General features: G+C 46.9%; 1 protein-coding gene, 1 long non-coding RNA gene, 1 other non-coding gene and 1 pseudogene across 4 annotated transcripts; 2 read left to right on the top strand and 2 right to left on the bottom strand.

The window, feature by feature from the left end:
• The first annotated feature begins 69,066 nt into the window (after positions 1-69,066).
• Positions 69,067-252,475, top strand: LOC142590571 (sodium-coupled monocarboxylate transporter 2-like). Its single transcript, XM_075702856.1, has 15 exons — positions 69,067-69,698; positions 114,223-114,288; positions 114,871-114,922; positions 121,449-121,516; positions 167,272-167,429; positions 178,168-178,308; positions 198,740-198,869; positions 201,851-201,939; positions 221,818-221,927; positions 224,830-224,897; positions 229,711-229,797; positions 233,760-233,932; positions 237,084-237,187; positions 252,150-252,247; positions 252,319-252,475. Exons 1-15 carry the CDS (start codon positions 69,357-69,359, stop codon positions 252,403-252,405), a joined length of 1,773 nt encoding a protein of 590 aa, XP_075558971.1. The 5' UTR covers positions 69,067-69,356; the 3' UTR covers positions 252,406-252,475.
• Positions 98,549-98,621, bottom strand: TRNAL-CAA (transfer RNA leucine (anticodon CAA)). Its single transcript has one exon. It is a non-coding gene; the product is annotated as a tRNA-Leu (tRNA).
• On the bottom strand, positions 188,262-193,423 carry LOC142590774 (uncharacterized; annotated as a pseudogene).
• LOC142590570 (uncharacterized) lies at positions 214,024-218,618 on the top strand. Of its 2 annotated transcripts, XR_012830188.1 has the most exons (4): positions 214,024-214,203; positions 215,098-215,194; positions 216,138-216,265; positions 218,249-218,618. It is a non-coding gene; the product is annotated as an uncharacterized LOC142590570 (long non-coding RNA). The 2 variants fall into 2 exon arrangements; XR_012830187.1 differs by lacking the exon at positions 215,098-215,194 and having other exon boundaries at positions 214,027-214,203; positions 218,249-218,617.
• Positions 252,476-288,358: the final 35,883 nt, after the last annotated feature.

Below are 288,358 nucleotides of genomic sequence, written 5' to 3'. Positions count from 1 at the left end.
CCATGTTCGAAATGTCTCCAATCAAGGATTCACACTCAGATTTCAGATGTAGAGCATTTTGTGTGCTTAAAGAATCTGTGTATATGATTGCATTTTGTGTTTATCAGCGATAATCTTTTTCACAACAACCCAGATGGCGTAAACTTCAGCCGCAAAAACAGAAGCGTGTTGTGACAATCGAATACTTGTTCCCTAATTTTCCGTTACGGCCCCCACACCCACGTTATCTTTTGTTTTAGAGCCATCAGTGTAATATTGCATGTTATCTTGATATTTGTCCTGAAGTGCACGGAATTCTTTTATAATGTGTTCGTGTGGGATGTCTCTTTTCTTTAGATGTGTTAACGTCCAATCACATAAGTGTGTGAAATCGTACCACGGGGCCAATCGTTGTGGTTTCTTGGCAACCTGGACGACTTCGTGGGGAATGTCATAGTCCCGACAGTATTGCTCATACCGTAGGACAAGTGGCCTAATCACATTCGGTTTATTTGTGTAGTGTAAGCGTGGGTTGGATTGTGTGAGGATGTTATAGCATATGTGTTGCGGTGATGCCTGAATTCTGAGCACGTAGGAAAAAGTGAGTAATGCTCTGCGCTGCTGTAAGGAGGGTTCGATACACTCGACATATAAACTTTGAATAGGAGAAGTTCTGTAGGCACCACTTGCCAGTCGCAGTCCAAGGCTATGTACTCGATCAAGTCGTTGGATGTAGGACTGTCTGGCTTAGCCGTAAACCACGGACCCGTAGTCTAAAAGGCTACGCACAAGAGTACGGTAAATACGTAAAAGACAGGTTCGGTCGGAACCCCAGTGCTTATGAGATAAAACTTTTAGGATACTCAATGCTTTGTTTCCCTTAATCTTTAGGGTTTTAATGTGGGCTAGGAAGTTAAGTTTGGTGTCAAAGGTTACTCCTAAAAACTTATGGTCTTGTTTCACCGGCAGTATGACGTCATTCAATTTTAGGGCTGGATCGCTGTGTAGCCCGCGTTTCTGAGAGAACAAAACAGTAACTGTTTTCTGTGTGGAGAAACGGAAACCATTTTTGTTAGCGCATTGTGTAAGTTTATTTATTGTGAGTTGAAGCTGTCTTTCACAGTTTAGCAAATTTGAGGCACGGCAAGCCACTTGGAGATCGTCTACGTAAACAGAATGCATAAGAGACGGCAGTATAATTTTATTAACTGAGTTCATTTTTACTAGAAAGACTGTCGTTCTGAGAACACAGCCTTGTGGAACACCATTTTACTGTTTAAATGTATGGGATAGTACTGAGCCCAGCCGTACCTGAAATGTTCTATTAGACATGAAATCAGCTAGGCAGTTCAGCATTTTACCCCGGATGCCGAGGTCAGCCAGGTCTCTTAAAATTCCATATCTCCGTGTGGTATCATAGGCTTTTTCTAAATCAAAGAAAACTGCAAGACAGTGTTGTTTGTGTCAAAATGCATATAGAATTTCATGTTCTAGAGGGACAAGATGGTCAGTGGTTGAACAACCCTTTTTATATCCACACTGATGGGGGTCAATAGGGTTTCTTGATTCTAAAATAAATGAAAGTCTTATATTGACGATGCTTTCATATGATTTTGACAAACAGCTTGTGAGGGCAAGAGGTCTGTAGTTGCTCGCGGATGTGGGGGATTCATCGGCTTATAGAAATGGAACTACTATGGCCTTTTCCCATTCTTCTGGCATTATGCCAGATTCCCATATTAATTTAAAAAATTTAAGGAGAGCGTTTACAGATGCTTCAGATAGATGAGCCAGCATGGCATAGTGAATACGGTCGTGACCTGGCGCTGTGTTTTTCCCTGCAGAAAGAACTCTGTCTATTTCTTGTTGTGTGAGGGCGGAATTGTACGGTTCCTTTGATGCGCCAGTAGTGGGCAGCTTCTGTTTTTCAGCAGACTGTTTGTATTGTATAAATTCCTTTGTATAATTCCCTGAACTGGATACATCGCGGAAATCTTCTCCATGTATATCTGACTGTTCTTGTATTGTTGTATGCGTGCTTGGACTTGTAAGTAACGGTATTGTGAAAGATGGAGTACTGCTCTCTAAATTTCCCACCTGGCCCCACATTCGTTTCGATGTTACCGTACTATTAATTGAAGAGATGTATTTTTGCCATGATGATTTTTCAGCATGTCTTCGAATGAATCGTGCTTTGGCTTTGGCTCGTTGGAAGTTTAACATGTTGCTATAAGTGGGGTACCTCCGTAGGATTCCCCAGGCCTTATTTTGTTCTTTTTTAGCGTCGGTACACTCCTTCGTCCACCAGGGGTTTAGCTTTTTGTGCACTATACCCGATGACAGGGGTATCACCTTTTCTGCCGCTGTGATTATGACTTCAGATTTTTTTTATTAAGTTCATCAATATTACCCTCAGGCGAAAAGACATTTTCCAGTTTCACGTTCTCCATAAAAACCTGCCAGTCAGCGAGCTGTAATTTCCATCGGCGTGGTCTAGTTACTAAAGTTTGTGGTGATGGTAGAAGTTTCATGAGTGCGGGTAAGTGGTCGCTACCATATGACGTGTCGAGAGCTTCCCATTTAAAATCAGTAAAAAGAGAGGGCAAACAAAAAGCTAAATCTAAAGAACTAAATGTGCGGGAAGTCGATGAGAAATAAGTTGGCGCTCCTGAGTTTGAAAGACACATATCATTTGATAGAATAAAATCTTCAACGAGTTGTCCTCTTTGGTCAGTCTTGACACTGCCCCAAAGAGTACCATGAACATTAATATCTCCTACCAGGACGAATGAATGGCTCCGGCAACTGATCTGTTAGTTTTTCTAAGTCTTTAATAGTAAAATGTGTGTGGGGTGGAATATATGGTGAGCAAATGGTGATGGTTTTGTAGGATAGAATGGTGACAGCTACGGCCTCTAAATATGTATTTAATTGGACATTTCGGGTGGGAGTGCCGCCCTGTACGACTATAGCCACTCCTCCCGACGAACGGCTGGAACATTCGCGGTCCCTTCGGACAACGGTGAAGCCTCTAAGGAATTGACTGTGTTTAGGGCCTAAGTTTGTTTCTTGTAGGCAAAATGCGACTGGCGAAAACTTATTTGTTATGCCTTTAATGTCACCCAAATTGTGAATAAGTCCTGTAGAATTCCAATGTATGATAAAAGCCATAGTGGCAGAAGTGAGAATGTTAATTTATATATGCGTACTAAGCAACTGTTGGTGACATTTATTTTCGGAAACGTACTATTCGAAGAACGGTAACCGTTCAGGTTACCGGTCCCTTTATTCGCGTAGTTATTGTGATCTTGTCTTTCTTAGTGCGCTCCAAACAGCGCTGTTATTTTGGCGTCGATGACGCCGGAGTTTTATTGTCGACCTCCATAGCCTTCTCCGAGGCGCTGGATGATCGAGAACCAGGCGCTGAGACGCGCGTCTCAGGCCTGGGTGTTCGATTTACCCTGGGGCCCTGTGAACCGGGGTCTGCAGGCCGGTCTGTGATGATGATGATGGAGCAGCACTGGCTGCTGCCACCAAGGGGACGGTTGGAGTTACTACTGGGCCACCGTCTGCGGTCCCTGTAGACTCTTGAGACCACTGCGGTGCTGTCCCCTGTCGCACCGCACTGGTGTAGGTTGTTTGAGGTAAGTGTGCTAGTTTCTTTCTTGCTTTATAGAAAGATATCTTCTCTTTCACCGTAAGTGCAATTATCTCTTTTTCTTTCTTCCATCGTGAATATGCTGGATGATCTCCTTTGCAGTTTGTACAGTGCGGAGCAGCACTGCAGTTCTCCGACTGATGGTCACTGGCGCTACACTTTGCACATGTTGATTTACCCCTGCATGATTGCGATGCATGTTCGAACCTCTAGTACTTGAAACACCGCCTCGGGTTTGGGATATATGGTCTTACGTTGATCTTCAGATAGCCTGCTTCAAGTGTAATAGGTACAATACTGGTACCAAAGGTAAGTATAACGTGCTTGGTCGGGATTTGTTCGTTATTTCTTCGGAGAGTTATTCTTTGAACCTTGATTACATTCTGTTCTTGGCAACCTTCCAGGAGTTCTTCATCGCTCGGGTTTAAGAAATCTTCTTCTGATATTACACCCCTGCTTGCATTGTGTGAACGGTGTGCAGAGATTGTGACTTTGATGTCACCGACACTGGCGAGTTGAGCGAGCTTTTCTACTTGGTCTTTAGTTCTGAGTTCAAGGAGGAGGTCCCCACATGACATCTTTGAAACCTTGTATTGTTTTCCCATTTTTTCTGCTAGGCATTTCGCTGCTAGGAATGGGGATATTTTTCTCATTGGCAGAGGTCCTTCACTGTGGATCACATGGTCGCGTGGGAATGTTTCTACGTTGGTTTTGAAAGTGAAATCAAAAATTGCTTCGGTGCGTCCTATTTTGTTAGGACGAACTGGAAGGGGGGGAATGCATTTGCCATGTCATTCTTAGAATATTCAGCGGCGATGGTAGCCACCCACCACCGAGCCCAACAAAGGGACGCTACGAGGTTAGGAATATACCTGTATACGTCAGCTATACAACGCCGCTATAACCTAATATATGTACCCATGGTTGGGTAGACACACACGGTTAACCCTTGCTGCCTGGAAAATGAGAAGTAAAATGAAGTGAGTAGAAGACAGGAAAGATTCAAAGAGGGAGAAAAAGACGAAGAGTGGAGAAGGGGAGAGGAAAAGGCAACTACCGATTTCCCCCGGGTGGGTCAGTCCGTGGGTGCCGTCTTGGGATGTGTTGCCTCCGCCGAGGGGCCTTATAGGTCCTGACCCTCAGCTTCGGCTCAATCCCTAAGATCCCCTTTTCCCCGGACACGGCTAAACCACGCACGGTTAGACGCGTGAGGGTCCAACCCCATGTGCTCGGGTACGTGGTGTCGCAACACACCAAACGCCTGCTGACGCAGACGCCCCTGCGGGGGTAAGAAAAGTGATCATGACTGATGGGCAGAGCCGAGTGTGAACAGACTTCAATAGACGCGCTCGTCCCCAACACTTTCGTGATCCATCAAGGACGGCTGCATGCAGAACACAAAGTTACCGACTAGCCGTCGCGGTCATTCCTGTGCAAAGGCGCTAGTCCAGCATGCCCTCGTTTTGGCGTTTTCACGTCTCGTACAAAGCTCCCTGCCCCGGTGCCCTGCATCGGAGACCCAACAGTCACCAAAAAAAGAAACAGGCCCGCGGCATGCATGCTTCGCGACAATATGAAGGATACATGAATAGGCGCTGATAAACGAAATGCAAGAAAGGCACATTAGTTATTATTTAATGACATAAATGAAGTCAATCTAGCCATTAGCTAACTGAACTTTGCTATGTAGAATTTCATTGAGGGAATGCATGTCCCTCACAGACCCGGAGACTGCAACGTCACCTGCGTAGAAATAAACATAAACCTCTGGGCGCATTACAGAGCGCGTCAAAATAGTCATAAAACAGGGGAGAAAATGTCATTCCCTTGGGGGATTCCTCTCTGCTGCTTATAATTTGACGTTGAAACGCCGTTTCTAAAGCAATAAAAGTCCCGAGCTCTCGAGAATTCACCAATCAAGTCATTTATGCTGCTCATGAACCCGTTACGTGTTATACCATACAGCATGATAGTGTAGTCAATACAATCATATACCGTCGCATTGTGCCCAACATATTAAGGCATACTGCTACTTTAGTCAAGCACGTACAATACGGCTATGTGTATCTGATACCTACGTGAATACGTCGAATGGAGCAGCCAGGACAAAAAACCACCTACATCACTGGATTTAGCTCGTTTTCCTTTTTATTTAGACGATTACAGCCTTTTTGTCTATGTGCCTAGGTTAGATTACTCCATTGTTATCTAGGATTCATTATAAACACGAATATTGAAATGATGTTAATCAGTCAGAAAAAGCAGTTCTCACTATTTACAATCGTTATGATCATACATCTGTAACAAACTTGCTAACGAGAGCTAACCTAAAAGCTCTAGCCACGTGAAACCACAATTCACTTTCAAAATTTCAATATCAAATACTAACGCGACATGTCAAGGTTGTTGCATCTAGGTATTCTATTCTCCTGAAGTTACAGCAAAAGACAGCGGCATGATCGAACATTACCACCGTACCAAATGCGTAATCTAAACGTGTTTATTTGACAGAGCTCGGAGTAGTTCAAAGCCAAAGCTGAGGACAGTGACAGCATCCAAGCACGAGAGCCATTGCCGAGCCAGAGCGCTCGACCCACTTTCATTTTGACCCAGTAGCGCTGAACCCACTAGCGCCTCTCTTCTTCGTTACAATCGCCCCGGGGAGCGGATAGGGACCCCCACCCGGCGACCTAACAGCTCGTCAAGATGAGCGGGTTGTAAGGCTTTAGATGGTCGACATGGACAATGTCCTGTCAGAGGCGACGAATGTCTGAAGATGGCTTAACTGGCTCTATTACATAGTTCACAGCAGATGGGCGTTTGAAGGCACGGCAAGGGCGTTCATACTTTGCAACCAGTTTAGGAGAGAGGCCAGGAGCGTTGAAAGGGACTGAGAGCCACTCGAGCGCTCCCAGATCCAAGGTGACCGTGAAAGTGGCGTCACCGTGAATGCTCCTCTGGTGCTCTTCATCATCGGAAGTAAAGGCTCGAGTGAGGTCGCAGGACTCTTCTACATGTATGACCATGGCAGAAATACGCACCCCATCGGATGGATCCGGCTGGTATGGCAGAATTGTGTCGACGGTGTGCGAAGGGTGCCCACCATATAGTAAGAAATAGCGTGAAAATCAGGTGGTGTTCTGCGTAGCGCTGTTATACGCGTAGGTTACTAAGAGTAGGATGGCGTCCCAGTTCGTGTGGTGGGAGGCGGCGTACATTGAGCCGAGCGTATGGTTGAAGCGTTCTGTGAGGCCATTCTTTTCTGGTGCGCCGCAGTTGTGCGATGAACCACGTGACACATCATTTCAGCTTGGGTCGCCGACCTACTTGGGATTCAGCCCTTCGCAAGTCATTATTTAAACTACTGGTGACAAATTGTTCCATCCCCTTTCTTTCCGCCGTTCGCACACATACTCTATCAGGGCCTCACGCGAGCTCCTAATTGCTTTCTTGTCCAAGCTATTTGCGTGTGCGAGTATGTTTGCCTGAATTTTGCTCAGGGATTGTGTGGCACCGACAAGAGGTGAATTAATTGTGGTGATTACGGAAGAAGACCTTGCGCCATTAACAAGTAAGCGGCGTGCGGAGAGCGTGAGAGCGAGGGCGAGGCTCAAACGGCAGCTTGCTGAGCGGCGGTCGAGGCTGGGGCACAGGAGACCAGGTCTCGTGCTACCGCACGGACCTGAGCTGAGGTCTCACTCGTGGCTGTGTTTTCCTGTGCGCCAGCGGCCTGTTGTTATGGGGGCCTGCTGCAGTACTTCGTTCTGGAAACCGACACATCACAGGAGTGTCCGGCGAGGTGCTGGCCCGTTACGGCAGTGGCCTAGTGTTCTACCGGCATGCTGTCTCCCCTGTTTTCACGTAACGACGAGCTGCGTGATGGTGCTCACCTGTAGGACGTGGCCGTCGGCAGCAACTTGCCAGCTGTGCTGAAGATTCGGAATTCGCAGCGACGCAGCGGCAACGACAACCGTCACGGGCACCGCAACGATGTTGGACACTAGCGAGTTGTGCTGCATGAGTGCTAGGCACATCACTATATAGACGGCCAGACGTCGTCATAACTTTCGCTCTAGTCTACATGCATATAAACCGTTGTGTATCGTGTTTACGTGCCTGTGTATTGCTTTGTTGTATTTAAAAGGCTCCCGTCTGCCGTGTCATTATTAAAAAGATGCTGAGCACAAAGGAAACCGCAAGTTGTCTTCGAATGTACATTGCATTTAGTTTTATAGAATTTATAGGACCATTGCATAATATCTTTGCCTCAAGTCTATTCTAACAAATGCATTAGATCTGCGTTATATGTTTCTTCCGATGCTGGATAGCTTAATTGGCTATTTCTGGGTGGCCATATATTGTTCAGTTGGAAAAAACGTTGAATAAATAACTGTGGTGCAATATAACAATAAAAAGACATACATCACTGCTAGTACGAAACTCGAGAACATAATACACATACATGCGCATAATGAGAGGCACATGAATTACAAATACATGTCAAGATGGAATGGAGCTGCGACTGAGTTACCCGCCATTTCTTGCGAAACAAGGGCAACCTAACACTGTAATGCTACCTCGCATGATCATGCCACTCGCCGCGTCCATGGGACATAGGTGAAACATAAGTGAAACATAGATATTTTCTCAACGTACTAGGTACGGACACTGTCGCATTCCGCAGCCGGCCACTCAACCACTCAAATATGTTCAGCTTGCAGTTATAGGTAGACAACATTTTTATTCACTATATCTTAAATATTTAATGTTGTATCCACAAATGTTTTACAGCGCTTTGATTCTGAAAGTTCCAAAGTTTAAAAGTTTTATACCATTGTTGTTCATAAAGAAAGCTTATACAAAACATGAGGTATCGCCATTATTTAATACTTCCTGTAGAACAATATCTAGTATGCTATTGAAATTCGAACAACTTTTCAACAGTTCGAAAAATAATACGTTTCCCCTGTTGTGAGCGGTAGCCTAAAGCAGGCAATTCATGCAGGCACAAAATTTGGCGAATACCAGCCCTTCAGGCATACAATAATAGATCGTGTGTTGACGTTTTCCTTGCGCTTTCTTATTTTTGTAGAATAATGTATGGATATGCTCCTATCAATGTGTTCTAACATTGGTCTAATATTGGCTAAGTGCAGGAATAGCTTTAACATATTTGGATACTTGCTTTAATTACAGTAACGGAACCATAATGCCTGTTGCAGTCGCATATGTTCTAGGTCATCTGGGCTTTCAAACGCACTTAAATATAATGTGCGAAAACAAGTCAAACGCATGTCAACGAGGTCGGCCGAAACGTACGGCTGCGTTCCAACTTTACTCTTGGCATTACGAATAAAAATTATAGGGATTGATTTTGTTTGTTATTAAATAAACAAATGTACTCCTAACCACATATTTAAACTTTGCCATGAGACTACGCCACCGCAGTACGAAGACCAGTATGTTCATTTTAGCTTCTTAATAGGGATTCACAATATAATAACAATGCGAGACACATGACCAGAAGGTAGGCGACGTCCATGTCTCTTATAATTGTTTCATGATACGTGCACAAGTGACTCAAGTTCCTAGAAAATATTATTATGTCGGCTTTTACGCCTGCCTAAATACTGCGAGAGAACTTCTACACATAATTGCAGCCCACGCACCCTGATGTTCGAATCAGGCTAGCGCATATATGGAAGTTCGAAAGCGAATTTACACGAACGACCACGTGCCAACAGCGGTTTAGGTCATACATAGCTCCTCACACTGACCTTCAGCTACTTCAGTTACTTCAGTTACTTCGGCTACTTCAGTTACTTCAGCTTCAACTACTTTTGCGCACACGAAAACGAATTGAAACGTTGAAGCGCTCTTAATTTACAAAGCACGCGTATTATTTGCTCATATTGTCGACGATATTTTAATACATGGGTTTTTTTCTTTACGCGCCAGAAATTATGCGGCGTATGCCACAGAATATGGTAGCAAGCAACCTTTGGCGTCGCACCAGCTACTATGCTGATAGAGCTTCGTGTGGACTGAATCCTCTAAAAATCGCATTGTGACCTGTGCGGAAGAGGTTATTTTTTTTTGCTCCTGTCGCAGGATATGAAAAAGCCTGGACCCATCTTTCAGCTTTTGCTACGCACCGGCGCGTCTTGTTGCAAGGAGTGACACATTCCGGTACTCTTTTTTTTCCACAAGTAATAGCTGACTGGAATAAATAAACTGAAGCGTACCCCCAGCGTCCGCCAGCTGTATACCATTTGTGTAAATAATCTTTTTATTGCTTGTATTAGTTATAATTGCACTGTAATCAAGCTTACATTTTTTCTTAATCGTCTGCCTTAAGACGAAAAATTTGTGTGAAATACTTGATAAACCCTTGTTTCATCTTGTTCTTCTGTGTGTATAATCTTTTGTATTTCGCTCACCCTGCTTGGACTTCTTGTCCGCTCTATTGTATAAATAAAAAAATAATAATACTGGAGAGACATAATCAAAAGTATGTAAAAGACCTCACACATAAAAATTTATTAGAAAATATAAATGATACAATTTGTAAAAAATATAACCGTGGACTGTCTTGAAAAGTTATAGCGGAGTTATATGTGTGGAAAAAAACAAACGTAATGTGAAGGTAATCACCTTACTTACTAACAGCTCAACATTTCTCACTCTTCTTTTGTGAACACATGAACTATTGCAAAACAAAGCCGGGTCGAGCGAAACAACTTTATCAGGAATACCGGCAGAACGATTAGCAATCCCCTGTAAGGCACGCGTCCCCGTGAGGCGGCCATGACTGGAATTAACAAACCGAAGCATACTCCCAGCGTCCGTGAACGGTATACCATTTGTGTATATTGTAATGAAGACGAAGAGCACAAGGACAAATCCAGCCATATCGTCTTTTCCATGCCTGCAGTGCATCCAGTAGGCCAACCGGGTCTCCAGTGCTACCCACGTGTCTGAGCCGTTCGGGCAACTAGGTGTTCCTGCTCTGCGCCACCTGCCTTCATGGTTGCGAACAGACGCTACCATCTGAACTGATCAATAACCCCATTAGAATTGGTGGAGGTGCGGGGTATCAAGAACATCCACACCGTGGAACTCCGGTCTCGGGCTCTGCCTCCCGTCATGCCTGACTCTCCCCAACTGACGTCGGTGCCACCCTCCGTTGCCTGCTCTGGCGCTGTCCCGCAACACCATCCAGCGGTTTTCAGCGGTACGGATGAGCAGGACGTCAATGACTGGTCGTCTACCTACGAACGGGTGAGCTTGCACAATCGATGGGACGATACCGCCAAGTTAAATGCCGTCGTCTTCTACCTTGCGGGAGTGGCTCACCTGTGGTTTAGAAATCACGAAGCCGACTTTCAGTCATGGTCCGCGTTCAAGACCAGTTTCGCTGAAGTTTTCGGTCGATCCGCCGTCCACAAGTTACGCGCCGAGAAGCTGCTACGAGCGCGAGCGCAACAACCCGGTCAAACATTCACATGATATATCGAAGAGGTTCTCGACCTATGCTAACGTGTGGATGCTTCTATGCCCGAAAATGACAAATTTAAGCACATTTTGAAGGGCATCACCGATGACAATTTCCAAATGTTCATCGCCAAGAGTCCGTAGCAAAGCTCCTAAACTTGTGCCAAAGCTACGACGAGTTGTGGAGGCAGGGCAATTTGACCAGGCTCACCTAAGGGGCTGCCTAGGCCCTCTTTTCCGTGACAGTCTTCTTTTATCGTTCCCCCTGCTCACACAAATCCAAGTTTTGTGCGGGAGGAAGTTCCATGGAAGCTTTCTTAGCTATTCTTCGATTAGCTACTCCAAGAGCAGCCGCTGCCGCATCAGCCTCATACAGAGCTAGCCCCTACAGTCCGGTGAGTTATTGAAGACCAAGTTGCTGAGGCTCTACCAATGCAGCATCAGCAGTACCCTATCGCTGCGCCGCTTACTTACGCATCCGTGGCTGCCCAGTCTTCTCGTCAACCGCTCGTTGCGCTACATCCACGGCCGCTACCACCCGTTCATCAACCCGTTCATCGACCTGCTCCTGCCTTTGCTAATCCTTAGCGCACACAAGACAACAGCCGCATATGTTATGCCTGCGGTATTCCCGGCCATGTTGCACGACCCTGCCGCGTCAGCATGCTGCATTCTTATGGGTTTTTTGCAGTCGCCTCCCTGTGCCGACGTGCAACATTTCCACGACACTTATTTTAGTCGGCAGTCGAACAGGCCACCATAGGAGCGCCCGATCCCTACACGTCGTTCACCTTCCCCGCGTCGCCGATCGTTCTCCCCCATGCGCCCGGGCCCTTCACCCGCGCTAAGCGCCGCAGTTAAGGAGGTAGGAACTGCGTCACCATCGATCTGTACAAGTCCTCCATTGTCGCCTTCGAACGTTGTCTACCTTATTGTTCACGGGGTCCCTGCCGTTGCTGTAATTGATACTGGAGCAGACCTGTCTGTTCTAAACGAACGCGTCTCTCGCGCTTTACAAAAGGTTCGACGCCACTTTTTGGGTTTTCTCTACGCACAGCAACCGCTCAGCCAGCCTTCAGCAGCATGCACAGCTAGAGTTGTTATTCAGGGTGTTCTCTATGATTTGGAGTTGGTGGTTCTGCAGCCCTGCTCTCACGACTTGATACTTGGGTGGCACTTTCTTTCACGAAATAATGCCACCATCAAATCTGCACGTGCTGAAGTCACATTATCGCCTCTTTGTGACGTGCCCCTCGTCGGCGCCACTTCTGTTCCCGCTAAGATAGTCCTTCAGGAAGACATCGACATAGCGCCGTACTCGTCTGCCGTTCTTCTCGTCTTCTGTGGCCCTGTCTCTGAAGGCGCTGTCCTCTTCACTCCTTCGGACCTCTTCATAACCCACAAAGATGTTGCTCTCCCTTTCGCCACGCTTGCCATTTCGGCGGGTTTCAGCTCCATCGTTGTCTGCAATCCGATTCCCACAGCCCTGAACGATCTTTGCGGCGCAGCACTGCCCATGTTCAGCCTCTTGATGACATGTTCATAACCGACGTGCCGGATGCTTTGTATCCAGAGCTCACAGACTTCTGTGCACTTTCCACTTCTCCTCCGCCATCACCTGACTCATTCACGCATTTCATTGCCAATGACCTTACTTCCGAGCAGCGCTCCTACCTTCTTCATCTGCTTGCCCAGTTCTGTTCTTCTTTTGATGTCGCTCAGCCTACTCTGGGTCGCACGTCAACCGTCAGCCACCACATTGCACTGGCTCCAACGCGCCATTGCGGCAACGCCCGTACCACGTCTTCTTCATGGACGTCAGGTGATGAGTGAGCACGTGGACGACATGCTTCAGCGCGCCGTCATTCGACCTTCCAATAGCCCGTGGGCATCACCGGTGGTTCTCGTCACAAATAAAGATGGCTCCATCCAGTTCTGCGTCGAATATCGCTTCCTTAATAAGAGACTGGGAAAAGACGTCTACCCTCTACCGCCCATTGACGACGTTCTGGACAGCTTGCAAGGCGCTGAAGTCTTCTCTTCGTTGGAGTTACGCTCGGGTTACTGGCACGTCCCGATGTCAGCAGTTGATCACCCTAAAACTGCATACATTACTCCAGATGGTTTACACGAATATATAGTGATGTCATTTCGCCTATGCAATGCACCTGCTATGTTTGAACGAATGATGGACAATAACTTGCGTGGCCTAAAATGGAGCACGTGTGTATGCTACCTCGACGACATCGTCGTGTTCGCCCCTGATTTCACCACACATCTTCTTCGCCTTAGGCAAGTGTTGACGTCCTTGACCAACGCAGGGCTGCAACTGAACCTGAAAAAGTTGCCGTTTGCCGCGTGGAAGCTCATGATTCTAGGTCACGTCTTATCGCAAGGCGGCATTTTCTCCGACCCATCGAAACTTTGTGCTGTGGCAGAGTTTCCTAAACCTAAGACAATTAAAGAACTCCGCACCTTCATCGGCCTCTGTTCTTACTTCAGACGCTTTGTTCGCAATTTTGCCTCGATTATGTCAACTCTGACACAACTCTTAAGTGGCGCTAATGACCTAACCTCCTGGTCTTCTGCATGCGACACCATGTTCGTGACCTTACGCCGTCTCCTGACGTCTCCGCCTATACTGCGAGACTACGAACCCACCGCCCTAAATGAAGTGCATAACGATGCCATGCACTATTGGCCTTGGCGCTTTCCTTGCGCAGCATAAGCCTGGCTATTCCGAGTACGTCGTCGCTTACGCCAGTCGTGTGCTGACCAAAGCGGAACGCAATTGCAGCGTCACAGAAAAGGAATGCCTGGGTATCGTTTGGGCACTCGGGAAGTTTCGCCCTAAATTATACGGCAGTCCTGTTAATGTGGGTACTGACCATAACGCTCTTTCTGGGTTATCTTCTTTAAAAGACGGGTCAGGACGCTTTGCCCGCTGGGATCTGCGCATTGAAGAATAAATACATACACATCATCGACTGCTCAGGTCGCAAGCACACTGATGATGACGCTCTGGCCAACTTCCCGCTGTCAACCGACACAGCCTCCCCTTCCGCCATTGAGGCGGTATCCTCGGCCGACATCGACACCTTCGCATCAGAACAGCGCAAGGATCCTTTGGTGGCCTCTATTTTGGGATCTCCTTTCTGGTCTGCCTGCCTGCATCTCCCATCTGCCACTCCCTGCGTCGCCAGGCTGCCCATTTCGCTTTGTGGAATAACCTCTTGTATCGACGCAACTACAAGCCCGATAGTCGCAAGTGGCTAGTGATTATCCTTAGTACTTTGCGTTCCGACATGTGCGCGTCTTTCCATACTCACCCACAATGTGCACACGCAGGCGTTTTGAAGACGTATGAGCGCCTGCGTCCACGTTACTAGGGTCGAGGGATGTTTACTTTTGGCCGAAAGTTCTCCCACTCGTGCCCGCAATGCCAACGCCGCCAATTTCCGCCTCATTCAGCCCACGGTTTATTACAGCCGCTTCCGTGCCCTGCTCGTGCCTGCGACCTTGTTGGAATTGACCTCCACGGGCCGCTACCGCTAACACACGCCGGCAAACGATGGAAAATTCCCGCCGTTGATCACCCTACACGCTATGCTAAAACCGCTGCTCTACCTGCAGCTCCATCGTTTCATTATTGTTCATGGCCCACCAAGGGAGCTGGTGATTGATACAGGCCGTGTGTTTGTGTCGCAGGTGGTTGAAGCTCTGGTTGCTCAATGCCGCATAGTTCACCGGACCACCACGGCGTACCATCCTCAACCAAACGGCCTATCGGAGCATTTCAATCGCACACCTGGTGATATGCTCGCCATGCACGTTTCATTGGAACATACAAACTGGGACATCAACCTCCTATTTGTCACGTACGCATATACTACGGCTACACAAAGTACTACAGGATTTTCTCCAAACTTTCTTCTCTACGATCGCGATCCTTCCGATACCATCGATACGCTTTCGCCTTATACACCAGACACGTCAGAGCGCGCTCCCATTTCAGCCGTCGCCCGATACACCAAGGAATGCCGTCCATTAGCCCGAACGTTCACCATCCCCGACCAACAACGACAAAAAGCCAATCGTGATGGCGACGCTACGAGTCCGAACTTCACTCCCGGCGCATTTGTCCGCTTGTCCGTGCTTTCTACCACGCCTGGACTTCCGACAAAACTTATATCGCAGTATGATGAAACATAGCGCACCGTCGAACGCACTGCTCCCGTCAACTATGTCGTAGTGCCGCTTACACCGACATCCCACAAACGCCGCGGTGGACGGGATGTTGTTCACGTTCACCGGAGGAAACAATGCTTTGACCCGCTCGTCTCCACGTCGTAAGTCGGCAGGATGGCTGCGCTTTTGCACCGGGGGTAATTTTAATGAAGAAGAAGAGCTCAAGGACAAGGCGAGCCAGATTGTCTGTTCCATGCCTGCAGTGCAAATAATGGGCCAGCCGCGTCGCCACTGTTTAGCACGAGTGTGAGCCGTTCGGACAACCAGCTGTTCCTGCTCTGCGTCACCTGCCTTCTCGGTTACGAGCTGACGCTACCATCTTAACTGTTCAATACACCCCATTACAATATAATCTCGTTATTTCGTGCAATATTTAAAGTTGTACTCTAATCCTGGTTGCATTTTGCTTAATTGTCTAACTTAAGACGAAACAAGTTGTGCCGGTGAAAATATTTTAATGTGGATGTTCAAGATGCCCGGTATGTGATAAGTAGGTGATTGTATAGCGTATGTGTATCTGGTTGATTTGCAGAAAAATGCTCCATGCTCTTGTTCATTGTGGCACCGTTTTGTGAATATAACAACCTAGAAATGCATTTGTCTTTTTTTATATATGTAATATGAATATCGCTTCACGCTGTGTAAACATATCACATTGTAAGGTAAACATATCACATGTCGTAGTGACCGTCACCACGCCAGTGCCACCGGGCCCAGTGGACACGGTGCGAGGAGCCAGGCTACTTATAGGCTCGCGGAGAAGCGGCGCTGGCTGCTGGTGACGGTGTTCGTCACACGCGGTTCTTGTCGCGGATTGGGACAAACAGTTACAAGGTGCTTATCATCTTTGCCTAGTGAGACGTGACGAAGCTTGTGTCGCTTGCTTCCCTGGAGGATGCTGCAGGATAGTCGCTCCACACGACGTGTATATATACTTTATTTCTTCTTTAAAAGTTCGCTCAATAAACCCTCAATAGTGCAAAAATAAAGTTTAGCCGTGCATTACACAAGCGCGAAATACCATTGGCTCCGACATGCGAACAAGGCAGGTAAATACTCCACGGACAGATTTCACCCTCTGTCTTCTAAGGCGTTCGAACACTACGGTCGCCTAACAAGCTGCGCTATTTATATTTGTCACTTAGGCTTTAGATTTGCTACTATGCACTTCCGTGTGTCTATTAGTTGTTCACATGTTCTGCGTGTTGTATACACTACGAGGTATCAGAAGAAGACATCAAACACTATCGCCGAGGACAACATAGGAGAAATTACTTGTGCCTAATAAATAAAATAAAGAAACGATAAATTAAGAGAAATGAAAGTGCATGAAAAAACAATTTGGCTCAGGTGGGGAACAATCCCACAAACTTCGGATATCACGTGCGATACTCCACCAATTGAGCGACGGCGGCGCCGTTTCCCATCCACATTCTTGACTATTTACGTTTCCTAAAACAAAGGTTGCGAGATCGTTCCCCAGCTGCGGCAGAGTGTTTTTCCGTGCAGTTTCATTTTCCTTAATTTATTGTTTCTTTATTTCATTTGTTAAGGGAAAGTAATTTCCCCTATGTTGCCCTCGGTGTCAGTGTTTGTTGGCTTTTTGTGATACGACTAATGAAAATCGGGCCCCTCGGTTAACCCCCTTTCTTCTCGTTTATATACTACGAGCTGTCGCTCATGAGAAGACAAAGCCTTCAGATGTCGTCCCGAATTTAGTGTTTTTTTGCGTAGATGATAGCTGCCACATACGAAAACACCTCTGTTGTAGCGTTCCATGCTTCTACGGATGGAGCAATTAAAAAAAATGCAGCTTCGGTAAAGTGTTGGGCCGAGGTGTGTGACTTGACAGCAAACGCTGTGACGTTTCGACGTCACGCTATGCGCGCGACCGCTTATTTGCAGTTTGTCGGGTGCGCTTTTGATGCGTATTTTTCCCAGTGAATCATTTCACTCACTGGTATTTTCCGCGACGACACTGTACCGCTTACCAAGCTTGCAAAGCAATCGTGCAAACTGTATACCGTGCCGTATTTTTTACCATAGCATAGCACATTTTGTGCTTTGACGAGGATTACACAGCATCGTTCATTCGTTTTCTATCATTTAATGCCCAATAAGTAGAATTTAAACAATTTTTCCTCTTATTTCGGATATATCAACGTTTACTGCACAAGCACCACTAAGCATTCAATGTGTTGCGGACTTTGTGTCCTTAACTCGCCTATATTAACCCTCACTTTAGAAGGTAATAGCATATCGCACTTAATTTAATGCATTGAATTTATTTTGCCTGTTTCTATTATTCGCAGCATATTGCAGTATTCTAAGAAATGAGTTCGCTGTAATCATCCGTGCCTTTCCCTGCTTCTCTCTCTATCTCCTGTAAAACACATGCAACGACGGGAAAATCCTGCAAAAACTTGTTTTATGAGAACTAGATAACAAAATGAACGAAGGAAAATCAAAATCGCGCAATGAAGACAGCGATTGCGTCCCTTCCTGCAAATGATAGAATCTTTTCGAGTGCGGATGGTTCTTGCGTCTCCACAGCTTACAAAATATGGCGACGTTTGACGAGACATAGCCCTTGTCGAACAAGAGGGAGGCAACGCTGCTAAAGGGTTTGCAATTTTATGCAGTGCTGCATAAACTCATATAATCCTTCCCGTCATAACGCCCTCTATGAAATATGTATAATCGACCTTGCAAGATATAGAAAGACAGCCATGCCGGTCCTCTATCTTAGTCTTCTTTTTCTTAAATTGTGAGATGCAGCTACTTACTGTTTTATTTGATAGTGTGATTTGTTAGCATGTGTTCGCAGACTTCCCAAAATTCCTACTCAGTCTACCTAACACGAACTCAGACTCAGCCAAAATTGTACTCAGCCGAGGTTGCTTAGAATTATATGCACCAATTACCTACTCATGCGAGCTTACTTTCACTTATACTTGCCAACATTCTACTCAGCCGATATTTCTTTGAGTCATAATCACCAATAGGCATGTCAGCCCGCTTTGCTGACTCACATCAACCAATGTTCTGTTCAGCCGCGTTTTCTCTGAGTCATATTAACGAAATTGCTGCTAAGTCAAGTTTGCTCTGACCCATATTCAGCAATATTGTACCCAGACAGGCTCATGGAAACCGAGCCTCACGGGTGGGGCCAAGCCTTAGTGAGCTGATGTTTGAGTGACTGCTCCAAGCTATCTATACTACATGACAATAAAGTTGTGACATGGTATGTGCCTAAGAAACTTTGCATGGGAGTCCGTGTAGCATCGGATGAAAATAAAAGCCATGGCAAATTCTGATGATGTGTATTGTGATGGGTGGACGTGACAAGACAAAGTGTTTGACCAGCCAGCTTGAGTGATGGGAACTGTGCAGCAACAAGAAGAGGTAAGTTACTGATGGTGATTACGGAAGAAGAGGAACGCGTGCCTCTAACAAGGAAGCTGCGTGCCAACACGTGAGAACGAGCGGCAGGCTCGAACTGCAGCTCACTGACTGGCGGTCGTGTCTCCTGCACTGGCGGTCAGTTATCCTGCTAGCATGTCAACCTGGGCTGAGGTCTCGCTTGTGGATTTGCTCTGCTGTGCATCTGCGACGTGCTGGAGCAGCGCTTGGTTCTGGGAACCAAGGCGTTCCAAAAACGGCTGGCGAGCCACTGACCAGTTAAAGCAGTGGTCTGGTGCTATGCCGGGCTGCTGTGTCCCATGTTTCCACGTCGCGACCAGCTGTGGCGTGGTGGTGACCTGTAGGACGTCGCCGTCGCAAGCAAATCACCAGCTGTGCTGAACTCTCGGAATACGCAGCGTCGAAGCGGCAATGACAACCGTCACAGGCACCGCAACGATGACGAACACTAGCGAGTCGCGCTGCATGAGTGCGAAACACATCACTATATAGACGGACGGACGTCGTTATTACTTTTACTCTAGTCCGCAGCCATGTAAACTGTTGTGTATCATTTTAACGTGCCTTTGTATTGTCTTTCTTGTATGTCAAGGGCTCCCGTGTGCCACGTCATTAATAAAATGATCCTGAGCCCAAAGGAAACTGCAAGTTTCGTTCACAATTTGGTGAGCCTGCCAGGGTCTGCCAATAACATCTAAACTGCGAAGTCCGGCAGTCGTCTGTGTACACACAACTCTAGACAACCGACATGGATTCATAGAAGTTATGCGCCATGGCAGAACAGCTAGGCCTGTCTGGCGCAGAACAACGGGAGTACATTGAAAGATTAGGCAGAGGGAGGAACGAGCGGCTGAGTGAGAAGCAGCCAAAAAGCAGCGGAACGTGATCCGTCAGCCGACGTGACGTAGTTACAAATCTGACAGCCGAAGCTCAAGCATCCAGAAATGGCGCGATTTTGAACCATGCCACTAGCCCAGCTTTCCACTTTTCAGAAGTGAGCATAAGTCACTTATTCACGGTGGCGGAAAGTCTAGCGCAGCGAGGGGCGGAGCTGAGAAAGTGGGTCGATGATCGATGGATAATTATTTGTGCTCCAACGGAGGCAGAACGTGAAGACGTAGAGCCGATTGGGCAGCTGAAACACAGCTCCTAGAGGAAGATATCCGCGTGATGAACTTGCGTGTTGATACAACTTAGGCACCGAAGTCCAGCATGACTCACGGATGTCTCAAGGGCTATGACTGGAAGGGCTCAGTGCAAGAAATTACTGGCAGTCACCTCACTAACGGGCACAATTTACTGCTTGGTATTCAAGCGGAAACCAGCGCAGAGGTGCGCAGTAAAGACACCAACGCAACCAGAAAGGTTGCCCCTGAAAACGATGAATATCTATCAGGTAATAAGAAGCAAGTTCTCGGAGGTTGAACCGAAGACACGCCTTTGTAGGGTAGAGAAAGCACAGACGGCGAGATTTGCCGATGAGCAGCGGAATCCATCTAATAAACGAATAGTTAGCGTTCTGGGAAGCGATTTGTTTGCAGGGAAAGTTAGCGCATGTGCACCGGTGCCTACTTATGAGGAACATTATGTGTTCTGTGATAAACCGTGTTTTGTTTACACAGGGAATGGGGAGGCGCCTCTTTAGGTTATTTTAATGTCTCTATACTGCCAGTAGGAATGACTCTTGACAACCCAAAAAGCAGGCAGCTCTGAGAATATAGATTGTATAGGGAACGACAAGGAAGTTGCACTGGATACTGGTCGTACCATACTAGGTCTTAATGCTCCTACTTCCAAACCTTTAAGAGACAATAAAACTATAATAGAAAGCGCTGTAACTGAGGGAATTTACATTAGGCACTGTTAGCAGCAGTGATTTATTCTAGTGGCAGATCGTATCGTGAACGCATTTTACAAGTTCCTAATGCTTTTGATTTGTGAAGGTATACGCCTGGTTGTTGATTGTCGCGGGATATTCCTTGCAATACCTTCCTCCACCGCCCAGAGAAAATATTCCATCCGCCTGAAGTGAGAACGAGTAGCTTAAACCAGTAGCACATGGATTATTGCATATTTGGCTTAAGACCTTGAACTGTACCCTGTTTACTTGCCCTGTCTGTATTGGGTTGAACTTGCTGATGTGTCTATGGTGTCGCGCACTGTGCTACAGCTTTTTTAAAAAACAAAAGCTCTTCAAATGGGGCACTTTTGTCATGAGGGAGATTCCCGTATATTGCATGAGATCTTAGTTGACGTAGAAAGGAAAAGCAGGACCCCGGACACCCGTTCATAGCACGAAAGAACACACAGTGAAGGTCATGACGAACATCCTGGGGTAGCACGAGCGAACACAGACGCGACATAGCATAAACACTACAGCCAATAAGAAACTTACACAGTCTCTGACATAGGAAGACAAGAAATATCGGAACAAGAGAGCTCGAGACCAGGGAGGCATGAAAAGGAGGCTGCTCTGCATCTGGTGCTGCAGGGTCTTAGCATCGAGACTCTACCTGAGTCAAGGCCATCCCTACAGTAACTACGACATCAGCTTTTCTCCTAAAGTGAAAATGGTATGCCTGACGTGACTACCTAGTTTTCGCCTGTGGGAGACCAGAAAACACTAGGAGCTCCGTCACCCCGCTTCGTCAGGTGGGGTCGCCGACCCACCTGGGAGTGGGTTTTTTGCAAGTTATCGTTTAGACGACTAGTGACAAGCTTTCTATCGCTTTTCTTGCCACGGTTCGCGCACATACTCTACGAGGACCTCACATGAGCTCGTAATTATTTTCTTGACCAAGTTATTAGCGTGTGCGAGTATGACTCACGATTTGTTTTTGTAGACAAACAATTTACAATAGCGGATCCACACGTGCCTACACTCGTGCATATCCTGCTCCTAGGTTGTTTGCAGTAGTTGCGGGCTACTATCTTAAATGGCGGGTACTTGTGATGATGTGGATTGTGGCATGCAGTTGTGACAACACAAATATTTTGACTAGCCAGGTTGGAGTGATAGGGATTTTGTGGCAGCAACAAGAGGTGAAATGATTATGGTGATTACGGAAGAAGACCTCGTGCCATTAACAAGGAAGTGGCGTGCGGAGAGAGTGAGAGTGAGGGCGTGGCGCGAATGGCAGCTCGCTGACCGGCGGTCGAGTTTCGGGCACTGGCGACCGGGTCTCGTGCTACAGTGCGGACCTGAGCGGAGGTATCGCTCGTGACGTTTCTTTACTGTGCGGGGCGGCCTCTTGTTATAGGGGCCTGCTGCAGTGCCTCGTTCTGGGAACCGACATGTTCCAGGAGTGTCTGGGGAGCCGCTGGCCCGTACGGTAGTGCCCTGATGCTCTACCGGCATGCTGTCTGTTCTGTTTCCACGTAGCGCCGAGCTGCGGCGTAGTGCTCACCTGTAGGACGTGGCCGTCTGCAGCAACTCGCCACCTGTGCTGAAGATTTGGAATGCGCTGCGACGCAGCACCACAACGACGACGTACAGTAGCGAGGCGTGCTGCATGAGTGCTAGGCACATCACCATACAAACACACGTCGTCATAACTTTTGTTGAGTCCACATGCATGTAAACCATTGCGTATTGTGTTCAAGTCCTTTGTATAGTTTGTGTTGTATGTAAAACGCTCCCGTCTGCCGTGTCCTTATTAAAAAGATCCTGAGCACAAAGGAAACTACAAGTTTTCTTCCAATGCACATTAAAATTAGTAATGTAGAATTTAATTGACCATTGCATCAAAGCTTTACCTCAAGTCTATTCCAAAGATGCATTAGATAATCTTCATATTCTTTTGCTGATGCTGGATACGTTGGCTATTTCTGAGTAAACGTACTTTGACGATACTTTGGCCATACTTTGGCCATACTGTGGCCAGCTTGCAGTGGTGGCGTAGAGGTAGAGTATCCGCCTCGCGTGCACGAGGAACGTGGTTCGAATCCCGTTGCCGCGCAATTTTCACCGGATTAAAAAAATTCGCGTGTGGATAAAATTGCATAAAGAGGTCAGGAATGCGGCCGGATCCCGGTGACCAGAACCGGTAACGCACTCCCTCACCAGAGCAGCATTAGCCACCCTGGTGCCGTACTTGGCCACAACCTCCTATATGAATACAACAATAAAACCCCGGCCCTCTCAGTCCCCTGCAGCTGTGAAGCAACTGCAGGGGACTGAGGGCCGGGGTTTCCCCTGACCACGGTGGCGGTCAGACCTGTGACGCAGCAGAGGGTGCTAAGAATCCCTGGATCCGGACAGGCCGCCATTAGAATATGAACCTGGTAACGTTTAACGCTAAGGTAATCGCAAATAGAATCAGGCACACATTAGACTTCTGTCAACCAAAGGACCAGGCACGATTCCGTAAAGGCTACTCAACCATATACCATATTCACACTACCACTCAGGGGATAGAGAAATGTGCGGAATATGACCAACGCTTATATCTAGCTCGTTTGATTCAGTCGAAACCTCGGCCGTCATGGATACATTACGGAATCGGAGTGTAGATGAGCCATATGTAAGAATACTGAAAGATATTTATAGCGGCTCCACAGCCACAGCACTCCTCCATAAAGAAAGCAACGAAATCCCAATAAAGAAAGGCGTCATACAGGGAGATACGGTCTCTCCAGTGCTATTCACAGCGTGTTTACAGGAGGTATTCAGTGACTTGGAGTGGGAAGAATTGGGGATAAAAGTTGATGGAGAATACCTTAGCAACTTGAGATTCGCTGACGATAGTGCCTTGCTTAGTAACTCAGGGGACCAATTGCAATGCATGCTCACTGACCTGGAGAGGCATAGCAAAGCAGAAGTGTGGGTCCAAAAATTAATCTGCAGAAAACTAAAGTAATGTTTAACAGTCTCGGAAGAGAACAGCAGTTTACGATAGGTAGTGAGGCATTGGAAGTGGTAAGGGAATACATCGACTTAGGTCAGGTGTTGACCGCCGATCCGGATCATAAGACTAAAGTAATCAGATTGACAAAGTACGCGTAATATTTGCTCATATGGTCGATGATATTGTAACGCATAGGTTTCTTCTGTTACACGCGAGAAATTATGCAGCGTATGCCACAGAATATGGTAGCAGGCAACTTTGGGCGTCGCACCAGCCGCGTTGTAAAGAGCATCGTATGGAATGAATCCTCTAAAGATCGCATAGCGAGGCGTGCGGATGCAGATACTTTTTTTTTATCTCCAGCCGCAGCATGTGAAAAAGCCTCTACCGGTTTGACAGTGTTCGCTACGCACCGGCGCGTGTTGAATTTTAGAGAGAGAGAGTCAAAAGTGTGTAAAAGTTCTCTCCAATAAACGTTTATTTGAAAATATAAATGATAGAAGTAGCATAAAATAACCGTACACTATGTTGGAAATTTATAGAGGCCTTACATGTTTGGAAAAAAATCAAACGCGATGTAAAGGTAATAACCTTACTTACGAGCCGATCAACATTTCTCACTTTTTTGTGTGAACACATAAGCTATTGAAAGACAACGCCGGTGGAAAAAATTTCAGCGTGGGTGTTGATGATGACCGGTATGTGATAAGTAATAGCGTACATATATCTTGTTGATTTCCAGAAAAAGACTCCATGCCCTTGTTCATTGCGACACACTTAGTGAATATAAGAAAAGATAAATGCGCTTGTGTCTTTTTTTTTACGTTTAACATGAATATAGCTAAGAGCTGAGTAAATATACCAGAACTGGACAAATGTTTTCTAGGAAAAAGAGGCAATGTAGGATTGTACCACCTGAAATTGAGAGACCTATGTAAAGTTAATGTCAAGGGATTTCATTTTCGCTTTGAATATCTTCTGTTATGGTTTGTCGGCAATAAAACCTTATATGTTATCCAAAAGCCCATTAAAGGAGTTGGGTCACTCATGTATTTGCCTTGTACATGACATGAATGAGGTAGGCGTCTTGAAAAGACGTGTTGGTGTTATCGGTATATAGCAGAATGTCACGGGTATCACGTATTGATGCAATCAACCTAATATGTGGCAAGAACAAGAAGGACCCTAAATATTAACCCTACGGAACTCAATACCTTATATGAACGCAGCCGAATTGTTCTTTCTAAACGGTCGTTACTGAAAACGGTTGCCTTAATAGCTCATTTCGTTAGATGTGCAGCCATAAATGGCGTACTAATAAAGTTTATTAACAGACTGTCGTGTGTTATCGATTCAAAAGCTTTCCGGAAGCATAGGAATAAAACAATATTTAACTTTTCAATGCTGTTACCTATGCCTTCTTTAATGCTGAGCTGAGCGTTTTCTACGCACTTTCCTTGCTGGATCCTAAACTGGTGGTTTGTGATTATCCATCTATTTTCTCATGGAAAAGTACCACGCTGCTATTTATATGACGTTCTGCTACTTTTCAAAAATGGGTAGAGCTGATATCAGCACATAGTTGCCGGCAATATTGTCTCCATTTTTGTTGGCTGCGCAGAAACGGCCTATTGTATTTTTTACCAGAACATTTGCAATGCTCTATCGCGCTGTTGCGAATGTGGGAAAGATGTAGCCGAAAATATCCGAGCATATTTTACTTACTTTACTACGATTCTGTCCTAACAACTTGAACATGCGTCTTCAAAACTTTTATTGATTGCTTCTACTTCCCCTGGTGTCGGCAGTGACAAAAACGTGAGTGGACTTCTGCTGGATCATTGTTACATATTGATTTTCCTTGTAGGGCATATTTTTTTATTGGTGAAGTGAAAAAAAAGATTTGGATTGGTCTGCCAGAACTGCATAAGTGTAGGAAGCAGATTCCATCAACTGTAATTACGTCGGGCACTGTTTTCTGTTACAACGCATGAATATTGCGAACAACAACCATGTTTTCCAAGAAATCCTTAATGTTTCAGTAAGCTTTGTGGGTATGCTCGACTCTCACTGGTTCTCTGATGTCGTTTTCCCCGCATTGCTCTCGCGTACACAGTAAAGCGGCTTCTCCAAGTATCTTAGCACCGGCACCAGTCGATTTCGTTGCAGCATATTACGAGTTGGGGCTCGAGTGTAGCACTGCTAACACCACCTAACGGCGGGGTTAGTCCAGCGCGACAGGGAACAGAGAGTCTACAGCCCAGCGTGGGGCCCTTGGGGCATCGGACGATACCTTTCACAGGTATGCACGGTTCGAGACAGCCTTTGCTTGAACGGAAGCGTAGGCCTAGCGTTTACTTTGATCGCTTGCGTAGGCGGCGTGCTTTCTTCGGAGAGGCGACGGTTGCTGTAGTGTGTTTGAACTATTCAACATGCTAAGCCTTTTTCGCACGTGTAATAAATGACATTAGTCGGGGCGAGAGCCACGTGCTCTGCATCCTGGGAGAGCAAGGCTTAGGGCCCGCGAAGCACTGCCAAGCTTGAAGCAAATCAGCACTGAAGCGTCGGGGCTCGTCCGATTTCCTTAAGTAAATAGCTTCTATTTCTTCGAATATAGGAGTCGCGGCTCTCGGTACCGGGTGGCCGCAAGCTAAGGGTGCCGCTACCGACTGTCGGGTATTGCGGACTGGCACCGGGCGTCTGGAATGGTGGGCACGGTAAACTACGATGTTGTGTGTACCAAGCGGGATAAGACCACCTCATAAATCTGATGTCTCCTCACGACTGCCTGTCTTGTTCCCATTTTAGGGGAGCCTTTGGATGACCGTTGTCAGGGTAGCGACTCATTAGGCCTAAAACCTTACGATATCGCCTTTCGCACGTGGAATGACGCAACCTGGTGGACTTTGACGTTGAGGTGTCGCACTTTGCTTCCTTCATTCTAGTTAGTATAGCACGAATGGAAATTACTGGCTTGACACAAGAAAGTGAGCTTTGTTCACGTGTAATTAGGGTCTGAGTAGAACAAGGGGAGAGCGGGAGCCAACCTTTTCACACGAGTTCACAGTTTCCATCTCCCGTCTGCCCCTTGTTTTGCACTAGTTTGGTGCTTGTCGGGTGCGTTGAGTATAAGCAACGTTAGCGGAGTCACCCGTCGTTTGCTGTTACCTGAAGATTGTCTACGCTGCTGCCCCAGAATACGATCGAGCCGCCCCAGACAATGGAGTTAGGCCTGTGACGAGTTCGGCGCAGCGACTTCGGCGGCCGCCTATCTGCGCCTCGCACCCTCGGCGCTGGCAGTCACAACGGCTGCTGCGGTTCTCGACCGCAGGGCGCGTCGGTACGGACGACGCTTGCACGTGCTTCCTAGTACGTTGCCTACTAGTACGTAGGGATCCCGAGATGGAATCGTGCCGTCGAGCCTGCATAGCTGCTGCTGTGATCAACGGACGCCAGTGGTGTACCACAATTACATTGTCGGCGCGCATGTTATGAACAGTGCGTGGACATGTCCTCGGTGCGGCCACTGCCGCATGTGCTACCTCTTCTTTGCGAAGCAAGCGTTGATGTTATACCATCTGACATGCTTCGGCGGGGTATGCAGGCATTTAAGTTTAGGGTGATGTGGAGAAGTCCGATTACACGGGTTCCCGGATCTCGTTTACCCCGCATGACTATCGCGTGCCCTGTAATCCGGCTTTTACCCGTAGCTAACCACCGGCAGAAGTCGGCGTGGTTGCAGCATATTACGATAGAGGGCTCGAACGTTGCACTGCTAATGCCACCTAGCGGCGGGGTTAGTTGGGCGCGATAGCGAGTAGGCTCTTCCTCTTCGGGCTCGGGGTTGGCGAGCGGCACCGATGTACCGAGCGTGCACCGACCCACTTCGAGGGACACCGCAATGCAGCAATACAATCGTCCCAACGCGACGCTATTCGCGCCACCGTACGCGCGAATAGGCGCAGATGTCCAGCATGAGGGCGAACATATTCGCTCGCTATCCGGTCGTGGTGTGTTGGACTTCCCAGATTTCTCGTGCGCCAATCGGAATGTGCTGTGTTGTAATGGCTCGCAGGCATTAGTGTAAGAAAGTTGCATTAGGTGCCCTTGTGATTACTCGCACTACTATGTTGTGGTTCCTTTGTCCCAAGAGCACGTGCGAGTCACCAAACTTGTCGACGTTGTATGCCGTACATTCTTTGTTTCAATTGAAGCTTAGCTTCTGTCTTATTTTTTTACATTCAGAGAACATTCCAATGTTTTTCTTTAGCGCAAGATACGAAGCACCTAATCGCGATTCTTTATCCTGTTTAGCAATATTTGTGTGGTCCATGCTTTACCCCATATTTCGCATAATTTGCGGTAACATTTTCCGAATTCGGCGTTCGAACATTCCTTTATTTTGCTTGAAAATATGCTTAACGTATTATTCAGTTATTTTACATCCCTTCAAACGTAGCCGCAACCTAGCGTTATGGAAGTTTGTACAAGGAGCCTTGTATATTTCTCCACGCAGGTTGATCCAGATATTGTAGCCTCACCAGAAACCGAAGCTGAAGACTTCAAGGGCAGTGGTTACCTCAGTCGCGCCGCCGACCGTAAGACGAGGACAGCAATCTTGACCAAGAAGGCTATCAACGCTCAACGACACAACATCCAACACCGCATGGAACACAACCACTCGTCAAAATCTTGCCCGAGAAAAAAAAGCAACAAAGCCAATTTGTGTTGAACGTGTACTGCCCGCGAAAGGACCACCTAAAGGATCTAGACAAGCTAATGCGAGAAGTGAAGAAGCTGAGCAAGGCTAACGGGCTGATATTCGTTGGAGATTTTAATGTCCCATGTGGCTTGGGGTTCTGCGGCCTCAACTAAAGAAGAAGAAGATGGGCACAACGTAGCCCAACAACACCCCTTCACACTACTCAACGAGCTGAAGACACCCACGCGCATCGGCAACGTTGTATCTAGAAACAGCATCCGGATCTCACATCCGTACATGGACTTAAACACTATGAGTACAGCTGCAAAGACGAGAATGTGTGCAGCGACAATTATATCGTGCAAATGGTCATCCCGCACCAAAAGCGACGATGAAGATGGGAAAAGCCAAGATCACAGACTGGAGGCCTTTCGCAAGCACGAGATTGCCATCAATGCGACGATAGATTACATAGATATATGGACAAGAGGAGTCGTGGAAAGAGCAGAAAAGCATACGAGGACGATCCAACTGTCGCAAGACACCCCCGTGGTCGTCGATCCCCGCTTACTCCACCTGTGGGAGGCGCGGAGGGGACTCCCGAAATGCTGGCAGCGTAACCAGCGCAACCGGAAACCCTAAATATGTTGGTAAAAACTCTCTCGATAGGTGCATAGTACAGTCATAAGTGCATCACACGTTCCAGAGCCTTGCCGAAGTGGTCATTATGGAACACTTCCTAGGGAACTGAAAAAAAAACACACTTGTGATGTTTCTCCACGAGTGGGATTGCCGTACCTTATTAGCTGCCACAAAAGCAGCTGATCAATCTATTGACGCCTAGGAACAAATAACTTTGTATCACTTGAGGTACAGTTCAAAAATGAATAGCACTCCGAGTCCGAAAATTGGCCGGGATGGTGGGGACACCACTTTGGAAAGCTAACTGTGTGGTAAACCTGAACATGCCAGTTGAAATTGCCGGAACTAAATAACAGCACCTTGTTTGAAATGCCGTTGACACGGTCATGAGAGAAACCTCTGCCCAGAGGAAGGGTCGAGGCAGGATGAAACATCTTGTCTGGTCGATAACGTCCATCACAGTCCCAACGTTATTCATCAAATAAGAGATATCGAACATGTGCAGGCCGAAGGCATGCCAAGAGATTGAAGTATTTGCAAGGACTCCTCAGACAGATCTGGTCAGCGGAGTACATGGCAGACACAATGAAAATGACCCTCCCGGGAATACGCCAGTGATAGAGGGAGCATTCAACGGGTGCAGAGTTCCAGTTCTACGGGACACAGGCTGCAAATCCGCAGTGGTACGCTGTAGTCTGGTTCCCTTGGAAGCTCAGGCCGGCGAGCAACGGGCCATGGTAATGGGTTACTGAACCACACAAGGTCTCCCCGACGGCCGGTCGCGTTCTCATCTCCTTAATTTACTTGAGTAATGCTGGCGAGATGTACGGAATGACAAATGTACGACGTCGTCCTGAGCAACGTAGAAGGGGCACGTAACACGGGAGACACCTACTCCAAATGGATAGGTCGAAAGGGGCAGGCCCAACAGGATAATAATAAAAAGTTGTTTCCTCAACGTAACCCCAATGCAAAAAAATGATCGAGCATCACCTGACGGGGCCAAAAGATTCCATTTATCCTGGTAACATCAGCTGCAGCAGCGCACCCAAAGAGAGGATCACGATGACCCAATCAGAGTGCCGTACACCAGAGAGATCTCAAGTAGCTCGAAGAATAAGTCAGAATTAACGAAGGGGCAATTTCTTGTCCAGATTTATGCAATGTCAGAGTTACAGATCCCTAGACACACAAGGCAAGCCCACATTTGGTTCGGTTTCTTTACAGCAGCCCTTGGAGACAAATGACTATTTAGTTGAACGGCTCCATAGCAGAGAAAAACCGGGTATTTATGCCGGTACAATCGGATGCAAAAAGCAGAATTTCGTAAACCGTGAAATATGAAGGGTGAACATGTCAGGCGCCGTATACATACAGAATAGTATTCGGTACTTAGCATTGCTCTGTTGTTTTTGAAGTATTTGGTGTTTGAGGTCAGGAGGATATTTATTAGTTTCAGGATCTAGGTGAAGTGCAATTGCCTGATATGTACAGACGTGTCCGGTTTCTTTTTGCGGGAAAAAACTTGAACTGCAGGGTACTGTCATGAGGTGCACGTCCTGTGTAACGAAAGGTAAAGACGGCAACGACGACGATGAAGGCGCGAGCATGATCGTGCAGTGGCAACCGATAAACGAGAAGAAAAAGGATTGCCGGTGAGCCTCGTGGTGCGAGGCGCGGATAGCGCGAGTGGCGTCATGATGAGAGGAGAGGTGGTAAGAAGAAGGCAGCACCGGCGGAAGAAGCAGCCTGTAGGACGGCGGGCCGGGCTCCTGCCTATGCATGCTGTTCATGAGCGTACGGCTGAGCGTCTAAATCAGGTGTTCGTCTGTGGGAATTCCAGCGGTGCACAGACCACACCTTCTATGCTCGTGGTCTTCACTTTGCTTACCTTCCTGCCCCGTCGAGTCACGTCTTCTCACCGCCCGGCTGTTACTTCCTGGCTTACGCTCATACCCAATCATGCCACGTCGTTTGGCCTCTCAACTCCAGCTAGGGTACCTCGACAAGCAGCCATTCGTCGTCGTCACCATTCCGGCCGCGACCTCATCCGACGCCCCACACCGAATCAAATCGTGATGTGCGAACTTTCATGACTTAATCGTGTCGTTTGTCGAAATTCCATAGTTTGTGTACAACAGAGAGTATTTGCTTCGCGTTTTTTATCCTAAGTCGGTCTGTATTGGCCACGCACAGATCCGACTAGGGTGAAAAAAGAAATCTACACCACGATATATAGTCACAATCATTGAACCAAGTCGTTGTAAAAGCCAGACCATCAGATGTGAACCCTGGCAGAGCCCTGTAAGAAGCAACTTCATTCTTTTTGTTCGGTAAACTACGCACATTCATACGGGAAAATTGGTAACACTTTGTGCCCTGTTGGTGCGTTGTGCATGGCAATGAGGAATGGCACAGTGTCATAATAACGACAAATGAAAGATGACTCACATACAGCGTCCATAAGTGTGCTAGGTTATGCTCAATAAAGCACTGACTTTACACAATTTTTGTCAGACCCTCTTCTGGTGTTATTTGAATAGGAGGGTAACCCGGCTCTTCCTGAACAAAATTTGGCCATTCCTTTTCGCGTTTGTTGGCATGATTTCTCAGTCGACCGTCATCTAGTGAATGGTAACCGTTTTGCTAGTTTACCCAGTCAGGTTGTGACACACCAGGAAGCAAGCTTACTTAGCGACCGCTTTACTGTTGCTAAAACTATTATATTATGGAGAGCGCGATGAGTCTTACCAGAAAATGACAGAAATGCTTCCATTTAGAAGACAACCTGTGTACTTCTTCAACACCTTTTGATTGAAAGTCAGGAATATTTAGTGTCTCACCTACGCTATGGGGAACCAGCGCTGGAGTTTCGACAAACATGCAGCGCCGCTCTTTTGGACGCGGCCGGAAGTTTTCAGTAATACAAACAAATAGAAATGGCAGCTAACGTTAACCGCACTGCGGTGCATGAGGGTGAAACCATAGGTGAAACGCGGAAAAAGAAACTTCGAGGCAGGCGGCATTGCTGCGTTTTTAAGTGTCACTACCAAGAAGGCTATGATAGCAGCGTGTGTTTTTACACATTCCCTTCAAAGCCATACGACTTAGAGCGGCGGCAGTGTTGGATACAAGCGGTTCGACGTGCTGGGTGAGTGTGCTGAATTTTAAAGCGTGGTGGGGCTACGCTTGAACTTATATGCCTAATTTGTTCTACAGGCCTGACGGCAAGCCATGGCAGCCGAATGCGAACAGCAGAATATGCAGCCGGCACTTCTTCGGCAATGCAAAGAGTAATTGCATGCCCCATCCCACTTACGTGCCAACAATTTTTTCTTCAGCATACCGCTGCACGGTTCCTTGCGACCCTTGGGCACCAACAGAGCGTTACCACCGGTGAGGTTTTTTAAAGCAAAACTACGTGTCATCGTTGTGGGTTGTGTTAGATTGCATTGGTTAGGCATCGAGCGATCGCGTCTCGCGAAAGCCGCTCCGTCAACTTGTTGCCGAGAGGAGCGGAGCTTGCACGACGCGCGCCTAAGGGCCCGTCAGGCGGTTGGAAATTTGCGCTGTGTTCGGCTACTATGCCAGTGAGCACGTCTTTGACAACCATACAGGCCAAACTGTTCGTGTTATGCTCCTCGTCATCCACCGTTCAAGGCCGGCTGACCTCATTGATAACGCGGACGATCGAACGTCGCCCTGGCCCCGAACGATCGCGGCCGCCTTTATTATTTCTTGGGCTGTTTCTGCATTGCAGTAGAAACGATGCAAACTGTTGATTTATAGTAAAAGCCTCCATGTACGCGTCGACATCTCAATACACCACTGCTGCTTGGTAGGTTCGCATACCCCAGTCGCTTAATTGTAGGCAGCCGACGGTTTTGTTTCCGGGTTATCGCGACACCAAACTTCATTTTATAGTATATTGGTTTCAAGGATACAAATACTATAGCGGCGGACGGCCTGGTAGTTAGCTTTCAAAGTCCAAGAGTCGCCTCTCGACTAATCTTAAAAGTCTTCATCAACCTATGACATTAATGTCGCGTTGATGCAGTGGGGGATGTCGTTAAAAACCGTACGTACAAGTGCACCGATCTTGTTTTTTTTTCTTACCAGATGGGCAGAGCCAGCTCTAGCACGTGCGAAATCGCCGACGGATTGCCAGGAGCCATCACAACAAAGTGAAAGGAGGGCAAGTGGAAAACAATGTTGTTGCATTTTGGTTCAGAAATCATAGAAAAATTTACTTTTCCATTTACACAGGACAAGGACACTCACAGTTTGGTTGGAGGCTCCAATCAGCAGCAGTTAATTGACTTTTTCCATTTATACAGGACAATGACATTCACAGTTTGGTTGGAGGCTTGTATCAGCAGCAGTCATGCCTTGAACCGCCAAATGGACACAGTAGCTTGGAGCTGGTACGTCCACCGTTTGCTGGAGCTCGATTCATATTCTCTCTCCTTTGCGGCTTTCAGGTTGAATACAATCTTCAAGAGGAGCACATTGAGGCATTAGACCTTACAGTGCAAAAGGTGTGCCAGAAACAAGAATCAGCCACACCATGCTTCACGACACCAGCAGGGAATTTGCCATGCCTATTGCACCGTGCCGCAGGACCAGACACTAGGGTTTGCTTTTTTTGGGGATTCGACACAGTGTCCTTAACACCCGGTGCAGTGAGAGACCTCTGTGGCGTTTCTGACAATGTTTTCTCGCTCCTGTTAAGTCTCCTGCCTCACACGAGAGATAAGGGTACTGATGTCAGCCTTCCAAACAAACTTTTAATATTTCTATTCAAAATGAAGCATGGAGTGCCTTTTTGTGCAATTGCAGTAATTTTTGGCATTCATGAAACAACAGCAGCACGAACGTTTCATGCAGATCTGGGCACACTTGCGGGTGCTACAAGAAAGCGGATATATAAGCCACACATGCAAGTGATACGGGATACACGTTCAGAGTGTTTTAAGGTCAACTATCTGACTGCACACTCATTGTCGATTGCACTGAGGTGCGCACAGAAACACCGTCAGAGGTGAGGCAACAACATGTCCTCTACTCCACGTACAAACGTAGCTTTACATTGAAATTTTTAGTTGCAATTGCCCCCTCTGGCCTCATTGTATTCAAGTCCAAAACCTATGATGGGCGTTGCTCAGACAAACAAATCGTGCTGGAATCAGGATTCCTTGAAATAATTGGTCAGCATGATGTTATTTTCGCTGATAAGGGTTTTCCTGGAATACTAGCAGGTGTAGCAAGTAAAAGTGCCCTACTGATTATGCCACCATTCTCGACTAGTAACCAGCCTTTCTCACCTGCAGAACTGCAAGAAACGTACAATGTTGCTCAAGTGCGCGTCCATGTAGAGAGAGTGAGACAGCGCATAAAAACTCATGGAATTTTGGAGCACCGTATTCCTGTCAGCTTGATTCCTGCCATGAGTGAGATTTTTCATATGTGCTGCATTTTGGCAAGTCTGCAAAGCCCAATAATTCAAAGCAACAGAAAGTAAGGTGCTTTATTTTCACTGTGATACACAAGCACAGAGTAAGAAACATATTTTTGGCATAAACACTGCTACCACCTTTTACAAAATTGTAATATTTAAAGGCCAACTTCCCCACAGAGATTTTGAAAAATATTCCGGTCATGTATGTTTTTCATCATTTTTGACAATAATTAAAAGCGGACCAATCCATTCGTGTAAACATGAGTAGACTTATGTGCCTAGCTTGCAAACAGAATACTGCTGTTTTGCAGGCAAGCACAATACAGAAACAGATTACTGTGTTTTATTTTTAGAACATTAAGCGCAGTATGACACTGAAGAAATTGCTCGTAGCAGTGATGTTTTAGCCAGCTAACATAGTAGTGCCCAGGTCACCAGGAAAGCTAGCAGCTTTATCTGTGACTGTAAAATTATAAACTTGGATGAGAAATTGTAAAGCAAGGGAACAGCACTTGGCTGAACAAATTTGCAAATATATCTAAGATATGGGGTGGCTCTTTCCCACCATACGCACACACACACAAAAACGGGAGACATCAATTAAAATTAAAGGAGACATGATCAGGTCGACGGTGATCAGACCTCTGGTCTGATATAGATGTCTTGAATGGATGGGCCTCAAGGCTACATTCACTACAGGCATCAAAAATGGTTTAAACACTGCATCTATGAACTAGCCTTAACTGTGCAACAGCAAAGGCTCTCAATAAGGAAATACAGTCTGCAAGCTTACAGATACAACTGAAAGGATCACTGCAACTCCTTCAGTGACAGAATGGACATGTTAAAGCCATGGCACACGTTCGGGATGTTTTTGATGCAGTTATAAAGCAACAATAAGCAAAGAAATTGGTGGTAATAAAGCATTGCTGTTCACTTGCATGTTCCTGGAGGCCAGGCAATTTGAGAGGAAGATTCAGACTAATACCAGCTTTCACTATCCGGTAGCTCAATAGTGTTTAACACTCTAGCAACTTCCTTAAAGGGCCAACGAGGGCAAAGAATGTCTCATGAAATGGTGCAAAGGAAAAGACCATGATTTATATTGATAGAAACAAGGATGCTGTACATGTTTTAAGTAGCAAGTATAATTTTAAATTGGCACAGAAATCGAAAAACACTTTGTCACTCTCACTGGAGGTGAAACCTTGATACTAACATACTGTAGGTAATTGCGCTGTTAATAAGTGCAGCATAATTTACAACTCAGCCTTTATATTACACAGGCCTAGAGTCTGTACCCAAGCTAGCTGGTACAGTGGAAGATTGAGACAGTAACATGTTTTGGTAAGGCATGTATGGCAATCACAATGTATTTTCTCATTCTTTCCGCTGTCTGTTTTTTTATTTCTGCTTTACCTGCCTTAAAAATCACAGGTGCTTTAATCTGTGAGTATTACAAGGTAAAAAGGCATGCATAATGGTGCGCATGGATGCTTTTGTACACAGGCGAATTTGCATGCAAGTAACCCAAGTTCTGTGGTCCCCCCCTGTGAGATACAACATGAGATCAACCATGCTATGGGCCAACTCATCGAAAATGAAGGCAGCGCTACTTTTCTGCACAGTATAAACTAAGGCTTATCTGCACACTGTAAGTAAGGAAAAACGTATAATAGAAAGTATACTGCATTTCAGTACTAATAAAAACACCAGTAACCGCGTACACTAGTAGAAGGTCACATGGCAGAGCTCTTATGCAGCTTCATGTGTGTGCCACGCGATGCACGAAAGGTCGTCTTTCGCCACTTTTAGTGATGGATTAAAAACTAAATTTCCCAATGTATTGAGAAAAACATGGCTTGTTTTAGCCACTATGATAGGGAATCATTCCATAAGCAGGGTTATCTGAATTCATGTGCTGAGCGGCTGTATGTACCTTTAAGAGCAAACGTACTTCCTGCAAGCAGGAATCTGGTCTAACGCATGAGCTGATTAATGTAATAAGAATAATAAAACGCCTCCAACCGAGGAATGTTTCGAGCAAGGAAGTATTCATTTCTGTCAACAACTATAGTAATATCTTGATTGCTTGTACAAACAAAAAAGAAACATTGTGTAGTGTTAGTGACATACATGGCAGCCTGAACCTGTGAATAATATAGGTGGCTGCGAGGCAACTGAAGCATTCCATCATGATATGTCACATAGCTAACGTAGCTTTCGCACAGAGTATAATCTCAGATTATGTCATTTTTACGACTGTAGGGGCACTTGATTTCAAGCGAAATGACACCACTGGTTGTTTGGAAAAGCCCATCGGGACTAGCACAAAGCCATGGCTGACAGGGGTGAATCACAACACCAACCTGCAAAGCATATTTTGTAATGTTAGCAAATAATATGTACAACATGCACGAACACCACATTCAATATGTTTTATCCAACAGTCATGCTTTCAAGTATCAGTAGCAATCACCGTGTGTGAAGTAGTGCCTATGACAGTTTCAGTATGTGTGAGCCAGCCTTAAGTGTACTAGCACTTCGATGAAAATGCATTATGCTGATCTATAAATATGCTCAGGGGAAAATAATTGCTTTTACTTCTATTCCAATAATGCATAGTGGAGAGGGCGATAGAGAGACAAGGGCAACACTGCCAAGCTCTACTAATGACCCACTCTTGCAGTGTATATTCTTTCAGCTGTGCTGAGTAACGTGCACTTGTGCATGAAATTTAAACTTGCCCTTATCAAGTGTGAACTCGCTTAGCAGTACCTATTAAAGCACTACAAAAAACATCTTGATGTCCGTATTATTAAACTGATAGATTAGTTAGTGGTACTATTCAAATGCAGTGTTATGTGACAACGTAGTTGCCACCAGAACAGCAATTGGCCTCCCTGGTGCAGTATTCGGCCACAACCTCCCTGATGATATCTACAAGTAATTAATAGCCCTCAGTCCCCAACAGCTGCGGAGCACCTGACGAAGGCGGCGGTCAGACCTGTAACGCAGCAGAGGGTGCTAAGAATCTCTGGGTCCGAACAGGCTACCCATGGAAACTGACCCTGTCAACCTTTAACAGCCAAACTGTCAAATGAGGCTAGCTTAGCAAAACTCTTTGAGGAACTATCAGATGTTGTTTGGGATATTATTGGCGTTACCAAAATTAGAAGAACTGGTGAGGCTTATACATTGCTAAATACCGGCCATGTCCTCTGCTATAAAGGTCTCCCTGATAAAAAGCAATACGGGGTAGGATTCTTAATCCATAAGGACATAGCGGGCAACACTGATGAATTCTACAGCATTAACGAGAGGGTAGCACACATACATAAAAATTGTAACAGCGCCAACACATGCATCCACAAAGGGCGAGACACAAGCGCTTGTTACTTTGTGGATGCATGCATTGGCGCTGTTACAATTTTTATGTCAAGTATGCACCAACTCGCCCAGAAAGAAGTTTTAATGTAGAGGGTAGCAGTAGTCGTAGAAGTAGAGGCATAGATAAAAGGCAGCACAAGCCAACGCTCCAGCATCCAGCCATGACGATGAGGAATAGATCAGTTTTATGAAGATGTTGAATTAGGAATGAGAAAAGTGCAGACTCGGTATACAGTAGTAATGGGTGACTTCAATGGAAAAGTGGGGGAAAAGCAGGCAGGTGAACATGCGATTGGCAACTACGGCGTCGATTCTAGAAACGCTAGAGGAGAGATGCTGGTAGAATTCGCCGAAAGGAATAAGCTGAGAATAATGAACGCCTTTTTCAGAAACGTAGAAACAGAAAGTGGACCTGGAAAAGCCCTAATGGTGAAACAAGAAATGAAATTGATTTCATACTTTCTGCCGATCCCAGCATACTGCAGAATGTAGAAGTGATAGGTAAGGTAAAGTGCAGTGATCATAAGTTACTGAGGGTTAGGATTCAACTCAATTTTGAGGGAGAAAGAGTACAATTCGTCAAGAAGGAACAGGTCAACTTAGAGGCAGTAAGGGTAAAAGCAGACAAATTTAGTCTGGTGCTTGCAAACAAATATGCAGCCTTAGAACAAAGAGATGATGATGACATAGAGGTAATGAATGAAACCTTAACGAGGCTGGCTTCAGAGGCTGCGATTAAAGGGGGAGGCAAGGCACCAGGGCAACCAGTAGGCAAGCTCCCCCAAGCAACAAACGACCTAAAGAGGAACGACTAAGAATGAATGTGTCCAACTCAAGAAATAAGATATAACTCGCAGAGTTGTCAAAACTGATCAACAAGGCGAAAACAAGGGATATTCGAAATTATAACGTGAGAAAGACTGAAGAAGCTGCAAAAAATGAACGCAGCCTGAAATCAGTGAGAAGGAAACTTGACATAGCACAGACCAAGATGTATCCACTGAAAGATAAGCAGGGCAATATCATCAGCAATCTCGAAGGTATAACAAAAGCAGCGTAAGAATTCTATGCTGACCTGTACAGTACCCAGAAGACTCAGGAGTATCCTATTCGAAACAATACTGAACAGTATACAGAAACTTCTCCTATAACTAGAGATGAGGTCAGAAGGGCCTTGCAAGGCATGAAACGGGGAAAAGCGGGAGGAGAAATGAAATAACAGTTTATTTAATCAATGTTGGAGGAGACATACTGCTATGAAAACTGGCAGCTCTCTATACAAAGTGTCTATCGACTGCAAGGGTCCAAGAAAACTGGAAGAATGCAAACATTATACTAATCCACAGAAAGGGAGACGTTAAAGAACTGAAAAATTATAGGTCCATTAGCTTACTCCCAGTATTATATAAAATATTTACAAAACTGATCTCCAATAGAATAAGGGCAACACTGGACTCTAGTCAACCAAAGGAACAGGCTGGCTTCAGGAAGGGATACTCTGCAATGGATCACATCCATGTCGTTAATCAGGTTATCGAGAGAGCCGCAGAGTACAATGAGCTTCTCCACATGGCCTTCATAGATTACGAAAAAGCATTTGATTCAGTAGAGATACCAGCAGTCATAGAGGCATTACGTAATCAAGGATTACAGAACGCTTACGTAAATACCTTGGAAAATGTCTACAGAAGTTCCACAGCTACCTTAATTCTACACAAGAAGAGCAGAAAGATACCTATAAAGAAAGGAGTCAGACAGGGAAACACAATCTCTCCAATGCTATGCACGGCGTGCTTGGAAGAAGTATTCAAGCTATTAAACTGGGAAGGCATTAGGAGTAAGGATCGACGGCAAATATCTCAGCAACCTTCGGTTTGCCGATGACATTGTTCTATTCAGCAACAATGCAGACGAGTTACAACAAATGATTGAGGACCGTAAAAGAGAGAGTGTAAGAGTGGGGTTTAAGGTTAATACGTAGAAGACAAAGACAATGATAAATAGTTGGATAGCGTTATTACAATTGCTAGTAGTTACAGTGGTGCTAGACGTTTCTTCGCAGGCGCGAGTATGAGCAGGTGCGAGAAAGAAAATCTGGGGGCCTTTGCTCCTTGAATATGTGAGTCTGCCTAGGCACTACGGAGGAGGTTTCTTAGCGTGTGTTGTATGCGTTTGTCCCCTAGGCATGCCGGCATTGTGGAGTGCGGTCCAGTTTGTTTACGCTCCGCCGCTGGCTGCCGGCGCGGTGAGGCAGTGGACACGGACGCCCCATTTGGTGATTGCTGTGTCTGAAGGGGCAAGGTTCTGACTGGTGTTGTATAAGTCGTGGTGTTTTTTCGTTTTTTACAAGCACTGCTCCAGGAGGGCTCATGTACCTGGCAAACGGAGGCCTCAGGAGAGCAGCTAAGGTTATAATAAAGCAGGCGGCGCAGGTCTCCAGGGCACCCAAGGGGTAGCGGGGGGATCAAAGCTGGAAGCAGGGTGGCCCATGGATAACTCGACGAGCCCCAACCCACAGCCCAGTCCGGGTTCCAGCTTTGATGTCCTCGTTGCCGCTTTGGTGTCCTGGAGGTGCAGCCAATAATGCAAAATAATGGCACGTTGTTTCAATTAGTACAAAAGACGATTGTATAAATGTAATGAGGCCGCAAGGGGGCCAACTCAGCGGACTTGTTCCACATGAGCTCCCGCTTCAAAGCGTACTTCCTGCGGACTGCAACCCGGAAGCGCCAGAACGTCTGCATTATTCGACGCAGCTCGAAAAGCGGCATTCAGAGAGACCATCCGCAGCGCTGTGAGTTTCTTTTTCACTTATTTACACGCTTTGACAGCACCAAGGCGGCGGCCGCCAAGCTAAGCCTACGGACGATTGCCAAGCTTTGCTCCCCGAGGCCACGCGCCTCGCGCCTCGGCCACGAGCCTCCTGCCCGTGCCCGAGCTTTGAGACCGAGCTCTTCGCTTCGTGAACCATCTGCCCGCCGCGTACTGGCCCTTTGAAGGCTGGGTACGCTTCATACTCAAGATGGAGTATCAAGTGGCGGGGGAGGATATCTCCCCGGAAGAGGTTACCCAAGATCAAGGCTGGCAGTCTGCGGGGGCCAGAAGAGTTGGCGCCAAAACACGCACGGCTGACACTAATGCGCTATCGCCCCAGCCGGGAGCGCGACGTGGCAAATCAGGCGGTGCTGCGCTAAAATCCAGAGTGATACGGGCGGGACGAATGCCCTCACTTCCTCGAGATGATATCAAGATTGTGATCAGGCCGCGAGGTGGACTCAATATCTCCAAGATTGGCGTTGTTACGGTGGCTGACGCAATACTCGCCGCCGCTGGCATTAGTCAGGAAGATCTATGCCAAGATACTCTATGCCCGAATCTACAGCAAAATATTATGGTTGCTAGTACTCCCAAGCGCGAGAATGCGAACCGCTACGTCCGGATGAAGCAGATGCTCATCTCGGGCAAGGTATATGAGCTCAGTGCCTACGAGACGGCCCCGCACTCCACGTGCAAGGGAGTGATCCGCAACATCCCTCTTCAAGACGGCCCTGACGTCATCGATGCCAAGATTGTCAACGCCAATAATCCACTCGCCTTAGCAGCGAAGAGAATAGCTCAAACCGGCACGGTCATCGTCGCGTTCGACGGGCATCGTGTACCGATCTTTGTCAGGTATGGACCGTTACTCATGCAGTGCTCACTCTACCGCAAGCAACTCGACGTGTGCTATACGTGCGGCCGCCTCGGTCATCGCGCCGACGTGTGTCCCAATCCAGCTGATGCTATTTGCCGTGGCTGTGGTGCCCCTAGTCCCGATGAGCAGCATCAGTGCACCCCCAAGTGTAAGCTCTGTGGTGGCCAGCATCTCACGGCTAATAAGGACTGCGCTCAAAGATTCAAGATCCCATACATCGTGCGTCGTCGTCGCAGTGAGCGCGCCAAGATGGCCGGTGCCGTGTCACCATCCCCTCATCAGCGCTCGGACACTGCGGAACTCGTCCAGGCTTCGTCCACTCCGGGTGCTCAGCGCAGAGGACGCTCCCGTTCCAGGGGCCGCTCGAGAGTCCGTTCCATATCCAGGGGCCACTCCGCCTCCAGGGCACGTTCCGGCTCCCGCCGTGGGTCCAGAGGACGGGCCTGTTCCCGGGGACGCTCCGGTTCTCGGCCTCGCTCCAGCTCCAGGCCGGGGCGCGACACGTCGAGGCGGACCAGGTCCCGCTCCCGCACGCCCACCGCTCTTAGAAGCAAGTTCACGCTCTCCTGGGCCGACAAGGTTCGAGGGGGACGTGAGGGTCCAAGAGGTGACGACCCGCCTCGCGATTCGCACCACGCACACGAGCTCGAGGAGTTGCGACGAGTTAACGAGCAGTTGAGGAAAGAAAACGCGCAGGTTAGACAAGAAATGTGCAGGCTAGCTGCGGAGATGGCGGAGATTAGGAAACTCGCGCTTTCACCCTCCTCGCCGCAACCCCCTTTGGCCCCGGTCGCCATGGATACATCCGAGACATCCCACGCGGCGCGTGCGCCCAAGCGTCGAGCGGTAGAGAACAGAGAGGAAGACGAGACTACAAAATTGCTCTCAGAAATCAAGAATGCTTTCGCCAGCATGCAGGCTAGCTTAGCAAAGGTCCAGGAAGCTATATCGCACCCAAAAATGGGCTTAGGTGCACTCAGTGAACGGATAAGCAAATTAGAGGAGGTCGATGCCAGGAGAGAACCCAGCCCCGCTCCTTCGCAAGTCGCAGCACGACGTCATGTACTAGCACCACCGACGGAGGGCGCGATTCTCAGGGCCGTTCAAGCCTCCTCTCAGCCTAGCCATGGATAGTGCAGACGAGAACTTTAGTATTTGGCAATGGAACTGCGGAGGGTTTCCCAACAAGAAGCCGCTTCTGCAGCAATATTTAAGAACTCTCGCGGTTAAGCCCCAAATCATCGCTATTCAGGAAGTTGCAACTAGTACTCCTATCAAACTCGCAGGTTATCTGGTAGTATCCTCACATTCAGGAGGTAGGGGAGTTGCTACCCTTGTCAGCAAAAGGTACAATTGCCTCTCTCGCGACCTCGGCCCAGTTGGTGATGGCATCGAGTACGTCATGACTGAAATCCTCATGAACCCACCCAGAAAGGGCCTCAGAAGAAACAGCCTTTATATCCTCAACGTATACTGCAGCCCCAGCTACCGCAGGGCGCGGGCGAACTCTCTCCTCAAGAGGGCCGTCAGCCTGGCCGGTGGGCACCCCCTTGTCATCGTCGGGGATTTCAACGCTCCACATAGGGTGTGGGGGTACACCCATGACACGCCCAAGGGACGCGAACTGTGGCATACTGCGATGGAACTGGACTTGACCCTTATCACCGATAAGGACTTCCCCACTAGGAGAGGCAACTCCGCATGCCGGGACACTACCCCAGACCTCTCTTTTGTCAAGAACGTAGGGGAGGTCAAGTGGGTCAACACGGCTCTAGACCTCGGAAGTGACCACTACGTCATCGAAGTCTCCCTCCCGATAGCCCGCTATAAGACGAGGAAATTCAAGCTGATCGACTGGGACGTTTTCCGCAGGATCAGAGCCGAGCGCGCGCCGATGGCGGAGACAGATTTTGAAGGTTGGTGCAAAGGGATCAGGGATGACGCCGCGGCGGCAACCAAGGAGGTCGTCACTGAGCTCGACGTTGACAAGATGGATAGCAGATTGGCGCACCTGCTGGAAGCCAAGCAAGCCCTCCTCACGAGATGGAAGGGGCAGAAGCATAACAGGCGGCTCCGCAAGAAGGTTTCGGAAATTAACAGGCAGATCGAACATCACTGCAAGAACCTGTGTAAGCAACAATGGGATGAGCTCTGCGAATCCGTCGAGGGTCAGCTCAGATCAGGCAAGAGCTGGGGTCTGCTCAAACACCTTCTCGATGTGTGCAGCACCAGATCCAGCCAGAGACGATCCCTCGCGCGAGCCATCCACCTCGCTACGGACTCTACCCCGGACGTGTCGATTGTCGACAGGCTCATAGACAAGTACCTGCCGGTCGCGGATAGCTCTGCCCCTACCCAGTTCCCGGACTACGCGGGGTGTGCGGTGCCGGAGTTGGACCAGGACTTTACCGCGGCCGAGATCCGAGATGTCCTCTTCTCACTCAACGTCAAATCTGCCCCTGGTCCAGATGGCGTCACTAACAGGATGCTGAGGAATCTCGATGATGAGTCGATCGACTTCCTCACTGAAAGAATTAATGAAGTCTGGCGCAGTGGACAGGTCCCCACACAGTGGAAGGCGGCCTGCACGGTACTCATCCCCAAACCCGGTAAAGCACCAGGAATAGAGAATTTAAGACCAATTTCCCTGACGTCCTGCGTTGGTAAGGTTGCAGAGCATGCCCTGCTCAACCGGCTCAAGGTGCACATCGAGGCCAATGACATGTACACCCGCAATATGATTGGTTTCAGAGCCGGCCTCTCGACACAGGACGCCATGAAGCTGATAAAGCATCAGATCATCGACCGGAGCACGGGAGATACCAGAGCCATCCTTGGACTAGACCTGCAGAAGGCATTCGACAATATTTCACACGAGTTCATTCTCCAGTCTATTGCCGGCCTCGGGCTCGGGAAGAGGGTCTACGACTTCGTCCGATCCTTCCTTAGCCAGAGAACTGCCAAGCTCAAGATCGAAGGATACCTTTCGCAAGAGATCACCCTCGGTTCACGCGGCACGCCTCAGGGCTCAGTCATCTCGCCAACATTATTTAACATCGCAATGGTCGGGCTTTCTAAGGAGCTCGGGAAGATTCAAGGAATCAACCATACTATCTACGCAGATGACATCACCATCTGGTGCGTCGGCGGGAGCGACGGCCAAGTTGAAGCCGCCATGCAGAGCGCCATCGATGCGACCGAGCGCTTCCTCCGCCCCACTGGGCTCAGATGTTCTCCATCAAAATCTGAGCTACTTCTCTACAAGAAAAGACCCAGAGGTGGCGGCCATCGTGATTGGAAACCGGCGTCCGAAAGCGAAATACGGCTTTTCACTGGTGACGGGTCTCCGGTGCCTAGAGTGGACTCACTCCGAATATTGGGGATGTATATCGAGTCTAACGGTTCCAATGGAACCGCACTCAGAAAGATCACCGCCAAGACGGAGAGTGCTCTCGGCCTCATTCGGAGGATCGCCAACAGGCACCGGGGAATCAAGGAAGAAAATCTCATCCGCATTATACATGCTTTTGTTCTCTGCCACCTTTCATACTCGGCGGCCATGCATAATTGGCATGTGGCTTAGAGGAACAAGCTCAATTCACTCATCAGAAAGGTTTTTAAGCTTGCCCTCGGCTTGCCTGCAAGCACCCAAACCGAAAACCTGTTGAAGCTCGGAGTCCACAACACGCTGGAAGAGATTATCGAGGCACAAGAGCACTCACAGCTGCTCAGGCTATCCGGCACCCCGACGGGCCGCAAGATACTCGACGAGATGGGCCTCAATCCTGTCGACCAGTGTCCTGACGCCATGCGGATTCCCAGCGACATCAGGTCTCAACTGCACATCGCGCCCCTGCCCCGCAATATGCACTCCGCAAACAACGTCGGCAGACGTCGGGCCAGGGGTAGAGCTCTACTCGAGCATGTCCGCAATAACCACATTGAGGCAAGCTTCGTGGATGCCGCGGCATATGTCCAACAAGAGGCATTCGCCGTCTCCATCGTAGACTCCAATTCAAGGCTCACTTGCTGCGCTACGGTACGCACTTCAAGGCCCGTGGTAGCCGAACAGGTTGCAATCGCGCTGGCTGTGCTCGATGGTCGCAGAGAGGCAATATATAGTGATTCCAAGGCAGCCATTAAGGCCTACCAAACCGGCATGGTCTCCCCCCAGGCCCTTCGCATTCTCCAAAGCGCCAAAAGTATCTCTCCGCATTCTTTATTTTGGTTTCCCGCTCACTTGGGGTCGATTGAGGGTTCTCCCTCTAACCCTAACGAGGGCGCACACGAGGCCGCGCGAGGACTCACTGACCGCGCCGCCTCAGCAGTCCCTCAGCCCCGCGGGGAACCCTTGCTTACGTTTAATGAGATCACTACGCACTACTATCTGTCAAGACGGGTCTTCCCCCTCCCGCACCCCGCCTTATGTAGGGCGCGGGCGGTTACCCTTCGACTTTTACAAGCCCGTGCGTACCCTAACCTCGCGGTTTTTCATGCCATATACCCCGAAAGATATCCCAGTGCGGACTGCCCTGCCTGTGGACTAAGGGCAACATTGGACCATGTGTTGTGGGAGTGTGAAGCCATCGGCTCCTCCTTCAGCGAGGATAGGTGGGCTGCGCTCTTGGGCAGCCCCGAACTCAACGACCAAACCCTGGCCGTCCAGAGTGCCCGCGATCGGGCCGTCAAGCTCGGCTTGGCGGTCCCTACGTGGGAATAGCCGGGTGGCGCGGGATCTCCCCTGCGTCTTCTCTGGACCAAAATAAAGTTACTTCATTCATTCATAAATGTAATTACGTCCATCCACCAATTTGCGATGCTAAGTTCAGCACTACCACACCTCGCCACTTCTGCCGGCATGCATAGGGACAAACTCATAGAACACGCGTTAAGAAACTCCTCCGTAGTGCCTAGGCAGAGTCGCATTTTCAAGGAGCAAAAGTCTCCACATTTCCTCTCTTGCAACCGCTCTTATTCGCACATGCGCGCAAACATCCGTCATCTGCGCAAGTGCCACGCACTGCTATACCTTCGAGCTATTGTAGATACGCAGCCGACCAAGGGAACAAGAGTTCAGGATCGCCAGATAGCCTCTACAGTCTGTGAAGGAGTACGTTTACCTAGGTCAACTAATCACAGGGAACCCTGACCATGAGAAGGAAATTCACACAATAAAAATGGGTTGGATCGCATACAGCAGACATTGTGAGCTCCTGACTGGGAGCTTACTGCTATCACTGAAAAGGAAAGTATACAATCAGCACATTTTACCGGTGCTGACATATGGGGCAGAGACATGGAGACTGACAAAGAACCGCGCAAAGAGAGATGCAATCAAGAATGCTAGGCATAACTTTAAGAGACAGAAAGAGATTGGTTTGGATCAGAAAGGAAATAGGTATAGACGATATTCTAATAGACATTAGGAGAAAAAAAAATGGTGCTGGGCAGGTCATGTAATGCACAGATTAGATAACCGTTGGACCATTAGGGTGATAGAATAGGTCCCAAGAGAAGGGAAGCGCAGCAGAGCACGGCAGAAGACTAGGCGGTGCGACGAAATTTGGAAATTTGCGGGTGCTAGTTGGAATCTTTTTGCGCAGGACCGAGGCAATTGGAGATCGCAGGGAGCGCCTTTCTGCCTCCTGTGGACATAAAGTAGGCTGATGATGATGATGAACGTAGTTACAAAACTGGGTTACTTTGGCACCAATTTTTTTTCTCGAATGTTGCCCTTGCTGTTGGTTCAATAGCAGTACTTTCGGAAAAGTAGAAACAAAATGCAGATGCTACGTGCACAAGCTTCCATCGCACGAGTTCAATGTGGAAACACTTAGAGAGCCTCATGCTCATTAATGATATCATGGATTTTGCTCTGAAATCCTTCCATAAATCACCTGTCAGTAGCAGTGTTGAACAATTTTAGTGTGCTAAGCAGTTATGAGTGTATCCCTTTTACATCATGGCCCCTGGTAACATCAAACTGGAAGTGTCAGAAGTGGAAAGGAAGAAAAGGTTCATGAATTTTCATTGGCTCGAACAAAGAACCTCACGACTGCCAAGCAGTTCAACACAGCTAGTTGGGTGAGTTGAGAATTGCAATCGTGCGTGTTCATGTGCTTACCAGACATTACAGAAGAGATTACGAGACACGCGTAACACACCAGCTGTGCGCATCTCATTCTTTCTTTTGTCGTCTGCTAAGCACATCTACACACTAGCAAAACTCTGAAACAAGTGCCCTACCAGTACACCACAGCTAATTTTCATTCCAGGTGAAATACAATTATGCAGACAGGACTGAAGGAATACTACATGATACACAAGCACTGGCTTACAACTCAAAATTTGATGAAAACCCAGTGGAGTACAGTGCACGCACAAAGCCAGCCATAATCAGTCTTACGAACATGGTAATCAAACACTACATGCAAAGCCAGCGTCAGATATACAAGAAAAAAATTTGCAAAAAAAAAGTCTATTGCGCAAGCCCAAAGGGCCATATCTGCTTCTCAAGACTATTTTTCTGTCAGTGAAACGATGGCATGCTAACACGGACGTCCAAGCCCCAAACCAAGCATTGCTGTCACTTCAACCTATAGTTGCTTCTTTTCCTTAGCACACCGAATAATGAACATTTCTTTAATTCGCTACAGCAGCCGCATGCCTTGTGGTGCACTGGCAAATTGGCCCCACCAGCAGACAAATGTGACATTGCATGCCTCCTTAGCTGGTAATCAGGACAATGACCTGGCTAATGAATGTCACCATGATGTTCCATGTATGACTGTATCTTGGTGTATATACATTGTTATTTGTGTACTGCACTATCATCAATTGTTGCTTTCATGCTGCCAGTATGCAGCATGGAAAACAAAAATTTTTTGAAGCCTACGTCTGCCTGTGTGAATACAACAGACACCAATATGTTGGTTGCCTACATGCTTACATGCTCACAGGGTGTATGGAGGCACATGGCATTCGAGTTCAAATGCCTGCGCAAGAATCTACGGCTGTCATAATCCTTGCTGTATGTTCCCTTGTTAAAACGTGCATTTCTGGAGGAACTGTTCCTCACTCATGCATTTAACGGAACACAGAGCTACAAGTTTTACTGTAACTGATAACCTGATCCACGTTGCAGTAGTATTCAAGCAAAGACTAATCTTTAGCAGTGCTTATATAAGAATTTGTTCAGTTGCATGATTGGGGTGTTCCTAAGTGATGTAAAGTGGTATATTACAGTGCGTAGAGCCGTCACTGGCTCAGGGCTGCTGCTTTAAAACAAAACTTATTAATTTACATTACATGTCCTAAGTCCATCAAGTCATCTATTAAAAAAAATTGGTTGCCTACCATACATCAGCGCCGGAACAAGCGGTGTCTTGGAGTTCTGCAGCTGCTCGGCCAGGGACTCGAAGGCCTTTTGCCTAGTCAGGATGCGGTGTGCAATGGAGCTGGATATCCTTACCGACCTTTCTTTGTGCCAACTGCAACACAAGAAGGATCAGTTAAATTTCATCGCCAGTAATAAAACGTAGAGCACATTCTGAAAGCATGCATTCATGCATGCACCAAGAAAGAGTTTAGTGTACTACATGTGCTCATGCAGCAGAAAATGTAAGACAAGAAAAACATGCGAAATTTCAGAAATATGCCATGTTTTGTTACAAACCGGGGGCATTTTCCCTGCATTATAGTTTCAGCAGCTGTCACGGTTGCCTGGGAGCCTGTATATGCCACTTTTGTGGCAATACATTGCTGCTCAATTGCAGTGAGCGAGGCACACTGTCCTGCTGTATAGTGAGGTAGACTACATTCCCAGATGAACACCTTTTCTACAGATAATATGTCAGCATGGAGTGCTGCCTGTGAAATAAGGTCTTCTAAGACGTCTTGCACGTCTCGTTCATTTCGCCCTTGCTCCTCACTTATCAAAGCTGAATTCATTACACAGCTTATGTCGGGGAAATGGTTCAGAACATAGGATGGTGGTTCTTCTTTTGGGCACTTGCACCAACATACAGGGGCTTGTACTCTGCAAGAGATAACAGCCGATAACTGATAAACTAAAAGCAAAGAAATTGCAGTGACGACAGCTGCAGCTGCAAAAGTATGATCAGTATTTTGTGCAACAATATAAAACGTGATTGTGATTGAGTACAGACATAGCCAAACTTGTGCTAGGCATACACACATACGGGCTCCATGCTCAGAAAATGCATGGTATTTAGATATGGCACTGTTGCATTGTCAATGCAGGGGCATCCCTACACAAGCGACAGGACCAGCAGCTTTGTGCTGCTGATCCCCCCCCCCCTTCCTGCATACCCACACACATACACAAGCTTCCACATGCACATAGTTTCCTTCCACATATGCATGCCCAAAACCAGCTAGACACCACTTTGACTACGTTAATGTCGACTTGTCAAACAGGCATGTAAGTACGAAAATGAAATCGTGTTTCCAAAAGGCTTTCAATTTCCGCTGTACCGAGAACCAGTAGTTCTCCACGCCACATCTTTGCAACACAAAATGTGCAGTGTACCTCCAAAAAGCTCTTCGATGGACTCCCTTCGAGAAGTGTCCGGCTTAGAGGACGGCCGACCCCACCCTTGAGGGCGATCAGTCGAAGACGGCGCGTCGGCCTCGTTGACAAACAGGACGACGGCAGCCACATGTTTGCAACCGCCACCAAGGCCGGCCTTGCACGTGCACTGCGCACCCAGTATTCGCCGCTGCGATGACAGCTGCCGACGCAAAAATATTATTTAGTCTAACAACAGAAAACGTGACTCTTACCGCTCACGGACGTAGCGAAATTTGCGCTAGGCATACACGAGATAAGCAGCGCTCGAAATTGTTTAGATTGTGAGGCTTCGCTACGCCGCATAAAACTTGAAATTAATAAGGATATCAAGTCCGTAAACGCTGGTCAAACTACGCAAGACACCAATCTTCGCGGTCATTGTGAAATAAGAAAAAGCTTAACGAATATGCGCGTTTACCTGAATGTTGACGTCGTACGCAGCTTGACGCACTTGCGAGTGGCACTTCGCCGCCACTTGTGAATCGCCATCAAAGCGTTCCAGGGTCTCCTCGACGTCGTAAGCGTACTTCGCAGCGCACAAGTTTCGGCCCTTCTCAAGCGCACTAGCACGGAAATATTCGTCGATCCCAGCCACTTTTCTAAAACCGTAGCTTAGCACTACGGGTGCCATGCTGCAGCCGCGGAGGCGTGAGCGCGTGAGCCGCGCTCACGCAAAGCGCACCGACCAACTTCATCGTCGTTCTCGCGGCGGCTCGTTTCTTGAGCATCGGTCGATGATGTCGCAATACTACCTCCCCCGGCGGCAAAAGCACCGGCATGGTGCTGTTAAATATCCAAGGCGCGTGGAGAGTTGTACGGCTTCAGTCGGGCGACGTGGACAATGTCACTGGTTGTTACAGCGGAAGACGTAGTGGGCGTGGCTAGAGCGATTTCATAGGTCACATCGGTCACTTTGCGGAGCACGCGATATGGACCTTTGTAACAAGAAAGGAGTTTTTCACATAGGCCAACTTTACGCGAAGGTGAGCAAAGCAACACGAGGCTGCCGGGCACAATATTATAAACAGATGTCAGCTTTGCCAGATTTCGTGTGCCTGAAAAAAAATCAATGCTACAACAAGTACCGCATCAACATCATTCGCAGTAGAAAGGAAACGACGTATACTAAAGCTAATGAAAAATAGAAAATGCACAGAGCAACCTGCGCATGTACAAGGCGAAGGGTAGTTTCAATGGCTCCATTTACCGCTGCTCCTGCTTGGTCACGTTCGACACCTTACATGCAGCTCCTCACCCGTTCGTGGCCCTTCAGTTTCAGCAGCCAATATGTAATTCACTGCACGGCATATGCCATGCCGGCACCGGAGCAACACAGACGATTATCTGCGACCGATTCATCCGGCCAGGGATCAACACACATGTTCGATGCTGGTCAAGGAGCGGCCTAGCCTCTCCCGCCACGAAAGGGACCCGGCTCACGAGTTCAGCGGTTCAGCAGTTCTGACCACCAGAAAGCCGTCCCGATCACGCGCATTTAGACCTGGCGGGGCCTCTTCCGCCTTGTCAAGGTTTCAGGTACCTACCTCCACACATGTGTCGACTGGTACTCAAGATGACCTGAGGGCACACCTCTGCTAGACATCACGGCCGAAGCAGTGGGGGAAGCATTTGTTGCTACGAGGGTGTCGTGGTACGGTTGCCCTTCCCGCATAACTATTAACGGAGGCGGTCAATTCCAAAGCTCCCTTCAGAAATACTCCACACGTGCCTACACAAGGCCACGGCTTACCACCCACACAGCAACGGTATGGCCGATCGTCCCCACCGCCAACTGACGGCGTCAATGACGGCCAAGCTCTACAGACAGCTTTCAGTAGAAAGGCTACTCCTGGTACTGCTTGGGCTGCGAACAACAATCAAGGATGACCTCAAATTCAGCCCAGCGGAGCTGCTCTATGGGCGAGGAATCCTTGTTCCAAGCCAGTTTTTTGGCACTTAGTGAGGCACTCCGCCAGCGCCCGTATAGTGCTCTTAGAGAGGCTGCATTCCTGGCTGGACCACCTTCGACATGCACCCCCATGCATCGCCCGCCGCAGCAAGTGTTGACCGAGGGGGCTGAACGTAATGCAAATATTGTAATTGTATGTGTACACTGCGTACGTGCATTCATGGTGTGCACGACGTTTCACTGCGTAGCGAAGACGCTCCTGTTCCAGGTGACGCTTCTTCTGCGCCTAAGTCTCGGCGACGCTGAGCGCACGCTTTGGAGCTATTTTGCTAGAGCATGTTTACGTGTTTCTTCTGCATACGTGGTCAGTACGCTGTTGATACCGAAGCTCCAAGTGATCTTACTTCAGGCTATGAACGATTGTATTATTTAAGCCCAGCATGCGACTTCCACAATCCTAGCACCTTCATTTTCGTCGCAGAGGAAGTGCGTACCATCCACACAAACTTTGCAACTTTGCCGTTGCGGTGGCGGCCGGGATGGCCGCAGGCGAGTGCCATCTTGTACTGTTGCAAGAAGTACATCTTTCTTATTGGTCAGCGCGTGCTCGATGCTCAAGCAATGCACGCGCTGTTCTCTTCTAGAAGCCTGCTACGCTGATCGTGTTATGTGGTACTGTGCTGTAGCCCTTCGGCTGGCGACAACAGAACAACGTTCGAAACCAACAATCGGACCAACTTGGGTTACTGAATAAATGCCAATATGCACATACGTGCTGCTCTTCAACGCACCTCATTAATTCCGACATGCGCCACTTCAGACGCAGGACTGGTTTGGCACCACTGTTCGAACAAACTATTTGAAGCGACAAACAGCGGCTGTGTGCAACTCGATCAGTGCTGGTGTTCAATGAACCAACATTGGTAACCAGGTATGCGTCACTGTCATCACTCCACTATACAATGACGAAAAAGATCCCTTATGTTTCAGCGGTGCTGAGCGGAATCGAGCGCACAACACAAGGATCGTTGAGGACAGCAACCTCAGGCGTTACCAGGCTGCGTGAAAAAAAAGCACATGGTGTGTACCGCTTCACTTCAGTCCTTTCGCATTAACACTTTAGCGAGCTGCGCCATGAATGCAATGGGTAAGTGCCGCTATTCAATGAACCTTTCACCAACATGGGTCACTAACTATATGTCACAGAGTGTGCGGCAAGCGAGAAAACAATTCTCAGCATTCGCAAGCACCGGCACGCCACGTTCGCGTCCTCTGAAGGCAGGCGCTCATGTCGCGGCAGTGTGACCTGATGGCGCCATTGCTCCAAGAAAGAAGCGTGAAAGATGCACCCGAATTCCACATGGAGCCTCTTTCACCTAATGCGATTTTCTTCGCGTCGTGAATGCGATTTCGGTCCCATTGACGGTGCCACGAAATAGCAGTCGCGGACGTGGGACGAGCCGGTTGGTCGTATGTCGCACCGATCACTGTGATTTTTGGTTGAAATTGCGCCGGGACACGATGAAGCTAAATCGTGGCGTGTTTTCGGAAGCCGTGTCGGTCACACAACACAACGTCTATAGATACATTTTTTTTCTATAAACATTGGTTCAACAAGCCTTGAAGAGAAAGTAATTGCCGATAGCTCAGGTTTGCCCAAGCTGAACCCACTGTCGGCGCCGACACGCGAACAAGGCAGATAAATACTACAAGGTCAGATTCCGTTCTGTGATTTCTATTTTCTGTTGGCACGCTATGGCTGCTAATCATGCGACGCTATATTTTTGTCACCTTGGCTTGAGGTGCGGATAGTAGGTACTTCTTCGTGCCTTTCCGTTATTGACATACTCTGCGAGGTATAAATACTACGAGGTGTGCCTCACCAAGAAACCAGGCCTTCGGATGTCGTCCCGAGAACCAGGTTTGTTGCGTGCAAAAGTGTGCATGGTTAGGCTAGTTGGCACATGGTTGTACTGGGAGAATTCCAGCAAGCTTGAAAAAGGGGAAAAATGAGGGTCACCTTCCTGTCGTTTTTGCCACGTCAGCCTCTCAATTGTTTACCCTGTTCAAGTTTGCTAGCATTCTCCTGGTATAACCATGCTGAGAATGAAATAGCCGCCATATAAGAAAATGCCTCCGTTGTAGCCTTCCATGCTTTTACGGACGGACCAACGATAAACCATATGCAGTACGGCCAACTGCTTTGTCGGTTGGATGTGACATGACAGCAGAGTATGTGGCCGTTAAATGTCGCGCTATGCGCGTGACCACTTAACTCCGTTCTGTTCATTTGGCCTTTGATCCGTATTTTTCCAGCTGAGTCATCTCATTTAAAAGTTCTGGCTCACGGAGAGACGCGGTTGCTTATCAAGCTTGCGAAGCGAACGTGAAAACTACATTCCGTAACCTATATTGTACAACAACATAGCTTTTTCGCCACTCTCACGAGAATTAAACCACATCGTGACTTTGTTTTCGAAGGGTTGATGGCAATGAGTATCATTTAAACACATCTGTATGTTTTTCCCATGTATTACGTTTTTTTCCTGTACACAAACCAGTAAGCCTTCAACGTGTTTCGGACCTTCTACCTTGAGTGCGCCGGTAGTGACGCACACCTTAAATATGATAGGATAACGCACTTACTTCAGTGCGTTGAATTTCTTTTGTTTTTTCTTACACTAAAGTAATTCAGTAGCCTAAAAAACAACTTGGCTTTAAGCAACCCAGCCTTTTCATGCTTCTTTCTTTCTACCCTCGTAAACACACATGCAGCATTCTAAAAAGTAGGCAAAACCTTCTTTTTAAGTACTAGATAACTAAATAAACAAAAGTAAATCAAAACCGCGCAGCGAAGTCAGTGGTTGTATTCGTTCCTGCAGATGACAGCACCTTCCCAAGTTCGAATAGTTCTTGGACATCCAAATCTAATAAAATGAGACATATAAAGAGACATTCACCGTGCCTATTAAGACGGAGGCAATGATGCTAATGAGTTTTCAATTACACGTATTGCACCATAAACTCATAACGATATCCCGTCGTTGGGCCTCTATGAAAAACGTATAATTAAACTTGCAACAAAAGAAACACAGGGCGAATTTGTGTATCTGCCCTTGTTTTGGTCAGATTATGAGATGCAGCTGCTTACTGTTTTATTCCGTGGTGTGATTTATTGGTCTGTGTGTGTAGACCACGAAATTTTACTCGGTCTAGGTCACACCAAATTAGACACAGGCAAATTTATATTCATGAGAGCTTACTCCGACTCATAATAACCAAAATTTAGCACAGCCGATTTTGCGTGGAGTCGTATTCACCATATTTCTAGTCAGTAAGCCTTGCTCTGACTCATATTCAACAAATTTCTACTCAGCGGAGTGTGCTCTGACTCATCTTCACCATAATTCTAACAGCTGACCTTGCTCCGACACCTATTAGCCAAAATATTCTGAGCGGACATTTTCTCGCCAAATATTCACTCAAATTCTATTCAGCCGACCTTTCTCCCTCACATATTTACCAAAATTCTACTTTACCGAGCTTCTTCCCACTCTTATTCACAGTATTTCTCCACCGCCGAGTTTGCTATGATTCATATTCACCAAAATTCTACACAGCCGAGGTTGTTCCCTTTCATATTCACTAAATTTCTACAAAGCCGGGTGTCCTCCGACTCATATTCACCAAAATTCTACACACTCGAGCTTGCTCCCGCACATATTCACCAATATTCTTCTCATGCAAGCTTGCTCCCACTCACATTCACCAAATTTTTACTCAGTCGAGTTTGCTCTGACAGATATTCACGAAAATTCTACTCAGCTGAGCTCGTCCCCACTTGTATTCACCAAAATTCTACTCTGACGATTTTGCTGGAACTCATAATCAACAAATTTCTACCCAGCTTAGTTTCCTTTGGCTCATATTAACCGAAATTCTACTCAGCCGAGCTTGCTCCCACTCGTATTCAGCAATATTTTACTCAGCCTTTCTTGTTTCGACTTATATTTAGGAAATTTCCACCCAGTGGAGCTTGCTCTGACTAATAATCACCAAAATTCTACTCAGCCGTGCTCGCTCCCACTCATATTTACGAAATTTCTGCCCAGCCGGGTTGGCTGTCTCTTATTTCGTAATGGATACGCTACAGATTTGGCACTCATGCATCTAACTGACCAATTAAAAAAATAATTCATGACGGTCTATCTGCAGGTTAAGTTTTCAAAGATCTAACAAAGGCATTCGACTGCTTAAACAATGGTGCCCTTTTTGATAAGATTGAGACTATTGGTGCTCGTGATCGTGCGCTCTCACTACTAAATGTTACTTATCAAACAGAGTTCAGGTTGGGTCTGTGTCTAATGTCTATTTCGGACAACCAACCACTAACATTGGCGTCCCTCAAGGGTCCATCTTAGGACCACTACTTTATTTATTTATATTCATGATCTACCTAACCGTTTGTCGTCTACAAAGTGCATTCTGTACGCTGATGATACTACCATATTTGCCTCTGAGAAAGACTTGTCAGTTCTTATTAACAAGCGAAATGGTAATCTAGAAAATGTTCTAAGTTGGTGTAATGCTAACCTATTACCTATTAATGCCACCAAGACTAAATGTGTTGTATTTTTCTCCCATCAAGAACATTGCGCAAGCATTCACATTCGGCATCCTTCCCTTTAACTTTTGGCTCACACTCTATCTCTCCCAGTCCATGCTCATCTTTCCTTGGGATTTCTGTTGACTCTAACTTGAATTATAAAGATCACATTTATCGCATAACAAAGGAAATAGCATACGGTATTCACGTTCTTACTAAACCTCCTCCCTGCTTTACACTTAATGCATTAATCTCGCTATACCTGTCATTCATTCACTCTCATATTAACTACGGCATAATATGCTGGGTTAACACTTACAACACTCACTCGTCATCCCTCAAGGTAATCCAGAACCAGTCCATAAAAAAATATTACAAGCAGATCATGCTTGGCAAATGCAAAATACCTACTGCATGAAAACAACATCGTAACCATTTCAGAACTGATCAAATATAATCTAGGGATTTATTCTACAAATATATGACTAAGGAACCACCATCGATCTGCTTCTCACCTTGGGACCTGATAGCTCATAGTAACGCTGGATTTGCACTCAATAATAATTTCCGCTTACCTAAAGTGCGAACTAACTATGGTAAACAGATTGCGGAATTTTCCTCTATATCGTTTTGGAATATTCTATGACCTATGATCAAAAATGCAAAAAATTTATACAAATTTAAAGTAAAACTAAAAGCATTTATAATAAATACTTACTGATACTTGTGCATTTTTGTGTTAATTTTCTGTTTTTATTGTCATGCTGTTAATGAGTGTTCTTATTACTCATATGTTATAAACATGTTTAGATATTACTCTTTTCTCTCACCTGTACTACTGTTGCCTTAAACATTGTGTAACATCATAGGTGTCTTTAACAGGAGGTCCCGATACAGTCTTTCACTAGGGGACTTCCTTATGTGTACTACGCACAGGTAGTTTCCTGTATTTTACCAATAAATAAAATGTATACAAAATATAAAACTATAAATATTCCCCAAGATTCGACTCAGCGCAGCTTGCCCCCACTCGTTTTTACCAAAATGGCACTCAGCCGAGCTTGCTCCCACTCATATTGAACAAAATTGGGCTCAACCGTGCTTGTTCCCATTCGTATTCACCAAAATTCTACTCGGCACAGCTTCTTCTCACTCATGTTCACTAAATTTCTACACCGCTGAGTTTGCTCTGCGTCATATTCACCAAAATTCTGCACAGCCGAGCTTGCTCCCACGCATATTCACCAAAATTCTTCTTATGTGAGCTTGCTCCCACTCACATTCACCAAATGTTTACCCAGCCTAGTTTCCTTTGACGCATATTCACCAAAATGCTATTCAGCTGAGCTTGCCCCCCTTGTATTCAACAATATTGTATTCAGCCTTGCTTGGTCCAACTTATATTTGCGCAATTTATACCCAGCGGAGCTTGCTCTCACTTATATTCACCAAAATTCGACTCAGCCGAGCTTGTCGCTACTGGTATTCACCAAAATTGTACTCAAGCGTGTTTGGTCCTACTCATATTTACCGAATTTCTACCAAGCCGAATTTGCTCTGACTCGTAATCACCGAAATTCTACTCAGCCGAGTTTTCCCCCACTCGTATTCGCCAAAATTGTACTCAGTCATGCGCGCTCCCACTCATGTTTACCAAATTTCTGCCCAGCTGGCCTTGTCCCCCACTCGGATTCACCAAAATTGCACTCAGCCGTGCTTGATTCCACTCGTATTCACCAAAATTCTACTCGGCCGAGCTTGCCCCTACTCGTATTCCACAAAATTGTACTCAACCATGCTTGCTCCCACAGGTCTTCACCAAAAGTTTACTCCGGCGTGCTTGCTCCCATTTGCATTTACCAAATTTGTACCCAGCAGAGCTTACACTGACTGATTTTTGCGAAAATTCCACTCATCTGACCTTGCTCTCACTGATATTAACAAAATGTCTGCACAGCCGAGCTTGCTGTGACCCATATTCGTCAAAATCGTACCCAGACAGGCACACACAAACTGAACCTGATGGGTCGGGCCAAGTCCTAGTGAGCTGACGTTTGAGCGAGTTCCCCGAGCTACATATACAGCATATCACCATGAAGTTGTGACCGCGGCGGTTCCTAAGAAATCATTGCGTGAGAGTTCGTGTCGCATCGTATGAAATGAGAGTTGTACACATTTTGGTTGTTGTTTTTTTAGAATTTAATTGATCAGTGCATGAAATGTTGCCTCATGTCTACTGTAACAAGGGCATTGGATCTGTATCATATCTTTCGCTGATGTTGGATTTCTTGGCAATTTTTGGATGATCACATTTTGTTATCAGCACAACGTTGAATAAATGATTGCTATGCAATACAATAAAAACGCTTCTATCCCTGCTAGTAGTGTAATCGGGAACATGATACACATGCATGCGCATGAGATGCACGTGAATGCTGAATACATGTACACACGAATTTGCATTTCGAGTGAGTTAGCCGCCCTTTATTGTAAAGCAAGCACAAGGTAACATTGAAATGAAGCCCCACACGATCATGTCTATGGGGCATGAGTGGTATATACGAGGAACCTAGCAGTTACCTCGAGGTAGCAGCTACGCACTTCGTCGCATTCTGAAGCCAGCCACATAACCACTGAAGTGTCTCCAGTCCGTACTTAAATGTTTGGTCTGTATATCTTAAAAAATAATTGTGATATCCGAAAAAATTTTACAATGTTTCGTTTCTGAAGGTTCCAAAGTTAATCATATTTATTCCAATGTTGTTCACGAAGAACCCTCATATAAAACTATAAGGATATAGTCCATACTTAATACTTCCCTCAGAACAGTACGTAGTATATTATTGAATTGCATGGACCTTTTAAACAGCAGAAAATTATTACAGATTCTCTTGTTATGAGCACTAGGTTAATACAGGCAATTCATGCAGGCATAAGACTTGGCCCATACCCTCCGTTCAGCAATTCACGTTTACATTGTACGTTGACGTTTTCCTTGAACTTCTTATTTTTATAGAATAATGTACGGAATCGCTGATATCAATATGTTATAACATATTTCTAATACTGCTTAAACACAGGAAGAGCTCTACATATGGGGATATTCGCTTTAATTTCCAGTAAATGAGCCATAACACCTGCTCAATTTGCATAGGGTTTTGGTAATCTGGGGTTTTCAGCCCCACTTCAAGATGTGGAGAAACAAGTTGGAGCACACGTACCTAAACGAAATTCGCCGATACTTAGGGTTGCGTTTATACTTTACGCTTGCCAGTAGGAATATAAAATTCCAGCTCTTTAGTTTGTTATTAAAGAAACAAATGTGCTCCTAACAATGTATTTAATATTTCCCGTGGGGCTCCGCCAATGCACTACGTACAGCAGCATATTGCTTTCAGCCACTTGATACCGATTTCCAATATACTGACAGTACGATACAGAGGACAAGATAGTAAAATACGACCATATTTGTTAGAATGCTATGGTGGTACGCACACAACTGAGTGCAGCTCCTAGAAAAATTATAGTGTGAGCTTTCACAGCTTCTTAAATATTCAGAGAGAACTTCTGTACATAATTACAGGATACACGGCTGTATGAACGAATCGGGCTAGGGCGAATATTGAAGTTCGCAAAACAAATTTCATTGCATGTTCAGTTATCACGCACGCTTAATTTGCAGCTTCCTTCAGGGACAGACATGAGGTTTCGTGTTGGTGCTTGCTGCTAAGTTTGGTACAAGAGTACGGCTCAGATCAGGCGCCGCTTTTGCACAAATGCGAGAAATAGCAAAGATCATTTCGTCTGAAGCTGACGCTAAGCACGAGTAGCGCCAGGGTTTGTCGGTGCTTAAATTCTGACTTCTCTGCAGTCTAATTCCGTACACTGCATGTGTGATGAAGATAGCTATATGAACTTGTTTTTAGACCCTCTTGTAATATGTTCTAGCGTAGGCAGAACGACACTGGCATACAAGCCACACAAGAGAGCGCGAAGCGCTGTACGACCAGCCCGAACAGCTGTTTAGGTCCTCCATGTCTTCTCACACTGAACTTGAGGAACTACTGTTGCCCACGCCAAAACAAAGTTAGGTGTCGAAGGGTTGAATTTACAAAAGAAGCCTTTTATTTGCTCTACTAAAGACGGCATGGTGTATAATATTGCAACGCATAGGTATTTTTCATTACATTCGGGACATTACGCGACGTATGGCACAAAATAGGGTAGCAAGCAACTCTAGGCTTCGCACTAGCCACATTGTTAAAATTGCAACGTGTGAAATGAGTCCTCCAAAAATCGCATTGCGATGCCTGAGAATACAGATAACTTTTCGATCCGGTCACATCCTGTGAAAAAGCCCTGACGCGTTTCTCGGCGTTCACTAAACACCGACGCGCCTTGCATTTCGGAGAGAGAGGAACAAAAGTGTGTAAAAGACCTCACCAATAAACATGTAATGAAAAATATAAACAACGCCACTTGAACAACAATATAACAGTGCAGTGTCTTGCAAATTTATAGAGGTGTTACATGTTTACAAAAAAGACAATTCAAGCAAAAACTTTAAGTCAATAAGCTGAATTGCTAACAGCAGAACATTTCTCGTTTTCTATTGTAAACACATAAGCTATTGCAAGACAAAGCCCGTTTAACTATTTCAAGGTGGGTGTTAAGAGTGCCCGCTATGAAATTATGAGGTGATTGCATAGCCTATGTATATCTCGTTTATTTCCAGACAAATGCCCCCTGCCTTGTTTCATTGTGGCGCTCTTACTGAATATAACAACATAGGAATGCACTTACTTTTTTGACATCGCTACGAGCTGGTTAAGTATATCAAAAGTGGACAAAACATTGTTAAGAACAAAGGTGTTGTTTTATCGTGCTGTCCTTAGTTTTTGATAAAACCGAAAAGATTTTCTTGCAGAATGTATAGTTATTCCATCCCCAGACATGAGAAAAATGAAAGGCTGGATTTAACTACATTAGGGGAAACTTTCAAAGGATCAACAGTGAACTTTCGCTTTGTGGTTATGACTATCTTCATGGTTTCAAATATCGTTTTGTGAATGAGAACTGGGAGCTGTTTGAAAACATAACTGTAAATCTTTCATAGGCCCACGCTCACTCTAAAATAATACCAAGAAATACACACCACAATAGTTTAACAGTTAGTTAAATCGACATTCTAACAGAAAAAAGCGCTCATTTCAAGTTGCCAAATTCCGGCAAACGGAACAACGCTAGCATGCGTACACTGTCGCGCCTAACACGTACACTCAAGGCGTCGTTTCTGCGAAATTTAATTTCTTCAATCACACAGTACGATCCATGCTTATCAGTAACCCTGGAAAATATTGGACGATCCTAATACCCACAGCAACGTGGAGATTTCTTTAGTTGACCAGAATCGCTTACCTTGGCCTAGTAAAAAATGCGCATCCATTTTCAACAACTTGTTTTATCTCAATTTTTCATCCACAAGCAATACTTTATTACCATAACATAAGTTCTCTGATTTATTCAGTATGCAACCTATAATAATGAATTTGGCAGTGATTCCAAAGCTCATTGACACACTGAAACCCTCATGTTGCTCTGGTTTTGACTGTGAAACTGCAAGATACTTCAAAGAAACGAATATGCATTTGTACAGTCGAATGTAAATCATTGTAAAAATTTACCTCCAAAAATCAGAAGAGGTCATTAGTTCAATATATTGATCTTAAAAGACCCCTGTTAACGAATCGTCAACTGATTTATTGTTAGCTCTGAATACTAGGTGTTTGGCTCTGTCGATATAAGGACATAATAGATTATCGAAAAGCCATCAGGAAAGTTGGATCACTCACGTATTTGCCGTGTACATGACATGATTGAGGTTAGCGCCATGAAAAGGCACGTTTGTGTTATCGTGTTATTGCTATTATTGTTATCGTGTTGGTATAATTATTATAGTCTTAATATTGGTGCTATCCATTTTGAACAATGTGTTCAGTCTGAATTTATTATAGAAACGTAATACCGGTTATCATCATGTCCGTTGTCCGATTTCTTCAGCATATTACTTATAGCAATAGATGTGGTCTTGATACTAAAGTGCATTGACACACTTAAATGCATGTTGATCTGGTTTTGACGGTGTAAATGCAAGATTTCTCAAAGAAAGAAAGATGTAAAGATGTTTTCCTACAGTCAAATTTAAATGATGTTTGAAATTTACCACAAAAACCTTTCAAGAGGTCGTTCATCCAAACGGTTGATCTTCAAAGACATCTGTTAAATAATTGTTAACTAATTTATTTTTAGCGCTAAATATTATTTGTTTGGTTTTATCATCATGAGGACTTAATAGAATATCCGAAAGGAATAAGGAGAGTTGGATCAGTCAAATATTGGTCTGGTCTATGACATGATTGAGGTTAGGGCCGTGAAAGGGCACGTTGGTGTTATTGGCATGTAGCAGAGTGTCTCGAGTATTATTTATTGATGCGACGAATTTACGGTGTGGCAAGATCAATAATGAACCTAATTGTAACACCGTGGGAAACAATGAGTTATAAGACCTAAGTTCGAATTGGCCTTTCTAAACTGACGTAATTGAGAATGGTTGCCTTAATAGCTTTTATTTAGTTCAACGTGCAGCTATAGATGCAGTACTGATAAAGTTTCACAAAGAGAATGTCGTGTGTGCTCGATTCAGAAGCTTTTCGAAAGTCTAGCAGAAAGCCAACATTAGAACGTTTGTTTTCAATGGTGTCACCTTGGGTGTCAATGGTGTCACCTTTATTGCTTAGGAGAGCATTTTCTACCGACTTCCTTTTCTACAAGTTATGCTGGTGGTCCACTATTATACATTTTTCTAGAAGAAATGCACCAACGTGTTATTAATAATACGCTCTACTACATTAGGAAAAATGGACAGAACTTATATCGGCAAATATTTGCCTACAACATTCGTGTCTCCACCTTTGTGCAGTGCACCGACGCGATCTATCCTAATATTTTTCAGGACATCTGCCATGTTCTATCGGGCTGTGGCAAAGGAGTCGGACAGGTAGACAAAAAATATCCGTGCATATCTTTACTGGCTTCACTGCGACTCTGTCGTAACCCCTCGAACCTGCGTCTGAACGATTATTTTACATTTTGATTTTCTGTGCTGGCTATTTTTAATGTGAGGGAAGGTAAAAATTACTTTGTTTTTGGCACAATATTGTTAGTAGGTAATTCCGCCAATTGTCCATTCTGCGGGCACCGCATTGTGTCATAGCGCAATAATGGTCAACGTGCACTTTGCGAACCATCCTGCAACTTCTCACGTGACAGAATCCCTAACGACGACAACATGCAGATATGTAGCACCAGTGGTATCCTTCACTTGGCTACATTTCTCGTTTTATAGCTCAATCAAACAAGCAATTCCACATGTGACTTTTTTTCGGATGGAGTTTGTTTCCATCAATGCACCTAATTTAGAACTCTTAAGAAAATAAAAAATCTAGCTTTTTAAAGGAGGTTCTTCCTTAAATAGCGCTGGTTTACTAACATACCCATGTTTGGGTGCTTTTCGTCTATTTCTCGTGCTGACGAGGGAACAAATATTTCTCCCGAGCTTCAACATTCACAGCAACCTGCTGGCGAAACTTGAAAACCGTTATTTTTAAAGATACGGAGAGTAACAGTAACTCATAGTAAAATATTTTTGCGCGCAGAATTGACAAGGACACAGTGAAGTGGGGACACACGACCGCTCGTGTGTCCCCCTTCACTGTGTCCTTGTCAATTGTGCGCGCAAAAATGTTTTACTATGAATTCGTACCAACTCGCCCAACTATCAGTTCTGCTAACAGTAACGGGATTTTAGATCATGTGGTACAATGTTGTAATTTCGCAAGTTTATCCAAATACCAAAACGGAAATACTTCGTGATGCCCATAAGTGTTTTTACAGCTTCGTTCTACGATCAGGAGGATGAGAATTTTGTTTTCTACCGAATACAGGCTGTTTTGATACAAGTCACATTTGTATGTGACAGTTTCCTCCTAATCGCTATTAGTATTTGGGTAACATCCCTAAGTTTGCGCTTTGATGAATTTAGTCCTGCACCGGAATATAATTATTTAACTGTTAGTTTGTTTTAGAAGCACCTAAGACATAGATATACCAAAGTATTACCTCCACCAAATTGGTTCTTGCGGAATGCAGCAATCTGCTAAATATAATATTACATTCTCGGAACGTGTGAAATTATTAAAAATGAAAATAAAACATAGCGATAAATTTGAATTGACTGAAGTAGTAAAAGCAAATGTGGAGCCTTGCTTACGGTCATGATTCATTTCGGAGAGTGTAAAGAAACCCCACAAGCTTGATTGGCAGAAACGAGGGCGCAATGCAGGCTAACCGAAATGTTCAACTCTGGGAACAAAGTGAGCAGCCCTACCCCATGCGCTTATGAGATAAGGCTCCTTCGCCGGGATACAAATTCGTGACTGATGCCTATTAGTTATTAAGTAGTCACACTACATGAAATCTAGGTCGATGTCCGATCAATTCATCACGCTAGAGACCTTTGTGTATTGATGAGTCTAACAAGTATCAGTTTTACACAAATCTATGAAGTGCAGGAAGGGTTTTTATTGTGCGCATCGAAATGTAATGAAGTGAATCCCTGTTGCGTACATTGGTCAACTTGTGAATTCAGTGGCACCACATACAACAAAGAACATACTTAAGACGAAGAACGGCTTTCTCTCTTCTGGTTATCTAGAAGAAATGTTTTCGCAAAATTTTGTAATGAAACGGTGTTTTGCGCTTTCAGGACAACCTTCTAGGAGAATGCAGTTTGCAGAGTTTCTAATCGCTAATGTACAATATTCACCTGAACAGGTTCCAAAATGCGGCGATATAAACAGGCTGAGGAAAATGCTCACAATGCATATTACGCATTTTTCTGCAAAATGTTCAGTTGTGGTTGCCTGTGTGTAAGAAGATGGCGCTTAACGTTGGTAACTAAAAATGCTGAGTTCACGTTAAGTTGGCTTCTTACTGAAGTATTGGCACTAAGTCAACCATATTGCCGCTTAACTATAGCTCAAATTTCATCAACGTGACACACTTTATCACTGCATTTTTCCATAAATTAAAAATTTCTATTAGAGACAGCTGTGTATTTGCTGGCTATATACGCGAAATCCGGTCGAGACTCGGCCCCATATGTCTCTTCTCAATCCACTAGTTGTGTCCTTGGGTGTGATAAATGACACTTCTGGTTTCAACGTGACTGCAGGTCCGTCGACATTTGATTAAAGTGCTTCGCGTGTATTCCCCATAAGGTTACTTTGTTTCTTTTCACGGTAGCAGCCTTTTGATGCGACACCATCAAGTTGTCGATTGATTGAAAAATCCTGCATCTGTAGCAGCGAAACGGCACCCAACTGCCCATTCGCTGCGGCGCCACGTCATCTGCGCCCCTCGACGGAGCATAGCGGGCGAAAAGGGGGCACCTGTGGCCGCACTGACGCGTCAAACGTTGCGTGGCGACGGAGAGCGTCGCCACGGCACCCTTGCTCTCGTAAGCCTGCGTTGTCCGAGCGTTTTTTGCCCTCGCAAGCTCTAGCCTGTGCTGTAGTTTTACCTCGGTAATCGCTATGTAGAAATTAGTGCATAAAAACAGGATGAATTGGAAACCAAAACGGCGCCAGTGAGTTACGGACCTACGCTCAGAATCCGAATGTCTTGTTGACTGGACTGAAACAGCACTTCGTAGTTTTCTGGCCTGTGCACTAAGCTTTATGACATCGTGCTACATCGACCGAAATTTTCTTTCGCAAGCCCGGCGTTACCAATGCGATGACATCACGATTACCGCGGCTTACTCGTGAGCGTCCTGTTTATATTCTGTGGCAGTCGGGCAATGTAGCATGTCATCACGAATCAAAGTTCAAAGTGCACCAGCCTTCTGCTATCTAGGAGTTGTTTTCCAAGCGTCGCAACCCACTCGCTTGCCCGCGAGAAATTTACTCGAAGGACCGGACAGCGGCGTTCGAATGCACATTAATACTGTTGCCCATAACTCACAAGAAGCGCTTACTTGTCCTTGTGTTCTCTAAGAAGCCTGTCTAATAATGCGTACTCAGAATGGGGTAAATAGACTCATCTAACTTAATGGTAATCGAATAAGTACGTTGTTATGCCTTTACACGCTGTAGACAAGCGCAGTTGTATTTTCGTCGTAAATGAACCCAGAAAAAGCTAAGGTGTTCTCTATAGAAATTATTAAAAGGAAGGCATTACACTTGAAGGAGCAGCAGCGTTTACCTGCTACTGTAGCCTGAGTACGTTCTTTCAACATTTGTCACCGACAGGCTATACACCGCTGTGTAGTCTGCGTAGAATTGAGATCATGAAAAGTAGACGTCGAAGAATGTTTGCGTTTGCTATTAATAATAAATCTGGTTGTGCTGCGCGTGGCCTGACTTGCAGAAATTTCACAACAGACGGTGGTCCAATTTTTTTACTTCCTGCAAAGTATAAATATTTAAAAAAGGTAGTGGCGCCAAATAAATGCATTCAGCGTTCTTTGATAAAGGTACACAAGCAATGAATTATCTCAGCTGTAGTTCGCTGTCCAACGCATACAGTGATCTGGGACATTCCGCTTCAGTTCGCCCCAGCCCCTCCCAAGATTTGAGCGCCTCATATCCTTAGAAACCGGACGAAGCAGCGAGACATGGCGACGGTCCACCGTAGATGCAATGGACGGGAACTTATGGCACGTTGTAATGGTCGGTTCTGGCGCATCCCCAGCCGCAGGGGGCAGCAGGTGTCAGGGTCAACCTAGCCGAAAGCGTCAGAAGAAAATCTTCCTCCAACTCGGAGCGGTTGCGGGCAAGTAAGCATAAGCACGGCGATATAGGTGCAGAAAATTTCGTAGGAGGATGTACTTCTGGGCTTGTGGGAGAGCTCCGCGGTCAGAAGGAAGCGAGGCTGGAAGTCGGCCAGGTAAAGATGGTGTGAGTCATTATTTGGGATGCATTCTTGAACAGGCTTCCACTGTGTCCCTGAATCTAGTGCAAAGTAATAGGAAAGTGGGACGACCTGTTAATCCCACCCCCTTCACTCTGTCGAAGCTGCAAAGACATTGAAATTCTGCAGAGGGAAGTCTATTGAAGGAGTACTTCAATAATTTAAATGTGCATTCTTATAGCTTTCTCTGCACTATTTCTGCACGGACTGAATAAGGAGAGAAAGTAGCGTGAATATAAGAAAATAAACTATAAAGCCACAAGAATCAAAGACGCAGCACATTCAATAGCCATGGTGTGGTGTGTGAGGACCTACGTGCACACCCGAATCTACGTAGATTGATTTTCGAGCGAACATATTGTATTAGTATGTTTAATGAGACTTCTAAAGATCTCACCCCGCAAAATCATCACGGAACGGATTTGCGCTCATAGGCAAAGCCAATTTAGTTACACACAGGGGAAGACAGACTCATCGATGCCACGGTTCTGAATCAAAAGAGCGCATGGAAAATTTAAGAAAGGGTGACAGAGCCGAAGCCACATAGCGAGAGGGTGTTACCGTGCAAAGATACTGATGAAGGGGCAACAGATTTAGTAATTGCACTGCGCCGATTTCATTGCGCTCCACGTATTCGCGTGCGCATCAATAGCAGGACTCCAAACGAAATGTTCCGATCGCGGTTCTAAAGGTCGGGTTCCGTCTAGCAACCGAGATTGGAGCATACCACTGCAAGTCACACCACGCTCTGAGCTGCTTAGACGCTTTACAAAAATCGCCGGAGCAAATCCCGGCCATGGCGGCCACATTTCGAAGGGGAGGGGGGGGATGCGAAAACACGTGTGTGCTCAGGTTGAGGTGAACGTTAAGGAACCCCAGGTGTTCTTCATTTCCAGATTCATCCACTATGGCGTGCCTCATAATCAGATCCGTTGTGGTAGGTATACCCTATTATTCTTTTCATCATCATCAGCCTATATTATGTCGACTACAGGGCGAAGGCCTCTCCCTGTGATCTCCAATTACCCCTGTCCTGCGCCAACCAATTCCAGCTAGCGCCTGCAAATTTCTGAATTTCATAACCCCACAATTAACGGTTTCCAAAAAGTTAGGGGAGATATCATTAACGCAACTAACAGGTGCAATCGGTTGCCACTACTGCCGGCGTCGCAAGATGATGACGCTTGGAATGTCTCTGTCTTCTATTAAACCTAAACAAGCGTATCTAGAGACAAATGCATCATTTAAACAGAAAAATATGTTGCGCCAGCCACTATCATATGAGAAGCAAAGAAAAAAGGCAAAACGCAGGCTGAACCGTTATTGAGCCGTGTAGAGCAGCTGGCTTTCTACAACGACTTCACAAAAGTAGATAAAGCTTTCCCGCAAGCGTTTGCTAGGAATCCTGTGGCTAAATGGACAGTATTGTGATAGTTCTCATATCATTTGTACAACGAAGAGCGCCTTTCAAAATCGCCGTAGCAGATGTTCTAGGAAAATTAGGCCAAAGCACAGTTTGCACACCTCTAGCTAGTTTGACAGCAAACATTGAAACGCTAGTACGGTTAACTTGTACTTTCATAAAACACATGTAATTTGCACTTGTATATCTATTCGGAAGTAGCCTTTTACCCAGCGAAAGCCCTCGATTCTCGAGAAGCTCCGCGTGCGAGTCGTGCGCAATGCTGCTATTGCTAGAATACGCTTTGTTCGGATTCTTTGTGGCCTCAAATTTATCGCTGGGTCTCTATTTCTCTTTCCGGAGGAATGCTTATTCCATTGGAGGTGCCACCTCGAAGGATGAAATGTTCCTCGGAAACCGTGCGCTTGGTATTCTTCCTCTGGCGGCTTCATCGGTGGTCTCTCTCTTCTCATCGCCTGCATTGGTAGCCTTCCCGGCACACTACTACGCCTTCGGCTGGCACACCGCATTGGCCGTCTTGACGCCTCTGTTCTGTTTGCCTCTGGCTACACAAGTGATCGTACCACTTCTCCATGGGCTACGAATTACATCAGTATTTGAGGTGAGAATAACTCAAGAGAATAACAACGAGCGTCTCATGTAGTCATTACGAGGAACGAATAGAAAAAAAATATAAAACCCGAAATGCTCGAGATAAAAAAAACATAGTATCCTCAGAGCTCGGTTTCGCTCGTGGATGTCCTCTGCGATTCCTCTGGCTAGCTGTCCAATGGAAACATAAATTGTCAGAGAACGGAATTTCCTCCGCAGAACATAAATAATATTGCTTCGGAATCCAAAGGAACATAAGTTTCTCTTTTTGGCATGAAATCCCCATATCTCGAGGCTCACTGGCCTAGACACATTCTGCTTACCACTCTAAAATCACTTCTGAAATGGAAAGTGCCCAGCTGAACTACGTACTGCGTGTTCCAAAGAAAATGTCGGTATTGAATAGGGGTGGGCAAATATTCGAAGTTTCTAATACGAATCAAATGCTACACACTAACTATTTGTATTCCAAAAGGAACTATTCGGTATTTTCGTATGTATGAAGGCAAGCAAATGTTTTGCAAGAACTGAATGGTAAAGTTTGGTTGCTGTTCTCCGTGGGCTAAAGAAAGTACTGTAAATCATCAGAGGTACGACAATGGTACTAGTTTGCGACGTAATGGAGAAACACCATGTCTAATACAAGTACTGTTTACGGTTTTGCAGTAGTGGTGTAGATGAAGACGCTTTATTTATTGTTTCATGTTGTGTATCATTAGGTGTTTCTGGTAGTCTAGTCCTGTGTTACTTCTATATTTTACGCTTCAACCTGTGATGTTTATTATTGCTAATGAATGACTTGTGCATCATGGACATGTGGAAACAGGTGCTTTTTACACGTGTGTGCGATATACAAGTGCTTAATCACCATTTTTCCCCCACAAACGTTTAATCTTTCTTCGGCAGCCATATACTTAGCGTTTTTGGAAAGCTAGTCATACAGCCCCATTCTTCGTAAGAAAGCTGATTTGCAGCCTTACTATAAAGTTGTTGAAAAACTGTACGTTCAGTTGTTCCCTGTGACAATTAGTGATCATGTTTCCAGAACGGTTCCTTTGTCCATGATAGTGACTGCGCTGTAATGTTTTATTGCGCTACATATGTAAAGGCAAGGTACCTAACTATATCAAAAAAATTACACCTCCTTTAAATACAGGCGTCTGCGTTTGACTATTCGATATTTGATTGGACGGTGCGTAATATTGACGCGATAGCGTTAAGGATTCCGTGTCGCAGAAAATCTGGCGTCCGGTGTCAGACGCCGCATCGGCAAATAGATTTTCCTACCACACAATCACAGGGCGTTCATGAGACGCAAGAAATTCGCTGAAATAATTGAATTTCTGAAGCCAGAATACGTGGTCAGACCATATACGAGAAAACATAATTTTGTTACGCGAAAATTTGAACAAACCCCTTTTCCAGCGTTTCGAGAATGCGCAGACCGGAGACGGCGTCCGCAATTTGCGCACGCTGGCGCGTAAATATCTCACAGTCCACTGAGCAGCGCCCCCCTTTCGTTGAAAGGCTTCCAGACGGCGCTCGCCTTAGCCGCATCACAGCCCCTGCAAGGGGCCGGGTTTCAACCAGAAAGCCCGCTTCGTGCGTAGAGCTAGCCGCGAGCGTTTCCCGGTAAACATTACGGTTACACACTCTGCAGTTCCGCGAAGCGAGAGAAGCAGTCAGGCATTTTTCATTTCTATCATAGCATATCGCTCGCCCCGAGCGTTTCCTGGTAAACATTACGGTTACATACTCTGCCGTTCCGGGAAGCGAGAGAAGCAGTCAGGGATTTTTCATTGCTATCATAGCATAGCGCTCGCCGCGAGCGTTTCCTGGTAAACATTACGGTTACATGCTCTGCAGTTCCGAGAAGCGAGAGAAGCAGTCAGCGATGTTTTTTTTTTTGCTATCATAGCATAGCGCTCGCCGCAAGCGTCTCCCGGTAAACATTACGGTTACATACTCTGCAGTTCCGGGAAGCGAGAGAAGCAGTCAGGGATTTTTGATTGCTATCATAGCATAGCGCTAGCCGCGAGCGTTTCCCGGTAAACATTACGCTTACATACTCTGCAGTTCCGGGAAGCGAGAGAAGCAGTCAGGGATTTTTTATTGCTATCATAGCATAGCGCTCGCCGCGAGCGTCTCCCGTTAAACATTACGGTTACATACTCTCCAGTTCCGGGAAGCGAGAGAAGCAGTCAGGGATTTTTTATTGCCATCATAGCATAGCGCTAGCCGCGAGCGTTTCCCGGTAAACGTTACGGTTACATACTCTGCAGTTCCAGGAATCATGGCATAGTGCTCGCCGCGAGCGTTTCCCGATAAACATTACGGTTACATACTGTAGTTCCGGGAAGCGAGGGAAGCAGTCAGGGATTTTTTTTCCTATCATAGCAAAGCGCTCGCCGCGAGCGTTTCCCGATAAACATTACAGTTACATACTCTGCAGTTCCGGGAAGCGAGAGAAGCAGTCAGAGATTTTTTATTGCTATCATAGCATAGCGCTCGCCGCGAGCGTTTCCTGGTAAACATTGCGGTTACATACTCTGCAGTTTCGGGAAGCGAGAGACGCATTCAGGGATTTTGTATTGCTATTGCGTTCCACTCTTCAAGGTGAAGCTTAAGTTTTCCAATATTTGTATCCAATTCGTATTCGAGAATATCGACACTCACCAATCTCTATTATTGAAAGTTCTGTGTTGCGCTCTTACGCTGATGAATGTCATCATGATAAGGTTACTTGGAAGTTCGTGATGAGAACACAGCCACAAAATACAAGGAAAGCTCACAGACGATGTTACGTAGGCGAGTTCTACTCACAATGGAGACGAACCCTGGGGAAGCTTAATTGTAAGCTGCAGTATCTAATGAAGTTCTGTAAACTATCGCGCCTTTTAATTTTTTTCTGTTGTGACATTGAAATTTTAATAACGTTCTACATGCATGAAGCACGTTTAGAAACGTGCTTGTTCTTTTCGAACTGGCGCCCGAAATCGCCACCTAAAAAGCACGAGATTCGACAGATGCGTAAACCACTAGAACAAAGTTGCAACTGTAATGACCTTAATACAAAAACCATACAGGTCATGAAAAGGAAATACTTGTGACTATATATACGTGGGAGGGATGTACGCATTGAATTTCATCTTCCTGGGAGGCGTCGCATGTAAGATGAAACAGTGTGCTTTTGTGCCACTGTGCAATGCCATTACCATTGTGCAATGGCAATGCATTGGCATTGTGCAATGACATTGTGCCACTGTGCAATGCCAGTGCCATTGTGCAATGAAACATGTTGTGTCCAACGCGCTTCAACATATGCGTGAATTATGTTAGAAAAAAATGTCATTTAATGATTAATGCTGAATTGTTCTAGCGGGTAGGTTAATGGCATTCACTAATCCATTCGCTGTCAATGAAAGCTCAAGGTATGGTGTGAAAAAATCATTCATCTTATAAAAACTAATGACACCACCACAAGAAAAAGATAAACGATTTTAGCTTATAAACTCCAAAATTGGATCTAGATAGCTAAATAAAGAGAAAACAGTGTCTTCGGAAGGAGGATAGCAGACGGTTATTTCTATATTTTGTAATTTGCTATAGAAGATTTCGCAGTCAGGTGTACTATCATGTGTCATAAGTCTGTTCTTCCTCAATCAAGGTGGATTGCCGCCGTCGCGAGCATGAGAAGGATTTCGATAAAATGTATTATACGGTGAAAGTTCCATTGTCAGTACACCATGCTTATGCTATATTATCACATCAAATAAAAACCTTAGTTCTTCAAAGTCGGATGCCTGGGTTGCGGCAGGGCATCTACGCAACAATGCATATCATGTCCAATATGGTGCTTTAATTATAAAATTACCGCGAATATGACAAGCTTCGTTGTCAAACTGAAGTAAAGTTACTGAAAACAGGTTTACTCCAACCAGAAACGGGAGGTGGAGGGGGGGGGGGAGGGGCAGACGGGTACTGGTCGCAGATGCTAGATGTTTACACAAGCGCTGCAAGCACAATCTTAAGCCGATAACGAAGCCGCTTAGGCACAGGCCACTCTGCTTCGCTGCAATCACCCTCCATGCACACAAAAATACACCACTCTGGCGGGATTATGCGAAAGCAGAGGAAGGGAATTATAGTACAGCTTCATGCGTCGGACGTTGACAAGTTCGCAATTGCGATGGCACCATACCTGTCGATTGTGTAAGTGGCTCTGCAAAGTAATAAAACGTTTACTCCAGCACGCTGTAGCCGCCATGGTATTTAGTAGAAGAGGCCGCGTTTCATAGCGGGTACCCTAAGCCAAAACCAAGAGTCATGGGAAAAAGTGAGTAGACAATGGTCGTAAGGTAGACGGGATGGCTGCTGTCCAGCAGCTTCGCAAGGCGGCAAACTTCTAGATTCTTCTAAGGAAGGATTGTGTTCGAATTATCGGAAGGTTCTCGTCCGTATACAAAAAATTAATGAATAAATGCAGTAGCACTTTTTGGTGCAGCATTGCTGGCATAGGTGACGAAACGAAGAACTTGGTCGCAATTTCAATGGTCATACGCGACGTACAATGACAGCATATCGCCAAGAGTTTGTTTGCAGCGTTCTGTCATGCCGTTTGTTTGCGGATGCTATTCTGTAGTGGTATGGTGAAATATTCGCTATTCATCGACCAGGGCCTTCGAAATGTTGCAAAGGAAGGCACTGCATCTGCCGCTCAGGATTTTGTAAGGGGCAACGCTGCGGAAAGGAAATGCCGTAAAATGAAGGATGCAACGTTACGAGCAGTGGCAGGCGGTTTCTGCGTAGAAGGTCAAGTGATCCAAATCCACGATAACCCGTTGGTTATCAGCTAGAGTAGATGGAAGCGGTCCGTTTATGTCATTGCCATCATGACCAAATGGCCGACTCGGGCAAAGACGGCACCTTTTGACAGGTAAACTTGTCCAGGTTTTTATTTCCAGCTCCGGTACTGAGCACATGAACGAATGAGCTTTCGCGCCTAGTGATACATGCCAGGTGAATAAAGTCACAGACATGGTCAAACGAGGGTTGGATGGCGCTGGCATGTGCCCACTGCGGTAGTTGTGCAAAGCTACGCATATACCGGATCAAAAATTGCGGCGCGCGACAAGACGTAACGCGGAGCGAAAATCAACGAAGGTCCTACACTTATCCTAATGTTAGCCAATCCCTAGCATAAGTATATGTGAACGCAAATACTTACATATGACGCTAACCTATGATTTGAAAAGGCACTAAAATCACAAACTTCATTACCCAGGTAGCTCTAGCTTAAACGATGCCTTACAAGAATCCAAACTCCTAGACTACATGCCCTTCATGAGACCCTGTTTTAGAGCTTGCTAAAGCATTATGGTTTCCGTATTCGAAAACTAACAATAAAGAAATAGGTTTAGAGTAAGCTAAAACATTATGGTTACCGTATTAGAAAACTAACAATAAAGAACTAGGAACTGCTCAACGTAAGTCTGTTAGGTTTATTCAGAACAAGTATATATCTATGGATTCCCCTACAAACATTTTGGTTGCCTTTGTCCTTGATACATTAGAATCTAGAGTGAGACCGGCCCGACTGAAATGTGTATTCGGAATTCATCGCATTACTCACATATTTCACCAGTGGAAATATATAACTTATCCAAGTCACGTGAAAGACGGTATAAGTATCGGCGTACATTGGTAGAATATTCTTCCTAGGTCGACGCATATAACCACCTCTATTTTCCATCTGCAACATGACAATGCTATCAATTTGATCGCGATACAACAAGTAATGGTATTCTTCTTGAGTTTCTCGCGAAAATAGAGGTATTAACTATAAAGTAACAGTCAGCACTTCACTACACTGACTGTCTCACCATGATATATTTTTGTAAGAAACGTGATTGCCTTTCTTATGTTCTGTCGTATCATTTTTCTTATTTGTCTGTGGTAGATTTTATTGCACACGCTCTCACTCTCTTGTTCTATGTTAAAATTCAGTATACGCACCTCTAAAGCAAATATTTTCAGTGGTCTGTGTTGTGTGAAATGTTGCAAATGAAGTGCATTTAAGTGTTGAATGTGTATGTTGCAGTTGTATTGTATTATAGATATTGTATTAAGATGATGTTGGCTATGTACAAATGAACACGACGAAGTACGTTAATGGTGTTTGCACTAACTTCCCCCCGTCATGGAAGCGGCCAGCCTGACCACAGGTTAGAGATTATCTAAACAGGGATGGAAGGGCTTCATCCGCGAGACGTGAACAATTTCGGCATTCCGGCGGCGCCGGTCAGTGACGGAGTGTACTGGGCGGACGACATAGTTCACTGCATATGTTTGCTGCACAATGGTGTATGGGCCAATGTAGCGTGGAAGAAACTTCTCACGGAGGCCTGGGGTGCGGACTGGAGTCCAAAGGAGGACTTCGTCTCCAGCGTGAAAACGTAGGTCACGGCGGTTGTTGTCGCAGTGACGCTTGCGCTCAGCTTGGGTAGCTTCTGTGCTTTACTGGGCGATTTGACGGCAATGTGCAACTCGGGCCGCAAAATCTTCTGGAAGCGACGCGTTAGGCGAAGAAGGTGTGAAATGGAATTCTCTGTCGAATATGGTGGCAGGAGATCGTCCATATACAAGGACGAAAGGGCTGTAGCCTGTAGTCCGTTGTCTAGCAGTATTATACGCGAATGTCACAAAAAAAAGAATTTTATCCCAGTCAGTGTGGTCAAGACGGATGTACATGGAAATCATGTCAGACAGCGTACGGTGGAAGCGCTCAGTAAGGCCATTGGTTTGCGGATGATAGGGAGAAGTAGATTTGTGGACGGCATTAGCAGCCCGAAGAATTTCCTCGAGAACTTGTGAAATGAACGCCTTGCCACGGTCACTGAGAAGAACGCGAGGAGCCCCATGGCAGAAGACGATGGAGCGCAAGAAAAAGTCGGCGACTTCAGAAGCGGTACCGGATCGCAGAGGGGCAGTCTCGGCATAACTTTTTAAATGGTCGACCGAAGTGACAATCCAACGGTGACCGGAGGGTGTGAACGGCAAGGCACCATATATATCAATACCAACAAATTCAAAAGGTGCATCCGGGCAAAGGAGAGGTTGTAATAAACCGGCAGGAGGGGATGTCGAGCGTTTGCGGTGCTGACATGACGCACACGAGGCAATGTATTTGGCCACCGTTGTGGATAGGCCAGGCGAGAAGCAGCGGGTCTTTATGCGGTCGTAAGTCTTGTGGAAGCCTAAGTGGCCAGCCTTACGTCGTCGTGAAGTGCCTGTAATACTCGCAGGCGAAGGCAGCGAGGTAGAACTGGGACCCACCGGTGACCTGTTGGGTGGTAAACGTGGCGGTGAAGCACGCCACCTTGAAGGCGAATTGTCGAAGTTGGCGTCGCAAGCGGCTTCTGGGTGGTTCAGCGAACCCACTAAGGCGATCCATGAGAGCTCGACAGTAGGAGTCGGCCCGCTGAAGCGAGACGAAATGAAAGCGTGATGAAAGCGTTACTTCGTCCAGGGGCGTTATCGAGAGCTGGTGTGAGGCAGGCGTAGCATGGGAGCGACTTGGTGGGGAAGACGATGGCGCGTTACCGGGAGAGAGCGAGAGTGGGCAGCGATGACTCTCATGATGACTTTTTCCAGACTTGTACGTTATACGACTTGCACGTTATAGTAAAGTCATTCCTGCAAGCGGAGTATCCAGCGTTCTAAGCGTACTGACATATTTTTTCATTGATGACAGCCAACACAAAGCATGATGGTCGGTGATGTTGGTGAAGTGGCGGCCGTATGGGCGAAATTTCTGAATCGACCAAACGATAGCCAGTCACTCTTGCTCTGTAATGGTGTAGTTCCGCTCAGCAGGAGAAAGTGTTCGGCTGGCATATGCTATGACTTGCTCTTTAGAGGCTGCGTTACGTTGCAGAAGTACTGCGCCAACACATTGTGCGCTTGCGTCAGTATGGAGTATGGTGGGGGCTCGATAATCGAAGTGGCGAAGCACTGGTCCGGAAGTAAGATGCCGCTTAAGATCTTGAAAAGCCGATTCGCAGTCACTAGTCCATGTGAAAGAGGCACCGGTAACCAGTAGCTTGTGTAGAGGAGCTGCAATTGCGCCGAAGTTGCGCATAAATCGAAGAAAATACGACGCCAAGCCGAGGAAACTACGTAGACCTTTCTGTTGCTGGGGGCGAGGAAACGGGAGAACGGCACTAATCTTGTCGGAGTCTGGCTGGATGCCATCTTTTGAGACGACGTGGCCGAATACACTTATGCTCTTGCTTGCAAATTTCTATTTTTTGCATTAATCTGGAGACCAGTATTTGCAAGGCACTTGAGAACTTCATCTAATCGATGAAGATGTTGGCTGAAGTCAGACGAAAAGATGACATTATCATCCAGATAACAGAGGCAGGTCTTCCATTTTAGACCACGAAGTACGTTGTCTATCATGCGCTCAAATGTGGCAGGAGCGTTACAAAGGCCAAAAGGCATCACGTTAAATTCATGAAGTCCGTCTGGTGTAGCGAAAGCGCTCTTTTCTTTGTAAGTCTCGTTCATCGGAATTTGCCAATATCCTGATCGAAGATCAATGCTGGGGAAAAACTCCGCCCCTTGTAGGGTGTCCAAATCGTCGTCAATTCGAGGTATCGGATATACGTCCTTACGTGTGATCATATTGGGCGCTCCATAATCGACGCAAAAGCGAACGGAGCAATCGTTTTTCTTTACCAGGACCACGGCAGAAGCCCATGGGCTAGATGAAGGTCGTATTATCTTCCGCGCAAGCATGTCCGCAACCTGTTGTTCAATGACCTTTCGTACGGACGGCGATACGCGATAGGGGCGTCGTCGTATTATAGCGGAACCATTAGTTTCGATGTGTTAGTGTAGCCGCAGGAGTTTAGCTCAACAAAGGGGAATAGCTATCGAAACAGGCTTTGTGCTTCGCCAATACCGCCATTAAGGCTTCGAACTGCGCGGCTGTTAGGTCCGAGCCAAGCACAACTGGAGGAGGGAAAGAATCATCCAAACCTGTGGTTAGTGCTGGCGATAAAGAAGGGCAAAGCGTGACCATAAAGATAGCTTGAGTGTCAGCTAAGTTTGCCACAGTCATCCCTTTGGGCCGCATCACAGTATCTGGGGTCGTGTTGCAAGCAGACAGAAGGGCGCGGCCACGTGAAAACCGGACGAGACAGGTGGCAATGAGAATTCCGCGAGAAGTACATTGGGAAGAAGGGGCGACTAGGGCGTCTCCGTCGGTGATCTGTCTGGATGTTATGGCTACAACGTCTTCGCGACCAGGACGCAGGACGTAGTCTGCAGCGATGGCCAAGTTCACGCTTGAAAGTGAAGAGTCCGTAACAGGTGCAAGCGCTGTATCTGGGATATGGACAACTTCTTCTCTACATGAAATGACGGCTGAAGCAGAATGTAGGAAGTCCCAACCCAGTATAAGTTCATGGATACACGTTGGAAGAATGATAAACTCAATGTGGTGGCGTATGTCGTCGATGAGAACACGAGGCGTAAACTGTCCGTCAGGGTAAATGAATGCATTATTAGCACCAGGCAAAATAGGCCCAAGATAAGGTGTTCTTACTTTCCGGAGCCGGGAACACAGATCACTACGAAGAACAGAAACGGCGGCATCGGTATCGATGAGAGCTGACGCGGGAACACCTTCGACAGTTACAGAAAGAATGTTGGCCGGGCGAAGAGGATGAATTTTTGAAGACTGATAAGAAGCAGTTTCACCTACAAAAACTGCAACAGTTAGTTTCCCGAGTGCTTATCGACAAGATGGGAAGTGGGGCGAAGCGGTGATGTAGAGCGCCGGTAAGGCGATGGAGAACGACGTCTGGCCGAACGGGAACTATGAGGCAGATTGGGAACAACTGGAAGAGACGGAGAACGGTGTTGAGAGAACGAGTACGATCCGGGATAGTAGGCGTCTAATCGGCGAGTGCGGTCTCTCTCGTGCTCAGCATAGCCTCGTCCTTCATACTGCTGGCGACGGTGGCAGAAGGGAGATATATGGCCGCGTGTGCCACAGTAAAAACAAACCGGATGAGGTGGACGCCACTGAGGGTACGATGGCGCAGCGAGTGCTCTGGTTCCCATCGAAGCCAAATGGTCATAGGAAACGTCAGTAGGCACGCAGGTCACGGTAGCGGTGGGTAGCCAAGCAACATCCGCGTAGGTAGGTGTAGGGCGCGCTACCGGAGCAAGATGCGTCGTGGGTGTAGTCATCGCTGTCAACTCTTGCTTCACGACCTCGCGCAAGTCGAAGGTGGGGGTTCGGGCACAGGCGGCAGGTGGACGCCTTATGTCTTGTAGTTGAAGCTCTTCGCGGAGGATGGTGCGGATAAGCGCACGTAGATCTGCAGAATGGGGAGCCTGAGTATCGCTGCTGTCTTGTGGAAGACGAATAGACTGCAGCTAGTCTAGGCGTTGACACGTTGAAGTGATGTCTTGGACAGAAGCCGGATTTTGTAGGATTAAGGCGTTGAACGAGACAGACCCAATGCCTTTTAGGATGTGGCGAACGCGTTCGGCTTCCGTCATGCTAGGATTCGCACGGCGGCACAGAGCCAAGACATCCTCTATGTATGATGTGTAAGATTCTTGTGGATGTTGGTGGCGCGTTCCCAGCTTCTGTTTGGCGACTTCTGCACGGCCAGACGAGGAAGCGAAGATTGGCCGCAGCTTGGAGGTAAACGTGGGCCAATCCGCGATGTCGAATTCGTGGTTGAAATACCACGTCTTTGCAACACTGGTCAAGTAGAAGGCAACGTGTCTCAATTTCTGGGTGTCGTTTCACTTATTCCACGAACTCACGCGGTCGTAGTGGTCTATTCAATCGTCGACATCATCACCGCGGAGTCCCGCAAAGACAGGGGGATCGCGCTGAGGGCTCGTTACCGTCCAAGACGGCACCGCAGGCGGGATCGTCTCTGTGATAGGGCTGGAGGCACCGGAAGGGCCGGAGTTGGAAGTGTTCATCTTTGTAGGGGTAGCTGGGCGCAGGCGGCGACCGGAACGGAACTCCAGGGTGGACTGGAACGTGAGAGGACGTTGGGGTGTTGACATACCTCTACCACTTTATAATACCGAGACCGATGAAGTTATCCAGCGCTCTTTATTTCAAAAAAAGGCAACGCCCCAGCTCATGCGCGAAGAAGTAGAAGAACACGAAAAGGATGATGGCTATGAACAAACGAAAACGACGAAGTACATTAATAGTGCTTACAATATATATATATATATATATATATATATATATATATATATATATATATATATATATATATATATATATATATATATATATATATATATATATATATGTATATATATAATATATAATATAATATTTGGGGTTGTACGTGCCAAAACCACTTTCTGATTATGAGGCACGCCGTAGTGGAGGACTCCGGAAATTTTGACCACCTGGGGTTCTTTAACGTGCACCTAAATCTAAGCACACGGGTGTTTTCGCATTTCGCCCCCATCGAAATGCGGCCGCCGTGGCCGGGATTCGATCCCGCGACCTCGTGCTCAGCAGCCCAACACCATAGCCACTGAGCAACCACGGCGGGTATATATATATATATATATATATATATATAGTTGTAAAGACGAAGGGACACACTTACAAAAATTGCATGTTAAAGGTTTTAACGTTTCGGTCGCGGCGACGGATATGCGTTCTTGCATGTGGTCTTGTTCAGATGTCGGTAGTTAAGGCAGAGGTTATTTCCTGTAAGAAGTGCCTCTCACACACGGCCATTGTTTGAAGGCTCGATAACACAGCGCTTGAGCATCTCAGCAACCTTATTGTCAATAACATGGTGCTCGAAGACGGAGACTGGATAAGCATGTTGCGTAAAGGTGCATGGCGTCTCGTGTCCATTCCGCGTGAAAGTGCATATACGCGTCTCAGGGTAGACGCATGGCCGTTAAAATAATTAGGTACCACAACAAGTTTGCAGTGTTCTGAACAAGAAGCTTTGTCGTCATTGTAGCTTTGGAAAGCGTGGGGGAGCAGCTGATCAAACCACGGATTACAAGTAAGTGTGCCAAGGACAGCACAAGTTCAAGCAGCCTAATAGTCAAAGGTGCCAATGCTGGCGACGGTTTAAATACGTCCAAGGTGTCCTTCATGACATAAAGTTAAAGGCAAAGGAAGTGCGTTGCAGACGAGATTCCACTGTGAAGACTGAAGTGCGCGAATTTCATGGAGAGTACTAACGGTGAACAACTATGCGGGATAGCGCAAATAGGACAGGACCATCCGAAATAGGAGCAAATGAAACAGGCTCAAGCAGGGAACAGCACTGGGAGTGGCCATGTCGTCGCATGCAAGCAGTTTATCACCTGCAGAACGAGAGTCGACAGACTGAACATCAGCCCACGCGCTAAATTCAAGTTCGTCGTGGCAACAGGCAATACCGGCGCTATGATCGGCAACAAAGTCCCCCCCTGAAGGGATGTTATTGGAACAGCATGAGCAAACTACGAACTCCACAGTATACGAAAGTCATTGTATGGCGAGTCGAGTAGTTTCATCAACCCGACTCATAAGGTGTTTTGGCGTTTCCCGTTCGAAAAAGCACGTAGGACAAAGCTGCCGAAACCTCTACTAATGCATAAAGTAGTCTACTGACACGTTCAAGGGGAAAGATTACATCGACGGACACTTCGATGACGTTGGTTGGAGGAGAAGATGACTAGCTTTGCGACGGGGACTCAGTGCCTCGAAAGCTGTGGCCATCAGTTTTCAAGCTCGGTGGATTCGCTACAGCGGTGCAGCAGGGAAAGCGACCGACGACCATGAGATGGCGAACTACGTGTAGGCACAAGCAGAGGATCAGGCAACCATGATGAAATAGGATAGGAGAGCGGAGTGGCGCATGGAATAAATGACAGAATACGGTAGCACTCGCAGTATGTTCGAAGAAGGAAGCGTAGAGGTACGCCAATGCCGCAACACGTAGCTGGCACCACTATACGCAAAACATACCGAACGACCATCCAAGGTGCGCCACTGCTTGGAGTACACTCTAAGTCAGCGACGGAAGTGAAGAGAACGCAGCCGTCTTGGTGGTGTAGTAGGTGGCGGCTAAAACGTTTCACGTCAAGGCCGTGCAATTGCTTCTCCATAGGTGAGAGGTGCAGTGACTGACGTTAGAAATAGAAGCTTGGGCACTAGCTTGAGAGCCTTGCTCTTGCATGAGGTTTCGGAGCGTAGGTGCGAAAAAAAGTGAAGGCTACGGGACGCAAGAGAATAAACACTGCTGGCCAGCGACCTCTGCCTGAAAACATTGTTGAATCTTTACAAGCAGAGGAAGCATGCTGGTCAGTGTTTTCTAGGCTTGAAGAAGAATCGCTAGGCGCAGGAGTGCGTATGATCCAAAGACGTTGTCTACACAGCTCGTGGAAGCCTCAATGACTTCGACTACCATGCAAGGGCCCTTTGATAAGAACGTTCCGAATGCGTCGTGCTCAATTCCTTAATATATAGGCAGGACCTTCCATTCAGCCGGCACTGACGCATTCACATCTTTGCAATCATCGACGTCGTCTTCAAGGTAAATAATAAAATTCACGTCAACCCGCTGGAATCTAGTAAAGAAGCGTCGCTACTTCCAAAGCGCCCTGCAACTTGGTGACCAAAATGTTGGGTTAAGCTGGTCTTAAAGTTGGGCAATGAAGTAAAGTCTGGTAAAATTACCATAGCTTGGCAACGTACGTCCGAGAGATAAAAAATTGCTTTCTCAAATTTGATATTCACTTCCACTTGCATGGGCACTCACTTGTTCATATGATGGAATTCCATCTTCAACGTCCTTTTAATGTGTGCCAGTGAAAAGGAAGTCTCTGTGATGCAAATAACTGGCACATACAACGACGGGCAATGCTATGGGAGGAGTGGCGTTTGTGTCACAGTGCCGTAGCAGTTATATCTAGAGTAGGGCGGGGAGGGGCTAAGCACAAACTATACAAATCTATCTATCTATCTATCTATCTATCTATCTATCTATCTATCTATCTATCTATCTATCTATCTATCTATCTATCTATCTATCTATCTATCTATCCATCTATCTATCTATCTATCTATCTGTCTATCTATCTATCTATCTATCTATCTATCTATCTATCTATCTATCTATTACAGGGAGAAAAGACGCTTAAGGATATACTTACAAGATGTGTACAACGGGCAGAAGACAGGCATACAAAATGGAGCCGGTGCACACGACTATCGGCGAACGTCTTCTTCGTCAGTCATCTCATCATCGTTCGCTACTGCAGCACCTCGTAGCATGAGCCCCGGCGCTGAAGACACTGTCCCGACGTTTGGCAGCTTTGAGTTATATCGCTGCAGTCGAGCGACGTGAATGATATCAGAGGAGGATCGTGGCGTGGAGGTATCGTGAGGCTGTAACTCATAGGTCGTGTCTGTCATTTGACGCAAGATATGGTATGGGTCTGGGTAGGGCGAAATCATTTTCTCACAAATTCCAACTCCCCGTACTGGTTTCCAATGAAGCACGATGTCACCAGGGTTATAGTGAGAATCGCGGTGAAGAGCGTCATTATACGTCGTTGCTTTTCTAGGGAAGTCGTCGGACGCAGGCATGCAATCTCACGTGCCTCGGTAGCTCGAGATATAGAATCATGGGCATAGTTTGACGTTTTATCGAGAACGGCTGGGAGCAACGTGTCAAGCGGTAGTATAGGGTCTCGTCCATACAACACAAAAAATGGAGAGAAAGCAGCAGAATCATGGCGGGACGTATAGTAGGTGAATGTCACCAACGGCGGAGCGGCATGCCAGTCACGGTGGTTGGTAGAGGCACACAGAGCGAGCATTTCTGTGATAGTCCTATTGAGTCGCTCTGTGAGGCCGTTGGTCTGAGGGTAATAAGCAATCAAAAACTTTTGCTTCGTAGTGCCGGTGTGCAAGATGTCCTGGACAACCTTTAACAAAAGGAGTAGCTTCGGTCGTTAAAGAGTTGTCGGGGAGCACCGTAGTGAACTATCACAGCGTCGACAACAAAGTCAGTGGCGTCCGTTGCACAAGTGGTAGGGAGAGCCTGCGTGGTCGCGTACCGAGGGGTGTAGTACATAGAAACTTCTATCCACTTTTCGCCACGAACCGATGGAGAGAAAAGGTGAAAGAGATGAATACCAGCCCGAAATGATGATGCATATGGTATTTCAATGGGCTGAAGACGGCCAGCTGGTAGGGCTTCTGGTTTTTTGCGGTGCGGACAAGAATTACACGAGGCGACTTAACGGCAAACGGAACAGTAAATACCGGGCCGAAAGAAACGACGCCGAAGATGGTCATATGTCTTTGAGACTCCCAGATGACCAGTGGTTGGGACATCATGCCACTGTGCGATCACAGTCCCACGTATATGCTGGGGAACAATCAGTAGCAATGTAAAGCCATCAGGGTGCATGGTATAACGGTACAAGGTGCGATCTTGCAGCACAAACATACACAAAGAGAGGGAACTTGTCAGGTACTTCAAGCTGAGAATGATATTTCTCAAGTAACGGTGACGTCGTTGCTCATTGCCGATGCCATCACGCGCAGTATGCGATCGGACGCAAGCTCACTCGCCAGTCTCATGCCGGCCTGGTGGGTCTACTGAATGACGTGACAAGCAATCAGCGTCCTCATGGAGTCAGTCTATCTTACACACCAATGCGTAAGAGCACTCTTGGCGCCCTAGAGCCCACCGACCAAGACGTCCTGCTGGATCTTCTAAAGGCGAAAGCCAGCATAGTGTGTGGTTATCTTTGATAACCGTGAAAGGCCGTCGATAGAGGTAGGGGCGAAATTTACCTACTGCCCAAACGAGGGCGAGCCATTCACGTTGGGTGACCGAGTAACTGCGTTCGGCTGGTGACAGAAGACGTCTAGTGTATGCTATCACACTGTGGCAACGGTGCTGTCGTTGTGCCAGAACAGCGCCGACACCATGGCCGCAGGCGTCGGTGTGAACCTCCGTTGCGTGGACGCGTCAAAATGGCCGAGAATCGGTGGTGACGTGAGTCACGTCTTCAGCTCAGCGAATTCAATAGCTTGGTCGGGACCTAAGAATAAATGTCACGCCTTTCTTAAGAAGTTTCGTTAGAGGGCGTGCGGTGTCAGCAAAATTTCTCACGAATCTGCGGAAGTAGGAGCAGAGGCCTACAAAGTTTTGAACGTCGGTTGCGCAGGCGGAAATAGGAAAATTCTTGATCGCACGAACTTTGTCTGGATCGGGACGAACACTGTAAATGCCGACGAGGTGTCCGAGCATAGTAAACTGCCGGAGGCCGAAGCGAAAATTCGTCAAATTGAGCTGAAGTCTCACCTTGCGGAACACTGAAACAACTATGGAGAGACGCTCGAGGTGTGGGTCAAAAGTCGGCGAAAACACAATTATATCATCGAGGTAGCACAAGCAGATTGACCACTTTAAGCCCTGAAGAAAGGCGTCCATGATGCGTCGGAATGTGGCCGGAGCATTGCATAGGCCGGACGGCATCACCTTAAACTGGTAGAGACCATCCTGTGTAATAAACACCGTCTTTGCGAACACAAATGTCCTGCAAATAAAAATGTCCTGGTACGACATGAGCAGGTCCCGAAGCGCGTCTACATATTCGGCCGGAAGGACAATGGCGAACATCTTTGTTATGTTAACTAACATCGAAGGGTTTGAATCAATAGCAGCAGGAGGTGGTGCAGCAGGAAGAGTTAAGACGGAAACATGCTACTGCGAGGCTGGAGCTAGGGTGGCAAAAGAGATACCCTGGGGTATCACTGTAGGGTAAAGTCCGAAATTCGCAGTAGGGAAACATGCGGCATAGCCCTTTAAACTGATGACGGAGCGCGGGAACATGACATTCTGGAGCGGTCGAAATGTCAACTGCCGAAAAAAAATCCAGCCCCGATTCCCACCATGATAATTCTGCTGACTTTAAGCGCATGATTAACAAGTCGCTGTCTTCTAGTGAGTAGTGTCTGCTGGAAGTTGTGCTCGCTCTCTACGCCAGAGTGTTTGATTTTTCTCAAGGCCAACGAGCGTCCCATACACCGCCGGCGTCCGGTATGCAACACCGCATCCATACAGGGCAAGCAACGCCAAATCGTCAGAAGCCCTACCGCGTTTCTCCTTCAGAGAGAAAATTCATCGCCGAGCAGGTCGAAGAAATGTTACAGAAAGGAGTGATCCAGGAATCATGTAGCCTTTGGGTTGCTCCTGTGATCCTAGTCAAGAAAAAAGAGAACTCATGGAGATTCTGTGTGGACAATCGCCGCCTAAACACCGTCACAAAGAAAGACGTGTACCCCCTACCACAAATAGATGACGCCGTCGACTGCATCCACTCCGCGTCGTATTTCTCTTCTGTTGATTTACGTGAGGATATCGGCAAATTCTCATGCACCCCTCAGACAAGCAGAAGACAGTCTTCGTGACACCTGACGGCCTCTTTGACTTCAACGTTATGCCGTTTGGCTTATGCAATGCCCCAGCGACATTCGAGCGACTTATGGATACCGTGCTCCGCGGACTCAAATGGGAAATTTGCATGTGCTATTTAGACGACATCATTATCTACGGCCGGACATTTCACGAGCACAATCAGCGCCCGTCGATCGTTCTTGACTGTATCCAGCAAGCTGGCCTTATTTTAACCTCGAAGAAATCTCATTTCGGTGGGCGTCAAGCCCTCGTACTAGGCTTTCTGGTAGACGAAGACGGCATACGACCAGACCCTGAAAAGATAGCAGCCGTTCGCGATTTCCAACAGCCACAAACGGTGAAATATCTGCGAAGCTTTTTGGGCCTTTGCTCATATTTTCGGTGCTTTATCAAGAGTTTCGCACAGCTTGCCTCTCCCCTCACGTCTCTCCTTCACAAAAACACCCCATACTTGTGGACTGCAGACTGTGAGTCGGCGTTTCAACAGCTGTAATTTTTGTTGACTTCTGGACTGGTACCGCGGCATTTTGATCCGGAGGCGTCAACTGAGCTGCATACTGACGCCAGCGGTGCGGGTGTTGGCGCCGTGCTTGTTCAGCTCTGCGGTGGCCATGAGCATGTCACTGCCTACTCTAGTCGGACACTTACAAAAGCGGAGACAAACTGCACCGTTACTGAACTCCAGTGCCTAGCAATCGTCTTCGCCCTTCAGAAGTTCCGTCCGCATCTACACGGCCGCGCATTCATGATAGTGACTGACCATGATTCACTCTATTGGCTAGTTGGGCTGCATGACCCGTCTGGCCGGTTGGCCCGCTGGGCTTTGCGCTTTCAAGAGTACAGCTTTTCCGTTAACAACAAGAGCGGACGCTGTCACACGGATGCTGATTGCCTATCCCGTCTCCCTAGTTACCTAGTTTCCATCTCTTCCTACTTTCCAGACCTGCGTACCTTCGAGAGCGAGCAACGTTGTGACCCTACCTTGAAATCACTACGGGCAGCTGCACGTGAGCCAGCAGGAACAACACCGTTTACTTTTCGTAATGGTTTGTTGTAAAAAAAATTACTAGGCTGATGCTCGCCATTGCTTCTAGTGGTGCCCGAAAACCTGCGCCCTGCTGTCCTTCGTTCCATGCATGACGATATCACGTCCGGGCACATTGGCTTTGCACGCACACTTCACCGACTTCGAGATTTTTCTGGCCCAAGCTCTGGAAAACAATGAAACAGCATGTAACCAGCTGTACTGTTTGCCAGCGCCACAAGCAAACGATGACGGCCCCAGCAGGCTATTTACAACCAGTTAGGCCGCCGACGTTACCCTTTGAAAAAGTCGGCATCGACTTGGTTGGCCTGCTCCCAAAGACGTCAGCTGGCTACCGCTGGATTATAGTGTGCGGAGATTACCTCACTCGCTACACGGAAACGGCGGCACTTCCATCTGCCACTGCAGCAGATGTCTCTTCTTTTTGTTACATCACGTCATACTCCGTCATGGCGCTCCCCGTGTTGTTATCAGTGACCGTGGGCGGCAATTCAGCCCCGACGTCGTTGAAGAACTTTTACGGCTTTGGGCTTCTGCATATCGTCATTCCACTCCTTACCACCCGCAAAGCAATGGCCTCACAGAGCGAACGAATCGAACCCCTACCAACATGTTATCAATGTATGTCACTGCTGACCACAAGAATTGGGACGCCGTCTTACCTTTTATAACGTACGCGTACAATAGTGCCAAGCACGAAGTTACTGGATATGCTCCTTTCTTTTTGCTGTACAAACGCGCTCCCCAGAGCCTTCTGGACACTATTCTACCTTTATCGCGCTAAAAAGATCTTTCCATCGCCCAAACTCTGTGTCGGACTGAGGGAGCACGTCGACTGGCGCATCTTAGGACGTTGTCCTCACAAGGCAACAGCAAGATTCGCTATGATGCGCGGCATATCCCCGTCAGCTTTACTCCCGGTGATTATATTTGGTTGTGGACACCTGTTCGCAAAAATGCATTGTACCGCAAGTTTCTCGCCACTTACACCCGACGATTCGTTACACTCAGCCGCTTGAGTGATGTCAACTATGTCGTCGCCAAAGTGACGGCAAGTAATCGCCGTTCACGTGCGACGCAAGTTGTTCACGTGGCCAGACTCAAGCAGTGCCATCAAAGGTCCCTTTAACTCGCTCAGCGAGCTTCGTGCGCCCCCGGGGAAGATGTCGCAACACTGCGTGACTGGGGACCACCGAAACGGGGCCAACTCAGCGGACTTGTTCCACATGAGCTCCCAATGGAACGTGTACTTCCTGCGGACTGCAACCAGGAAGCGCCAGAACGCCTGCATCATTCGACGCAGCTCGAAAAGCGGCATTCAGAGACCATCCGCAGCGCTCTGAGTTCATTTTTCACAGATTCACACGCTTTGGCAGCAGCAAGGCGGTGGCCGCCAAGCTAAGCCTGCGGAGGATTGCCAAGCTTTGCTCGCCGAGGCCACGCTCCCCGCGCCTCGGCCACGAGCCGCCTGTCCGTGCCCGAGCTTTGAGACCGAGCTTTTCGCCTCGTGAACCATCTGCCCGCCGCGTACTGGCCCTTTGAAGGCGGGGTACGCTCCGTTTCTTGCTCAAGATGGAGTATCAAGTGGCAGGGGAGGATATCTCCCCGGAAGAAGTTACACAAGATCAGGGCTGGCAGACTGCGGGGGCCAGAACGGTTAGCGGCAAGACGCGCACGGCTGATACTAATGCGCCATCGCCCCAGCCGGGAGCGCGCCGTGGAAAATCGGGTGGTGCTGCACTAAAATCCAAAGTGATAAGAGCGGGACGAATGCCCTCACTTCCTCGAGACGATATCAAGATTGTGATCAGGCCGCGAGGTGGACTCAATATCTCCAAGATTGGATTTGTTACGGTGGCTGACGCAATACTCACCGCCGCTGGCATCAGTCAGGAAGATCTATGCCAAGATGCACTATGCTCGAATCTACAACAAAATATTATGGTTGCCAGCACGCCCAAGCGCGAGAATGCGAACCGCTACGTCCGGATGAGGCAGATGCTCATTTCGGGCAAGGTATATGAGCTCAGTGCCTACGAGACCGCCCCGCACACAACGTGCAAGGGAGTGATCCGCAACATCCCTCTTCAAGACGGCCCTGACGTCATCGATGCCAAGATTGTCAACGCCAATAATCCACTTGCTTTAGCAGCGAAGAGAATAGCTCAAACCGGCACGGTCATCGTCGTGTTCGACGGGCATCGTGTACCGAACTTTGTCAGGTATGGACCGCTACTCATGCAGTGCTCACTCTACGGCAAGGAAATCGACGTGTGCTATACGTGCGGCCGGCTCGGGCATCGCGCCGACGTGTGCCCCAATCCAAGTGACGCTATTTGCCGTGGCGGTGCTGCCCCTAATCCTGATGAGCAGCATCAGTGTACCCCCACGTGTAAACTCTGTGGTGGCCAGCATCTCACGGCTAATAAGGACTGTGCTCAAAGGCTCAAGATACCATGCATCGTGCGTCGTCGTCGCAGTGAGCGCGCCAAGATGGCCGGGGCCGCGTCACTGTCCCCTCAGACGTGCTCGGACACTTCGGAACTCGTCCAGGCTTCGTCCACTCCGGGTGCTCAGCGCAGAGGACGCTCCCGTTCCAGGGGCCGCTCGAGAGTCCGTTCTGTATCCAGGGCCCACTCCGCCTCCAGGGCACGTTCCGGCTCCCGCCGTGGGTCCAGAGAATGGGCCTTTTCACGGGTACGCTCCGGTTCTCGGCCTCGCTCCAGCTCCAGGCCCGGACGCAACACGCCGAGGCAGACCAGGTCCCGCTCGCCCACCGCTCGCTGCCGCACGCCCACCGCCCTTACAAGCAAGTTCACGCTCTCCTGGGCCGACAAGGTTCGAGGGGGACGTGAGGGTCCAAGAGGTGACGACTAGCCTCGCGATTTGCATCACGCACATGAGCTCGAGGAGTTGCGACGAGTTAACGAGCAGTTGGGGAAAGAAAACGCGCTGGTTAAACAAGAAATGCGCAGGCTAGCTGCGAAGATGGCGGAGATTAGGAAGCTCGTGCTTTCACCCTGCTCGCCGCAACCCGCTTTGGCCCCGGTCGCCATGGATACGTCCGAGACATCCCACGGGGCTCGCCCGCCCAAGCATCGAGCGGTTGAGAACAGAGAGGAAGACGAGACTATAAAATTGCTCTCAGAACTCAAGAATGCCTTCACCAGCATACAGGCTAGCTAAGCGAAGGTCCAGGAATCTATAGCGCATCCAAAAATGGGCTTTGGAGCACTCAGTGAAGGGATAAGCAAACTAGAGGAAGTTGATGCCAGGAGAGAACCCATCCCCGCTCCTTCGCAGGTGGCAGCACGACGTCATGTACTAGCACCATCGACGGAGGGCGCGATTCTCAGGGCCGTTCAAGCCTCCTCTCAGCCTAGCCATGGATAGTGCGGACGAGAACTTTAGTATCTGGCAATGGAACTGCGGAGGGTTTCCCAACAATAAGCCGCTTCTGCAGCAGTATTTAAGAACTCTCACGGTTGAGCCCCAAATTATCGCTACTCAGGAAGTTGTAACTAGTACTCCTATCAAACTCGCAGGTTATCTGGTAGCATCCTCACATTCAGGAGGTAGGGGAGTTGCTACCCTTGTCAACAAAAGGTACGATTGCCTCTTTCGCGACCTCGGCGCAGCTGGTGATGGCATCGAGTACGTCATGACTGAAATCCTCATGAACCCACCCAGAAGGGGCCTCAGGAGAAACAGCCTCTTAATCTTCAACGTATACTGCAGCCCCAGCTACCGCAGGGTGAGGGCGAACTCTCTCCTCTAGAGGGCCGTCAGCCTGGCCGGTGGGCACCCCCTTGTAGTCGTCGGGTATTTCAACGCCCCACATAGGGTGTGGGGGTACACCCATGACACGCCCAAGGAACGCGAACTGTAGCAGACTGCGACGGCAGTGGACTTGACCCTTTTCACCGATAAGGATTTCCCCACTAGGAGACGCAACTCCGCATACCGGGACACTACCCCAGACCTCTCTTTTGTCAAGAACGTGGGGGGGGGGGTCAAGTGGATAAACACGGCTCTACACCGCGGAAGTGACCACTACGTCATCGAAGTCTCCCTCCCGATTGCCCGCTATAAGACGAGGAAATTTAAATTGCTCGACTGGGACCTTTTCCGCAAGATCAGAGCCGAGCGCGCACCGATGGCCGGGACAGATTTTGAAGGTTAGTACAAAGGGATCAGGGATGACGCCGCGGCGGCAACCAAGGAGGTCGTCACTGAGCTCGACGTTGACAAGATTTACAGCAGGTTGCCGCACCTGCTGGAAGCCAAGCAAGCCCTGCTCACGAGATGGAAGGAGCAGAAGCATAACAGGAGACTCCGCAAGAAGGTTTCGGAGGTTAACAGGGAGATCGAACATCACTGCAAGAACCTGTGTAAGCAACAATGGGATGAGCTCTGTGAATCCGTCGAGGGTCAGCTCAGATCAGGCAAGAGCTGGGGTCTGCTCAAACACTTTCTCGATGAGGGCAGCACCAGATCCAGCCAGAGGCGATCCCTCGCGCGAGCCATCCACCTCGTTACGGACTCTACCCCGGACGAGTTGATTGTCGACAGGCTCATAGACAAGTACCTGCCGGTCGCGGATAGGGCTGCCCCTACCCAGTTCCCGGACTACGCGGGGTGGGCGGTGCCGGAGTTGGACCAGGACTTTACCGCGACCGAGATCCGAGATGTCCTCTTCTCACTCAACGTCAAATCTGCCCCTGGCCCAGATGGCGTCACTAACAGGATGCTGAGGAATCTCGATGATGAGTCGATCGACTTCCTCACTGAAAGGAATAATGAAGTCTGGCGTAGTGGACAGGTCCCCACACAGTGGAAGGCGGCCTGCACGGTACTCATCCCCAAACCCGGTAAAGCACCAGAAATAGAGAATCTAAGACCAATTTCTCTGACGTCGTGTGTCGGTAAGGTTGCAGAGCATGCCCTGCTCAACCCGTTCAAGGTGCACATCGAGGCCAATGACATGTATAACCACAATATGATTGGTTTCAGAGCCGGCCTCTCGACACAGGACGCCATGAAGCTAATAAAGCATCAGATCATCGACCGGAGCACGGGTGATACCAGAGCCACCCTTAGATTAGGCCGGCAGAAGGCGTTCGACAATATCTCACATGAGTTCATTCTCCAGCTATTGCCGGCCCCGGGCTCGGGAAGAGGACCTGCGAGTTCGTCCGATCCATCCTTAGCCAGAGAACTGCCAAGCTCAAGATCGAAGGATGCCTTACGCAAGAGATCACCCTCGGTTCACGCGGCACGCCTCAGGGCTCAGTCATCTCGCCAACATTATATAATATCGCTATGATCGGGCTTTCTAAGGAGCTCACGAAGATTCAAGGAATCAACCATACCATCTACGCAGATGACATCACCATCTGGTGCGTCGGCGAGAGCGACGGCCAAGTTGAAGCCGCCATGCAGAGCGCCATCGATGCGACTGAGCGCTTCCTCCGCCCCACTGGGCTCAGATGTTCTCCATCGAAATCTGAGCTACTTCTCTACAAGAAAAGACCCAGAGGCGGCGGCCATCGTGATTGAAAACCGGCGTCCGAAAGCCAAATACGGCTTTTCACTGGTGACGGGTCTCGGTGCCCAGAGTCGACTCGCTCGGAATATTGGGGTTGTAAATCGAGTCTAACGGTGCCAGTGGAACCGCACTCTGAAAGATCACCGCCAAGACGGAGAGTGCTCTCGGCCTCATTCGGAGGATCGCCAACAGGCACCGGGGAATCAAGGAAGACAACCTCATCCGCACTATACATGCTTTTGTTCTATGCCACCTTTCATACTCGGCGGCCAGGCATAATTGGCATGTTGCAAAGAGGAACAAGCTCAATTCACTCATCAGAAAGGTCTTTAAGCTCACCCTCGGCTTACCTGCAAGCACCCACACCGAAAACTTGTTGAAGCTCGGAGTCCACAACACGCTCGGAGAAATTATCGAGGCACAAGAGCACTCACAGCTGCTCAGGCTATCCGGCACCCCGACGGGCCGCAAGTTACTCGGCGAGATAGGCCTCAATCCTGTCGACCAGTGCCCCGACGCCGTGCGGATTCCCAGCGACATCAGGTCTCACCTGCACATCGCGCCCCTTCCCCGCAATATGCACTCCGCAAACAACGCCGGCACACGTCGGGCCAGGGGTACAGCTCTACTCGAGCATGTCCGCAATAACCACATTGAGGAAAGCTTCGTTGATGCCGCGGCATATGTCCAACAAAAGGCATTCGCGGTCTCCATCGTAGACTCCAATTCAAGGCTCACTTGCTGCGCTACAGTGCGCACTTCGAGGCCCGTGGTAGCCGAACAGGTTGCAATTGCGCTGGCTGTGCTCGATGGTCGCAGAGAGGCTATATATAGTGATTCCAAGGCAGCCATTAAGGCCTACCAAACCGGTATGGTCTCCCGCCAGGTCCTCCACATTCTCCAAAGCGCCAAAAGTATCTCTCCGCATTCTCTCATTTGGTTTAACGCTCACTTGGGATCGATTGAGGGTTCTCCCCCTAACCCTAACGAGGGCGCACACGAGGCTGCGCGAGGACTCACTGACCGCGCCGCCTCAGCAGTCCCCCATCCCCGCGGGGAACCCTTGCTTACGTTTAATGAAATCACCACACACTACTATCTGTCAAGACGGGTATTCCCCCTCCCGCACCCCGCCTTATGCAGGGCGCGGGCGGTTACCCTTCGACTTCTACAAGCCCGTGTGTACCCTAATCTCGCGGTTCTTCATGCCATACACTCTGAAATATTTCCCAGTGCGGACTGCCCTGCCTGTGGACAAAGGGCAACATTAAACCATGTGCTGTGGGAGTGTGAAGCCATCGGCTCCTCCTTCAGCGAGGATAGGTGGGCTGCGCTCTTGGGCAGCCCCGAACTCAACGACCAAACCCTGGCCGTCCAGAGAGCCCGCGATCTGGCCGTCAAGCTCGGCTTGGCGGTCCCTATGTGGGACTAGCCGGGTGGCGCGGGGTCTTCGCTGCGTCTTCTCTGGACCGAAATAAAGTTATTTCACTCACTCACTCACTCACTGCGTGACTGAGGCAGAGAAAGAAGAAGTGGAGTGTGCGCGCGTGATGTCGGGGTACTATGCGCCGGCTGGGCCTGGCCTGTGGCTTCCCTCACGGACCTCGTTTCACCCTGTAAATAAACATCATTCGTAACAATATATATATATATATATATATATATATATAGAAACACGACTTCAGGCTCGCGAATCAGCTTCTGGGGATGGTGCAAGATTGTTTACCTAGGCCAATCACTCACACGGGACCAAGGTTAAGCGAAGGGAACTTACAGAACGATAAAAATGGCTTGAAATTTTCCAGTTCTTAACTGGAAGCTTACCACTATCAGTGAAAAAGGAAGGCGTACCATCACAGCATTCTACCGGTGCTTACATATGGGGCCCAAGCTTGAAACTTGACAAAAGAGCTCGATAACAAATGAAGGACCACGCAAGGTGCGATGGAACGAAAAGTGTTAGGCGTAACGTTGACAGGAAGACAACGGTATGGATCAGAGAGCAAACAGAGATAGCCGATATTCCAATTCGCATTAACAGAAATAAATGGAGCTGGGCAGGCCATGTATTACATAGGATTAAAAACCGGTGGACCATTAGAGTTACAGAATGGTTGCCAAGAGAAGGGAAGCTCAGTCTACGATTGCAGAAAATCAGGTGGGGTGATAAAATTTGGAAATTCGCACGCGCAAGCTGAAATTATTGGATGTAGGACAGAGGTAATTGCAGATCGCAGCAAGGGGTCTTCGACGTGCAGTGGACATAATACCCTGATTATCATGATATATATATATATATATATATATATATATATATATATATATATATATATATATATATATATATATATATATATATATATATATATTGTAAGGAAGAAGAAGTGCGCCGTGCCGAGCTCCGCAGCCGGATCGCCAGCGCTACTAAAGTGGGGCTCGGGCTAGACGCTGTTCCTGGTTTTGTACTGGCTAAGCCTACGCTGTTGCGTCTTCTTGTCCGCGTCCTTCGTGTCGTCCACAGCCGTGTCGGACTTCTTTGCCATAATTGGTGGAGGTTTGCTGGGTCTCCTGCAATTCTGGAATTGCGCAGCCGGACTCTCCCTGCCATCATGACCACCGAAAGCGCCACGAGCTTACCACCACCTGCTCCCCAGTCTACCGTATGCCCCGGCACGTTCCGCCAGCGGGACCCTCCTATCTTTAGGGGCACTGACGACCACGACATTGATGACTGGCTCTCATCATACGAACGCGTCAGTCGGAACAACAAATGGGATGACATCACGAAATTAACCACCGTCCCTTTCTACCTCACCGGAATTGCCCACTTGTGGTTTCGGAACCACGAAAGCGAAGTTCCAAGCTGGACGGTGTTCAAGACTAAGTTCAGCGAGGTCTTCGGCCGCCCTGCTGTGCAAAAGCGTCGTGCCGAACATCGTCTGTCGCGCTCTCAGCAGCCTGGTGAGACCTTTACGAGCTACATCGAAGATGTCATTAATCTCTGTAAACGCGTCGATGCATCCATGACTGAGGGCAATAAAATCAAGCATATCATGAAGGATATCGACGAGGACGCGTTTCAGATGCTCATTTCAAAGAGCCCCTCTACTGTTGCACAAGTTATTGAACTGTGCCAAAGCTCTGAGGAGCTCCGCCGTCAACGCCTCCTCACCCGCCGTCCTGTTCCCCATCAGGAATCGTTGTCCGGCTTGACCTCTCCTTTTCCAGATGCCACCCTCCTCTCGCAAATCAAGGCTTTCATCCGGGAAGAAGTTGCTTGCCAGCTCTCCCTGATCTCCAACCCACCGGAGTCAAGTTCGTCCCTTCGCCCAACCCTACGACACGTTATAGAAGTCATAGTTATAGTTATGTTCACGCCCCAAGCCTGATCCTTGCCGCCCTTCTGGACCAATGCAACCTTTGCCATGCCCTTCGCGGCCCTTTGACCGGGTTGGGATAGACCTCTACGGGCCTCTGCCATACACAGCTGCTGGCAATCGCTGGGTCATTGTAGCTGTACACCACCTCACGAGGTATGCAGAAACGGCCGCTCTACCAGCCGCGACGGCTCGTGACGTTGCTTCCTTCCTGCTTCACCGCTTCGTTCTACGTCACGGCGCTCCCCGCGAAGTCCTGAGTGACCGAGGTCGCGCCTTTCTCGCCGACGTCATTCAAGAACTTCTCGCTGAATGCCGCGTCATTCATCACTGTACCACTGCGTATCACCCGCAAACAAACGGATTGCCAGAGCGCTTTAACCGAACTCTTGGCGACATGCTTTCAATGTACGTCGCCTCCAACCACACCAACTGGGACCTCATCCTTTCCTATGTCACGTACGCCTACAACACGGCACCCCAGTCAACGACGGGCTTTTCTCCCTTCTTTCTTCTATATGGCCGCGAACCATCATTCCCCATCGATACTATTCTCCCTTACCAACGGGTACACTTAGCGGGACTTATCAGCGGGTACACCGGCTTCCGAAGCCGCCCGGTATGCAGAAGAATGTCGGCAACTAGCTCGCTCCCTTACAACGCAAGAACAAGCGCTACAGAAAGTTCGTCATGACGACGGGCGCCCCCACCACCAGTTTTCGCCTGACGCTCTTGTTTGGTTGTGGGTGCCTCCTACTTCGACACAAGGTGTCTCCTCCAAGTTTGTATCCCGATACCATGGACCTTACCGGGTTCTACGCCAAACTTCTCCTGTGAACTACGCTATCGAACCTCTGACGCCCCCTACGGACATGCGCCGCCGAGGACGCGAAATTGTGCACGTAGATCGGCTCAAGCCGTATCACGAGCCCTTCGTCCTCACCACGCCTTAGGGCTCCTGTGCGGCTCCGTCTTCAGCGAGGGGGGAAGTTGTAAGGAAGAAGAAGTGCGCCGTGCCGAGCTCCGCAGCCGGATCGCCAGCGCTACTGAAGTGGAGCTCGGGCTAGACGCTGTTCCTGGTTTTGACTGGCTAAGCCTACGCTGTTGCGTCTTCTTGTCCGCGTCCTTCGTGTCGCCCACAGCCGTGTCGGACTTCTTTGCCATAATATATATATATATATATATATATATATATATATATATATATATATATATATATATATATATATATATATATATATATATATATATATATATAGTCATATTATAAGAAGCCAACAAACACTGACACCAAAGACAACATAGGGGAAATTACTTGTGCTTAACAAATAAAAATAAAGAAACGATAAATTAATGGAAATTAAAGTGGATGAAAAAACAACTTGCCGCAGGTGGGAACCGAGCCCACAACCTTCGCATTTTGTGTGTGATGCTCTACCAATTGAGCTACCGCGGCGCCGTTTTCCCATCCACTTGCTTGGGTATATATGTGTCCTAGTAGAACCCTGGGAGTGTTAGCCAGTGCCAACACTCACTGGCCTTGGCGGTGGATGTGGAACGTCTTTTTTGCCGCAGGCGTCACGAGAACGTGATCTTTTACGGTGAAGGCAACTGGTCAATAAACCCACATATGCTACCTGAAGGCATCAATGTTGCGGGATTCGAGACCCTCGTTATGTGATAACGAGAAGAAAGGAGGTTAACCAAGGGGCCCGATTTGTATTAGGCACGTCCTAAGAAGCCAACAAACACTGACAGTGTCAGTGTTTGTTGGCTTCTTATGATATGAATAATAAAAGTCGGGCCCCTCGGTTTCGGTTAAGCCCCTTTCTTCTCGTTATATATATATATATATATATATATATATATATATATATATATATATATATATATATATATATATATATATATATATATATATATATATATATTGTCGAAGCTTCGTGCGCATTTCATCTTCCTCAGATTTTCATGATCACCATCACCACTAGGGGCCGTAGTAGTAGGTGGCTGAATTAAGAGGTAAACCTACGGTCTCACCATTGTCTAGATCATTGCTGCACTCAGTTGCACCGCAAGGTGTGCTCTGGTCTCCATGGCGACTATGTTGAGTACTAGTTGGAAAATTACGATTGCGTGAGTCAATTTAATCATAAGACGATTCCTTGAAGCTCGCTCCCCCATGCAGCCTTCTATATAACCGACTTAGCAAAGACTTGGTTTATCAACCATGAATGTGAGTGACTACGTAGACTGGACTTCTTTTAAACAGCAGCTTTGACAGATTTTGCCATCGTGATTGTCAGCACAGTGGTCGCGAAAAAGAAGCTTTCCGTGCGCGTTCAGCAAATCTCTGGGTCACACATTTCATATAGACGAGGTCCTCGCCCTTTGCCGCTGTGTGGGAGAATGAGCACATGCACCATTTATTCAAAGGCATAGGGATCGTTACGTTCAATGCCGTTGTGGAGAATAACCCCACTAGTGTAGCCGACATCGTCGCTACGTTCCGACGCCTTGATGAACTTCATTCGATCCGCTTGCAGCCTAAGACGTCTGATCACACGGGAACCAACGACAATCAGCTTAGTGCACTCATCCCTATAATTACTCGCGAGCAAATACATCCTCAGATTCACCGCATGCTTTGAGCGTCCACACAGTGTTGTGTGAAGTCGCCCTGTATACATCGTGAGGGAAGAACTAACTTCAGTGGCGTGCGTGCAAGCCCCAAGCCCATGCCCCTTATTGAAGCTCACCTACGCTCAGATTGCTGCTGTGGCATCACCATTCCCACAACACCAGCCACCCCATCTGCGCCTGAACCACATGGGTCTCTCACTTCCCAAGCGGCGAAAGTACCGGCTGAGCCTGATCAAAACAAAAGGCGCCCACCCCGACCGGTATGATATTACTGCGGCATCTGTGGCCGTGTTTCAAGGTTTCGCCGACGCCCTCAGCCGGACAAATGACGTGGGTATGAAGCTTTTCAGCGAGATGTGATTTCTGACTGTACTACAGCAGCGCCGCTCTTAGCAACGTTACGGAGGTCGATCTCAATCTCCGGACATTGCCAGCAAAGCTGAAGATTCCTGTTACGCGCGTTGTCGTTCTCTTTCGGAGATACGACGCTTCTCCTGTCCTCTTCGTCTGGCCACTTCGTGTCCTGACGATCACTCGGAAAACGAGGTAAAGCAGCTTCAGGAAGGAAAGCTCGGCTTTAGAAATACATTCAGCCTCTGCGGAGCGCCCATGTACTATAAAGTTGGTGTTTGTAGTAGGAGTGCAGATTGAAGTCTTGGTAGAAGCGGGTGCTCACCTTTCAGTCAATAGGGCCGATTTGCGCCCCCGATTGCGAAACATGATATCCCCCTACAAAGGTCCACCACTTCGCTGTGGTAATGCTGTCCTTGTTGTGCCTTCCGGAATTCGCCTAGTGCGAGCTTTTATTGAAATCATTCGTCACCACATTTATTGTATAGTGCTGTCCTCCTGCATTCACGTACTCATATTAGGATTGGACTTTCTCTCATCAGCATCAGATTTGATTTCTTACCGTAAACATGTAATTCATAAGAGAGACATTGAATGTCCACTGAACTCAAGGCGCACTGCCTGCGTTTCATCACAGTTTCCGATTTTATGATCGCAGCTGGCCGTGAGAATATTCTAACATCGCCTTTGGGTACCATTGTTAATGGTTATGTGTTCCCTCTACCGTTCGGTCGCCCCATCTCTAGTGGACTCATCACCGCTCCCAGGCTGCTGAGGTTTTACGACATAAGTGCGCTAGTTCGTTAGTTGGTTGAAAATTTTATTGAAGTCCTGCAAGGCGTGTGTTAGCGCACAGCGGGCAACTGCCACGTCGGGCCCAGCCTCTCAGCTTTTCCGCGGGCCTGCTGGACGGCCCATAATTGGTCTGCCAGGAACGGCTGCGGAGGGCAGCCTTTCCTCACCTCACCTCACCTCACCGATGCCGTATGGGGACTAGTGTACATCACAGTGTTTATTCCAGCTCTTTCGCCCGTGTCGATGCCCAAACGCCCCACTGTTACTTGCTTAACCGATGCCGAATCTGTGACGCTTGTTCCCCTTCACAAACAGAACCTTCGCCTTCAGCTCCTGACGGTGGTGGCAGCGCAGCTTCAATAGGCACGATAAACGGCGATCACATTGTTGCGAAGACAGGAGAACTATTGTTTTTGCTTCAAAACACGGATCTTAATTGACGTCCATTGAATGATTCTCGGCCGCACTTCCGATGCAGCGCACAGCATTCAATGTAAACCGCCGCGTCAGCGGCGTGTCGTATGCGGGGCGAAAAATCATCTAAAAGAGTGTCGCGGCCATGGTCAAACGCGAAATTATTTACCCCTCATCAATCTCTTGGTCGTCGCCTGTTGTACTCCGGAAGAAGGACGTTTCTGTTCGATTTTGAATTGATTACAGACCCTAAGTAAGATCGCGCGCAAAGACGTCTACCTATGCCACGAATCGGCAATGACCGTTATTTCCTCCGGGCTGTTCATTATTTATTAACTCCCTATCTCGGCTTGGATTATTGGCTAATACATATGCACGAAGCAGACAAAGAGATCACCGCCTTCGCAACACCACATGGAATGTACAAATTTACCGTAATTGCCTTTGGTTTTGTGTAATGATCCTGCAACCTTTGAACGTATCATAGACACATATCTATGTGGCCTGAATTGGAAAACCCGTTTTATGTTATATTGACGACGTCGCTACCTCTTCCTCCACTTGTCGCCAGCTCCTTCAGTGTTTGGACAAAGTTTTCACCTGGATTTCTAAAGCTGGTCCTTAGTTGAGCACGGAAAAGTTGCAGTTTGCTAAAAACAAAATCAGAGTGCTGGATCACCATGCCAGCAATCACGGCACGCAACCAGACCCTGACAAAACACCTACTGTGATTCGGTTTTCTCACCCAGGACATCAGAAACACTTGTGGAGTTTCGTAAGCCTCACATTCTATTTGCTGCGCTTTATCCGGCACTTCGCAAGCATAGTGTCACCACGGCACAAGCTGTTGGCCTTGGGCACTGCTTTCACTTCGACTGACGACTGTGAGTGTATTTTCCATGTCCTCGAGCGTGCATGATATCCGGCTCCGTTCTCAGTCAGTTTGATGAGAAAACGTCTACCCTTCTGCACAGCGATGCTCGGGGTCGGTGTCGCCCTTCGGTAACGTCCCAATACTTCGCGAGAGAAGATTGTTGTGTATGTCAGTCGCACCCTGACGATTGCGATGCAGTTCATCGCGCTTCTTGGAGCATTGCTGTATCCCTCAACTTGCGCATGTGCGGTTTCACCAGTGCTCATCTTTAGTGACTCACCGACACCGCTGCCAGTCCTGCTATTTGACGCAAGTCATGATCTTTGGTGCCAGCAAGTAATCCAGGGCGCCATGTTCTTATCGCTGCACACGGGTTCACAGCCGCCAGGAGCGACATCTTCTCGCTATAGTTAAGCAGCTGGCGTCGTCCGGCCAATTTCAGTGGGCACGGGAAAGCGGCCGCCATGCAGTCGCTGCTAAACTCTTCTTGCTTCTACATGCAGTTCTTCGCGTTTCTTGGAGTATGACTGTATCCCTCGACCTGCGTATTTGCGGTTTCACCAGTGCTCATCTTTAATGACTCGCCGACACCGCTACCAGCCCTGCTATCTGATGCAAATCAAGATCTTTGGTGCCAGCAAGTAATCCAGGGCGCCATCTTCATACCTTTGCACAGGGATTCACAGCCGCCTGGAGCGACATCTCCTTCTGTCTCTACTTAAGCCGCTGCCTTCGTCCGGCCACTTGCAGTAGGCACAGTAAAGCGGCAATCATGCAGTCACCGATAAACCCTTTTGCTTCTACATTCGTTTCATCGCGCTTCTTGGAGCATTGGCTGTATCTCTCGACCTGCACATGTGCGGTTTCGCCAGTGCTCATCTTTAGTGACTCACCGACACCGCGGCCAGTCCTGCTATCTGACGCTAGTCAAGATCTTTGGTGCCAGCAGGTAATCCAGGGCGCCATCTTCATACCTTTGCACATGGATTAACAGCCGCCAGGAGCGACATTTCCCGCCTTGCTCTACTTAAGCAGCTGCCTTCGTCCGGCCACTTTCAGTGAGCACGGGAGAGCGGCTACCATGCAGTCGCCGCTAAACCATTTTTGTTTCTACATGCAATTTATTGCGCTTTTTGGAGCATGGCTGTATCACTCGACCTGCGCATGTGCGGTTTCACCAATGCTCACCTTTAATGACTCACCGACACCGCTGCCATTCCTGCTATATGGCGCAAGTCAAGATCTTTGGTGCCAGCAAGTAATCCAGGGCGGCATCTTGATACCTTTGCACACGGATTCACAGCCGCCAAGAACGACATCTCCCTTCTGGCTCTACTTACGCGGCCGCCTTCTTCCGGCCACTTTCAGTGGGCACGGGAAAGCGGCGACCATGCAGTCGCCGCTATACCCTTTTGCTTCTACGTGCAGGTTTGTGAAGCTCCGTCGCTTTAAGCGTGCGAGTAACGTCTGTCTCCTGCTTTACCCGTGCCCAAGTGTATTTTCCCTCACTGTGTGAATGTGCGTTTGCTGCAAGGCTACTCATCCTATTTGGTGACGTTGAACTTAATCCGGGACCCGCAAATGACCCGCAGTACAATACTCCTTGGAGCCATTTCTGCCCTTTCAGCAAAAATAGATTCACGACAGACAGAGGTAATGAGGGGTGTCGCCGAATTAAAAGAAAAGCAAGCTCAATGAACTAATCGAGTGTCCGATTCAACCACTTTATTAACGACAGTCGAATCGCTTGTTTACTCACTCGAGCCCAAACCGTCGTCAGCTGACATACCTGCAGTTGTAGCTCACGCCGTTAAAACTGAAAATCACTCTCTCCTGACACGTCTCGATAATCTAGACGATCGCTCCCGCTGTGATAACTAAATATCTTGTGGTATTTCTGAAACTCCGTCAGAAACATTGGCGCAGTCCGAAAAATTGGTATGTGATATTTAATCTCATCATCTTAAGTTTGAGGTACCCGAGAATATGGTCTGTAGAGCCCACTGTTAGCTCGAACATGCTAATAAGACTGGTCCGATTATAATGAAAATTTCTTGCTCAAAACTAAAGGATAGAATTATGGCACTAAAATCTAATCTGGAATCCACCGGGGTATCTGTGGGCGAAGAGTTTTGCTGAGGAACCGCGCCAGTCTAGGAAAAACCTACTTGATTTTGCTAAGGCAACGGGCAAGACATACTCAATACGGCTAAACAAGCTATTTTTGAAGAAGTGCTACGTTTACTGGTTTACCGCCGACAATGTATGCGAAGTCGACATGCCACGTGCAGCACAATCTTCAGTTCGGTCGCGTCAAGCTATCGAAGGAAGTGGTTCGACATAACTGACACATGCGCAATGTAATAGCAGCATATCAGCTTTTTTCACTAACATGCGCAGTCTTCTACTAAATAAACGTGTTGCAGTGTCCTCACTGATTGATTCATGCGCCGCTGACATCGTATGTCTCACCGAAACATGGCTCTCTGCTAGGATATAGGATAGCGAAATTTTGATTGTGAGAAACTTTATTCATGTTATAGCTGCGATCGTGGTGTGCGATTAGGTGGAGGTGTCTTGATTGCAGTTACTGAAACGCTCACTTCGAAGTCATTTTCTATAGAAACACCACTTGAACTTGTTTGCATGCGCGTTGTACTCGACCACAGAGATGCCATTTTCTGCACATGCTATCGCCCTCCAACTGCTTCGACATCATTTTGCGATGACCTTCGTGACCCATGAAACAAATGAGTTGTCAGGTACCATAATACTCCCCTCTTTCTTCTTGGTAACTTCAACTGTCCCGATATCATTTGGCGTAACCACACGGCAACGTCCGAGTCTTCTCAGAGTACCCAGTTTATAAACACTTGTTTGCACTTCCACTTCACCCAGCTTGTACTGAAATCAACGCGCGTGTCTCCCTCTTCATCTAACATACTAGACCTGATTCTCACTACGAACGCTGACACAGTTTCCCCAATTCTTTACCTAAAAGGCTTAAGAGATCACCTTGCACTCAATTTTCGTATGAACGCACGGGCTCCTGTTAAGAAAACTACGAAAGTTATCCGTGATTAGAGCAAAGCCGACTTGGCTTCCGTTACCTCTCAAATGTTAAATTTCGCAGCTTCTTACATCGCTAATTGCGATCAGCACTGTGTTGAAGAAAACTGCTGCATTTTTAAAAATAAATTGTTGTCAGAAATCGAAAGTTTCGTACTGCAAAGAACAGTCACTTGCAAGCCACGGTTCCCTTGGTTCAACTCCTTTTTGAAGCGACTACGTAAAAAAAGCGGTTGTTTCGTAGCGCAAAAGCTTTACGCAGTGGCGTTACTTGGTGTGCTTACTACCGCACTTAAAGTGACTACAACGCAGCCGCCGCTAGTCCAACAAAGCATTTTTATTCTGTTACACTTCTGTCTATCTTGCAAACTAATTCTGGTAAATTCTGGACCGCAGCTAACGGTACTCCATGCAAAATAATCCAATTAACATACCCTAATGATGAACTTGTTGCTCCTAAAGAATGCTGTAATGTATTTAATGATGTGTATTGTTCCCATGTTGCCGCAATGCCATATAGATTACCGCTTGTATCGAATTCTGGTTTTTCGCCCCTTGATTTAATCTCTATTGACTGGGTTGGTGTTAGCTGCTTAATTAACAAGAAAAAAAAAACTTCCTCTGCCGGCCCAGACAGTCTGAATCCAAAAATTTTGAAGTGAACGAATGTATTTTCTGCTCTTATTTTGTGGCATATTTTCACTCAGTCATTACAGCAGTTCGTTCTTCCACACGACTGGTGCGTGGAAAAGGTGATTACACTTCACGAATCAGGTAACACATACTTACCCATCAATTACAGGCTTATCTCACTAACAAGCATTTCATGTAAAATTATCTCTACCAATACCTAGGCAGAGGCTATAAAACTTTTCAAAAGGTATTCCACGTACACACTCTACCCACAATGCCTGCGCATGACCTTAAGTAGTTTGGTGTCTTATTAACCCGTCCAAAGATAATTTGGTGAGGCTGATTGCATACTACTATGTTATGTTCAGCATACAGCATACTAGGATATATTCGCAAATTTTTTTCTGCTGCTGCAATATTATAGTAACTCTCATGCAAAACCCTTTTTAGGAGAAAGGTGAAATACGCCTAATCCATCTAGGACCCGATGCTAGATATCGTTATTCAGTCGCTTGAACTAATCCAAAACAATGGCACGCGTTTTATTTATAGCAAATATAGCCGCACATGAAGCGTAACTTCCATGCAAAACTCCTTGCTACTTCCTCCACTCACACTCCGGTGTAAGTGCGCTCGCCTTGTTTTATATATTAAACTATATTTCCACAATTATTACCTGTGAGATAGCCTTATATCATCTATACCTACGTTTTCTCTAGCAGTCATCATAGCCATAAGTTGGAATAATTCCATGCCATACCAGAACCTGTCACGAATCATTTATTCCGAGGGCCTCTAAGGAATTCAACCACCTTCCCGACGAAGCAGTTGCAATGAACGAGAAGTCAAACTTTTGTTTGGCCATATCAGACATCATCGGTCCCGGATACAGTTAACTAATCAATTTTGATGTTTTAACTAACCACTTTTTTCGCCTTTCTTATTATTATAGATATGATTTTTACCGACTCCCCTTTGTCCTGCCTTCTGCTTTTCCCTTTCCTCCCCCTGTGTGATACCACAGCCTTGAGAAAAAAAAGTTACCTAGTGACCCAGGTCGGCCTCGCAGAGCATGCATAAAGAACGGCAGATACCTAGTGACCCAAATTGGTGTGAAAGATGTTTAATGAAAAGCAGCACATAATCAGCAGTCCAACTTGGTCTAGCGGTTGTTTTTGAACCTGTGTGACTCAGCATAGCAGCCCCATGTTCTACACATTAGTCCAGGTACAGCGCAGTCCCTCAAGTTTGCGTGAAAGCAGTGAGAGATATAGACAGGTACATAGGTACCATGTAGTGTGTGAGGTGTTCTAAGTGTACTAATCGCATAAAAATATGTTCGCGTTCTGTCATTTGTGTGCTCGTCAAAAAAGTTGCTGTTTCGCCCCAACGGTGAAGCATTGATTGTGATATCAAATTAGTGGACAGCTATGCGAATTAAGGATAGCAGTTATATCGGAAATATACAGCTGTTATCTTAGGCATACTAAGCAAATTAACTAGCACGGTGTCACGGGCACTCTTGAAAATATGAACACATCTCACTCGATGACCGCCAAAACACGTTGTAAGAACGCTGGAGCGAGGAAGCACGGCAGCAGCAGCGAGGGCATTGACCTTCGGGCTGGATCTCGCATCAATGCGAATTGAGCCGCGAAAACACAGCCAACGGCAGACTCTGTTCTACTCGCAGATAGCTTTTTAAATAGAGCGGCCCGGGCGCGCGCGCGCGTGGCCGCCTTTGCCATCCGGTGTAGAATAGCCTCGAAGTCCCCTCATGGGAGACCTGAGCCCGGGTCATCAAATTTGCCGGATTCAGAATAAAGTTGTTTCCATCCATCCATCTCTTCCCTACCTTCGCTCCGGAACAGAGCAAGCGATGGAAGACGGCACGCTTCTTCCCCACTTTCCTGCGTTGCATGCGCGAGATTGAGCTACGATTGCCGGCTCACCCTCTCACGCTTTCGCTCACACATACAACATACGGCGCCCGGCGACGATATTGACCCCCACCGACTGTATACCGAACCTCGCGCGACAATGAGGCCAATGGCAGAAATGTACAGAGAGTTTCCCTATAACTGCTATCTCAATAATAATCCTAGATGGTCACATTGTGCTGTGTGCCCTCCTGCAGAGCTCATACCTTACATGTTCCTTTGACCCGTGAAAGCACAGCATTATAGCAAGCAATTAGATTTCACAATAAATGATAGTTAAAGCGCACATTTTGTGCTCTGTTATAAGAGACGTTCACGATAACAGATTAGTAATCTGGGACATTCTTGACTTAGATCTGTGCAACTAATATTTTTGGTATCCTGAGCAACTACTAAGGACCTCGACTACACGCCTTTCTTCAGTCTTGTAAATTAACAAAGTGTAATAATGTGAGCGCTCGCTTCTATTTAACGATGCAGACCCTAATGATACCGAAGGCCGGAATGCCCGCTTTATGCACAGTGGAGAACTATTCACCGACAAATATTGAGCCGCAAACTTTTCATCTATATATTTGTCCAGTAGCAAAAAGATCTGTTGTACCTCATCAGCATAGAATCAACTCGGATATCGCATTTCTCACGCTAACCTTCAAATTACCTCCGGCATAGCCAGTAGCTGCAGAGGCGGTATTCTAGGGCGAACACTTTCGGAGATATTTTAACTTCTCCTTTATTCCATGAGGAACTCTCGGGCGTGTAGCACAGTTTGTACGGGGCTAGAACGATCTTGCCCGTCAACGCCGCGCGCATCCGTTGCTAGTCTCCTGAAATTCCCCGAAAGTGATCGCCCGAGGATACCATCCTAGATGACCAGGAATCCCTGCGGTTATTCTAGCGAACCTTGTCCGCGTGCTTTTTTCAGCGTTCAATATATGCATATTTAATTCGTAAGCAAATGTTGAATAGAGTTCATGTTACCCCAGATAATACAAGCCTTTCTTCGCGTATTCTAATATATTGCTGTCGCTGTTGGTGGTTGGTTCTTCGGACGAAACTCTAGCTCGGGAAAGGAAGTGTGCTTGGGAACAGGATAGTCGCTGACCTGGCCAGCTGGAACTATGTAGAACTTATGAATGAGGACAACATCGGCATTGCTGAGATTTAATTTGTAGCGCCTAGCTAAGATGGTTAACATACAGAAAGAGAGAGAAAGGGAGGGAGGGAGAAGCAAAGGCAGGGAGATTAACCAGAGTGAGTCCAGTTTGCTATCCAACACGTGGGGCGGGGAATGGAGAGTGAAAGAGCGAGAGAGAGATAGCATGCGTCTATACGGCACTTTCACATGCGCTAGAGTTAGGTGCACGATGTCTATAGTCGGGCACTCAAGTCTGTTGCCTTTAGGTAGTGAAGAAGCGCTCTAACTGCTTTCGGGGCTAATAAACTGTGAGGCCAGGCTCACAAGATTTTTGCTTCTGTAAATTGCCTGTCGTCCAGTCTATTCATGACACACTGGAGAGCCTGAAGTTCGTTATCAAAGCGAGAACAGTGGCACAGATGACCGATCGTCTCTTCACACTTGCACTTAGCACACATTGGTGAGTGCGCCATTCCAGTGCGATAGCTGTAGGAGTTAGTGAATGCTACTCCTAGCCACAGCCGGCACAGCAGTGTTGCGTCACCTCGTGCAAGGTTTGTTGGTGATATAAGTTTGAGTGATGGGTAGAGGTTGTATCAACGAATCCTAGAGTTATGTGGTTTATGTCAGTAACTTAACGTGATGCTACGAGCGAGACTGCGAAGCTCGCTTGCAGTGTCTAATCTCGACAAAGGTATAAGGAGTGTCGGTGCACAAGCCTGGGCACGTCGGGCAGCGTCATCGGCGAGGTGATTACCAACGATGCCACAATGTCCCGGAAGCCGCTTAAAGATGATATCATGTCCTCGTTCAGAAGCGCAATGGTGTATCTTTGGTTTTAGACACCAGCTGTTCATAATTGCTAAGTCGTAAACCTCGCAAGCTCTGGAAGGCTCCATTCAAATAACAAAATATTGCCCATTTCTTAGACAGTTCTTTTTCAATGTATTTGATAGAAGCGCGAAGAGCGCCCAGATAGGATCCTGTAGATGTCGTTACGTGTGAATTCTTAAACTTGATGGCGACCGATTGAGATGGTATAACATTGACGCCCGTTGAATTTTCCGAGACGGAGCCGTCCGTGTAAACGTCGATTCGGTCAGCGTTCGAACAATGCAAACGATACAATGTGATCTGCTTGAAAGCCGCTGTGGTCAGGCTAGCTTTCCTCTGTATTCCTGGAACAGCAAGGTACACAGGAGATTTTCGCAAGCACCACAGAGAGGATGGCTTTCTTGTTGTGGGTGAGTGCCTCAATCACAAAGAGTGCCGGTTAGCCTCAACTGACTTGGAAAACGCTGCCTTAGGTCTTTTCTCAGGCAAGCGAGCGAGATGGTAGTCCGGTACTCTGGATATAAGGCGAACATACGCCCGGAGTGCGTTGATAGCTATATAGGTATTATTGGGTGGTCTCTCGCGGTGCCCTTGTTGTTACGGTTGAAGCCCTTCGAGGTAGCCCCAGAGATGTTCAAAGGGCTTGGCCTTGAATGCTCTGTAACACATGGATGTTAGTTTTGTCAACATTGGACCGCACCGGTGTGCTATATCGCTAGTACCCTAGAAAGAGCGTCCTGTATATAGTTGAATCATAGATAACACGGATATACCCCACGTTTTACGGGCAAGACACTTTAGTATATAGGTGATAGAGGTTATCCTCTTCTTGAAGTATGAGATGTGGGGGCTGCATGAAATGTCTCTGTCGATACTAATGCCAAGGAATTGGTGACATCTTACGTAAGAAATTGTTTGGTGGTCAATAGAATTGGGGTACCACGTCATGGGCTTGCGAGTAAAAATGACTAAGGGGCACTTCTCGGTCGAAATGCTGAGGCATTGAGTACGCAGGACCGATGATGTTAGGGCCACTGCTGTTTTGAGCCGTGCACGCACCTAGAGACGTGTAACTGCCGAGGCTCATAGGCATATGTCGTCAGCATATATGGAAATGTTGACTGTATATGGTAGAACATCGGCAAGTCCAAGGATTGCAAGGTTGAACAAATTGGGGCTAAGAACCCCACCGTGCAGGACGCCACAGAAATGTAATGGTCAGCGGTTCGGTCATCTGCACTGTGCACAAAGAAGTATCATCTGAATAGATAGCTCCGAATCCACCAAAACATGCGTCCCCCGGCGTGGTTGCTCAATCGCTGCGCTGTTGGGCTGCTGAGCACGAGGTGGCGGGATCGAGTGCCGGCCATGGTGGCCGCATTTCGATGGAGGAAAAATGCGAAAACACCTGTGTACTTAGATTTAGGTGCACTTTAATGAACTCCAGGTGGTCGAAATTTCCGGAGTCCTCCACTACGGCGTTCCTGATAATCAGAATATGGTTTTGGCACGTAAACCACATCATTTAATTTTCTAAAAATGTATTCACCAATTCCACTATTTTCCAGGGCATTAAGAATGGCTTCACGGGTTACGTTATCATAGGCGCCTTTCACATTGAGGAAAAGTGCAACCGATATACGTTTGCGGTGCTTTTGTTGCTGCACAGACGTCACGAGTTCGATGACGTTGTCAATAGAAGAATGGCCTCTTCTAAATCCAGCCATGGCCTCGTCGAATACATTGTGGCGCTCAATATACCATTCTAGGCGTGTCAGAATCATTCTTTCTATGACCTTCCCAACGCAGCTGGACAGCGCAATGGGTCGGTAGGACGCTGGATTTAGTGGTAACTTTCCAGGCTTCAGGAGTCGTAGCAAGCGGCTGGGCTTCCACCGCTCAGGAATGCCACCATCACTCCATGACTGGTTGTAAAATTCCAGAAGTCGACCTCGGCCATCTTCACCTAGGAGGCATAAAGCTGCGTAGGTGATGCCGTCTGGTTCTGGCGACGATGAGCGCTTGCGTGGGGCCAGAGCAGCGTCCAATTCCTCAAGTGAGAAGGATACATTCAATTCTGGGAAGAATGTCGCAGGAACCTTGCCCAGAACTTTGCTATTGATGACGACCACACTGCCGGCATTCTTCACATAGAAATCTTCGGCTATATCAACCTGCCGGCGGCCTTGATGGAGGGCTACGGCGCAGAATGGGTGTCGTTGCTGCGGAGAAGAGCCAAGGCCGCGCACTGTCCTCCATATAATAGACAGTGGCTTGCGGGGGTAAAGTGATTCGCGGAACGTCTTCCAACGTTGTTCCTGCAGCCTGTCCATGCGACGTTGGATTTTCTTCTGCATACGTCGAGCGACTTTAAGGTCATGAATTGACTTGCTGCGCCTGTATCGCATCTCGGCCCTTCTGCGAATCATTCGAAGTCGCTGAAGTTCCATGTCAAAATCCGTACGTTTTTCCTGTGTGTAAGGGCTTATTTAGACGCTTCCAGCACACTTGTAATAAGGCCTTCATGCTTCTTCCACCTTTGTCTTATATTTTGGCCACCTTAGTTGTCGGGAAGTAGAAAAGGAGAAGCTTCCAAATCCAATGATTCCTAATTATGTTTGAATATGGTCACTGCCATGAGTGTCGATGTCAAAGAACCATCGAGTATTTTACCAAGGTGCTGTGGCACCAAACACAAATCTAAGCAACTGCTGTAAGTCGAACCACGCTAGTACGTTAGACGGTCATCATTCATAATGCTGATTTCGTGGTGGGAAGCAAATTCCACAAGTTTCCGGCCCCTGGAACCTATTCTGGAGCTTCCACAAACCAAGTGATAAGCACTAATGTCGCCAGTGGCAATCCAGGGTCCAGAAGTCACCGTCAGTATGACTCGCAGTGGGCCGCCATCGAACCAACTAGATGGGGAGATGTAAGCGCCGATAAGCGTGAAGGCCACTTTATTCTTTGTAATGAGGAGACACACGTATTGGTTTCCATCATGAGGCTGCACCAAGTGAGAAGTTTAAGTTAGTTCTGTACGAATGTAAGGAATTACTTCGCTGAATTGTCCACACGTCGACGCCATAGAACCTCCGTACTGAGAGAGTCTTAGCGCTTTTGACACGTTTGGTTCACATACTACCGCAACAGGAAATCGGTTCGTAGAAACATATTGGCAGAAACATGAAATCCGTGAATTAGGTCTTCTGGCATTCCACTGGAAAATCGTCGCACTGTACACTTCATCAGAAAGCAAAGGCAGTGGAAGAGCCATTGTGCTTACGCTAGATTTGCAAGCACTGGGCTAAGGGCGTCCAACACTTGCGCTGCGCTTCGAGCTGTTGGTGTATTCGAGTTGCCCACAGGCGTGCGACTTGCGTTTATCAAAGACGAGCGTTGTTGCAATGTGGCGCTCATGTTCTCTCAGCTCAGCTGGGTTGAAGGGTGGAGCATTGTGGTGCCACTCCTGGTTGGGGTTTATTCACAGGGCCTATCCTTGGCAGTGGTAGCCATGCTTCATCCATGGCATTCTTTTCAGCTGATCCATTATCAGTACGCGATTTGAACACATTCTGCAGGGGGTTGGAGCGCATTCAACAGCAAGAGGCTTTGCGGCACGCGTATTGTGTATGCGCAGAGGAGAATTCCTTGATGAGCGTCTGCGCCTAGAACGACGTCACCTGACGTCAGCTGCTGCTTCACGATGAGTCGACCAGTCCCTCACCATTTTCTTCAAGGCGGAGAGCTCTTGCTTAACTCTTGGACATTCCTTTGCTGAGGCGTTGGGGGGCCCTTGACAGGTTGGACACTTATCAAGTTTTAGGCTGGCAGTTGTCTGCAGAGCGTTGTGCTGCACTCTGCAGACAACTCATATGACAGACTAATCGTAATATGCAATATCACAGCTAGTCTATCAGGCTGCGAAAGCATAATTGAGTTTAAAGAAGACATAGGTGAGTATGATTAAAAGGAGCCCTCATCATGCTGCGATGCAAAAAACGGTTCATGATTAAATTAAATAGAATGCATGTGTAATGCTTCATGATTTATTTAATAGGTATGCAATATCTATTGTGCCGCTTGGAGCAACAACTTTTTCGTGTAAAGTACCACGAAGGTTACAAATATGATGTTAGCTGTAGTTCTATATAATATTTTTGCATCGCTCCCGATAATACCGCGAAAACTTCAGTACCTAAGTTCCGACGCCAAATGAACTAATCTTTTTGACACTCTCACGTGCCTTCAGACAGCACTGCAGTCCATGCCTTCCAGATGGTAATTGTTCAGCCTCTAACGCATGCAAATATCGTTAATTGTTTCCTACCTATGCATACTTTAAACCAATACCCATTTCCTGCAGTACATTCGTTGGCGCTTCAACAGAGCCATTTCCCTGACGGCGTGTGTCATCTACATTTTTCTTACGGTAAGTAGATAAAATCATATTGATTTCGCACAAAGCACACTGACAGGCAAAATAATCGAAAATAAATTTTATCAACAGTTTTTCACGCGGATATTCTGTTTTCAACGTGTGATTTAAATTTACATATCAACAACACCTCAACTGTATGTATATTTTGCATCGATTATTCTTTCTTATCGTTGAACTTGTAGTGTAGAAGCGCTTAGTGGGGTGAAAAAATTGGGGCCATCATATTCCTGATTAGAAACGCATTCATGTCGTCAATTATTAAATAATTAGTCCTCACATTTCTGTAATAAGTCTCGCTGAACGCATTATTTCAATGAGGACGTCCACTGGCCCTTCTGTTCCGAAAATTTGAATGCACAAATTCGAGTAGCATACAAAACGAGCTGGATGCCTGCTTGAAACGCGCTCGATGGAATAAGCTCGCTCACGCTCGTAAGTCATAGGTTCGCAAAGCCTAATGCCACGTACATGAAATACTGATTCAGCACTCAGCCGGATCTTCTTTGCAAAATAAGCCCAACTATTGTCTGCACACTCCATTTCTTTGTTCAATTATCGTCATTCTCGTTTCAGCAAAGTACTGGCGCTATCTCTATTTCGGCAGCATCGGTGATGCTAGTCACTGGTACGTATCCAATACTGTGGCAACCGGATTGGGGGGACATAGCGTAAGAGGATAATATGAACCGACATAAAATATGTTCAGTAACAGTGTCCCAATGCTCAAATATCTCGTGATGTTCCTATGACGAATGCAAATGTAAGGAAGAGATACGATAGAATGAGGGGGAATTGCAAACAATGAATTGTTCCGAAACTTACACAGTTCTTATGGAACATATCTCACTGATCATACAAAGGCAGATAATCTTAATATTCAAGTACAAATACAATATGTAGCGGAGAAGCCGCGTCGAATAGCACAACTGCACACCTCAGTGTGAAATAAGAAAGTTCCGAAATGCCAGTGCAGCCGTGCCGACATCAGACATCCTCTCGACTACCGAATTGAACTTGTAGACAGTCAAGAAAGTCATTTCTCCACTCATTAAACGGACTGGTTGCTTTTACGCATGAGAGTCAAGTGGAAATCCGTGTAGCTCCCGCGAATACTAATGAAATTGAAAGGTTATCTACAGGCACCTGGAAAAGTTTCACGTTGGTCAAACCTGCTCACACCACGTTTATGCACCTACCACATTTTCTTTGCATGTAAATGTAAACAATTATAGTGCAAGTTTATGGTCACAAACTTAGATACACTGCTCGTATTTCATGTATATTATGATTGGAAGAACCTGCTCTGAATTAGAATGGTCAGACTTCCAATAGTGCACTTGAAGCACACTGTCACGCGGTTGCTTTGGGGATGGTATGATGTACTCGCACGGTGGACGAGTGGGCAAACGTCGAGTAGGGCCTTCAAAGCACCGGAAAGCAAGACACAACCACTGTCACCCAGGAGTTCGCCAGGGACTCCATGGTACAGAACAAAATGCCGTAAGATGAACAATTTATCGCTGTGTGCGATGGCAGACAGTCAGAGCGACTGTTTCGACATAGCGAGGCAAGTGATGCAGCGCGACAATAATTCAGGGGTTACCAGCTGGAGTTGATGAAAGTGGGCCATATATCTTGCTGTCAAAGTAATCAGAGGTTCCACTAGGTAACGGAGGGAACTTTGGTGAATAGCGTTGTCTGGGAGCTGGTTTCCGAAGTTAGCGCTAAGCACAGGAGCCAATGAATTTTTGCACATAGGTATACATGCCACAACAATAAAATCGCAGGCGCAGTCTAGTGCAGGTCTTGAAGAGACCGGAATGTGCGCACTGGGGGTTGGCGCGAAAAGCGGTGCATATATCGACACGAATGCGGTGGGCTACCACGAGCACCCCCTAACGACCGTCAGATCAATACTTTCGACGGCAAAGATGGCCGTCATGCATGGCGAAGTGGTTATCCTGGCGGCAAAGAGCGCGGAATGATGAAGCGGTGGAAGCGTGAGAAAGGATGTTGATGAGAGCACTAACCCAAGGACCTTTGCGCTGCTCCGCAGCCATGTTGAGTAGTGCAAATTAGGAAATTGTGGGCTCAAGGAAGGAGACGTAAGCACTGTCAGCTGATACCGCTGAGCGTGAAAGGGCGTCGGCATCTGTGTGCTTGCGGCAGGATGAAGACAAAATGGGGATATCGTACTCCAGTATCTTCAGGGCCCAGCGAGCAAAGCGACTGGATTGATCTTTGAGGATAGGCTACCAAGAAAGAACGTGATGGTCAGTGGAAAGGGTGATCGCATAAATATGGCCGAAATTTACGTAGAGCCCAAAATGGTGGCAAATGACTTCCTCTGTAACCGAGTAATTAGATGGTTTTAATGGCAATGCGGCTGACGTAGGCAACGACATTTTCATCGAGCTATTATTTCCGTTGCGCGAGCATAGCACAGTTTCCAACGCCACTGGAATCGATGTGGACCTCGTAAGGCCTACAGGACAGAAATGGCGCCGGCTCGATGGTGACATTAGCAGGCGGCGTAGTGTTGTGAAGGGATCCTCTTAAGCTGGTGGCCTATCAGAAAAATCTGTGTCGCAACGAAGTAGGTTGATAGAGAGATTTCTTATAGAGGCAACATTTCCAATAACACAGCCAAAATAGTAGCACACGCTTACGAAGCTTCGAAGTTCCTTTAGGTTCTATGATTTTGGAAAGTCAGCCACTGTGCGAAGCTTGGTAGCCTAAGGAAGAAGGCCACGTCGCAATACAATATGGGCAAGAATGGTGCGTTCTAGTGCAATGAAACGAGATTTCGTGAAATCCAGTTGGAGGCCCGCTTCAGTGAGGCATTGCAGTACATGCTCAAGATGGCAAACATGCCTATGGACTTTCCATTGAAAACACCAATACCTCATTGAGGTAGCGGGGACACCTGTATAATTTGAGGCCCAGTAAAACATTGCCCATGATCGTCTCAAAAGTGGTTGGAGCATTGCGTGCTCCAAAAGGCATCATGGTGAATCCGCATAATCCACCGGAAGCGAAAAATGTTATTTTCAGTCGATCAGATGTGTCATGGGGACTTGGCAGCATCAGAAGCGCGAACCTACAGTGAAAAAAACACGGCGCCCTCCTAAAAAAAGCCAGGGTGTCATCGATAAGTGACAGCAGGTAAGCATCCTTGCGTGTGATCTTGTTAGACGTCGGTAGCACACGCAGAAGCGAATGATCATCCTTTTTTCGAACAAGAAAAACTTGTCAGCACACGGACCTTTTGAAGATTGGCAATGCCCCACTTCTGCATCTCGACAACCAAGTCATCAATAACACGACCTTCTGAGGCGGAGACACGATAAGGAAGTTGTCGTAGAAGTGCGTGGCTTGTCATGTCGATTTAATGAGAAGCGGTAAATCTGCGACCCAGACTTAAGTATCGCTGTCGAAGGAAGCGCGAGATTTCTGAAGGCGGGCTACACGTTGGTTCTGTTCAAAAGAAGACGCTTAGACATCGATGGAGTGATGGAAGGCGTCGAGAAGGGACTGGTCTACGGTGTGGTCACAAGTGCACCAGTTTCCACAGAGGTTGATGGCGCAGCAACGTCCTAGATGCAAAGGCTGTCTACGCGCCCTGAACACTATCGGTGCACTCACGATAAAATGAAGTTACAGTTCACGCAAATCTATTGCTTACAAGCATCTTCTGGGCTAAATTTCAATAATGAGGACAGCAAAGAGCAGCACAGGACATTTGCGGCGAATAAATACATCAAAGAGTGTAAAGAGGGCAGTACCATCTGATATAGCGGCACATGACACAGTAACAAGGACGCAACAGCGCTGGGCAAAGGTAGTGTGACCATATACAAGCGCGTTATCAGAAAGAGGACGGGTTTCGACACCCTCAACGTGGAGGTGCGCAGAAAGTTATAGTTAGGTGTGGCAACAGTCAATAGCGGCGTTGTGGCTGGAAAGTAAGCCCCAACCTAAAATGATATCACTGGAGCACTAGCGGAGCACGAGGAACTGAGTGGCATATAGAAGTCTTTGAATGACAAGTCGAGGAGTAGAGATAGCCAGAGGTGGTCATATTTTGGGAACGTGCTGATCGAAGAAACAGGCCCAACAACGGCGTCAGAATTTTGCAAAATGTGTGACTTAGTTTTCGCGCTCATGACAGATACGGCGACTATGGTAACAAAGACAACTGCTTTGCTAGGCAGCAGTGACGCTGGCTAGAGAGGTTCGAGGACTTGCGTTTTGCGACGAGGTCAAAGTTCGTGCATTGCGAACTTCGGCTAGGAGATTTCCTGGTCAGGTTACCCGGTATGGCGGCTCATTGAAGAAAGCGGGTGCTGACGTGGACATGGTGAGTAACGCATTGGTACGATTTGAGCGATTGTGCTAGGGTGGCGCTCTCGGCATGTTCCAAAAAGAAAGCATGCGACGACGGCATGACGCGTCACGTGAACTGCACCGTAACAAGCAAAGCAGATCGGAAGATCATCCAAGGTGCGCCACTTCTAACTATGCTCTGAGTCACGGTTGGAAGTTACGAAAATGCAGCGTTTCTGTAAGCCGCATAGGTAGCGGTGAGAAAGTCGGTGGTGGTGGTAGTGTTATGTGCAGACACTGACGTCCGAGGTGCAGTCACTGATGGTGGATCACGGACATGGGGGATGCCTTGAGAGGCTTGCTTTTGGATGATGCTGTGGAGCGTAGGTTTAAGCGAGTGTGAGGACGGTGGCATGCAAGACACAAAATATAGTAGGCATGCAACATCTGGTGTGAACAAATTCCTGCATCTTCAAAGAGCAGGTACATGCAGTCAACTGCGTTGACATGGCTTTATAGGATATGATGTGGACAATGAGGGCGTCTGGTTTGGAGACATTGCCTGCGGAAGCAGTCGCAGCTTCGGCAAAGCTCAATTACTTCGACGACAGCGCAAGGACTCTTTGTTAGCAACATTTGAGCGCGCAGTATTCAATTCTTTTCATGATACGCTTGATGTTTTCCTCTTCGGGCATCGAAACGCTCACACGTTTGAAATGTCGACGATGTCTTCCGTTAACTTGTAATTTTTACCGACCCTCCATGATCTTATACGCGAGCATTGCTCTGCGCGAAGCCTTCGTACTGCTCGTCGACCTAGCATACACACACGCACACACACACCAACACGCGTGCGCGCGCGCGCACGCGCCTACGCGAACGCACACACATGTACTTTCAGCGTCAAATGAAAGGCGGACAGCGGAGCGCATGGCCCAAGCATATGTGAAGGTTTAGTACGCGCCGTCCTCTCATCAGCGTTGACAGGAACGCACATCCAGTGTGGCCGCACTCCACGATCTACCTTTAGTGAGATAGTTTAGCTTCTGTTCTGGCTCTTACATTTGAATGAGAAAATAAAAAGAACACAAGCTAAAATTCGCAGTTTACGGCGAATATTGGAGCGCAGCTCACCGAAACCATAACTGCTATCAGCGCCAACAGCGGCGCGCGTGGTGGAGTTTGCACTGTGAACGTCATACATCGTCTCATGTGGTTTGCCGCTTGTGCGCTGCATCCCTTCTTTCACTCGGCAAACTTGCGCAGCGTGATATAGCTGGCAGCCGCGGCGGGGCCCGGCGCTGGACTGCCGAGCGCATTTGGCCGTTTGACTCCCAACAAAGCGCTGTGCGGCCAAATCAGATATGCGCGCCTGTCAAAGGCCATGACTGGGCGGCGCGCACTATACCTTCCCTTATGTTTGGGTCACTCGCTGCGCTGTTCACATTTCAAATGACGCTGATATGATATAACAGAAATGACATAGCCCCAAAACCTCCCGTAAGAGGGAAGTGCTAAGTTGAAACTTGTGCGACATTGAAGTAAGGGTGGTCGATCACCATGCAACAACTTCGAACCACATTCCTGATCAAAACGGCTCTCCAGAGCATATAGTGCTTGAAGAAAAACAGAAAATGAGCACGCCAGGGCACCCGAACGCAGAAAGGAAAGCCAGACGTTAGCGCTTTCTGAAAATGAAATACTTATTGGCGGCAAGGTTTTACACAAGAACCGAGGGCCACACGCTCAAACAACGAAAAGAAAACACATCCTTCTACAATTATGTACTCGCAACAACGCTTTCTTTAGCGACACTGGCTTATATACAAATGGCTACTATTTATTATTCAATGCTATGTTTCTGCCACGCTACGATGGACGTATGTGCGAGGCATACTTCACGGTTGTTTCATATATAATATACATCGGTGATAAAGCGAGTAACAATACGTTTAGGCGTTGCAATTATGTTAGTATTGGTATAATCCGCAAACACCGACACCTGTACGGCCACGTGTGAGCTCGCATCATGTTTTAACTTCTATTTTCTTGCACTTTCTATTTTAAACTAGTATACGTCTTTGACTGGGCTCTGTAACTACATTCAAACGACACCTGCCTCCTGTGTACTATGCGTGTCGTACATTGCTTCAACAGGCAGCTTGTGCGAAAGTAATCCGCTGCCTCAGCGGCTTTGGCTTTCTGCGGCTAAGTAAGTGGCCGTGGGTTCAATTCGCAGCTAGCTACGCCAACCGAGGCGGAAATTCGGCAGTGCAAGCGTTCTTGATTTAGCTTCACGCTGATAAATAAACCATGGAGTCGAAAGTAATCCGGTGCTCTTCGCTACAACGTTCCCCGTGATGAACTACCGATATTTCGCGACTTCAAGTATGACAATTACAGATTACACTAGCAAAACTCAACTGCTGCACGTTGCTGGCCGTGAAAAGACTGCTACATTGACAAATGCATTCGCCCAGCGGATTCAGTCTACGCAAAACGGTGGTGTTAGATTTGGGATCAGGAGAGTAGAAAATAAAAAAATACCCCCCCCCCTGGCACTAATGTTAGTGCGCCAAGAAAAATTCTGTGATTTAAAAATCGAGTTTCTTTCTGCGCCAGCAATTACTCCTCTCGGTAAAAATTCTCGCAATCTCTTGCAAAATATCTCGCAAAACCGTTTGCTCTTTGGTGGAAGAGTGCGGGCGCTGAGCACACAACCACGCATTTTTTGCATGCTAGTCTGAATTCTTTGTGTACACAGCACACCGCCATGTATGTTTTGTTCACTTTTTTTAAATTTTCATGAAAACAACCTTTTGCAGTGTTCAAGGCTCCGTTTTTATGGTGCAACATTGCCATTGGACTTTCCGGAACAATCTACACAGCATTGGTAAGCAAATTACATTGTGCTTCTCGCATGTTTAGGTGGTCACACTGGCGTGAGTTCTTGTGCACAACACATATAATTATTTAAAATATTTTTATTTAGCCAAGAAAACGCTGTTTCAATAAATTATGTCAATAGTTCTTCAGTTTCTGCCTTTAACATTATTTGCGGTATTTGCTTAAAGACTATCTCAATTTCTCAAATATTACTACCACAACAATTCTTACTTATGGCAACTTTTTTAGCCTCATTCTTCATTACGATCACTGTTTCATGTACTGCTAAAGCATAGCCTCATAATAAGGATACAGAACCTTAGCTTGCTAACCCATCGTCTTTTTAGAGCATCCGAATGTCTCATCATCATTATCATCATCAGCCTGGCTAAACCCACTGCAGGGCGAAGGCCTCACACATATTCTTCAACAACCCTGGTCATGTACTAATTGTGGCCGTGTTCTCCCTGAAAGCTTTTTAAACTCATTCGCCCACCGAACTTTCTATCAGCCCCTGCTACGCTTCCCTTCTCTTGGAATCCATTGCGCAACCCTTAATGACCATCGGTTATGTTCCCTCCTCATTGCATACCCTGCCCATGCCACCCCATTTCTATTTCTTGATTTCAACTAAGATGTCATTAATTCGCGTTCCTTCCCTCACCCAATCTGCTCCCTTGTTATCGCTTAACGCTACACCCGTCATTCTTCTTTCCATACCCCGTTGCGTCATCCTCAATTTAAGTAGAACCCTTTTCGTAAGCCTCCAGGTTTCTGACCCTTAGGTAAGTACTAGTAAGACACAGCTGGTCATACACTTTTCTCTTCAAGGATAATGGCAGCCTGCTGTTCATGATGTGAGAACCCAAGCCCATTCTAATTCTTCTGATTATTTCAGTCTCATGATCAACTCATTACAACTTCCAGTGCCTCGCTACATATCGTAAACTGCTGTTCTCTTCTGAGAGTGTTAAGCATTACTTTAGTTTCCTGCAGATTCATGTTTAGACCCACCCTTCTGCTTTGCCTGTCCAGGTCAGTGAGCATGCGTTGAAATTGGTTTCCTGAGTTACTAAGCAAGGCAATATCACCAGTGAATCGCAAATTACTAAGGTATTCTCCATTACCTCTTATCCCCAATTCTTTCCAATCCAAGTCTCTGAACACCATCTGTAAAAAAGCTGTGAGCATTGGAGAGATTGTATCTCTCTGCCTGACGCCCTTCTTTATTGCGATTTTGTTGGTTTCTTTATGGAGGTGACTGTTGAGCCGCCATAGAAATATTTCAGTATTTTACGTACGGCTTGTCTACACCCTGATTGCGTAATGCCTGCATGACTGCTGGTGCTTCGATTAATCAAACGCTTTCTCGTATGCAATGAAAGCTATATATAAGGGTTGGTTATATTCCGCGCATTTTTCTATCACCTCATTGAAACTGTGAATATGGTCTATTGTTGGGTAGCCTTTAAGAAATCCTGCCTGGTCCTTCAGTTGAGAGAAGCCTATGGTGTTCCTGATTCTATTTGCGAATACCTTAGTAGTATGCTGATCAGTCTATAATTTTTCACCTGTTTGGCGTCCCCTTTATTATGGATTAAGAATATGTTGGAGTTGTTCCGAGATTCCGTTACGTTCGAGGTCATGAGGCATTGCGTATACAGGGTGGCCAGTTGTTCTAGAACAATGTGCCCACCATCCTTCAACAAATCTGCTGTTACTTGATCCTCCCCAGCTGTCTTCCGCCTTTGCATAGCTCCCAAAGCTCTCTGTACTTCTTCCGGCGCTACTTTGGAATGTCAAATTCCTCTCGACTATTCCCTCTTCCATTATCTTCGTGGGTGTCACTGGTACTGTATAAATCTCTATAGAACTCCTCAGCTACTGGAACCATCTTATTCACATTAGTAATGATATTGCCGGCTTTGTCTCTTAACGCATACATCTGATTCTTGCTTATTCCTAGTTTGTTCTTCACGGCTTTTACGCTTCTTCCATTCCTGAAAGCATGTTGCATTCTTTCCATATTATACTTCCTTATGTCAGCTGTCTTACGCTTCTTGAATAACTTGGAATGTTCTGCCAGTATTATTCTAGCTGTAGGGTAAGAGGCTTCCATACATTGGCGTTTCTTAATCAGATCTTTCGTTTCCTGTGATAGCTTACTGCTATCATGTCTAATGAAGTTACAACCGAGTTCTATTGCACGCTCCACAGTAATGCCCGTAAGATTGTCGTTCATATCTTCCGCACTAGGGTCCTCTTCCTGAGTTGAAGCCGAATACCTGTTCTGTAGCTTGATCCGGAATTCATCTATTTTCCCTCTTACGGCTAACCCATTGATCGGCTTCTTATGTACCAGTTTCTTCCGTTCCCTCCTCAATTCTACGCTAACTCGAGATCTTATCAACCGGTCACTGCAGCGTACCTTCCCGAGCACGTTGAGATTTTGTATATTGCCAAGGTTAGCGCAGAGTATGAAGTCTGTTTCAGTTTTGGTCTCGCCATAGCGCTCCTCCACGTCTACTTTCGATTATCCCGCTTGCGGAAGAAGGTATTCATTATCCCCAAATTATTCTGTTCTGAAAACTCTACTAATAACTCTCCCCTGCTATTTCTATAACCTATGCCACGTTCTCCCCCTAACTTGTCTCCAGCCTGGTTCCTGCCTACCCTGGCATCGAAGTCGCCCACCAGTATAGTGTATTTTGTTTTGACTTTACCCATCGCTGATTCGACGTCTTCATAGAAGCTTTGGACTTGCTGGTCATCATGACTGGATGAAGGCGCCTTGGCCTGTACGACCTTCAATTTGTACCTCTTAATAAATTTCAGAACAAGAGCGGCCACCCTCTCGTTAATGCTATAGAATTCCTGTATGTTACTAGCTATATCCTTATTAATCAGGAATCCGACTCCTAGTTCTCGTCTCTCCGCTAAGCCCCGGTAGCACAGGACGGGCCCACTTTTTAGCACTGTATATGCTTCATTTGACCTCATAACCACACTGAGCCCTACTATATTTCATTAATTCCCGCTAATTGCTACAATAGCACCGCTAGACGCGCCTCACTAGATAACATTCTAGCGTTAAACGTTAGGTTCAGATTCCAACGGCGGCATGTCCGGATCAAAAGACTCTTAGCGCTCTCTGCTGCGTCACAGGTCTAACCACCGCCATTGTCAGTTTCTACGCTGCTGCAGGGGACTGAGGGCCAGTGTTTGATTGTTGTGTTCATATAGGAGGTTGTGGCCAAGTACTGCACCAGGGTGGCCAATCCCGCAGATAGTGTAGTACTGGGCCTACCCACGGCGAAAGTGAACCAGGTGTAAAGCACCCCCAAAACCTGCGCCGATACTGCGGATAGTGAAATACCGGGATGACGCGAGGCGGATACGAAGTAGGTGTTAAGCACTCCCCAGACGTGGGCCGATCCTGAAGGTAGTGGAATACCAGGCCGACCCGCGCCTTCGGTGCAGTTCACCATTAAGGGGCCTACATACACAGCTTTGCTGGTGGTCGCCCTTCATCATATATATATTGTCAGGAGTGACAATCATAAAGAAAGAAAGAAGACGAGGAAGAAGGAGTGGAGCGCGAGCGCGTGGAGCCGCCATCTTGGAGAAGGGGCGCGCGCAGAAAAGGACGTGGTGGCCGGGCGCAGCGTTCCAGGAGAAGACGGCCGGAGATCGCCTCTCTGGGTCCTGCCCCAAGTCCTAGGCGACACATCGACGCCCCGCCCGAGTACCAGGCTCGGCGAGCAGATGTCCGACGTCGGAACTACCGCTGGCCCGGACCTACCCGCCAGGACACGTCAGCGTTTGTGCCGCTGACCGTGGACGCGCGGAGGCTGGCTACAGCCAGTCACTGTCCCGTCCGGAGAACTACGCTGGGCCGGCGAGCACCGGGAGCGCCAGCCGGCACGAGCCGCGCTCTCCCGGAGCGCGACAGACCCGCAGCGACCGTGCCTTCGTCACGTCGGCCGGGGCATCGGGGACGCCGGACACTAACAACGACTGACGACGACCAGATCGCATCGACGGACCACAGACCGGGGGGACGCCGATACTCGCGTCGAACCAAACCGGTACTGTAAGCGCCACTACTACAGCGAATAGACGATCGCTGCACAGACGTTTGTAAACGCGGTAGTGTGAGCGGAAAGCTGAGCAAGGGTGGACGCATTCCGTCTGTGATAAGTGTTGAATCTGACCGTCTGTTCCTGTTACTAAAATAGCCGATTGAATGAATGTTACGTGTGTATTGCATCTTGCGTTCGTGTGTTCCTTCCGCCCGCTGAAGCAAGCGTACCAGGCGTTAACGTACGCGTGACAACATTGGCGAGCCTGCCAGGATCCCTGTAACTTTGTCACGTGCCTCGGTGTGTCTTGAGCAGCGGAATGGACCTTGAACGTTTGATGACGGCAGGGAGTGCCGCGGGCATGTCGGCTGAGGCCATAATAGCACTGTATCACGAGGAACAGAAGCGAATAATAGAAGAACGCGCAGAGGCGCGAGAGGCTGCGAAGGAAGATGAGGAGAGAGCCAAGGCCGCTGAGGAGAGAGCGAAAGATGCGAACGAGCGTGCATATAGGAACTTGATGTTGGAAAAAGAGCTTACGGAAAAGAAATTACAGCTGCGCATGAGTAACAGTGGAGAAGAGGCAGGAAATAGGAGCTCAGACGTGGTACCTCAGAGAATAGCGACAGTGTGTCCCCAAAAGCTAATCGCCCCCTTTGACGAAAGGCGAGATGACTTAGATGCCTATATACAGCGTTTCGAGCGAATAGCAACTGGACAAGGCTGGCAGAGGAGTGACTGGGCGACGGGGTTGAGTATGTGTCTCGTGGGGGAAGCGTTGGCCGTGTACAGTCGGATGGCAGCGACTGACGCACTAGATTATGACAAGGTGAAGAAGGCTCTCTTACAACGCTTCAGACTAACGGCCGAAGGTTTCAGGGATAAATTCCGAAGCTCCAAGCCACACGATAACGAGACAGGCCAGCAATTCGCCGCTCGAATCTCCAACTACTTTGATCGTTGGTTGGAGATGACTAACATAGAGAAGACATTCGAAGACTTGAGGGACAACATGATTGCAGAACAGTTCCTAGCATCATGTCATCAGGGCGTGGCAATATTCCTGAAAGAGCGCAACTTGAGGACGGTGGCGGAACTATCTGAAGATGCCGACCGCTATTTAGAAGCCCAAGGCCAAAAGAATTTGGGAAAGGGGAAGGAAGATAAAAAGACACCAGATGAGAGAGAACAGACTCGAAGCACAATCAAATGTTTTATGTGTGACAGGATAGGGCATCGGGCTGTGAATTGCCCCTTGGGTCGTACTCGCAGTTCGACGTTGAAGTGCGAGGGGTGCGGACGGCATGGACATACAATACGAACCTGCCGAGCTAAGTCAGAAAATAAGACTGCCTGCATTGTTGCGAGCGAAAATCCCATTGCTGTTGACAGTGCGCGAATAGAACAGAAGGAGGCCAGCGACAAGGCAAGTGCTGTCACGACGGCTCCGAGGTCAGAAGACCCGGAAACCTCGATGCCAGTAGTAATGGGAATGCTGCAGGGACGAAAAGTGTCGGTACTAAGAGATACTGGGTCCAACATTGTTCTGGTAAGGCAATCCATGGTGTCCGACAGAGATATCACTGGTACAGAAACACCAGTTCGATTGGCGGATGGTACAGTACGGCGAATGCCTATGGCTCGTGTGTTGCTTTTGACGCCTTATTATTGCGGTTGGATTGAAGCCCGATGCGTCAAAGAACCGCTGTACGACGTCATTCTTGGGAATGTGCCAGGAGCCAGAAGAGTGGATGATCCAGATCCCCTCTGGAGTTTTCCCAATATCCAGATTACACGTAGGATGGAGCATGAATCCACCGAAGCCGGGGGCAGAGATAACGAAAGAAGTTCGGATCCGTATATCGGAGAAGCTAGCATATTGTCAGTAGAGAAAAGCACAAGGAACCAGGATAGAAAAGATGTCGGTATAAAGAATACTTCAGGCACCGGCATCGATATTACCGCGAGAGAAATGAAGAAAAGGCAAGAAGCAGACAGTACGCTTCGACATTATTTTGAAATTTTAGGGAAATGGATTCAGAATGAGAAGAGCCGGGTCGTACATAAGTTTGAGAAGGTTGGAGAATTACTGTATTGAATAGCCAGAACCCACGAGGGAAGAGAAACACGACAGCTAGTAGTGCCAGCGAGTTTACGAAGAGCAGTCCTCGAGTTAGCGCATGACACTATAATGGCTGGCCATCAAGGAGTAAGAAAGACGACCAGCCGAGTATCAGAAGAATTCTTTTGGCCCTGCATGCAAAGTGACATTAAACGGTTTGTGCGATCCTGCGACATATGCCAGAGAACCACACCAAAAGGATTGGTATCAAAGGTACCTCTAGGGACTATGCCTATTATTGAGCAACCTTTCCAGAGGGTCGCAGTGGACATTGTAGGCCCTATTAACCCAGCATCGAATAAAGGAAACAAGTACATTCTCACGATGGTGGATGTTTCCACTAGATATCCTGACGCTGTCCCATTAAAAATGGTGGACACGGTAACAATTGCTGAGGCTTTGGTAGAAATGTTTACTAGGTATGGAGTCCCGAAGGAAATACTGACGGATAGAGGAACCTATTTCACATCAGAATTGATGACAGAGATTTGCAGACTGTTGTCTCTACGACACCTTTTGACGACGCCATATCACCCCATGTGTAACGGGCTGGTAGAAAAGTTCAATGGCACGCTCAAGAGCATGTTACGCAAGGTGTGTCAAGAGAAACCCAAGGAATGGGATCGCTATTTACCTGCACTCTTGTTTGCGTATAGGGAAGTGCCGCAGGCTAGCACTGGATTCTCACCATTCGAGTTAATCTATGGCAGAGCGGTGAGGGGACCATTAATGGTTTTGCGGGAAATGTGGTCGAACACGAAATTGAAAGAAGAGCAAAAGTCCTCGTATGTCTATCTATTGGAATTGAGAGATAGACTAGAAGAAACCTGTCGCATCGCCCGAGAGAGTCTTACCGAAGCACAGGCATCCTACAAGAAATATTATGATAAGAAAAGCAGGAAACGAGTTCTTCAGGTTGGGGACATGGCACTGGTGCTACTTCCGAATGACACCAACACGCTCACCATGAGTTGGAAAGGACCATTCAATGTGAGCAAGAGAGTAAGCGACGTGGACTACGAGCTAGAAATCGGAGAAAGAAGAAAAGTATTTCACGTCAACATGCTGAAACGATACGAGTTGAGACAACCAGAAAATGTAGAGGAAGTTGCAGGAATGGTCATCACAGAATCAGACACCGAAACTCCATACGAAGCAGAAATCCCTACGTACAGCAGCAAGAAAACAATGGGTCGAGAGAAGGTGGTGATAAACCCTACTTTAAGCGAGGTGGAAAGAGAAGAAGTGCAGACCGTGCTAAAAGAGTTTGATGAAATATTCTCGGATCTCCCGGGCAAGACGACAGTGCTCAAGTGCAGCATTCGATTAACAACTGACAAGCCACTCAACGTAAAACAGTATCCTCTCCCATTAGCGGTGCAAGAGGACATAGATAACGAAATTGGGCAGATGTTAGAATTGGGAGTTATCGAGCGTTCTACCTCTGTGTACAATTCGCCTCTGGTGGTGGTAAAGAAGCCCGACGGGTCTAACAGAGTCTGTGTCGATTTTCGGCGCCTAAATAAGGTGTTGGTGGATGATTCAGAACCAATACCACGAGTGGATGCGATTTTTGCGAAGGTTGCCAAGAAAAAGTTTTTTTCTAAGCTGGACCTAACTAAAGGGTATTGGCAGATACCCCTTGACGAGGAATCGAAAGAAAAAACAGCCTTCTCATGTGCGCGGGGGTTATTTCAATTCAAGTTTATGCCATTTGGACTCAAGACTGCTGCACAGACGTTTACTAAACTTATGAGAATAGTACTTCAGGGACTGCACAATGTGGAACACTATATAGATGACATCTTAGTAGCGACAGATACTTGGAAGGAACACTTGGAAACGTTGCAGGAAGTGTTCGATAGGCTTCGCGCGGCGGCGATCACAGTTAAGCCGAACAAGTGTCAACTTGGGTTCCATGCAATTACATTCCTTGGTCACACGTTGGGCATGGGCCACGTCGCGACCCATACAGACACCTTAGAGAAGATCCAGAGTGCTCCTAGACCAGTGAATAAGAAACAGCTGAGATCCTTCTTAGGGCTTACAGGCTACTATAGAGAGTTTATCCCTCAGTACGCGGAGATAGTGAGTCCCCTTACCGATCTCACGAAAAAGAATGCTCCGAATATATTACCCTGGTCAGAAGGTCATCAACACGCATTTGAACGATTAAAGAAATGTATGGCGGAACATCCGGTTCTGAGGGCACCGGATCTCAAGAAAAAGTTCGTTCTGCGAACAGATGCATCGGAAAGGTGTGTAGGCGCTGTGCTGTTGCAGGAGGCTGATGGTGTATTGCACCCTGTCCTTTATGCAAGCCGAAAGTTGAATGACCGGGAAGGAAACTACGCTACAGTAGAAAAGGAATGTTACGCTTTAGTGTGGGCTGTCAAACGATTTCATATTTATCTATATGGGACTCAGTTCGTTGTGCAAACTGATCATCAGCCACTAGAATATCTAAACCGGGTAAAGCACAACAACGCCAAAGTCATGCGCTGGAGCCTAGTGTTACAAGAGTATGACTTCTCGGTGCAGTATATTAAAGGGCGAGACAACGTGGGTGCGGATTTTATGAGTAGAGTGATCTTTTAGGAAGCCAAAAGGTGCCGCTACCAAAGTAGAACAGTGCTGTGTGAATGGTGGCACCGTTGACATTGACGTAGTGTTAAGACTCAGCAGAAACTTGCGTGATGTGCGTGTGGGTGCAGTGAAGTGCGGTGGCGTGCAGTGAGGTGTGAAGGAAGAAACGGCGAAGAGAAGTTATATGTGATGTAGTGCAGTGAAGTGAAGTGCAGTGACGTGTGAACGAAGTAGTGGCGAAGTGAAGTTATATGTGGTGTGGTGAAGTGGAAGTGCAGTGTCCGTGTACATCCAAGAGGTGACGAGCAGTGAGGGAAGTTTTCGCGGAGCGAAAACTTGGAAAACAGGGGGGCCATTGTCAGGAGTGACAATCATAAAGAAAGAAAGAAGACGAGGAAGAAGGAGTGGAGCGCGAGCGCGTGCAGCCGCCATCTTGGAGAAGGGGCGCGCGCAGAAAAGGACGTGGTGGCCGGGCGCAGCGTTCCAGGAGAAGACGGCCGGAGATCGCCTCTCTGGGTCCTGCCCCAAGCCCTAGGCGACACATCGACGCCCCGCCCGAGTGCCAGGCTCGGCGAGCAGATGTCCGACGTCGGAACCACCGCTGGCCCGGACCTACCCGCCAGGACACGTCAGCGTTTGTGCCGCTGACCGTGGACGCGCGGAGGCTGGCTACAGCCAGTCACTGTCCCGTCCGGAGAACTACGCTGGGCCGGCGAGCACCGTGAGCGCCAGCCCGCACGAGCCGCGCTCTGCCGGAGCGCGACCGACCCGCAGCGACCGTGCCTTCGTCACGTCGGCCGGGGCATCGGGGACGCCGGACACTAACAACGACTGACGACGACCAGATCGCATCGACGGACCACAGACCGGGGGGACGCCGATACTCGCGTCGAACCAAACCGGTACTGTAAGCGCCACTACTACAGCGAATAGACGATCGCTGCACAGACGTTTGTAAACGCGGTAGTGTGAGCGGAAAGCTGAGCAAGGGTGGACGCATTCCATGTGTGATAAGTGTTGAATCTGACCGTCTGTTCCTGTTACTAAAATAGCCGATTGAATGAATGTTACGTGTGTATTGCATCTTGCGTTCGTGTGTTCCTTCCGCCCGCTGAAGCAAGCGTACCAGGCGTTAACGTACGCGTGACAATATATATATATATATATATATTTTAGCGAAGAGATTGTAGAAGAGACGCTAGTGGGTTCAGCGCTACTGGCTCTAAACGCTAGTGGGTCGAGCGCTCCTGCTCAGCAACGGCTCTCGTGCTTGGAAGCTGTGACTGCCCTGCCCATCGACGTCGCGCTGCTCCCGAGCTCTGCCAAATAAACACCTTTAGAATTGGTGGAGGTGCTGGGTAACCTCAGACGATCATCCTGGAACTCCGGTCCCGTACCCTACCATCTACCATGCCCCTAGACGCCTCCCAGCAAACGCCTCCTCCTGCACCCACTGCGTGTCCCGGTGTGCCTCGTCGTCGCGACCCTCCTATCTACACTGGAGCGGACGACACTGACGTGGACGAATGGCTCACGGCGTACGACAGGGTAGGCGACCATAGCAAGTGGGATGAAGCAGCCAAATTGAGCCGTGTTCTGTTCTACCTCGCTGGAGTGGCCAGCCTGTGGTATAACAACCATCAAGCAGAGTTCCAGACATGGTCGGAATTTAAGACTTCCCTCGCCGATGTATTTGGTCGCCCTGCTGTTCGCAAGCTGCCTGCCGAGCAACGTTTGCGAGAACGAGCTCAACAGCCAGGCGAAACATTCACCAGTTATATCGAAGATGTCCTGGATCTATGGAGGAAAGTCGATTCGACCATGGCGGAGTCTGATCGAATCCGAAACATACTGAAGGGCATAGAAGACGACGCCTTTAACATGTTGCTGGCCAAAAGTCCACGCTCTGTGGCTGAAATTGTCACACTGTGCCAGAGCTATGAAGAACTCCGCAGGCAGCGGTCACTGACCCGTCGATCTCTACCGCGTGGCGAACACCTCGCTGGTTTGGCTGCCATGTCCACCCAGGCAGCGTTGCTCGCAGAAATGAAGGCGTTCGTTCGCGAGGAAGTTGCCCGGCAACTCTCGTTGATGGATTTTGCACAGCCGCAGTCGGTACACGCGCCTACGCCAAGTTTTGCGCCTCCGCTTCGCCGCGTCATAGCGCAAGAACTGCACGAGGTTTTGCCAGAGCACCACCAGCGTGTTCCTGCGGCTGCGCCTCACAGCTACGCCGAAGTCATGGCCAGGCCCCAACAGATCCCGACGGCTGTGCCACTCAGCTACGCGGAAGTCGTCACCCAGCCTCAACAACTCCCTCAACGGGGACCTCTCACGTACGCCGAAGCCCTCGCTATGCCCCGACAACAGCCTGCTATGCAATCACTTCACCAGGCGCCACGTCCAACGCGTCCTTCCACATGGATGGGACCTGCCGCAACGACTCGGTGGCGTACAGCGGACAATCGACCAATATGTTTTGCGCGCGGCTATGCAGGCCACGTCGCACGCTACTGTAGTCGCGTGCAGTCACCTAGCGCTACACCTTATGGGCCAAGTTCTATGGCGGGTTCTCCGCGCCCTTATTACGACGACGAACCTCGGGCTGCGTCACCACCATTCCGCCGGTCCGCCAACATCCGCCGCTCAACTTCTCCACGCCGACGCTCCCCATCACCGATGCGGCCTCGTCCCGAAGCTCGGGATGAGGAAAACTCATTGTCGCAGTCCATGAGGCAAGGGCTGCGACGCCGTCGAAACGCGGAAGTCCTCAACGTAGCCCGACCAATGTGATAGACGTGTTAGTTGACGGTGTGCGCACATATGCCCTCGTGGATACCGGAGCCGCTGTATCAGTTATGGACGCAAAGCTATGTCGCTTCCTTCGAAAGGTTACGACGCCCATTGCTGGATTCGCCCTCCGCACAGCAGGCGCACAACGTATTCACCCGATTGCGGCGTGCACCGCTCGTGTGGGACTTTCTCGCCCGCCACGATGCCGTCATTCATTGCGCACGGGCCGAACTAGAACTGTCGCCGATCTCAGATATGACGCTTGCCGATAATGCTTCTTTTGCAAACAAACTACTCGTCAGACACGACACCAACGTTCCTCCCAACTCGTCAGTGATTGTATCAATGCATTGCAGCAGCCTCTCTGACGCCATCGCACTACTTTCTCCATCAGGCCACTTTTACACTCGAAAACGTCTGCTGCCTTTTGCGACTGTGAACGTCAAACAGGGCTCCACAGCTATTTTTGTCTATAACCCCTTCTCATACCCTGTGATGCTGCTTCAAGGCGAATGTCTTGGCCACGTGGAAGTGATCGACGCCGTACAAATTACGGATGTTCCCGAAGACACGTCCTGCGCCTGTTACAACACGCTCGGTTCTCTCGCGACGTCCGACCCTTTGCCCACAGGTGTGTTCGATTCCTCTATTGCCGATGGCCTCACCCCACCTCAGCGTTCGCAGCTTCTGCGCATCTTAGAAGAATTTCGCTCTTCTTTTGATGTCGAGCAACCTTCCTTGGGCCGGGCATCTGCTGTCACGCACCATATTGACACTGGCTCCCAACCGCCATTGCGGCAGCGACCATATCGCGTCTCGGCCACGGAACGTCGTGTGATTAATGAGCAAGTGGACGATATGCTTCGCCGCGAAGTGATCCGACCCTCGAACAGTCCATGGGCATCCACTGTCGTCCTTGTTACGAAAAAAGACGGCTCGGTATGGTTCTGTGTAGACTATCGCCGCCTGAACACGATCACTCGCAAAGATGTATACCCGCTGCCGCGAATTGATGACGCCATCGATAGCCTACAAGGAGCAGAATTTTTTTCATCTCTAGATTTACGCTCCGGCTATTGGCAAGTACCCATGGCTGACGTCGATAGGTCGAAGACAGCCTTTGTCACACCCAACGGCTTATACAAATTTAACGTCATGCCGTTTGGACTTTGTAATGCGCCAACAACTTTTGAACGCATGATGGACATAGTCCTCCGCGGTTTGAAGTGGCACATGTGCTTATGTTATCTCGACGACGTTGTTGTTTTTGCCTCTGACTTCACCACGCACCTTCATCGCCTACGGCATGTTTTGACTTGCTTAGCGAACGCTGGCCTTCAACTGAACCTAAAGAAGTGCCGATTTGCAGCGCGGCAGCTCATCATACTAGGTTATGTCGTCTCGAAGGATGGAATCCTCCCCGATCCAGCCAAACTTCGTGCCGTAGCTGAATTCCCTAAACCGACGTCCGTCAAAGAACTGCGCAGTTTTGTAGGTTTGTGTTCCTACTTCAGGCGCTTCATTCGCAATTTCGCCGCCGTCATATCGCCCCTGACGAAGCTCCTTGGCAGCAACGGACCTCTCCATTCGTGGTCGTCCGAGTGCGACGGGGCGTTCACTAAGCTCCGTCGTTTGCTGACGTCTCCTCCCATTTTGCGCCACTACGATCCAACAGCACCTATTGAGGTACACACAGATGCCAGCGGTGTTGGCCTCGGCGCTGTCTTGGCACAGCGCAAAGAAGGGTTTCCTGAATATGTTGTGGCATATGCCAGCCGTATGCTTACTAAAGCCGAGACCAATTACACCGTCACGGAAAAAGAATGTCTGGCGATCATCTGGGCGCTTACCAAGTTCCGGCCCTATTTGTATGGTCGCCAATTTGATGTCGTCACGGACCACCATGCACTATGCTGACTGTCGTCACTGAAGGATCCCTCAGGCCGTCTCGCCCGCTGGGCGCTTCGCTTACAGGATTACGATATCCGCGTACTGTACCGCAACGGACGCCAGCATGCTGATGCTGACGCCCTCTCACGTTCTCCCTTGCCAGACGACAATGCTTGCTGCGCAATATCCCACCTTGACGTCTCTTCCGTCGACATTGGGACCATCGCTTCTGAGCAGCTCAAGAACCCCTGGATTGCCTCCATCATAGACTGCCTTGCTGATCCGTCATCGCAGCCAACCACTCGTGCACTGCGCCGTCAAGCTCGCCATTTCGCCATTCGCGACGACCTGCTTCATCGACGCAATTACACCTCTGACGGCCGCCAGTGGTTATTAGTTGTACCTCGAACCCTGCGTTCTGAAATCTGCGCATCGTTCCACTCTGATCCACAGTGTGCGCATTCGGGACTTTTCAAAACCTACCAGCGCCTCCGACGACGCTACTACTGGCGAGGAATGTACAACTACATTCAAAAGTTTGTTCGTTCATGCCCCGACTGCCAGCGCCGAAAATCTCCACCCCACCTCTCGCCAGCTGGCATGCAGCCTCTACCCTGCCCTACCCAACCGTTCGGGCGCGTTGGCATCGATTTGTATGGACCACTTCCCCTGACGTCGGCTGGTAACCGCTGGGCCATTGTGGCAGTAGATCACCTTACCCGATACGCTGAAACCGCCGCTCTCCCAGCAGCTACAGCACGCGATGTTGCATCATTCCTGCTTCGCCGATTCCTCCTGCGGCATGGTCCACCCCAAGAATTGCTCAGCGATCGCGGACGCGTCTTCCTGTCGGAGGTAGTTGAAGCGATTCTCAAAGAGTGCCACGTTGTTCATCGTACGACTACGGCGTACCACCCTCAAACGAATGGCCTCACAGAACGCTTCAACCGTACGCTCGGCGACATGCTTTCCATGTACGTTGCCTCCGACCACACGAACTGGGACGCCATTCTGCCACTCATCACCTACGCGTATAATACCGCTACGCAGAGCACCACTGGATTTTCCCCCTATTTCTTGCTGTATGGTCGACACCCTTCGCACACCATCGACACCATTCTTCCGTACCGGCCGGATGCATCCGAGTACGTCCCTATTTCTGACACGGTCCGACATGCAGAAGAGTGCCGCGACCTCGCACGGGCCTTTACTTCCGATGATCAAGAGCGCCGGCGGAGCACTCGCGGTGACGCCACTGCCGCGGTCACCTTTGATCCGGGAGCGCTCGTGTGCCTCTCAGTCCCTTTAACTGTCCCTGGCCTCTCATCAAAACTGGTCCCTAAGTATGAAGGCCCTTATCGTGTTCTCGAACGCGCATCTCCTGTAAACTATGTCATCGAACCAGTTGAGCCATCTGAAGACATGCGCCGCCGTGGACGAGACATTGTCCATGTCGACCGTTTAAAGCCTTACTACGACCCGCTCATAGTGACGAGCTTTTAGGTCGCCGGACGGCTCCCTTCTAGCTCCCGGGGGTGGTTGTAGCGAAGAGATTGTAGAAGAGACGCTAGTGGGTTCAGCGCTACTGGCTCTAAACGCTAGTGGGTCGAGCGCTCCTGCTCAGCAACGGCTCTCGTGCTTGGAAGCTGTGACTGCCCTGCCCGTCGACGTTGCGCTGCTCCCGAGCTCTGCCAAATAAACACCTTTAGAATATATATATATATATATATACTGTAATGAAGCAGACGCGGCCCTGTGTATGTGCCGTCTGAAGAGGAAGACGAAGTGCCGTGCCGTGATCGCGAGCGAGCCCCGCGCTACGGACCGCCCTTGCAGTGCCTTGGTTTACCTAGCGTTCCACAGTGTTGTTAACGACAATAAACCTCCTCTCATTTGGCGGAGGTTGCTGAGATCCTTCGCCTCGTCCTGGAGCTCCGCACTCGAACCCTGCCAACAAGATCGCCCTGTACTATGCCTGATCCCGCCATCTCTTTGCCTTTACCACTGGCTGCCACTGTCATCTGCGCCGGCGTCCCTCGTCAACGCGATCCACCCATTTTCAGTGGGACCGCCGAACACGACGTGGAAGACTAGCGGTCGTCGTACTAACGTGTAAGTGCCCATAACAAATAGGATGACCAATCTAAGCTGACCCACGTGTCTTTCTACCTAGCCGACGTAGCCAAACTTTGTTTCTTCAACCACGAATCAGACTTTGCCAGCTGGCCCGCGTTTAAGACTGTTCGCGGAAGTGCTTTAGCGCCCAGCTGTACGTAAGCTACGCGCTGAACAGCGTCGACGCCAGCGCGCACAGCAGCCTGGAGAGACATTCCCCAGCTACATGGAGGATGTTCTCGATTTGTGCAAGTGGGTAAATTCCAGCATGTCAGAGGACGACAAGATCAAACACATCCTCATAGGCATCGAGGTCAGCGCATTCCAGATATTGCTGGCGAAAAGCCCAACTAACGTGCCAGTCCTCATTAACCTCTGCCACAGCTTGACGAGCTGTGCCGCCAATGTTTCATCGCCCACCAGAACATTCAGCATGCCGATTCCGTCTCGAGCATCGCGGTTTCTACCGACTTAACCAACACGACCCTCTCGCAGCATATTAAAGATTTTATACGTGAAGAGGTGGCCAGTCAGCTCTCGCTGCTGCCTCACAGCGACGCACCTCCGGCAGCTTTGCCTCCAATGCTGCAGCAAGCCATCCGGACTAAGATATCCGAAGCACTTCATGCAGCTCCTACGACCACCCCACCCAATCCTATGAGTGGGCCGCTGGCCCATACCAACTTTGCCACTCACCCTTCGTCGCTCCCGCTCAGTTATGCAGCCATGGTTGCACGGCCACCTACGCCCACAGCTTCCTTTTCATCGCCGGTGCATCCGGCTTCATTTCCAGTTGCCCAACCGTCACCACAGTTTTTTCGTTCCACCGAGACGTGGCGCACTCTAGAGAACCGGCCTATCTGCTTCGCCTGCGACATTGCTGGCCATTTGGTGCGCTTCTGTCGCCGCTGCGGCCCAACTGCGCGTACCAGCTTTGACACGCCCAGCTACGCACCACAATATGCCGCCACGCCTCCATTTTCACCGCGACGTCTCGACACTGATCGCCGGTCAGAAACTCGGCGCTCCCCTTCCCCTCGTCGGCGTTCGATTGCGCCCCTGCGTCGTCGAGTTCCCACTGAACAGGGAAACTGACGGCTGCAGTTCCATAGGCAAGAACTACAAATACATTGACGTTCGCAAGACCTCAATCTTCGCCGCAAAATGTTATTAGCGCTTTTGTAGAGGGAGTACACGCAGTCGCACTAGTTGATACCGGAGCAGCCATTTTTGTCATTCACGAGAGCCTTTGCCGCAAGCTACGAAAAGTGACTACATCTCGCTATGGCCTGGTGCTCGCCACTGCCAGCGCGCAGTAAATTCACCCTTTAGTTGTATGTACGGCCTGTGTCGTCATCAACAACTTTCTGTACATAATCGAGTGTTTCGTGCTACCATCGTGCTGTCACGACCTCATCCTTGAGATTTCCTGTCACGTCATCATGGTGTCATTGACCGCGTGCAGAAGTGTCACTTATACCACTGTGTGAATCACTGCCGACCAGTTCTCCTCACTTTTCCGACAAACTTACTGTTGATGCCGACACAACCATACCTCCTGAGTCGTCGATTATTGTTGTCTTGTCGTTTGATGCCGCATCTGTCGCCACTGTAGTGTTCACGCCGTACGATGTGTTTGCTCAACGCAAAGGCATTGTTTTTCCGTTTGCCGTGCTTACTGTAACATCTGGGTCAACTGTGATGCTGGTCACCAACTACTACCAGTACCCGATCAGCCTACTGCGTGGAGAGACCGTAGGATACTTCCAGGCGGTCGACTACGTCGACGACCTCGATGTTCCTACCGACTCCCTCCGTCACGTTGACGCCATCGCTTCGGTCTCCGGCTCATCACCTTCAGTGGGTTTTGACAACGCCATCGACCCTGCTCTTTCCCGACCTCATCACCGCCAACTTCTCGCTCTCCTTCACAAGCTTGTGACTTCTTTTGACTGTCACCAGACGTCACTGGGCCGTGCCACCGGTGCTTCTCACACCATTGAAACCGATTCCCACTCCCCCTTACGACAGCTCCCGTAACGTGTCTCCGCCGAAGAGCACCGAATTATCACGGAGCAAGTGGACGACATGCTCAAACGCAGAGTTATCCGGCCCTCTCAGAGTCCTTGGTCTTCACCTGTCCTATTGGTCACAAAAAATGGCTCCATTCGCTTTTGTGTCGACTACAGACGCTTAAACAAGATAACGAGAAAAGACGTTTATCCACTGCCTCGAATCGATGACGCTCTCCACTGTTTACAAGGCGCAGAATACTTCAGTTCCTTGGATCTGTGGTCCGGGCACTGACAAGTTCCAATGGCCGAGCCTGACCGTCAGAAAACCGCATTCGTTACACCCGATGGCCACTACGAGTTTAACGGCATGTACTTCATGTTGTTCAACGCGCCTGCTACTTTGAGCGTATGATCGACACCATCCTTCGCGGCCACAAATGGAAGACCAATTTATGTTACCTAGACTACATCGTCGTCTTCTCAACCGATTTTCCGACACACCTCGCTCGCCTGCATGACATTCTGACCTGTATCGCATCTCCCGGCCTACAGCTTGACTTCAAAAAGTGCCGTTTGGCTGCAAGAAAGCTAACCATACTGGGTCACGTCACCTCAAAAGACAGCGTCCTCCCGGATCCAGGCAAGCTCCGCGCCGTTGCAGACTTTGCAACGCCCACACATATCAAAACCCTCAGAAGTTTTTTGGCATATGTTCCTATTTTCATCGCTTCGTACGCAATTTCGCATCCATCATGGCGCCTTTGACAAGTTTACTTTCCGCCAATAATGGCATAGCAGCGTGGCCACCTGAATGTGATGCAGCGTTTCAGCAGTTGCACCACTTGTTGACCTCACCACCGATTCTTCGCCACTACGACCCCGATGCTCCCACGAAGTCCATACTGACGCCAGCGGAGTTGGCCTTGGCGCGGTCTTAGCGCAACGGAAAGCTGGCTATGATGAATACGACGTCGCTTATGCGAGCCGTGCTTTAAAGAAAGCAGAAATAAATTACTTCGTCACAGAAAAAAAGTGGTCACTAAGCAAGTTTCGCCCATACTTTTACGGCTGTTCTTTCGCCGTTGTTACTGACCACCATGCCCTTTGTTGGCTTTCTTCCTTGAAAGACCCGTCTGGAAGCTTCGGACGCTGGGCGCTTCGCTTGCAAGACTACGACATCCGCGTCATGTACCGCTCCGGTCGCAAGCATTGAGACGCTGATGCGCTCTCTCGCTCCCCACTGACGCCTGATTTGGCGTCTTTGTCAGCTTCCTCGCCCACCCTGTCACCGTTCACCATCACTGACATGCTCACAGAGCAGTGCAAGGACCCGACCCTTGCACCGTTACTAGACTACCTTGCTGCTCCGTCTGATGTCCCTTCGACACGAGCACTGCGTCGCCAAGCAACCCACTTTTCCATGCGGGACAACATTCTATATCGCCGCAACTACATGCCCGACGGACACATATGGCGCCTCGCTATACCTTGTCATATGCGCTCTGACGTCTGCGCGTCTTTTAACGCTGATCCCCTAAGCGCTCCCCATGCCGGCCTCCTCAAAACTTACACAAGGTTGCGTCAGCGCCATTATTGGAGAGGCATTTACAATTTTGTGCAAAAGTACATTCAGTCCTGCACTACATGCTCACAAGGCAAGACACCTACCCAACGTTTCACAGGACCGTTGCAGCCGCTACCATGCCCGTCTCGTCCGTTCGAACGCGTCGGCATCGACCTCTACGGCCCGTTTTCATGCAGCGGGCGTGGAAATCGGTGGATTATTGTCGGCGTAGATCACCTTACTCGCAACGCTGAGACGGCAGCTCTGCCAGCAGCGATCGCCCATGACGTTGGTTTTTTTCATCCTTCGCAATTTTGTTTTGGATGTGGTGGAGGGTATATACGGCATCCAAGGCGATAGTGCTGCAGTAGTGCTTGATAAGTTATCGGTATTGTTTCCGTTTCCTCCGGTGATTTGGGTAGATGGGACATGCCTAGAATCCCGTGCGAGGAGGCCTGGTTGACGCTAGCGCGGGGCGCGGTGTGTGCCGCTTCATTCCCCTCGAGTCCCTCATGTCCCAGAACCCACATGATGCAGGTGTAGGGGGGAGGAGTGTCGCCACGTTTCAGCATGTTTATCGCTTTTATTGAGATCCTGCCCTTCATGTAGTTACGTGGCGCTGTTTGAGAGTCGGTGAAGACCACTATGACATCTTCGCTTGTATGAGTGGCGAGTGCTATAGCGGCCTCCTCAGCTCTGTCGGCGCGTTTGGCGAGAATGGTCGCCAACGCCAGTGTCGTACGCTCGTGGTCTTTGACGCTGATGACGAAGGCATTTCGGAGCGGATACTTGGCTGCATCCACGTAGCGCGCCTGCTGGTCGTTACGGTGCTTGTGTCTGATGGCGTTTACCCTGGCGAGCCGTCTGCCTCGATGGTGTTCTTGCTGCATGTTTCGAGGTATCTGAAGAACTTGTAGACATTCTCGGAGCTTCGACGTGATCTTTTCCTTACGTTCGCCATCGTGTTCTAGGTTGGTTACGTATCCTGCGCGTCGGAGGACTGCTCGGCCTGTGGTTGTGAGCTTGAGTCTCTCGATCTGGTTGATAAGGTGTGCTTCCGCGTGTTCTTCCCAGGAGTTGCGAACTCCCATGCGAAGCAATCGGTCAGTTGAGGCCGTTGTCGGCAGTCCTAGGGCGAGCTTCGTGGCCTCTCGTATTAGGAGGTGTAGCTTTTGTTTCTCGGCTGTCTTCAGGTTGAGGTAAGGAGTTCCGTATGTAATTCGTCTGTAAAGGAGGGCTTGTACCATTTGCAAGGTGTCTTGCTCTTTGAGGTCATTGTGGCGATTGGCCACCCGTCGTATCAGAGGAGTAAGCTGTGCCACGGTGTCGTGTAGCCTGGGGAGTGTGGCGGAGTTGAACCCGTCCTTATGCGTATGAACTCCGAGAATTAGAATTGAGTCGACCTTCGGTATTGGGACTCCCTGAAGAAGGACTTGTGGGTCCGGTGCGCCGTGGCTTGGGGGCCTGCCCCGGGTGCGTGCCCCGAGTACAAACAGCTCAGATTTATCCTGGGCACAGTGAAGGCCGCAGGTGCTGAGGAACCGTTCGACGATGTTGACCGCCTCCTGAAGACGGGTCTCTTGTTCGCCCGTGCTCGCGCCTCTCGTCCACAGTGTAATATCATCTGCATATTGCCGCCAGGTGTCACGAGCCAGCGCTGAAAAAAAAAGAAGTTGGGACTGGAACACGCGCTCAGCAAGAGACGGACGCTGAAGTAGAACATGTAGAAGCTGAGGACACCGGCTTAGATTATTGCACGCCATCTTGTACAACCGCCTCCCTCGCCGACGCCGGGTACATCGTCTATTGTCTTTTCGTGACAAAACTGGTGGAAGTGCTGGGTACTCTTGCTACCAGGAGGGGTTTGTGGCATCGGATAAACAGACGTCCATCACGAGACACCGAATAATCACGTATGACGATGCTCGTCCCATACGACAACTGCCTTATCGCGTATCGGCGAGAGAGCGCAACGTGATTAATGCACAAGTGAAAGAAATGCTTGACGATGACGTCATACAACCATCCCAAAGCCCTTGGTCATCGCCGGTGGTCCTTGTCAAAAAGAAAGACGGAACGCTTAGGTTCTGCGTTGACTATAGAAAGTTGAACAGCGTCACAAAAAAGACGTTTATCCGCTTCCGCGGATCGATGATTCGTTAGATCGACTGCGGCGAACCAGGTATTTTTCATCCATAGATCTGAAGAGCGGATATTGGCAAATCGAAGTTGACGAACGAGATCGCGAAAAAACTGCCTTTGTTACCCCAGATGGACTGTACGAATTTAAAGTACTTCCATTTGGCCGGTGTTCTGCACCGGCCACATTCCAGCGAATGATGGACACTGTTCTGACGGGTCTGAAGTGGCACTGCTGTTTAGTATGCTTAGATGACGTCGTCGTGCTTGCGGCGACCTTCGAAGAACATCTGAAGCGTTTAGAGGCGGTACTTGAGGCGCTCCGCTCCGCTAATCTCACACTAAAGCCAGAAAAGTGTCACTTCGGTTACGAAGAGCTGAAGTTCCTCGGGCATGTCGTGAACGCCGACGGCGTCCAGCCTGATCCAGACAAAACATCTGCTGTTGCTGCTTTTCGGACTGCTCGTGACAAGAAAGCAGTACGCCGCTTTCTCGGTCTGTGTGCGTACTATCGTCGCTTCATCGCCAATTTCTCGCGCATCGCTGAACCACTCATACGCCTAACGCGAGAAGACACACCCTTTGTTTGGGCGGATGAGCAGGACGCAGCTTTCACCGAGTTACGGCAACGCCTGCAGGAATCACCTGTCCTCGCTCACTTTGACGAGGACGCTGACACCGAGGTGCATACCGATGCCAGCAACATCGGTCTTGGCGCTGTACTCGTTCAACACCAGGAAGGCGTCGAGCGAGTCATCGCTTACGCCAGTCGCACCCTTTCACGCGCCGAAATGAACTGCTCCACCTCCGAGAAAGAGTGTCTAGCGGTTGTGTGGGCCATTATGAAATTTCGGCCTTATCTCTACGGTCGCCCTTTCAAGGTGGTGACAGACCACCATTCCCTGTGTTGGTTAGCCAACTTACGAGACCCGTCCGGGCGACTTGCTCGATGGAGTCTCCGTCTGCAGGAGTTCGATGTTACCATCGTCTACAGATCGGGCCGAAAACACGAAGATGCCGACACGTTGTCGCGCGCTCCCGTCAAAACTTGCGATAAGGACATGGACGAAGACGGCGCATTCCTTGGGGCCCTCACCACATCAGACTTGATCATACGGCCGCGCGAAGACGCCGAAATACGCCCTCTCATCGATCACCTAGAAGGCAAGATGCTACAATCCCACGACATATTTCTCGCAGTCTCTCGACCTTCTGCCTCCGACAGGGCGTCCTCTACAAGAAAAACTCGAGTGCCACCGACAAAGAGTATCTATTGGTAATACCTGCCGCCCTTCGTGATGACATTCTCCTAGCCTGCTATGATGAGCCCACGTCTGGACACTTGGGATTTCCACGCACTCCTGCACGAGTACGCCAGACGTACTACTGGCCCAGACTTTCTACCACGGTGAAGCGTTACGTGCAAAGCTGCCGGGAGTGTCAACGCAGGAAGTCGCCGTCTTTGAAGCCCGGGGGGTTACTCCAACCCATCGCACCACCTAGCGCGCCGTTTGATCAAATCGGCATGGATCTTCTTGGACCCTTTCCCTTGCCAGCCAGCGGAAACAAGTGGATTATAGTCGCCACGGACTATCTAACACGCTACGCCGAGACGAAAGCTGTACAACGTGCCACGGCCTACGAAGTTGCCCAGTTCTTTATCGAGCACATAGTCCTCAGACATGGTGCCCCCTCACATGTCATCACCGACAGAGGCACTGCCTTTACAGCCCAACTTATAGAGGACATATTCGAGCTGAGCTGCACGCAGCATCGCAAGGCGACTGCCTATCATCCGCAGACCAACGGACTGACGGAACGGCTAAACAAAACCATAGCTGACATGCTGTCTATGTATGTGGACGTCCACCATAAAACATGGGATCAAGTCCTGCCGTACGTTAAATTCGCGTACAACACCGCCATTCAGGAAACCACACGCTTCACACCGTTCCGTCTTGTCTACGGGCGCGAGGTCCAGACCACGCTAGACGCTATGCTCCCGCACGACACCGACGCATCACTCACTGCCGACGCCGAGCAACTTACTCAACACGCAGAGGAAGCTCGCCAACTCGCGCGCATACACATCGCGAAGCAACAGAGTACAGACGCACGACGCTACAACCTTCGACATCGGCACGTCGAGTACCAGCCAGGTGACCAAGTCTGGGTGTGGACTCCAGTCCGTCGTCAGGGGTTGTCTGAGAAGCTCCTTAGTAGATACTTTGGACCCTACAAAGTGATACGCCGCGTTAGTGAAGTGAACTATGAAGTCATTCCCGACGGTGCCGCGTCGCCTCGGCGTCGACAGCACCGCTCAGAGATAGTGCATGTTATTCGCCTCAAGCCGTATTTCGCGCGTTAAGGCGACGCCAATACGATATCATACGAATTTCACACTTCCTCCTTCTAGTTTAGTAAGCATCGGGTCGATGCCTTTCTTTTGGCGGGGGAGTAATGCCGCCAGGTGTCACGAGCCAGCGCTGAAAAAAAAGGAAGTTGGGACTGGAACACGCGCTCAGCAAGAGACGGGCACTGAAGTAGAAGAGGTAGAAGCTGAGGACGCCGGCTTAGATTATTGCACGCCATCTTTTACAACTGCCTCCCTCGCCGACGCCGGGTACATCGTCTATTGTCTTTTCGTGACAATATAGAGCGTGGAATAACCCTGGGACGGTGTCTAGGAGGCGGGGAAGCTTGAGGAGGGCCACGTTGAAAAGGAATCGCGAGACTACCGAACCTTGGGGCGTACCCCCGTTAGGTAGGTGAAATGTCTTGCTCCGGAGGTTGGCAATCCCCACCGTGGCCGTACGGTTGGTGAGGAAAGCGCTCACGTAGGCGTATGTTTTGGCACCGCAGCCGATATCTTCTAGATTACGGAGAATGGCTCCATGGCTAACGTTATAAAAGGCGCCCTTTACGTCTAGAGCTAGAATGGAAGACTTGCTGTGCTTGCTCAAATGGTTGAGAATATCTTCCTTTAGCTGTAAGAGAACGTCCTGCGTGGAGAGCATGTAGCGGAAGCCGAACATAGTGTGCGGATAGCGATCGCTTTCCTCGAGATGTGTGGTGAGTCGCTCGTTGACCATGTGTTCAAGAAGTTTCCCGGCGCAGGAGATGGCGCGGATATTTGCGATGGAGATGGGTTTGTTTGGCTTAGGTACCATGGTTACCTCCAAGTGTTTCAAGGCTCTTGGTAGCTCGCCCTTTATCCAGCACTCGTTATAGTACCGAAGGAGAGCCGTCAGCGCCCGAGGGAGTAGCTGTCGAAGGTGCTTGTTGGTGACTCTGTCTTTGCCCGGGCTCGTATTGCGTGTTAGCCTAGAGAGGGCCACCTGCAACTCTGCCTGTGTGAAAGGCCGACCCAGCTCTTCGTTCGGCGCTCCTTGGCACTCCTTGGGGGTGGAAAGGCTGGTGGCAGTAGTTTGTGGGTTAACTGAGCCGTGTAGCTTCGTCTGAAGTTCTTGGAGTAGCTGATCCTCTGTGCCGCCATAGTTGTGGATTAGTCGGTGAATTGTATGTCTTTGTTGGGTTTTGGTGTGGGTGTCGTCGACCAGGGCTCGAAGTATATGCCAAGTCTTCTTTGTGCTGAGGGTCCCTTGAACTTGGTCGCAGAAGGATCGCTAGTTCTGTCTCGCTAGCTTTTCAGCGTACTGATGTACCTGCATGCTTAATAGGGCAATTCGGCTCTGGAGCTTGCGGTTAAGTTTTTGGCGTCGCCATCATTTGAGGATCGAACGCCGAGCCTCCCATAAGTGCAGTAGGTGATTATCGACCGCCGGATTGTCCTCGTCTAGTTGAATCGTCCTGGTGTGGCCGTCAGCCACCCCTACGATACCGTTCAGCCAAGCTTCGATGTCTTTGATGTCCGAATCATTGTCAAGCTCATTCCTATACGCGTTCCAGTCAGTGAGTCGTGCCTTTCCTGTCTTGGTCGCGCGGTGAGATTTTTCAACCTTGATTTGAATTATGTGGTGATCGCTCCCTAGCGTGTCCGGGAGTTGAGTCCACGTGGCCTTCCGCACGTCTCGAGTGTACGTGAGATCAGGATTGGTGCCCCTCGACACGCTGTTGCCCACTCAGATGTGTTGGAGCAGGTCATTCCATAACGTAAGACCGTGCTGCTGTGCGGCGTTGTGAACCCGTGCCCCTTTCTTGGTTGCATTGGGGTAGCCGCAGGCCGCGTGTGGGGCTTTACAATCCCTTACCACAACAAGCCGGTTGCCGTTGAAGTTCTTGCGAAGGACCCCGACGAAGTGGTTGTAGTGGAGTAGCTGCTCCCGCGGCGGGCTGTAAAGTTTGACCAGGTATAGCCTCTGTCGATTCTTGCGAGCCGGCAACACCTCCACTATGGTGTTTTTGATTTCAGTGTCTTCAATTTCGTCAGGATGTGCGGTTAGTGTCTTCTTGGCAAGAATTGCGGTGCGGGCAGTGTGTGCCATAGTGTTGTAGCCGGGGAGCTTTATTTTCTTGGTGTTGGTTTCCTGTAACGCGATTATGTCCGGATTGTTTGCTTTGAGATATTCTTGCAGGTTCGCCGAGCGGGGTCTATATGATCTGCAATTCCAGTGCCAAATGCGGACGGTGGGAAGCGGCTCGGTATACCTACGCTTGGGAGCCGCCATGTTGGTGGTTGTCCTCCACCTGGAGTAGGTGGTTTGGTGTTATCGAGCTAGAATCCTCCGCGGATTCCGCTTGTGCTGTCTTTCGTCCTTTGCGTTTGGTTCCTAACTGCTCCGCCAGATGTTCATGATTCACGAAATTCTTGTAAGCATATGTCATGAAGTTGTGTGGTTGTGCCATGAAGCCATCCAGTTTGGCATCGAGTGTGGGGACCGTACGGGTTAGGGGCTCTACCTTTTCCATGATTTTAGTTACCACTGTCTGTATGGTTCTGTCTATGAATGCGAGAAGTTTTGTAGTGAGGGTTTCCTCGAAGACTTGAAGGCGTCGTTCTACAAGGTCAAGAATCTTCGCTTCATGTGCTTGCAGCCGTTCGTCTGCCTGCTTCATTATTCTAGCTTCAGCCTGTCTTAGTATGCTTTCTTCTACTCTCTTCGCTACATTTTCCTCGAGTTGTGGCGTGTTGCACTCAGCTACCGGTTGTTGTCGTATCGTCCTCTCTAGATCGTGTACTTTATGTTCGAGAGTCCGTATCGTCGCTGTTTCGCCCGAACTGCTCGGGTTGCGTGAGGAATTCGAGGCGCTGCTTCAATTTGCCGCGGCGACGTAAGTGATTCGCCTAACGGAGTGAGACCGTGACCGAGAGCGGGATGTAGTGCCCGATCTTTGGGTAGAGCGAGAGCGTCTCCGGTCAGGTCTTTGTCGAGGCGAGGGCCCCCGTGAGCTGTCCGAGGTGGTAACCAGCGCGGGGAAGTCTTCGGTGTTCGAGCTCCAGTGATTCTCTCGGGCGCGGGCGTTGTCAAGCTGCTGTCTTCTTACTTGGTAGGGAGGCCGGTTGCTACGGAGCTTCTTCTTACATTCCTTGCCTGCCGTTTCGTGGTCTCCGCCGCAAATCTTGCACTTCGGGTGACAATCGTGTTCTTCCGTGACTACATCGCGCCCGCATGTGTAGCAGAAGTTGGCTCTCGGCTGAGGACAGATATCCTGTCGGTGTCCGATGGCGCCGCAGGTTCTGCAGTATTGGACGGATTTTCGGTAGGGCTTGCATCTGTAGTCACCGCTCTGGTACGTAACGTAATAAGGGACGTGCTGTCCGTCGAAGGTGATAACCGCGGCTGTTGAAGATCCTAGCATACGCGCGCCGAGAATCGTGCATCTTGAGTCCACTCGAAGGGCGGCAGCAATCTCCGCGGGACTTGTACCCGGTTCGAGGCCGTATGTCACATCGCGGTACACATCATCTGGGTGTCGAATGTGGGGATTTACTTGATAGGCGGTTCCGCCGAGTTGTATGGTGTTGATATGTTGCATGTCGGAAGCTCGTTCCGTACTTGCAGTGCTCGCGATGATCACATTCTCTAATTTCTGCACTTGTACACGGATGTTATCGTGAAGTTCTTGCTGGACGAAACCGCTGGATGTTCTGATGGCATGTGTCACTGCGATGAGTGTGTACTTCGAGAGGTCAAGTCCTGCTTGAGGGCGGAAGACGATTTGGAAGTCATCAGTAGGGAAGGGTCGCATCCTCAGAATGCGTTGACGCTGCGGCAGTGCTTGTGCTTGAAGTTTGGGGTCTGGTTTCAGGACTTATATGGCTCTTTCCTCGGCATATTTATTGTCTTCTTTTGCTGATCTGCCTCTACGACCAACTTGCAGCCACTCCATGTGGGCTTTACCCGTCGTTTTGCCGCTATTCGTGTCGTATGTCCACTGGGGTATTGTATTGGAGTTATCCCCGGTCACCTCCATTCGCGCCGTTGTCGGCTCTTGTAAAGCGTTCGCCATCTGTGTTTCCAGAAAAGCGGGCGTGCTTCGCCTCAGATGCTGGTTCTGCGTGATTCACTCCTACTGCGAGAGCGCCGTGCGCGTTCATCGCGGGCCTGCAGGCGCGAGCCGCTGGTCTCCCGCTCGTGCCACGGGTGCCCCGGCGTTAGGGTTATCTGGGAGCGCACGGTCACAGAATGTTCAGGGTTCGATTATTAGAGTAAAGGTCTACTCACTGCGTAGTGGCCGGTGTCAAATGATGCCTTGGAACTTCAGGAATCCGAGGTTACCAAATTCGCTGAGTTTCCAAGCAATGTTCCACACAAAATAGCGAGAAAAGCAGGAGCCAATGTGAGGTGCGACTGTGCTCCTCGGCCCCCTGGCGGTCTTTCCGCAACGGGTTGGAACGGTAAATAAATTAGTGTCGGATAAAGCAAATTCAATAAGATCACTTTAACAACAAGTATCTGCCGGGTAAAAAAAGCCGATCTTGAAAACAGAAGTCGCAGGCTTGATCTTGTCTTCTAAGGAATAGATGACGGAAACCATTCTGAAACGTGGATTCAATCGGAAAACTTGGTTAGCTGTATTTGCAAAGCTAACCTGGGGATCGAACTGAATTCGATACAAAGGGTACACCGAGCGATAGGTTCAAAAGGCCAGTCCTAGTAAATTTTTCTTCATATAAGGAAAAACAAGACGTTCTGTCAAATGCTGATAAGTTCAAGGGGTCACCCAACAGTGTGGATCAGGATTATTCATCCGAGACCCGAGAAATACGGAAGCATTTGTAGGAATACGCAAAAGTTAAAAAAGCGGGCAGTAATAACAAGGTAAAGCTAAACTTCGACAAACCTATTAACGGAAAGACCTTAACGTGGAGCAAAGAAACAAAAAGTAGTTGTTCCATTCAGGGAACGATGACGCAATAGAAAGGAAATGAAACAAGTATGCCGTAACCTTGTTGCTGTTGTAGTAAAGTGTAGGAGTATAATAAACAAAGTCGATGAATTCGCTGTTCTGATAGCGTCCGCTAAGGCTGATTTCGTTTTTTACACAGAATCGTGGCTGAACCCGTCTATCGCGGATAGTGAAGTATCCCCTAAAGAATTCATTACCTATCGGAAGGACAGGCCCCGCCTCGGTGGAGGGGTGTTTCTGTTAATTCACTCTTCTCTTAAGTCATTTATGCTAGATCTTCATACCTACGATGTTGAATCAATTTGGCGCTCAGTCACCCTACCTGATAACTCCTCATACGCTGTTGGATCATTCTACAGACCGCCGAACTCAAATTTAAAACCGTTGCAATCTTTGTTTGACATTGTTTCGGAGGCATCCCGGCAGCCTATTTTGCTTGCGGGCGATTTTACCTTACCTAACTTGGAATGACTAGAAGGTGATTGTGTATGCAAAGTTGACAGCCGTATTAAATTAGAAATGAAAAACATTGTAAACACCTTCGGACTATTACCGTATGTCAATGCTCCAACTCGGAATAGTAACATATTCTGGACCTTTTGTTCTGGAGCTAACCTACCCTTATTAGCTCGGTTCATATAATACCAGGAATAAGTGACCATCACGTTGTCTTTGCAAACATTAAAACAGATATTAACCGATCAACGTCACCCACATCAAGGAGAGTTTTTTTCTTCGAAAAAGGTGATTATCCTAGTATCTCTCAGGAGCTCCTGGATTACTTGCTGGTTTTTGAATGTCTTGCTGAGGAATACGACATCCATGATTTAAGGCGGATATTTAAAGAAAAACTGCTTTAGCTTACGGACAAGTATGTTCCAAGCATAGATTCCACCAGACTAAAAATAAACTTGAGAAACCCTGGGTGGATTCGCGTATTCTCAGAATAAATAAAAAAAGAAAGAGAGCATTTAATAGATACAAAAAAAACTAAAAGTATGAATCACATAAATAAGTTATCTGAAGTAACACAGGAGTATAAGTTTGCTATAAAAAATACGAAGGAAGAGTACTTTGAGGCACTCCACGACAGAATGAAAACTAATCCTAAACATTTTTGGAGGTTTTTAAAAAGTTGCGGATCAGATTTTATAGGAATAAATGAAATTGTTTATAATCAACAAATAATTACACACGACATTGAAAAGGCAACGCGTTTAAATACATATCTTCAATCTGTCTTCCTACCTAAATGCAATCATAGCTATATACACCACATGCAAGCACACTTCCTTTAATGGAACAAGTTGAATTAAGCGTTAGAGGCATCGACGCACTCCTAAAGGTCATAGATGAAACCAAAGCAAACGGTCCGGATGGTATATCTCCGCGTATACTAAAGCGGCGTGCTACGCCTATCTCGATGTAACTTTACTTAATCTATGTGAAATCGCAATCCACAGTACTCTTACCTAATGATTGGAAAACCGCTCATGTTGTACCTATTTATAAAGGGGGTTCGAAAAGAGACGTCGCGAATTGCAGGCCTATCTCACTAACATCAATCTCGTGCAAAATCATGGAGCATATTATATATACCGAGATAATGCGTCATATAACAAATAATAATATACTAATCAAATAACAACACGGGTTTCGGAAAGGTCTATCTTTCACAACACAATTAATTAAATTTTATCATGAAGTGGCATTCGATGTCAACGAGGGAGGACAAACAGATTGTGTCTTTTTAGATTTTCCCAAGGCATTCGACACAGTTTCGCATCCACTTCTTGTTAAACTTAGAATGTTAAATATTCACTAAAGCGTACTCGTTTAGATTGAAAATTATCTGTCTCAGCGCCGACAATGTGTTGTTTTGAACGGCAAAAGCTCGGCATACGCTGATGTGATGTCAGGAGTCGCACAGGGCTCAGTCTTAGGGCCACCTTTGTTTTTACTTTATATAAATGATATTTCTGTTTGTATTTCTTCATGTACACGGTTGTTTGCAGACGATTTGTGTGGTTTGTAGGAAAATTAAGGGTGAACAAGATGCTGCCATGTTACAATTTGACTTAGAATGTATTATTACATGGTTTTCCGCGTGGAAGATGAATTTGAATTTTAAAAAGTGCGTTCATGTATGTTTTTCAAGAAAAAGCAACGGATTGTAAGTCTTTACCAGATAAATAATACCCTGATAAAAACGAAACTATATACAAGTATCTAGGTGTGACGCTATGATCCGACTGCTCATGGTATGTTCATGTGAATGACGTCATTGCAAAAGCTGGTAGGGCACTCAGTTTTGTTCAGAAGAACTTGAAATGTTCACAGCCGAACCTTAAGAAAACTGCTTACTTAAGATGTGTGAGACCAATTTTGTAATACGCCTGTGCCGTCTGGAACACCGCGCAAAAAACTTGTTTGATGAACTGGAAGGAATTCAAAACCGAGCTGCTAGGTTCGTCCTGGGGCGGTATGGGCGGAGAGAAAGTTATACTGAAATGAAACTCGAATTGAATTGGGAACTGCTTTCCTCTAGGCGGAAAAAGTTCAGACTGAAGATTTCATACCTTATATTTATAATAATACTGGAATTAGCAGTAAAAGCTACTTGAAAGAACCAGATTATATTTCTAGGCGTAATCACCATTCACTTAAAATCCGTGAGTGCCGTGCCAGGACGTACATGTTTGCGGATTCCTTTTTTGTCAAAACTATTGTGGAGTGCGTCTTCACACTGCTCGCCTTTTCGTTATCGCACATATTGTTCCGTGGTAATAAATATATATATATATATATATATATATATATATATATATATATATATATATATATATATATATATATATACGCCTCGCTAATATGCGCAGCTGGCATGAACAGCCGTGATTGTCAAGTGTGGAGACAAACACAGCTTATTGTAGAAACCGGCTCCTTGAATAACACGTTAGCATTGAGATCTCACACACTTAGAGCACGAAGAACCATTTTACCAATCTGCCTTTTACGTGAACGTGCGAAAACGCATGGGGAGGCCCAATGGCCCCATAGATTTTGTCACAGGCTGTCGTGAAGAAAAAAAGGAAACTGCCGCAGCTATATGAAGAGTTTTACAACGCAAGCGTTCAGGACGCTAATGGTGCCGTCCGACGTAGGGGCAAACAGTAAACGATGGGTGGGATGCCCATGGACACGTTCTCTGGAAGGCCATTTACCGCTGCATTCTTGACGCTCGTTAACAGTGAATAATAGGCGTAGCTGCAATATTACCGCTACGGTTGCAAACATTTTACAACACAATATGTTAGTGTCAGAAAGCTGATCAGGCACGGTGTACCGCGTTTTGGCGTAACACTGCACTCACGATTACAAAATTTCAGGTTTTATGAGCCAACTGTAGAAATATATGTTGGACAAAAATATGTGTCCCAGTAACTGAGCCGGCAATAGCTATAGGAATCCGCTACATTTCCTACTTGGATAGCGAGAGAGTTAGCTGAAACAGTCCCACGTAAATGTTGACAGCTCCTTGAGCATATCATAATTTCTAAAGAGTAACATATTTTAAGTCTCTTCAATGACACGAACCCCATTTGAACAACTTTTTTGCACATGAGCACATTTCATGCATTTAAGAGCCTTTCCGCGTACGCCACGCAAGTATATTCGCGTCATCATTATCAATTTTATATTCAGTGCTCGAAAAATGGTCTGATTAGACCGTTATGCAGCTAACGTGGACCTCTGCCGGAGTATCTGTATGCAGTGCATAAACATGTTTTCACAGCGGACAAAAAAATTATGAACATGAGGTGGAGTTTCGGCAATATTCCTGTTTGGTAGTGTCAAGTTGCGATCAAGCATGAGGGTCCTAGTCAGGGGCGGGGCTAGTGGAATGTGAGCGTACCCATCACCCTATTTTGCAATTCTGCCGAACCTCGATGCACATTCACCAAGGGAGGCACCTGTGCCGGAAGTCAACCTAGGTACCTTTCTATTTATTAATGTTTTTTTTATTATACAGCGATTCGTCACCTCTGTCGGCAAAGGGGCGGATCATGAAGCTGCTGACCCTTAAAACTGCACAAAAATGAACTGTTGAAAAAAGAATGTCGCCTTCCCGCAAGCGCCAACAACTTGCTTGTGGATGACTGGGAAACAGCTTGTCACACCTGAAATATATGCTTGCTGACACTTTTCCACGTCGCAGCAAGCGCGTTACTTTTTGTTACTGTCGCACGCGCAACGCTGAAATAACATTGTTTCGCGTTCCTGCATATGCGCCGTCGCGGTTAGTTGCTCCTGCTGTGTGGAAATGGGCGCTCAACCGAGTCCTTTCTGTTGAAACGATCCCAAGGTATCGGAGCACGCTTGGTCTCTTTGTAAGGGTTAACCGAAATGGAAAAAACGTAAAACATAAAAATTGCTAAAACAATCTTATTGGCTTCTATGCTGAAAAGCAGGACTTTTACCTTGACACTGCTACTTGTTTATTTTTTCCTGGTTACCGCTTTTCGCCGGAAAAAAAATGTTAACTATTACCGTGCCGCACAAAACGCCTCCTGCATGTGTCATAACATTGCCGATTCTTGTAGCCGACCCAATATGTTGTCTAAGTGGTCACGGAACCTTTTGTAGTCAGACTGTATGCGAGACATTGATGTACCTTTTAGATATTTGCGGTAACACCAGCGATTACGCTGGAAGATTTGATGAGTCAAGAAGAAATAGCCGGCGCGTCTGAGCAGCGCGTAAGATTTAGACAATCGACGCATGTGCCATTTCCTATCATTCTGCCCGATCTCAACTTGTTTTTGTGAGCACAGGTTCTCCCAGTAAATGGTTAGTTTAGCGACAGGTCAATGTGCCTTATTAACGCGCTGATGAGGGAAGTGTTCCGTGTATCGTGGGAATACAAAGCGATGTGGCTACCAAAAGGCAACCGCATGCTTTCATCCACCAAATTTGTGTCGGCACGAAGAAGTCAAGGGGAGGTACATCAGCAAAGGCGAACATCAGTCTTTCCTACACCTACTCCTCATGCCTTAAAATTGCGCAGTGACTGCACATATTAAGAATTAATTTGGCCTGCAGGTCACAAGTTCCTTTATGTTTATAAGCAGAACTAGTGGCGCAGCCAGAAATTTCCTTTGGGGGAGGGCAGGGTGGCTCACGTTGCAGCTTGGCTTCCTCCTTATAGAATTTGTCGAGGCATCAAATACAATAATTATAACTGCATTGCAATTGCCAAATATGCTGCAAACGAATTCTTGAACGCTACGCACTGTCAAGACAAGTAAAGATTGAATTTATTTTATAGAAGAATATACTACCATGTCTCGAAAATTATGCCCGAAATAACTGATATCAATGCTTCCATTTTTCTGTCTATCTATAAGTAAAAAAGAAGTATCACACGAACATTAGAACTATATCAGTCAGCAAAGCAGTGCGGGCCGCTGATTTGAAAAGTGTAAAGGCCGTGAAATTATTTCTAGCAAGTTGAGGACAAATATTTCAAAGAAATTTTGGTAAGCTCCCTGCCTTTATCTTATTGGCATTTCTCTCTCTCTGTCATTCGGGAACGTTGTTTACATTTTTGTACATATGCGACGACCAGGGATATCTCTATGACGCTATCCTTTGTTACAATGTATTACGCAGGAGCAGCTGTCACCGGTGGTGTATTGTAGTTGCACAGAAATTATATTCGCAACAGAGAGCACATATAAAAAGCAGGAGGGAAACTAAACAATGCAGCTCCTGGAGGTGAGGCTGCATTGAAGACTCGGGCTGCAAAACCTCTGCTGACCCCTGCTGCTTGACCGTACCTTGTCTAAATTTTTGTTGATGATGTACCCGTTCAAGCCCTCCCAATACTGGCGCTCAGATGTCGGTTATGAGATCCGCTCTTCGTAGCTGTCTCCGTAAAGTCCTGCACCTGCCCAGACGCATGCCGTCTGAGTAGCTAATGGCAGTACAACCGCCGTGAGAGGAATGTGCGCCGCCCGCATTACCATTGCCGGCCGTCAAGTGTTAGTCCTGATCCCTGTACTGGCCGAGTGTCCACATGAAGTAACTCTTGAAATCGACTTTCTGATTGCCCATTCTGCACTTATTGACTGCGCAACCGGCACCATTCGCCTTGAACTGCCCCACTACTTTGCCGACCCGACCGACGACCACAAGTCCTGACTTCGTTCTACTAAATTTCATCGACTACAACCTGATGCTGCGACTTATGTCCTCATGTCACCTTCTCCGCTACTTCTAGATGGCCTTTACGTGGTGTCCCCACTCGATGACATCCTCCTGGCACATCAACTAGCACTACCGAGCTCAATTGTAACTCTTGCCAACAATGGAGTGTGGTATCCTCCTCTGAACTGTGGTTCGTGTCGGCAAGTGCTTTCTGCGGGTGTATCTCACGCTGTGTTATCCTCTTTGGAAGACTGTGAAGTAGCTGCTCTTACGCCCGAACCACGATTCGACACTGCTGCAGCTTCTGCCCCTCCTACTTCACGCAATGACAAGTTTACGCCAATGATAGCTACTGATCAACAACCTGCTTACGGCGACGACCTTCACCGCATTGTTATGTCCTACGAAGACATCTTTGATTTTGGCAATCGCCCGCTAGATCGAACCCATGTCTCCACCCATCCAATCCACACTGGTGGAGCTCCTCCTAGACACCTGAGACCCTATCGTGTGTCTGCCGTTGAACGCCAGGTGATCCAAGCGGAGGCGGACAAAATGCTCGCCAAAAATATCGAGGCTTCCTGCAGTCTGTGGGTGTTACGTGTTGTTCTGGTTATAAAGGACAACACCGGGAGATTTTGTATCGATTATTGTCATCAAATAAGATTACCAAAAAGGAGTGTATCCGCTTACTGGCACTGATGACCCGCTGTACTGCTTACACGGTGCCAGGTATTTTTCGTCAATTGATTTGCGCTCTGGTAACTCACAAATCGCATTGGATGAACGAGATCGCGAAAAGACCGCCTTCGTCTCCCCAGATCGTCTCTACCAGTTTAAAGTGACGCTTTTCGGACTCTGTAATGCCCCTGCTACCTTCTAGCGCATGGTTGGCTCTTCTGCGCGGATTCAAATAAACCACATGCCTCTGCTACCTTGATGGCGGCATTATTTTATCACCGACGTTTGAGAGCCATCTCCACCGACTGTCAGCCATCCTTGCTGTTTGTCGACGAGCTGGCCTACAACTCAATTCTGCAAAATTCCATTCCGGCCACCACCAAATACGAGTATTTGGGCACCCGCCGTGGTTGCTCAGAGGCTCTGGTGTTGGGCAGCTCCGCCCGAGGTCGCGGGATTGAATCCCGGCCATGGCGGCCGCATTTCGGTGGGGGCAAAATGCGAAAACACCCATGCACTTAGATTTAGGTGCACGTTAAACAATCCCAGGTGGTCGCAATTTCCGGAGTCCTCCACTAGGGCATGCCTCATAATCAGAAAGGGGTTTTGGCACGTTAAAGCCCATAATTTTTTTTTATTTGGTCTCTTGGTTAACGCTGCTGGCGTCCTGCCTGAGCCTGATAAAATTCGCGCCGTTGGTTAGTTTCCACTTCCGAGTTCTTCTACCAATGTCGGAAGTTTCCTCTGGCTGTATTCCCAACTTCGGCGATTTATCTAGAAGCTTGCTGAAATCACTCATCCTCTCACAGACCCCCTCAAAAAGGACGCCACTTCTCGTTGTGGGCCCGACCAGGCTGTAGCATCTTCCACGCTTGTCAGTCGCCTTATCAATGCACCCGTGTTGGGTCATTTTGTTCCGCATGCCTACAATGAAGTTCGCACTGATGCAAGCTGCCATGGCATTGACGCTCTCTTCTCCCAACCGACAGCGAAACCCCAATCGCATGATCGCGTATACTAACCGTCTTCTTTCAGCACCAGAACCCAACTTTTCCTTAACAGAACGTGAATGCTTGGGCTTGTTTTGTCCATGGCTAAGTTCCGCCCTTACCTCTTCGGTCGACATTTCACCGTCGTGACAGATCATCATGCCTTATGTTGGCTATCCTCACTCGGAGACCCGGCAGGCTGTCTTGGCCGCTGGGCTTTACGCCTGCAAGAGTACACGTTTTGCATGTCCTACAAATCTCGGCGGCTACATACGGATGCCGACTGCCTCTTCCGCTATCCTGTCGACCCACCGATGGCACCGAAACCGATACAGATACCTGCGTTTTGTCGATCTGCCACTTCTCCCGCATCGCCGACGAGGAGCGTCGTGACTCATATTCGCGATCCATCATCGAACGCCTCACCTGGGAGCAACAGGACATTTCCCTCCGTATATTTGTTCTCGAGCACGGGACTTTATACAGACGCAATATGCATCCACACGGGGCTGGACTGCTTCCCGTCGTTCCACAGCATCTGCGCTCGACAATTCTCTCACAGTTACAAGATGTGCCCACCGCTAGTCATTTGGGTGTCTCCCGTACGCACGACCGTGTGGGCAGGCGATTGTTTCGACCTGGGCCATATCACTCTGTTCGAGGCTACGTCCCTGCCTGCAAACTTTGCAAGCGCCGCAAGAAGCCTTCATTGTCTCCCGTTGGGTACCATCAGCCTATAGATATCCCCAGTGAGCCATTTTTCCACGTCGGCCGGGACCTCCTTGGCCCATTTACAACTTCATCCTCGGGCAAGAAAGGGGGGCCGTTGCGAAGGACTATACCACGCGTTATGCCATAACGCAGGCCCTCCCTATGAGCTGCGCAACTGATGTCGCTGATTTTCTTGTCCATGAAGTGATCCTACATCATGGTGCCCCACGTCAGCCACTCACTGATAAAGGCCACTGCTTTCTTTCTAAGGTTGTCGACGACCTTCTTCGCTCTTGCTCAATGTCGCAAAAGTTTACGGCGGCATACCATCTACAGACAAAGGGACTTACCGAGCCTCTCAACAGTGCACTGACGGACATGCTCTGCCTGTACGTGTCTGATGATCGCCGGGATCGGGACTGCTCCTTACTCTTCGTGACGTTTGCATACAATCCGTCGTGTCACGATATTACTGGTTATTCTGCATTATATCTACTATATGGCCGTGTCCCGCTCCTGCCTCTTGACTCGCTGCTCCCTTCCCATGCCAACACTACCACGTTCTACGCTCACGACGCCATACAGCACGTCGCATTGCCCGTGATATCCTTCTGGCGTCTCAGACTATCCAAAGGCATCGTTACGACAGTCGTCGTCTGGATTCTCATTTCAGCCTTTGGGCACTTGTCCTTCTTTGATTACTCTCACGTCATGTTGGCCTCTGCGAAAAACTGCTGCCGCGATACGTCGGGCAGTACCGAGTTCTTCGCCAAGTCACTGGCCTCACATATGAGATATCATCTGTGGCTTCGACGTCTTCTACCCCACCAAGCAATGATATCGTGCACGTTTCGGGACTCAAGCCCTGTATCTCGCACGCTGATTCGACGCGTTAGGAAGCATCGAGACGATTCTTACGCCGCTTGGGGGTTAATGTCACGTACGAGTTTGTGCCGTTGTGGGGAAAATCAGGTTGGCAGGTGAAATGAAGATTGAAGTGTCTCGAAGATTGGTTGATTGGGTTACCCTCGTCACTACACACTCGTAACTGTATATGTTGTAATTGCATATATGTTCTCCCGCGTAACAATATAACAACTATCGCAATAATATGATAAGACGATGCAGCAGCTGAAGCATCCCGTGGCCCATTACTTTCCGCAAAACAAGTAAAAAAATCAAACTTTTACCATGCGGGAATTCGCTGCGCCGCAACAATGTTTTTTTTTAAGTTTTTTTGCGAGGAGGAGGCACGGCAGTGAGAAAAATTGCAAGGAAAGCATGTTGGCCACCATGGAACGCCTACTTTGCGCCTCCAATGTGGCTATCGAAGGAATAGCGAATAAAACATGCGACGCTTGGCGCACAGAGAACCATACGCATACTGCTCGGTATGTTACACCGGTGGGACAAGACTTTGCGGAGAGGTTCCGCTCAAGCGAACGCGTTGCAATACGTCGAGTCCACGAAGTGCTGGCGGCGAGCGACAATACGTTGTTTCGTTTTCTCGTCTACTAAACTGAAAGTTTCCGAACCTCTGCCAGACAAAAATCCACTCGGCCAGAGCAAAACGAACGCGCATCGAAGTGGGCCGCACGGTGGTCGAGGCAACACAAGAAAAACGCATCCGCTTTGGATGCTCCCGGTAACCCGCGGGTACCGAAAAAAAATTGAGGAGGCTCAATGTGCCCTCTCGTATAGAAGTCAAATTATAAAAATGAATAAGAACATAGTTACCTTTGGTGGTTTTGGTGTCTCGATATTGCGCAGGTGAAGAAGAATGTTGATATTCTTTTCCGTGACATGACGACACAAATGAACCAACACAATGCTTCGGCTCATCAGACCTCGCTTCGTGCTTTGTCAACTTGTCTGATAGTGTGTTCATTTGGCTTGTCTCGTTGTATGGTCCAATGTACGACATTAGAAAAGTCAGTGTACATCAGCCAGTTTCTGAGAACCTTATACCCATACAGTTTCAGAATTGAAATCTATGAGCTGCGTAGATTCTGCGGCCTCGGCGAGAAGCCGCCATGAGCCCGCTCACCATCAAAACGCCCTTGACACTTGGCTCGGATGGGGCTCCTTGCCTTACGGTATGTGATTCCCGGTGTATGGGCGTTGCCGCGAAGTCCAGCCCCATTTCGCAATGTTCGCGCTGAAATGTCCTTTCGAGAATTTAAAAGGTCATTCTAGACCAAATGCCGCATGATCTCCAGCGCCAGGAGTGGTTTTGGTCAGCAGCGCATGATAGCCCGAAAAAATAATGGGGGGGGAGGCTGAAGCGCCATAAGGCCCCCCCTCCCTTTCTACGGCCCTGTTCTGAAAGGACGGGCACATGCGGTAGTGTTGCTTACGTTTAACGTATGTAACGTATCTCTCCTACGCATGTAAGCCAAGATACGCTATTCCAAACTGCCACTTTTGAATAGTGTTTTGCTGAACCCATATTGTTAGTATTCCCACAATCTCAAGAGTCAAAAGTGCGACTCGTTCTATAATTTGTAAGTTGTCACGAGAACGGAGTTGTATTTCATAACGCCTGCCTCTAAGAAATACGCAAGGAGGTATGGCCAATGACGAAATACTTGCCAAGAATGGTATCCAGGAGGCGTTTATTACCATGAACTGCGGTCGCCTATACCACTGCAAAGGACGGGTGTCGGGTGGTGAGTGCAATCGTTTTTTCGCCACATGACGCATCTACACTTGAATTCTACTGGTTTCACCAACGCCCTCTTGTATACACTAGACCTTTAATTGAGAGTTCACCTGCCACCGGGACTCTTCTCATTTTGTCTCTTGATGTCCCTCGCCCCTTTCACGAGGTGGGAAGACGTGCTTCTCCCGGTGCGCGGTTCGCCATTTTCTTAATGAGTGAATGAAATAATTATTCAATTAATCAGATAACCCCCTTTATTGCCGCAAACAATAGCGCCTCTTCATCTGCGTAATCACCCTCTCTCTCATGTGGACTCTATATTTCTGGCAACGCAGCGACAAACCTAGGCCTTAGTTTTGCACAGAGAAATCGTGAATTATGATCTTTAAGGAAAAGATGAATAATTACATGGTTTCAATTCAACAGCGAGTCATACCCATCGTAAAAAAATGTGAATACAGGGTGTCCCAAGTAGCGTGAGCCAAACAATAAAAATATGTAAATGCAAAGTAGCTGGACCAAACGAAGGTAGTGTTGCTTGCCGTCGCTTATAAATACTCAAATATTCCACCTAATTAGATAATTAGTCTTAATTATTCAACTTCTCAAATATTATAAGTATATGGAAACTCTAAATGAGAAAATCGTACAGCAACAATGAAAAACTGCCGATGCAGATTTCTGTTGCTCCGCCACATAAAAGTGTTGTTCCAAAAGCGAACGAAGCCCATGAATACACGTAAAGTGCCTCGAACGTCCAGTCTTGCGGCATTTTTGCGTGGATTTGTGGGCTTCTTTCAAGCTCACTAAACCACTTTTATATAGCACGCTATTAGCAAGAGAAAGCCGGTGGAATGCAGAAAATATCTGGGTATCATCAAGCGACGGCAAACGAAACTACCTTTGTTCTGTCTAGCTACGTGCATTTTCATATTCTTATTCTTTGGCTCAAGTTACGTGGGACACACCATATATGTACGCGTAGGTACTTGCGTTGTTGGACTATGGGTATGACATATTGCCTAACTGGCACCATGTAATTATTCCTCTTTTCATGAAAGATCATAATTACCGATTTCTCTATGCTAAACGTAAGACCTAGGTCTGTCGCTGCGTTGCCACAAATATTCGCAAGTGTCTAAATCACACGCACTGTCCGCTAGTGGCAGAATGTCCTCATCATACATCAGTCCGGGGACCTTCTATTGTGCGCTTTGTCAATTACTCATGCAAGATAAAGCAGACCCTAATTCACTGCTCTCCAGTCCTCCCCCCCCCCTCCCGCGATGACAGTGCCACGTTGAAGTGATGCGCATCCCGACAAGCTTGGAGATGCCAGTTTTCACGCCTTCCAGTTCTAGCCACCCTAAAGCAGTGACTTTGGCGTTGCGCCGCTAAGTCCGAGGGTGTGGGTTGGAATGCCAGCTGAGGAGGCCGAATTTCCACGGCGACGAAATGTAATAAGTCTAGCGTACCGTGCATTTTCTACCGTAATGTCGATTAATATTCACATTGTTTTCCCGAAGGCAAGGCGTTTAAAGTCGAAACGTCAATGTAGCAACTATCGTGCACTGCCAAAAGCTTGCTTAGTCACAGAAACGCTACATGATTGAATGATAGTGCAGAGTTAGCGTGTCATTGCCCTCAAGATGCGCTGCCGCCGACAGAAGCAAGGTAACGAAGGGAAACCGCTTGGAAGCTTCTTACGGGGCCGTGCCAGCCAAAGGTGGCAATACTGACGTCAGAGGCGCTTTTTTTGTTGGTTTCGCTTTCAGAAAGAGATAATGCTACAAATGCAGTGTCATTTGTTCTTCTCTCGTGGATTTAAATAGGGGTTTTAATGGTCTCCACATCGCATTAGCTTCCAAGTGTAGGTGCAAGCAAAAAAAATGTTCGGTCACACCAGCAAACATACAAACACCTTCGCACTCACACGCATACACACACTCTCCCTCGCACAAACGCACACACACTCTCTCCACGCACGCACAGATATCCATGCGCACACAAACACGCAGAATTTTGTCCCCAGGCATGCATGCTGTAGTACTAACACGAACGGCAGCACTCGTGCACATTCACTCACCGCCAGGCACACACCGCAAGCGCGCAAGCGCACACACACATGCACTAACATGCGCGCACACGTTCACGTATGCACACACGCCTCGAACGCTGACAAACGCATACACGCACTCTTGTGCATGCATAAGCAAGTACGCAGGCACTAGCAGGCGCACACTGTCTCCCTCGCACGCACACAGACACACAAACACTCTCTATCTCCCTCTTGCATGAACACGCTCTCTCCCCCTCGTACACACACAAACACACTCTCTGTCTCCCTCGCGCACAAGCGCACGCTTCCTCACACGCACGTACTCTCTCTATCCGTCGTACGCGCGCGCGCATGCACACACACCCACGCACAAACAATACGCACGTAAAGTCATTCATGCGCACACAAACACGCACACATTCGCTTGCACTCGTGCACGCTGAAAGTCGAAAAACACATGTTGGCACGCGCACACGTTCACAGGCGCCCACGCATATATCGCAAGCGCGCGCACACCGCACGCACACGCGCACTCACACGCAGGCATTCACACACGTCGCGAACGCTCACACACGGACGCACGCACTCGCGTGCATACAAACGCAAATACCGAGGCACATATCCGCACACACATACACAGAGCGCACACTCGCATACTACCATACCCAGGCAATCTCAAGACATGCACACGCATAACCACTATCTACCATCTTGGCTGCCTCTCAAAAAACCTGCGCGTGCAAACAGACTACATACTAATCCTTCTACCATTATCGTCTCAATGCCAACTGCAATAAATTGTTTCGCGGTTTAAATTTGGCGCTTCCTCAATTCGATGCGCCCTCTTCCGGGAGGGGTGCAAGACGATTTTCTCATGTCGTGGGAATTCATCGCCCCTGTCTGAGCTGCTTTAAGGCACCACCATTGTTCCCAATAATTGTCAAAATGTATACGTTGTTAGAAGGGACTACCCTATTGTAGTCAGTTGAAACTTTTTGACCGTCAGCCGATATTCTGAAATATAACTTTGAAAAAAACATTTTTTCCAATTGAATTATACTTCTGCATTTCTGTAAAGTTCCGACGGATAATGCCCAGAATTCCTGGACATGGACGCGTCGTTGGCCCAAAAAATCGGAAATAATGGTGTTTACGTAAACACTGAGACTCAATTTTTAACTGCGCACCATGGCAACGTTCAGTAGGCGGAGCGTTTTGGGCACATCTTACTCCGCCGTAGCCTTCGCAGTGCAAATCATTGAAGATGGAGCGGAAGCACCGCCAACGGTATGTTTGATTGCCAAGAACTCAGCTTCTTCGCAATATATTGCTGAACTTTGTGCCGCAAAGTTTTTCTGAAATAGTCAAATTTAACTTGAAATGCTTTTCTCGTCTAGGATAAAACATGGTTCAGGGCCCGTTTATTGGCAATCCTGTGAGTCTTCCATAGAAAGTATGCATGTCGAGTTTTCTTCTGGAAAACAGCAATTGTTCTTTCATCTTTATGCATGTGGTCTCTGTGGTTTATCATCAGCTTGATAAGGCCAATCTGCGCAGCCGACAAAATCGGGGAATGTGCATCACGTCGCTGGGCCCCGCTAATATTATGGGGTTTTCCGTGCCCAAACCACGATCTTATTATGACGCGCTCCGTGGTGGGAGACTGGAAATTGGGCCCACCTGAGGTTCTTTACCGTGCACCTAAATCTAAGCCAACGGCTGTTTTCGCATTTCGCCCCCATTGAAATTCGACCGCGGAGGCAGGGTCTCAATCACGCAACCTCGTGATTAGCAGTCCAACACCATAGCCACTAAGCTACCGCTGCGGGTACTGGGCACCGCTCTGTGCGGTCATCGGCGCCGATGGTAAACAGTTCTCAAATGCGGAGGCCCAGGGCAAGTTCACGCGATGCGCCCCTTCCCCTTTGTTTTCGTTTTTTTCCTGCTCTGCAACCATTTTACACCTGTGTAAATGCGTATTCAGCCGGGGATAATCGTGCTGTCGCGTGTTTTTTCCGAGCCTGCCATGTAATTCGAAAGTTAATCTTGTGAAGCGTCGCTGCGGAAAGATACTGCTGTGGTCCAAGGAACGGCGTTAGGCACAAGGGGCCATCAAGCGGTGCTTCCCAAAGTGGGCAGCCGTGAAATACGCAGTGGTCATCCCGTGCTCTCACTGCCTTTGGTGAGGCGGTCTGTCCGCTTTCTGAGGGTCGCGCGACCGCTGGTAGTATATATGCGGCGAATAAGAAGCCGTAAATTTAGTCGTCGACTACGAACGACGTTGCACCAATTGTGCGCAAAATAGACAGTGTCACCAATGGCGTGGCCGTGACAATTCGCCACCGTTCGATGTGACAACGGACCGCAAACCGTAGCAGAAAGCTTGTCGTTACGATGTTCCCAGGGGTAGCTCATCAGTGATTAACGGCCATTGAAGCATTGTTAGGTTCCGTGGTCGCCCAGCTGAGAACTACCGCGATCACGCGTGCCTCTGTGCTTGCGTGTGGGTAGAGAGTTCGGATCGGCTTGAATCTAAATGTTTGGTGACAGAACTTGCGTTGCGATAAGCCTGCGTTTAGGTCGCTAATCGGCCGAATATTCCCACGTGCTTGTGTGCTTTCCACGCGCACTCATATTGCTCTTCCGTCTGTTCGTGCATCAGTTCGATCGGTCCGGTCGAGCTAATGGACCGATCAAGATGGCGCGTGAAGGCGCAGACCACGGCCAGGCCATTCAGAGAAGGCGCTCATATCCGAAAAATCGAATACTAGATATGCGAAGCGCGCAACGAATTTTTCTACCGTTCCCTGTTGCATTCGCCGCGAAATATTTGAGTAATTGCGTGCCCCACTTTTACTGTCAAGGCTATGTGGCATTCGTACTTACAGTAAAATTACGCTGTATATTCTCCCTCCCGTTTCAAATAAACGTCTGTTGAAAGCCAGGGCTTGTTCGTCAGGCTTCTTCCAACTCTGCCTCATTTTTACACTGTGTGCTCCATAATCACGAATGTCTCATTATGCATAGAAGGAAATATCGGCTACTTTCATGCTCTTCGGTCATGCGTCGTGCACTACGTGACGCATGTGCTTTAACATGTAGTCTACATCCGTTACAAACACCATGAGTTGTTCTTCCTAATGCTCCATTAAAGATGCCTTTAGGCGGCAGTCCAACAAAATGAAACGTTCACTATAGATGAACTGGAAGATCGCCGCAGTTCTCAGTTGCGGTTGTAGGTTCCCTTCCATGTAGTGGCAAGGCGCATTCCATAGATTTATTTACATTTTTCTTCATTGGGAACGAAAATATCGTCGTACCTATTACCTTAATTTGGAAATATATTGGCCCGATAGAACAAAAGTGGTCTTTTGTGGTTTCCATGCTTCCTTGCCCGCTGGTGTGTAATCACGCTATGTGCATTCCGATTTATTTTTTACCTATTACCTTCATTCGGAATTATATTGGCTCAATAAAAACAAAGCGGTCTTTTGTGCTTTCCTTAATTTCTTGTCCGCAGTTTCATTATGCACGCTATATGCTCTCTGATTTTTTAGTTGTTTTGCTAGCACTTGTGAAGGTATTTGTGCTTAATAATCCAAATTAGAATGCTCACTCTTTAGTTTTTGCTTGCTCTTTCGAGAATATTACGCTTTAATTAAACTGTCTCTCTAAAATGTGAGGATATTGATTGCCTAATTTTATAAGTTTTTTGTACTGTTGGATATGGGAAGCGTAGGGAGTCTAAGGCAAGAATATGGTCTTTATTAGGAGAGAAAACTACCCGTCTAGTCTTAACTTGCGCCAGCTTACGTGCTATGTGATTTCTTTAGGGAGGCCTCCGTGGAGTGGTATGGACGGATTGCATGCAGTTCATTATTATCTTGGTCGGCCCTACCATTGTGCTTGGAAAGATCATGGTGGACTCGCTGTCTGCAAACTCAACCGTGCAGCCACTGAGCGATATCGACATGAGGATGTACATGGGAGAGTAAGTAGGAACTTTTAAAGCACTACGAAAATGGTCTTTTCCTTTTTTTACAACATATAAAAAATGTTAGAGTATGCGTGAACACAAATATAGCAATTAGCGTGGTTTGTTCTTTTTACTAAAAGTTTATGTCTATTAGTTGTACAGGACCAGTCAATTTATATTCCGCCTTTGTTTAGGCTAGCATTGAACAAGCAACTTTTAAATAATTTTTGACCGCGCATGAATACCATTTTTAAAACGTAAAATAAATGAAACCCAGTATACATTGTAGAAGCAGTCGGGTGGAAAAGCGAACACTTTATTACAGGATGAAAGAAAGCAGGCACGGGAGCAGCACTTCTTAAACCGACATGCACTAACAAATTGTGAAGGAGCACGTTATCTTAATACACATAAAATATTAGTCATAGAAAATTCCTGACTTTTTTGTATGGCATGATTGAATGTTTGATACTAGCCTGCGTGGCGTGGCATACAAAAAAAAGAAAGCGGAAAACGCAAATGTGTGCTCCGGCAACTTTTGATGTTCATTTGCAGCTATCTTTACTCCCTTTAATCGTGCAAATAACGGGGTATATTATCCGAGATTTCTTCTCCTGAAGGTAGAGATGGTACTAGCACACATCTAGCACCCACGTGACATAAAGTATATATCAGGAACATCGAAGTGTGGTGCTATAATGCGGCAGTTATCAAGAATGTGTTCACGACTGCCTTTGAGGCGTGTGTGTTGCGGAAGCATTACATAGCGTATCTTGAAGCATTTTTTTTAGTTTTCCTTAATGCTGGCGCTTACGCAATTAGGCGTATAGAAAGAAGACCACAAGACCTCAATTCCTTGCCCGCAGTTTCATTATGCACGCTATATGCTCTCTGATTTTTTTTTAGTTGTTTCGCTAGCACTTGTGAAGGTATTTGTACTTAAGAATCCAAATTATAATGCGTTCTCTTTAGTTTTTGCTTGCTCTTTCGAGACTATTACGCTTTAAGCATTCCTCGTTCAAGCTGGTATGGATTTGCCAAAATTTTGTAAGGGCGTCTAGCCTGATTTACTCAGTTTCTTTAAACGTTGGAATGTATTTCTAGGATCTGAACAAATTACTTTCATGCCCGTGTTGCTTAATACTGAACCTGAATGTTCCCAACTAATACTACCGCACTCACGAAACCTTTAGTTTTCTATGGTACGTTGTTGCTGTGTGCATGCTTCGCTCTCACTGTTTATTTATTTTTCAACGCTGATTTACACCCAGGTACTCAAGATGTAGAAATACATCTGCCACCTGCGGTATACGAATGCCCTTCAAATCGGTTTTGAGCATGTGTAGTTCAAACTTAGAAAAGTTGAAATATACTTTCTCAGGCATATATTTTGTAAAAAAAAGTTTGTAGCTGCTACGCGAGTCAATGCGCTTTCCTGATATCACTGTGTGAAACGCGTATGTAATAATCGATACTGGAAAATATTGGTGCTGGAAAATAGCAGAACCTCTCTTTTTGCCAATCTTACACGTGAAACAAAAGTTTTGCGCGAAATTCAACACATGTACAGGCGCCGACAAAAGTGGTATACTCCATGCAGTCCACGCAGCGGGAGCCGGAGCAGCGGCACACTGCATCGCGATGCCACCTACAGGCGGCATCTGGGATCGAGACAGCCAATTGATAGGCTTCGTTATCGGACGACATGATCCCAGATGCTGCCTGTACATGGCGTTACGATGCAGTTTGCCGTTGCTGCGGCTCCCGCTGCGTGGAGTGTGTTTAGAAAAAGTTTATTTCGAAAAGAAACGATACGAACACTGAGTCATAATCACGGCACAATTCCACCGGGACGATAACATGTAAGAAACGAAACACAGCACGTTTTCAACGTAAGTAATGTCCGAGTCCTCACGCACCAACCTATAAACACATATACCCACGGAAAGGTACAGTTACACATAAACTAAATGCCACATGTACAAAATGATATTCAATATATACAGTGTACACAACGGTTATGTACAATGATGACGTGATAGGACACTTTAGACAATTTTGAAGTGAAGTGCACGAGATGTGTATATGCAAAAATAATCATGTATACGAGATGACACACACACAGTAATCACGGGCAGCTGCATTCTACGTGCATTAAATGAATACTTCCGATGGTCTGGCTACAAGAACCAGGCTGGACGAAAATTTAGCCATACTTGCCCATCGGCCGCTGCCAGGAAACGACATGACCACTGTCGAAGGAACTCTTTTTCTCCAAGGAAGAACAACTCCTCCGACAGAAACGACAGTAGCTCAGTAGCCTCCCCATTAGTGGAAACAAAGCGCGGTGACGACGTCCCGCGGCAACTGCCTCGCACCGGTTACGCCATTGACAGAAGGCTCCGCCGCAATTAAAAGTCGCGCTAAGCGGCCACGTGAGCAGCGACCAGATGTAGTAAAGCGGTTAACTCCGAGGCCACGAAAACCAGTATGAACGGCCCTCCAAAATATCCTGGCAACGACGCATTGCAGCAGTACATGTTTATTGGATTCTTGAAGGGGGCAATTGAGACACAGCGAAGATGGGACAACGCCCCACCGCTCAAGCCTGTCCCGAGTTGGAAGCACTTGCCACCCTAGACGCCACACGAAGTCGCGTAGGTGGCCAGGCAGAAATGACGCCGTTATCGCATCCCACGAAACATTATTGGAACGTGCTTGGCGTGCTGGGGGAACTAGAGGAAGCAGTAAGGCTGACATAGTATCTACTACACGTTTTTGGATAACGTCTACATCAGGACATACCTGTTGTATGTGGCGATAAAAGGCCACGGCCGTACGGTAAAATGTAGGTGCGTTTAACACTTCTGGTCCGTGATTTAAGTGTACGCCCGGTAACACGTAGCGAATTTGTCTGCCAAGGAAATAGCAAGCGAGTTCGCTGGGCACTGATCATGCTGTAACAGATGGAGCAGAAATCGCAGAGCAAGCAGCCGGCAGCGGACAGGCACGGATGAGAAGGCGAACCCACCGCGAGAGCGTGGTTGCCCAAGCACCGCGCGACAGACCAGTTCTGTACGGCCCGACCAGAAGAAGGCACCAAGAAGGAACTGCAAGGACATAGTAACCCGTAATGGTGGCTGTACGACTTGACAAACATACCAGACTCGGCCGCTAAATACAAACTGCGCTAAGTACCTTCTTTCTGATAGGGGTAAATCATACCCTTGAACATCTTCAATATTTCGCCTTACATCTTCAAGAATTCAGAGCCACACAGAGTCTGATATGTCATTAGAGGTGTAGTCAAGGCCTAAAATGCGAAGAGAATTGCTCTTTTGAAGACGGAAAAGGGGACTTAGGCGTGTCTGTGGTGAACCAGTGAACAAATAACGACATTTTAAAAAATTTAGCGCAGCACCTGAAATATTACCGTGCTCAGTGAAAATTTGAAGGCTACGGGTTAAGCTATCTTCATTCCTGAGATATAATGTGATGTTATCGGCGAAGGCTGTCAGCTTCACAACATCGCTACCAGGCAGTGCGAGAGCGCATACGTAAGGGTCTCTCACTTTTGAGCGCAGAAATGGTTCAGGGCTGAGCACAACGAGTACTGGGGATAGAGAGCACCCTTGACAAACGCCACGAGTAACGGGAAACGGTGCATTTTCTCGACCATCAAGGAACAATGTACTTTGGATATTTGAATATGTATTCGTAATAAGTTCAACAAAATTGGACGAAAAGCCGAACGAGGTCAGTACATTAAAAATGTAGTTAAGTTCAAGGCGATCGAATGCCTTTTCTTGATGTAGTGAAACTAAGAGACCACGTGCCGACCTGGTCAGCGTGTATGTCAATATGTCACGCGTTACGAACAAAAGACTGTGTATCTCTCTGCCAGGGACTGAGCATGCCTGATGGTGTCCTATTAGGGAAGGCATCAGGCTTCTCAAGCGCCGGGTGGGAACAGCTGTGAAGGTTTTGTATTCATCGTTGCGAAGCGTGATTGGCCTCCATTCCTCTGGACGAATTGATGACGGATCGTGCTTAGATATCAGCACAATACGACCGTCGCGAAAACTAAACGGGAAATCAAAGTTCTCAAAGCAGTGGCTGATAACAGTTACGAAAGTGGTACCAATATCTTCCCAGAACGTTAGATAAAACTAAACCGGTAACCCATCCGGCCTTATGGCCGAGCCACGCTTCATGGAAGATAATGCTGCCTTCACTTCCTCGGCTGATGGTCGTGCACAAAGACGGTCAGCTACCTCAGGTGGAACCTGAGGCTGCCCACTAAGCAATGTATGAAATCATCGAGAGCCAGGATCTACTTTCATGGTCGTACGCGCCATGTTTTAAAAATGCGCTACAAAGAGCGAATAATCATGCGTGGGGGGTAGTGTAACAGGAAGTGCTGTTGGGGCCGCAGAACCGAATGCATTCGGCTGTCTAATAAGCGAGTTTCTTGAAAAGTGCAGAACTTCGGGGTGTGTCCACGGATTACGTCTGCATCGCCAAGCAGCAGCTGACAAAGAGGACGCCGCGATGAGGCGTTGCAAACGCCTCCGTAGCTTACGCTGCTATGACCGCATCAACGGAGTCAGTTGATTGACCCGAAGGGCGATGCGGAGCTTCGTGGCAGTATCTGGCAGTTTTTCTGACATACGTCGTCTCAGTGCACGTCCTTCAACTGAACAGTGCAGGCGCCACTGCACCTTGAGGGCATCCCATGGCTCTCGGTCAGATCTAGAAACAGAGGCGCCCACGACTCTTGACAAACAAGAGCGCGAGCGCGCGTCATGTAGAACGCGGATGTCTAGACGCTTCGGTTTTACTGATGAGGAAGCAGGGAAGCGAATTTCACGTATAACTTGTTTGTGATCGGAAATATGAACAGGAGATGAAGGTAACGTTATCATATCAGACCGGGTGACATACTGAGCTAAAGTGCTTGTTACATAGGCCTAAATATAGTTATTCATACCATACCATAGGCATGGTCTAACCTGCTTGACGACGCACCACGTCCCCAGGTCCAGGCAAATAAAGAACCATGAAAAAGTCGATATGTATCCAGCAACGAAAAATGCTGGACGAGGCGACGCAACTCCCGTGCGTTCCTATCAGGGCGACCCCAGCCCCGGCCTTGCACATCTGCTTGCATGTCTAAGACGCAGTTAAAATCCCCCACAAGCACCATGTGACGACCGTCAAGGAAATACACGTCCAGGTCACGAAAAAAATCTTAATGGCCTGCGCAGGTCCTTACATGCGCAAAATCTGCAACCTAAATGAAGATAGTACACAATCCAATGCCAATATTCACCCAGTCCCATCATGAAAGACATGATGATCTTGCCAGAGAGCTGTGTTGAAAATAATAATACCAACTCCCCTAGATCGTGATGTCGCGAATGAGAAGAAACAGTTTAGGTTAAAAGTGCGTTTGAAAGCAAGGACATGTCCAATGGTGAAAAAATGTGTTTCTTGTAAACATAGTATGTCACAATTTTTTGCGCGGGCCACGCTGATAATTTCGGCTTGTTTTAAGGGACTTCGGAACCCTTGTGCATTTAATGAAATAATCTTCAGGGTGTCAGCCATATTTAATTCAATGTATCACCTAACTGACCTGGTCGTGCTGTTCAAGTCGGCGCCCCGGGAACAAGTCCAGGGGTTAAGTCACAAGCCGACCCGGGGCACGCGTCACTTCTTCGATCATCTCGAAGAAGGCCGAGGTTTTTTGGGCCGCTGTAACAAGGCGCGGCGATCCGGGCCGCCGTTCGAACCAGAGGCAGACGCATGAGCGCGCTTTACGTCTTGTGGGGCCGCCATTTCTATGTCGAGTTCATCCAGGCCTGGCGAGAGTCCAACGCTGCTATCAACTCCGAGGCTGAAGGTATTTTCTGATGAGGATAATGTCGGTAGCGGTAGGGCGGCGGGATTGATTTCATCATCGCCGACAACTTCGGCAGCTGGGGGCTCATTCAGATGTAATCGTTGCGCCATTGTAGGAGATGCAATTGAGGCGGATGAAGCCACAGCAGATTTCGTGGGTATATCGACTGTAGTGATCGCAGGGTTAGGTGTTTTATCTGCGTTTAAAGCTTTGCTGCAATAAGAGGAGTGATGGTAGCAGTCGAAGTGGAGGCGCTTTCGGCCACAGCATGCGTGTCCTTCGCTTCTTGGAAGGCCAGCGAACACGGTGTGTTGCGATCCGCCACGTCACGGTCTTCTTTTCCGGTAGAGGAGGCCGGCGAACACGGCGCGTTGTGACTTCCCGAGCTGCATGCCTCTTCTTTTTTATTTGTTGACGCTGGATCATGCGGTGTCAGTGCAATTTCTTTTGTTATGGCGTCACGCGCAGTCGCAACCACAGTTGATGCCGGTGGTAAGGGGGGAAAGGCTCCAGTAGCAGCGTTTCAGGATGAACGCCGCGCAGGGCACGCGACCGTAGGGTGACTATGCCGGCAAACGCGACAAGGACGGTCACATCCGTCGCTTTCGTGGCCATGGACACCACAACGGCCACAGAACGCTGCGGTGCACTGTGAACGGCAGTGGTCGCTGAAGCCGCACCGACGACACACGCGTTGCAAGCCGCGGCAGTCAAACGTCACACGATGACCAGAGACTCGCAGATAATTGGTGACCGGGGTTGTGGTACTCATTTCCATGCGCACGAAGCGTGTGCCCGTGAGCACGCCACGTCGTCCGCTCATAAGACCAGCGTTGACAGACAGAACCTTGCCGTATGGTGATAGTGCCTGGACAAGGACTTCGTTCGGAACGAAGGATGGCAAAAAGAGGAAGATTACCTTGGTTACCTGCGGGCCGACGGGAACGACAGGACAACGCTCGCCACCGATGACGAGGCAGCCAGCATCGATGATTAAAGTCGTGGAAGCCATGCTCTTGACGGTGACTTGGGAGTTGAGGCCTCCTATGTGCTGAACGCAGTAGACCTCAGAGAGGCCAACTATTGAGGCCGTCGCGTAGACGACGGTCTCGGGACCATTCCCCGTAGCGACAACAACATCGAAGACGTGGGCCTTCGAGGGAATCCATGATGCTGTAGGCGCCATGGCGTGAGAGGTGGACGTCCCCGACGTGGAACACGCAGGGGCGTTGATAGAAACACTTGTTCCGTTCTCCTTCTTCTTCTCCGGGGGGTAAAATCACCACAAGCGGTATACCACCACCACCACAAGTGGCGTACGTCACACGCGTACGTCACCACTTTTGTCGGCGCCTGTACGTACTAAGGGATATGGAGTAGCGCTAAATTAAGTGCAGGACAGCATTGAATATGCTAGTTACTGCACAAACAAATTAGAAAAAAATCTTGCTTCCAAAGACTTTCAATTGTTTGTTCAATTGCCACTCAAGCTGTAACTTTTGGTACGCTGAAGTTTTATTTGTCATTTCCAATCGGGCAACGTTCAACAGCCAGATACAGTGCACCAAACACTTGATTGTCATCGTTTGTTGCTGAGGCAGACAGGGTTGCCTGTGCTCTTTTCAACACCAGCCACCCGTGAGTTCTGCTGCGCTGGTTTTGCGCCGCCTCCTTTGAGAGAAGGCGCCAGGCTGCGTAACTGGGTTGGCATCATCCATCGCGCCGCGAATGGTTGAGATAGTTGTGAGATGGTTCTCAGTAATTGTCGTAATTATTCTAACCAATCTGCTTTGCCGGTAGCCATTTCATCCTGACACATGATCGATTACGAGAGACACAGCATTTTTTTATTGCGAAAGCAATACTGTTCTCACTTTCCGCCCATCGGTGGTCGTGGCGCCTCCTTACGCAGCTGTGCATCACGTGACCGTGTGACGTCACGCCAGACCGAAAGACGGGGCCCCAGCTCGCGGCATCGATGGCGGAGGCGAAGCCTTGCGCGCCGCTGCTGCGGCGCTACCGAGAGAGGGCGCTCGCTGGTGTGACGTCACGCCAGACCGAGAGACGGGGCCCCAGCTCGCGGCATCGATGGTGGAGGCGAAGCCTTGCGCACCGCTGCTGCGGTGCTACCGAGAGAGGGCGCTCGCTGGTGTGACGTCACGCTAGGAGGGTAAATGGGGCTACAGCTCGGCTCCTCGCAGTGGTCGGAGCGGTGCCTTGCGCTATGCCGGATGATGTGTACAAGGCGAGGCTGGAACTACCTGCTGCGGCCAAGCGACGGCGCCGTGCTGAAGAAACAGAAGAAGAACGAGAAGAAGGGCGAGCTAAACAACGTGCGTATGCAGCAGCGTGGCGAGCACGCCGATCAACATCGCTTTATGCGGGTGCATCTACAAGTTCAGGGCCAAGTTTAGTGAGCGGTGTTAACGGTAGCGAAACTATGGAGACAACCAGTAGTTCGGAGACAAGTTTCATAGACGCTCTTAATGCCGAAGAGACTATCATGGATGCTTCAAATGGTGACGATGCTGCATGTATGGATAGTATGGAACGCTACAACTTCAACAGAAGAAAGCAAGTGCACCAAGGATATCAATAGCAGAAAGCAAGCAAAACAATGTATAGCCATAAGTTTATCAAAGGGCAACCATGTCCACACCATTAGCCGAACCAAGGCGCAGCCAAGGGTATCGCTTTCGCAATCTTCCAGGCTTAACCAAGCTAAGCCTTCAGCCAATTTTTTTAGTTCCTGCTTGCCAAATGAGACAGCGTATTCGGAGCACTGGAAACAAGTTTAACGTCAAAGTGTTGTCCTATTTGCTTGACAGATGGGGCATGCAGTGTATGCACGGTATGGCGGTGATTTTGTTGACCTTCTCGGCTGACCTTTGTACCCCTCCATCACCAACGCTTCCTTGCTGTTTTTTTTCCGATGCACTGCCTCAGCTACTGAGAGAAAGAAAGATCCTGGGTAACCTGCTCTTTCTAGACGTTTCGCCGGCTCTAAGAAACTGCTCCCACCCCCCCTCAGGCGTGGTGGCAGGACTTGTCCAAAGCACTTGAGAAATATGGCTGCACAGTTGCCTTCATTACTAATTTACTATGAGCGGATGTGAATAGAATGCGTGGCTTCTGCGCACGAGTCTCATCTAGCTAGCACGTGTGAGTCGATGATAACACTGTTCTGATATCTGTACCGAATGTAGTCGTCCTTTTTTCGGCCCCTCATGTGCCAACACAAGTCACCACACATCGCGTTATGGTAGACACAATTTAAACCCCCTCTTTCTGAATATAGATACGCTCATTCCATTCCACGAAAGTGGACGTGAGGTACGAAGAGGTGTAGCAACCCACGAGCGCTCATGCCAGCCATTTTTCTGAATTGCAAAACTCCTGAATTATCAATACCTTCTTCAGTGTCCTTCATTATATATCTTGAATAATGCAGGTAATTTATGTCAACCGTGGAAGCTTTGATGCAGCAACGTGATTACTGCATCAAACATTCTACGACCTGTCCTGAATTTTCAATCATGGATAGGTCCGCTACGGTGAAGGGGGGGGGGGGAGGTTGGAACTTACCTTCAAGAACCGTCCCAAATTATTTGCCAGGATCCCTTTTCTGAGAGAAGTAACCTGAACGGTAGCGAGTGTTTGTGCGTCTTGCGACAGGGCTTGGTACGTCTGGTTAATATTAGTCCTCGTGTTTTTCGCGCTGTTTCGCATTTGTATGAATCGCTAACTAGCCCAGATAGCCACCTTGCTATGTTTCCTTGTATCCTTTACTGACGGGAATGACTGGCGTGGACGCCTCTCTGTTTGCCCAGTCTTAACGTTAGCCACAACCTCAAGAGAGGTGGGTGGTGTTGGCTCTTGACAAAGGGAGGTACTGTTGTGCGACGGTGTTCTTTTCTCTTCTTATTCGTAGGAATACGCAGGCCATGGACATACATGACACTGAGGTTGCCCTTCGAAGAGCTTATATTGCTTGGCGTTTTCTTTATGTAGCTTGACTCTAATAACAGCTTTTTCTGGGGGTTTGTGTTAGCCTCTAGGTTGTCACTTTCAAGAAAGAAAAAAGTCAGTCACCCAATAACATACGTTACCATCCTTAATAAACTCCCGTTATCAAGGATCCCGGCCAGGGCGGCCGCATTTCAAAGAGAGCGAAATGCTAAAACACCCGTGTACATAGATTTACGCGCACGTTAAAGAACCGCAGGCGGTCCAAATTTCCGGAGTCCCCCACTACAGCGTGCCTCATAATCAGAAGGTGGTTTTGGCACGCAAAACCCCCATAATCTCTATCTCTCTCTTTCTCTATTATCAAGGACTTTCAAAAGCTGCACCCCGCCACAAGACATCGTTAATTCCTTATGGAGTTGACTTGGTACCGAATTGTCGGCACTTAATGCATCCACTGTTAATTTGGAGGCGCTATCAACAACCTATTTCTACAAAACAAGAAAAGAGATAATTTTGTTCATATTTTGTCGCTTCCCGAATAGAAGTTTTACATGTTGTAGACACGATGAGCCCATTTCGTTACCAATGCACAGCGCAGCTTTACTAGTGCAGTACAGCTACACCTTTCACATTTTCCTGGTTTTCCTACATAAATCACTATACACAGAAAATAAATGGAGCATATATGACCAAAATGTGCCTTTATTCTAGGTAATGCCATCGACACTATTTTTTATGCGTCTTTGCGTTGCCAGGTACATTGGTATTAAGAGGAGTCTTTCATATCTGTGCAGTCTGCTCACTGAAACCCAATTCGCAACATGAGACTACTGCCGTATACACTAGATAAGAAAATGCCGACGTCACTTCTTTATGTAGTTTCAGTTTCAACTTGACCATCGACGAAAACGTATGGTCCTGTATAGTGGGAACAACAGCACTGGCAATATATCGACTATGTCTTGACCAAATGGTTGTACAGCGGATAATGGCATCTCCTTCAGTGAAGAAAGCTCGAAGGTATGCAATTCTTGTGTTGCAATGACGAGGCGTTTCCTTTTCTTTTCAGTTTTGTGAGCTGAACTTTCGGCTTCAGCTCCTTCTATCTCTTAATTGCAGTTGACATGGTTGCGTTCATCTATTATTTCTTCATGTGAATCCAATATTGTTAGTGCTAACCGCAAATCGTTGGTTTTTATTGGTGGAGTATATTTTATTTTACTAAATATAAACACAGCCCGATTTACCATTCTACTGCTCTAGCATGGATCACATGGTCAAGATGTTAACACATATGCAGAAACCAACCTTTGGAAACTGATTCTGCAGGATGACTTCCTCACGCGAACGATATGTGAAACGCGTTTATGTAGACGGGAGATTAGAGACAGTAAACGCTGCTAAAAATGTTCTAATCGCCTTTATATTCGGCGTAAGAAATGATAGCTACGGCTTTAAGTCTCTCAAGTTTCGAGCAAGAGCAACATGGAATGACCTAGAGCTGGCCTTTTCTGGCGGCTGTTTCAGATATCCCCAAGGATTGTTTTTTTTTCCTCAGCAAGGTCTTAGCTGCATACCTTGCTGGGGAGCCTAAATCTTAATCTAAGTTCTAAAAGAACTCGAACCCTCAACCAGCAAGCAGGGTGATGCACGCGACAGCAGACTACGCTATCTCCGGGGTCGTACAACAGCTCACCCTGATAACTCCGGGGCAAGCCCAGTTAACGATTTCACAGTCTTCTTCACTGGCCTGACTTACTTGAAAGAAGGAAGAGCGAGTAAACGTGCCAAACTCCGCGAAAGAACGCAAAGGACGTTCCGCTTTATTAAAGTATTTGTACGTATGGAGGCGTAGATTTCATGCGCTGAGGACATATAGATGATTTCGGTAGTTTCACCACGTAATACCGTAAAAAACAAGGGGCGGAATTCACTACGAGAACTTACGAACAAATTTTGGCGTAACAGCAATCTTACAAATAAATGTGTGCCCGAAAGCTTAGTCTTCGCAAGTTCAGCGAGTTTGCCGCTCCCGCCGCTGCAAATATGAGCGCTGTAGATGAAAAAATGCGCATATGTAAGGGTGGCATAGGTGGGAATTTCGGTACTTCCGTCAATAGTTAGCGTAATTCAATGAACGAAACCTAAGCAGTCGTCGCAGATGGCGACCTACGAAGCATTTTTACGATAGGGGTGTTGAAATCTTACGACCATAATCATGTCTATCTGCGCCGCCCGGGCTGACTCGGGTAAGTGTTGGAACGCGCTGTTTCGAGTTATTGGCGAGAGACCACAATTGATAGCCAACGATAGCGCGTGCTTATACATTAGCGGTGCGGTGTGATTTGTAAACTCAAAGTGCTTTGAGCTCTTTCTATGCATAACTGTATTGCACGTGCGCTGCTTTGTAAGGTAGTAGCATTAATGCTGAGCGGCAAACTTCTGCCTTATGTCTGATGAGCTTTGTTTCTGTATGCACGCAATGACCTAAATTTTTATGCTTCTCATTGCACTCTATTGGGTCTTAAATATAGAAGTGTAGTGCCCGTGCCTGATACACTGTAAAAAATTTCCGTCATTACACGGAGGAATTCCGTCATTATACGGATAATTGCAGGTAAAAATACAGAAAGTATGTCATATATCGAAAATACGGCAAAATCTGCCGTTAATGTATGAAAGTGCTCTCCGTTTTATGCTTTACGGACATTTCACTGTAATCATATAGCGGTTATACACTGTTTTGCACGAAACAGATAGAATCCCCATTTTTGTTATGCGAACATCCTTATTATTCTGAGAAAATTTAACCTGTCTGAATGAGAGCTCGTACTCACAAAGTTTCACCTAACAATATCTTATTGAACACACCTGCTCTACGAATGATGAAAATACGTACAAAATGTGAGAGCTAGCCTTTTATCAAAAGCTGCAATATATATATATATATATATATATATATATATATATATATATATATATACGCATCTGCTATGCCGGTCGCAGTTTGCCGCGCACATGGGCCTTGTAACGCTGATCGTATGCGCAAATATATGCGTGTTCTTGCAATGTACTCAAATTAAGCGCTTTGTGGTGAATAATATAGCATACATGTTTAGGTGAACGAAGAGGGCATACGTGCATACTTAAACAAACTTGCTGCACTCAGGTGCTGGTGCACTGGGAAAGATATTGGTGCTCTACGCCAAAAATTGTGCGCACTATATATCAGTACCGAAACGCAGGGAGTGGTATAATGATCGTAACTGTGTTTACATTTGGCAACAAATGGTCTCGAAGGTGACTGGCGGCCTGTAGATCCAAGTACACGGTCGGATGAAATTTTCGAATTCGGCAAGCAATTAACCCAAGTGTGAAAGTTGGTTTAACTCATTCCCATAATATTTACAAAATCTCGCCTCTGTCAATAACTGTCCATTCATTGAGACAAATCGATTACGCGTAATCTTCACTGTTGACGTGTTAATTCTTGCGGTAAGATGTAATCGCAAACATTTGGCGCTTTATCTTTAAACAAGACCAGTAAGTGCGCTCGTTCTTGTATGCCAGAATAAAGAACGCTAACATGCACCGACATGTGAGCAAATTACTGGAAGGTGACTGAAGATGAAGGACCTATTACCGTGCTAGTACTGTGTGTACTGTAAAAAAGAAGAAAAAAGAAGACGGAAAGAAAGAATGCCCACTGCCGAGATGTAACGATTCAAGCTTCATTTCTTTTTGACCCAGAATGCAAAACCATTAGTTTCACGTACTTTATACATGGGTAAATGTTGACACAACTCATTATTTACCTGTTCATTACATGCGCCAACCAGCCCAAATTATCACTATACTAGAGCATATTGACGCATCGCAATGCACTGCTTTGCACTTCATTGGAGCACAGGGGTTTGCTATACCCAGTAGCGAACGGTTTGGTTGCCCTCCCTGCCTTTCTGCTTCTTGCATTCGCTCTCCCTTTGTATAAAATGCACTTACTTGTGGGAGAGAAAGCATTCTCCTCCTTTAGAATTAAAAAATTTGTCAAGCAATTTTTTGCAGTTCCAGTAACTAGAGCACAAATGCGGAAGCGAAACCGATTCTGTTCTGCTCTCCGCGCTCAGAGAGTGCGGCACCAGGGGGCAGCGCGCGCTGCGCTTTCTTTAGGAGTGGTGGACGAACCTGCACATGTGTACTGAGTCGGCATTTATCGTGTCGTGGTTTAAAAGTTCTTAATTTCCAGTAAATATCTCTTGATTTGTGCTCAAGAGTGGAGCAAGACCCCAAGGAAGAGAGGTTGACGCATCGGTAACGAAGAACAGAAATGATGGATGGTTACGCTGCTTGGGTCTCGGCGCGTTCGAATTGGCAAAGTTCCTAATTTGTCGCCGTGTGGTGTGCGCTTGTGCGCTCGTCATTTGCTGTCATCGCGCGGGGATATTTGCCCTGGATGTCTTTCACTTCGTGTACAAAACTTTGCACGCTGCGGCATCGAAGAAGTTGTCCTGTGCTTGGGTGCATGTGTGCGCTTGGAAACGGATAGCCTGCTTGCTCTCAACGGGTGTTCAACAGTCGACGTGTGCTCGTAACTTGCTCATGAGGTAAGCCTATTTTAATCTTATTTGGTTTGCATTACGTAGGTGGTAAAATGACGTGTGGTAAGGTGGTGTCGCGAACAGAAATATTATTTCAAAAGACCACTATGCAACGTCTTAGGGCAAAAATGACGCATGAATAGACGAAAGGATCGCCCTACCTTTTCAGATCGATTCCAGTCGTAGCGCGATCGGCTCGATCGCAATTTCCTCTTGTTCACTCGCGTGAAAACCGTAGAATAAAACTGCGTTCACTTGCGCACTTGTATTGACGCTTGTATTGACTTGAGAGCATACTGTATGCGACACAAGAACTTCTGTTAGAATACGGAAATAAATGTTCGAGGCAATAGCAGTGGCTCACTACCTGTGATCATTACTTTCTTGCTTGGCTGCACAGTTTAATTGTAGTGACCAAAAAAAAAGTTCTTTGCTCTGACTGCTCTGTTGTGTTTCCTTGCTGCATCTGTGTTTCCCTAGTGCAGCAAGCGGTAAACGGTGTATCAGTGCAAAAAAAATTGGACATGCAAGAGAAGCGAATGGTATCATCATAGACTCTATTTTACGAATAATTCAGCTGTATTACTAAAGCGGAGAGTGTATATGCGTGAAAGTCAGATTGTATTGATACTCAGCAAAAACAAGGTAACTTATCATTACTAATTAATCCTTTCCTTTTACTGAAGCGCAAGTTGCTGCTCGGCTGGAGCTGAGAAGAGGCCTGCTCTCTCAAGTTATCGCAGTATTGTAGCTGTCAAAGTGAGTGGATCTTTTTTTCTCTTAGCTATTTGCTACCTGAATCATGACCACCTACTTAGCTGTGTAGGTGATCACTGTTAGTGACATTGGAGGGCTGGTGGACAAGCACTCCTTTATTATTGCAACGCATATGACAGAGTGCAGCTGTGGCAGTATGCGCAGGTGTTAATCTATTAGCCAAATTTGGTTCTTTGAGTTAATATGTTAAATATTGATGTCATTGGATTGTGGTCTAGCAGGCAAAAATGCTAAGCAAGGAGAAGTAATCTTAATTTGCACTTGGTAAGATGTGCAAGCAATTCAGGCTGTTATACATGAAATGGGACATTTGTAGATGTCTTCTACAATGCTTCAGTCCTGAATAGCTTGAGAGTTAAGTGATACGACTATAATTTCTCTGTAAAGCATGCAGCACGGTTTAGCATCGGGGGAGGCTGGCATCAACAGACTTCTACTTACTGTGAAGTTCAAATGAGGTGTTACTGTTAGGGTGACTATATATAATTTATACTTGAGTTCTAATCTTGTAAGAGGTAGACATAGTTTAACCACTTGTTTAAACAATAGTGATGTAGTATCTATGTATACAAGTATTAGCGATTCGTTTCTGCCATTTGGACAATAGCAGAATTGCGTGGGTAATACTTGTACACATAGATATTACATCACTATTGTTTAACCAAGTGGTGCCCCTGCCTGCTATAATTACAGAGCTATTATTAATTAACGTCAACTTTTGTTGTAACATTACGGCACCTTTTATATTATAATAGATTATCACCATTGTGTACCATAATAGTGTCATATTTGAACTAAATGTATTTGACTTTGCTATAAACCCCTGCATAGTGGTGCGCCATAAAATTTTTTTCGATAGTTTCTGGCCTCAGAATGCACTTCACGTTATATTCTTGTTTGAAACAAGACTATTATTCAGTTTTCTCTGCTTATGTTTTGTGGCACTTCAAACTGCGGTGAGCTAAGCCACTGGGCAGCAATACTAGAATCGCTACTGTATGTGGAGCTTTCTTCAAGCGCACACAAAAAATGCATAATTACTTTTTTTAGCGCAAAGCAATAGACACAAGAAAGACGACAGGACAAGGCGCTAGTCTCAACTGACATCACTTTATTGTGTCCCTCCTTTGTAGACAGCATAATCTTGACGAACATGCGCTGTGAACACCATGTGCAGGAACCACCACCAAGAGCACACATGCGACAGACAGACAGACAGACAACGAACTTTATTTAATCCTGAGGAGCTACCAGGACCTCCTAACGGGAGGCCATTGTAGCCGCTGGCCGCGCCCACGTAAAGGACAGAACGCCGTGACGCTCTGTCAGCATCCAAAAAAACCATATTGAGCACTGTACAAGGTTAAAGAAAGCACACTAATGCACTGTGACCCCAATGACTGCATGAAGAAAGCTTCCGATAACTCTCTGGCGGTGATATCACAGCTCTTCTTCAAAATAGTAGTATCACGAAACATTGTGAACATAAGCGATCCATACCAACAGGCACAGGTTCCCATTTGGCTAAACATTGCAAAATATGGAAGTGCAAAGCTATGTTTCGTGATACTACGATATTGAAAAAGTGCTGTGATACCACCGCCCGAGAGTTATCGGAAGCTTTCTTCATACAGTCATTGGGGTTACGGTGCATTAGTGTGCCTTCTTTAACCTTGGGCAGGGCTCATTATGGATTTTGGATTCCGTCACATGAGTGCGCTCTTCTGATCGGTTGTTGGTGGTTCCTGCACATGGTGCTCACTGCGCATGTTCTTCTAGATTCTGCTTTCTATAAAGGAGTGATGCAATAAAGTGATGTCAGTTGAGACTAGCACCTTGTGCTGTCGTCTTTCTTGTGTACATTGTTTTGCGCTTAACAAAGTATTTATGGATTCGCACCAACGAGCCCGCCAACACATTGTGTTGAACGCAAGGAAATGTAGCTTTGCCTTTTTTGACTGTGTTGCGGGCACTTCTGAAGTACTGTCTGTCCAATGACCTTAGTGGCGTGGAAGTGCCGTCCACTTCTATGCGTTGCTTTCTGTTTCATTGTGACATCACATCATATTATAATCATAATGTGTATGTACTTTTTCTAAGAGACCCATATTCCTATGCTTGTGTTATATTTGCAGTCGCATTATTTATGTGCAAATAAGCAGTGCTCCAAGTTCCATTTTATCGCAAAGTAAGGTAATGGTACGTAAACAGTTCTCTATATCAGAAAACCAAAGCCCAACCGCCGAACAGTACCAAGCAGCAGCCTTAGTTCATTGTCAAGTAGTCAGATTTTATTGGTCATGCAGAGGCACACAGCGCACCTCTTTATTACTTGCTGAACAATTAAGCTGTGTGAAAACTGAACATTTACGTAGCTTCAACCACATGCTATTGGTCATTGCTCCTGCTCTCAGCAAATGTGGAAGATTATCACGGCATTGCTCTTTCTAACTCTTTTTCCTTATTACAGTGGGATTACTACATCTGTAATTAGGAAACGGATCACATAGGCAATCAAAAGCCAACAATGTGTAAACTTCGAACATTGATTGTACAGTTTGATGACTCAGAATAAGTAGAAATACACCATAAACGATTGACAATTAACTTTTACTTGACACAGGGCTAAAGCATACAGTAAGCATACTGTATGCTCATACGGTGTCACATAAATTTAAATTTTAGTGTAGCTTTCCAGTGTATGCTTCTATTTTTGCATTCTGTCAGAGGGATGGTAACGTCTTGCATGTGTAGCAACTAGACTGTCTGTACACAGTAGTAAAAATGTGCGAACCTTATTTTTTATTGATTTGATAGAATGTGTGGAAAAATAAAGTCATACAATCAGCGCACAGTAATGTGACTTTCTCTGCACATGTTGCAGGTTCAAAAAAGTATGGTAGAAGCTGTTGCCAAGGTTCCGACCAGAAAGGAAAGCCAGTGTAAAAGGGTCCACACCACTGAGCTCTACTACAGCGGATGGACAGCACATCGAGCGCCCTCGACTGAAGCCAACCTTGTCCCGGAAGTTGGTGCTTGACAACTTGCAGCAGCACTTTGTCTGCACGGGTGTGTGGCATTTCTTTCTCTAAAATGCCTGCCTGATGTGCCATGAACTACCCAAGCAGGCCAGAGCAGTGTTCCGAGGCGTCCAGAATTTTTCCATTGCAGTGTCGAGAGTGTCACTAACAAAAGTGGCGCGCAGTGGAAACACTGTTAAATGAGAAAACACTTGATGTATGAAAACACAATCGTATACGGGTTCAGATTGTCATAAAAGCGCTTAAGAGACATGCAGAGACAACAGCTCCTAAAATCTGACAAACCACGAAGAAAAATTTTTACGGCATCAATATTATCTGATCGCACGCACTAGTTAGGCCACCATACGCCCTGCTTCCAGGACAAGCGACTGCATGACACCACATTTCCACTGGCTTCACCTGCATCCGCTGCGGTGTATTGCATCCAGCAAAACATATTAGAAATCAGTGGTGCACAGTGTTTTCTGTCCCCGTTCTCGATTCCTATTGAACACATGGTAAACTGTTTTCAAAGCGTGAAAACAGAGGGAAAGGACTCTGAACACGTTGAATTTTAAGGTGGCTGGTACTGGGTAACGCAAGTGCTGTGACACAGTAAATTTGCACCAGGCAACGTAGGAGCCCAAAAAGACTGATGGTTACTTGCAAATGGCCAACGTATTGTTAGCATGTTAAAGTTCTTTTCTTTATTCTCATCGCTTATTTAGCTAGTGGAGACAGCTTTCACAACTGAAGAAGAAGCCTTGGAAGCATGAAACACTTCACAAAACCAGCTTCAATATATCGAGTCTGCATCACACAATTTCATGGCTGCATGAATGAACCCTCTGGTTAACATATAAGACTGTTCATGATATTTGCCATGCGTTATCTGCTTTATCTACAGGTCAACCCAACCCTATCTTGAGACTTAAGCTGATTTTGTGTTTAGAGAAATAATGGCTGAGAGCCAGCTTTTGAGAATGCAGACTGAGCTCGACAGTTTGAACACCAGAACAAGTTATTGAAGATTTCAGATCAAGAACCTTCAAAGGCCAGTGCATTTAGTGGTGTTAATATTCTGCTCAACATTGTTCAGGGTGTCTACCAACCGGGAAAACCGGGAATTCTCAGGGAATTTGAATAGTCTAGAAACAAGGAAAACTCAGGGAGCTTGTGCTTCTATCAGCGAAAATTAGCTGTAACTTTATTGAAAGGCAACGAAAGTCGTGGTATGCTGGCTCCAGTAACAGAGGAATCGCAACGAATCGCCATTGACGCCATGTCATTAGCACAAGGTATTGCGAGAATAGTTAACGAACGATTTTCCAGACGCCCGATCTTTTGCACATGCCCGATAATTCGCACGGCATTGCGGCACCACTAAGTATTCCATATAGTCAATGTATATTGCCCTGATTGCAGGTCTAAAATGAAATCAATCAAATACACCCCCGCTGCCATTTTGATTATCTCGCCGCCTCGATCCGGCATTCTCGCACGCAGATTCGCTGGCAGCCGTAGCCACCACCGCGGTAAGGTTAGGCCTAGCTGCTTCTGCGTTCGCTATTAAGCCACTTGCTGTGCGCTGCCGTGTTTTTCATTGAAAGAATTCGCCGCTGTCAATAATGGCACCGACTCTGCGTTTGTAATCCTGGCAATTGTCTTCGAAGTTCGCATAGCACAACGCATTGCGTAATCCCAGTCTCGAAAGTTAGCTTTGCCTCTGCACAGTAGTGTTACGCGGTGAAGCATAACAAGTGTGGGAAAGGGCAATTGTCACGGGACACAGTATATATTCCTTAATTATACACGCGTGCACCCCCGTCTCCTATCACAGTACGAGTAACGATATGCCTAATAAGTGTACTTTCAGGCCGTAAGAGCTTTTTCGGAGGTTCGTGTAGTAATTTTAGCCCTTAAGCCCAGTTAAAGACAAGCATTCACGTTTTTCGGACTGCCAATTTTTCGGATGTTTTGGCGGCCCCTAGGGCGTCCGAAAAATCGGATGTTGACTGTAGAACTCAACAAGAGGACGCTTCAAATGATCCATGGGGTGAACGCGTTGCAGAATGAGGATGGGAACAGAACTGACAGACACACTGAGGAATTAACGGGACAGGAAGCCTGCCGCTGCCTCTTTGAAGGAGCTTGAGCTCAAAAAACAGTGTTGGCTGATGCCGAGATGCAGGTGTCCCTCATCCAAACCAAAATAAGTTCTTCAATGCAGTGAAACCCAATACTGAGGTGTTGTGTACGGGCTCAGAGTATGTCAGGACAGTTGAGGTCGACTTCCCAGCTGCTGAGAGAGAATCTTAGTTGTGACAAAGTTCAGGGCTCATACTGATGAGCTTGCTATCAGTTGATAGAAATAGCTCATATTCAAAAATGTTTACTTATGTATGCATCTCCTTTTCATTCATATTTGAAAATGTTCGTCTCAATTTGGAATGGGTTTTACTATTTTTTATTTGCATTTTACAAACACGTTCCTTCTGATTTGTTTTTAAATGAAATAAATATATATTACTCCTTTTTATTCAAACTGGATTAAATCATTTTTTGTTTCAGCCTGCTAGAGTGTGACAGCATCGGGAAACATGGTGTCAGCCTGTTTTGACATAAAACAAAGTTCTGGCTTATTCAGGGAATTATGCAAAGGTGCTTAGGGAAAACCAGGAAAACTCAGAGAATTTGGAAATGTCAACTTCGTAGACACCCTGTTGTTGATTGTTACGTTCATATGGTGCCCAAGCATTGCGGTAACAACTTCACTTGGAGTACATAGCAAGGGTGTACTCGACGTAAGCTGGTGGCTTTACTGCATTTTCAAAAACTGTTTTCTTGTTTAGTTGAGATTTTCAAATTTTGCATTGTTTATTAGGTGTTGTGTCCTGTTTCCTTTTCCTGCAGCTTCTTAATTAAACATCTGAATAGTGAAAACAGCCTGACTTTTGCTTGATTTTCTAGATTCCACGCCCTTCATGCAAAACAATTTTACTTCAAAACTGCGTGTACCTTACTGAAAGAATAACTTGAAGCAGCCATAGCCACCAGTAACACGCAAGAAATGATTATGAAAATTGCAATGTTTTTTTTAGCTACAGGGTGCCCTAACTATCGTGCACTAAGATTTATAGATATGTAAATGCGACGAAACTAGACAGAACGAAGGAAATGTTATTTGCCATCGCTTGGACATACTCGGAACATTTTTTGCGTTCGGCCTATTTACTTAATAATTCCTAATTAGTTAATAAACGTCTAAAACAATTTAATGAAGAGTGTCAATGAAAAGTTGTAGAGCAATATGAAAGCCTCCCGATATACTTTTCTGTTACTCATTGTGTGCTACGTAAAAGTGTTTTTCCAAGGAATAAGCCTGCGAATACACGTAGAGTGTCTTGAGTGGCCAGTCACGTGGCAATTTTGTGGTGCAAAGCCACGAATACAACTTGTATGGGTTCTTTTAAGACAAAGACTTAGCTCAGAAGATTATCCTTCATTATGTAGGCTGTGGAGACAAAGTTCCTTAGAATGGCCATGGCCATCAAGGAAGATGCCGAGGCCACATACAGTTCCTCCAGTGACCGTGAAAAGGTCCCCTGGGGCACAAGTCTAATTTGGCACCCCCACCTTTCTCCTGCAGCTTTTCTGTCTACTTAGCTAACAGGTGGGTCAAAGATGGCAAAGGGAACTTGCTCAAGCGCAATGCATTTGTGGTGTGAAGTTTTTCCCTTATGATTTATCAAAAAACGGGTAATAAGTATATGATATCGCCTCCATACGGACACCTCTTTCCTGCAGAGAATTAGCAGTAAAAAAAGGAGCTTACGAAGCCTTGAATATTGGCCAGGATAATGTGGCATAGATATGATAATGGTTATGAATGTTTCTGGTGAAGGTAGTTGTAGTGGAGTGAATAATCGCAAAGTTTATATATAGATTAAAAGATGTTTCGTTCCAGTGCCAGAATTTTAAATCATCCCAAATAATTCTTGTGTTCGATAGTCTATGCACATCGAGTGACAGTGTTTCTTGATGCTTGCTTCTTGCTGACATCATTCTTATGCTGCATAATTCACCTGTTTAAATTTCCTGTTTCTCCCGTTCAAGCAACTTTACATTCATCATAAGAAACCTTGTAGATGAGTTCCAAAAACTTGCTGATGATATTAGAGGGCGGCGTGCACCCCAGGCCTAGATATGCATTCAGGAGCCTCATGTCTTGCAAATGTTAGAAATACTCCTGCTAAGCAAGTTCTTGGTGTCATACAAGGTTATTTCCGAATACGAATTTGCCTAAATTGGGAAAACAGTCAATATAAACATGTCAAGCGATATCGCTGACAATGCACACACATTCCAACCGAACTAAATACAAATAAATATAGCACCAAATGCAAGAATCATTAACATGATGCAATTCTTTCAGTGGAATAAAATCTGTCCTGCATTGTAAATCTAGAATCCTTTATAATCCAGACTACTAAATACCTCATGAGGGTTGCGACGTGAAATATACATGTTGTACTTGTTCCTCATTTTTTACTTTAGGACCCGATAATGCATAAGGAGGTATGATAGGGTAAACGGTACATGTTACATTTAACGTATTATTTTAGAAACAAGTGCAGATATTTACATCAAATTTCGTACGCTCACAACAGATGCCCCTGCGTACAATATGGAACACTTTTTGTGAGCTTAGATTGTTTACCTGTCATTTGGCTCATTCCCAAAATGTCAGGTGTGTTTAATTATTCAATGTACCTTTTCTCTGTAACCACTCAAAGGAATGTGGTGATATTAGGCAGTGTTGTTCTACATACCAATAGGTTATATCTGAACTAAAGACATGCCACATTCTTTTAGCAATTTGTTCCCTAAAAAATAATACCGCTGCATGCACAGAGGCACAAGGGGGGGGGATGTCTTGAAGTGTAATTTTTTTCCAGTGTTATCATTCATATCATCTGCAATTTTTTTAGTTCCGAATATTTAGGACTGGCTAATGTACATCTGGGCAAAGTTTCAAAATGTGAGGTGTGTTTAATTATTCAATGTACCTTTTCTCTGTAACCACTCAAAGGAATGTGGTGATATTAGGCAGTGTTGTTCTACATACCCATAGGTTATATCTGAACTAAAGACATGCCACATTTTTTTAGGAATTTGTTCCCTAAAAAATAATGCCGCTGCATGCACAGAGGCACAAGGGGGGGGTGTCTTGAAGTGTAATTTTTTTCCAGTGTTATCATTCATATCATTTGAAATTTTTTTAGTTCCGAATATTTAGGACCGGCTAATGCACATGTGGGCAAAGTTTCACTGAAATCCGGTGAATACTTTCTGAGAAAAGGTACATTGAATTTGAGGAACTTGAAGAAAACACAATTTGAGAAAAATGAAGCTTTATGTTTGCATACTTCTCATGCATGCTCAAAATGCCCCAGGAGAATACATTTCACGGCTGATATTCTTGCAGGTGTCTCCAAAACCCTTCTTAGAGTTCCTTTTTACCCGTCGTGTTTCCTTGCTCTCGGCAGAGTCATACAATTCTGCCCTGTCAACGCGCTCTTTGTCCATTCTGTCGAGGGCAACATCACAAAACACACTTGGAACAATTCCAAGAGCCTCTAGAACAGACTTAATGAAAAAAGAGAGCGCTACGAAGACAAGGACGAAAGAACAACGTGTACGACAGACAAGGCGCTACTTCCAACTAAATGTTTTTTGAAGAAACAGAACTTTAAATAGATGCAACCAAGGACGGCCCATCGTGACATCACGACCTCCCTATCTCTTCAGAAAAGCTATCTCCTTTTCGGTAAGCGTCACTGAAGGGCAACTAATGCACGTGCCCTCGGCCTTTGCAATGTAAAAAGCTTGTCTTCGTAGCGCTCTCTTTTTTCATTAAGTATGCTCAACCAACTCGCCCACATCAAGCTTCTGCTGCTCTAGAACAGCTTTTCTTGCAGAGTTACCATTATTGTAGTAGGCTACAGCATCGTTAGCTGCTGTCCTCAAGGTGTCAGCACTGACAAATGTTGTCTTAGCGCTGCGACACCAGATGAGTTGGTTCAGCGACTCATTGCTGTTCTGTGTTCGACCGTGAAGACATTTGCTCAGAAGACCTGGATCTGACAACGCCTTGAACACTGGCTTGATGACGTCCATCACGGCCTCAGGAAGGTAGCTTTTGTGGGAGTAGGTCTCAAGGCTTCCCTCAACAAGGCTGCGGTTATACCCACACCATGAAGAGGGTCCCTTTGGGCAGAGTCCATGGTGGGGCTTGGTGTCTGTGGATAACTTATGAAAGTATATTGCCCACACCGCTCGTCTCATATTATCCAGACTGTCTGTATTTCCCCGAATAGCTTTGCCATATTAAACCTGAAGGGAGTCAATGTCCTTTTCTGTGAGGCGCCCTTTCCCGGAAAGTGGTAGACCATCGGCAAGCTTTTTCCCCTTCTCATTCTTCTTGATGTTCCTGAGCCTTGTGCCAATCCGCTTCTGGGCATGTCCTACACATTCATGTTTTTCCATGGCCTTCTCGTATGGCTGCGAGTCTCTTACCGAAATGTACGCCTTACTCACTCCATCACCAATGTTACTTGTGTACATTAGTTGGTGCTTTTCAACAGAGCGCCCAAAGATTTTTACTGCTCCAGCAGATTCCATTCCACCAGATGGCCCATCGTAGGTAACTTTACATTCATTCAAGTTGTCATCTGTGTGAAGATTGCGGGCACACATGTGGCAAAACTTGGGCTCTACTTCAAAGTCGAGCACTTTTCCAGTGTCGGCCGATATCGCTGCTACGACGCCATGTAGTGAAGAATAACCCCGCTTCATCCACGTCCCATCCACTGTGACCGCAGTTTCCAGCTCTCCATCAGAGGCAAAGGCCTCTTTCTTCAGTTCTTCGGCAGCTTTTGCCATACTATTACTCACAGCGGTCGTAGATGCACAAAGAAGCCTCGCGTTGTACGATGCAAACTTTGTTGGCGGTGGCGGTAGATTGAGCACAGCACACATGATGCTACCAGATGCCAAACCTTTGCCGCAGGTGCGAAGGGCATAAACGAACCTTTGATTTACTTCAAAGATGTTGCCAGCAATGCGCCTTGATGTCTCAAGCACACTGAGAGCATCGCACTCGCTGCAGGTGAAATTTATGGAGGATGCCAAACCGCTTCGCCTGTTAATAGCTTCTTCCAGTAATATTGCACCATTGTTGCACTTTTTACACACAGCAACATCTTGCAAAGAAACTGCGGAGAAGAGCGAAGTCGATTAGACGGTAGCCAGTCGTACTTGCTCCGTCTACATCAAAGGAATCACAACTGATCCTCTCACCAAGTTTTGTGACACTTGCGCTTCGTCGTGCCGGTTTCTCACTGCCCTTCTTGCGAGTGAACCGATTACCTTTGAAAGCTCTCTTTCTGCTCCATTTGCTGGACGATCGTGCCATCTTCTGGGCAAGCAATACGTTTGAAACACGAAACAGACACGACCGCAACCGTAATGATGCCAGCAATAACAAACACGAAACACGCTACAAGAGCACCACTAGCGGAACATCTGCTATCAAAGTAAATATTTTTAATACAATATGATCTTTTAATGCACATTTATTTGCCACACATACCCAAGCAAAAAAAACCGCGCCATAATGAAGGAAATTGCGAAAGACAACGATAAACAAACCGGCCTCCGAACTCCGTCCGCCATTTTTAAACACCAGAGCGCGCGGCAGATTTTGGCGCGGCATTTAAACCGTTTTGAGCGGGCGCTCGAGGCCGCGCTTCCGCAGGTTTATTCTTCATAGTGCACTCGATTTTTCTGGGCCAAAATTGCAAATTCGATTTTTTGGAGGTTTACCCTACCTTACCTCCTTAAGCAGCAGTGAAAGAACTGAGATCACAGTGCTTAATACTTTATATTGATCCAGAAATCAGTTTCTCTGCCGATCGCAGCTTCCGACACTAATAATTTTTGACAACAAATCTGAGACAGAAGGCACATAAGACTTCGGGTGGTGATATTCACTATGGTTGTTTGGGAACAAAGTCCATAATGTACATGTTATGGCCCTACGTGTCATTACCTTTAAATAACGAGAAGGTAGGCAGTTTGCGTTTTACAAAACCGCATGGAGGTTTTTCACTGTGTGCAATTAAAATTAGAAACCTTCACAGCTGATACTAAATGCATTCTCCACAGCTTTAGGCTATACAGGTGCACTACTTTACGCAGAACACACTCTTTACCTCGTCACGGTCCAGGTGGTGATTCAGATTCTTCGAAGGTGTTTCATTGTGTGGGATGGCACATCGCGCTTCACTTATTTACAGAATATTGCATTCCAATTGTGTCATATGAGATAAATTGATTAGAGAGCTTTATCTTGCCTTAAATTTATTACAGCTGTGTACTGGTAAACTGGCAGCAGCTTGCAGTGCTTGCGGAAAAGCAAGTGTAACTGCTATATTATATGTAACTGCTAGTGCACAGGCATCGGCAGCAACAATGGTTAGGGTGCACTTGTTTCTTCTACACTGGGGTATGTATCCTCCACTAGAAAATAGTTTTTTTCGGCTTCCTCTTATACCACATTGGAAAGTGAAATGGGGTGTAATTTGTAGGGTATACTCTTGCATAAACTTCATAAACATTTTTCCTTGTCTGTGCCACAAGTCATTGTTGCTACGACTGTAAAAGCAAGGTGCCTGTTTACAGCACCCGTAGGGAAGAGTCTGTGAATCTTTAACGAACAGTAAGGAGAATGAATAATCGAGTAATTTTTAGTAATTTTCATCAAATTTAACACTCTTTGCCTTCCACTGTCGTGTTTTTCAAGCTCTAATGTTGGCACAAGGTTTCACTGCAGGATGTCATTTTGTGTGAAAGAGTGCTCTTGTGCGCGTAACACCTCATCGGCAACATTCTGCTGCACAGAATGTCATTAGCTTTCGTATGGATTGGTAACTATCTCGCAAACCGGCTGTTTCTTTGTTAGTTGCAACGTGGCATTAATGTAATGTAAAATTCGGTGTTCTAACCAAAAAAAAATTGTGCCCTCTTATCCCCTAATTCTCCTCACTTGATGCCTAGTGTTATAATAGCATGGTTGACACCATGAGAGTCAGCGTGGTATATAATTGTGTTTATGGTGGGGTGGGTGGGGGGTACAATAATATCAGCAACTTTTCCAGATGACTTCAATCAGTATTGTGGAATGCTGTTTTTTTTTCACTCACTGTCACCCAGTTTCACTCTGGTTGTGGCAACATGTATAATGTAGTTCGCTAGCGCTCCTGCCAACATATATAATGTACAGGCATCTGTGTTGAAAAACAGACCAGCTAATGGTTTGCCAGAAGCTAAGGTCCATTTAGACAATTAAATTTAGAGCTTACACCAGTGGAAATAACTGGTGAATGAAAGCCCACCCAGGAGAACTGCCCATAATATTTTCTTTCATTATAATAATGCTGAAGCTTTGAACAGCATTGCAACTGATTTGTTTCAAAAATGACCCATTTCCTTGTTCAAGTAAGACTAAGGTTCCACAGGAAGACAGAAACTTGAAGTCGTCAACAGCAGCATGAATATAAACAGCGCGCGATGCTTTGTAATCTTGCACCTGGTTATATTGTCCATCCCTTTTTTTTCCACAGGCTGTTCTTTACTCTTTTATGGGCATAGCCAGTTTAATAATAATGTCCCTATTTTTTAATATTTAGTCAATATATATTTTCTTCATCTGCTTTCAATGAAATATGTATTCATAATGTGCTTTCATTTACCATTTACACTGATCTTAACCAGAGGCATCTTGATACACAATTTATTTTCCCTAATTCTTCGTTTCCTTTTTCCGAATGTGCAAACTGTTTATCCTAATACCTATTTTGACTTCTGGCAAGATTAGGTCTACTGGATTAATGACTGCTTACTTGTGTACATCGTTTTCTCTTTTGGTCACCCCTACTCTTAGCAAGAACCGACAGCAGTGCTCATACCCGCTCCATCACCACTGCTAAGCACACCTTTCCTGCATTTATTTTAACACTTTGGCTTCTCTTCACCTATTATATGCAAGAGCTTCTTCTCCCTCAATGAGGCTAGGGGCCAGTGAACTATGCACAATCCAAAACAACACAGCCAAGGAAAATATTTGCTACCCTGATGACAAGCACCTATGTCGAAATGTTGGCTACAGCAACATCCCTTGTTCCAACAATGTTGGTCTACTTACATGTTTTTCTAACACAGAAGTTACTGCTTTGTTGTGTTCTGTGATTATACTTTTTGCCGCTTTCTTTAGGATGGAAATTTACGAGTACTATTTGTTTCTCCTAACAGCAGCAAGTTTATTCTTGCAAGACGTTTGGGGTCAAGAAATGAAATGCTGTAAAGCAGTGATTTGGGCTTGTTGGTAAGACATCGTGAGAATTATAGTGCGTCAAAAGTTCAAGGACGAAAAGGAGACGTGACACACACAGGCGCTAACTTGCAACATACTTTATTTCGAGCAAGGGACCCATACATATATACAACTTTTTCGCGCACATCATACATGCGCTGTGTAGAAAAATTCCTTACACACCTTTGCGCAGATACGATAACTCTTTGCGGGAAAGGGCAATCGATGGCTTTGACACACAGTTATCCCCAAGCCTATCAATCATTTCTGCTTCTATGATTTTGCGAGTTATCGTATCTCGGGCTGTGTAAGGAATTTTTGCACACAGCGCATGTATGATGTACGCGAAAAAGTTGTATATATGTATGGTTCCCTTGCTCGAAATAAAGATTGTTGCAAGTTAGCGCCTGTGTGTATCACGTCTCCCTTTCGTCCTTGTCCTTTTGACGCGCTATAATCCACACGATGGGGTCCAAGAACAACTTTCACCAGGAAAAAGTGCAAGACGAGTGATTGAACAAAATAAAGTTGCTTCTGTGATCTAAGAACTTGAGGACTGAAATGTTGCACCTTTTTGTATATGTTCTATGCAATGCATTCGTATCACAAAGTGCAAAGTGTGTTATCTCTGCAGCCTTGTCAGTGTGTTGGCAAGACAATTTTCTCAATTGTGACCTGTTGCTTCGGCTATGAGCTGCCTTCATGACATTTGCATTAAAGGAGATGTACTATCGTGGACAAAAGTACCCTGGAAGTGCGAGCATCGACCAAATTGCATTTCTGTTCATGACCGTTTAAAACAGTTGGTCACGTATGCACATTCCGAACACAGATGCTAGCATGACTGATCCCAGCAAATGGTGTACCAATAAAATTCGGTCGACTCTCGCGCGTCCTGGGCAATTTTGTCCCCGATGGCACATTCTCAGAACAATGAATGTGCTCTGCAAGACAAACTACGGGAAGCGCCTGTACTTTACCGGATATAGTACAGATTAAGCATACGGAGCCTTTCGTTTTCTGAATACGGCAAGCACCTGTATTTTAACGGTTGTAGTACAGATTAAGCATACAGTGTGTTCCGTTTTCTGAATACGAGAAGCACTGTACTTTAACCGTTATAGTACATATTCAGAATACAGTCTTCCGTTTTCTAGAGACAGAAGCACTCGTTTCTTGTGCTACGGTCTCTCTTTTACAGTTGTGAAATGGCCGTCCTTTATTTACGGAAAAGTGTTCGGTCACAAATTACCAGCAGATTTTCTTTAAAGTAAGGCAATTTTTTTTACAGTACAGTTTTACAGAGAAAGCTGTATATGGCTAACTTTCCGTAGGGTTTTTCGGCGTCCGGCAACAGAAACGGACTTGGCGATTTTTAACAGACGCATACGGGTGCAGTGCGGCTCCACAGATGTCAAAATGTCGAACATATTAGAACGCTCGCCTTGAACAATAGCGTGACGTCGAAGTTGTCGCAGTGCATAAGCAGGACAGGTATCGGCGCTAAAAATAGGAACGCTGGAGGGAACAGCAACGAGAATGTATACGGCGCCGGCGCGAAGTGACCACCGACGAAGAATGTTCCCGCGATGCTGAACGAAATCGGCAATCGCGAGCCCGGGCACCTTCGAACCAGCAACGACGCCAGACTCGCAGCGCAAAAAAATGACAACCATCCCACTCTGTGAAGGCGGAATGGCAGCAAAAGCATTTTCCTTTTCGTTTGAGAGATTTGAATGTCGTCAGCTTTCGCTGCCGTTTCATCTTCACAGAGTGGGAGGGATGTCATTCTTTTTTTATTGATGTGTTTTGAACACTTCTATCATTTCATCATTTCTTTTTTTTTTAGTTTGAGCTATCTCTTGGTCATAGTGCTGCGGATGATACTTTTTCGACCGCTTTAAGGCTATAACTCCATGCCAGATGAAAAAATAAGCAAGAACGCTTATGCGTATCGAATTATCAAAACTTCTAGCTGCTGCACAAATCCACTGTAGTCTTCCGCACTGTTAGCCTCAGCCTTCTTTTATACTGCTCACAGTTTCAATTCAGTACGATGTGGAAGTGGCGCAGTGTCTTTGCTCGCAATTTGGCTTATTCTCCGGTCCACGTTGTGAACCAACGTATGCGTAGGATATATGCCAATCCTGTCTCTGATATGAAGCGGCACGTCAATTCGATCACATAAAGGTGCCATAATGGCCAAGCACCAGGCTGGGAGCGCGCTTGTGGCTATTTCACCGGTAGGTACTCGGCAGCAGAACTTGCCTCCGGCTACGGCTTGCCTTAACTATGTGAGTTTTATGTTCAGTTTCAGTTACCCTCATCTGAGTTACGTACATCCAAACAGTAAAATGTTCGGGTCAGCAAACATAGTTGAAAATTTTGTTACGAATCGAAGTATAGCTATACCTGTTCAAAATATAAACTAGGAATACGTCGCAACTTGCGCTCTTTGAAATAATTTATCAGTATAGCGTTGTGACGTGCAGCACTGAAGGCTAATTTGTTGCTGTGAAAACCGAAAGCGTGGCCAAAGTTTTTGAATTTCGACATAGAATCATTCAACAAAGGAAGTACTGGAAGTCTTTTCTTAAATTATCTTTGTGTCTATGCAGAACCGTGTTCGCAGGTGCTCTCTTACTTTTTCTACCATACGCTTCGTGCAATTTATTGGGGATTGCGATGACTATATGGTACAGAGGATGTGATCCAATGCTATCGGGTGCCATAAAGAGGATTGACCAGGTAAGCGTTTTATTCGAGCAGCTTATATCAGGATAATTACCTACTATAGCGCTAGAGGAGGTATTCCATTTGTAATGGCAACCAGCAAATTATCGCGGCCAACGAATTTCAACAAAACTTCTCTTACATGTTCTCTTCGGCACTTTACCCATCTCTGCCAAACAGTATGGTTGAACTCGTTCAGTAAGTTTTGCTGCGATAGCAGTTAATTGCTCTGAACAGGGTTTTCATTATCCGTCCGTCCAATTACTTACGATGACGATAGCAGCTGTCATCATCGCCGTAAATTTTCGTCATCAGCCTGCCTAATCATCCCCAACTTCATTATCGCCATAGTACGGAGAAAAATAAAACTGTTTTATGACGGCCTCCCCTTTAATGCGTTACGATGTCATGGCAGGAATATATATTTCATTGTAAGACGCACTAACCAATATGCTTTGATGGATTTTTTATTGCTCGGATAAAAGTGCAGCAGACCATCTACAAGCAATGAAGTTTAGGTAAACACACACACGCAGACTTGCACGTAACAAAATCATTCGTTCTGGCTGAGGCGACTGAGCGGCATGCACACTATGTACACATGCCGCACTTTCCAGAATAAAGCTATCTTGTCGTTCGTGGAGTTTCCGCATGCCGATCGCACGTCCCACTTTTAAAAGGGACTAACTTTTGTGAACATATCACACGGCGGATTTTGGGGATTTTGAAAGCCGAAAGGCAAATTGAGAAGGTGTTACATCAATATCATTTTTCAGGTTCCTTAGGACAGGCTATGAAGCAGTGTTTTATAGTTTCTTCACGTCGACTAAAGGAAAACCTATTCACTAGGACACATAAAAACGCCTGGCATGTTACTATTTCTTAACAGGAAGGGTCGCTGCCAGCCCCATAAAAAGAATTACAGTGTCGTTTCATTTAGTGAACCCGGGTGACGCGCAAGCGTGTGGGTGCTATAGCATGCACGATGCTATCGGCCCCCGGTGTGCGTTCACGCCTACTCCGTCCACATCACAAGTCGTACTCAAGAAAGGGTTCACGCGGCCATTACATACGGTGATGGATTCCATCACCGCGTGCCGAAGCACCGCGTGCCGAAGCACCGCGTGCCACGTGCCGTGCGCTTTAAAAAGCGCTGATAGCAGCGAAGCGTAGGCACTTTGAAAATGAGAAATCTCAAGAACGCGAGCTGACTGTTATGCATTACATCTGCGGTAATTCAGTGAGTGGCGTAAGCAGCAACCTGCAACTACTCATAGCATAAACAATCACCATAACAAAAGCTCTGGTATAAAATATCTGCTGATGACTGTCGACCCAAATGCAATTCGCATTCAAGGAACGTAGCAACACAGCGCATTGTCACCGCAGGAGCGCCTCAAGTATGAGGCACGTAGTGCACCCGGACTCCTCTCAAGCACATCCCTGTGGGTACGCTGCGACATATGGCGGCGGCGCCTCCACGAAGAACACACGTGATGCCTGTCTTAACGTACAGTCAGACCACACTTTCTGAATATGTGTCGGCAGTTCAATCTCGTTTATAACTGGATACGTTTTGAAGGATTTATTACTTTGTCGTTGAAGACCAGTACGTACCCTGCGGCACAAAGACAATGACTCAAGATGGCGTGAGAGGTTAGATAGAGACAAAGAAACATGCCGCCAACTGGTCTTGGGGTGAAGATATTTTAATAGCTTGAAAACATGTCCGACGGTTGGCTTCGAAATTTGTTCCGTCATCACAGTAGCCCTGTGTTCGAATCATTGTATAACAGACTATGCAGTGACCCAAGCTGGCGTGATTTAGGTGACGCATGGAAAGACAAACGATGCCGCTAACTTGGTCATGTTCCCCCCCCAAAAATCCTAATCCGATTAACAAACAGAGTAAGACGCAAACAATTCACATAGAAAAGAGCGAGAGAGAGAAGTGCTGCATAAGTGACAGGGGCGCTCTTTCTCTGCAGAGAGCATAGCTTAGCAACCGAAAGTGTTCGCTGGCGCCATAAGTAGAAATCACATTTCTTTTTTTTTTATATCTCTCGCTCAAATGAACCATGAGAACCCCCTAACTGATACACAATCAGAATGTTACGACAATAACTTGAGCGTGTGTGTGGAGCCTGCGTTGATGGTGTAATGTGGCTGATAACGTGACAAGAAACTTTCGGCTTACCCATCAAGAGAAGCCGTATTTGTAGTGTTACATATGGAAGCGTTAATAATATTGACACGTATAGTTCTTTATCTTTCTTTAGTGACTGCGTTTCATCGACTAACAAACGTTAAATGATATCTCTCGGCGGAGGACGTGCCTGCCTCGGTCAAGAGTTTCCCGAATTTTATCTGTAGTTCTATCCGTTCGCTGTTGACACCAATGCTTTAATATGATTGTACGCATGACGCGAATTGGGTAGTACGTTGTGAAGGGGTATGAACCATTCCTGATGATGATATTTTTGCATCACTGGACTAGGCGCTGCTTCTTTCCCGTATGAATCATTGCAACGGGCCATTTAGGGCTTTCGCCTTAATAAACATGCAGACATAATTCTGGAACTTTCTTCCTATTAAAAATTTTAACACATATAAATTGAATTATCACTAGCGCTCAAAGTCTAAAAATGGCAAGATTTATTTGAACTGAGTGTGGTTTTACATAGCAACATTCATTTTGACAATTCTCTTTCACATTTTCAGAGATGATGCGACATTGCAACTGCGAGAATCTGACATTTACATTTGTTGAAATTTTTCCACTTATTTAACCAGAACCCTCCTGCACTTGTCCCGCTTTCAATGCGAGTTGTAAGGCAGACAACCATTTTGTACCAGTCTTTAAACATTTCATAATGTTTCTGCTTTGCTTGAACTTCTTGCCTAGAGCTGTAGCAGCAATTTAATATGTAGGAATTAACGATCGTCTTAGGCGCTAGTACCGGCATTTAAACCTAATTGTTATTTCTAATTTTCAGATTATACCTCACTACATTACTACTGAACTCATAAACATACCTGGATTCGCAGGGCTGTACTTGGCTGGTGTTGTAAGTGCTGGAACAAGGTAAGCAGAGTAAACAGAGGGCAGTGCTGCTGAATTATTGCAGCGGAGAAGGACAATGAATTTATTCAGAAGGCACAGCGACTTCACCTGCGTATGAGGAGCACGATAACCTGCCATGAATGTCATGTTATCTGAGGCCTCGCATAATAAGCTCCACGGTGGGCAAATCTTCAATTTACACCTTTCTGTACAATTAAAGCCAGCATTCATGCTTGTCCTACTGATAGTTGCGCAGGATACGAGCAGTGAATTTTTCATGTAGCTTTCATAATTTACTTCAGTATGTTGTGCTGTGTTGTCCACAGCGCCTGCGCAAGTTTTGTTCGCTCCGGTTTTATGCAGTTTACCTCCAATTGGAGGCATACTGTGTACTTCCTCGAAAAATTGTGCAAAAATAATCGTCAATCTTGACCAAGTTCAGCGACCGACCGAACGCTGCTAGAAAGCTGTCCCCTTTATTAAATGTATAATGCGCTTGAAGGCGTATATTTTTGCAGTGAGGACATGTATGTAGAGATTATTGTTTCATCGCATAATTTCTCGGGAAACAGGAACGTTTTCCAGTAGGTTTATAGTGGTGCCAAAGCCCCTCTCCTACTGCCAGCGCAGATTGAGAGGGCTACCGGACAAGAAGAAGGCAGTGATTTTTGAGTGCTCGAAGACAGCATCAAAACCTTCATACGCCTCAAACTTATAGCACGACACCACGGGCCTGACTAATCGCTTACACGCACAACGATGTTACGCCAGCGGTTGTTCGAAGGATCCTAGATGGACTTTCGCGTTGTTGCCCGTTGTCATATTTTTATAGCTGCTATAATAGCCCTGTCTAATTATTGTAATTGGGCGAAATCTGTTGCCATTGAAAACTGCATATGTAGAACTCATAGCTCTGTGTGACCGGTGTTCACATTAAATGTCTTCTTTTTTAATCCGATATATTTACGCGCCCTTTGTGTCATTGGTGTACGTCCGATCGCAGTCAACCGACCACTAAAATTGTTGGAAGCACCGAAAAAAGCTGTTCGTTTTATAACTTCTCCCTGCTACGTCACCTATCATAGATTTTTTACAGGGCGTTTCACTGTTTTTAGCGTTATTGTGAGATAAGGTAAAAATTCTTGGATCTGATTTTTGACTGTAAGAACATTTTCTTTGGTCATCTCGCCTTTGCATCTGTGCATTCCTTAAGCATGACCTATTGTCAGCTGTTACATGTGGGGCGCTATAACGTAAAATTATTCCATACTTTTCTATTCCATTTCTGCAATCAGCCCACCGCGATTGGTCGAAAACTTTTTTGGACCACCCCTACTTCACCTGTCTGTCGCGCGACATCACGAGAACCATGATAGCTCCCCATTTGATATGACATGTACACAATGCTTATGCATAATTTCACTGAACAAAACAAAAATAGTTATTTTTGATTCGACGCCTTTTTGTCATTAGCCCTCAGCTGTTGGTGAAAAGTTTTCGCACTGCACATACTTCACTTGCCTCACAGACGTCACAAAACTTCAAAAACTTACCGCGTCAAAGTGACGCGTACGCGTTAAAGATGCATTAATATGCCTAACAAAACTGAATTTTCTTCTGAATAGCTCCAGGTTGCCCCATTCCCAAAGGAATAAAAGATGGCTGCTGCCGATCGCTCCTACACTGGCTACTCGCCTCTGCCGAAGAGCACGCGTTTATGTGCGCGCAATAAAACTTTTTTTGCATGGCCGTGTAATATTTTCGAGCATTTTCGGTACTTTTACGACCACGTTCTGCCAAATCTTTGCCGAGGATCCGTTTTAGCGTCATTATTAAGCTTCCGTTTTAATCCAACGCTATTGTCGACGAGCCACCGCAAGCTAAGTAAAAGAAAGCGGACCAATCGCAGACGCCGGCACCACCTTCTTCATCCGGTCATCGATATTCAGTGCAGTGGCTCAGCCCAATCGAATCCCTCTCCACTTGAGCATGCTCCTCGCCTCTTGTGAGCCAATTAGATAAGACAAGCCGCTCAGTGCAGGCAATGTTATTCGTTTTTCAAGCAAACAAAACTGACCTCTTATGAACGAGGGGAGCATTTGATTGGTTTGTTCAGACAACCCTGCGGGTGACCGCCCAATGCTTCCGTCGGAGGCTAAGTAAATTTGCCGTCAGGAGATTGGAATAAAAACATATTGCAATAGCTTTACGTTATACGGCCGCTGTTTAAGAGCAGGAATAGCTTTTCCATATGAATCTTTATGTGGTGGCTCAAAGCAGAGATAGAAAACCGGGCTTCTAGTGTCAAGGTCTTAAACCATTAGGGACCGTTTCTTTTTTTTTCTTGCTATCTTGAAATACATCTAATATATTAACTTACCTTTATACTAATAATTCACATGCAAGAAATTATTACTCTTGCCTAATTAGAATTCGAAATATAGCCCGTGACCATATGGTCACACTGGGCCCTTACGCTACAGCAAAATACGCGAAGTTAAAAACATTTATTTCAGGCCATGAAACATCACCAAAAACATACATAGCGAATAGTCGAGCACTTATTCAGTGTGGTATGGTTTAAATCACGGAATACACATGCCGACGTCAGACTTTGTGCATTGTGGGTGCACCACGCTGTTGTAATTATCTCATGCACACCTCCACCTCTTGCCATGAGGTATTGGTGCAAAAAAGTGGGCCACTTGGTCATACCGTGTACCGTTCAGGACATCCGTAGTCTTTGGGATTCTGCGTTGAACAGGTCCTCTAGGCTTATTGTCCCATCGCATCAGGTAGCTTTATGAAATTTGCCTGCGGAATTCCACCTGCGTGACGTTGAACTCTGTGCTACGAATTAGCGCCCAAGCGTTGCTGACAGATACATCACAAAGTCAAGTGAAAATCGGCCACCACCACGTTTTGCCACGGATTGCAATGCTCTAGGCGCCTACATTTGCATCCATATGGTCCGTACCCCCTATAAAACTTGTGCTGAGCAAAAGTGTTTGGATGGGCCACCTTGATTCGCTTCTTCTCAACACGAGAGTGCCTGTTTGCAGATGACGTTGGCTCTACGCCGTGAATGGTACTTACGATCGTTACTGCAGAATTGTCCATCCAGCGGACAAAAATTGTCCCATTGTCGCTCAGCACGGCATCTTCGTGGCCGCGAGGTTGGTGCTTGACGAATTCTGGTCAAGCGATAGGGCACTCTTTGGGAACACGGTTCTGCTTCACTGTGCCCGTGCCTTCGTAGCCCTGTGCGTTGAGATGCCTCAGTAGCTGCATGCTTGTGAATAAATTATCAAAATAGAGAAAGAAAGGAAAGTCGTGCGTCTCTGCCGCGAGTTCTTCCACCATTTGAAGAAGTGGCGCCGCTGCTTTTCCGAAGTCCTTTTCATATTTTTGAGATGTTCCCGGATACCATGCTTGCCTTGATACACTTTGATGTTTACAAGGTATCTGTTCTTGGCATTTAGGCACCATACTTTATACCCGAAGTGGATAAGCCTTCCGCGCATAAACTGTTTACAGCCATGCCGACCATAATACTCGATCATACTTTCGTCATAGCTCAGGTGACCCACAGGTTGAAAATGCTCCAGAAGCCTTGCATTCAATAGTGCGATCAATCGACGCAACTTTGCCAACTTGTCACTAAGTGCTAGGCTTGCATTTGGCACAGTGTAGCAATCGCATTATTCGAACGAAGCGATTTCTTTGCAGAGCATTGTAGGCCATCGTGTTTCGCATGTCCGTGCCACTACCCCAATAGCACTTTTTCCCTGGCAAGCGGTTATAGACGCACAAAACTAGCACTCCAAGAAAACTTAATTCTTCTTTGGTAACCTCCGGATCGGGCATATTCAAAAATAACACATACGTTCTTGTTTGTTCGACTTGCAGCTCCACGACGGCTTTGTCAAAGTTCGAACAACTCAACAGGTGAAAAGTCCTTGTAAGCAGCAAAGTTTCGGTCGGGAAATATGCCAAGGCTTATCTGGAGATCACCCTTCGTCCACTTAGAAGCAGCGGATAATTTTGCAGGAATGGCCGCATCAACTACAGAAGAAACCTCTGATGTACCGTCACCTTGCTCGCCGGGGCCGTCACAGTCCGAGTCGCATCCACCAATGCTGCGTCCGTCAGAGAAAACAGTTTCAGCGCCGGCTCAGAGCTGACACCTGCATAGATTGTCAATGAGCCCACTTGAGTCTTCATCGGCCGAGTCTTCATCCGAATAGGTGCTAGCCTCTGGCGGCTCGATATAAATCACTGACACGTCGTCATCTTCCTTTACGACTATCTTCGCTATTTCTTCCAACATCAACCTATTCAGATAATAAAATGCGAAATATCCACTGCGAGAACGCGCCAGTAGCCGTGCAGGAGATGAGAATGCAGTTTAAAAAAAATAAAAAGTTAGGTAGCCTAAAGGCTCAGCGTGACCATATGGCAACGCGTAAGATAACACGCTCGTTCATGAATAAATCAAACATTAATCTTTCACAAAGGCTCATCGAAGGTCACATATTAAAAGAACAACACAGAGGCAAAGATATCTGACTATTGCTTAAAGAAGTAGTGAAAAAGAAACACGCTTCCCCCTTAGAGCAATGTATGGCAACGCTACTCCCAGAGCATCACTTATTCCCGCCTTTGCGAAGGGCTCCCACAAAACGACTGACAGCTGCTGCCACTTGGTATCCATAAAGGGAACTCTAATCTGTCAAACGGCACGTCTAAGGCTATTTTGGTGCCGTTTTGTCAATCCTAATTAATTGAAATCCACTATGCAGACTGCTGTGACCATATGGTCACGCTGGTCTTGAATGGGTTATGTACGAATCCTGGTCCGGTCTACTACCTTTTCAGGCTGAGGGTGGCGGATTGCACCCGCAAAAATTTCCGAGAGCCGGTGAGGCTATACTAGTCAAGGCGAAAGCAAATTAGGAAGGCTTCAACAAAGAAGCTCTCACAGAAGATTAGGAATTGGCCTCAGTAGTGCAGTGCTTCACCACTACCACCTTCCTGACTCTTGCAATTACCCGATGGCCCTCAGTCCCCAGCGGTTGCGAATCACCTGACCAAGGCATCGGTCAGACCTGCGACGTGGCATAGGGTGCTAAAAATCTCTGGATCCTAACAGGCCGCCACTGGAAATGAACCTGGGAACGTTTAACACGAGAACCTTATCGAGTGAGACTAGCTTATCTAGGCCGTTTGAGGAATTATCAGGCATTGCCGTGACATTATTGGCCTTAGTTAGGATAAAAGAACTGGTGAGAGTTACACAGTGCTGACTAGCGGCCACGTCCTGTGCTACACAGGTTTTCCAGATAACGGCGAGTACGTGGTAACATCGCTTATCCGCATAATCATAGCCGGCAACATAGAGTAATTCTACAACATTATTGAAGGGGTGGCTGTCGTCGTAATAAAGATAACAGGCGATTAAGAAGAAAGGTAGCACAGGCTTACCCTCCAACCTCCAGTCATTATCATGAAGAAATTGAATAGCTTTAGGAAGATGCTGAATTAGCAATGAAAAAGGTGCTAACTGAGTATACTGTTGTCTTTGCTGATTTTAATGCACAAGTGGCAGAAAAGCAAGCCAGAGAGCAAGCAATTCGCTATTAGGACAGCGACTCTAGGAACACTAGAGGAGTGATTTTGGTAGAATTCGCGGACAGGAATTTACTCCGAATAATGAATACATTCCTTAGTTACTGCTAGGTACGACAATGTGCACTGACCGTAGGTAAACGAGCTCTTGCATTTTTCTCAAATAGATGAAAGAGTAAAATTAGTGAAGAAGAAACAGGTCAGTCTAGACACGGCAGGGGTAAATGCAGATGATTTCAAGCTCGTGCTCGCAAACAACTATGTAGCTTTAGAAGAGTAAGACGAAGGCAACATAGAAGTAATGAATGAAAACGTAACTAAACTAATTTCAGCAGGTGAAGTAAGAGTTAAGGCACCTAGGCAATCAGTAGGCAAGCTGTCACTAGTAACAAAGGACCTAATGAAGAAGGGACAAAGAATTTAGGCGTCTAACTCAAGAGGTCTATAGAATTCATTGAATTGTCAAAACTGTTCAACAAGAAGAAAGTAAGGGATATTCGAAATAGCACCGTGGTAAAGACTGAGGAAGCAGTAAAAGATGGCCGCAACGTGAAATCAGTAAGACAAAAACTTGGCATACGACGAGGCAATGTATATGTACGGAATTTAGGCGGGTAATATCAGCAATCTCGATTATATAGTAAGAGCAGCAGAATTCTATACTGACATTTACTGTTGCCAGAGCAGTACAGAGAGCTCGTCTCGGTACTGGATAAAAAATACTTGGAATAAGTTTAACGTTCCCTTACTAACCTATATGGCCGCGGATACCAGGTCCTTTCTGCATTCACTCATTCGTGCAGTACAAGTAAAGATAACACGACGTGAAACGATCCGGTGTTGATTACATATAGAATATTTATCTCGCAATGCCCCATTACATGTCGCCGAACGATCCCGCCGCACCTACAGTATTAGCACTGCAGATTGATGGGGCTGTGCACCTTCCAGCAAAACTCGCTAGTAGGTACTCTGGCGCTAGTATCTATGGAAGCTCCATGAATGGTGCGTTAGGCAGAATGGGATTGCTAGTTAGTACATTGATTTTCCAAAAGAACAGGAAGTCTGAAAGTCATCATCGTCGTCATCAGCCCGGCTACGCCCACTGCAGGGCAAAGGCCTCTTCCATACTTCTCAAATTACCCTGGTTATATGCTAATTGTGGCCATGTTGTCCCTGCAAAGTTCTTAATCTCATCCGTCCACCTAACTTTCTGCCGCCCCCTGATACGCTTTCCTTCCCTCCGAATCCAGTCCGTAACCGTTAATTACCATCGGTTATCTTCCCTCCTCCTTACATGTCCTGCCTATGCCCCATTTCTTTTTCTTGATTTCAAATAAGATGTCAATAACTCGCGTTTGTTCCCTTACCCAATCTGCTCTTTTCTTATCCCTTAACGTTACACCTATGATTCTTCTTTCCATAGCTCGTTGCTTCATCCTCAATTTAAGTAGATCCCTTTTCGTAAGCCTCTAGGTTTCTGTACCGTAGGTGAGTACTGTTAAGACACAGCTGTTAAACACTTTTCTCTTTTCTCTTGACTGAAAGTACTGCCCGCTAATGCCTACCAAGCAATAATTTAGTAATGATGACGTAAGCATGTCTAATATTTTTTTAGCATTACCTCTAGTTTTTTTGTATGTGCGTAACAATCCCATTTTTGATGGAAATATTTATCTTTTGGCCACGCGAGACATTCGCATATCTATTGATGGCGTAGGAAAAATGCTCTCAGCGATAAAATCTATCTTTTCGGCCGTTCCCGAAAAAATTTCCGAGTTCTGTTCTAAATGCCTGTGCAGCTACGGTTTTCAGGTTATCTTTAACAAACTCTTGTTTAAATCTCTGCTGCCTAATAAATAGAAAATAGCAAACATAATTCGCATTCCATGAGCATAGAGGGCACACTCTTTAATGAAATGCGGCGATAAATAAGCGAGAAATTGCTGTGGCCTGCTTTGTGGATGGGAACAACCCTGCCCACCTTCCAGTCATATGGTATTTCACCAGCTGAAAGTGACTGCGAGAATAGCAAACACAGGAACACCACGCTGACACGTTTAGTATTCTTTAACAGTTTCGAATTATTGTTAACCACGCCGGCTGACGATGTGAGTTTAAGATTGTCAGTTAACGATGAGATACCAGGTGGCGAAGATGTAATGTTTGGCATAATGCTTGTTGCATCAGTACGCGAAGAAAAACGGGACGTGGTGGCTCTTCTGTAAATACAGAGACAAAAGCAACTTAAAAATGTTCGCGCACTCTTCATCATCGACCGCTTCACCTCCTTTCTTGGTAAGTGTTACACTGTGCCTTTCTTGAGGGTTTATAACCTGCCAGAGCTTTTTTGTGTTATTGATTAAAGTTTCCGAAGGTCACCATCAAAGAATGCAGCTTTCGACTTGCGAATCCCTGATAGGTATGCGTGTTCAGCACCGTAGTATTTTACCCATGCACACGTGTTCATCTTGAATTTTGTGGCACGATACATGCGTTTCTTTTTGTTTTCTCGTGATTTTAACGAATTGTTAAACCAATGTTTTTTTTTGTTCATGTGTTCGAAAGGTTATTTTGGATATGAACCCGTTCGCTAACTTGTTTATTGTTTGTTTGAATATAAGGCAAGTTTCATGAATGCTGCAGTTATGAAACGTATCTTGGAAGGAAAGTAGAAAATTCTGTAAATGTTCACGTATTTTATCATAATTACCTTTGTAGTATAAGTGTATAGTTTTCTCGCGCGTCTGCCGCACAGCTGGAGCAAAGCGAAAAGGAGCAGGGATGACCTTGCGATCACTAATTTCTCTTAGAAAGGTGATCGACGGCAAACTGTCTGAATGGTTGACCAGAAATAAATCTAATATGTCTGCAGTCTCTTGGGTGACGCGCGTTGGCTCTGATATGAGTTGTGTCAGATTCAAGTTGAGGCAAACGTCGAGAAAATCTGTCGCTTCGGTTTGGCTTACTAGAGGGGGTACTGTGTTGTGCCAACCAATGTCTGGTAAGTTAAAGTCTCCAAAAAGAAGAAGGTCGGCTTGGATAGCGAGAGCAAACCACATTTAGTGCATTGTTTAGATTGAGAGCAAAGTCGGCGCTATTGCGAGGCGGCCTGTAACATACACCTAAAATTATAGAATGTGGGGCGGCGTGGCATAGAATAAACAGTATTTCTAATTCTGATGTGATGTGAATAGCAGAACACGATAACTGTTGACTAACGGCAATAAGCACACCTCCTCATCTAGTCCAGGCACGATCTTTTCGAAAGACGCTGAAGTTTGGGAAATCAGTCATCACTTCCGAGTCATAGATTTCGTTACAAAGCCACGTTTACGTGAGTACAAGAACGTTGCTGTTGGATGACAGCACAAGGTTAGACACGTTCTTGTTTTGGAATGAAGCTTCGTATGTTAGTATAAATTATTCAAAGGGATACAGGCGCTATGGGTTTGTTGATGATGTGATGACTGCTATATTTATTTCGCTGTTTGCGGTGCGTCATCGAACACGTAGCGCTTAAAACGAATGAAAAGAGTTTTAAAGCGCAATGAAAATGACACAGATTTGGCTTTCGCAAAGGTAACAAGTTGCCGGCGGGCGTCCCTAACTGCTGGGGAAAAATCGTCACCCATGCTGCGATCAGTGCCCTTCAGTTTGCGCCCATTTGAGAGCACCATTTTTTTTTCTCACAATGATTAAACCTAACAATTAGTGGGCGCGGGCGATTAGCATAATAGCGACAAACACGATGCGCTCGCTCTATATCTTGAGGTTCAAGTGGCACGTTCAGGTGGTCTGACCATAGACGTAAAATTGTTTCTTCAGACGCGGCCGAAGTTTCTGATGCTGCTGTGTCAGGAAGGCCGTAAAACACAAGATTGTTTCACCTTGAGCGATTCTCTGCATCGTCAACACGAGCGTTCAGAGCGTGAAAAAGCTGTGCTGTATGCTCGGTAGCCGCCCGTATAGTCTGTATATTGATTTTCATTGGTACTAGTTTCTGATAATGGCCCTTTAGATCCGCTAACGTCTTCCTTAAGTTGGCGAGTGCAGTACTTGTAGCCATGCACTGGCGTTTAAGGCCCTGCGTGGCGGCTATTATTGTGATATGGCCAGCGGACAGTTTTTTTTTAGTTCGGCAAGCACAGCATCGGTATCCGGACCAGCGCTCATTTCAATATCCCCTGACTGTAAAAAAATAGCTCTAATGACACTAGGGCACTCACAAACAATATCAAAGCAGCACTACGTACCTACCTGCATAATATACTCCTAGCAGTCAAATAATTAAGTGGAAGTACTGTTTCATCTGGTCATGCAATGGCGATGCGCTGAAAATACCTGGCTCAGAATCGACAAGTCCCTATTTCGAACCTTAGTGTTTCAAGTGATTTTCTTTCATATACGAAGCGTTTCTCGGCGACTGAAAGTACACACTAAACATTTTTACACCCTTATGGGTGTTAATAGGGGTGCTTTCGGCATTTACACCCATGCCCACACCCTTTTAGCACCCTTTTCGGCCAAAGCACCCTATCACAAGGGTGGATACCACACATAAGGTGTGACTTTGCTCAAAGAAGGGTGCTAAATCGATGCCTGAAGGGTGTTGAACGTATTGATGCATAAATCTGAGTAACGTGTACACGTCCACGCATTGAGCAATGTGTGTATGTATTGCATTTTTAATGCGAAAGCGTTTCATGGCCTTTCAGGTAGGAAAGGTGGCGTTCTCCGCAATAACAATCCATACGGGACCCTGCTCATGCCAATCTTGTCATTTCCCTTGAAAGCATTCAGAAAGCATTCAGAACCGCGCCGCCCGTTTTATTCTCTCAAATTATTCACTTCATTCTAGCTTCACGTCCATGAAAAGAACACTAGGTGAACCTGACCTTTGGTTACGTCGCAAATACTTTCGTCTCTGTCTTTTTCATAGAATATGCTAATTTAACCCTTCCCGTAAAGAAAATCTTTTCACCACACCAAGTTCTCGTCTCGCATCGACCATCAACACAAAATTGATGTGCCATTCTTCCTTTTTGCCAAGAACAGCCACTGAATGCAACCGCCTTCCCGCCTCAACAGTCTCAATTTGTGACACCACTAATTCAAGGTCACCGTTCAAATTATCTTATGGTTTGATTTTCTATTTTTGCGCTGCATTGCAATTATTGCATATTTTCACCACTTCTTTCTGTTGTGCCTACTAGGCCTTGAATGTATATAATAAATAAATAAAATGTGAAGTCATCACCGTCTTGTATGACGTCAGTAGTGATACAGAAGGTAGTAAATACAACAACGTTAAGTATGAGCAATTATGGGTAAATAATGTGAAATAATGTGAATAAGGGTGGAATAAATTGCATTAAGGTTCGTACAAACTATAGCACGGTGGATTACGGGAGATTAAGGTAGTATTGTGAAGAACACGTGACAATGTATGAACTAACGTATTATGGTCACGTGACAATTGCAAGTGTAGATGCGTGAAGCGATTAAGTTTTCCCATTCCTAAGTGACTGTCGATATTTCTTCAAGGATTCTGATGTTACTGGCATGACGGCCACTCCAAAAATGTATCATCCAGAAAAAGAACGCCCTTTCACTTACAATTCCATTATCATTATTTTTCGTGCTCACAGGAATATTAACATGCAATTAAACACTTCTAGAAAAACAGCAGTAGCAGAGCGAAAACACGAGAGCAACTTGCGCAATTCTGCACTAATATTTCGGTGCCCTTAATAGCCCAACAAAAAGTGGTGAAATGGAAGAAGCTGTTTGGATACATTGCTGAACAAACAGGGACGTGCTGTTGGACGAGCCTCTGCTGTACAATGGCATCAACATACAATTTGCATGGTGAATCCATAAAGAAGACTTATAGAGGCGAGATCACGTTGGAAGTTCTCAAACCCGAATTTCTTATCCAGAGCATACGCACTTGCAAACGCAGTCTTCAGTCTCCTCATGAATGTTTACGCGTCGCTGTCGCACGACCAAGATGTGAGCGTCTTTATCGAGCCATGATATCGCTGAAACTACGCTGTGACCTCGCAAAGTTGATTCGTTCGGACGCAGCGAATAATCTAATCGCAGCAGCAGAAGAGCGCCGATCGTCTCGCTCACGGTCCCGATTTGTGTACTGTACCCTCAGTGATGCAGCACAGACTGCGCCCCCCACCCCAAAATAAAATGCCCCGCACGAAACGTAGTAGTAACTACCCGCCTCACCGCTCCAGTTAGAGACCACAACGAAGCAGCAGCAAACAGGCGGCCATGCGAGCAAGCAAACCTGTCAGAATAAGCGTTCAATTTGCGCGGCCACCCCATGCCCAATGAAAAGCGACCGGAAGTGACGGCCGACGCTGTACCATCACTTCGGCGCGCGGCAGGACGGGAAGGCGGAAGCTGCGCCATCATGCTCGTTTTCGCGTGCGTTCGCGTCGCGCGCTGTGCGAAGTAATTTTAAACGTGTGATTACTTTTGCGCGCGGGGTAGAAAAAGATGTGGCCCATGCTTTGTGTATTACTCGTGCCCCACTTCAAAGCAAAGCGTTCGTACGCACTGGAAGATGGATCCACGAAGGCTGAAACGAGAAGTTGCAACGTGCCCGGTCGGTAGTACTGGCATGATGGAAACTTTCAGGCAAGTGCCCGTTTATTTGGTATTTGTTTTGTTCGCTTTAGAAATATCTCACTGTGATCTCGTAGCATAATTCATAATTCGCTAATGTAAGAGCAAGAGCAGCTGCACTCCTACTAGGGCAAGTTAACTACCTCGATCGCGTCCCGTGTGACTAATGTTTGTCAAATCTACATCGGGCGTGGTGCGCCTGCATAGTTACGCTTTGTTTCTCAGCGCTTGAACGTTCATTGATGTGATTCTCTTGTGCGTTCAGCGCGGCTGCTTGTAATACGGTCGTTCGCACTTCAGTTAAATGTGGTCGACCACTTTTGCGTCGCGTAGAAAAAGGACTGTCCTAGCCACCTTTCGAAGGAACCGACGCGGTATTGGTTCTCCCTGATGCGGTCGCGTGCTGCTGTTGCTGCTGTTGCTGCTTGCCGGACGCCTTCAGCATTTTTTCGGCTCGCTTTGTCTGTGCGTGTGCGCGTGCTCGCGCTCGGCTTGATTTGTGTGTGCGTGCGTGCGTGTGTGCGCTCAGCTCAGCTCGCTTTGTGTGTGTGTGCGTGCGTGCGCTCGGCTCGCTGTGTGTGTGTGTGTGCGCGCGTGCGTGCGCGCGCGCGTTCAGTACATGCCGGTTTGTATGGGCCGGCGTGTTTGCGCGTGTCTAGTGCGTACGTGTTTTGTGAGTGTGTTGTCTGTGGGTCGCTGTGTGTGCGTGCACGTGTTAGCGTGTCTGCCTGCATGCATGTATGTGTGCTTGTTTGTGTTCATCAATGTGCGCGTGCGCGCTTTTGTGTCTGCGCTTTGAGAGTGCGTATACTTGTGTGTGCGTGTGGGTGCGTTTTGTGTGCGTGCGTGTGTATTGCATGAGGCCGGTAGTTTTACTCGCAATAAAACTCTTCCGATTTGGTGCAGCGAATGTTCCCGCCTGAAAGCCGAGTTTGGTTTCAAGCCACCCTGGACAACTGCGTAGAGGCGCCGTTTCTCGGGAGGACCAGTGGGAAGGCGCCAAGTATACGCTTCGTCCTTTTTCCTCCCATGCACTGATAAATCAATAGCCTTGTTTTTTTATTGTGAAAGGAACGGTACATCCAGAGCATAAATAAATGATTAAGAAATCTGGTAGTGTGTTTTAAAGACGTGGATTTCCCATTAGCCCACATTTCTTTTGATGCAGACAACCGCTGAAATTGTTAGCGGCAGGTTATTCGAGACGTTCTACGTATATAGCAATTGTCTTCAGGAGCTTTAATGAATTTTCAAAATTTGAAGCGTTGTGCTTTAGAGGTATCATATACAAGCTTTAGGTCTCCGAGTAATTTGCATGCCCTTCGAGAGCTGTCGCCTATAGCCCTATTGAAATTCGTAACTACAGTTTGGAGCACTGGGGAAGCTAGAAGGCTTGTCCTGGCTCTCGAGAAAGTGTTTAAGCTGGTGGTGTAGGTTGAGGAGTTTGGGGTTGGTAACACAAAGGATTTTTTATGCCTTAGCAGTAGGAGTGACACAGAATAAAAAAAAATGTATGTGTTTCAAGCACAGGAAGCTGCTCATATTGTAGAAGCATGTGTGTGCGTGTGTGTGTGTGTGCGCCCATGCATGCGTGCGTGTGTGTGAATTCTCTCCTCAAAAGGGAGTATGTGTGTAAGTGAGCTATTTCATTGCTGGTCTGTTTGCCAAGAATTGGCAAGAAAACACAATAATCAATTTAACTTGAAATAATAAACTTCAAAGCATACTGGCGTACTGGCGACAGCAGCATACAAGCATGCAGCTGTGTGACAATCTTAATGCATGACTGCAACATCTGGAAGGAGGCTTGCTTCTTCAGTAAGCAGCACAAAGTCCATATTCTTGGCTTTTCTCGTTCAAACCAAAACGAGGCTCATTGCCAATGATCTTGTCTTTTGCTCTAATAGCATTTGTTTATCTTGTACTTAGAGCGTCGTTTCTCGCAGGTCATGCAGATGGTAGCAGCAATTTCACAATGCCCAGCCTTGGCGCCCCCCATCAAGAGCAAGCCACTTGCGTTCGCCTTCAGACAGATGGTTAATGTCTTCTTGAAAGCGGTTGAGAAGACAACATTGTAAGTAGATACAGTTGTGTAGTGTAATATAATAAGTCAAGTTATAATTTAAAACTCGGGCTCCTTGGCCGCCTAAGCTTGATATGATGTGCAGTTGTGTGTGGTTGTAAATATTGCCGATGGTACAGTCCATACTGCAGGTATGACTGCTGAATGAGGATTTTCTTTGTGCAAGAATATTCACAGAATGCCGGGGCATTGTAGCATCATATTCTTTATTGTGCATTCACTGCTAATTTCGTATGACCTTCCTGCTACCAATTTATTTGCAGGAAAGGAATATTTGTTTACTCTCTGCAATGAGCTTGTTATTTGCTCATTGCATTACACTCTTCTACCGTTAATTTATTCCCATATAATTATCAAAACCTTGAAATTTCAGCTGTTTTTATTTTGAATACAATATCAAAATGCACCGGATTGCAATCTAGACTGCAAGGGATTTGAAGAAATTACAAGAAACCAGGACCTCTCGAGAGCGTTAAAAAAACGTTTCCGCAGGTAATGTGCCTAATTGTACTGAGCTAGCTGCTCACGAAAATTGCAAGCATATTTCATTTCACATAGTTTTGCAGGATATAGCAGGCCTATCATAGTCTCTGAGCACAACCTTACCTCATTTGCATCATGAAAATGTCTCGTGCTGAATTTGGGACAAGTTTGGAAAATTAATGTATCATAATTTTGAAACTACACAAAGTATTGGTTGAGGCTAGACAGTTTTCAAACAACTTGACCATGTTGAACTTAGCCATTACAGGACGGAAAAAAAAACATGCACAGGAGCACTCATTCAATGAAATGTGATGCTTGTGGTTATTTTCCACATGCAAAATGTACTTTTAAGCGAGAGAGGGCAGGTAGCCAATTTACAACCATTGTGACTCATGCGGGTAGTAGCAACACAGGATGAGAAATGGTTGTGTCTCTGAGGTTCATTGAATATGTGAAAACTCATATACAGTACACCCCCCCCACCCCCTATGAGGGGTAACCGTGCAATATGTTTTGGGCAAGAAAAACGATTGTTCTAGGAGACAAGAAATTTCAGGCTCTAGTTGAGAGGCTACAGAAAGAAGGACCATGTAAATAGTCACAGATTAACATAAACTGCATCGGAGTGGCATCACAGTTTAGAGCATGAAGTGGGAGCATGAGGAAGGATCATAAGTTTAAATAAGGGAATACTACTTGTCAGTGCATTGCCAAGCTAACCCATTGAAAGAAGGGGGCGTGCTCTAAGAAAAATAGTTGATCACACATGCTCAATTTTCGAGGAAAGTATGCCAAAATGCCCATTCTTACTAAATTAATAAATAAGAAATACACGATAAATTTTAGGATGCAGAAAGTGTCTAATAAACTGCATTGTAGAGTTGGATATTGTTGGGCTGGATGCATGTATTTCAGGGCAAATGAGAATGCCAGTGGGGATTCCCTCATTTTCATTTTGTGTGCACACTCTGTAAAACAGTTCTCTTTGTCTCCTAGTGTAATAATGTTGTGTAAAAACGGTCATTTTTTAATGCCTTGTGCATTTAACTCTTAATGTGCCATATCCCGTAAGCTTCTCACCTGCAGTACTTATAAAGTGTAATGCAGATATATTGCAGATTTCATAATGTCAATTTTGTATTAAGGTCACATACACACTCTTGGACAAATGTCTGTTGTTGAGAGATGTCATTGGTAGTCTTTAAACTTTATTCACTCTTATTTTCTATGGTGAAAAGGCTACTGTAAATTTATGTTTTTGCTGCTGTATGTACCTTGTGTTCACAATGACATAGTGGTTTAGCATTCACAGTAACATGCAATTCCTTAATTTGCAAAATAGAAACTTCTCCTACCTTTTACTTGTCTTGCCCAGTTGCCTGAGCGGTGCATTCTGCCCAGTCACATTAATTATCATTTTTCCGCAAAGTACGTGTGTAATTGCACGGGCTGAATTCTCATGATTCTCTTCTTATTTTGCTAATGCAGGATGCAAGATTCCAGCAATGCCATGCGCTGCATTTATTGGTCAAGATGCTCAGAGAATGGAGTCCCTGCACCTCGTGGTTAACCGTGAACATTTCTTTTTCTTTTGGAAAGCTAAAGGCCATTTGCTGCATCACTTGCATTTTTGCAGCTCAGATGTGTACTATATTTTTCTAATTTTGAATCAATATTGGCTGTTCAGTATAAAAAATGACGTACAGCGTGAAGGACAAGGACTGCGAGAGACACACTCCACTGACTTTCAACAATATTTTATTGCGTTGCCACATCGTGTGTGTATACACAGAGGGGTCATGCGCAGAAAATGAAAGCCAGTCGCAAGGGGTGTTCTGACAGCAAGTCATTGTAAAAAGAACATGGTCACTTGAAAAAAAAAAAAAACATCACAATTTCTATCTGTTTAGATACAAAATTTCACTAGGGGTCAGCGTGATAGAGGGGCCACTAACGCACACACTACCCAGTTTTCTGGTGAAATCAGCTTCAATAATTTACCGGGTGAGCTGTGTCTCGCTGAAACTTCCGTATCTTAAAGAGGGGCATGCAGCCGCAGTCCCGGCAATGAATGCCCAAGTGGCCTTGAACAGTGTTATTGACATTGTTATAGTGCTCTCTTAAACGATCATTTAGGCGCCTGCCTATCTGTCCAATATATTTACTGCCTCAAAATGGGAATTTGGGAAACCACATTCGTTGCACACATCGCAAAACGTTTTCTGTGCCCGGCAGAGCAACAACTCTGACGTGATTCAGGCGCGTTTACACACTTACAGAGCCTTGCCAGCTTTTCCGGGGCTGAGAAAAGGACTGCGATTTCTGTAGGTTCCCTAATCTTTTTTAGCCTATGGGAGACATGAACATACGGTAGCACTGCAAACCTGTGTCTTTCAACCGGCTGGTTCCTTGACCGAGCGCGCTCATCATGTTTTGTGCACTTCAGAAGCTGTTCCGCTATGCCTGAAATTAAGGCCAAAGGGTAGCCAACCCAAGAAAGGCAATCAGCCTGTGCAGCAACGCTATGTTGCATCTTGTGTGAGCAAGATTTATTGAGGCTGTTAAGGAGGCAAAGCTTTACAATATCTCATTTGACTTTGTTGGACAGACAGGCAGGCGCCTAAACAATCATTTAGGAGAGCACGATAACAACGTCCATAACACTATTCAAGGCCACTTCGGCATCCATTGCTGGGACTGCGGCTGCGTGCCCCTCTTTGAAGGTACGGAAGCTTTAGCGAGACACAGGTCATCCGGGAAACTATAGAAGCAGATTTCACTAGAAAACTGGTTAGTGTGTGCGTTAGTAATCCCTCTATCATGCTGACTCCTAGTGAAGTCTTGTATCTCAACAGATAGAAATTATAATGTTTATTTTTTTCAAAGGGCGATGTTCTTAGTACAGTCACTTGCTGTTAGACACCCCTTGTGACTCATATTCTGCGCATGCCCGCTTTTGTACAAATACACATGTGGCAACATAATTAAATATTGTTGGAAGTCAGCGCAGTCTGTCATCTCTCGCAGTTCTTGTCATTCAAGCTGTACGTAATTTTATCTCATTAATTGCAAACTATCCCAAGAAACTACCCTTGTTCAGTATAATTATAATGTTTGATACGGCCATTTGCTGGCAAATGTTAACAGTGTGATATTTAACTTGAACTTTTGCATGACTGCCTATGCCTGTGTTCTTTTAGTAACCAGAGTATGGCTAATTTATTAAACCATATTTGCTAATTTGCATGCTCACATGCTATAGCATGCCTTAATCTTGAATTACTGCATCTAAGTGCAAATAATTTAGAAATTTACTATGTATTTTAAAACACTGTCCACATTTTGTGCTCAGCAAAATCGTTTAATCAACAGTGGTTTGTTTTTATCAGGCCTCCTACTGCACTTTGCACCCAGGCACTAGTAGATGTGGAATATGCACTCTTTTGATTTATAGTAAGAAAAGAACCTATTTTCAAACTACATATTGTATATGTACCAGTGCCTTAGAGTTACAAAACAAAAATTTATAGAAACTGGTATTGTAGTTAGAAAAACCGCTACACGGCACCTTTAGCCCAGAGAACTCTCGTTTCACAAAAGAGGACAAACTATGTAGGCACTAAAAAATTCTGACGTATTTTTTGTGCTCAAGTAATCTTGTTGGAAATAGAAAATTAGCACTAAGGCTTCTGGCATAAACCTCACTTAAAGCATGTCTATGCTTGGAAAGTATTGTTTCAGTCTGAAAAATGTTGGCCAGTTATGCTTTACATCGACTTTCCAAACTTTTCATAATGCTTTGCGATTACATTAGTGTACAAAATAACACGTGCCTTTCTTGTGCGTTTGCTCTGCATTTCAATTGCTTCCCTAATTCACCTTTGCAATATGCCTTTTTTTAAGGCATCAAAACTTGAATTTTCGTTCACTGGAGCCTAATACTAAAAATTTATTCCTTTATGTGGCCCAAAACACTGCGAATCAACCCAGGCTCTTTCAGTGCCGCTATACATAGTTTCTTCTCTAATAACAGATTTGATCAATACATATATTTTAGGTACCTTTGTGGGGAATGTACATGTTCTTGTACTTACCGATGTGTTTGGTGATTGTGCATGTTTATATTTCATGTGATTTATGTATATGTTGTACTCTGTATTGCAGCATGCAATAAATATATTTGCGTTTTCTTGAAAATGCAGCATATATCTTACCAGTCTGTGTTGCATATTATTTGGATATGGAAATCGTGATAACCTTGGTGTTGATATACATGCTCAAAAGTGTCAAGTTTGCTAGGTTGTATTTGTGCAGCGAAGACAGGTTTTCCAATATACACCATGAATTACTAATATGTAATGTGATCCACACGTATAGGTGTTGTGTATGCCCATCGAAGCTTCAAGGCCGGCTGTTCGACAGTGCGTTTGGTAGCCGAACTTGAACCTTCTGGCACACGCAATAGTTGCGCGAGGATCGCTGTACATAGTAGTAATTGAAGGCGTGTACTGCCGAATCTGCCTTCCATACATGCTAGAAATAAAAGGGTGTACACCCTTCCAACACCCACACAGATGGGTGTTAATTTGGACGAGCACCCTTACACCCTAAATTTATTTTGCTGGACACCCTTCCTTTAGGGTGCTATAGTGGCACCCCAACTGTAGGGTGTAGACAACAGCACCCTTAGGGTGTTCGTCTGGCGACAAACTGATTTACACCCTTAAGGGTGTTAAAATGTTTAGTGTGTACGATGACATCACCAGAACACCCGCATGTGATTCGAGTAGGAAGAAGAGAGAAGAAAAACCACCCGAAGCGTTCTGCTGGCTTCGTCGTCACTCTGTTTGTTTATCTAACCTTGATGTCATGTTTCTCGCTTTCAGCATTAGTGCTCTGGTGAAAATTGATCTGGCATGTGTCCAATATTTTTTCAAAGTTTTTACCCCTCGTATGGTTTATGAGTGGCTTCAAGAAACTCAAATAGGTACTGCGATTTCATGTGAATAACTTTTCATATAACCAACTGTTGACGAAAAATACTTTACTCCTTCCAGCACAATATCATCAGTGATAAATTCACAAACAGCAATCCTCTACGTCGACGTCATCTCGCGTGGATATAAAGGCGCAGACGAGCACGTCGTGTTGATAACACGCAGCACCGGTTAAGTATAGACCTCTTTCTTTTTTCTTTGTGCCTAACTTAGATATCCCACCGAGTAATTTATTTAGTGACCAATAATTTTAATACACCTATTGAATGGTCACAAATCAAGAGCTCTTAATATTTATTTCTTCAAGAGGCCCTCAAACACTTCTTGAAAATAGTAAGAGAACGTTTCTCATCTGTCGCAGAGGCTGCTGCTAACATGTGAGACAAACAAACCTAACTGCACTGCATGCAGCAGGGAATCTAAAATCCTGCGTTACAATAACGACAAACCAGCTCTCGCTTCCGCAATGACGTCATGGCGCGTCATCAAAAGCAACTGGCCCATCGAGTATATTTGCTGATTTTGCGATCGCTAGAGTATTCTCACTAATGCAGATTTCCCAATTTTACGGTAAAGAAATCCAAAAATGCGTATGTTTGTGATCTCAGACAGCAAATCACTTTGCACCTTTGCACTGGGCGTGGCTGCGTCGGCTGCCCGTGGACTCCGAGATGGCAGCGCAGTGCTGCGTGGCGCAGCCTCTCTCCCGCAGCCGCCACGGTGTTTCGTCACGAGCCCTCTTGCTGCTGCGACCCTAAACATTTTGTCCCATGCTTCGCTCTGTTGCTTTCGCCCTTGTGTAGATCCCAGCGCGCTAGCGGAGAAGAGAGCGAACTCCGGGTGCAGGTGCAATAATTCCCCTTATAGTTGAAGCATTCGAAACATTTTCTTCGCATGGTGTTCATGAGACGACGCCTTTACTGCTGAGACCATTCTATAAATAATTAGAACATTCTTACAAGGTTCCAGTGAATAAGAAACACTATGGAGTGTGCCATATGTCTCTTTGTTGGTAACGAGCTTATGCAGTGTTTTAATTGGGTATATTTTGCTGCTTAGTGCGATGATTACTCCTTATGTGTGATGGAAGGTACTGTGTAACGCAATTAGCAAAACAAAAGGGAGCTGTGCCTCGTTGCAGGTACTATTTGGAGATACAAACGAAACACCATCATTCTTTGATGGAAGTCGACATGTACAATTGAAGCGTTAGCCTACAGATAACTTAAACCACTGAACTACAATATGCTCTTTAGCGGTGGCAATAGCCTTCATATGTCAGCCAGTGTTTACCCTGTAACTGTTCGTAATATCGCGATAGCAAGCTTACGTCCTGCGAACACATGGCCCACAATATCCATACGTTGCTAAATCTTGAATTCTTTCTCAAAAAAAGCAATCCGTTGTATGGTGTAAAATGCAGTTCCATTTCGACAAAAGTGTTTTGAGAAAGGACGCACGGAAGTCGTTCAGGTCACTGTTGAATTCGTGACCGCACTACGTAAGGGGTTAACTTCGGCAGCACTCATGTCGTGGTTCCCTGGCATCCCTTTGGTTACCTGCTTTAGAGCATAAGTAGCTGACAGAGCATTTGCCCTGTTTATTTTTTTGGTAGTTCAGCCTTTCATAGATTTCGGATATTTGGATGCTGATGAAAATAAGATATTGCTGACATAGATATGAGCGTGAAAATGTTATTTCCTGAAAGAAACTTAGCAGGACCCTCGTGATCATTAAGCCGTGCTTGAGTAAACTGTATTTATACTTATCCTTGGTATGTATTCGCAACCCATTGTGTTCTGCAGTGAAAGGCGCTTCGTTATACATTCGCATGCATTAAAATGTGGTCTTAATACCTAATCTATTACGCACGTATGAAATAGTGTGAAATCATCTGCTATCAGACACAACCTCATGGCTAATGGTGGTCATATGCACGGATATTTCAAAGAAATAGTGTTAAGGACCCCGTGTTGCACAAAATCTGTTTTCGGGGTACGAGCCCACGTCCGTGGCCGAGAAAATCATCCCGAACCGTGCGTATTGTATACAGCACTAAATTTGTTCTTGTATCACTAAGCTTGCCTATAACTTGTCTGACGTTCTTTACACAGTTATTCCTCGGGATGTTGAGGTTGGCAGCCGAAAAACGAATGCCGCGAAACAAACCAGCGACGGCGCATGCCTTTTGTGTTAAATATTCTCAGACTTAAATATCAAAAGAGAGGAACAGTAACAGAACATCGGCCTACGTAAGAGGCCCTGTTTCTTCCAGAAAGCTCGTCTTCGTGCATAGATTTCGCCACCAGCATTTCACGGTATACATTGCGGTGGCGTATAAGTTGCTGTTGGCCGGAAGTGTCAAAAGTAGTCGGGGATCTTTTATTGCTATCGGGAGCGTTGCACTCTTAAAGGCGAAGGTTGAGCGCTCTCCAAACTTTGTTGTGAAGAATCGCATCATCACACCCGCTCTTTCATTTTATCATATTTGTTTTATGCAGGGCTTTATTAGGTTTAGAGCATATGCAGAATAGCAATTAAAATAATGAAACCACTATAATTTTGGGTGTGCGCAATCAGTGAAAGGTGCTCAGTTTTTCTTGTTTCTTGCTTTATTTTTGATAAGGCAGGTGACGTCCTTTCTCAGATGACCCATCGACCTATCGCACATTTTTCTCGTTTAGTGAATTATAACGAAATCATTATTTCCCGGAATAATTCGTATGTGAGGTGATCATGTTTTCATCAGTTCTAGTAAAGGCAAGAGGGAAATGCTAATGAGTCTGATTGAATAAATAATTTTTGTGCCCGTGATAATTAGCAGGTTGCATTGGAATTTGAGAAGCTGTAATTTCAATGTACTTCATGATTATATTGCGCTTAGTGTTACATTGACGAACATAAGGGACAAGACGCGGACGTACGTAGCGCATCTCCCTTAGGTTCGTCAATGTAACACTTAGCGCAATAAAATCATGAACGTCCACCAACTAGTCCCATCAATTTCTCTACTAAATTCAATGTACCTGTTGTGGCTGCTTTCTTTATGCCAATTTATTGCAAATTTTACAGCTATTATTCTAGGCTTGTTGATGACAGCGTACAGCATACTTATTATGAATATGGGATCCTTAACTAGGGTAAGTAAATACTTCGTTTACCAGATATCGCAGTGATATAATAGAAGGTGTGGAACGCCATTGAAGGACTAACATGCAGAAAACAACTCTGCAAATGAATACAAGGCAACAGAAAGGAAGCCATTAAATATAGCGCTGTAGACGATGCGCCATTTGAATATTGTTACCGCCCTTGAAATGGGTGCCATAACTATTGCTGGATTTAACAATACGCTTCATTCCCGCTCTGGCGCGCTCCTTCTAGCGGTTCACCAAAAGTACATCGCGTATTGTTTCACATTTGGTAATGACAGACCCACGTCAGAACGACGGGTACGGAGAGCGCATTATCCGCGAATATATTGCGACATTAGAGAACGTGGGCACACATCAAAATTATTAAAATTAGAAAGAAGCATTTAAGAAAATTCCTCCAGAAACTCGAAACTGTCAGTCTCTAAATTATGCGGTTGATTCGGGCGCGTAAAAAGGAGCAGCTACACGATCACTGCACCGAATGCAGGACTAAAGCTGCCACGGATACGCACACGCGGAGGTATGTACCCGGCCGTGGGGCTTTATTGGTAGCCACGTCAACTTATAAAGCACTTATTCTTATCGGCTGAATTTTCTTAGCCACAATGCAGCACCCTAGTCAATTGTGTGAGCGTTCCGTCTGCGTGCAGCCAGATAGGAAATTATGGATCGGTTGGCTTATTTAAACTGTTCGGTAACTTCAGCAGTTCATCGAAAAATCGGCGTCCGTGTATGGCAGGCTAGCTGTTCACTAGTATAGGTATGGTAATTGTTGCGAGGGGATGCTGACGTTTCTGGGTCATGCTGAAATGACGAAATGTGCGGCAACAGAAGGACTAACGAAGAAAGTAATATTTCTGACCTGTATGATGCATTGATCGACGACTGTGCTGCAGCTTAATTTGTCTTTCAGGCCTTCTCAATTATGTACGATGTCATACATATATTTAGTGATCTGTGTTGAACCACAGCACTTTTTCAACGCCTAATGACGTTTATAAATACCAGGCGAGAACCCCCTTTTTTTAACAATACTCACGCACAACATCGTCAATAAGTAATTTTTAATCACGTGGTAAACATTCGTAAAAGGAAACGCCATATACAGACACAGAAGAAGGCGAAAGCTCGTGCTGAGTTTCAGTCTGGATATTCCATGCATTGACGACAACCTGTATTTAGGGCTGATGGATATGGGGAACATGTCCGCTGTTTTTAGTTTAGCTGAAATGTGCCATGATTTTAACAGAAGCAAGACCTCGATTTAGCGAAACATAATTTATTTTGTAATAAATTTGCAGTGGTTACTAGACTGATTACTGGCCGGAAACATCACACAGCGCTTCCTATTTGAGCGCCTCAAATTCGTGGCTAAAGCCACTATCCAACGTGTCCCGTTGACAATAATTGAAAATTTCTTTTCTGTAAAGTCGTCAATACCTTGGCTAGTCTACATCACTGATTTATTATTTTCATTTTTATACTTTCGTCTGTGATGGAATGGAATTCCTGTAGTCTTGCGGGTCATTTGAAATGAGAATTTTAGAACCCTTTCTTCTGCTCTCTACGACTGGCTGCGGTGATGTAATTATCAATGGCTTGTGGACCTTTACCTTAGAATGAGAGGAATCTGAGTGGTTTGATGAAGATTCTCAAATTGAAAGCGTAGGCATACAACTAACGAACGGCCTTTGCGTCAGCATTCAATTTTTTTTGTCCATGCTTTATAACTCAACCTTTTAAACCATATTGATCACTGTTATTGCTTCTGTATTTGAGAAATTGCATCAGGGGAGCTATCTGTCGCGAGAAAGCAGCTCACGCTCATGACACGCAGGCAAATACCAGGCACTCTGTTCTTTAGAGCTATTGAAACTTTTGTAATCGCCTGTGGAATATACTAGGTTCCTCCCAGAAGTTGGTGCATTAGGTTCAAGAAAGATACGTTTGCAAGCTTTGCGACATAACATTGCGCTCGCTTGCAATGTTCCCCTATTAAATGGACAAGACAAACTGAACCGCTCATTATATGGCTAGACGAGCGTTTGAAAGTCTTCGTGTGTTAAGCCCTTCAGAAACGTTGCGGTTTCCTTTTTAATTTCGTCATATCCATAAAATAATGCTGCTGGCGCCCAAATTTCCATTTGGGGGGACCATAAGGTTACCAAACACTAAATCCAGCGAGCACTAATGCATTTGAGGCATATTGTTGGAAGTGCGTGGCGAAAATCGTCGCAATATTAATGCAGAAAGTATGTTCATCCTCATCATCTTCAGCCTGGTTACGCCCACTGCAGGGCAAAGGCCTCTCCCATACTTCTCCAGCTACCCCGGTCATGTACTAATTGTGGCCGTGTTGTCCCTGCAAACTTCTTAATCTCATCCACCCACCTAACTTTGTGCCGCCCTATGCTACAATTTTCTTCCCTTGGAATCCATTCCGTAACTCTTAATGACTATCGGTTATCTTCCCTTCTCATTACGTGTCCTGCCCATGCCCATTTCCTTTTCTTGATTTCAACTCAGATATCATTAACTCGCGTTTGTTCCCTCACCCAATCTGCTCTTTTTTTATCCCTTAACGTTACACCTATCAATCTTTCCATAGCTCTTTGCGTCGTCCTCAATTTAAGTAGAACCATTTTCTCAAGCCTCCAGGTTTCTGCCCCGCACGTGAGTACTGGTAAGACACAGCTGTTATTAACTTTTCTCTTCAGGGATAATGGCAACCTGCTGTTCATGATCTGAGAATGCCTGCCAAACGCACCCCAGCCCATTCTTATTCTTCTGATTATTTCAGTCTCATGATCCCGATCCGCAGTCACTACATTCCCTTCCCACTTCCAGTGCCTCAATAACTATCGTAAACTGCTGTTCTCTTCCGAGACTCTAAAACCTTACTTTAGTTTTCTGCAGATTAATTTTTAGACCCACCCTTTGGCTTTGCCGAAGCGTAGGGGCACAAATGTGGTGGAGAATCCCGCGCCCGCCCTTCGAGAAAGTTGATCGCACTCGCTGCACACGACCTCTCAGACGCCTGTAGACTTGTCAATGAAGAAAGCTGAATTGATCAACTTGGTGCGGCCTTACACATTCACGGTACAGAACTCCGTGGCACTTAAGTAACGCCATAAACAAGAAGCTGACTTTTCCGTTGTTTCTCCGTGCTTTCCTGGCCTCGCCTCATCTATCTTTTTTCAGTTGATGCCGTCTAACTGAATTCAAATTTTGTCACTGCTGTCAACCCCTCGAAAAAATTATTCGTAGCTGTCATAAGGTTTCCATTCAATGCAACGTTCTTTTCGTCTCAGCTATTGCTCAGGAGCCAGCATTTTTGACCCCATCGTGGCGTAAATAATTTAGTTTTCTATTTTTCTAGTGAAACCTTGTGAACGCACGACCGTCCCAAACCAAGCGTTCCTAGTATAATTCTAACAATCGCTGAGTAGAAGAGAACGCGGAAGATCGACCTTTCATCTGTGTAACAGGCGGAGTCTAGAACAATAGAAAAGCAGGGGAGTTGGAACGTATCCATTTTTGCAAAGCGCACCAACGAATGCAGACTTTCTGTTGCTTTTGTTAGTTTGTGCGCTTTGAAAAAGACGATGTGGATGGTAATACTAATTTGCATCATTCTTGGAGTCTTTGCAAACTTTCCACAAGCAATTTATTGTTGGGACAAAACTCTTTCTTTAAGAGTACCCTTTCGATAAGGCCTTCACGACACTTCGTGAATTTCTGCAGCATTTATGCCAAATTTCACAAGAAATTGCATATTAAAGCTCTGTTATCTCCTCATTGGTTTGTTAACTTACTGAATAATCTTTTGGAGAGACCTCGCAGAAGAATCGGCTTTCTTTAGCTTGAGTACTCGGTGAAGCATACATTACATTGCAAGAAAATGAATATACACAATTGACAAAAAACAAATGAGAATTGGCACTCACATTTATAACTGACCTTTTGGACATTTGTTGCAATTTACATAATGTATGGTCTAAGTTCACAAGGCACAGCCACTTAGAACAAAATTAGGAACTAGCATTATTTTCCAGAAAAAAAAACGGAAGTCGATGTTAATGTTGCCATGATCCACTAACTTTTTAGAACGAATGTCTCTTTAAATACTGGAAGGCAAAAATAAGTTAACCGCCATTGTGTATTGCCGGAAATTTTGGGAACAGATAACTGGAATCAGAAATCGGAGCACGACTGGCCGCTCGAGGGGCTTTGCGTGTATTTTCAAGCTTCGTTCACGCTCGGACAAACACTTTTATGTACCCTCTATTCAGCAACAGAAAGGTGTATTAGGAGTTTTTCATGTGGCTCTACACATTTCTCATTGAAAAATGTTCAGCTAACTAGAACCGTGGAAAAGTATAATTAAAACTTATTATCTACTAAGGTCGAATGTAAAAAAGATAATCTGAATATTTCCAAGCGACGGCAAAAATCATTACCTTGGTTTTGTGCAGCTGCTTGGTATTTGCATATTTTTAATCTTTGGTTCAAGTTAAGTCAAACACCCTGTACACTACGCAGCCTGCAAGACACGCTCAGCAAGACGAAGTAACAACCGTAGAAGGAGCGCCGTCGGTAGCGATTTTTCTCCTAATTTGTTGCTTTGGCGCTTGATACGATCTGGTAGCTCTGCAATGACACTGCGTGCGATGATGTGCCAGCTGTCCAGTGGTAGAAAAGCGCCGACTTCTGGTTATTTCCTCAGTTATAGTCTTCCGCGTGATATTCTTCTATACCATGTGCTGCCATTCCAAACCGTTTATCACATTCTTTGCAGATACTTTTAATGGTGAACACAGCAATCACGGCGCCTTTTGTCGGATTGTGCATCTTGGCTGTGCTGTTTCCTTTTGTTCACTGCAAGGTACGTAAGCAACTCGAAATATATGTTTTTCCAACTTGCTTTGTATTTAGAACCGTACGTCATGTTACTTGCATTGTGCAATGTCTTTACGCAGGTCACATGACCTAGGTCAACTAGGCCCTATGTTACCAAAGTTGTTGGCACAATTTAATTCAGCCCGAGAAAGCGATAATTGGAAAGTTACGAAGGGCAGGTTGTTCACATTTGCTGCTTGACAGTACCATGTTTATTTCGTACTGTTCATTGTTACAGTACTTATAGGGCTCCGCACAATGATTGCTGAAGTGCTATAGAATAATGCACGTGCGTACGAGAGGCCCCAAAACAATAAAAGCTCCAATTTTCGGTCTTTTCTTTATTACCGAAAACTGACAACCATGACCGCACTGCAGAATAAAACGATATTTCTGCGCGGCCAACGCATGTTTAGTATCATTCTATGTCCTTTTTATGGCAGCATTATTCTCCCGCCACGGAATCATAAATGTCACCCAGGTATATGGCACAGAAGTTTGATCTGAAGGAACGTATGCGTGTTACATATAGTAAGACATGGCTTGACTGCTACAAGCTGCTGTGCAGGGTGTCGCTGCTGAAGTTTACATGATATTAAAGAAAATTAAGGATTATACTATTATCAGTGTTTCGAACTTTCGGCAGGAGTCCAGCTCCACCACGATGGCAAATTTTTATGCACAAATTGCCATATGGTCGTTGTTAACGCCATATGCCATGTAGAATCAGTTTTTGGGTGCTTTACTCGCAGCGCATGAAATGCGAAACGTGCCACGCAATTAGGCACCCGCACGTCGCAACATCAGTCGCGCCATAAATGATCGAACGTAACTGACTCGGCTCATTGGCCGACATGATAGCATCATGCTAAATTGTGCATGCATTTTCGTCCAGAAATTTATTTCGGCAAGCATCGGACAACGTTCACGTTTTCGTGACGTTGCTGCAGCCCCGCGCATGAACTGGCGCTTGAAATTCGGCCAGGCGTGTGAATTATATAGCACATGAACAAAAATATTGCACCAGAATGAAAATTTTTCATGTGCCTTCCGTAAACATGAACATTGCATGAGAATGCAGGTTGCATTGGGGGAGAATAAACAAAAAAGTACGCACTGAACTTTTATAGGCTTGATTAACACGCGTCACAGGAACTTGCCTTCTCATAGATTCAAGAATGTGCGTTCGATATGGACGTTTCTTTTCTGTTATTCGTATTTTTTGTATCTTTAAAGCATGTGTGGACATTTTTGAAATCAAGAAAACACTCTATGAAACTCTAGTTATGAGCACTGTGCACATCACATAACAATTAGCTGCCTCATGCGCACTCGCACATAACACTTGGCTCGAAGTGTCATAAGCGGATGCGACAAAGCATGTGCTCTTCTGAATTCATAGGCAATTAGGCAACCTTCGCGCGGGCAGTCTTTCCCTTCTCTGCAAATATCTTAAAGCCGTCTTGGACGTGTTTGCTGGTAAATAACCTCTCAGCATCTGTGTTCATTGTAATGTGTTGATTTGTGTGATCCTCCCATTAACATGAACTCGACCACAAGCAAAAGATAAGCTGAACAAAGGCCGTGCGTTTATTTCATATAACGCAGGGCTAATAGACACTCCGAAGCGCTGAACGCGAATTGCTGCGCAGATGCTTGCATTAGGCTACACTTGCGCAGCGACCGGCAGCGCATGCGATTAAGCGCAGAGAAGGTGCGCGGCAGCTACGAAGGCTATTGAGCAGTGTATTGCAGGTAGGGGCGCGTGTGTGGCAGTAGCGCGAGCAGGGTTCTAGCACCTTCAACACTGCCAATAAGTCCGCACCTGAAGTAACGCCAGCCTGAAAAGCCTGACTGCGCACACCGGTGCTTTACGCACGCTAAATGCTATTTTATTTTTAGCGTTTGGAAGGTCAGTGCTGCGTGGGCTGGATGGATCCGCAGGTGCAAAAAAAAAGAAAATAAAAAGACGGTCGATCTCACGTGTATAACTAATGAATGGAGCTTTTTTTCTCGTTTACTGCTTGTGTTCATGGAAATTGCAAAGCGCCTCTATTTTAACAGAAATATCAACCCTGCTCGCATTTCGTCCATTTTATCCCCACACGGTGGTTCTGTTGGAAGTGCACTTCTGTACAGCCGAGTTCCTCACATTTTTTCCACTCGGGAAACACAAGAATTTTCCAAGATTCGGGAAACACACACGGTCACATTCCTATTGTGGCGGATAACCCAGGATTGGGCACATACCTATTGGCGCATGCAGAATTTCCCATTAGATTATCTGCTCGGCAAACCAGCAGAGAACAAACAGCAGTCATCCACCATTCCCCACAAGGGTTGTGACAGGGTGAAAAGGGAAGGAAGATTTTTTATAAAAAGGTTAATCTTAATAATAGTCATGCGATAAAGCAAGCTGCACAGATAGCGAAGCTGATAACCAACTATAATCTTCAGCAAAATGAAAGCAATCAAACGTTTGTCTTGGGGGGGGGGGAAGGGAGAATAAAAGTTTATTCTGCTTGATTCGCATAGCAAAAACAGGTAAGAAGGGGTTGGAGAAAATAGTGCACAAACAGGTGCCTAAAATCGTGCCAACCTCACTCAGTTTTTTAGTGAGTTAGCATTCTTTGGATACTTCACAGACTTTTGGGGCTAACTATCCATCCTTCTATTTATGTTTATATGTAACCACCTTCCTGGCAACCTGGGTTGCTGCGTATTACGTGGTCTAAGGGGTAAAACATCGGACTGGCTCTGCTGAAGGATGAAGGTACGAAATCAACTCTCGGACCAACTAGAGTCATTGAGTACGGGGCAATGTGTGCGTACATGCAACATTTCAACGCACTTGTTTCCCGCCAACGTGGCTCGATGTTGATGTGGGACGTGGGATGCACCGCCCTTTAATGAATCTCTTTGACGCCGAATAGGGCTATTGGGTATGTGCCAAACGGTCTGTGCTGGTCTACAGTGAGCTTTTCTGACGCCAGCTTGGCTCACTGGGTACGTGCCCGTAGGTTAAGCCGCTCTACAATGAGAATGAAGATCCTTTAGGTTTCTGCGATGCTCAGCGGAATGAACCTCACGCCACGCGGGTTCCTCAAAGACAACCCCACGCTTTAGTAAGCTGGGCCTCAAATGCTCTGGGTATGGGCCGATTTTCAATGAACGCCTTTTCTGCCAACGTTTTGTTTTAGCGAGCTGCACCATCATTGCAATGGGTAGGTCTTCGATGAACCTTTCACCAACTTCGCTCACACTGTATTTGCCACTTGGTGTGCCGCAATCGAGGGAACGATTCTCGGCGTGGGCCACAATTCTCGTCTCAGGGGCCAGGTGCGGACTTCTCGGTAGCGCCACTGGATGGCCCAGCGTGTTTACAAAAAGCGCGAACTAGAAGAATACCGGCTGCCGCTTGGCGCGTTTCTCCGCGTTCGCCACTCCATGCATCTCGTCAGCGTTACGAAAGCTGCGCGGCGCCGCCGCTTAATCGCTACCAATACTCTCAATGAACTACGAAAGAGAAGTACCGCTGCAATGCACGTTTCATGCATATCTCGTTTCGACAGCAGTAATGCGTTGTGTCGCTATGTTGGTGAAATTCTAAATGCAATACCGCCGAGTCATCGTGAGATGGGTGCTGCCGGGCTTTCCTTTCCATTTACATTTTCAGGATTGTTATATCGCTCTGATTTTAGTCGTACTGTATTGACATTCAAGAGAGAATATTACTGTAAACTGCCATTGTGGTGAGTCACGTCTGTTACCTGCAAATTTGCATACACATGCAGTGAGAGTTCTTAAGGGGAATCTACTATGAAACATTGAGAAATATAGAGAGGGTTCGCAAGAAAGGATGTGTACCTTCTGGCTTGATTTTCAGTGGCAGTTTCATGGCCATTGAAACATTAAATAATCTCCTGTATTTTAATTATGAATATGCAGGGCGCCGGCGTGGCGACGCTCTTGATGGTTGTCTACCAATTGTGGCACATGGCTGAAGCTATCAAAGGAGGAACAAGAGCTGCAAGGCTTCCTGTGTCTCTTAACTATTGCCCTGGGAACCAAACTAGCACATTTGCAGCACTTAACATTACCTCGACAGTACCAAATATCGAGTAAGTATGCTAGAACCAGAACTTTTGGTTGTGTATATAACAAAGTATATGCAGCAGTTTCTATTTTTATTAGAAAAAGAAACATTTCTTTTTTTGACGGCTAGGTACCTTATTTGGTTGGAAGTGAACAAGCACTACGGCTAGTCATGGAACAAGCTGGCCACAATGCCGCTTCGTCTACTTGTATGAATTTACAAATAACATTGCAGTGAACATGCAAAAATTGCCAAGAGCCAGCCAACGTTGTTTCTGAATGGATAAGCTTAAGATGCGCTCGTTTCGAACGGTCCTTAGGGCATCACCTTGTACTCTCCCTGTGTGGCAAAATATGCCGAAGTTTTGTAAAGCCAAGAGCTTATTGTAGTTAAGGTGGCGTGAAAGAAGTCACTACTCTAGCAATACTATTCGTTCTATTGGAATAGCAAGCCCACCATGGGACTGAAGTGATATATTGTCGTCGCAAATAATAGACTTTATGTTCTCTTAGACATATCAGGGCGATTTAGATTTGAGTGGACGTCGTATTTTCAGCTCCACAAAAGCTATCAAGCATATGTAAGGCCACCGATCTGCTGAGAAAGACGCGCTGAGGCTGCGCATAGAACCGTCGGGCTCCGTTTGTGCACTGCGCTCAAGGTGTCGTATGTCGCTTCCCTTTCACGTGCTGCAAAGTATACATAGGGCACACAGGCAGATGCCTCAATGACAGGCTAAGGAGAACACAAACAAAAATGGAATGGCTATCGAGATGGACGTGTATCCATGCATTGTGTTTGATTGCGGCTGTAAACCACTCTTTAATGATTCTATAGTGGGGTTTAGATATGCAGACAAAGATACAAGGGACATTGTAGCAGCAAGCTTCATTGAAAAAGAAGGTGCAAACTGCGTCAGCGCGCTGTAGGTCTCTCTGAGAAGAAACGAAATGAGCTATCTGGCAAATGCTGGGTTGCGCGTACGATGATATTCACTCGTGTGAGCCGATATAATAATATTTGGGGTTTTACGTGCCAAAACCACTTTCTGATTATGAGGCACGCCGTAGTGGAGGACTCCGGAAATTTCGACCACCTGGGGTTCTTTAACGTGCACCTAAATCTAAGCACACGGGTGTTTTCGCATTTCGCCCCCATCGAAATGCGGCCGCCGTGGCCGGGATTCGATCCCGCGACCTCGTGCTCAGCAGCCCAACACCATAGCCACTGAGCAACCACGGCGGGTAATGTGAGCCGATATAAGTACCATGCTTTTCTGAAATAAAATTAAGTTGATAGCGCTCGTCCTGTCGTCTTTCATGTCCCCGTCAACGCAGCGCTATGCCTTCAATTGATGGGGAACAGTGTTGCATGAAACTTGTGCCTTTGCAAATTTTTCTTTTTTACATATTTCAAAAAATTCTGGTAAAAATTAAGCCCTAAACAGTGCTGTTTGAAAAACTGAATTCAACATTTCTTGTTTGTTTTTATTGAATGAACTTTGTGCTCAACAAAAGGATTATGGTCTTTAAATAAAACGCTTATGGGTCTACAACAGACGTGGATGTAGATATTCCGCTCGCCTCGAGCTTAAGGGGAAGCTGAAACACTTTTCGAAAAAAATGATTTCTCTACGGCATTCTGCAGTTTTGAGTCCCCTGAACACGAATATCTGGTTCAAAAAGGGCGGAAACAAGCGCAAGCGGCTGTTTTTTCATGAAAATGCGCACCACCGCCTCAGGATATCGCGCGAACGCCGCTGTTGCCCGTGATTGGTCGGGGCCGCTGTGACGGCACTCGCGGCAGTCGCCGGTCGGCGCCACTGCTTCAGAGTGTAAGCACGCTGTTCTGGTCTGGCTTCACAGCTGAGTTGTAAGCATTATGGAACGTTCTCGCTGTCTCGGACAGCTTGTATTTTCGCCGTACATGTTCGAACCGACAGCCGATACGGAAAACAATGGCGGCAACTGCGGCAACGACGATGTTGAGTGTGCCAACAGCGAGAGCGATGTGTGCACGTTCTCGCGCGTTGGAAATCTTAGCTGGTACGTTTGTTGTTTTTTCATGTAGCTGCACGTTGCAATGACGGGAGAAAAAATGCGCTAATGTGTCACTGGGAACTTCCTGCTGGAAGAATGCCGAAGCACTAACTTCTCATTAGATTGCAAATACGGGTGCAATTCCGCGATGTCAAGCACCTTGCCGCTGCTTGTCTAAAGTCCCGCGGTTTTTTGAGTGTTTATACACGATCGCGATCATAAGTGCCGCGTTTCAAAGCACCCACATGCAGTGCTGCGAGGTACAGTCATGGAAGTTGCTTATCATACACATCCAGAGATGGCCAGAGGTATTATATGTGCAATATTCATACTATGGTTCGACGACTTTGGGATTGTGGCTCAATCAAGAATCGGTATGCGTGCTCCATGCTAGTGTTGACATAAAGATATTAGGCAGTTTTAGCACCGCCGTGCGGTAAACACGATAGCTGCAAGCGTACGTCGAATGTCACTAGGCAAGCCTATACTCCATTTCATACCTCAGGTGAAACGCTGTGAAAGCTACGCACGAAGTCCGGTAACCAAAATTTATTACTGCGCGCGTTTCCGTCTATGCTTCGCAGCGTGCCAGCGGCGTTTGCTCGCGCGAGCATACACGTGAACCTGCCGCGACGGGCAGCTTCACGAAAGAACAATTTACGAAAATCGCAAAAGAAAACAAACGTGAGCGGCGGCGGCGGCGGCAAATCTCTCGTAGCGTCGTTCAGTAAAGCGCAGGACGGAAAGAGGCATGCCAACACATGCCAGCACGCTGGTCCGGCCGCTCGGTCCCCGCGCGTGACGTCACTCTCGCCGGTTCTGTCCTCTGGCAACCACCTCACCCGGCGCTCCGGGAAGCGATGGGGGCGTGTCCGCGGGGGTGATTTAGAAAGCGATTTCCGCCTCTTATATTAACAAAACGAAGAAAAAAAATTCGGAACAGTAAATTATTAGGTCTCTTCTTCCCAAACCCAGCAATTCATGGAAATCGAAAACCGTTTCAGCTTCCCTTTAAGTGTCGTCCTAATGGCGTCCAATATTACATTTGCCAAGCAGCAGCTATAGCTTAAAACATTGTTTTGATCATTCAGAAAGTCTAGAGTTCTAATTCGGCATTTTGGCGCTGTATCATTCTAGGAATGCAGGAACGTTCTTCATCTTTCGCCTGTCATACCTCTGGAGCAGCTTCTTCGCTTTCATCGGAACTATTGTCATTGCAGTATTTATAAGTGCGGTTACAGGTAAAAATAGTTTATTATCCTTCTTTTTTCTTTTTTTGCGGTGGGAGGCGTCCTTTAGCTTCAGCTTTTTGGTTGACAGAGTATTACACGATCCGCGAAACTACGGTTCAATGATGGGATCTGTAATACGTTCTCGCTAATACTGTGGGAGTGAAAATAGGATATCCATAATGGAACTCCTGCATACCAACAATAGGGTGCAGGTAAACAAGCACCGTATTTTCAAATCAGCAACTTGCAACTTTATTCAGAATAGGTATCCATGTGAGGCTATAATGGCTGTCATCACCTCGTTACTTACTTCTACACACTTGTAGATGGGTGACACTTATAGTTGCTAAAAGACTCGTCACGGGGTAGTGACAATGTTACTTTCTTAATAAATAGATATGATTTTCTTGTTTCTAGCTTTGCCACTGAATTATTAATGCGCCGTTGTAATGATAGCCGGCAAAAATGTTTTATTCATCTTGTACTAGTATGTACGTTTTGCATTTTAATCTAAAATGCGGTTCTAGCGCTAACGATATAAATCCAACAGACAAAGAATCCTTCGATAAGATCACTGGAAAATAGAAGTTTAAGTGCTACATTGACTTAACGTAAATAAGGTTAAATTGGTGACAATGTTAGTAAGTGTAGCGGTGCCGATGGCAGCCTAACCCACCTCTTTATCACACGTGTGATAGTGTACAGATTCAGCTGCTACGGTAGCTCTCTCTCTCTCTGTCCGTCTTTTATGGTATCTACATATGCACTAAACTGACAAATATGTGACTCTTGAAGACGCTATGAAACACCAAGACAGTGGCGTTGATTACAGAGCAAGCGGCAGTGACCGATATAATAGCTCGCATTATGAGAAAGAAATGTAGCTGGGAAGGCGGTGTAACGCGCACAGTGAATTACCATTGGTCTGTCAGAATTACAGAATGGGTGCCAAGAGAAGGGGATCGTAATCAGCGACGTCAGAGAAATGAGTGGTGGCAGCCAATCATTCAGATGAATGAAACAGTAGTGATACAGAGGAAAACGTGCAAAATAAGCTCCCAGGGTTACAAATCACAGGCGACACCTTCTATAGTACTGTAGTCAAGAAAATACTATAGCAATAATAGCCACTTAAATGGAGATGTCACCCGTTCAAGAGCATCTTAAAAAGTGCACAGAACTATCTATGAAAATTATCATCAAACACACATATATAACGGAGTTATTGGATCACAGCTGTTAAATATAGAATAAAAATATTTTATTCGCTTATGACCAATGAGACTCGTTTCGCCTCACCGCCGGGCAAACTTGAAGCCAGCGAGAATGCAGCTTGATAAGGAAACTCGCTTGGAGTGAGACGCAAGATGGGGCGTCACTCATGGGCATCTAATAAAAGCGTGACATTTGCGCTCTTCAGCTTTTCTGTTTCATTTTTTCTACGTGCAATGGTCGGAATTTATTAGGCAAAAGGTTTTGTCGGGCAGAGTTTTTTGCTATTTCACAAGTGCTTATCAGCCTCTTTGGATGCCACGCTTCAACCGCAAGGCTGTTGTGGTATGAAGCTAATTAGGCTAATTCGTATAAACATTTTAGTTATTGATACATAAAATCATTTTCAAACGTAGTGCTAAGTGGTAAAGGAAATCAAGCTTATATCATTTATTTATCTTATCTTATCTATTCTTAAGCAATTCAGAACACACACACAAAACACGCGGTAGAGGTGGGATCTCCAAAGAAAATGATAAGGTGCTAGAATTTCACTCATCTTAAAATATATATAGTGACCTCGGCACATTTTACTTTCTGTCCATAAGAAATAATGAGACAGAAATACAGCGAAACAATCACATGAAATAAAGAAAAGTATTTTAAACATGAGCTCGAAGGAATTCAAAAGAATTTTGATGACGGTTTGTCAAGACAAAAAGAATGCGGAAACTCCACTGGTCTCCACTGCATCTGATGTGCGAACTGCTAATGTATCGTCAGCACACCCCCAAATTTCAAATGGCCCATCCCTGAATTTAGGTTAGCCCGCCCTAAAACTTCATGTTGGCGATCTCCAAACTTAAGTTGCGCCCCCCCCCCCCAAAAAAAATAATATTCGCCCAGCCCCAAATTTCAAGTTCATCCACCTCCAAATTTCAGCTGACCCACCCCTACTTTATGCGGCCCCTTGTATTCTCTTAGCAGCGCTGTACATTTCCATTTGTATTACTTTCTTATCGTTTTTTTTTCTTTTGTTTGAGTTGTTGCTTATGTAGTCGAGATTAAGCAACACGCGCAGCAATGGGACACTGGGCGGGACGTCCGACCACACATCGCGAGCAGTTGACGCCGCCTGAGACTGTGTTGGCTGTGCCAGTTGTGCGGTCCTTCCACCTGCCGTCCAAAGTTAGTAAACCCCCTTTCAAAGTGGTGGAGGGGCGGGGTATTCGAACCTGTAGCTCTGAAATCGGAAGCTACCAACTGCCCTTACAAGGCCTGACGAAACCAACGAGCATGCCGTCGCCCAATCCCCGCAGGTTTTCGTAACCAGCGCACTGCGCCAGCGCGACCCTCCTTTCTTCAGTGGAACATATGACTATAATGTGAAGATAGGTTGACGACATTCCAAAAGGTGAGCGTCCACAATAAGTGGGACGACCCGTCGAAACTACAGAGTGTCTCCTTTTATCTCAAAGTCGCCGCAAGCCTGGGGTACCACAACCACGAGTCCGGCTTCAATACATCAAGTGCGTCCAAGAAACTCTTCGCAGACGCATTGGACTGCCCAGCCGTGCGCGAACTCCACACCGAACAAGGCCTCTGCGGACGCGCGCCGCAGCAGGGCGAAAATTTTGCTACCTACATAGAAGACGTGATTGACTTGTGTAAGCGTCTGAATCCTTTCCTGACCGAGCAAGAGAAGATTAAGCAGGTATTGGCGACGACGCCTTTCAAATGCTGCTGGCCAAGGATCCCCGCACTCTCGTGGAGCTTACAACCTTGGGCCAGAGATTTGAGGAGATACGTAAACAACGCGTCTTAGTTCGGCGGCCAACCACAACAGACGATTCCCTTGCGGCCTTAACCATAGGTGGTAACTGCAGTACTTTACTGTGGCAAATCAACGTATATGTGCGTGAGGAAGTGGCACGGCAGCTATCGTGTTTGACGTATCAGCCGACTCCAGAAGTGCCTGCGCACAACCTAGCGCCACCTATCGCAAAAGTTATTTAGCAGCAGATCTCCAAGGTGCTGCCGCCCGCCTCTCAGCCGATGCCTACATGTTGCCGCACAACTCATTTACGCAGCTGCCGCTGCACAGCCGTCGCGTCGACTGCCAGCGTTGGCCCCTCATCGTCTCCGACCGCCACCGGCACCATTCCCTGGTGCACAGTAGCACATCTTAAATACGAGGCGCACTGCTGAGAACCAACCGATATGTAGGTCACGTTGCATGCTTGTTTCCTCAGCACTTCGCGGCAGCTCCGCATGCACCATGCTACCGCGACTGTTCTTTCCGGGCTAATACTACAGCCTACACTCTTTTGCCACAAAACGATAATCGCCATCTGTCTTGTCCGTATTTCCTTTCTTAACGCAGCGAGCCCGGTACTTCCCACTAACGAACGGCATGCGCGTTGTCAGCGTGACCATGTACTCCCGACAGGAAAGTAGCGGGCGCGGCGTTTTCAAGAAAGGAAACGCAAGCAAGGCAGATGACGATTATCGTGATGTGGAGTAGATACACCCCAAAGGTTGTATCTGCTTTTGCCACAAAACGATAATCGCCATCTGTCTTGCCGCGTTTCTTTTCTTTAACGCTGCGAGCCCGGTACTTCCCAGTCACCAACGGCATGCAGTGGGCTTCTTCGATTTTCCACTTCTGGCTACCCGCCGGCTGCCAGAGCCAGCCAGAGCGTCTTCGTTTTTCTCGGGTTGCTCCGCCCACCGCGCCGCGCACTTCCGCCGGGGGTTCGTTTTGCTCGGGCTGGACGGTTCTGGCTACCCGCGGGCTGCCAGAACCTGCCAGGACGATTTTGGTCTGGCTGCTCTCTGGAAGTTCTCTGCCTAGCAGACGACTAAAAGTGGCGATGGGCGCTCGCCACCATCTTTGCGAGGACTTCACGGCTTGCAACGCGGGCGCTTGAGTACTTACATTTACCTCGCTCAGCCAACTGTCTACGTTCATCTTCGGATTTCCTTACTTCTAGCGTTACCATTTTATGTGCTAACGCTCCGTTCCGCATGGCGAAGCGGTGTGATACGAGCCGTGGTGAACCGTTTGAAGCTTTCCTGTGTGTGTGTATATGTGTCTGTGACCCTGACTGCTTCTTTGCGGCGGTGAACAGCGCGTCGCTCTCTCATGCGTGCATGTTATCTGCATCGTGTTCCACGCAAGTTGTAGACGCTCATTCACACATTGCGGTATAATTTGGGTTCGTCTTTCTCTGGTGGCGTTCCTTTTCACATATTTCGCGTATGTATATCATGTCCTTTCTCTGCAGTTAGCGAAGGCTTTGCAGCTAGCCCGTGTTCGCTCCGTCTCTCCGTCATATGCTTAGGTGGTATCTAAGAATACACTGATTGCACACGGTACATTAGACACACGTACATTGGCTTATTGCTCTCATGATTGCGACCAATATTGTTTTTCGTGTGAAACGTTTCGCTGGTCACAGGCGACGTGCATTTTTATGCGCCAGCCGCGTCCCCAGCTTCTTAGGGTCAAAATGAGAACCACCATCAGCCACAACAAACTTTATGAAATCGAAGCCCAAACACTTAGGCGCGAAATTTTATGCACGTGAGACCTAACCGATAGCCTGCTTTTTCATGTCTTGTGATGACACAGCGCCAACTCTTCAATGTCGCCGGTGGGCGACGTGATCGCTGCGAGCAGGGATGCTCCAGCTATCGCTTTCGAGTATACAATCACGATATCGCGTCTTGTAGTCCGCCGCGTCGGAGGCCATCGGTTGCGCAGCGCGAGGCGAGGTAGGCCCAGTACGCGTCCTGCGCCGAGTCGCGCGAAATCGCGCGAGAGTGACCGGATTCCTGAATGCAACTATATATATTCAAGCTGACAACACATAAATGGCCCAACTACGCCGAGCGCGCGCCGGCCTCGCCGGGCGCTGCCATGCTGGTAGCATGATTACGTTTGGCCAGCTGACCGGCGTTCGATTTTGCAAACTTCGGGCAGGTTCGGGTTGTCTTGGGATCCCAGCCCACGTGACTTCCTGTCAGAACCGGAACTACCTGGCTGCCATCTGGCTGCCAGTGGGCTGCCAGAACTCCGAAAGTCGAAGAGACCCAGTGTGACGCAGCATTCTCGGCAGGAAAGTAGCGGGCGTGGTGTTTTCAAGAAAGGAAATGCAAGCAAGGCAGATGACAATTATCGTTGTGTGGCAGATATAGACTCGAAAGGGTGTAAACATATTTTAGAGTGTACACGTCAAAGGACGCGCCAGCTGATGTGTACGCTGGAGGGGATCAGCCTGACTTCGCCTTTCATCGCTTCCTCTCCCGTCACTCACCCTCACCACGACGCCATTCTTTGTCAGCTATGCATCTCCGATCCAGTGCTGTGACGAAAAACTGACTGCCGCAGCTACGGAGGCACGAGCTGCGTCGCCGGCGACCTGTGTAAGTCCTCGCTTGTGCCTCGCCGATATTGTTGAAGTTCTTGTTGAAGGTGTTCAAACTCTTGCACTCGTCGACACCGGTGCCACTATATCCGTAATTAGTCAGAAACTTTGCCACGCTCTTCACAAAGTGACAACCCGACCTGCAGCGTTTTCCCTCAGTACCTCAAGCGCACTGCTAATTAATCCGGTTGCAGCCTGCACGGGTAAAATCGTCATTGGAGACACACTGTACAACATTGATTTTATTGTGTTGACTTCACGTTCACATGATATGATCTGTGGGTGGGCCTTCTCGTGCCATTACGCCATTATAGACTGCGCTCGCTCTCAGGTGGAACTGTCTCGTGTTTGGCGACGAACCTTCGGCCCATGTGACCGTACCTAGTGTTGACAAGCTTGTCGTGGCCGGTGACACTATCGCACCCACCCCCAGCCCCCGGCTCAGTGCCGTCGTTGTTCCTCTTTATTGTGCTGCCCCTTCTGAAGCCACAGTTCTGTGCACGCCGTGTACCGTATTCAGTCGCCGCCACCATGCGTCACTGCCATTTGCCGTTCTAGAACTTCACCAGGATACCTCATGCCCTCTCACTTTACGCCGTAAATACACGCTTGGCCACGTTCAGTCAGTCGTCTATGATGTTATCGTGTCTATTGATTTCTTCGAGCCAAGTCCAAAGCCTGAGCTGAACGCGTTGACGCCGCATCTTGCATCCGCTGACGTGTCCTCGGACGTATTTCTCCCTTCCATCGACAGTAACATCACTCCGGATCAACGTGCGCAGCATTTTACCCTTCTCAACGAGTTCAGCAGTTCGTTTCACTTCCACCAAGCATCATTAGATCGAAAAAACACTGTTCTTCTCAGAACGGACAACGGAATCAACACCCCTTTGTAACAGCGTCCCTACCGTGCATCACCGGAAGAGCGTCGTGTAATGATGGAGCAATTAACGACGTGCTTAAGCGTGGAGTCATCAAGCCTTCCTCTTGTTCTCCGTTAGATCCCTCGTTGTGCTGGTAAAAAAGAAAGACGGGTCAATGAGGTTCTTTGTGGATTACCGGCGTCTCAACAAAATTACTAGAAAAGATGTTTACCCTCTTTCCGCATAGACTACGCCCTAGATTGTCTAAAAGGCGCCAAATTCTGTTTATTCGACCTGCGCTCGGGTTATTGCCAAGTCCCGACGAACGAGTGTGACCATGCAAAGACTGCGTTCGTCACCCGGATGGTCTGTGCGAACTCAGTGATGTCATTGGGTTTTGCAATGCGCCAGCAACATTCGAGCCAATGATGGACAGCATCTTACGCGGCCTAAAATGGCAGATATGTCTGTGTTATCCAAATGACGTTGTCATGTCCCCCCCCCCAGGATTCCGCGACGCACCTCGCCCATCTGCGCACAATTTTTCAGTGCCTTACCAACACAGGGCTTCAACTCAACCTGAAGAAATGTCACCTCCGGGCTCGCCAGCTCACCATAATAGATAATGTAGTCTCAAAACATGGGATTCTTTTTGACCCAGACAAACTTCGGGCCGTGGCGGAGTTTCCTAAGCCGACCATCCTAAAGGAACTGCGCAGCTTTGTGGGCTTATGCTCGTATTTTCGTCGTGTTGTCCAGAACATTGCCTCCATCATAGTACCACTTACGAAGCTTTTTGCTAGCCCTTGTAATTTCCAATCGGACACGCCTACCGACGATGCCTTCACTACTTTATGGCGTCTGCTTACCTCACCACCATTATGCGCCATTACGACCCGACTGCACCAACCGAAGTACACACGGACGCCAGCGGCGTCGGTCTTGTTGCAGTACTCGCGCAACGCAAACCCGGATTCTGTGAGTATATTGCCGCTTATGCTAGCCGTGCCCTCACCCAGGTGGAATCCAACTGATCGGTAACTGACAAACAGTGTCTCTTTATTGTGCGGGCAACAAAGAAGTTTCATCCCTACTTATACGGTTACACTTACGATGTGGGGACTGACCACCAATCACGGTGTTTGTCGGCATCCATGAAATGTGCTCCTGGTCGCCTTGGACGTTGGACTCTTCGCCTGCAAGAATTTGACATTCGCCTGGGGCGCCGACCGGGGAGAAAGCACTTTATTGCGGATGCGCTCTACAGATCTCCCGTGAAAGCGACTGCCCAACCGCATTCAACTGGTGCCTTTGCCTTGGCTGCTCTTACCGCCAGAGGCATGCTTTCTGAAGTGCGAAGACCCCTGAATCACGTCCCTCCTGAATGTTCCTTCCGTTCCGTCAACGTCTGCAAACCCACGTGCACATGGCCGCCAAGCCACGCATATTGCGATGCGGGACGAACTATACTATTGTCGCAACTATCATCCGGAGGGTCGTAATTGGCTGCTAGTCATCCCTAGCCGCATGCGGTCCGCTGTCTGCGCATATATTCATGCTGACACTCAACATGCTCAGGCTGGTGCGTTGAAAACACACGAGCGGCTCCGACAACGCTATTGTGGCGACACACTCCGCGCATATTTATGCGCACCCTCCATCTTCTTATCATCTGGCCCAGCATAACACAGCTGCACGCTGGACTGCATGGTCGATAAAACATAGCGCCACCGCCACTTCACCCGAAGTATGCGTCATCGACGGTGGCTATAAAAATAGGCTGCCTGGCTGAGAGGGACCGCTTTCTACCTTCCGCTACTGGGACGAACGTAGCGTTGGTATGCCCGTCCGCTGCCATCGTTAGTCGAATAAAGAATCGTTACGTTTTTATGTTGGGATTCGTCCTTCGGCAGACATGACATCTCACATCTGGTGACCCGGACAACGAACAACAACGCATCGCCATGCACGAACTAGACGCCCTTCAACGACAGCTGGAACTTCTCAACAGACAGCTTCACACGCAGCAAGAGGAGATCCAGAAGCAAGAGCAACAGCTTCAAGAACGGCACGACCAGCTCAATGGTTCCGTGCAGCATCATCCTGCCGGCTCCGCCGAGGACGTCACAACCCCGGCAGATGGCATCCCGCATGCTGCGCCGCACGGCGTCTGTCGTGTCGCTGTAAAGCGTCCGCCGTTTTTGGCCGACTCACCCGAGGTATGGTTCGCCCAAGTTGAGGCCCAGTTCCGCCTCGCGCACATCACGCAAGACCGGACCCGCTACGACTATGTCGTCGCCCACCTCGATGCCCGCTACGCCAACGAGGTCCGAGATGTGCTTGCCAACCCACCAACGGCCAACCTTTACGAACACCTCAAGACTGAACTCATTCGCCGCCTGTCACTCTCGGAAGACCAGAAGGTGCGACAACTTCAGTCCGCAGAACTCGCCGAGCGCAAGCCTTCGCAGCTCCTCCGCCACATGTGTGCTCTCACGGGCAACATGGAAGTCCAGAATTCGTCACTGCGAACTCTTTGGGTTCAACGACTTCCACCGCACGTCCAGGGAATTCTCGAGGCTCACCTTACGCTACCTCTCGACCAACTTGCCGGGATCACTGATCGTGTCATTGAGGTCTTTGTGCCGCCGTTGTCACCCACCGCTCAGGCTGTCGCCGCACCACTGAACACCATGGAGCTTGCGCTCCGTATAGACGATATCAACCGACAGCTCAGCTCCATTCAACGACAACTGCATCGACACTTGCCGATGCGCCACTCGCAAAGCCGTGGCCAGAACATTACTCCGTCACAGCAGCCTGGTGACGACGACCGATACTGCTACCATCGACGCTTCGGGGATAGAGCACGACAATGTGGACCACCCTGCTCCGCTAGACATCAGGGACACACCAACGGCAGCTCGTAGCCACGGCTGTGAGCTGCCAACCTGGAGGCCGTTGCATCTTCCTCACTGACCAAATTACGAAGCAGCGGTTCCTTGTCGACAGCGGTTCCGACATTTACTGCTACCCGCGAGCCCTTCTGCAAGGTCCCCGTCCTTCTACGTCTTTCGAGCTCAGCGCGGCAAACTGGTCCACAATCAAAACTTACAGCTCGCTCCGCCTGCACGTCCAGTTAAAAATCTACGCCGTGACCTTCATTGGAATTTTGTCATCGCCGACGTCACCGAGCCAATCATCGGCTCAGACTTTCTGGCGCACTACAAACTCCTTCCGGACTGCCCCCACGACCGTCTCATCGACGCGACAATGGGACATTCCGTGCCAGGACAGCGAACAACTACCCACCAGCCAAGCATGAAGGTACTCAGTGTGGAACATAATTCACCGTACCACGCCATCCTCGCCGAATTTTCCGGTTTGACGCGCCGCAGCGGGTTGCCACGTAATGTGCAACACACCACTGTGCACTACATTCGGACCACTCCAGGACCTCCGGTTTTCTGCCGCGCCCGTCGCCTTGCCCCGGACCGCATGCGCATAGCCAAAGAAGAGTTCAAAGCCATGCTCCGGAAGGGAATCGCCCGCCCCTCCGACGGCCCATGGGCATCGCCACTTTACCTCGTCCCGAAGAAGACCGAAGGCTGGCGGCCTTGTGGGGACTACCGTGCCCTCAACGCCCGCACCATTCCGGACAGGTACCTCGTTCACCATATACAGGACTTCGCCCATTGCATTTCTGGCTGCCACGTTTTCTCCGTGCTAGACTTGGTCAAGGCCTACACACAGATGCCCGTCAATCCTGACGACGTCCCGAAAACTGCAATCATTACTCCTTTCGGCTTGTTCGAGTTTCCCTTCATGAGCTTTGGCCTGAGGAACGCCGGACAAACCTTTCAACGCTTCATCGACGAAGTCGTCCGCGGCCTTGACTTCTGCTTCGTCTATCTTGACGACATATTGGTCTTTTCCCGCAACACCGACGAACACCACAGGCACCTTCGTTTGCTTTACCAATGCCTCGATTACCACGGCCTACTCGTCAATGTCCCAAAGAGCACGCTCGTTGCTTCAGTCGTCAAATTCCTCGGCCATGAAATTTCATCAGAGGGAACTCGACCCTTACCTGAACGCTTCTCAGACATGCAAAATTACACACAACCAACCACCGCTAAAGACTTTCGCTGTTTCCTCGGCATGCAGAACTTTTACAGGCGTTTCTTGCCACACGCAGCCGAGTACCAGGCTCCCCTCCATGATGCCTTGGCTGGTCTACGAGGAAACCAACCCGTCACGTGGACACCGGCTTTAACGCAACTTTTCGAAAAATGCAAAGCTGCTCTTTGCACCGCCACCCTTCTCTCCCATCTTGTGCGAGACGCTCCCTTGGGGGTCTTCACGGACGCCTCTAGCATCGCCGTAGGCGCCGCCCTGAGGCAGCGCGTAGACGGCACCTGGCATCCCTTGGCGTTCTTCTCCAAGAAACTCTCAGCTCGCAAAACGACCCCTTCTGCGGCCAGTCCCACCGACGAAACCACGACCCCCGCCCCGTCGAGTTCGCCAGCTTAATACAGAGAACTTCTGGCGATATACGAAGCAGTTCAGCACTTTCGCCATATTCTCGAAGCACAGCACTGCACTATCTACACCAACCATAAACCTCTGACCTACGCCTTTTCTCAACGCCGCGACAAACTCCCGCCGGTCCAGCAGAACCAGCTCTCATTCATTGCCCAGTTTACCACCGACATCCAACATGTCAGCGGGAAGGACAACGTGGTCGCCGACGCGCTTTCACGTGTCGCAGCTATTAGCCCTTCCCACATAAGAGCTGATGTCCTCGCCAAGGCTCAGAACACGAACGCCGAATTGCAGGAGCTTCTTAAGGGCGGGTCCTCGCTACAGCTGCAGCAAGTCTCCATACCTGCATCGACAACGACTATCTACTGCGACATATCAACAGCACGAAGTAGGCCTTACGTGCCCCTTTCCCATCGCCGTGGCTTCATTAACCAGCTACATAATCTCAGCCATCCCGGCAGACGCGCCTCGACACGCCTCGTGGCTGACCGCTATGTCTGGCCCTCCATGCAGCGGGATTGCCGCACCTGGGCGCGCTCTTGCATTCAATGCCAGCGCGCTAAAGTCACCAGGCATGTCACTTCACCACTCGGCGCATTCTCCCAGACCCCTGGTCTGTTTCAACACGTCCACCTTGATATCATAGGGCCCTTCCTCCAGCTGGACGCTGTCGATGCTGCCTCACCGCCATCGATCGGTACACCCGATGGCCTGACGCATGGCCCCTCGAGGGAATCACTGCAGAAGACGTTGCCTCCGCCTTCTTCGCCGGCTGGATTGCCCGCTTCGGGCCCCCTCACCGCGACGTCACCACCGACCAAGGACGACAGTTCAAACCGCACCTTTTCCGGCTGCTCGGGCTGACCATCGGGTTCGAACGCTCGCGGACCACAAGCTACCACCCATGCGCCAACGGGCTGATCGAGCGTTTCCACCGACAGTTCAAAGCAGCCATCATGTGCCACCCGGTCACAACCTGGCCTGAAGCCATCCCAGCCGTCACCCTAGGTCTTCGCGCCACTTTCAAGCCCCACATTCAGGCTACATCCGCAGAGCTCGTCTACGGGGAACCCCTCCGTCTCCCAGACGAATTTCTTGCTGCACCGCCATCCACCACCGCGACGTCAGATCCCACCGATTTCATCGCCCGGCTCCGACGCCCATCGCCGCCCTCCGTCCATCACCTGCAGCTCACCACTGCAAGACCGCCCCCTTCGTCTTCAAGGATCTGGAAAAGTGCTCGCACACTTGTCTCTGCGACGACACCGTCCGCCGGCCTTTACAGCCACCTTACAGCGGACCCTACCGAGTTCTCCGTCGCGACGACAAAACCTTCACCATGCGCATTAAAGGGAACGCCGTCCGCTTCTCTATCGACCGGCTGAAGCCGGCCTACACCGATTCCGCCGAACCAGGTAATACCAGTGCATCCACAGACGTGCATCCACGACCGCCGACATAGCAGCCTGCTCCTGTCACTACACGCAGCGGACGTCGGGTACGCTGCCCAGATTTTTACAAGCCCTGACGGCTCTCCACTCCGCGGGGGAGGGGGGGGTGATGTGGCGACACACTCCGCGCATATTTCTGCGCACCCTTCGTCTTCTTATCATCTGGCCCAGCATAACACAGCTGCACGCTGGACTGCATGGTCGATAAAACATAGCGCCACCGCCACGTCACCCGAGGTAAGCGTCATCGACGGTGGCTATAAAAACAGGCTGCCTGCCTGAGAGGGACCACTTTCTACCTTCCGCTACTTGGACGAACGTAGCGTTGGTATGCCCGACCGCTGCCATCGTTAGCCGATTAAAGAATCGTTACGTTTTTATGTGGGGATTCGTCCTTCGGCAGACATGACATCCCACACTATCACTGGCGTGGCATGTACACATATGTCCGCAAATACATTCGGTCTTGCTAATTGTGTCAACGACGGAAACCTTTTCCCCATTCGCGTGGTCTCCTGGAGCCTTTACGGTGTCCTGCACGCCCCTTCGATCGTGTCGGAATCAATCCTTATGGCCCCCATCTGTGTTCTGTCAACGGTAACAGATGTCTTATCGTCGCCGTCGTCCACCTAACGGTAAACGGAAACGGCTGCGCTTCCTTCGGCTGGTGCTCGTGACGTTAAGAACTTCATCTTACGTCATTTCGTCAGCATCATGGCGCAGCACGCGAAATACTCGGACAGAATGCGTGTGCTTTTATCCGATGCCCTTCCGGAGCTTCCTTGTTCATGCCGTACAGTTCACCGCACATCTGCAGCCTATTAACCGCAGGCCAACGGACTAACAGAGCGCTTTAACCGCACGCTGGGAGATATACTGTCCATGTACATTACTTCTGACTACTCTAACTGGAGTGTCGTTCTCCCCTGCATCAATTACGCGAATAATACCGCGACACAATCGGCAACCAGATTTTGCCCATTATTTATTTCGTATGGCTGCGAACAATGCAAGCACCACACTCGACACCATTTTGCCATATCGTCCGACGTCTCCGAATGCAGCCCAGTTTCTGAAATGGCTCAATATGCTTAAGAGTGTGAGCAGCTGGCGAGCTCTTTTACTTCGGACAACCATGCCCCTTAAGTAGATCGCCATGGCCGCAATCTGACTGAACAAGCTTTCGCCGTCAGCTCCCTTGTTTGGCTCCGCATACCGTTTCATTCCCCCGGCATGACTCGTAAGTTTGCCCCCAAGTACCGAGGCCCGTATCGCGTCGTCGAGCGCCTATCTACCATCGCCTATATTATTGAGCCGATTAACCCATCCTACGACAAGCGTCATCTTGGCCCCCAGGTGGTCCACGTGAGCCGCCTGAAGGCATATCATGACCCCCTCATTTTCACGTCGCCCTGAGTCGCCAAGATGGCTTTCCTTCGCCGCTCGTGTAATGTTGTGGGGATGAAGCAACGCACGCAGCAATGGGTTACTTTCTGTGCGGGAGGTGCTAGCGCAGATCGCGAGCTGTCTTTGCTGTGCCCGTCGTGCGGTCCGTCCGCCTGCTGCCTAACGTTATGAAACCCCTTTTCAGTTATCACTTATAAAATTACCAGTGCTATACATTTACATTATTATAACGATTAAATGTCTTAATTTTGTAAATTACGCATTCTTGTGGCGATACAAGACATTACACTTATCGCGCGACGGGTCTGGGTACCACCAATGAATTCTAACGTATTCATAACTGGAAGTAGTAGTCTCCAAAACCATTAGCTACAATATACAGAAAGCAGATATTCAGCAGCGCTTTGAGTGCACCTGGTGTGGCCGCTCACTTAGATCGTGTAGAAACAAGCTACAGATCAGGATTCCATAAGTAATGCGGTGGCACTATCACGTTCAATGGAGGCAAAATGAAATATCCACCGATGATTACGATATTCCCTGTTGCAAAATTTGAGCTCAGCTCTATACGTGAGTGAAGTATCCGTGTCAATATTTCGGATTATGGTTATGTAGGGACACGGTTTGAATAAGAAAGAACGGTGCGAGTACCGTAGTTAGCGCCGACAGTCCGTCTAGCGCGGCATAAAGGAAGCGACGTGTGGCGCGAATGCCTCGCTAATCGGCATATCACGAAAGACAGCCTCTAGGTGACGCCCCCCCCCCCCCCCGCTGCGCTCCGCGTTCGCTCTTTCATGTTTGCGCTGTGTCCGTTTGCTCAGTTACGACAATGACGTCAACGCTCAACGCAGGAGCGGGCGCCCATGAGGTGCGTTTTAAAACGCAGGCGTAGCGAAAAATTTCATAGTGAAGAATAACGTTCCGGGAACTGAACCGTGGGAAACACGGCGATAAACAAAAGCGCTTGTGCTTTTTGTCTGTATATGCCAACACGTTTAGAAACGAAGTATATATTATATATATATATATATTACAAACACATTTTTCTTCGTTTGCGCTACAGGCGAAATTCAGGAAAGAGAGGAGAAAAGGCTATGCAATGATGCCTTAGTGCGATTATGGGAGAAGATCAGGGGTTATGCGTCGAAAAAGGAACCTCACGTGAGTAAACAATATCCATGTCAGCATCCTTCCAGTCACCTGTACTAACGTCAGCGCTTTCTAATTTACAGACTACGAAGTGCAGCGACAAGGAACATTGCGTATCTAAACCAGAAGGCGAAAGCCTCGTCATGCGTGAACGGCCCGCTCACGTATAGAAATTGCCTCCAAGCTCGCCGAATTACACATCACTTGCTGTATAGAAAGTGAAATAAATCTTTGTTCACCAACGGGGATAGTTATTTGTATCGTCACCTACAAAGTGTCGTTTTGTTTACAGGCCGCCAAATCACTTTTCACAGCAAAAACACAATTTCCCTAAGACAGCTGCACTTCGGCCTCTAATCTTAAATTGAAGACTGGTTTTTCAAACAAGGTCATACGGACACGAAGATCAAAGGATGAGGTATACCTCAGATGACATTTTTTGTCATTATAACAGAAATGTAGTTCACAATTAGAAAGCTGAGTGAACGTATATCCCAGTTGAAAAACAACAGAAAATTTCAGTCTGTCGTACTTTCGGACATTCTGTTGGCTGACGTGTGTAGTCTGGCTGCCTGTAGCCTGACATTCTGTTGCTGTTGATCAATATCTCATTAAAAAGTCAACAGAGAGCTCTTTAGGATTATATAAAAGTGAGCAGTAAAAAATGAGAGGTTCTGAGCCGGTGATTTCAACATACGACCTAACGCTTCTGAACCATGTATCTCACCACGGTACCTGGCCTATTTTTTTCTTCGTTACATGGGAGCAGAATCTTCAGCAAACTAAGAAAAACGAAGCACTACAAAAATTTAAGGTTGTGGAAACGCACTCAAAAGTCAGCTCAGAACGTGCATGCGTCCAATAAAGGCGTCTAGTGCAGCACTGTTCCTTGTGCAGCGTACACACTGCGAACGTAGGCAACAGATTGCTGACAAAACGGCTGAGCGCTTCGTGGTGGCTCAGTGTGCCTGTGATACATTCCACTAAGCCATAAGTAATGTAGGCCAAATAACATGAACATTTCATAGTGTGGATCACTGGGATCCTTAAGCGGTAAGAAACGCATTGTGTGTGGTGTGCAGCACACTGGACGTAGTTAAACGTTTACATTTCGACCATGACGGCAGTCAGAATTTCTGTCTGCGCTGCTCTTTCAGATTTGTACTTTGAGAGTCAAAGTGCCCTTTCACTCCGCCACATCAACTGGCGCCAGTCTAGCAGAGCAAAAGTGTTGTTACCATTACAAGTGTTCCGTGACGGGACAGAATATCGATTTTACTTCACGGTATCCATATAAGTCAACAAATCAAGAAATAAACAATGGTTGCCGGGGACCCTGTAATGTTTTGTTGCAGCTTATTCCGACAGCTAACTCCCGGGCGCTTTAGACTTTCGCGAGCGCGTACAGTTTTGCGTTCAGTGCAAAAATACCTACGTAAACATTCGTGAATAAGTGCTCATTTCGACAGCACATCGGTTTCCCACGGCAACACGCACGCCAGAATAGGTAGCGCCTGAGTCTCGTTTTAACCAATCAAGTCACATTTTAATAGCAACTTTGTGGAACTATCGAAACCTTCGTTTCCACTTGGCCAATGCTTGTGTGAAATTTCTGGGAAAGTAACTAATGCTCTGGGAGTACTATGTCGAAAATTTTACACCCTAGGAAAGTGTTTGGAAGCGTCATTCAAATCAATGGATAACCAGACAGCTTTTTTATTGTAATCTCAAAGTGAAGCCACTGAGAAAGAACGCTAAAACCGGAACAGAGAGTTTTATTGATCTTAGGAATCGTTTATTGACTAAGATTAATCAAGCCAAATTTAACCTTTTAAGTAAGGGCTTTGAAAAGTTTAAGAAAAGCGACCCTCCCAAATTCTGGCGATTTCTTGACCAAACTAGAACAGGATTACCGAAAATAACGGTTGGTGACTGCACATTGACGGACCCTTGTACCGTAGATATACCCTTGATACCATAGATTACCCTTGATATGTTAATCACTACTTTCAAAGTTTATTTCCGGAGGTGCATGAAACTAAGCATAGCGCACCCACGTGTGATTGTCCACATGGAATATAGAAAAAACAGAGTCGCCTGCTGGTTACACGCAGTCGCCCAGTTTTTATCACCAGTCAGTGCTGTAAGCTGTTGGAGCATGTTATTGTAAGTTACCTGAAGAAATTCCTTGTTGAACACAGGATACTGCCCGTTTACGAGCGCGGTTGTAGAAAAGGTCGATCTATAGTCACTCAGTCGGCCTCCACAGTTGATAATTTTTTTAGTGTTCGTGACATCTCTGGCGAGGTGAATGTTTTGTTCTTGGATTTTTATAAGGCCCTTGACAAGATGCCTCATGGTAAATTATTGCTGAAGTTGCAATGCATTGGTCTACCGTCCAACATCGTAGGATGGATTGCTGCGTATCTTAAGGACAGAAAAAAATTTCTTCAAGTGCAAAATTATTCATCGAGCATGCTATGAGTTACTTCTGGAGTTCCGCAGAGAAGTATACTGCGACCATTGTTGTTCTTATTTATATAAATGATTTATTAGATATGTTACCAGATGGTGTTTCAATCAGGTTATTTGCTGATGAATGTGTTGTTTTTAAAAAGATCTTGTGCACGGACGACTATAACTGTCTACTGGCAGCTCTCCAGGCAATTGATGATTGCAGTGCAGAGTGGAGCATGGAGCTACACAGTAAAAAAAAAACTTGTATGCGTCACAAAAAAAAGTCACACCGTATTCACGTATCATCTTCGCACGAGTGCGCGTTGCGTAGTTGACAAGTATAAGTACTTGGGAGTTACCCTTACAAAAATTTATCATGGTCCACGCATATCACAGACATTCGTACTTCTGTTTTTCAAACGTTATGTTTTCTTAAAAGAAAGCTTAAAAAAGCCCCTGTGAATACAAAGCTTCTAGCATATAATGCATGTATGAGATCCAAGTTGGAATATTCGTCGGTGCTGTGGGACTGCTACAGAAAGAAGGACTCTGAAAAATGGGAACGCAGTCATAGAAAATCGATTAGATTTATATATGGTACATATGAAAGACTAGGTTGCCTTTCCTTGCTCATGCAAGCACAACTGATTCCAATTGCAAGGTTACAAATGTGCCAGAAAATAGGTCGATTTCGTTTCCTTCATAAGCTTGCTTCCGGAAAAATCCCCGTTAAACCATCCGAATTGCTTTCAGCAAGCAATTCGGATGGTTTAACGGGATTTTTACCAGGCGAACAAGGCATACAATAGAATACACATTTGCTCCGATTTTTCCAAAACAAATTTGTATAAGAACAGCTTTTTCCCTAAAACGGTGAAAGAATGGAATAAAGTACTACTAACCGTTTTGGAATCAAACGACTTCCCCACTGAACAGGAATGTATTTTTTCGCAAGCAAATGCGCTTTGAGTTGCAATGTGTTATCGATTTGTGAACTTCTTTTGCGTTAGAAGATTATAGTTGAAATGGTAGTCTCGATCTTCGTTTCTCATATTCTTTATTACCCATTTTTAAGCCTGTCGTACTGCTGCACTTTTTCTTTTCTGTTCTGGACTTGTGTCCTCTTTCTTGCTAACTTTACTAGGGTTGAATTAGAGGTAGATATATGATTTTATTGTTGTATAGTCTCTACACTTTTCGAACTTGTTGTTCTAATGCCCCTCCTGGTTTGGCCAATGAATTGGCCTGCAGTATGGTTAAGGAAAATAAAGAAATCATAAAATGTTGAGCCTACCTCAGGTGCCATATGCCACAGGAAGCCGATTGCGCTATCACTAGCAAACGCAGGCTTCCTGCTGCTCCATGTGCTCAATAGCACGTATAAGGCTGATTTTGACACGCGGTCACGCTCACTCTCGGGGAATTATCGCGCTAATATGGCTGCCCGACAGCCAATCTGCCGGGCTCCTGGCGGCAAAGCCGGCGTCGGTATCGGTGGCGTTGTCCGTTAACGAAATTTCCCGGATATATTTTGGTATATGTATACGGCACGCCTTGCTACATAACATGCGGTGTAAGGGGGTTATGTTGCCACAGGATTCTGTGACTAAGTTTTCTCATACCTTGTCTTACGTTCTTTGCAAAGTTATTACTCGGAATTTCGAGAACGATAGTCCCCAATCAAATGTCACGAAGAAAACACCGACGGCGCATGCCTTTTTTATTTTTCCATTAGGGGGCTTCATTGTGTTACGTTTACTGCTGCCACAATATTTCTAATTTATGGCCCTAAGTGGGCACACCCCGTAGGTTACTGCTATCATCATAATCATAACGAATATGTCTAAGCTATTTTCTAGACTCGCCTTGCTTCTTTGCGCCGTTTCTTTGCAAAAAAAAAAAAGAAGAAACACCAGCCACCAGAACGCTTTATGAAGGAGCAACATTGAACCTGAAGGCTTCTTTCTTTTTCAAAAGGTAGGAAGAGTTTCTTGGCTGGCATGGAATTTGAAAAAAAAAAACCTTGCCCAATTGATGATTGCGGGTCAGTCTTCTTAAGCAATAAACACAGTGTTCTTCTGACCGCTGAACGAATAAAAGCCGTCACATGCCTCCTAAAACAATAGGTTATAGTTTTATTCCAGCATTTCGCCCACTTATTCTTGATATGTGCGCCAGTACCACACGTGGGAAGGCACTTAAGTTAAGAAAATAAAGGTAACAATTGTGGTATGTATAAATAAAAAAATATAGACATCAATTACTGTTCTTAAATATATTTGTATAATTCTGTTTTTCTTGCCAACTTTACGAAGTGCTCCCATTTGTCGCGTTCACACCGAAACACTTTTGATTGCTCCAGAAGCTGCGCGATAATAAACGACAAAACTCGCGCCCTTACACTGAATGTCTCCTTGCGCCGACAGCGAACTTTCCGGTGTCTATGAGGCATTTTAAGAGGGATTTCAGGCTTTGCCAAGAGCGTGTCGGGTCGCCATAATAGCAGCCTAGCTGTCTGCTACAATTTCTAGTATTCCAAGCTGCAGGATCAGTCAGGTAAGAACTTCCCCCACATCACGAATGTCAAAATAAATAAATGTGTCAAGGGACCTCACTCAAAACATGGTTCTGCAAGTATGTTTGATTCAGTAAGTGCCATTGTAGCCTTATAACACTAAAACAGATATTAGAGAATAAAAGCATAGAATTGCAGCAGAAAAGGAAGCAATGAAAGTACAGAAAAAAGAAGCTTCGCTTTTGGGGAAGCATCACGTCTGATTGGGTGCAACGAAAAAATACTCCCCACCCGCCCCCTTCTCATCCTTGCGGACAGGCAAATGTACTCGCCAAGCCCTCTTTATTAGGGCGCATTGCTTTATAGAGACTTTCAATTTTTTAATATAGACTTGAGAATATGATAACGTTTTACCAGCTGGAAGATGCACAAAAAAATTTGGCTTCGTTTGTGCAAAAAAAAAGATATGCCAACTAAGCGTCGACGGTAAAGGAGACAAGGTTGGCGTATAAGGTAGTTACGTATATTTTTATTTTTAATGTTTATTATTCACTATTTCTGTATCTTATTCATATGGCATTTCAAGCGCAGTGACGTTGACCTTGTCTTCTTTAGCGTCGACACTAGGTTCAGCCTTTCATTCTTTCTTTAAAGAAGTGGTTGCAATATAGCCAGATGCGAGATAAGCCAAAGCCATATGGAGAAAGAAAATCGGTGCGGTTCGCGATGGCGTGAGGTATGAGGGAACATCTAGAATACTCCCTGCGCAAGTATAGATTAGGCCGTGCTTGACAGACGCCGCTAGTAGTAAAACATAGCGTGCACAAATTCGACGCGCGCGGCAAAAGCGTGGATACGCTGGCCAGATGTGTAGGTGCGCCGTCTAGCGGCAGTGAAGCATAGTCCACCACTTCGCTTCTTCATGGCGACAAACGCGGCGCTGTGGTCAGACGCCTGTCGCAACCACCACGCGTCGCCTGCTGCTGCCGCCGTAATACAGTGCAAATGCGGTGCATTTATGACTTTATTTAACTGCAAAGCGTAGACACAGCTACACCATAGGTTGGTACAGATTTCTGAATGGAGCGGATCTCTGTCACCAGCTGAGATGATGTACTTGTCCCTCTCTCAACTGATTGTTTCTTCCCGCTTTGGGCGTGAAAAGCTATAGAGCTCGTAACGCTGCTTCGTTCAGTAAACACGCTAGAAATTGAGCCTACGAAGAGCACCACAAATTCTGGATGGACAAAACAAAACAAAAACCGTGCGTCAGTTTAGTCCATCATTGAAAAACGTTCGCATGCAGCACCTAGATACTGAGTTGTAAAACAAATGTTATTATAGCATGAAATGTGTAATCAGACGGACATGGTCTGAAGCTATGAAAAATACAATCAAGTAAATATTAATATTGGCACAGCTAAAACCCCTGGTTTTATTTCTTCGCCCTCATAAATGCTATTACAAATGAGATGTATGATAATTTAAATGTAAAGCTCTACACGTTTGCAATATCAATTACTAAAATTTTTCTGTAAGTAGAAATTATCTTGCTTTTCTAAAAAATATAGTCATTACCTTGTTCGATCATCTATGATTAACTATATAATCCATGGGAAGAGTAGCAGCTTTTGCATGCAAAATAATAGCTTGGACTCTTGACGATCCTATACGTATATTTGAATCCACACGGGTAATCCTTAGCTCGCGAGCCTAAACCGGCAACGCCACTTAAGTTTTTAGACCAAACTACAGCCTTAAAACGAAACACGGTACTGCATCACAGCGCTAACAATAGTTATAGCGTAGCCTAAGGTGCTCTGTCCTTTCTGGAGTACGCTTTGGAGCCACGATTTTCCTCGTCAAAATGAAGTGCAGGCGAGAAATGCATTTAGCTTGATGCTGCCGTTCGTAAGTTCAAATTTGGGGTGCTCGCAAGCGACCTGTTCAGAAGGCTTGAGCCGGAAAAGGGAAGACGAATCTTTCAGCTGCACTGGACTAATCATATTATCTTTAAAAGCGGCCGCTGTACCTGAAGCTGAATTTTGTTCTGGTATGTGCCTGTTGACATTTGTCGTCGTACTGCCAAACTGTAATCAAACTTCACCCACAGAATCGTTTTCTCGACCGCCTTTCGACAGGTTCACTTCCCCACTTGTGTACGAGTACTCATCCTTCCTTTCTTCAACACGCATAGTTTTCAATCACATCGTTTTGCTTGAAGCGTGTGTGAAAGCGGGCCTCACTCTCTCTTGAGGATTATTTTAGCGACCGGCATCCCGTCGAAGTCTTGCTTGTTCTTTCTTTTCCGGGAGTTTCCTTCAGAGGAGGGTCGGTTTGACACCGAAGGACTAGTTGACGGAGCTTGTGGTTTGTACGAGGCATTTCTTCTGCCCGTCCTAGTTTTTGCGCGCTGTTTTATTTGATGATGTGGCATTAGCAACTCGCCCAAGTCGCAGTTTTATTTAAGTAACAGTGTGACTCATTACCCGCAGATGCACCCTCGTAATAAGCACAATATGCTCAATGAATTGCTGCTGCTTTAAGTTGTGCTCGAACACGACTAATCGGGTTGAAACATTTTCTCAGCAGGTTGAAGTGCAATGTCACGTTTCTACGAAAGTTGTGGATCTCTAAGCGTAAAATCAGTGATCTTTTAGCCCGTGGCTTGCACGTTTGTAGCCGATCTTGTGATTTGACGCGAAGTGTATGGTGCACTTCCGGCTAGTTTATTTTTCTGCAGGAACACTTTGACTCTATCTCAAACCATGAAAAGTATCGTATTTGGGAACATCAGACACAGCATCCACTTCGCTCTTTAAGCTTCTTAATTAAATTTCTTAATTAATTAAACTTCAAAAATAAACTTCTTAATTTAATTTATGTTCTTACATTAAATAACACGGAGAACTATCGTGACCGCGGGCGCAGCGCACCGTGCCTTTAACGTGTTAAGAGACAATATAAATGACGTTTTTAAAGATTATTCATTGCAGCAAGAAACATTAGGGGCCAAATGCACGAAGCTTTTCGTTATGTTGCGACTTCGGCGTGGAGAAAGAGAGACAGGCTCTTTTCGCAGACGAAGAGAAAACAAAAAGCTTTATACAATATTTACAGATAGTGCTTAATTGCGCACATGTACATGTAAGAGTGCATCAGATGGACTGGGTGGCTGGAAGCGACTCTCTCTTCACAATGCGCGGGTTTTCCCTTAAGTCCGCTTTGGAGACTCCTCGCCGGCAGGATCCAGTCGGAGCTGGTGCTGACATCAATCGCGTCGATTCTTTATTCGTCGCGGAGATGGCTGGGTGCTTCTTAAAGTCCCCCTGGTTGAATACATGATCCGTCATGGAGAAGTGGAAGCTCCTGTCGCCTCGATGATGTGCACATAGTATGGCCCAACAGCACTCCCGCCGCCAGATAATACATCCAGAAGTCGAGCTGTTCGACGCGGCTCTGACGTATGCGATGTGCTGATTGAGTGACGTCCTTGGTAAGGTTAAGGAAATGGCTTTGCCGCCCTTTCACCCGCTGGTCTTTCCTTTGCCTGGATCTGAGAAAGCTCACAGAATGACCGAGAATCATCGCCAACCACTTCGGTGAAAGTGAGCACCCTCCCAATGCTCTCCACAACGCAATACCAAACTCCATGAAAACAAACATTCTAACCCCCTCTGTGCTCTCAACAGCACCATTACGGTTATTGTAATGAAGTTCTGTGTTTGACGGAAGCCCGTCTGGTCGGGATGAAACGTGGTTAAAAGGTAAACAAAAACCCGGGCCACTTCCGAAATAGCATATATCCCGTCCACAAGTGAAGCTGTGAGCCGTATTCTGCGTTCATACAATGTTCAAGTGGCACACATTCCAAACCAGAAACTACGGCAATCACTCGCCAATGTTAAGGACAAATTACGAAAAGAGTAATTACCAGGTGTTGTGTACGTTGTCCCATGCGCGGAATGCGACTATGTGAACATTGGCGAAACTAGTGACTTTGAAAGGTGTCTTAAACAGGACAATTATGACGTCAAAAAAGAAAATGTGAAATCCAGTGCTTTGGTTGAGCGTGCCACTTCAAGTGGCCACGCAATCGACTAAGTGAAGGCACATGTCCTCGCCAGGGAAAAAGGGCTATCTCGACGCCTTTATCTTGAGTCCCTCATGATTCAGACTACGCCACACACTCTGAACAGGAGCGATGGCAATATGCCGTCAGCGTATGCGCGCTGCCTGCGTCACGTGTTCAAGACTATTTAAGCGAGCTGCTCGAGCACCTTTGTTTATTTTACCTGTGAACAAGGCACCCGTGTGGGAGCCCAAACGTCTTCTTTTCTTTTAAATCTGTGCCCCGGGTTTTTGTTTACCTTTTAACCACGGTTATTGTACTAAACACGAAACACGCACCCGATAAAGAGTTCGGGATACAGACCTATACAAATAGTGCTCTCAAAGAAGACGCATTCAAAGAGAATGAACAGCTAAAGAATATATTGCAAAACAATTCCTAACAGTCATTCGGGCAGCCAACACACAGCTGAGGCGATTGAAGAAAGATTATATTTTGCACTGTCTCGCTCAGAGTGAAATTCTGTCCCTTGTCGTTGGATTTACAAATTCCTTGACATGCGCTGCATGACCGTACAACTTTTTCAACCTCTTTCCTGCATCCTGGCCACCAGAAATATTGCGTTAGCATAGCCTTTGTCTTCTCGATACCTAGGTGACCTCCCCCCCCCTCCCAGTCATTCCCGTGCGCTAACAATAAAAGCTGTTCTCCTCTCTCCACCTTGCGGGTTTCCGCGGAACTACTACGTGAAACTCTTGCCTTTGCTTCGTGTTGTCGACAAATTCGACTTCGCCCTGCCATCTACTAGCCGCCTGGTTAGCTCAGATGGTAGAGCGGCTGCCCCGGAAAGGCGTTGGTCCCGGGTTCGAGTCCAGGACCAGGACGAATTTTTCTTCAACTATGAGGCTTTTCTTTCGAGGAACCCGTATGGGTTTCCTTTGTAGCAATTGCTACGAACGGGTGGATGTCTGATTTTCCCTTTATTCAATAAAAGCTATGGTCGGTACGTTTCTGGCACGAGTAGTTGGTTGTATGTCCGACCCTTGGAATCCTGATATTGCCGGTATTTGAGACCTGACCTAGTGTAGAACGAGAGGTTCTTTCGGGCCACTCCTTCGTTCACATTAGCCTGCAGCACAGTTAGCGAAGGGTCACCTTTCTGTGCTGCAATACGCGCCTCGCGTTCAACCGTACTAAGCTGCTCCCCGCAAAAGGATGCGGGACTAAGGAGTGAACCTTCCATTTCAGCCCTAGGCGCCTCGTTTTCCCGAGTCTCGAAAGACTCCTCGCCCTATGTCACCTGATTTCGTAATTGTTCCATCACAAGTGTGAGTCCTCTGCTTTTCATGAGCCGTATCTCCCGGCGAAGACTGCCGTTGTGAGGACTTTATATTGTCAGTTTCCTCGCTTGAAAATGAGCTTTCATGTTTCTTTGAGAGGGCGCGTGCCCGCGATCACGTTAATGCCATGCAAGCAAGACTGGTAGAGATCGACCGGCCCTCCTTTTATAAAAGGGGCTCCGATTTGTTCGAAAAATGAAAAGCGTTCGGGTAAACTTGGGCACACGGCTGCCTCAATTTGCAACCTTCCTAAAGCGCCTTTGAGGATTACCCTGGCAACTGGCAAGCACGCACTGTGCTCTCCTGCGACTTGTCTGATCCAGGCGCATTCCGCTGTATAGTTCCCGGGAGAAGCTCAGGACGGATGAGTAACATCCATAGTGGTGGCGGAATCGCGGAGTGCCCTGCACATTTTCCCATTTACCAAGACATCCTGCATATATGGCTCGAGCAGCCTCAGATTTTCGTCTGACTAGCTAATGCTGGCGAACGCGATTTGCTCCTAGCAATATGAGGAAATAAGGCCTTCCTTGTTGCAACGGAAGCAGATCATTGGTATCCGGGCCTCGAAGGCACGGTCTACGTCTGCCTTAGCTTCCGCGGCCCCAGCCGACGGGGCTGTCTCTGCTAGCTCTTCCCTCGCCACCTCAGCCTTAGCCGATACTCCTTTGCTGCACTCGTCGCTCATGGATGATTTCTTATTCGCTCAAATTGGGTTACGAGGGGAATGCCGCTTTACAAAATAGCCTATTTTTTCTAGCCTATCTTCCTGAATCGATTTTTATTGGAAGTTTCGGCGCGTTTGATACTCCTCCGCGAGCTGCTCTGCCTTCACTAGGTCTACCTCTGGGAGCCTGTAATGCAGCCAAAGTCTAAGTTCTTCTGGAAGAACTCGGTAAAACTGCTCCAGTGATATGCATTCAGGCACCTTGTCATGGTTACCATACACTTCGGGACTTTTGAGCCACTCTTTTAAGTTAGACTTTAACTCATACGCGAACTTAGTGTGCGACTCGCTGCCCCTTTTTTCCTGTCTAAACCGCTGTCGAAGTGCCTCGGCAGACAGATGGTATTTGCGAAGAAGCGCAGCTTTTACCTTTCCACAGTTCTCATAGTCTTCTTTAGGCAAGAGTACGAGAACTTCCGTACCTTCTCCTGGGACAACTGAAAGAAGTTTTCGAGACCAAAGGATTTCGTCCAGCTCTATCTTTTCACAGGTGCGTTCGAAATTACCGAGAAAAAGTGCGATATCAACGCATATCCTGTACGGTAGCATCAGGTCCTGTATTCTCAGTTTACGTGTATCGTCTTCACCGGAAAGGGGCCTTGAACGCGCCGAGCTGATGCGAATTTGCTCTATTTCCTATTTTCTCAGTTTAAGAGAAGGATCCCGCTCTTCGAGCCTTTTTCTCTCCTCTGCCTCCTCGCACCTTTTCTGCTCCTCCTCGCGCATTTTTTCTCGCTTCTCCTCTCAAGAATTTCTCCCCAAACCTCTTCGACTTCCTCTTCACTTACCCCTTGTGCCCTCATAATCTCCAGAATGACTTTATTTCGCCTTGCCGCGGCAACCGAAATGCTCATCTCCTGACAGATATCAAGAAGGTCCTCTATCCTGAGCTTCTCCATCGCGATTTGACGACTCGCCGCCGGTTTCGCCTCTAATTTACCTTTGCTTCCAAACCCGGAAATCTATGCAAGGCTTGAAGCGAACTACTACAAAACCACTACAACACTCTCAGAATACTTGATCAATTGACCTTAAAATTGTCTTGTGCGACAGGTCTGGCGATGCGGAAGGCAAACGTCGGGAACTCACCCCTCCAAAGTACCTGACACCAGTGGTCCTGCTGGCTGGCATTGAACGGTGTAGAAGGTGCTATCTGGCTTCGAATCCCGCAACTTGCCATCCACTGTTGTGACTTTGAGGTGGAGGACGAAAGACGGACTCTTTCCGCAGGCGAAGAAGAAACAAAAAAACTTTATACAAGATTTACAGATACTGGATGATAGCGCACACGTAGCTGTACGAGCGGGACAGACCGACTGGGCGGCTGGAAGTGACTCTCTCTCTTCACAATGCGCCGGTTCTCCCCTCGTGACTCCTCGTTGGCAGGAACCCGTCTGGGCTTGGCTGACGTCACTCGCGCCGATTCTTCATTCGTCGCGGAGATGGCTGGGCGCTTCTTGAAATCCCCCTCGTTGAATTCTTGATTCGTCGAGGAGAAGTGGGAGCTCCCGTCACCTCGATGACATGTACGTAGTATGGCACAATAATTCATAGTGCTGTTTTTCACTGGCTTATCGCCCTCACTAATAATATGTCCTACACCATTGCTGGCTGGCATGAGTGCTTTTAGCGTAAGAACTTTTTATGAGTAGGGGCACAGATTTTTATGCAGTCTTTCAACATAATTTAACCTTTTTTTCTGGTTGTGTTGTGAAAACCAATGATTTTAAATGTAACAGGCGCGCAATATCATCAGAATGAGTAGCGGACGACAGACGCTTCGCGACGGCCCTCAGACCGCAGTGCAACTCCTGCTGTCATGATGCGGTTTAGCAGTGAACTACGCCAGCTGGCACGCCTAGCCTCAGAGTAAAGAACCAGCTTTATGAAAGCCAAACTGCACTTTCCACAGTGGTGTAAAAAGAAGCAGCGGAAGCACATGGGACATGCGTAGATGTACGAAGTAGAACTTAAGCTGTTTAGAGCAATATACAATGTGGCCGCTGTTCACAGGTACGCTAGTACGCACCGTGCTTATCCTGCTGGCTATACGACATGATTCATTGCCTTAGCTGCCGCGTAGCTGGTGCCTTCTGATTGTCTGGAGACCAAAGAGGCTCCACTGAAGCGTACACAAACAAGCCACGAGTGCGACTTAATTGGCAGTTGAAGCAGTACGCCTTCTCCTACAAGAGCAGAAACAAAATTAATATGTCAAGATACCCTGGAATCATTACTGCGTGCTCGTAAACGGCCAACCTTTGTCGTCGTACATGGCGGTCTTGTAACAAGTAGATTGGTCAGAGTTTCCCACCTGTTTGCAGTGACAGTCGCCATTGAAGATGAGCACCTTGCATTGGATGCCATTGGGCGATGCAGGCAATTGCTGCCGCAGCCAACACAACCACATGGGCTACCCGGTTGTTTAGCGTTAACTCGCTTCCAGCCTGTACGTTTCTTTGTAGGTGGTAGGCGGTGCTCAGTGGCACAAGAGCAGAGCAGGTCGTCCACAACTCCAGACAAGAACGAGCGACCGTGGTCGGTAAGTAACTGTTGAGGTGCACCGTACTGGAGAAAGAAGCTGTGAAGGAGAAAATCGGCGCTGTCTGTTGCGCAACTTGTCGGCAACACCTTTGTTATAGCGTAGCGTGTCGCGTAATCAGCAGCGATGGCGATCAACTTATTACCCCTAGTCTTCGTCGAAAAAAGGCCACGCAGGTGAAGGCCTACACGAAGGAACGGTTCAGAGGTAACTTCAAGTGGATGGAGTCGTCCGACAGGCGGCAGCGGAGGCTTCTTCCGGCGCTGACACAATTCGTAAGTTGCTACGTAACGACGCACAGAGCGGTAGAGGCCCGGCCAGAAGAAACGCCGCAGTACGCGGTCGTATGTACGGTGTCCCGCCGTCGGTGCATCGTGAAGTTGTCCTAGAATGACGGATCACAGATGACGAGGAAGCACAAGGAGCAACTTCGGGCCGTCAGGGTTGATACTGCGGTGGTAGAGGATGCAGTCATGCAGCACGAACATGCGGCACATGCCGTCGGTGCTACCAAATTGCCCTCCGGCGTTGATGGATTGTAAGGATGTGTCACGTTGTTGGGCAGCGCGCATGACGGTCATGTCATTCAAAACCATAACGCAGGTCACAGGATCATGCGCAACAGGATCGGGTGCTCCACGGGGTGACGCGGGAGGCACTCACCCTCCTTGCGCAGACGTCCACACATGTAGTTGGGAACAAATGAGAATTCCTGGAGCCACAAAGCCCAGCGACCAAGCCGTCCTGTGGGGTCCCAGGAGGAAGACAGCCAGCAGAAGGCGTGGTGGTCAGTAACGACCGGAAACGTGCGGCCGTACAAATATGACCATGCAAACGCCAAGCACTCCCGCTCGGTGATGAAGTAATTTCTCTCGGCAGATTACAGCGGGCGGCTGGCGTAAGCTATCACGCGCTAGGTACCATTTGGCTGTTGGGCGAGGGCAGCGCCGATGCCGTGGCCGGTTGCGTCAGTGTGGAGTTCGGTCACTGCAGATGGATCAAAGTGGGCAGTATGGGAGGGGTGGTCAGGAACCCAATAAGAGCGGCGAACGCGTGAGCCTGCTCCGGGCCCCATGAAAATGGCGTGTTTTGACGAAACAGCGAAAGTAGGAACACAGGCCGACGAAGCAGCGCACGTCAGAAAGAGAACGTGGAGCAGGGAAACTGAGTACGGCGCGAACATATTCCTGATCTGGTTGGAGACAGGATATGTCAACGAGGTGTCCCAACAATGTAATCTGACGGCGCCCAAATTGATACTTCGCGGAGTTCCATTGAAGGCCGGCTTTTCGGATGACCGCAACATTTGCAGTGAGTCGGGTAACGGGGCTGCCGAACGTGAGAGAAAATACAATGACGTCGTCAATGTAACAAAGACAGGTGGTCCATTTGTAGCCTCGCAGAAGAGAGTCCATCATACGTTCAAATTTCGCAGGAGCATTGCATAGGCCAAAGGAAATGACTTTAAACTTATATAAGCCATCAGGCGGAATGAACGCAGTCTTCTCGCTGTCCGTTTCATCAACTGAAATCAGCCAGTAGCCGGATAGAAGATCGGTGGACGAAAAGTATTTAGCTCTGTGCTAGCAGTCCAAGGCGCCATTGATGCGTGGCAGTGGGTAGACGTGTTTGCGCGTAATCTTGTTTAAGTGGCGATAATTGACACAAAAACGCGAAGTACCATCTTTCTTTCACAAGTACACGACGCCCAAGGGCTGGTTGATGGCTCGATGACCCCTTTGCGGAGCATTTTGTCCCCCTCTGATTGGATGACTCGACGTTAAACATGCGATACCCGATAGGGACGCCAACGAATAGCATTTGTGTCTCCAGCGTTTATAGGATGGTGAACGACGGATGTTTAACCTATAGTCCCGTCGCCGAAATCAAAGATGTCACAGTAGGATTCAGCAGGTGAAGTGTGTCCGTGGCCTGTGCAGAGTTAAGGTCAGGTGCAATCATTTTCACGAAGTAATCCATTAAGAAACCCGAGCTGTGATCTGCAATGGGCGCTAATAGGCACATCTCAGCATTCAGACTCTCAATGTCAAATTCGGAACCACTAGAAACACTCACCAAGAACATGCCGACGGGAATTATTTCAGGGCACAGGCTGAAATTCAGAAGCGGTAGAACGGCGTTGTTGTTAGTAACCATGACCAACGAATGCGGAACAGCAACGTTCCGGTTCAAAAGCACGTTAATGATAGGGCGAAGCACATATTCACCGTCTGAAACATGTGGCTGGGCGGTCAAAGTGACGTAAGTAACTGCCTCACGTGACAGACGCACATCGTGAAGCGAGCACAAGTGCGGTGGAGCATCGGGGAGATGAGGCAGTTCCAACTGAAGAACCGGTAGCGCAGTCGATGTGAGCAGAATCAGCGGATAAATAGTGAAATTCAAGGACAACGTGAGGGCAGTAGTCAATCACAGCAAAGAGAAGTAGGGCGGCCGGCTATTATTAAACGCGCCGTACACATTACAAGAGCAACCAGCATGGTACCGTCGGCCACACGAATCACTCGAGCAGCTGCTGAGGTAAGCACCTTCTTTAGGCGTCTCAGTAAGCTAGCACTCATCACAGACACGTGGGCTCCAGTGTCGACGAGTGCTTGGACAGGTATGCCGTCTATTTAACGTCTGTTACACTTCTACTTGTGGTCACAGGCAGATGATTTACTGCGGTAGTAGGAATTGCAGAACCACCTCCCAGGGCTGCATTTCTTAGTTCTCCGAAAGGGTGCCGCCAAACGCCACAGCGGAGGAATGGCGACGTGGCTGCGGCGAACGGGACGATGGGAGACGTGTTTGCGGTGAACGAGACTGGTGTCCACGTGGGATGGTGACCGGCTGTACCACGTGTTCCTAGCAGAGTTGTCAGCGCTGTTCGACTCGTCGGTGGGCGAAAATTGCGGGCATTTGCATCAAAGTGGATCATGTTCGTCGGCGTGCGAGGTGTTGAGGGCCACGAGTTACGACAGTATCAGGCGACATGATCAATGCGGCGTCCGGTGAAACATATAGGCTGGTCGTTCGCAGCTCTGCACTCAGTCGGGTTGCGATAATGCGGAGAGAATCGTCGAGGTGGAGCGAAAACAGTTCGTTAGCTCTGGGATTGGCGAGAGCACAGACCGAAAAAGTGGTAGCATCAGGGCTACGCGAACATAAAGCTGCGGGCGCCATCGCATCCAGTTCTCGTCGAACGATTCACAACACGTCCTGTGATGGAGACGCATGCTGCTGTGCGGATTGATCTTCAGACGCCGACGTTGTGGCAGTATTGGGAAGTCTGGCGAATGGTTGCAACACGTGTCGGCTTTTTGCCTGCTCGAATTGTCGGCACTCTTTAATGATGGCATCAACTGTAGAAGAGCTTTTGCACATGAGCAGATTAAAGGCGTCGTCAGCAATGCCCTGAAGTCCGTGCCCAACCTTTTCAGCTTCTGTTATGTCGCGATCGGTTTTACGACAAAATGACAGCACGTCCTGGATGTACAAGACATAGTACTCCGAGGGTGATTGGGCGCGAGAGGCCACTTCCTGCTTTGCGGCAATCTTACAGCCAGCTGGTTTGCCAAACAACTCTAACTTGTGTTTGCATTGGCTCCAGCTGGTGAGTTTCTCTTCGTGGTTTCCGTACCACACCTTTGCCATGCCCCATAGGTAGAACAACAGATTGACTAGCATAAGCATAGGGTCCCATCTGTTGATTCTACTAACGCGTTCGTACATAGGCACCCACTCTTCAACATCGGCGCCATCGGTCCCGCAGAAAGTTGTAGGATCCTTGGGTTGCACAACTGAAGACGACGGCGACGTAGGTGGCGACGGTGACGTTGGAGGCGTCAACGACGTTGATCACAGTCATTCACGGTGCGGACAGTGATGCGAAGTCCACTGCGGAGCTCTGTTTCCAGCCGTGGTACCCAGCACCTCCACCAATATGTTACGGGGAAGTTAGGAGTATATGAAGACTGTATTTGCAATATATATACAGGATGAGTCAGCGCAGACAAGATGGCTGACCGCCAACAATCCTCAGCAACCAGCGTGTCGGGATCTCCTTCTTCCTGTCTTCGTTCATTCTTGCGTAACAACATCATGTAATTCTTGTCTGATGTCAATTCATGGGCTTCTATGATAAGGAAATGGACAACTCCTTTTTTGCCATATAATAATAATAATGTAATGATTTGGCAGCAGCAGCAGCTAGACGTGAACTCGTCTCTAACGAACGCCGCTTCCATTTTTTCAGCTATCTGCTGCTGTTTCGGCGCCTGTCGTCCTGGCTTTCCTGGCGCTTGTCAAGATTCTTAATCATCGGGCCTCCGTCACCAGCCAGTATTCTGCTGCTCTGCGCATGCCCAGACGCATCTACACCAGGCGTGCAATTGACTGACCTACGACGTCACCGGTTACTCGGCGCCACCTTGGGCCATAAAAGCGGCGGCCTCACAGTGAAACGAGTCATTTGGCAGCAACAGCAGCTAGACGTGAACTCGTCTCTCACGAACGCCTCTTCTATTTTTTCAGGTTGGTGTTACAACCCTATTCCGTAAACCCGAGCTCTATTTTGTGAAGAGCGCTCTCGCTGCTGCTGTTGCCATTTTGCATTTGTTAGTCTATCTATTCGTAATATCCGTGTTATTCTGCTATTTTTGCGTATGCTCGTGACATCATAACATCGTTGCAAGATACTATATGCACTAAATGTAACGGGAACTTCAATACTGAGGAACGCTCAATGTCTTGTTGCGAATGTCTCGGGGCCTGTCACTTAGGCCCTTGTTCAGGGATTTCCGAATCCACGTTCAAGTCAAGTCAAAGGGCAAAAAAAAAACATGTGGAAATGTCAGGATTGCCGTAAACATTGCAAAACTGGCGGCCCAAGTCAGAAAGAGAGCGATGATTCTACCATTGCCACCGTGCTACTTGACATGAACCAAAAACTTGATGAACTGCTTCCTCTGAAGAAAGTGGTTCAAGACATGGAAGAATCTTCAGGCGGTGTTGCTATTTTTATTCATAAAAGCATTTCCTGTCAGCGCTTACAGCTACGAACGCCTCCTAAAGCGGTGGCGGTTCGAGTTGTTCTCCTAAACAAGCTCGTTACCATTTGTTCCATTTACGTACCCCCACATTACAATTTAAACAAACATGAATTTCAGTCCTTTATAGACGAATTGCCTGAACCTTACGTTGTTCTTGGCGACTTCAATGCACGCAGTTGCCTGTGGGGCGACTCTCGTATAGATGCGCGAGGTCGTCTTGTTGAACAGTTCCTTTTTTCTTCTGGTGCGTGCCTTCTGAATAAGAAGAAACCCCCTTATTACTGTCTTGCAAACAATACCTTTTCTTCAATTGATCTGAGGATAGCTTCCCCGTCCATACTGCCTGAACTCGAATGGCAAGTTACGAACAATCCTTACGGAAGCGACCACTTCCCTATACTATTAGGAACCCTTAAAGAAATCGAATATCCTCCACAGGCTCCTAGGTGGAAGATTGACACAGCAGACTGGGAGAAATTTCGAAACTTAACTAGTATATCATGGGATGACATGTCCTCGTTAGAAATTGATGCCGCTGTGGATTATCTTACAGCATTCATAATAGATGCCGCATCAAAATGCATATCCGTAGTAAGTGATTTGGCATGCAAACCACGTGTACCGTGGTGGAACGGCGAATATAGCATCGCCCGTAAGAATCAGAACAAGGCGTGGGGGTTGCTACGCGCTTCTCCCACTGCAGATAATCTTATCAACTTGAAAACAGTAAAGTCCCAAGGCAGGCGAACCCGCCGACAGGCCAAAAGAGAAAGTTGGCACAAGTTTCTATCGAGTATTAACTCGTTCAGAGATGAGGCAAAAGCCTCTAACAGGGTTATAGGATTAGAGGGCGGCAAACGCATTCACTCCCTCAGGTAAACACATAGGGCGATACACTGCAAGACCAGGCAGACTCACTTGGGGAGTATTTTGACAACGTGTCAAGTTCAACAAATTATTCACAATTCTTTCTCAAACACAAACAAATAGAATAATGTAAGCCTTTCATCAGAAAATGTCGTCAGAATTCACCATACAACCATCCTCTTTAGTATTGCAGAGTTGAGAGCTGCCTTGAGCCCATGTAAGAGCTCTGCACCAGGATCTGACAGAATAATGTATGAAATGATCAAAAACATCACAATGGCACGCAAGTTACACTACTCGCACTTTTTAACACTATTTGTGCTGTGGGATACCTTCCAACCACATGTCAACAAGCCATAGTGGTCCCTGTTTTGAAACAAGGCAAACACCCTTCCTCAGTGGCAAGTTACCGCCCGATAGCCCTCATAAGCTGCCTTTGTAAGGTATTTGAAAAAAAATGATTAATCGGCGACTAATTCACTTGCTTGAACTGAGCAAAATGCTAGATCCCTATCAGTGTGACTTTAGAGAAGGGCGGTCCACAACCGATCATCTTGTACGTATTGAAGGATATATTCGCGACGCTTTCGTACACAAACTGTTTTTGCTATCTATATTTCTCGATATGGAGAAGGCGTACGACACAACGTGGCGGTACGGAATCTTGCGAGACTTCTCGAGAATGGGCATCCGTGGCAATATGCTAAAACTGATAGAAAGTTACCTGTCCAACCGCACCTTCCGCGTGAAAGTCGGGAATGTACTATCACGTCCATTTATACAGGAGACTGGTGTACCCCAGGGAGGTGTGCTCAGCTGCACGCTCTTTAGAGTTAAAATGAACATACTCCACGCTTCATTACCACCAGCTATACTTTATTCCGTGTACGTAGATGGCATACAAATAGGTTTTAAATCCTGTAACCTTGCAGTGTGCGAAAGACAAGTACAGCAGAGTTTGAACAAGATATCTAAGTGGGCAGACGAAAATAGATTTAAAGTCAACCCCCACTAAAGTTCATGTGTTCTCTTTACAAGAAAGAGGGGCCTGGTTCCAGACCCGTGCATGGAACTGGGTGGGCAACAAATACCTGTCATCAAAGAACAGAAATTTCTAGGTGTAATACTTGACTCTAAGCTTACTTTCATCTCGCACATAAAATATCTCAAAACTAAATGTCTAAAAACTATCAACTGGCTAAAGATGCTATCACACACAATATGGGGTAGCGACAGGAAATGCATAATGAATATTTATAAGAGCCTCATTCAATCACGGTTAGACTATGGCGCCATAGTGTACACCTCTGCCGCCCCGAGTGCACTGAAGATGCTGGATCCCATCCACCACCTGGGTATCCGTCTGGCCACAGGCGCATTCAGAACTAGCCCCATTCAAAGCTTGTATGTAGAATCGAATGAGTGGCCACTCACTCTGCAGAGATCTTACACCAGCTTCACATATTTCCTTAAAGTACACTCTAATCCTGAACAACCGTGTTTTAACACTGTTAACGATATGACCTGCACTACACTTTTTCATAATCGTCCCTCTCTAAGAAAGCGTTTCTCGCTTCGAGTGAGGGAGCTTAGTGACGAGATACGTGTCCCACTCCTCGAGCTTCGCCTAATGCATCCAATTAAGTAGTTGCCGCCTTGGAAGTGGCAGGTCATAGAATACGACATATCCTTCTTAGAAGGAATAAAGCACGCACCAGAGATCGAAATACGAAATCATTTCCTAGAGCTCCAGCACAAGCACTCCTGCGCAGAGTTCTACACTGACGCTTCGAAGTCTGATGCCGGGGTGTCGTATGCTGCCGTCGGCCCATCGTTCTCAGAATCCGATGTACTACATCCGGAAACATGTATATTTATGGCCGTGGCCTACGCATTACTGTCTGCCGTGAATCATATAAGAAAATCAAAACTTCGAAAGTCAGCGATATATACAGACTCGGTAAGTGTCGTGAAGGCCCTGATGTCACTCTATACACACAAAAATCCCGTACTTAATGAACTATATTCCGTCTTGTGTAAAGCGTACAGATCTAACCAGCATATCATTATATGCTGGGTGTCTGGCCATAGGAGCATCGAGGGTGACGTTCTGGCGGACGAGATGGCCACGTCAATCGCATCGCAAGCTGTTAACCCTACCGCTGCGGTGCCTGTCACAGATCTCAGACCTTTCTTGCGAAGGAGATTGCGAGACCATTGGCAACGCATGTGGGAGGCGGAAACGTATAATAAGCTCTACCTGATAAAACCACAGTTAGGATTCTGGCCCTCTACTACACAATCGCGCCGAAGAGATTTCCCATTCTGTCGTCTCAGAATAGGACACACGTTTGGCACCCATAATTTTGTACTCACCGGAAGTGAGCCTCCAACCTGTGGTAGATGCGGGGAGAGGCTGACACTACTCCACGTCCTCCTGGAGTGTCGGGAAGCCGAATCTGAGAGAAAGAGACATTTTTCATTAGCATACCGACAGTACATTCCTCTTAATCCTGCAGTGTTTCTTGGTCCAGAACCGCTTTGTAATACAGACGCAGTCCTAGGTTTACTCGGAGATGTGGTCTTACATGTTATGAGTCCCATGCATTCGTAGCGCCTCCTCTCTCCAGAGGATGCCACGGCGATCATTATTTCGCATAGCACATGCCTCCAGGCCCTTGTGTTTCAAGGGCTCTAAGGAGGCAGCAGTGCTCTAGCATTTCTTATAATTTGATATATTTTACCTATCGTATCATTCTTATTAAATGCATCTACATGTTCATAGTACAACTCATACGTCATCGCCATAATTTTATTATACAGATTTTACGCACTTTAGAACGTATATTTTAAGGCCCCTTTACAGCCACATCACACCAACTTCATAGTAATCATAAATACACTGCAAACTCATTAGCACAGACATGACGCTCTTTGGCCATACCTGGCCCTTGCGCCATAAAACCCCATACATCATCATGGAAAAATCCCTGAACATGATGGCCAAGAAATACGACACCATTTTTTATGATGTTGCGAGGCACGACGTTGAATTTAAGAACCTGAACAACAGGTCCAAACTTGAGGAAATTGGTGCCTGCGCAGAAATAAAAAAAAATTCTTGTGCAGTTAACGACCTGGAATACCACAGCAGGAAACTAAACATTTTACTTCATGGCATCCATATAAAACACAAGGAATCTTTAATGGTCCAGGTTAACGCTATTGCGTCAAAACTTCAGATCGCACCTTTAACTGAGCAAAGTGTATCTGCGATCCACCGGTTGCCCTCTAGCTCAGATAAGATTCCTGGAATCCTCGTCCGCTTTTCGAATCAATCGACTAGGGATCAATGGCTCGGTAAACGTAAGGCTTTGCCAACTGTGCAGAACGGCGCGTACATGATGGAAAACCTAACTACGCAAAACAGGGCCCTACTGAAGTTGGCTAAAGCATAGGCGCATAAGCACGATTTTTGCTATGCATGGCACCGAAGTGGCAAAGTTTACGTTCGAAAAGAAGAGGGCGATAGCGCGCACTTGACAAAATGCCCCAGCGACCTTGCAAAACTAGTTTCCTGAATTCCTGGTGACTGTATTTGTATACGTCAACCATGTCTTGTGCTGATAGGGTTTGCCCTTCTGACTTGTTTAACAACTTTGGGCCTACACACAGAAATGGCGTAAGATGCGTTCATTCGAATTGTCAGTCTGCTTGCAATAAATATGATGAGCTCGACGCATTTCTTGGCAGCCTAAGCGTCTCTTTCGATTTTATCATGTTGTCAGAAACGTGGTACCACCAAAACTCGGCACTTTGGCACCCTCCGAACTACAGATGCTTCACGCAGTCGAGGACGATTACACGTGGCGGTGGAGTTAGCATTCTGGTTCGAAACGAATTAGTAGTGCAGTGTATAGAAGATTTCTGTGCTGTGACCAAAGATTATGAGGTCCTTTCAGTTACATGCTCAAATTTATTGAATTCTGTATGGTAGAGCCGCCTCATGGTAACATTGAGCGTTTTTTTCTCTTCCTTGAAAACTTATTTACTTATATCTCTAATAATCACTATGAAGTTATTTGGGGTGGCGACTTTAATATTGACCTACTTGCAAACCCCTTTGTGTCGTGACTTTAAGCTCTCGCTACATTCCTACGGTTCTTCAAATGTTATCTCGGTGCCGACAAGAGTGACCGGCCACACCGCCACCTGTATTGATTTATTTATTTCTAATTTCCCTGAGTGCAATACCAAAGCTGGTGTCTGTTCTTCTGTTCTGAGTGATCACATGCCAATTGTTTTCAGTGTAAACCGTAAAATTAAAAGATGTTCCCCATGTGAATTTTCCACTCGGCTAATTACACTCCTGCGAATGCCGAAGCTTCGTGATGAACTGCGACACATTGACTGGAGTTCAATTTTTCAGGTCAAAATGTGCTAACTTCGCGTATGAAAGTTTCTTGGGCATTTTTTCTGTGCTCTACGATCGGCATTTTCCCACTCGTACTAATACAAAGCGCTCCTCAAAGATAAGGAAACAGTGGATCCCGGCAGAGCTATTCCAAGAAATAAAAGAAAAGAATAGCCTATATAACAAGTTCATCGTGTCCCGTGACATGGCAGATCTAGCCACGTTTAAGAGATACCGTAATAAACTTAATAAACAGCTGCGGCTTGCTAAGATTCGCTATAATAACAGATATTTTGAATCCTGTTCGAGCGATAGTAGGAAAATATGGAAGAAGGTCGATTCGCTACTCAGTCGTTCACCTGAAGCCCTACTCCCTGTTATTATTAAGAAAGGCGGGGTTGATATTAGCCCTGAAATGTTACCTGATGTTTTTAATCATTATTTCAGCAACATTAGTACGTTGCCCACAAATAGCAGTGCCTGCCGTACTATATTAAAGCCGCGCGTCATGACACCGTTTTTCTCCGGCCAACTGATGAAGGTGAACTTACATGTATTTTTCCAATTCACCTGTTAATTCAATGTTACCGATGTAACTGCCCCAGTGCTAACGCATATTTTTAACCTTTCACTCGCTAGTGGTGTCTTCCCACGTAAAATGCAAGCTGCAAAAGTATTAGCTTTATTCAAGAAAGGTGATAAATCAGCTATGTCCAACTACAGACCAATCTCTATACTCCCGATCTTTTCGAAAGCTTTGGAAAAAATAATTTTTATCCGTGTATCCAACTTCCTTGAAACTAAACACCTCCTCACGGACTCGCAATATGCCTTTCGCAAACACAGATCGACTCAGCTTGCACTTCTTCAGCAGAAAGAATACATCTTACAAAAGTTTGAGGACCGCCAGCTTACTTTAGGGGTATTTATTGACTTTAGTAAGGCATTCGACTCCATCAATCATGAACTATTATTAAATAAACTTACCTACTATGGTATCCGCGGTGTCGCCTTAAAATTATTTCCGTCATACTTGCAGCACAGATGCCAATATGTGTCCATTAACAACAAATGGTCCAAAATTTCTTCTGTTAAGGCAGGTGTTCCCCAGGGCAGTATCCTTGGGCCTCTTCTGTTTATTCTTTGCGTCAATGATCTCGTTAATATTGATCCCGATGCCAAATTCATAATATATGCAGACGACACTACTGTCCTGTTTTCGTCCAATGATGCCTCGGAGCTAATGTCAGAGGCTAACTCTTGTTTGGAAAAAATATATTTATGGTCTCTAGAACATGGTCTCAAGATGAACGTTGAAAAAACAAAGGCAGTTTTATTTCAACCGAAGAATAAGAATACCTGTCTTTGTAGGGACGTGGTGTTAGGGTCTTCTAAAATTCTTCTAATATCTTCTTATATTGGGGCCACGGATGCATATGCTTCACAAACCCACTTAAACAAATAATTAATCTCTGTGGAACTGCATGAGTAACCACTACGTTAATAAAGAGACGCCTTAGTTGGGGAACATTCACTAAATTCGAGCACCTATGATTCTATAGCGTGCACCTCAACAAAAGTGCACGAGCCTTTTTGCATTGCGCAAGTCATAGGAATGGAACCAACGCAGTCGGGAATCCAATAGCTCCGCAGGTACTATTTGCTGAGCAATCAAGCTTTAAACTATTAGAACTTTGCAGTACATGATACAGAAGTCTCATTTTATAGAATCAGCCGTGAATGCTTGAAATATCATAAACGTCACACAAGTGAAGACGCATCGCGACCTCGTTTCCGGTTGCCTGTTATTATAGCGACGACGGTGAACTGGTCGATTCTTCAAGTGCAGTGTGCATGCATAACACTAGTCGCATTCGGCTTCTTCACACAATTTGTGAAGATAATCTTTTCTCTCTAAATCAGATTGCAAACGCTACGCTTCACCACGGAGTAAGGTAATCAAAAGAGCTGACGTTGCTCGCAGGGCGTTTGACGCAAGCGGTTGGTATGGTTAGGTTTTGCACGTTGCCAACGCATAACGCGCATGCACTCAATGTCACAAATGAAACAGGGTCGCATAAAGTGGTTTTTTGTCCCGTGTTTCGCTGTAAACCCTTGTTTGATAAGACTGGAATGTTGTATCGAGTTCCAGCTCACGAGAGAGTTAGTGTCAACATTTTGAATCTCAATTCAATGCATAAATGTAAGGCAAGCGTCGATCGCCTTTCGCCAGGGGAAGTAACGTATATCGTGAAGTGTCTAGGTTTATTTTTATGTTATAGCTCACAAGTGAGGCGGCTTCTTATCTAAGATCTTCAATGGTAATAATACCTAAGCATTTCCTTGCGAGTACCCCAGCGAAATCTGCATTACACGAAAGATGTCACACTCCTTGCCTACAACATAAACGGCTAATTGCCGGTGTTAGGACATTTTATTGTTAGAATAATGTCGGTGTAAAAGTTTGGTTAAGGAAAGAATGCAAAATGTAACGACAACCATTCTCGTCATACCAACATGAAAGCTTACTTTCGCGCATATTCTTAGGCATGCAAAGAAGACTGTTCGGGGATTCCATACTATAAAAAAAATTATATAGTGGCTGCTTGTTAGATGTGATATTGCTATAAAAGTAAAGGATCAGAGCATTGAAAATAAAGAAAATTGGTGACGTCACCCAGATCAGGTCGTAACAAGGGAAATAAAATAAAAATAAAAAATTAGAAAAATAAAACTGCGCAACTCAGCATTATAAGAAAATTGTAATCCCGTAATTGTAAATTGTACAGAACGGAATTGTGTCTGGAACGTTAATATATCGCCTAAGCAGGATGCACATGATAAGCTACGAAATTTCTGCAGAAATTCTGAGACTTGTCGGCTGATGTACGCATTATTTTTATCTATCTGTCCGTCTGTCCGTCTGTCTGTCCGTCTGTCTGTCCGTCTGTCTGTCCGTCTGTCTGCCCGTCTGCCCGTCTGTCTGTCTGTCTGTCTGTCTGTCTGTCTGTCTGTCTGTCTGTCTGTCTGTCTGTCTGTCTGTCTGTCTACAGTGTCACTCACTCCTGTATAGAGCGCTTGGACGGCGCGATTTGCTCTGCGGGACGACTCCTGGCGGCGGCTGCTGCATCCGACATAGCGTGCCCAGGAGCATGCGCGGCCTAATAAACATACAAACTTGCGCGTGCTAGATTTAACTAGAGGGCATGTTCGTAAGCGGCTTTCTTTTCTTTAAGATTCTGTGAGCGCATTTCATTCGTTGCGGAAGGACTGGCGCACGTTATCAGCCCATACGCTTCATCCTATGGCATTTTTCGTGCCGTAATCCCCCTCAGACCTAGTGCAGACTAGGGTAAACGAAGGCGCTGTTCAACGTCGCCACATGTCAGAAGGAGTTCTGCACATCTATTAGGCCACGCATATCTTGAGTACACTATCTCTGGCCCAGAAATTGGCAACAGGTGCCGCCCTGCGGAGCAAAGCCGGCCGCTCGCGAGCTCAACACAACATCGGACAGCACTGTACATACTGTTATGCCCAAGAAAGGCGTTTGTTTTAAGCCGGTAGAATCAGACGCGATGGCCTTGATCAGTTGAGCGCCTGTCGAGATTGAGCTAGCCAGCTCGACGTCTTCTTCTTCGTTCACTTCTCTTGGATGCCCCCAATACTGTTTGTTGAGGCGTAAACACACTACGCACGTAAGATTGTCACAATACATCTCTCTCTTCACCGAAGCACTTTCACGCCGGCATGTACCCCGATAGATGCCGGACTGGGTAGGCACCGGTATTCGAAGACACTCCTTGACGCTCACTTCGAGCAATAGTAATGAGCGACTTGGCTTATGCTGACCTTCAATGAAGCTCTTTTATGCCACACTGGGCAACTGTGTATTTGCAATGCAAATTTGCCGCTATACAATAGCAGCAATATCCTGGTCAGCAGCCCGACTCTTTAGCAGGCTGTGCCACAAATCCACTGAGTATGGGCCACGCTTCAGTGAAAATCACGCCTAAATAGGTCATTTAATACAGGCCACAGATTGTGTGGTAAGCGAAGGTACAAATCTCAGTGTTTGCCGGCCCCGGCGTGTCGTGCTTTTCGTCTCGGAGGCTACCAGCTCGGAGGCTACCAGAGTGCGACGCCGTCATATTTACCGCCACCCAAAATGGTAAATCCATTCAGCCACCCGCCCATGCGGACCCGTTAGTTTCCTGTGCAAAAGGGGTGGAAACGCGGTACTGCTAAGGGACTACAGGACTCTAACGAGTGTCTTGTAACACAACATCGCGCAGGTAGTCAAGAGGGGAATGTGCGCCTAAGCCGAAAATGATGGTGTTCTGACGGAAATGTGCAACCAGTTTAGGCAGAGTCGCGGTACTTAGTGGGATGCTTTTCGGACGCTGCTAAAGCGTACGGCAGCGTCCCGCAAAACAAGATACTACAGAGCATGATCGCATTGGGCATGTCGAACACACGGAGCAATCATATTCGTCAATTGAAAGCACCAAATGCCGCTGTTGCCTGCTTTAACAGCCTCACCACGAGGCTGGTGGCGGCACGCAGAGGTCTATAGCAAGGGTGACCTCTATCCTCCTTACGATACATGGTATATGTGTCAGTGATGGAGGGCACGCTGCCCCGGAGCGGACTTGCATTCGAGTTCTAGTACACGGAGGATGGTCGGCCGAATTCTTGCAGATTGCCGGGTCTGGTGTCCGCTGACAACATTATGCTGCTTGCCAAGAATGCAGAGCATATATAGTGGTCGGTCTGTTTGGGTGCATCCACCTCTTTCTGCTGGGGCTAGAGTTCAATCCAAGGAAATCTTCGCTGCTGCAGTCCTCCGTTTCTTATGGTGAAACACCCGTGATTCTTGCCAACGGCACTACACCATGATCAACAAAATACCGTTTCTTCGGTGTAACTCTTAGCATCTCAGAAAAGGTTGTGGAGCAACACGAGGGCGACTTGAAACGAGCTGCTCAGAGCGCATGCAATTTCCTACCGAGTCGAGGTCTGTGGGGTTGCAGCCGCCCTGTGATGGCGCAAGAAATGTGGAAGACGGTCCACGTGCGTCGTTCCAACTTTGCCAAAGGTGTTGTATGCCGCTCAGCCAAGACGTGGGGATAGATGGAACGCAGCCAGCGCTACATTGGGAAGGCAAATTTGTGTTGGCATGTGCACCTCACTGACCAGGCGATCCAAGTCGATATCGGCTGGTCTTATTTTGAGGTTACAGAAGTGACCAGTAAGACTTCATTCGGCAGTCGTCTAAGGCGAATGAACGAAAAAAGCGGGCTCGACGAGTCTTAAAATATCCACAATTTAAGGGTGTAAAACCACACTGGAGTGGACGCCTATAAATTATTCAGTGTAAGTTTGGATTTTTCGCTCGCGCCATGCAGGAAGACAGCGAAGGCAAATGGACTAAGGTAGTGAGGGCTCGGTTTAGGCGACAGGAGACCGCGCTACGAGAGGTCTCAATGCTCTGTAGACGAAAGCTGCAAGTATACATGATCTACAAATACTAATTACAGTGGAAAACCTATGTGACAACAGCAAATGATATGATCGTCTCTTTGAGGCTCACTAAGGAGCTCTTCGCTCTCTTGTGTTGCGACCGTGCTATGACCCGATACAGAAAGACCAGGCTGCGAAGTGCCTGGCGTAGGGAGAGGAGGAAGAGAACACAGAGCATCTAGGTCGTACGCTGAAGGAATCTCACGCCTAGCCAGACAGTGGGAACCAGGTTACTAGAAGCGCTGGGATTTTCTGTGCCGGTGGAAGCATTCGCTCGCGAAGGAAGCGATAGTACGCGGGACGGTTTTGAAATAGCAGTGTCTACAAGGAAGAAACGGCTGCGTCAGTGGCGGAAGGTAAAGAGCGCACGTCATTCATCTAAACTTAGATCATACTGTCGACTGTAAGAATATAAACTTTTGCTATTCTTTACTGCTTTGTTTGTTTCCTATGCTTTGCGACATTGTTGTTTTATTGTTTTAATACTTGTTATCAGGGCTAGAGCGCAGCGCTACCGCCCGACCGTTCTAGAAGGGGAACTCCCATCAAAATTATCATCGAAACGCGAAAGTGGAGTATCGCTTCCGTATCCGCCCCGTACATTATTCGCTTCAATGGCGGTAATACGTTCTGTAGTTATATTTATTTAGTGCTAACGCTTTGGCACTGACAGATTTCTGTAGATTTTTTTGCGTCCTCGTCTTCTCTCGCGGTTCTTGATATGATGGAAACACACCAGCTAGCCCAGCTCCCATTCTTGATGCATAATCGTTCATTAAAGTTCTACTAGCAAATATAAAGGCGATTAGATCGCGCCGCCGGCAAGAAGGAGCACAATAATATAAAGCTTACAGTCTGTGGGCTGTAGGCTGACCTCAGTAGCAAGAAAAATAAAATGCTTTTTATATCAATAAGGATTATCAGTTTTCAGAGCACCAGAAGAAGAAGATCGTTTTAACGCGTGATTTATTATAAATGACAGTACAGAACATTTTCAAGGAGCAACGCAACTGCATTAAGACATTTTGGAAGCCACCCCACTTTTGTGCAGCACTACCCGTACTGAAAGTCTATTCTGAGGCGCACTCAAGAATGCCGTTACTTGCAGTTCGCGGCATTTCAGAAACAAAAACTCTCACATATGAACACATAAATATCAGGACCCATATTCATAAAATGTCTCACGCATATTTTTGGAAAACATATCTCAGTCAATCGTGGCGTTGCATATATGAAGAGCGAAGCAGGCTGGCCAATGACAAAGAAAATTTACGAAAGAAAACGTTTGTGAACTAAGCCGCAAATTATCATTCTCTCAAGTGGGTATCGTTCAATATAGCACGATAATTGAGAACCTTGAAAAATAATTGTTTGGTTTAACATCCCCGAAACTGGACAGTAGTAGGTTATGAGGAATACCGTAGCTAGCGGGCACCCACTTAAATTTTGCAGCCCCCGAAGCACGGTACTGACGCCTTTTCGCATTCCACCATCAACGGTAAAGGGCCGCCGCGGTCGCGATTTAAAAAGGTCACTTCGTGCTCAGTAGCCACTAAGCCAGCTAGACAGCTGTCTCAACACGTTTGTTCGTCTTATCAAATGATAATACACAAAGACATGCCAAGGTACAAAATTAGCTTAAGGACTTTGGCTACGACCAATGGCAAATGTGCTGAAAAATATTCATACATTTAGGAGTGCCGACTACCCCACAAAATACTGCAGTTGACTAGCGAAACTCCCTGCTAGGAGCTAGGTCACCTTTCTACGCAAGCCTGCGCCATCACATCGCAGGAGCACCGTGCGCGTATGAATTTGCTGTACCACGCGCATGAACACTGTGCCATGCGGTCAACAGTGGTAGGCCAGTGGGAAACGTACAAGCGCCTTCGCGTAGAAACACGAAAGTTGCTGTGGATTCTCGATGCCTGGCCGCACTTACGTGGCTACAGGATACATTGCTCTGGTTAGCAACAAATTTCACGCCATCGCTGATCTGTGCTACGAAAGCAGAGAGAGAGAGAGCAAATGACAAAGGAAAGGTAGGGAGGTTAACCAGGACTGAGCCCAGTTGGCTACTCTGCACTGGCGAAAGGTAAAAGGGGACAGAAAGATTAAAAGAAGAGAAAGTCTAGTGAGGATATCGTTCGGTCACTCAGTCCGGATCACAGACGCTGACTCAATCCAGTAGCTTTCAAATATCGCAGTAGGTGCGATAAGCGAGGCCACGGTCCCCAGATCTTGTTCAAGGTGAACGGTGTTCTATCTAGCTGATTGAGAGCTGTGCAGAGGTCATGTCCTTCGTTTTGAAAAGATTGGCAGTAGCACAGTAGGTGTTCAATAGTTCACTCAACACCACATGCATTGCAGTTGGCGCTATCAGCCATTCTAATAAAAAACATATATGGATTGGTGAATGCGACGCCCAAGCGTAAGTGGCACAGCATTCTTTCCTCATTTCGAGGAAGCCCTGGTAACAACCGCTGTTGCATAGAGGGGTCGAGGGAATGCAATCGATCTTGGGGGAATTCAGGTGTGCGCCACTTCACTAATGTCATACGGTGTGCTAGCATACTTAGGTGTTGGGCTGCGTCAGTCCGTGATAAAGGTACAGAAACAAGGATTGCTCCTTCGCGTGCTTTCCTAGCAGCTTCGTCAGCGAGGTCGTTGCCGGAGATACCGCAATGGCCAGGCAGCCACTGAAACACGACGTCGTGTCCCTTCGCTACCATACGATGGTGCATTTCTCGTATCTGCGACACTAGTTGTTCACAGTACCCGCGACGAAGAGATGACAGAAGACATTGTAAGGCCGCCTTCGAATCGCAGAATATTGCACACTGATTAGCGCATTGGTTGTTAATGTAATCAACGGCACCTCGGAGGGCAACAAGCTCCGACCCGGTCGATGTTGTCAAGTGAGAAAGCTTGTATGGGATGGTAATTGACCATGATGGTATAACCACTGCGCTGGTGGAGCTGGTCTGAGTGGAAGAGCCATCCGTATATATGTGGACTTGGTCAAAGTAAAAAGTGTTCAAACAATTCAGAGCTGCTTGCTTCAGGGCCAAGGTAGGCAGATCGGTCTTCTTTCTTATCCCTGGAACCGTAAGACGCACTTGAGGTTGTTTTAAACACCATAAAACTGAGGTTGGACGTGCTGAGGGTGTGAAGCCCGATGGTAGACAGGCACGATGAATGCTGTCCTTGTTGGAGAAGGACGCCTGTGGTGGTCGTTCTGGCAGGCAGGCAAGAGAGCTTGATTGAATGCGTGAAACATGAAGAACATGGGCCCTAAGCTTGTCGGTGCTAATGTAAGTCGTGATCGGATGGTTTCGAGCCATTATAATGGTTCCTGCTGTTGAAGCGCTCCGCAGAAGGCCTAGACAAAAACGTACTGCCGGTGCTTGCACGCTCTGAAGTTCTGGAATATTTGACTTGTATGTTTAGCAAGCACAGGAGAACTATAACGTGGAAATCCGATAAAAAGTGCTCGATATAACAAGGATGGAGCCCACTGACGATCCCCATGTTTTTCCGGCGATAAACTTGAAGACATGAACACTAGATGTGAGCTTCTTCTTCACGTGGACAACGTGAAGGCTCCAAGAGAGGTCCCAGTCCACAATCACACCCAAAACACGATTATTTCACTTGTTGTAGATAGCCTGGCCATTGATGCATGCTAGATAACGCGACATCGCTTTTCGTGTAAAAGCGACTAACGCACATTTTTCTGCTGAGATGGTAAGGCCTTGTGTGTGAATATAGTGAGATGCGTGTGTTGCTGCTTTCTGTAGCATTGCGCGAACCTGCAAACGAGTGACCGCCGATGACCAGATGCAGATGTCGTCGGCGTATATTGAGACTCTCACTGTTTCCGATAGGGATCCGGCTAGCCCAAGAAGCGCTAGCTTGAAAGGAATAGGGCTTAGAACACCACCTTGGGGAATTCCTCGGCATATGTAGTGGTCGGTAGTCGGACCATCTTCCATACGTACGAACAAGGACCTTTGTGTAAAGTAGTTTTTGATCCATCGATATACTCGCCCTCCTAGTTCAATTGTGAAAAGTGCGTCTAGAATGGATTGATGGTAAAGGTTGCCCTAAGCGCCTTTCACGTCCAGAAAGAGCGCCACTGATAATGGTTTCCAAAGTTTTTGCTGTTCTGCAGATGACACTAGATCGATGACACTGTCAATCGAAGAACTGCCTCGTCGAAAACCCGCCATATAATAAGGGTAAATTTTGTGGTGTTCTAGGTACCATTCAAGACGCATGAGGATCATGCGTTCCATGAGGTTCCCGAGGCAGCTGGCATGTGCTATAGGCCGATACGATGTCAGTTCGAGCGGCGACTTTCCTGTTTTTAGTAGCGGTACCAGGCGGCAGCGTTTACATTAATGTGGGACGACACCATCTTGACATGAACTATCAAAAAGGCTGAGATGTTCTCTTGGTGCTTCTCAGCTTAGGTGGCGCAAATCAGTATATGTTATGCCATCAGGCCCTGGTGAAGACGAACACCTACAGAGGGCATACCAGCTTCTAACTCTTCCATAGAGAATGGAGCCTCCCTACTTGTATCTCGTGGACCAGGGATGTCGCTTGAAGCCATGTCAGGGACTAAAACTGTGGCGCCGGCGATTTTCGCGCAAAATTCCGCTGCAACGTCTATCTCACCGCGGTTTTGATAGAGAGCAAGGACGTTAAAAGGGTGTCGTTGCTGGGGTCTTGAGGAGAGACCCCGTTGGGTACGCCAAACACGGGACAATGTGTTGCGGGGGTCTAGTGACTCGCGAAGGCATTTCCATTTTTGATCCGCTATCTTATCCATTCGGCGTTTAACTTCTTTTGCATGCGCCGAGCTTCTCTGAGGTCAAAAATTTATTTTGAGCACCAGTACCTCCTTTCAGCACGGGGACGTATTGTACGAAGCCTTTCCAATTCAATGTCATTCTCTGTACGCTTTGACGAATGTATGAAGCAACGTCTGCAGTATTGCATTGCGTCCGCAATTATGTCTTCTAATCTGCGTGTGATATGTTTCTTCCAGGTATCTTCTACTCAATCTTAAGAGACTGACCAGTCGATTTGGTGAAATACATCCGGTAATGTGGCGTCTAGTTGATCGATTCTCACATAAGTCGAAATATGATCACTTCCTTGCGTTTCAATATCAGTGAACCACTGCACGCTCGAAGTCAGGCAACGTGACACGAAAGTCAAATCAAGGCAGCTGCTGTACGTTCTTCCTCGCAGAAATGTCGGACTTCCATCATTTAGAAGACACAGGTTGCGGCCTGATGCAAGGCATATTAGTGACCTGCACCTCGAATTTATCCTGCAGCTTCCCCACATATGGTGGTGCGCGTCGAAGTCCCCTGGTATTGTCCAAGGACCGGGAGTAGCACCATAGTATCTTCTAGTCTTAGCTGTCAAAGTGACTTCTTGGGGATAGGTGGACGCCAATAATAGGAAAAGACAGCCTCTTCTTTTTCACACTAGCACAGACGTATCGGTTACCATCGTGTGGCGCTATGGGCTGCGAAAAAATAGGTTAGGTCTTTGCGAATGTAAATCAGGACCTTACTACTACGGACACACGCGGTTGGAGCAAAAGGTTCATATCCTGATAGTCTTATGGAGGCTGATAAGATCGGTTCACAGATCACCAGTATAGGAAAGTGGTAGTCAAACATGAACTGTCGAAAATCCGAAACACGTGACCTCAGGCCATTTCATTTGATTATGGAGGCACTTCTGACATCATCCGTGAATGATCGCTCTTGGTGTAGATGCGCCATGGCTCTGCTGTAGAAGTTCTCAAGCACTGGACTTTTGAAAGCTCGCTAGAACCGGATTGATGACATCCAGCACTTGCAACGCACTTCGAGCCGCTGGTGTCTGTAGCTGGTCCAGAAGAATACGAATAGCACTCACCAGAGCGCTGCTCATGGCAACAATTTGTTGATCTTGGTCCGTCAGTTTATCAGGAACAGTCCAAGTGTCCCTTGCTGTAGAAGTCTGATTTCACTTCGTAGGAGCATGTAGCCTCGGGAGTGCAGGCCAAGCGTCAGCGGCCAGGCTGTTCGTTGCACCTTTGTCCTTTGAGCTGGCTGCGTTTGGCCTGGGCGGACGAGTGCGTGGTAATGTACTGCGTGTAATCCGTGTAATGTACTATGTACGTGGCTGGCCGTCTGCAGAGGCTTTGGAGGTTCGCGATCGACGTCGGCAACGCGATCGTCGCCGCCTAATACGTGATGCTGCTTCTCGGTGAGACGAGTGGTCTCTAACCATTTTCTTCAATATTGCCATTTCCTTGGGAATTAAAGGGCATTCCTTCGAGGATGCATCGTGAGGGCCGTTGCAGTTTGTACACTTCAGCACACTGACTTTGCACATGTTAGCGGTGTGGGGCCCAGTGCAGCGAGAACAGACGGTAGTGTTCTTGAACACACTACTCACATGCCCAAACTTCACGCACTTCCAACACTGCAGCGGTTTTAGTATGAAGGGGCGAACTGCGCGTCGGAAGTGGCCCACTTCTACATGCGATGGTAGGGATTCGCGTTTAAATATGATATTGACACACCGTGACGTGCCGAGACG

The sequence above is a fragment of the Dermacentor variabilis genome, chromosome 8 (assembly GCF_050947875.1).
Source record: "Dermacentor variabilis isolate Ectoservices chromosome 8, ASM5094787v1, whole genome shotgun sequence".
NCBI classification, from domain to species: Eukaryota; Metazoa; Arthropoda; class Arachnida; order Ixodida; family Ixodidae; genus Dermacentor; species Dermacentor variabilis.
The sequence above is the reverse complement of the archived record's forward strand: the minus strand, read 5'-3'. Positions and strand labels throughout refer to the sequence as shown.

Bases quoted from the DNA above. Each gene is read 5' to 3' on its own strand.
- LOC142590571 (XM_075702856.1), top strand. From the start codon at position 69,357: ATGCTGCTATTGCTAGAATACGCTTTGTTCGGATTCTTTGTGGCCTCA. The intron at 121,517-167,271 runs GTAAGCAAATTA...TGATTTCTTTAG, and splicing joins GAACAATCTACACAGCATTG to GGAGGCCTCCGTGGAGTGGT. The intron at 167,430-178,167 runs GTAAGTAGGAAC...TTCTTTATGTAG, and splicing joins ATGAGGATGTACATGGGAGA to TTTCAGTTTCAACTTGACCA.